General features: G+C 42.1%; 2 protein-coding genes across 12 annotated transcripts in view; both read right to left on the bottom strand.

The window, feature by feature from the left end:
* Positions 1-6,680: 6,680 nt before the first annotated feature.
* VCAN (versican) lies at positions 6,681-136,506 on the bottom strand. 2 transcript variants are annotated; one of them, XM_080972154.1, is made up of 16 exons: positions 136,041-136,506; positions 118,807-118,873; positions 103,961-104,326; positions 95,277-95,451; positions 95,042-95,169; positions 83,180-83,473; positions 71,864-73,915; positions 50,413-55,737; positions 48,218-48,331; positions 46,340-46,453; positions 42,562-42,609; positions 35,014-35,172; positions 33,198-33,280; positions 12,366-12,510; positions 11,195-11,377; positions 6,681-10,502 (listed from the first exon to the last, which is right to left on the bottom strand). In XM_080972154.1, exons 2-16 carry the CDS (start codon positions 118,865-118,867, stop codon positions 10,372-10,374), a joined length of 9,378 nt encoding a protein of 3,125 aa, XP_080828280.1. In that variant the 5' UTR covers positions 118,868-118,873; positions 136,041-136,506; the 3' UTR covers positions 6,681-10,371. The 2 variants fall into 2 exon arrangements, with proteins under 2 accessions (XP_080828280.1, XP_080828281.1); XM_080972155.1 differs by lacking the exon at positions 42,562-42,609 and having other exon boundaries at positions 136,041-136,505.
* Positions 136,507-173,363: 36,857 nt separating this feature from the next.
* Positions 173,364-218,465, bottom strand: part of XRCC4 (X-ray repair cross complementing 4) — a 102,503-nt gene continuing 57,401 nt past the window's right edge. For 6 of the 10 annotated variants that reach the window (XM_080973037.1, XM_080973039.1, XM_080973034.1 and 3 more), the window contains 2 exons: positions 217,280-217,427; positions 173,364-175,335 (listed from right to left, as the gene is read on the bottom strand). In XM_080973037.1, the coding sequence (XP_080829163.1) occupies positions 175,227-175,335; positions 217,280-217,427 (257 nt within the window). In that variant the 3' untranslated portion in view covers positions 173,364-175,226. Of the gene's footprint in view, positions 175,336-209,185; positions 209,827-210,593; positions 210,780-217,279; positions 217,428-218,465 lie in introns of those variants that run through there. The other 4 variants (XR_013977196.1, XR_013977197.1, XM_080973038.1 and 1 more) reach the window with 4 other exon arrangements.

The following is a 218,465-nucleotide window of genomic DNA, read 5'->3' as shown; positions in this document are numbered from 1 at the left end:
CCCTTCTTCCATTCAGCAGCCAACCCTCGCCCTTTCCAAAACCAATCTTAACAGATCCAGCGTAATAAAGCCTCCTGCGGCTGACATCTAGTGGTGGCATGCTCAAATTACAGTGTGTGTAAATTAAAAATGATGTGTTCAAAATCACATTTCTTGAAGGAAATTAAAACCTACGTGTGGCAGATCAGCTCACAGAAATAACAGTCTTTCCACTGCGCCTCCGTAATAGGCATGACTTTTCAACAGAAATAGGATTTCTCAGTTCACCGGAACGTGTTCCAGGGCCTTTGCAGCAGCTGAATCCATTACTTCAAGTGTGTACTGTATTATAAAGTTGTTTTCCTGCATTTGCCATACATTATCCAAAGTCCCTACTCAGGATTTGTGTAGGGTTTATTCCTTAGCTTTTTCTTCTCCCATAGATGTCCCACAAGGCAGCGGGTACAGGTTTTTCCTCAGGATTTACTCTCGAAGCAAGGCAGCAGATGTTTAGGATCCGTGTTTACACCTTCACCTCAGTGGGCTACCTGCCCAGGTTGATAATTGTAGCCAAGGGGTCCCTCCAGATGTCCACTCATTTTATACTTTTTTATTATTACTTTTTATTTTTACTAAATGTGCAAATTATTGGGAATTCATTTGTACTCATGATGCTGTCAGGGCAATCATACACAATCCCACTTTTTACAGCATTTGCGCTTACTAAAATTTCAGAGCACTCTTATGGCTTCATTTCCAATCACTGAATGTCCTGCTGAAATCACATAGCTTTTCAGACCACACATATTCTGGGTGGTGGTGCCTTGCGTTTACTGTGCTAACCCTTCCAGAGAGCAATGATACGGTAGCAATTCAAGGATGGGGCAGGGCTGTTGTTGCTGTTTTACTATGGAATGTAATTTGCAGTGCCGGATTTTGGGTGGGTGCAGGCGGTTCCCCCACACAGGGCTCTGAACCGACGGAGCACAAAATAAGATGAAGAAGAAGAAGAAGAAGAAGAAGAAGAAGAAGAAGAAGAAGAAGAAGAAGGAGAAGAAGAAGAAGAAACCTATTTTTATATGGGTACCTACTGAGAATACCTGTTAATAAGCAACTGTACCAAAAGGAATTATTGTTAAAATAAGAAATATTCGGGGGAGGGGGGTTTTGTCTTCGCTCAGGGCGCCATATTGCCAAAGTCTGCTTTTTGGTGTTTTTATATTGTAAACCGCCCAGTGATCTTTGGATGAAGAGTGGTATAGAAATTTAAGAAATAAATAAAGAGGAAAGCAGAATAAATCCATCTGAATGCATTAGTATTATGCTAAGAACATATTGCAGAATGCACCCACAATGCAACACCAATCTGGGGGGTGGGGAATAGGGACAAGAGTCCTAGTACCAACATCCAGGATAGAAGAAGTAGTTTCATGCTAGGATATGAAAGTGACAGCAACCTTTTTCTGGTGGTCCCTCGATGCCTGTGCCTTCAGCCTACAGAAAGAAAGGCTGTTTCAGGGCCCTGTGACAGGTTGGGCTGGTCCTCCTGGCACTGTTTTCTGATAGCTATTGTTCAGCTGCTGGCGCAAATTTGCTTTGTCTGAGGCATCACTCCTACAACACAAGGATTTAAACCCTAATAACCTCCAGATGGTTCTGCACTGTTTCTTGGCTTTCACTCCTTTTCTTGGACGCAGAGGGACTGCATTTGGAAGAGACTCTGGCGCCGTGAATCAAAAAGCTATCCTGAGCCATCAAGTTATTATTATTATTATTTTTAAAAAAGCTTCCTTATTAATTTTGGCTTTTTTCCTTCATTGCAACACAATTAACTTTTTGTAAAATAAAAAATAAAATGTGTATTTAGAAATGATAAAGTTTTCCCATGCTTTGTGCTGTTAGTGAAAAGCAATGTCACAGTCTAAGTAAGTTAAACTATATTAGTTTATATTATACAGACTTTGGTGGGATTTGAGCTTAAGGGGCAAAAATACACACACAAATGCCTGTACTAAACCTTGTTTCTTCCCTCTCTCTCTCTCTGTTTTTTTTTTTTTTTTTTTAATTAAAAGCAGTCTTGGAAATTAAAAGCTGTGCATTTGGGTGCAGGAGTGGGGAAGTGATGAACCCTTGAAAGGCAAGGACTCTAGCACAATGGCAGGACACATGCTTTGCATGTTGAAGGTCCCAGAATCCATTCATATCATCTCCAGGAAGGGCTATGTCTGAAACCCTGGAGAAAGTAGGCTACTTTGAGCTAGATTGCTCAATGGTCTTATTCAGTAGAAGGCAGATTCCTATGTTCCTTTCTGTGCTGGTTGTTTTTCAGTTCACAATCATGCCTGTCCCAAGCTCCTTTTCTAAATTGCAGCGTGGAAGATGCATTTGATGAGAGCAATCATACATCTGGAAGTGCACGGGGAGCTGTGGTGGGCGGGCAGTTTTAACTGACAATATGGCTGGTGGGAAAGGATTAAGCAGGCTCCCCACACTGTTCTTCCACTGTGCAACATTGCAGCCCCTCAAGACTGCTTTTCAGGAAGGGGAAAAAATACAAAGAGTTGAAGCTTATGTGCATTTGTATATAATGTGCAGTTGACCTCTACATTTCATCAGGTATGCTTCAGGCTATTTATTTAATCTTTCCATCATGAGTAAAAAAACCTGTCTGAATTCTAGGACTTTTATTTCCACATATGAAGCTATATTTTGCTGAGTCAGACCACCCCTACTATCTCAACTCCTCTGAATGGAGATTGAACCTGTGACTTGAAGGATGCTGCAAAACTTGGGGAGGCTGTATTTTAGTGCTTTGGGGGAGTGGGCACAGCTCAGTGGTACAGCATATACAGCTTTACATGCAGAAGGTTCCAAGTCAGGGGCGAAGGAAGGAGTGGTGGTGGGGGCAGACCACCCTGGGTGCCCTCACTGAGGGGGTGATATTCAGCGCAGCGCCCGCATGCGACTCCCAAGTCTACCCTGAGCCGTCGGGGTAAGGGGGGAGCTGTGCCGATTTGCCGGCGGCATTCACCCCTCCCCCTTCATTTTGACAGCTTGGGGGAGGTTTGGGAGTCACTGGCGGGCAGCGTGCCAAATGTCTGCCTGGCTTCAGGGTGAGCACGCCGCTCCGGGCACTCAAGCAGCTATCCCGAGGGGGGGAGGGCACCCTCTGCGCCACTCCCCCCCTCGGGAGCGCACCCACTCTGGGCAGTGCAGGCATATGCTCCGCCGCCGTCCCAGGTTTATTTATTTATTAAATTTATATGCTGCTCTTCCTCTGAGGATCACAAGGTGGTTTACCGTTTACAGGTTCCAGTCCCTGGCATCTCCAGGTTGGGCTAGAAAAGACTCCCTGCAGAAAAACCTGGGAAGCCTCTGCCACTCAGTGTGCACAAAAATGAGCAAAATGGACCAGCGACTGACTCCCTATGGCCCTGTGAGCTGTTACCTCTCTGTTTCTCTGCAAAGAGATGTGCATGTTTTGTAGGTGGGTGTATGGAAGAGAGAAGGAAAGCGAGAAGCAAGGTAGAGTTGGAAGGAGAAGTGTTCAGTATATGCTGCAGGAAAACAGCAGTTTCCTAAGTCTTTCAGACACCTCACGCTTACGTTTTTGAAATCGAAGGAATGTTCTTCTTGCATATATGCAAACATAGAACAGGAAGGGCTTATGCATTTGTCCACTTCCTTTAAAAGCTAAGGCATGCTGAGAACCCAGGTGCTATTCAGCAAATCCTGGTGTTCTTGGCATTTATTCATTTCAAGTTCTGTATTTATGTGTATAAAACCTTTCCTATAAACAAAGAGGTGGTGTTGGATTGCGCCCATAACTTAAAACATAATGTAGGAAAGCAAATGTAGGTGTCCATTAACAGAGAGAGTTTGGACCACTCAGCTCTGTAAATGTGTGTGGTGGGAAGCTGAGAGCATGCTGCAGACATCAACACAGGTTCTCACAAGCCAGCTTTTATTTCCAATACACTGCCACAGCATGAAGACCCTGATCTTGCCAGGTTTGTTCTAATCATTTCTGAGTTGGGTTGCATCTTCTGCCTAAAGCAGATCCACGCAACTTCGTACCCTGCAGCTGCTGAAGTATATTTTGAAAGCATATTGTAGGACAACTACAGCCCTGTTCAGACGTTCTCTGGGCTTGTGTTGCGTGTTGCCTACTCACAATTTTCTTCCTGCCTTGTATACTTGTTTGGCATGTCTGACAGATCCAGTGTGTATATGCTTTTAAACATGGCACCAAGCACTCATAGGTCCAGGAGGTACACAAGCTGGTTCAATCCCACTCTGCCCTGTACAAGCATTCAGGGAACATGTGAGCAGTGCTTATATTTTTCAAGGTTATCATTAAATTAAATGAACAAAAGATGCAGTTGGGTGTTAAATCAGTGGGCAATGAACTATTGCAGGGTAAACGAACAGAAAAAACAGAAGATGGAATAGAGCCTTTGGCAATGTGTAGCAATGTTAATGGAACTAAGTAAGAGAGTTAGTAAAGCAGACAGGAGAAGTCAGTGGAACAAGAGGGAAATGCAGATTAAGGGAAGAACAACCCAAAAGTGACAGCATAGAAACAAAGAAAAAGAGAGAGAAGTGACATAGAACAGTGGTTCCCAACTTTTTTGGTGTGGCAACCCACAAGTCCAATTTTACTTGGTAGGTTGACCCTTCGTTTTATTGTCACATGAATTTTGGACCCTTGGTCTTTGGCAGCCATTGGCTGTGTGCATTTTAACTGCAAGTTTGCCTAATTTATAACCACGTCAACAAAAATTTACTTAATGCTTCTATTAATGTGGAATTTGTTGAAATATTTATAGTACTTACAAAGTTATTCAGTTTTGTTTATGGGAACGTAAAAACACCAACCATCTAATTGCAGGATATTGCTCCGTAAGCTGTACAAATTTTATTCTAAAACGTTACTCAAGCAGCGTTAGATATAATGAACTAGTAAGCTTTTTAATCCTATTTACAATAGAGTCCATTTTGGCAAGCATCAGGGGGATGGCTGAGCTTGCATTTTGCCAATGAGTTGGTCAGTGCAGGGTGTGATGGTTGTCAGACATACTCTCAAATCATTATTGTTACATCGGCTAATGCTTTTAATTATTATTTCGCCTAAGCAAACTTCAGATCACCCTTGGCTCAACTACAAGCTGTTCCCTGCAGCAGATCTGGTGACAAGCACCTGCACATCACAGGCACTTATGCACACCCTTCATGAGCAGCCTGTGGCGAACTGGCAACAGCTCTGCCACCAGCAAACAGCTCCCATGTGTTAAAATGCAAGCCTTGGGCTTTGCTGATGTTCAGTTACAAGTGTCAACACATCATTATAATAGGCCAGCCACACAGAAAGCTGTAAGGGGTATTCATCCTATGAGTTAGGGATTAAATGCAATAATTATTTGGGGTTTACTTACCAAGTCCATGACCCACTTGCCCAGTGGGCTGCAATCCACAGGCTGGGCATGGCTGGCTTAGAGGAGGTTTAGCCAGACTTTAGGGATAAGGAGCACACAGGGCATCAGATATCTGACAGGGATGCTGAAACTTAATATTGTGAACCCTCTTGGTGGTAAAATAGCCTGATAAGGAGGTGGCATGCCTGCCATCACATTTGAAGCACGCTCCCAGTGGCGGAGGAAGAGTGTGGGGGGAGTGCACAGCCCCTGGCAGCGCAATCCCGGTGGGGTACCATCACGGCTGCACCCCCCTGCCCGCTCTGGGCACCACACCCCCACAGGCAGCGTGCCATGCCCCCAGGATGCAGACCAGCCCCATCCCCACCTGCTCTCCACCCACCCGCCCCCCAGTGCCGGAGCATGAAGCTCCGCCACTGTACCGTCCTTCTCCCAACCCAGGTAAATAGGCCACTGAATGGAAACAGGATCAGGCAATGGTGAAGGCAAGCCCTTTGAGGGCCCTTGGGTGTCTGGTGCACGATCGCTTGGAGAACGCAGAAACCACTAGTCTTTTGGATGTGGTTGCTTGGATTGTGCACAAAGAATTTAGCGTGAAAATGTTCATGCATTCCTAGTACCTTCTTTGAAACGAGATGTAAAAGAGACAAGGGGAGGGACAAGCAAGAGTGCAAGGACTTAAAAGGTTGTTCTTGATCCAGCAAACCTTGATTCAGTGAATTGAGATCATTACCCAGAGCCAGGGGTCAGCAAACTTTTTCAGCAAGGTCCCTCAGACCTTGTGGGGGACCAGACTATATTTTGAAGGGGGGGAAATGAACGAATTCCTATGCTCCACAAATAACCCAGAGATGCAATTTAAATAAAAGGGCACATTCTACTCATGTAAAAACACGCTGATTCCCGGACCGTCCGCGGGCCGGATTTAGAAGACGATTGGGCCAGATCCAGCCCCTGGGCCTTAGTTTTCCTACCCATGCCCCAGACCATTGACTTTGAGAATGGGAACATGGGCTTATTGTGTAAAGCAGAGGCGGTTAACCTGTGGCCCTCTAGATTCCATTGTATCCCAACACCCATCAGCACCAGCCAGCATGGCCAATAGTCAGGGAAGACTGGAGTTGTAGTCTAGCTCCATGGTGGTGTAAGGGCCAGACAGTGCACATGTTCACTGAGACTGGCAAATTGTTTCAAAGACCAACCTTCACAAAGAAATCAACTAAGAAGGAGGGCAGGCATGACTCAGAAATACATGCACTTACTTAGCACAATGCCAAATGATTTTATTTTTTATTTTGTAATGATAGAGCACCTCTACTTTGCAAAGTATATCCCCACTTTCAAATCCTTTGAAGTCTTTGTATTATTATTTGGCTGAGCTGAGGTTCAGCAATTCTTCAGTTCCCTCTCCCCCACTTACCTTGATTTGTCAGCGAGTCTCAGGAATAACAGCAGTAATCCTTGTGTTGGTACCAACAAGATCAAAATGTCTGTTTCAGTACAAATGGTGAAAAGCAGTGATAAAACCTACACTAGTGTATTTTTGTACAAAAGGACATATATATACTGTTTCTTGAGAATAATCTCAGTTTACACAAGATTTATTTTTTATATTTATATATATATTTATATGGTATATTATAAAACAGATTTCATAAATTACCTGCATCTAATTGACTATGGTCAAATCAATTTCCCATTAAAAGTCAATCAAAAAAATTGACCCTGGTTAATCAGCTAAAAAGTTATTATTAGAAATGTAGAAAAAAGTTATGAAAGTGTTTGCATCACTCAGTATTTGTTGTTCTTGGTTATTTGACTTGACTCATCAGTAGAACTTGACATTACATAGACTTAAATTTGAAGACATGCAATAAACAGAACATATCACAGTAGAGCAAAACAAGATTTCTTTGGTGAGCCAGAAGCTGATATATATAAAAAATTAACAAGGTTTCTAAAGTTCTTTCACAAAAAACCCCAAAACATTCACATTACACACCATACAAAATAGAATACAAATAGTGAAAAAAGTATTATGGGTATAGAAAAGGAAAGAAATGTACAGTTCAAAACAGTGGTAGCTTTTTATGAGAGACCATGATTCTTCTCAATGTGATTTTATATTTCACAAAACTGGTCCCAGTCTGGGAACCCCTGGGCCTTTGTAAGAGTGAAGCTACTGAATGTGCAACAAAATGAAGCTATATATTGTTTATGCTCATTGTATACCTTTGGTGAGCAAGCTTACCTGCCAACTACCTCTGTCTTAACATGGAAGGTTAGCACACCTATTTCCCACAGCATGGTTCAGTTTTGCTTCTGATCATCACACAACAGGGCACCTGAAATGGGATCTCACCACTCCTCTCCAACTCTCGTTTTTTGGCCCGCCAGATATTGTGCATCATTGTCTTGAAGCTCATTTAATAAATGGCCCAGTTTCTTTTAGATTCCTCCATATTTTGTTTGCAGATTGTTGCACAGGGGAAAGAAACTGTGTTAATCTACCATAGATTCACACATTATTTAATCAGTCTATGGTTACCACAAGTTCTCAGGGTGCATTAATTCAGCTGAAAGAGGTTTCAGGCAGTGGGAAACTGTAAACTACCTAGGGGAACATGCCAAAATCAGAGTTACTATTTGTTTTCTAACATTTTATCCCGCCTCTCTTCTATCATGGCACCAAAGGTCCCAGGAAGTCTTCCCATCCAGGCACTGAGTTGCTTAGTGTCAGCAAAATGTGCCTTCAGACCATAACCTGGGACTTGAGAGGAAACCCTTTACAAGTAAATAATCCACACCACTTGAGGCTGCATCTATATGAAATTCTAGCCGCACAACATTTATGTGTGAAGACACATTGCTGCACCAATCCAGGGCCAGTTTCCTAACTTGTGAGAGTACACATGAGTTCTGTTCACAACTATAGCTACATCACATACTAAATGTACACAACAGAATTGGATTATGAAGAGGTCAGTCTATCAGCTAGCCCTTACTGATTAATGTTACCTTCTACTTACAAACTTCACATGTACTGATACAACTAGAATATTTTTCTTCTTTAATACGTTTTTGGACAGAAAATTTCAGATCTTTTCTTCTCAACAAAGCTAAAAACAGAATATTGCAACTGGGGGGATTCTTTTGGGCCAGATAGGACCATACTTGTTCAAAGATCCACCATTTGTGCCTGACACAGAGAGTGTACATCATATCCCTCTGCACACTACTGGAATGCCTATACTGCATCTCTGATATCACCAGGCATCCATGCAGAGCAGACCCATTTTTGTGTGGTCAATATCCCAGATAAAATTCAGAAATTGTCCTGTGTTAGACTTGATGCACAAGGCCAGATTAGAATGTCACACTCTTGTGTGGGCAGTGGCAACTTTGGAGGTGAGGAAGGCATACCAGAAGTGTGGAGAGGGAAGACACACCCTTGCTCCCCAGGCATGGCATGGACCTGGAGATAAGATACTTCTAGCCCTTGAAAGTACCAACCCAGCCTAGCCCTTGAAAGTACCACTTTCTGCAATTAGTGTACCCCACCTGGCCATGGAAGATGAATTGAGAAGAGCTAAGGAGACATATCCCCTCCTTATACTAGGCCTGTTAGGCAGAAAAATCTACAATAGTTCTAGGAACACAGAGATTATTCACAAGTCAAGGTATTGATTGCTTACAAGTCACACAGCTCACACTCATGATCCCATTTATTATATAGATATAGATATATTCTCTCAAGTCAAGTCAAAAACATTTGAAGCCAACTCTAGTTCTCCCAAATGCATCAGGATGAGCTTGGAGGCTGAAAACAAGCTACCAAGCTATTTCAAGATAAAAAGAACATCCAATAAATTATATCAGTATGGCTTACTTCATTTATTTAGGTACGCTTCACAGCTGCAGCATTCATACACAAACATTCATTACTTTATAAAAGGATTAAAAATGGTTATATATATTTATATATACAAAATTATTTACTTTTTCGTTTGTTCGGGGTTTTTTGTACAACAAAAGTTGTAGGTCTATCGTATCTCCATCTTAAAATGCAGAGAGCTGTAATGTAGACCCACGGTTAGTGTTGTAAAAGTCATCGTTAAAAAAAAAAAGTGGCCCTGGTTGAGATTTATTGTATTAGCACTTATTATTGTTATTATTATTATTGTTATTCCTACAGGCCCTCCTTGTCATTTTTTTTAAAAAAGTCCTCCAGGCAAGTCCCTTTTCAATCAGTGCCAATGCTGAAAAGGACGGAAGTCAAGTTCCGCATTGCAGTCCATTGTTCAGGGTTGTTCCTGCTTGCTGTGCTCCTTATGTGTAAGGTTTCATCACACAGTTCTCTATGGACCTCTGCTGGGAAAGAGCAGCATTCCTCTGCTACTTTGCTCATCTTCAGCCATTGCAACAGCCGTTTTCTCCCATGGTTACAAAAAGAAAAGAGAGAGCAGACTGCAATTTAAAATTATTTTCAGCCTGATGAAGTACCTCAAGACAAACAAACAAACAAAAAATGATTAAAGACCTCTGAGGCCAAATAGCCATAAATAAACTTGAACTTAGTGTGACATTTCATTGTATATACAGGGTTGCTGTTCTTTTAACGTAACACACATTAAAACACCATTAAATCATCTTATTTACATTATCATTGGTGCTAAAATGGAAGAGTTTTAATTATTATAGGACGCTGGGACAGGGACTCTAATGTTCCCTCATCAATGACATATGAACATTAACATGCTATAGATGGCTGGCAATCTCTCCCTTTTCGATTTTGCATTTGTAGCAATCACAGATGTGTGCTGAGAGTTCTGAGGTCCTTAAGTTTTCAAAAAAATAAAAATGCTTGGTAATACTCCTATAATTGATTTTTAAAAAGGCACAGTTAAGTTAGGACTTTGGCTGGCATGGAGAACATCCCGCTTTTGCCAGAGTGCGTTCAGCGCCTTGAATCCTGCCATGTCCTGATCCAACGATGAAAATGTTTTGATGAATTTAATGAGTTTCCCTTTCCTGGTGAAGAATGTTTATAATAATATTTCTTAGAGTAAGTCCTTTGGAATGAGGATGCTGGAAACAAAAGAGAAAGAAAAGAAGGAAAATGTTGTAAGCATGCCAGCAAAACTAGAAGCATGATGAAGAGATGCACTGTGTTAGACACACAACTCAGGTCCGGACATTTCCTGACCAGCGTAGAGTCTTTGTGTGGTGGAGGAGAGGGCATGGAGGTAACATGGGTGTTCACACATTACATTCAACGAGGGTACAGTCTGTGAAACTGGGAGCACAAATAGTTGAGCTACACACTCATACAGTACTGTATGTGTGTTGTTCAGCAAGTGTACAGTCTGTGTACCTGCCTACATAACAGCAGAGCTCTACATATGAACAAGTGTACACTCTTTCACACAAATGTTTGTACAAGTGCAAAGATGGCTTGTACTGTATTCAGGGTAACCTGTGAACCATCCTAGAGTCACATGCAATTCAGGCTCTCTGTCTGGAAATCCAATTGTGCAGATGTCCAATTGGCACAATTCTCCCACATCATAAAAATAAGATGATGGAATAAAATGAGCATCAGAATGGTCATACACCTGTATGGAACACCTGCATTAAATAACACTATCTACAGGGTAGAGTGGAGAGGTGTGTTGGGGCAGGGAGTGGTCTCTCCTCCTCCATGCAAAGACATTTGACAGACTGGTGAGGGTCTAGCCTGAATCTTGGCAATCACAAATCCCTTTGCATAGGCAACTCACGATTCATGCAGGTAATTTTAGGCAAATCCCATCGTCCATTCCCTTGGCACCGGATGATTGGAACATGGCGCTGGATAAAACCATCTTTGCAGTGGTATCTGATCAAGGAGTTTATTTCATAACGAGGCTTCATCTTCCCAAAAGTCTTTGCGTTTTCTACAACTGGTGGCTGGCCACAGGCAACTAAAAGTACAAATTCAGACTTATTGTCAGTTTTCTTCCACACCACCTCGGACAGAACTCACTTCTCTCTCCAAAAAGCCCACTATTCAGACTGGGTTCTCAGTCATTTTTAGAGAGTTTGATGAAAGGGGACCCATAGCCTTCATTTTTAAAAACTAAATTAGTCAATTTGAAGTATAACTTAATTTGATTACAACAATTTTCAACCTTTCCTAAATAGTCACTAGAAGTTTATAACATTGGAGGAAGGCTAGGAGGGCTCATGTGAAATCTCACGGGAACATCAATAACATCAACGACCTGAGATGTCGTGAGAGCATCCAAGAACCAGCATGCTTCGACGGCCTTGCCCCACAATCAAGGCACAGAGGTTAAAAGCTCTTTTCATGCCAGGTCTGCCTGGGTTACCCAGCACGAAAGAGCTTTTAAGCTCTTTGTCTGATTTGGGGGGCAAGGCGCGCCAGCTCCAGAAAACTAGGGTTGCTCGGGGGGGGGGCAGTTCCAAGGGAGTACTTTGCATATAGGCATTTTTGCTCATATGAGGGAGCCTTGGGACTAAAGCCCCATGAGAAGGAACTCTGCTCTTTGAAGGATCTCACAAGTGGAACAACACAATCCTAACCACATCTACTCAAAAATAAAGCCAATTGAATTCAGTGCTGAATTAAAATAAGTGGAGTTAGGATGGCAGTCATATGTCATTGCATTTTTCTCTTACACAGCTGAAACATAAAATTACAAGAAAGCTAAAGTAGGGATGAAGAATTCTACTTAGAGTGCATTCATTTGTTTCAGCACATTTTTAATAATGGCATGCAGCCAGTTTCAATAACACAGCCAGCACTGATTTCTGCAGCACTAACATAGCTCGGCCTGCAATGAAATATGCTAGTCTTCAGACATTATGACTTGCACATGTAAGTTCACAAGCCTGCACTTCTTGTGTATTTCATGTGGCAATTTGTGACCCTGGTCTGAAAATCCTTACCTGTTCCTTTCTTGCAAGTGTAGGTGAGATGGTAGTTGCATGGTACATCGTTCCACTGGCCATTCTCATGCCAGATTATAACAACACAGTCTTCTCCAGAAGAAAAGAAACTGTCTGGTTGGTTTGGTCTCCAGTTTTCATATTGCTGAAGAAGATAAAGAAAAATACCAGAAGCATGGTTTAAAAGAAATTGAATTCAAGCAGGGCTTGCTAAGTTAAGGACCAATGAAATGTAAATATTTCCTTCCTCCTCGTAGTCCCAAAGAAAACCTGTCCTCTGAAGCTGCTATCTGCACTGGGAAGAAATTTTCCCCTGAAGTCAATAAAGTGTTCCCTCCCAATGCAAATAGCAGCTTCAGGGGGCGGATTTTCATCAGGATCACAGTAAATGGGGAAGGGTTCTCCACCCATTGCTATTCCACTAATTATCCTTCCCCGAGTACCATAGGTCTTATTTGATTTTTTTTTTTAAAAAAATGTGTACATTAAATACAGTAAGGTAAAGGTAAGGGACCCCAGACAGTGAAGTCCAGTCAAAGACGACTATGGGTTTGTGGTACTCATCTCACTTTCAGTCTGAGGGAGACAGTGTTTGTCCACAGACAGCTTTCTGGATCATGTGGTCAGCATGACTAAACTGCTTCTGGTGCAACGGGACACCATGACGGAAACCAGAGCGCATGGAAACACCGTTTGCTTTCCTGTTGCAGTACTCCCTATTTATCTACTTGCACTGGTGTGCTTTTGAACTGCTAGGTTGGCAGGAGCTGGGACAGAGCAATGGGAGCTCACCCCGTCAAGAGTCTAACAAGGAAGCACCTATCAGAGATTGCCATGTGGACATTCTGTACTATCCAGTATGCACTACTACAGCCTTGTGTCTTGTTTCTCAAATAGCCCAGAGAGAGAAAATGCTTGCCTTACCAAGACATCCCTTTTTCATTTCTGTAATGCATAGCATTAGAATATGTTTCAAAACATATTCAAAACATATTGGGAAAGTTTGAGGGCACAAGGAGAAGGGGACGACAGAGGACGAGATGGTTGGACAGTGTTCTCGAAGCTACAAACATGAGTCTGACCAAACTGCGGGAGGCAGTGGAAGACAGGAGTGCCTGGTGCGCTCTGGTCCATGGGATCATGAAGAGTTGGACACGACTAAATGACTAAACAATAACAACGTTTCAAAACTCTTTATCTGAATAAATAGGACTACCGCAGAATAAGTACTACATTGTACTATTCTTTGTCTTGCGTACAGATACAGATATATGAGTAATCAGGAAAAGAGAGGGAGAATACTTGAAATCTTCTTAGCTTTTCTCTGTGGTGCTACAAAACTTTCATTTCAAGTAGAAATTAATGGTGGATAAAAATAAGTTTCTAGAAGAGCAAGAATCCTCATAAATACCTGGCATGTACCAGTCACTCTGTCCCTTAAATGGTCATAATGGCACAGTTCACAAGTGCTTTTATTTAATCTCAGTGCTTACTTCTTGGAGCTGGTCCACTTACATGCTTATAAAAAGTACAAATTGTTTTCCTTTAATTCTTTATCTAGTAATCCAAACAATGTCTTTCTGAGAACATTTTACTAATAAAGTTAATGCACCACACAAAAGTGGTGCTTAATTATCCTGGCTGTGGAAAAGCGGAATATAGTATTTTGAATACTGTATAGTATTTTAGTGTCGTATTTCCTCCAGTATGTCAATAATGGCTTTTTATGTATACAGGCAAGTGAACTGTAGACTTCTAAATTGGGCTGCATTAAAAGTGTTGTCTGTGCCAGGCTATAAAACATTTTAATTGCCATAAGGCTAGGGCTACAGTCTTATGCTTACTTATCTGTGAGTAAGACCCACTGAACTACAGGGTCTTTTTTCCTATGTAAATGTGCATAGAGTCAAACTATTCATTGATTATTCTTGCCTGGTATCATGGAATAATACACATTGGTCTTCTAGGAGATTCCAGCTAAACATCAGGAATAACTTTCTGACAGCAAGAGCTGCTTGACAGCAGAACAGACTCCCTCAGGGTCCTTTCCAACTCTACAATTCTATCCCAAGCAATGAACTGACTTGCTTTCTAACCAGGTGCAAAACTCTGAATATAACTGCAAGAGTCAGGGCTTATTTTGCAAACCTCATCCAAAACTACTAAGTGACTTCAGTCACTCTGTAACCAAGCCTCTAAGTAACACCTTTTCCTCCCAATAGCTGAACATTCATTTTAGTTTCCATATGCTAGTAGAAGATGCTGGTGGTCAACTCCTGGCAGAAATGGCAGCCCTGGGATTTCAAGACGTTACATTCCAGCCAACAAAGATTCAAGAGCCTTTACATCAAGGGCCTGCAATAACAGCCGTGAGCCCTGGCTTGCATATGCTGCTGGCAAGGCCCTTCAGTCCCATGGAATGAATTTTGCAAGATTGCACCACATCCCCAGCCGTAACGTGCTGTTGCCTCACAGCTGATATCATCACTGCTCACATTTACTTTGGCTTTCTGACCCGCATGCTGCTTTTTACTAATGCCAGAACCACTTAACAGAGGAGGTTCCAGACTCCTGAAATGCTTTCTTAACTCTCCATGCTACACATATTGAACTTTTCCATTTCCTTATTTAGGCAAGCATCACTGATGGGGAGATAAGCCTTCAGAAACGGTTCCCTTGGCCCGCATTAAAACATGGCACAAGACAAGTGCATTGGGGGCTTGAGTCCTCCTTTTACAAATATGGGTGGAAGTCAGGTTTAACTGATGCAGACCAGTTATTGGAAGATCCCAGTGCAGATGGTGCTCAGATGGCTCTGGTGAGGCAACTGTGGCCCTCCAGTTGTTGTTGGACTCCCAACTCCCATCAGTCCCAACTAACATGGCCAGTGACCAGGGATGGAGAGAACTGTAGCTCAACAATATCTAAAGGACCACAGGCTGCAAACCCCATATACGGCTCATATGATCAAGGCAAGTTTCACATTTTGCGACTACCTGTGTGGCACCACATGCTTCTTGTTGTTGGCATTCGCCTGTCTCCAGAGATAATCGAGCACACCTCTGGGGGTGAAGTCCAACTACTACACTAGCAACGCTGAAATGACCTCCCCTGGGTGCCCTGCAGTGTGTATGGAGGTTCTGGGCTGCCCAGACAACAAGGCCTCTCTTTTGGCCTTGTTGATGTGGTCCAAAGAAAGCAGAGCAATATGTTGGGCGTCAGCTAGGCTGCAGGAATTTATGGAAGGAGGTGTACAAGGCTCCATCCAGCTCTGCATTTGTGTAGGGTTTGCTCACAAACCTTTTCTCCTCCCAAAGATCTCCCGCAAGGCAGTGGAGGTTTAGCTTCAGTGTTTTCCTTCTCCAGGGGTACCAACTTGAATAAAATATTGGGGTGGCCCTGCATAATTGATCCCATGCACCATTTGAATGACAATGCCCATAAACTTTGGGAAGCCCAAGCCCTCTTAAATATTTTATGGGTGGGGTGAAGGGACTTCAGCCCCTAAGACTTGGCTCCTATGTTCTCCAAGATGGGCTACCTTCCCAGGTTGATGAGCCCCATCTGCCTCTCACTTTCCTCTACAACATGTGCAGAAAGTGTCTTCATGACTGTTAGACACACTATTGGTCTTGCCCACCCAACCCGCTGGAGCCTGCCTTGGCATGCAGGAAAAATCTCTAACTCACTGAGGGTTTGAGACCCATTGGCTACCCTCACCTGGTTTAGCCTGCCAGTCAAAACCATTTCCTGTGGTGTGGCCGCTGTCACTTGCTGACAGCTTTTAGGAGCCATAGGTAAGAGCTGAGTGCAGGGTGGGGACCAAAGGTAGGCAAACTACCCCAGAAGCAGCATAATATTCCCCCCCTCCCTAGTAGGATGGAAAATAATAGTAGATAGATTAACTTTCTGATGAGAAGAAAGGACCTCAATCTTTCACTAAGCTCCACAACTACAATCTGCTGCAAGACTTTAGGGGTTGGGATTTCAGCAACCACAGTATCAGTTAACTGATGCATGAGCAAGGCTACTAATGGGAACGTGATTCCATTAGTATCTTTTAATAGATTTAGGTGAAAACGGACATCGTTTCATGGGAGCTTCTCCTGGTGTATTCATGGAAGTGTCTTGTGCAGAAGCTTTCAACTGATTTCCATCAACTAATTTCAACAGGGCTCATGCAGGCAACATTGCTGTGGTTTGTGCTCCATGTCTTTGTACTTTCTATTTTATTCTATTTCTGTATTTTTCAAATAACACATGGAAGAGAAACAGAATGTTTCATTTCCAGTTTTGGCACAGAACAATGTCTTATATTTTTGAAGCTTAGCCAGCCAAATGAACAGGCGGATACAAAAACAATACCCCTTTCCCAGTTACTTTCCAGCTAAGTTACATCTTTGTATAAATGAAGAAATAAAGTGTTATGCTTTAATAGATGAATGAAGCCATCAGCTAAAAGTCTCGCTTTTGTACTTAAATCAACCCAAGGATGATCCAGGTACAACAGCAAGCTTCCACAGATAATAATAATAATAATAATAATAATAATAATAATAATAATAAATTTTATTTATATCCCGCCCTCCCCAGCCGAAGCCGGGCTCAGGGCGGCTAACAACAATAAAACAGTATAAAAGTATAGCATAAACAACACTCTAAAATCATTCATTATAAAATTAATTAATTCAGGCCACTGGCAACCATTGGGCCAGAGCTCCGCGAAGATTGCCGAGGGAGGGAGTCAGGCTGTGCCCTGGCCAAAGGCCTGGTGGAACAGCTCTGTCTTGCAGGCCCTGCGGAAAGATGTCAAGTCCCGCAGGGCCCTGGTCTCTTGTGACAGAGTGTTCCACCAGATCGGAGCCACAGCCGAAAAAGCCCTGGCTCTAGTTGAGGCCAGCCTAACTTCTCTGTGGCCTGGGACCTTCAAGATGTTTTTATTTGAAGACCGTAAGTTTCTCTGTGGGGCATACCAGGAGAGGCGGTCCCGTAGGTACGAGGGTCCTAGGCCATATAGGGCTTTAAAGGTTAAAACCAGCACCTTAAACCTGATCCTGTACTCCACCGGGAGCCAGTGCAGCTGGTGTAGCACCGGGTGAATGTGATCTCGCAGCGAAGACCTCATAAGGAGTCTCGCTGCAGCATTCTGCACCCGCTGGAGTTTCTGGGTCAGTCTCAGGGGCAGCCCCACGTAGAGCGAGTTACAATAATCCAGCCTGGAGGTGACCGTCGCGTGGATCACAGTGGCTAGGTCAGGGCGAGAGAGGTAAGGAGCCAACTGCTTAGCTTGGCGGAGATGGAAAAATGCCGCCTTTGTTATAGCTGCAATCTGCGCCTCCATGGAAAGGGAGGTGTCGAAGATTACACCCAAACTCTTAACGGACGGTGCTGGCACTAATTGCGCCCCCGCAAGAGATGGGAGTTGCCCCCCCAATCCCATATCGCCCCGTCCCAGCCACAGGACCTCTGTCTTCAAAGGATTTAGCTTCAACCGGCTCCCACGTAACCATCCAGCCACAGCTTCCAAACATCTGGTCAGTGTGTCTGGGGCCGAGTCAGGATGGCCATCCATCAACAGATAGAATTGGGTGTCATCGGCATACTGATGGCAACCCAGCCCAAAACTCCGAACAAGCTGGGCGAGGGGGCGCATAAAGATGTTGAAAAGCATCGGGGAGAGTATCGCACCCTGAGGTACTCCACACACCAAGGAGTGGCGCGATGACAATTCCCCCCCAAGCGCCACCCTCTGTCCCCGACCAGAGAGAAACGAGCACAGCCATTGAAGGACTGTGCCCTGGATCCCCACATCGGCAAGGCGGTGGTCCAGGAGTTCGTGATCGACCATGTCGAAAGCTGCTGACAGATCTAGAAGAATCAGCAGCCCCGACCCGCCTCGATCCAGCTGTCTACGAAGATCATCTGTTAGGGCGACCAGAGCCGTCTCGGTCCCATGACCAGCGCGGAAGCCAGACTGGAATGGATCCAGAGCCATGCCAGATACAATGGCATGTGGGGATATGTTCTGTGTGTGCAGAGCGGTGCTGCTTGGGGATATATACAGGGCATCAAGAATGTGGAACAAAATGCACAGAGATCTTTACGGGAGTGATCCTCACAGAAGTGTCAACAGATGAGAACTGAAAAGTGACATTTCCAGTCTTCTAACAAGTATATACAACTTGTCCCTAAGATCAGCTTCCATACCTGAGGACTGGAAAGTAGCCAATGTAACACCATTTAAAAAAAAAATTAAAAAGGGATGGAGGGGAAGAGGATCCTTCTCCAGGTCACTTCTCTTAATATTAGTCTCTGGAAAACTGGTGGAAAGCACTGGTAAAGATAAAACAGAATATGCCGAAGCAAAACCAGCATAGACCAGGATGCTGAGCTAGATGGTTAGATGTTCTCAACAGATTTTTGGTACTTCCATCTTTGACATCCATTTGAACCCAAGCTCTCCTGTACCCCATTTCCTGAAAAACAAGTGGGTGCACGGCTGGCCCTACCATTAGGCTAACTGAAGCAGCTGCCTTAGATGACAGATGCTGTTGTTGGGGAATCCTGCTAAAGGGAAGGAAAGCTGGGTAAAAATGGGGAGCGATCATGGAAGCACCATGTTCAAAGCCCATTTCCCAATACATGCAGAAATGGCACGATCCTATGGCAGCACATTGTCATTGGTTGGAGGGAAGGACACACTTTGCTCAACCTCTGGGCCTCCCCACAAGAAAAGAACAAAGCAATGGATTGTGGTTGCTTCACCAACAGGGGCTTCTCTCTAAGTTGATTAGTTTACAAGCTTTAATTAATTAAATAGTTCATCAATACATTGATTTTGCAAGTTAATTGAACAAGAGTTCTGAAGCCAAAAGCACACTGTCTTTGTTTTTTAGATGATGCAGATGTGTTGTAGAAGGCACCAGCATAGAAGAGGCAACCCCAGTTTGGGAGAATTCCTCATTTAAGATGGTGCATGCTACCCATATTTTTCAAACAACCCTGTAAAGTAGGTTAGGCTGAGGAACATTAACTGGCCCATGGTCACTAAATTAACTTTATGGCTGAGGATAGACTTAAATCTGCGACTCGCCAGTCCTAATCTGACATCTAAACTATAATCTCATGCTGGTTTTCACATAGATCTTTCTTGGCGAGATTCATTACAGAAAATTAAAGCTGCCTTCTGCATTGCCAACTAAGCATCACTTTCCAATAATTTATCATTCTTTCAGAGAGAAAGTATATTGTGTGGTCATTCCTTATTAGTTATAGGACTGTGTTCCTACTGCTACCCATTTCTATGGTATCTAACATTTAAGTTTCAGTTAAACTATATTGCTTCATGCCACAAGAGATACAGAAATCCTTTCTTGAAACTGCCTTTAAACAAAACAAGAGAAAAACAACAATTGATTTTGTTAGCTGCTTGCTAACTTTTGTCATTCACTCATGACGCACATCCAAAATATACAACTCTAGCTTTTCTTTCTTGAAATCTTTTGCATATATCCTAACCTATTCTAGCTTTATAGCAGCTTAGTTACTTGGGTAACCAATAAGTAATTCTCATGGCTCTTCAGTTGTTTGAATGTTGTCAAGGTGAATCTGTCCTGAACAGTATCTAAGCAATGCAATAGATACTGAATGATAACAGCTATCCCTTTTATCTCTGAAATCCCCACCAAGTGCCCGGGATCAATAGTTGGGATTTCACATTCCAGAGCAGTCAATGGGACAGAGTGTAATGAACCGTGACTAAATCAACTGCCAATGCAGAAAGCATAATTACTTGACCGTTGTGTGAGAAACCAATGAGCATCCAATATCAAGTATGTGGTTCTTTCTAATAAACAAGTCCCAAAATTAAGTAAGTCAGTCATTTAATTTTCAGCTTCTTTAAATGCTTCCTTAAGAGAACTGAGGTTTTCTTTCCCTTCCTTCCACTATCCCCTGGAAATTTTTGTCTATGTGCACAGGGGGAATGTTACAAGCCTTTCATAAAACCCAAGGAGCCAAGGACACCTTCAAAGCAAAGCAAAATAAGCCTAGCATTTATCAGTGAGTGCTTTAAAATTGAACACCGGAAACCTTCATTAACTAGTGTTGTCTTTCCCATAATCCCTCCTATCTATTAGGAAAAAAACTCTTCCACTGAGGCAGATAAGACCTTTCAGGTTTTTATCTAGAAAGTGTGCTTCCTACACAGGAAAATTTCTTCTGAAGTTTATTTAACTTCAAGTAAAGTCCTTCCATTGCCCACATGAACAGCTGGGTTGTCTGCAAGTTGACCTGTCAAGGGTGCCCTTAGTTTAGTAAGTTCAGACTGAGCTGATTCATAATGAACTAAGCATGGCTTTGGTTCCACTGAAGGCAGCTTTTAATTAGTGTAACACTGCACATTGCCCATGGCACTTTTTAGATGTAGCAAAAACAAACACAGTTTTTAAATGCACACCTAAAGTGTGCAAGCTACAAACATTTTTATCAACATGTACTATATAGGTACAATGATAAGAGAGTCAAGAGACTTGTCAACCCAGAAATAGGTTGCAGTGTATTCAGTGGGGCCCGCTTCCCACTAAGTTTGCATCACAGGGGTAGGGAACCTGTGGCCCTCCCTTCCCTGGTTGGGCTGATGGGATATGAAGTCCAACAAGAGCTGGAGAGCCACTAGTTCCCCAAGCCTGGTGTTTAAGATCAATGCTGAAGTGTACCAGTTTGACAGATGTGTTTGTCTCCTTCACATGTTATTATGTACATTCAAAAATCATAAGCACACACAAAAACAGTGTGCTTAGGAGTCATGTGTTTGTACAGTGTAACCAGCAGGTTTTGCCAGACTTGAAAAAGTGTACAAACTCCACCTTCCCCTTCTGAATCAAGGCAGAGATGTTGCACAGAACAGAAGGAAGATATTCTCCCATCCCAACAGCTACCATTGATGAACCTATGTGTGCTGCCAATATTCACACACAGAGGTGGGAAAAGACAAATGTATCATTGGAATTCCCCAGAAGGCTGCAATGAATCCGGCGAGGATAGACCTAATCTATTTGCATGGTTAAACGTGCCACTCTGAGTAAAAGAATAAGAGAGTTGATGGAAACATTCAGAAAGCAGATCTGCATACTTTAATGCACAACAGACAAAAAGTTATACAAGTCTCTACTTTGGATGTGCCACCCACATAAAATCTTATTAGCTCCCTCCTACTGGAGTCTGCTGATTGGACTAGGGTAAATATTACTTGTGTACCTCAGGTACACTGAGTTTTGCACACCAGACACCTGAGAATTCTCCATATGAAAGGGCCTAACATGACTTATTAGGATGTGGGATACTATTAAATTTCTGACTGCATGCCAGATTTTAAGCCTGTGGATCTCTCAGCACATACATCTTCCGAGATACGTTTTCCACATGTCTCGCAATGATTTCCTGGTATAAAAAAGTGCCTTATGTAAAAAAATAAAATTTAAAAAAAATGCTCTGAATTTGTATTTTGCTATTGGGGAGCAATCATTTGGAGATTTAAAGCCATTATCCACCGAAACTTGAAGAGATCAGCTCAGTGTAAATGCTTATTCAGCGTCACGGGAAAATCCCCACTAGATGGAGCTGTTTACTCGTTGCTGAACCAAGATAATAAACGTCCTTGATTAAAGGAGGTTAAGAGCTTTAATACACCGGAAAGATGTGATTCCTTTAGTGCTCAGCACAAATACCAAGGAAATCAATCACAATCTTCCCATTGCCTTCTGCGAGCTTCGTGTGTCTCTAGCTGGGAGAGGAAACAAGAAGGAAGAACAAAGAGAGGAACTGGGTTTGTAGAGCAAGTCTTAATAAAATGCAGATTCAAGCAACTGGTTTTGTTACATCAGCAGTTTACAAAAAACAACAACAAACCATTCAACACTGAAGACTACACTCAAAAATTCCCATTTTAGACATTTGTGCCATAGTATCACAACAGGCAACACGACCCACCCTACCATTAGGCAAAGGGAGGCAGCCACCTCAGGTGGAAGATACAGGGGAGCAGGCAGTGGCTACAAGGTGCTGACTGACAGATCTATGTGTCCCACACAGCCTGCTCTGCACTCTCTAAGCCCAGCTGCTGCCCTCTGTTATGGATATGGTGGAGGATGCTGTCCTGTCACAAGTGTTGAAAGATTTGACGGCCACTCCAGTCAGCTTCTGGGATGGGGTGCCACCTTGCTTTTTGCCCCAGGCAGCAAAATATCTTGGGCCAGCCCTGTCAGACAATGAAGAAACAGCCTGCCTACCTATCCATCCTACACAATTTATGGGTCTCTGTGATTAAAATGGCTTTTCCAACTTGTCACAACTATAACATGATAAACAGCAGACAATTCAGTTAGCTTTGCAAAAACATAATTAACAATTAAAAAAAAATCCGGTTATACCAAATGGCAATCATAAAAGCAGTACCTTGCAGCCTTTCCAAAAAAACAGGAAGAGGCCAAGGAAAGCAAGAACACTTCACAGTCTCAGGACAACCACCACAAAGGCCTGTTTTTCACAGCACATATTATTGGCTCACATGGCAAGGTTGGATCTGAAGCATGCAGCTGGTACTGGGAGATGCAGTCACAGAGGTATATTAGTCTGAGTCTTTGAAGAACTGAGGATGTTAAAACTAAGGCCTTGAACATTTATCCAATGAAAATAGGTACATCATAAGTGGGACATTCTGGAGTCAAATAAGAAACTGGGACGGCTTCTCTAAATCAGGGATGTTTCTGGAAAAGAGGGACACTTCCAGGCTAAATCTGCTTCTGCCTTCTAAGATTCATTTGTTCCAGCCCAAAGATTAAAAACAAACAAAGCAAAACGCCCATATATATGCTGCTTGAAGGTAATGTGTTACCTTGTTTCACTAAGCAAAAATTCCAAACAAATGCCTGTGTGAGTGGCCTCTTTACTAGTTTGAGCAAAATAAACACGATTTTGTCACCAAACAATATATTTCAAGTAATTATAGTGGCAGGCTTCCCCCTCCTCTTCCTCAGAGTAGGTCAAATGGGTATCTTAAATTGAAGCCGTACCAACCAAAAATGAAAATATTTGCTAAGTTTTAAAATCCTTTTATTCGAGGGTCCCGGGGGTCTTTGGCACAACAGGCTTTTTGTCTGCTGTCTGCCTGCAGCACTCTCAAGCGGGGGTTGTTTGTTTTATTTAACTCTCCCAGGCAACTTTCTTCCATGGAAAGCTCACGGTCTCTCTCCCCTCCCCACCTTCCTTTATACTCTCTCTGAAAGGGGCATAGGCACAGATTTGTGTAGGGTAAAACTGAAGAAAGAAAGAAAGAAAGAAAGAAAGAAAGAAAGAAAGAAAGAAAGAAAGAGAAAGAAAGAAAATGCTTTGTTCTTTTCGCATAAAGAACTTCTGTTTCCTTTTGTTGCAACATTGCCTCTTCCCATTGGCATCCTGAAAACCCATATTATAAACATGTGAAATGTGTCTGCATGGAAGGGAAGCGAAATGAGCATAGGTCTCTGGACAGTTTTAAAGTGGCAATGCGCCTGTTTCCTTGCTGCCAGCAAGCCAGGGGTGAGACACAATCTGGCTGCAGAGACCAGTCTGCTCGTTTAATAAAGCACTAATCTTGTGTAATGTGAGTGAGCTCACTGCCATACAAAGTACTAATTATCAGCAGCGTTTTCCAAAGGATATGAATAACTCCCCCCTGTGAGAAAGAGGCCCAGCGCACAACCTCGAGTAGCTGTAAGTAGTTAATCCATAACATGAATGGTTCCAGTGGACTCCTTTACAGCTTCGCCTGCTTGCAAAGGTCCCGAATAGCAAAATGGTAACCATCCAAGTTCAGTGGAAAATGTGCCAAAAACAATACCTGCTTTTTTTCTGTTTACATGGTTAGGCTTTGCTGATATCAAAGTTGGCACTCGCCAATCTAATTGAATTATTTGAAATGCAATTTCCCTACAAGGTTTTTAAACACCTCCTAATGATGTCTGAAGGGGGCTATTTACTCACGGCGTGTGCATATCTTTTTCTTCTTTTTCTTTTAAAGAATTCAAGTAATTAAAAGGGGGAAGCAGCAGAACTTTAGGAACTCAAACCTTAGAGACGGGAATTGTTTGATCAACAGATGCCCCTGTGTTTATATGATAAAGGCTTTCCCCCCAGTTTGGGCAGCAACCCAGGCTTGTCAAGACTTGAATCATAAAATTCCCATGTGCTTCTAAGGAAGCCCCAGGAAGTCCAACAGGACTGAAATGTGAAAAACCCATGGCCAAATCCTTTTGTAGTTCAGATTTCACATGGCACCATGGCTTGTACAGTGGTACCTCAGGTTAAGTACTTAATTCATTCTGGAGGTCTGTTCTTAACCTGAAACTTCTTAACCTGAAGCACCACTTTAGCTAATGGGGCCTCCTTCTGCCGCCGCCTTGCGATTTCTGTTCTCATCCTGAAGCAAAGTTCTTAACCTGAGGTACTATTTCTGTGTTAGCGGAGTCTGTAACCTGAAGCGTACGTAACCTGAAGCGTACGTAACCTGAAGCGTCTGTAACCTGAGGTACCACTGTATAGATAAATAATGACTTGCTTTAATTATGGCTGCCATACGTTGGAAGCACAGAGTTTGGCAAAATTGCTTAAGAATAACTCCAAAAATTTTGCAAAGAAAAAAAGGGCAGGGGGAGAGATCAACAACTTTGTGCAAAACTAAAAAAAGCTCCTGAACAACTTTTATGTCTAACAGATAAAGACATTGGCAAGATTATTGTAATAATCTGCAGTTTCAAAAGAATATATAATCAAAATAGATGAATAAAAGAATAAGTTAAGTTAGAATATGCAGGGAATAATAAAATAAATTTAAGGAACCGCAGAAAAAGGAGGAAGGAAGTCGAGGCTTGAAATGTTAGAACTATGGTTAAACTACTGAAATGTATATAGATGAAAATTATTTTAATAATAATAATAATAATAATAATCAACTTTTGTGTTCAGATTTTCACTTTTGGAAATATGGCAACCCTAGCTTTAATGGGTTGGCTCACGCATAGCACTAAGCCAAGTCTCCGCTCTGAAGCGGAGTACTGAGCAGATGGGAAACACTAGACAAGCAGCTCTAAGCAACAGTTTGCATATTTTTACATCTGGAAGGTCACACCGTAATGTGGAGCTTCTGAACTATGGTTAGAACAAACCATGGTATGTCTAGTATATTATGTCTAGACTTAGGCACACAGTTATTATTGCTACAAAACCTGGAGCAAGGCGAATCAGGCTACAAGAAAGTCCAAGTTGGATCTGCTTGTGAGCTTTCCATAAGAACGTAAGAGTAGTCCTTCTGGCTCAAACCAAAGTCTCACCTAGTCTAGCATTCTGTTCTCTTAGTGGACAAACCAGATGCCTATGGGAATCCCAGGAGTGGGACATATCTGGGGACACCAGGTATTAAACCTGAGACCTGAAATTCTTTTCAAAAGTGCTTGGGTCAAGAGTTGCAGCAAATTATGCCTTTACATTGCTAAGAAGTCTTAACTTGCTTTTGTTCATGAAGTTCAGTTCAGTTCATATGCAAACTCTTGCGGCAATTTTAATAAAGCTCCTTTAACGCTAAGCATGAACCCTACAGAGAGAGCTATGTTTATATAGGAAGCCCTACTGAATTCCAGACACCTCCAGGGTGCAAGATACTAGGAACTGCATTTCTCTCCCTCTCTCTCTCCTTTTTATTCTTGGGTGGTTTTCCCAAACTTTTTTTTTTTAAGCTTTTGAAAAACTTGAGGTATTACTGGTGAAATGCATGAAAGCAATTTTGTTTGGTCCATGAAGAATGATTCCAGTGTGACAGCTCGTGGTTGGCTCTGCAATGACCTAAGCATTTTTCCTGCAAAGCTTTGCTTGTCAATGAGTCCTCATGGATTAGAAGCTTACTCCACTTACTGGAATTATTTTTGTTAACTTCATATGCATTCCAGTCAGGGTATGAAAAAAAAAATGCAGTGCACAAGTCTGGTATTTTTACAGTTGTTAATTCTGGTAAATTGCCAACAGCTGATAATTTCCATGGGAAAAAGTAACCCAAGAATTCTGAAAATGAACAGGTAGACCCTTGATTCTTAATTACACTTCTCGTCAAACACATTGATTGATGAAGTATTCAGTTAACAATATAGCAGTTGATCCTTACTTGTACAAAGGCATTGTGCAAAGACTGTACTACTGGGCAAAAGAGTGAAAAGTTGCCATTCAATGAAGTTATTGAAATGAAAACTCTACTGTATTTCAGCGTGCAACTAGTTTCTCCTGATTCAAAGAAGTCTTCTCTCAAGTCTTGGTTCCAATGGGAATTTCAGGTGGAAGCCTTTTTTTAATAGGAACCATGCCCTCAGAGAACATATGTAGCAAGTTTTACAAACTTGTATATTAACATCTACTGATCTCTGGAATACTGCAGATTCCCCCAAGTATCTCCTTATTTAAAAATGGGTAGAAGATTAAATTGGGTAGAAGAGAAGGGCAACCAAGATGATCAAGGATCTGGAAACCAAGCCTGATGAGGAACAGTTGAGGGAGCTGTGCATGTTTGGCCTGGGTAAGAGGAGACTGAGAGGAGATATGGTAACCATCTTCAGAAATCTAAAGGGCAGTCACATAGAAGATGGAGCAAGCTTGTTTCCTTCTGCTCCAGTGGCTAGGACCCGAACCAATGGATTCACGTTACAAGATTCTGACTAAACATCAGGAAGAAATTTCTGACAGTAAGAGCTGTTCGACAATGGAATGGACTCCCTTGGAGATTTTTAAGCATAGGTTGGATGGCCAACTGTCATTGATGCTTTAGCTGAGATTCCTCGAGATCCCTTCTAACTCTACAATTCTATGATTATGTTCTGTAAATTTGTGATTCTGTGTGCAATTCCCTAGACTCTAGCAATGATCAAACATTTACAAGCTGTAGTTTTTAAATAAGCTATAGCCACCAACTATACAAATATACCTGTTAAAAATTTCATTTCATTTACATTTTTATTTTTTTAAGGTTCAAAAAATTTATTTTATTGTCAAAAAACAAATTATTTCAACCAAAATTTATTTTTCTTCTAAGATTTGAAAATAAGAGATGTTTCTCCACAGGAGACAAAAGATATCACTATAGCTGGAAATTAAACATTGAATGGTTTGGAACAAAAGTGCTATGTGACTGTTCTACAACCCCCCCACCCAACTGTTACTATCCTGGGGCTTTCTCTCTCCGCTCATTTTCCCTTCCCAGTTTAACCAGTTGGAGCAAAGCTTTGTGATGGAGAATCCTTGGACTTCAAAAACAGCTGGACTAGATAATCTGTTTCCTCCAATCCTATAAAACACAATTCAATTCTAAAAATATATATTGCCAGTTCTTGCCAAACAAATTGCCTTACATGGAGAGAATGAGAAAGCTGAGGACTTCCTCAATAACTTCATGAAAAAGATTTGCACTGAAGCAACCCCAAAACACATTCTATAATTTGCCATGGTAGTTTCCCATTAAAATGTTCTGTTCCTATGAAGAAGAAGAAAAAACCAGGAAAAGGAGAAAAACAAAAGCAGAAGTGACAAAAGAGAATTTCTGAAGACAAAGCTGACAGCAGCTGAAAATATTTCATTGTGCCAATTCATAATTTATTTCAGAACTCTGCGTTGAATATATTCATTCATTTATCTGTCTGTCTTGCCTACTAATTACACTTCCATATCCCACATTTTAAAATATACGTTATCTTCTGCTTTTCTTCCATCATGGAGCCCAAGAAAGTGTACAGGCAGTTTCCAAGCTATCACCCATCTAGGCACTGACTAGACGTATCAGCAAGGTTGTGCCTTTAGGCCAGTGTGGGATTATTCTTTCAGAGAGCCTCACAGTGACATACATTGGATATCCCAGATGGGTGAAATCCATAGTGAAGTCCCTTTTGTTTGTTAGGCATCACTGCACTGGTTTCCCAGGGTGTGGCTGCTGTGACATTGCTAACAGCTTCTGGGAACCACAGGTGACAGCTAAGTGCAGGGTGGCGACCAAAGATGGATAAACTACCCCAGAAGGAGCACAATGTGTCCATCCCCCCAGAAGTACTACCACTCTCCTATCTACAGCAGGGATAGCTAACCTGTGGCACTCAGTGTTGGACTCCAGCTCTCATCAGCCTTGACTGCTGGTTATGCTGGCTGGGGATGATGGGAAATAGAGTCCGGCAACATCTAGAGGGTTGCAGGTTAGCCACTCTGGTATATAGAATAGCAGAGTTTTTTAGGAAATAAGTCATTGCTTAATAAAACAACGCAAGGAACTATCAGGTGAACTTGTTACTCCCTTCAGTTCTATAACCTGTGTCAGAATTCAGCTCAAAACACAGTGCACGTTCATTAATTAGTTGGAAAGTTGGAAAAAGCTGCATCAAAATGTGCAGATAAGATGTACAGTGGTACCTCAGGTTACAGACGCTTCAGGTTACAGATGCTTCATGTTACAGATTCCACTAACCCAGAAATAGTACCTCGGGTTAAGAACTTTGCTTCAGGATGAGAACAGAAATCGCATGGCAGCGCGGCAGTGGCAGCGGGAGGCCCCATTAACTAAAGTGGTACCTCAGGTTAAGAACAGTTTCAGGTTAAGAATAGACCTCCAGAACAAATTAAGTTCTTAACCCAAGGTACCACTGTAGTCTCAGCTCTTGACACCCTGCCAATGGTAGACTTCTTTGCTACTTCTAGTCCCCTGCCTTCCTCTTCTCCAAACTCTCGCACAACATTTCCTCATCCCTTTAAATAAAAAAGGATGCACAGAATCGTAGAATTGTAGTGTTTGGAAGGATGGCGGGTTAAAATTATATTCATTGCAACTAGTGGAAGTTGGGACCAGTTCTCTTTTGCTGAGTGAGCTGGGAAGGCAGGAAGTTTACATAAGAAATGAATAAGAGCACTGCTGGATCAAAATGAAGATCAGTCGAGTCCAGGATCATGTTTCCCACAGTGACCAGCAATACATCTGTGGGAAACCCCGGCAAGACCTGAGTGCAATAGCATCTTCTGCTGTTATTTCCATGCAACTGATATTCAGAGGCATGCTGCTTAACACTTTGGGATGCATAAAATACTGGTCATGCTTAGAAGATATCCATTAATGTTAGCAATGACTGAATTAAGTTCTATTGATTTCAGTAGAACTACTCTAATCACTGCTAAGTCTGGCTTTAATCCTGTTTGTATCAGCTGGAAAAAGCATAAACGTTATTGATTGTTTCTAAAGAAAAGAAGTGGAGGGAAGTGGTTAACAGAAAGGAAGGAAAAAATGGGATGGAGATCAGTCGGAAAGAGGTCTGTTGGCAGATGTCCTTATCCTGCTCATCAAATGCCTTCTTTTCCTCATCTCAAAAAAGAAGCTAAAAATTTAACACTCGGGTTTGTTCAAAAGCCTGAATTAGGATTTCATTTCCTGGAGTCTGAAGATTGGTTCCATGCCATTCTTGGCTCTCCCACCCTGAGGTTTATCACATGTTTAATACTGACTAGCTTGAAGACAGGCTGATCTTGTGAATACAATTCTTGGAGTGCTAGAATGCATTCAATCATGAAAGGGTGGGGGGAGGATAAACATGGTAAGTGGAGAACAAGGCCATTCAAGCCCACAGTACAGACAGAATGTGTGAGGCTTCCAAGAATGAGAAAAAAAGGGGGTGGGAGGGTGCCCTGGGGAGAAACAGGCTCTCTCCTGCCACACGCCAAGAGAAACTACTCCTCAAGGCACAATAAAGCACATTTGTTCCAGCAATAAAGTATGTCAGCAATATAGCACATTAAGAGAAGGAAAGAGTTGCTCCCCTTTTTCATTTTCTACACTGTCACCTGCAGCAAATAGCAGCTCTTAAAGAAAAGGGTCCTTCAAACACATGCACACACACAAAGCCACTCAAACCCTGTGGTAAACTCTAAATGGTAATCAATCAAGGCGGATTCTTCAGTGACTTCTTTCTGAAGCTGTCATGTGTGATAGTCAGAAGTGATGCCAGGACCAGACCTTTTCCTGGAGTCCTGACAACAGAAGGCAAACAGTAAGTGTAGCCCCAGTATCTGTGCACAATCCACAGGCTAAAAATCATATATATATTTCATATGGAAAAAAGGTATTTTTGACTTGGATGAAACAAAGCCCTGTTTTAAAAAGAAAGGGGCAGCTGAGTGAGCAGCAGTTTTATTTGCTTTACTTTTGAATTTATGCGGTATTTTGTTGCAAAGCATCTGTGCTTAGGTCGGAGAGTGAACCGACTTCAGTTCACGCTATTCAATCAGAGAATGTCCCACACCATCCCAGTTAGGGCCTAGCTACATGTGGCAGAAATAAGACGCCACTAGTAATCATGCTGTAGCTTTTTAAAAAATTAAATACCAGGCACAGGAGCAGGAATTCTTCCAAGGAGCACAATATGGGGTGGAGGGCAGATTTAAGCTTCCCCTCCCACACCAAGGTATCGGAGAAAATCCACACCACCACGGCAATTTGGGTTAGGATAAAATAAGAATTCACGTCGATGCCATTTAAGCCCTTAGAAAAGAACAGAACACGGAAGACTTCAGTCTCCAAAGCAGAATGCATGCAAGGCAAGGACTTCAGTGTGGGACATTGGGTGCCTATTCTCGTGGCTGCAGGTTGGCAACCTTTGTACAATGCAGCTGGGACTATAGGAGCCTCAGTGGTTTGTATTCAGGGGGTCCAGAAGCTCCATTTCCCCCAGGAAATAGCTGCGTATTAAAGGCCCCAACAGAGAGCACAGGAAATGTTAGTGCAAATGTTCACTCATCCATGGCTTGCAGCTCACTGAAATACCTCAAGGACCGCCTCTCCCCATATACCGTATTTTTTGCTCTATAGGACACACTTTTTCCCCTTCAAAAATGAAGGGGAAATGTGTGTGCGTCCTATGGAGCGAAGAAGCCATAGCCCCGCGACCCTCTCCAGGCTGGAGAGGTGACACGCGGCTATGGCAGCAGCCTCTACGCTGCGCGCCTTTCCGCTGCTCCCCGACCTGCTCTTTGGGGCTGGTGGTGGGCTTCCTCCCACCAGCCCCAAAGAGCAGGTTGAAAGGAACCTGAAGCCTGGAGAGCGAGAGGGGTCGGTGAGCACCGACCCCTCTCGCTCTCCAGGCTTCCAAGGTAGCCGCCTGAAGGCGACTGAACGCACCTTAAACAGCACCTTGTTTTAGAGGGGGAAAACAAGAGGGGGGAAATTCTCCCCCTCTCTGTGCAGCACCTCCTTCCGCTTCACTGAAGGGGCGCTGGGCAGAGAGGGGGAGATTTTTTTTTCTTGTTCTCCCCCCTCTAAAACAAGGTGCATCCTATTGTCCGGTGCATCCTATAGAGCAAAAAATACGGTAAACTGACCAGGACTCTGCATTCATCATCTGAGGCCCTTCTTCGTGTGCCTCCTCTCCACGTGGGATCTGGAGGGTGGCAACACAAGGGCGGGTCTTTTCTCCCCATTTGTGGAATGCTCTCATCAAGGGGGAGGTTTGCCTGGCACATCTATTACAGGCACCAGCCCAAAAAAACATTCTTCTTCAACCAGGCCTCTGACTGATTCCACAGCCTTTTAAATGTGTTTGTGGGAGGGGGAGTTATTGATTCATTGTTTCTGTTTTAACTATTTATTTGTGCTTTTGTCTTGTGTTTTTATCTTGTGAACCACTCTTGTGATGAAGGGCGGTATATTCAGGTGGTTTGTGAAGGTAAATGGTGGGCTGGGACTTCTGCTGAGAGCAGACGTTGCTATTAAAACTTAGGTTCATTCATAGAAACTAGGGACTAGGGAAAGATCTAATCCAGGGGTCGGTAAGGTTTTCCTTGTCCGGGCTGAGATCTCTCTGTGGGCCAGATCACACACACACACACACACACACACACACACACCGCGTGCTATTTCCGGCATCTGTGTCTGCGCAGACGTGATTTCTGGCACCGCAAAAATGAGTCCCCAAGCCGCACTGCACTGGTTTACCACAGCACGCAGGGACTCACTGAGCGGGCAGCTGGGCTCCGGGGCCGGTTAAACAACCCCTTAGGTTGCCAACCTCTGATCTAATCTGAACCCCTCCTAGTTTAAGCAAATGCCTAGAGGAGGTGCAGCTAACCCGACGCCCTCCAGAAGTTGCTGGAGTACAACTGCCACCATAATCTCTGATCATTTGCCATGCTGTTTAGGGCTGATGGGAGTCTTTGTTTGGTAATATCTGGAGAGCCACAGTTTATCCACCGTTTGCATAAAGCCCAGACAATGGTTGTGTATAAGCTACGTTTTTAAGTTGCTAAGGAAACAGCTACCACCATTTCTCTTACTTTACCCTATTATACAAGCAAAAGACATGTCTTTGTCCCAGGCATGCAATCTAATTCAGTTGGGTGGGGCAACAGTAGAAAAGAGTGTGAGCAAATGCTAAGATGGGATGGATTCAAGCATATGCCAAGTTTATTTTAGTTGGAGGTTGAGGGCAAAAGGGTTAAGGGGAGAGGTAAGTTTTAAGCTGCAATCTGAAAGACTGGACCAGGAGTAAGGAAAGTTATGTACAAACACGTGAAGTGTCACACTCACTGGGGCTCAAATCCAAAACTACCTTGGCATTATTATTGCCTGCCCTACATTACAATAATAAGAACATCATACCATAGCAAATCAGGCTGGTTGTTTGCTAGGATATAGTTTTCTCCATTGTTCTCGCAGCCTGACCTATTTTCTTTTCTAAGAAGCAGTGTCACAAACAACTGAAACTTTTTCCAGATAATGTTTTATAGGTCTCTTACCAGCACGCTGCCATCAGTCCAGCGGAAGTCACTCTCATACATCTTATCGTTTAGGCCAATCCACTGGTAGTCGTGTCCTATTCCTAAAAGGAAACAAAACCAGTGAATTTTTTTAACCAACTTTCCCATAAAAGGGAATTATCTCAAAATGAAAGTATTTACATAGACTTGAATTAGCCTTCCTGTGTGTGCTTCAAAATGATTATTCTTTCACAGAGAAAATAAATGAATATCTGCAGTGTGCTCCAGCTTTTTATAACTGAAGTTATTTATTTTTAAAAAATCATTGCCCCCCCCCCAAATGATTTCATATTTTGCCGCTGACTACTCTTAAAGAGTTGGATAGTTGGTTTGCTTTTCAGATGGCTGTATATGATAAAATGCTTGACACTCGCCAGTATTTGAACAGGCTTGTTTAGTTTGTTACACCTAAAGAAGTAAAACTTCTCAATGCCCTTATGGTTTCAGACTAATAATTTATCTATGAAAAAAGGGGGTGGTACTAAGGCAATTGTTCCATCAGTGCAAGAGTGACAAATGTATTACTCTGCTTTCCTTTGGACCACATCAGTGAGGATGAGAGGGGGGTCTTGTTGTCTGGACAGTCCAGGACCTTCATACACATTGTCCAGGCTTGTACCCCGAGGAAGTCACTTTGCTGTTGCTAGCACAGTAATTTGATTTCACCCCCAAAGGCACACTCCACTGTCTCTTGAGACAGACAAATGCCAACAACTACAAGGATTTCTGCAAGGAAATCTCCTCTCATCCCCTATTCCTGCATGCCCCCTAAAACTGTTCTAAGGCTTCCGCCAAGTCCCTCAAGAAGATTTGAGGAGGATGTGTAAGAGGGGGAGAGGGCGGGCAAGTGGAAATCCTCATGAAGATAGTACTGATTAGTAGAATACCACCCATGGTCACTTATCTTGATCACTACTGTTGCCATTTGCTGTTATTTTTTACAGTCCCTGAACACAAATGTCCAAATGACTGTGCTGATTTCACACATACTATGATCCAGCAATTTCAGTGCACATGTGGGTGCTCCATTGCATATTTTGCACACCTGCTGGTGTGCTGATTTTTCTTTCCAGGGATGCATATCCTCCTGAAGCAATTTTTAGAAACCTTTGAAAGGAAGGATGTGCCAAATGACTTGGCAGAAAATCAACAACCTGGTGACTTCTCAGAAGACAACACAAACCCAGAACGAACATGTGTTTTCTTCCAAGAACATATTCAGGGAATGAACATCTTACCCAAACATTAACACAGCTAATGATGAGCATTTTGAAATGAATCTCATGTGCATTAGCCTGGAATGATAATTTGGATTTTCAGATAGCACCTGGGACTGCAACCAATGTCATCTGCTCGTAGCAGAACGCAAAGTGACTGATGCAGGCGTTCCTGCAAGCAACAGTATTTTTAAAGTGCCTGGAGATGAGACTGTCTAAACAGTGAGCCTAAAATAAAATTAAAACATTGGAATAAAATGCCTCACTTAATTCTTCTTCTAATGTCTTTTTCTCATGAACCAAATTCTTTAGGATTGTAAAAGATGAATCCCTCCAAAGATCAGCCATTTCTCCCACTCTAGCTAATGAGTTTGGCAGATCCTTAGAGCTGGGCTGAAAGGAACAAAGTAGCGGTCAAGGACAAAAGGTCCTCTTTTAAAAAGGATAAGCGATAACACACATTTCAGAAAGCAAAACATAAAATAAAATATTTGGAGGCCTGGTGGATATTTTATTTTACAGCCATTTCCACTGCCTCTGCATCCTCAGGCACAGCGTTGGATCAAAATGCCACATACGGTTCACAAAGAGCTGTTCTTCATGAGAAAGGATGCTGGTCAGATGGGCTCCCTGGAGGCGGCACTCTCTCTCTGCCGCGTCCCATGTGCGCCGATGAGCAAAGTATTTGTAGCACTGCCCTTGGAACTTGTGCCATCCGTAATCACAGGTTTCGGTATCTGCAACAAACAATTGCAAAACTCTTATTGTAAACATGGGTTGGCAATGCCCAGGGGCTGCCCATTGGCAGAGCCAACGCTGAAATGCCCAAAATGAAACATTCAGTGACAAGGGGACCAGACATTCTGCATACAGAAACGCTCAAATGCTTCACTCAAAAAAAAAAAAAAAAAAATTGAGTCTGTGAATAACATTTATGTAGTAAGTGTGTGCCTTCTGCAGATTGTTGTTTGGAAAATATTACATAACATCAACATTAAGGGGTGGGGGGAGACCATGGTGGTGAACAGCATAAAATCAGCAATAAAATTGCAACCATGAAACAAATACAAAATACATTACACATCAGCTTAATACACTGAAACAGCCGGATCACCCCTCAGGGTAAAGCCTGGACAAACAGGTGAATTTTAGGCAGGAGATCAAATGCCAGTACTGTAGGTATCAGGCTGATGTTCACTGAAAGCATATTCCAAATAACATGCTGCTACCACACCCAAGAAAAGACCCTGATGTTGGGAAAGATGGAGGGCACAAGGAGAAGGGGACGACAGAGGACGAGATGGTTGGATAGTGTTCCCGAAGCTACCAGCATGAGTTTGACCAAACTGCGGGAGGCAGTGGAAGTGGTGTGCTCTGGTCCATGGGGTCACAAATAGTCGGACATGACTAAACGACTAAACAACAATAACCACACCCAAGGCCCTGATCTTAGTGAGCATAGAATGAATCACAGGAGCAAACTAAGAGCATCTCTTTGATGTCCAACTTTGAAGAAGAAATTGCGCAAGACAAGGAAGTGGTCTGGAGAAGTGAATTTTACTGAGGGTTGGAAAGTTAAGGTCCACTGGCAGAGATAACAACGAACTGACAGGTAACCTTATTACACCCAAAAGCTCTGACCCATGAACAAAAAGAGCTTCCTGAGGACCACAGCTGCCAAGGAAGTTGTGTGCTTTCACCCAGGGGATTCTTCATCTGGGAACAACCTGGAGCCCCCTGTGCTGAGCAAAGCCCAGGAACCAGCTAGATTTAGAGATAAAGATATGTTAGGCTACCAGTCCAGACATCAGCAGCCAAGATCTAATGGGCTCTGAGCCTGCAGAAGTGACCGATGCCTTAAACAACAGCTGGAAATGGAGACGTGCAAGACTTCGAGGAAAGATTCCTTGGGAGTAATGGTCTTCTCATGAGTAAGGTCTTCCTTCTGAGGACACTTCTCTTTGACAACAGTTGACAGAATTCAGAAGGACCTGGGCAATGCTTTTGTACCAGAAATGTGCCTTGATTCTAAGATACTGCTTGCCCGAAATCAGACCTTGCCTGAGCCCTCATTTGAAATACTTCTTGCCTGGCAACAGACCTCAGACTGGCCTTGGATTGGTTGCTGACTCTGTTATCTGGAAGTTCCCTTGTGACCCAGGACCCAGCTAGGACAGCAACTAAGCCTGAAGATTTAATCACAGGCAGTGGCTCTCACTACGCTAGAATCAGGACACTTTCTCATCTGAACAGTGTATAGGTTGCTTCTTCAGCAAAGGGAGCTGCTGCAGTTACATCTTCAAAGAAAGCTATTTGCATATAGAGCTTTTTGGATCTGGGCCATGGCTTGTATGTTTTCCAGATGCATACACTCAGCCATTAGCGCTAGAAAGCAGAAAGGAAATTCTACACCAGATGCCAGATACCACATTCCACGTGGAATTGCAAAAAAAAATGGAACAACCTCATCTGTGTCATTTAACGGCTTAAAAGGCCGTGATATCATTTTAACATTTCATAGGAAAAAAGACAGCATAAATAAAGCTGCAAGCCCTGCACACACTTGGGCGTCTGATCCACTTTAATTCCTTTAGCAAAACTATACCCTACGCTTGGTAGTTAAAGGTCACTTATTCCCCCCCATTAACCATTGTTGAGTGATGCAGTTTTAAACATACAGCGCTGGGAGGGGCTTCCTGCACTCAGACTCCATGACTAAACAAGCTCTAATCACAGCTAATGATCAAAACCCATTGTAATATCATTCAGACAACATGATTCACTGAGCAGAGATTAGCTGAGGATAGTCAGATTTACCCAAGTAAATGTACTGAGATGTACATCTCAGTGAAGCCAATGGCAAAGTTTCCATTGATTTAATTCATCCAGACTGTGCAAATAGATTTTGAAGTAGATAAAGGCAGAGGCACAGATTTCAGATTTAACTGTGAAGAAAATTCATTCCTGATTCCTAACACTTTGAAAATGGAGACTTGAGGAAGTTCACTTCCATAATAAAAATGATGCATGAAGACTATTGTCAACTAATACTCAAAAACACTGCAGCCCACACCCTGACAAAGTTAGTCATGACTATGAGTCAAGACAAGTGACATAGGCCAGCAAGCTGTACTCTTTCACATCTCCACATGTCTTCCTGATGCACATGTAAAGTGGTGTGTGTGTGTGTGTGTGTGTGTGTGTAAATAATGTTTGCATCAAGTGGGTAAAGGGAGCAAAATCCCATCTAGAGCCAAGGGGACATGTCTTGGTTATTTCTTGGAGGTTTTTCTTTTCTCACTCCTCCCACAATGAAAAAGAAAAACACTTTGCAGAATTTTCTCGTATTTCCCTCTGCTATTTCTTTGTTATGGTCACCATTTCCTCTCTTCCACACCACACATAGACACACAATGCCCTGGGTATGTCCAGGGTATTGTGGAGGGTGTGAAGTGGCACTGTTGCCTCTTGAGGGGGGGAAAGCCCCGCACTGAGAAACTGTAGAATTTCTCCTCTCCACAGAGAAATTCAGTGCATGGTCTGCCCTGCCCAACTCCACCCTATTCCCCAACATCTCTGCCCACACACAGGATGGAGATTAATATTGAGAAACTACACAAGTGTCAGATTTGGCCCCTTTCCCCCCCTATCTTATCACGCTGTGTTCGAATGTTTCAATCACTTCCTACACACAAGCCCTAAAATCAGAAATGAGCTGGTTGGGCAGAATTATTATTTTTAAGCAACAGATCACACTATGGGAGGGGCAATGGCTTTGTTCACCTCCTTTGTCGTGTAAAAAAAGAAAAGATGCCCCCAGTTCCTCAATTTTCTGTATGTGAAAAGGGAAGACACATGAATATAATACACACGGCTGCCCACGTAGTTTGGTTCTAAATCTCATTGAAAGCAATGGGATTCGAGTCAGCTGCAACTGATTTGTTCCACTGGTTTCATGAATAACTTTAGTTGGACTGGGCCTGTGTGCTAGGTTTTAACATTGCAACAGGACACACAAGTTATAACTAGTGGGAAAGAAAAATTAGATCCAGGTGGATTTCTGGCCCTAATATGGAAGGGTCTTGTGTTTTTTCCCACAGCCTTCATAAAAAAAAAACACATTATTTGCGTTTTTCATTTTGGCAATGCAGTCTTTAAGAACTGATGACTGAAAATAGCCATGAAAAAAAATAACTGTTGTTGTGCATGTTGTTGTGCAGTTCACAGATGCAAAGCTGGAGTACTACCTCAACAGAGATTAAGAGCAGCCAAACAATAATAAAAAGGCCCCTGGAGGGGACCTTTTTAAATATATTAAATAAATTAAAGGGATTATTTTCTGAAGGCAGCTGTAAAACTGAAACATAAAATAATGAAATGCACGTTGTCTATCTTCACGTGACGGATGGTCCCGATAAGAACACACAGTAGAAAAGCATTTGCATCAGCCTGTAATTCAATTTTGCTAAAGGGAAGCAAACATGAAGCTTGGCAACGTAGCACATTTTAATGGCTTCGTGTCAATTACACTGCCAGTACCGCAGAATCCCAGAGTGGAGCTGACAAGTGGCATAAAATTCCACTGCTGCTTTGGGTTGTGCCTGAGCCCTTTGCAGATGTTCTTTTTTAAAAATCATGCTCTGGGGCGGAGGGATGGTTCAAATCCAGGGAGGATCTACATTGAGAAAAAGAGTTCCATTCTAGCCTACTTCCTGACATAAGCATTTTCTAGGAGAAAGGATGTTTGGATATTTGTGGATGCTTCAACATATAACTTTCTACCAGCATTCCAAAATGGTACAGGCCCTGCAGAGCTCCACTGCATCTTCTTTCCACAAGGTTTCACTCTACTGAATTCTGCCCACTGAAATGGATGTACCCAAGTTAACCATGTCCTTCCATTTGAATGGGTTTATTCTAAGCAGGACTGACATTAGATACAACCCATAGGATGGTGCTTAGTGTGAGGTCCATATACAAAAAGAGGTCTTAGGGTTTTTTAAGTACCAAAGAGCCTGTTAGACTAGATAATCCACGAAATTTCCTGAATCGGTGAATAATTTAGATACAAATAATAATAATCCAATGCAACCCATGTGCATAGAGACACTTTCTTTTACAACATTCTAGGCATTCATAGTTAAAATGTATTATATAAGAATTGAAATGCAGCTTGGCATGTTTATGGTGTTTTAAAAGCTGTTTCACTAAACCCAGGAGTCATTATAGTGCAGCAGTTCATTTTTATTTATGGAGGACGGGTGTTTTATATATTTACATCATCTCTTTACGATAACTTCAGCATGGATATTATTCTTCAGACATATCTAAGTTATACTGTCTAGAGATTCTGAGCAGAGTTGCTTTTACAAAATTGTTTTAGAGCTGTTGGCTTGTTGTTTTTAACTGATGCAACAAACATTTGACTATAACCCTTGTCTTGTTTTAGAAGTCCTCTGAAAATGCGAAAAAAAGCAAAGTCTGAACCATAATTACTATCAAAGTCAGTGGGGTATAGTAGATAAAGCACTGGACTTAGACTGAGACCTAGGTTCAAATTGCCTTAGCCATGAAGTTTACTGGCAAGTCACTTCCTAGCCTACTTTACCTTAAAGGGCTGTTCTTAGGATAAAAACAGTATTACTTCATGGATGCATCTCTGATGTCCTTTGGGGAAACACGGAATTCAAAATGTGGTAGGTAATGTGTAATTCCATTAACATGCCATGATCTGGCAACAATTTTTCAAAATGACATTTTACACATGAGTAAAACAACCTGAAGCATGACATGCAAGATTACTCAGAATTTCTCTCTTTCTTTTTTTTAAAAGTTTGGTTAAATACCTCTCTAAGAAAATAGAGAATTGGTTGATGATCCATCATTGCAGAGATATAGTTTTGCTTTTCATTTGGTGAAATGACAATAAATTTTATGTTGGGGGGGGGGGAATTCAGATGAGTTTAGGTCAGTAAAACTTATGTTGCTTGACCATGTTATGCTAGTCACAAAAACACATACTTTTATTCCCTCAACAAAAGAAAAGAAACATACATGTTTTGCCTTTTTCTCTTCTTTGAGGTTCTTAACATTAATAAATGTGGTAAGATATTAACTGAAATGTTCTTTACATGCAACATTTCTTGTGACCAACCGACCACCACAATTATGCATAAATGTTGTCATGTGTGTCATTTAAAACTCTTTCTAGGACTGTCATATTTTCCCTGAGAATTTAATCATTATTAAGGGAGAAATCCTACGCACAAGCAAGCTGGTGTAAATTAAGCCATAGCAAAGTTACACGAGATCCAAATTCTGGTGGAATCTACACACATATTAAAAACGCTATGAAAATGCTTTTTCAAAAAACATTTTGAAAAATACATTGAATTTGGCATAGCTCGCTGTCACCATCTAATGTCACATTTGCATATTGCACTTTACAACACATTTAAAACGTCCTATTTGCAGCTGTATAGCTGAGTCCTCTGTGCAACAGCATGGCTGCTGCTGCTGCTGCTGCTGCTCTGCCTAAGCCTGGTAGAAGGAAAACAAGCCTTTAAAATAGTGTTATGCAGCAGGCTGCCAGGTCACATGACTGAACTGAGCAGGCATGACATGCAGCCTAAGTCCCCCCCCCCCCCAGGTTGCGTTCCTGCTATCCCCCCAGAATGCCCCTTTTCGGGGGCTTACACTGGCCTTGATTCAGCCAGGTGAGTCCCAGCTGAGCAAGTTGCACTTCTGTATCTTTCACTGAGCTAGGGACTTAATGTTGATCTGCTGCCCCCTAAGTTGCCTATTCCAGCAGACCTTGCCAGGGCCTATTATATGTACCATCAGTGTAGACCATCTTACACAGTTTTACAAAAGGAGACAAGTGGTACAATCAAGAAGCTTACAGTCTGAAAGATCAGTCAAGCAAGGGAAGGTAGATATAACTTCTTGCTTTTAGAAGAAAGGTAATATAATTATGTGCATAATATATATTTAGGAATCAGACACCCTTATTAGGTTAATTATAAGCAACTATGGTTTTTAGAAAAGTGCAGAAATATTTGGCTACTAGATTCCTCACTGCCACCCCCTTTCTTGAAGCAGGCAAAAGCTTCTACCAGGTTCACCTCAGATGCATCAAGGAGGCAGGCCTGTCTTAACCGGCTCTCCCTAGGTAGGTTCATTCAGAGCAGAGGTGGAGAACCATTTTGGCACCACAGGCCAAAGTTGATGTCAAAATCCCTTCTGCTCCCATCGGAGTGAGACTGGGCTTAAAAGGGAAGAAGGGAGAAGAAGCCGTTGGGAGTCCCCTTTAAGCAAGACTGTAGGCGGAGGGACTCCCAAAGGCTTTTGGAAGCATTTGCAAGTCTCCCTCCCATTAACATTGCAGTGAGATTGGGCTTAACAGGGAAGGGAGAAAGAGCCTTTGGGAGTCTCCATCTCCCTCTTTAAGATCGCAGGAAGATCAGGCTTAAAAGGGAGCGGTTGAGTTTGGGCACGTCTCCAGGTTGGAAACTGTAAGGCCCCTTGTTCTCACATCTAAAGGTATTTAAATGGGACTTGGGTTAGACAACCCTTCAAATAAAGGATGCCTTCAAACAGAGGACTGTCTGCCATAAAGGAAGGCACATGGCCACTCTAATCCCACTTTCCTGTCTACATGTTGTGCCCAGTTAAGCTGCCTGAAGAGTCCTGCTGCCAAGCAGGGTCCTGTGCAGACAAGCTCTAACTCCCCAAGATGGCTTCACTTCAGGGCATGAGACGAAATGGGTTTAGCAAACATATAAAGCAAAAGCTTGTAAATCTAATTTAGTCAAATGGCTTTCAGAAGTGGCATTGCTTCCCCCAGTCGTTCTCAGCTGTGGGAACTGAGCTAGAAGCTATTTCCAAACAGAAATGCTTCTTTCCTTCCCAAACTACAATGACTTCCAGAACTGAGCCTGTGGGGTGGGACAAGAGCAATCACAAACATTTGGACAGGGAACGAACTCCTTTATAAAACGGAGCACTTTTGCTAACAAAGAAATCATTTATTTTCCTTAGGAAAAGGAGGAAGAAAAGAAAAGAGGAGGAAGGGGGAAAGAAACCATCTCTGGCTATACTGCCCCAAGGAGGGTTTGTCTACTCACAATTGCATCTGCGCAGTTTTGGCAGCAGGTTCACATGCACATCTGCATCTGGTAAACAGTGCAACGAAGGTTCAATTTTACTTAATGTTTTTATATATGTAAAGAAGACTTTATATAACACAGTAAGGCTGAGTTGTACTGCCAGGAAGAAATGGTGCCAAAAGCAAAACCTGAGCTATAGGAGCAGAGTGCAAGAGAAGAAAAAGAAGAAGACAGAGGTGAAGGCAAAGACAAAGGAAGACCATAGCTTAAAGCACGCCTTCTACTTTGTTCCAACGGTCTTGAAATAAATATGCTGATTGTGTTGCATTTCTTCAAAATAGCCACCCAATTAAAAAAGTCAAAAGCCAGTGTTAGATGCAGGCAAACCCAAAAGAAACATACCCAATCTAGTCACACACCTCCATCTACCCACACATATACAACCTCAGCCACACACATCAATATCCCACATTTGCACTGTCATTTTAAACTTCCCTCACCATCATTTGCCCTTTTCTCATCCCATCCCTATCTGTGGTAGTTAGGGGGGGAAATGAGAATGGAACCTTTATCTAAGAGCAATTGCAAGGGACATACCGTATTTTTCCGTCCATAAGACTAGATTTTTTCCCTAAACAACAATGTCCAAAATTTTGGGGCATCTTATACATTTTCTTAAATTGGAGTCCCCCAAAATAAGGGGTGTCTTATAGACGGAAAAATCGGCAATTTTCAGAAGGTGGCAGCATGAGGGGAGAAGGGGAAAAACATTTTCCCCCTGCTGTCACCCAACCATCTCTCTACAAGAACTCTCTTCCCCATACAGTAATCAGGCTAAGAAGTAAGCTCCTGTTCATTTAATGGGATCTTTTTTAAGAAGCTGGACTGCCACAGGGCTGAGAGAGGCTCTGGCCCTCTGGTAGCTCACCCCCTGTTTTACAATCTGATCTGGCAATGAACACACCGAATCCAGTGTTAGTTGCAAATAGACGGGGAACAGTATTCAGACAGCTTTTTCACAGATGAGGTCTACCTATGGGGAAAGGCTGCAGCTCAGTGATAGAACATCTGCTTTGCATGAAGAAGGTCCCAGGTTCAATCTTCAACATTTATAGAAAGGGCTGGGAGGGACCCCTGCCTGAAACCTCAGAGGGCTACTACCAGTCATTATAGATAATACTAAGCTAGCTGGACCAACAGCCTGACTCAATATAAGGCAGCTTCCATGATCTTGGGTTTCTCTGCCTATTGGAAGAAGTGAAGGAAGTGAAAGCAGTCAAATAGCAGTGAATCTTGATGTTTCCATATTTCAGTTCTTCCATCTCTTCCACTGTGACAACCAGGATTCACTGGCTAATGTCCCTTTCTTGGCCCTCATGTTCCCCCGCTAAGCTGATACTGACAGAGAAAATATCAACACTGCCTGAATGCCAACTGCCCTGCATACAATTACTTTATCTTCTTGGTACAACAAAAAGGTAACCTATATCTTCTCTAATATTAGTTCAAATGTTCACAAGCACTCAGAAATCCATTTAGCAAACAATTGTTTTTACAAACCAATGACTAGTTCTAGGAAACAACAGAATCATTCACTCATGCCCTTTCGTGGCATAGGAATGCACGGTTCTGAACTTTTTGGCTTTGCTTTAGATCTAATGAAATCAGGTTCATTGACATGTAATCAAAACTGCTGTCCAGACAGCGGTCCACATTTTCTTCCCCCATTGTCTGGTAGAATGGGCAGGGGGTAGGGGCTGCCAATGAATGCCTTCCTGCGATCCCAAACCACTGCAGGACTTTCTGTGGAGGAAATTTAAATTCCAGAGTTGACTGAGCTGAGGTCTGTTTCAGACTGACAAACGAGGAAATGTTCACATTAAGCATTTCAAATACACTCTCCCTGGTTGGTCATAAAGCACAACTTAAAGCTACCATGAACTTCAGACTATTTCAGCGTTAAGGATTTGTTGCGGGAAGATATTTTCAGAAATATCCTTCTGCTGTAAAAACATGGGTCAAATTCTTGTATTAAAGAGGAGATTTCAGGAGACTTTTCCAGCCTATGCCAGACTACTGCAAAACTGAAATATAATGAGTGCTGGACCTAGTCCTATGCCTGAGGCTTCAACATTAACAAAACAAAAGCAAAAAAAAAAGTCCCTTCAGGCTCATGGAATATTTTTAAAGCACTTGCAAATTCACAGTCTTTCGCCCAGTAGGCTTACGATGAAAGGCAAGCCTGAAACATGCCAATGTTTATGTAATTATGCCTGGAAGACACTTTTGCTCTAGCTGTGAGTGAATTCAGTCAGAGCAAGATGAGGGGGGAAATGGTATTTTCCTACATGTGAGGGTGAACGTAAAGGGGTAAAACCCACAACTTTTAAAACCTTCAGCTCATTTTTCATCCTGGAAATTTCCCTATTACCTTTGGACAGGCCTGAACCCATGCTGGAAGATTCGTGTTTATTCTGTAATACCACCTTTACAAATGAAGGGCAGGGAGGTAATGTTAAAAGAGTGCTGGAAAGACCACAGCAACACTACGTAATTAACTTCTCTGTAGGGCCATTACGTTAGCATGCTTGACCAGAAGACCCAGACACAAAAGGAAAGAAAAACATGGTGTCACCTTGAGAAAGGCTTATTGAGTTTGTTAAGGACTCTCTCAGGTCTGCAGTGTTGGGTGTGTTAGCATTCACATGTATTACCATCACTGTGCTTATCTTGTAAATGGCAGAAATGTCATATACCTTTTGCATTTCATGGCTTTTGGATTCCACTTTTACTTTTCTCTCTCTACACCAGGAAAATCTGTAACCCTCTGGATGTTTTGGGCTCCATCTACCATCAGCCCCAACCTGCATGGCAAATGGTCATGGATGATGGGAACTGTAGTCTAGCAACACCTGGAAGGCCACAGGCCTCCAATCCCTGGGTTGGTGAACCTAAGGTCCCCTACATGGTGCTGAAGAACAACTGCATCTTCTCTGCCCACTTGCCATACTGGCAGGGCATGAATCTTTGTTGGTTCATGGGAGTGAAGTGTTTCTCCACTGATATGATCTGAAGGACCTCATGTTTCCTGTCTTAATTCAAGCAGAACATTTCTAAAATCAATTCACATCACAATTCTATACATGCATTTAAAGGCCCATTGAATTCAGTATGTTTATTACCCAACAAAGTGGGTGCAGGATTGCAGGGATTATGGGAGTTGTAGTCCAACAATATCTGGGCACCCACAGGAGTCTCCCCCCTAACAAACTCTACACCTGTGTAAACACACACAGAGAAGAAGAGACTTGCCAACTGAGGATAAGATTTATCTGATGAAAGAGGCTTTGGTCCACAAAGTTATGTAACAATAATTTTTTTTTGTATTTTCTGTAGCAGACTAATGCAGTTACCTTTCTGGAATCTGGAATAGCATCGTCCAGGGACAGATTAAAGAACCATATCCCAAACTTAAAACTTCATTTTTAAAACATCACTCTTGAAGTCAAATGTTGGAAACATAAGATGACAAACTAAAATCAAGCCCAGAGGATTAATTTTCTACCTCAGTAAAAGTGACTACAGCAATTCCCGCCCCCGCCCCCCAGTTATGACTATTTTCAGCAGGAAGGAGAAAGAAAGCAAAGCAACACAAGCGAAAGAAAATAAAAACAAAGACAAATATCCATTAATTGCCACCACCCTCCCAATAGAGGCCTGATTTGTTAGCAAATTTCCACATTTGACTCCATTGTAAGCACAGTGGAGTTAACTATAAATTTCAAACTGAACTCACCTTTTTCGCAAAGAGCCCCAACGTAGCTTGGAAGACAAAGGCAAGTAAACGTATTGATGCCATCAATGCATGTGGCTCCATTTCTGCAAGGGCTGGATTGACATTCATCAATGTCTGCCCAAGAAAATGAAACAGATATTTAGAATGAGGTATTGTCCTCACTTGCAATGTAAAAGAAAGTTTATATGTATTAATAATGTCAAATAAATAATGTACCTAAACTGATTTCAGATATCACAATGCATAAGGACCTAACGATTTTCTTCAACATTTGCACACAGAGTTCAGCAGCATTTACATCTCAGAATTTGCAGAACAATTCTAAACAAAATATACACCCACCCTGCATGACCACTGGGTCTGTAACCTGCATCCTCGGTTTCTACCTCTCAGAACTTGTAGTAGTAATAGTAGTAGTAGTGGTAGTAGTAGTAGTAGTAGTAATTTACTTTACTCATCTGGCTGGGCAGCTCCAAACAGAATATTAAAAACACAATAAATCAGTCATTAAAAACTTCCCTAAAGAGGACTGACTTCAGATGTCTTCAAAATGTCAGATAGTTGTTTATTTCCTTGATATCTGATGGGAGGGCGTTCCACAGGGTGGGTGCCACTACCAAGAAGGCCCTCTGCCTGGTTCCCTGTAGCCTCTCTTCTCGCAGGGAGGGAACCTCCAGGAGGCCCTTGGAGCTGGATCTCAGTGTCTGGGCTGAACGATGGGGCTGAACGATTCTCTCTCTCTCTTTTTAACCCTCAGAATACCTTTGTGATGTATCCAACCTATTCTAACTTGGGACCATGGAAGACTGAACTCCTATTAGGCTGCAATGGCTGCATTTCACATTATTGCGGTAGACCCTGGCATCTGTTCCTACTGTCCTTGCCCTTTCATCTCCTGGTGGTCATAAAAACCACCTTTCCTGGTGGTCATAAAAACTCCAAACAGTAGGGGTTGTGTCCGGTGAAGGTGGTCCTGTGTCCCCCAATATATTATTGGGGTTGCTCCAACCCTCCAAAACAGATTGAGGGCACATACAGCAAGAGGAGAGGGAGGAGAAGTTCCACTGCACAAGCAGAATTCCTTGTACAGTTGGGACAACTTCATTGGATACAAACATAGGAATCCCAGAGAAATTGGCTAATCCAAGAACAGTAGGCTAACTGTTTACACAGTCCATCATCACAAAGAGTCTTGCCATTACCACAACTGTTTTTGTCTTCATGCAATGTGACTGGCCTACCTAATCAATCAAATAAATAAATAAAAAAGCAAATTCATTAATTCATTCAGTGAATATGCTCATACTTCTGGCACTCAGTTTCTTTTTAACTTCTCTTAAGCACATGTAGCGGTCTTACCTCCAATGTGCTACTAATCTGAAATCTAAACTGGAAGAACTTTCAACAGGCTATTAGCTGCATTCAAACATTTGAGGCAGTTATTCTTCCTCATCCATTTATAAACACCAGATATTGCCATTCATAAATATTTCTGCAGGCTTTGCATGTGTATAAATTGCAGTTGATCATCCTAGTAGATCTCACAGAGATTTGCTGCCTGGTGTTCAAGTTTGTATACAAACTACCACATAAGAAAGCATATGGAATAAGGCACATTTTGCTGGTGTACTGGATACAAATTCCCATCTTCCCGTTGGCTTTTGTCCACTCAGCACAGTAGATTGGCACATGAAAATTTACTCCCATACACAAATTGCATTTGTGGATTGGACCGAAAATGGACAAAGTTGGTAAGCAAGCAAGAGTTCGTCTTGCTTGTTTACATCAGTCTGAGTCTTCTGGTACTGCAATACCATGCCCTGTTTTGCACATTGAATAATCAGATAATCAAATACCAACAAAGACTTTGCTTCTTACCTACTTCACACTGGTCACCACTGAAACCCGGCATACAAGTGCAGATGTAGAAAGTGTCACGTGGATAACAAGTTCCCCCATGCTGGCATGGATTACTCTTGCATGGCTCTTGGTCTGTAAATTGAGTTCATGGAAAATTGCTATATTTTGCTAAAATTGCTTGTTGGGTGCTGACTCTCTTTCAGCAGAAAGACATTTCCTACTTTTCAGCTGGTTCTGTCAGATTTGCTATAGTTGCAGATTAGACAGAAACCAAAATCAATTCATCATAATATGCAGCAGTAATAGTAAATCAGCCATCATCCATGTTGGCAATGCAATCCTTACTTGCTGGTGAAAACAATTTACTTTCAGCAATATTTCATTTTCTTCAAATGACATTTTGTATTATTTTTGGCAACTGCAATATTCTACTGAGGATTTAGTTGGCATGACATGACAATTAATTATAGCCGAAAACAGTTAAAACATATGTGCACAGTGAGTGAAATATGCATTTATCTGAACGGGGTTAGTTTATGTGGAATGATTGGGTACACAGAACATGCATTCTTATACCACACTTCTTGTTTGTCATTCTGGATATTGTTTGCTTTCCATCAAGCCATATTCTCATTTTGTTTCTTTATATGGTTATTGAAGGACTAACTGAATAAGAGGCCAAACCAATATGCATATTTAAACATTATTTCACATAAGATTACAAATATATAGGCTCTTATATTATGTAAAATAGTATGCAATGAATAGTATGCAATTTTGGTTCTGCATCTGATATTTGGACCAGTTCCTCATATGCATTATATCAAGATAGCATCAGGTATGATTACTTATGCTACATATAAGTGCTTAGTGGAACTACTACAGCCATTTTCAATCATATCTATAGCCTTGCCATGGGAAGACTTCGGGGAATGTTTAAGACTATAATCTTTTACACATATAAGCTACCAATATACAGAACCTCCATGGCAAGTCACTGTCACACATAAAACATCTTTATGACATGAAAGCAGCATCAATCAACAGGGAATCATATTTATATTTGATAATAAACACATTAAGAAGGTGTAAATCTGTCCTGTCATAAAGGAACAGATCATGCCCCAGAGTGCCTCCTTCAATGATTTAATGACAAATACAAATTTAAAAAAATCCTATGTCTTCAAATTTATCTGTCTAGCACTATTCGTAATGCTTCCTGTCATGGTTGACAATGGGAGATCTCCACTAATGTCAAGGACTCATCCTTACATTTTAAAAACAAAACAACCACAAACTTTAAAAAGAACTTGAGACCAATAGCGTAATTTATCACAGCCATACCAAAAGTGCCACCAAGGAAATCATCCATTTGTCATGTTCCCTCAACAGTGGGAGCTTATCACATGCAAAGCAGTTGTTCCAAATGCAGAAACCCACACCAACAGCAAATCCTATACATGCCTATTCAGAAGTCTCATTGGGTGGGGCTTATGCCTCTATAAGTGGGTATAGGATTTCAGCCTGAATCCCACCATACCCCATGTACAAAAGAGAACTGTACATAAGAGAACATGTACATAAGAGAACTGATGCAGATTCAATGGGGCAGGGAGATAATTGCTATCCACCTCTCTAGTCAGGTGTGATTTTCTTTCATTCCAGGATTGGGATACAATTGTGAATCCAGTCAAAATTACTATTAGTAAGACTCATTTTGTAGCCCCCTTTTGCACATAGGTATATCTGGCTGAAGACAAATATATCTGCATTATTATGACATATCAAAGTCTAATAACCTTAGAATATCTGTTAACATAAAAAGACTTGTTATTCTGTAAATATTCCAAAATTATTACCCCATGTAACCCAAAGTTTCATGGCTCTCTCACACAATATGTCTTTTCTTCATGCAATCAGCCTTCACTGTTGCTGGACAATGAATGGGCACATGTTGCATGTGAATCTGCCAAGCCTAGATACAGCCAAAAGTAATTGATGCGGGAAAGGCACTTCTGCCAGCCAGATCCAATTCGCCTATTACATTTGTAAATGTGTCTGTGTGCTCAAAAAAGGTTGAGATTGCAAAGATTGATGAAAAATGTATTGTGAGACCTAACAGTAGTATCTTCAGAGTTTACTATATTGTATCATCAGGCCAATATTTTCATGTGAGTGAAGAACATTTCAGTAGTGGAAAATTTAACTCTTACCTGGTATCTGAACTGCTGTGCCTTCGACTGAACCCCCACCTGTGCCAATCAGGAAATCTGATCCATTAGTTACATCCAGAAGCAAAAGTGGTGGTGTTACAAGTTCAATGCTGTTTATGCCCCCTGTGGTTCTTGCCTGCTTAATATATTCGGGAGTGTTTTCAGAGCCTGGTTTTTTTGTCGCAGCATTAGAGGAAACAGTTGTTGGCTTCTTCTGCCCATCCAATGCAGTCTGGGTTTCCACAGTTGTGTCGACTGATGGAGGGGATGAAATTGGCCAAACATCAGCTTCACCATCAGTCCCAAATACTCCACCTGTTTTACTTTCATGTGGAATGGGAGATGGTGTGGTGCGTATCCATGGTAAGTCTCCATCAGCACTATTTTCATCTAACTGATTTAGCTCCTTCTCATGAGAAGTTTCTTCTTCTGAACTAGATTCTAAAATGTCAGTTCCTGGAACTATAAATGTTGTTGGCTTAGCTTCTTTTGAAAGAGACTCTCCAGGAGCAATGGTTCCTTCGACAATAATCACTTCTGTTGAACTTCCTGGCTTTTCCTTCATTTCTGTTACAGAACTAGGCACAGATTCAGTGGTCTTGCCTTCTGATACCAGTTTGGTAGAAGATGCTAATGGGAACTCGGTGCTTCCTGAAGACTCTTTCAGGGCAGGTTTGTAAGTTGCTGTGATGTCAGCACTAGCTTCTCTAAAGGTTTGTACTGGTGACAAATCATGCTTGTCATTGTCAACTGATGATGAAGTACTTGGCATTATGTCTTCAGGATACTCAGAAGCTCCATTGAGTAAATAGACAGTCACGGGCAACTTTGGAGTTTGAGTTGCAGAATGTATTTTTTCTGGATCTGTTTCTATGGATTCTGTGGCTTCCGTTTCCTTCGTTCCTTTGTAGACCTCCTGGGTTGTTTCTTCTGACTTCGTTACACTTTGGGAAGCAAGTTGTACAGTAACTGCGCTTTCTTCAGATTTGTGTGTTGTCAAAGATTGCCATGGCTCAATGGGTAGGTATGGCGGCGTAGGAGCCACGAGCTTCTTTTCATCCATATCTACTTCTCCTTTTCCTGAAGAGTCTGCGGTAGAAGCAATTTCACTTTCATCAGCTATTGCTTGGTTGTCTGACAATGTTTGTAATTCAGAGTTGTCTTCTATTGTATTTTTGGAATCTGTATGTTTAGTATCCAGCTCTAATTCTTTGTCCTTTTCATCAGTTTTGGAGCTGGTTGGTGATGATGTGGTAGATCTAACAAGAAGTGGCATAGTTGGAAGCAATGCAGCTATTTTGGGCAGCTCTTGAGTAACACCAGTTTCTGTTGTGAAAGGTGTGGCATCTCCTGAGCCCACATCATCTGATGTTGGTGTTAGATCAGATATCATGGGCTTGCTGAATATGAACGTACTGGTTACAGAACTCCCTTGACCATCTCCAAAGCCATCTGATTTATCAACAGCTAAAGTAATTGTAGGTGTGGCAGTCTGAATTTCTGCTATAGAAGTATAAACGCTGTACACTGAGGGTCTCTCAGAGCCCACAGTTCTTTGTCCACCTATGTCTTCAATATTTGATTTCAAGTCATCAGCATCTATAATTGTTGTTTCATCAGATATTATTCCATGGCCTACATCAATGAAGCTGGAAATACCCCCCGAATAATTCCTTTTGTCACCAGGCAGTGGGATAAGTTCCTCAAAGTCTTTTATGCTGTTTGTGGAACTTTCATCTGCAAATGTCTCTAAAAAGTCACTATCCGAGGTTGGTGGCATTTGTTTTTCTTCTCCGTGGGTGGGTGATGATACTAATTCTATTTCAGATCCATTCACTGCTTCAGCAAGGTCCACAACTTTCGAATTATTTTTGCCAGGTGTATGAGATGATGGTATTACTCTTTTTGGCAACTGGGTAGGTGATTCAGGATATTTTTCCATGGTGTCCCGCCAACCAGAACCGTCTCCAGATCCTTCGTGAATTGCTATTCTCATCATTTCAGGTTTCGAGGTGTGTTTAGGTTCTTTAGCAATTCCAAGAGTAGGCCTTCCAGGAACAGATTCAGGAACAGGAGTTGTGTCTTCATACATCGCCACGTGAGAAGCTTCCTCCAAAATTCCATCAGTAGCTACCAATGTTTCTAATGTTGTATTTTCCTTCTCCTGATAGCTATTTTCTAGGTTTTGAGAATTTTCAAGAATGAGTTGCTTTATAGTAGGTACTTCTGTGCCAATGACCCTGGTATCTAAGGTAGATGCACTAGGGGCTATTTTGTCTCTTCCTGCAAGCAACTCTACTGCTATAGTATATGGATATTTATTAACATTGCTGAAATCCTCATATGTTTCAGTGGGATATGTATCAGATTCTTTTATTTTTTCCTCTGAAGTACTTGCTTCTGAACTTCTAGGATGAAGAATGTCAAGACTTAATGTACTTGCATTGACATTTAATATAGCAGAACTTATAGGCACAGTGGTAGATGGAACAGTAAAGATTGCATCTCCTGAACCTTGTTCCGAAAAAAATGGAGCATTACTGGTTGCCTTTTTTACTGGCTTGTACCCTGTAGACATGGAGGAAGGCTTGTGGATATTCTCAGTTGGGTGAGCATTTTGTGCCAACTGTTCTTTATCTTCAGCTGCTGGTGAATGGCTTACAGGTTCATCTGGAAATGTTTCAGACTCACTCGTGAGGATCTTATCATGTGAAGAGAGATTCTTTTGCACAAAGTCAGTTCCAGGTGTGACATCAATTTTTATTTCTTCTATGTATGGGATAAATGTAGAAACAGTTGAAATTCCTGTCTGTCCAGTTAAAGGTTCTTTACTTTTAATGAAAGATTCTTGTGTTGCCACTCCAAAGGTCTGTACCATTTCATCTGATGTTTCAGCAGCATGTTCTTCATCAGAATTCATTTCATCTTCTAAAGGAGGGATTGTAGTAAAAGCTATTGTTTCCGATTCAGCTGGTGTTTCTCCTTCAGTGTTTGTAATTCCTGCATTCACTGAAGTGAATGTGGTGGTGTGATGACTATGTGTGTCTAACTTTGGAGGTGCATCAGTAAACAGCATATATCTAGATGTCACGCTGCTACCTTTGTTTTCATTTGTTGTTTTTATAGGAGGTTCTGTAAAGGAATCTATGTCTCCAGAACCTTGTTCAATCAATGGAAATTTAGTGTTTATTGTTCTTTCTGTAGGACCACGAGTCACAAGTACTACACTACCTCTGTTATCTCCTGATTCCTCTCCAGAGCCCACATCCACCAGGTCCATTATCTCAGCAGAAATGGTTGGAGAAAAGTGTCCAGTGCTTTCTGGTTTGGCAGATTCCATTGTTTCGTTTATTAAAAACTCAGAACCTCTCTCTTGCAGAATAATGTTATCTTTCAATGGTGTAGGAGTGCTGACAGAAAGGATTGTAGTGCTTCCACTTCCAGTTGACTCTACAGGTGATGCCACACTAGATGTCTCAAACAAGTCAATTTTCGTTTCAATCGCTGTAGAAGATGTTATCATCTCTTCATTTGATTCCAGAATAGACTTTTCACTCAATGGCAATTGCGTGACTGCATCCAATTCATGTTTTACTGGTCCTTGGTTATCAGTTATACCCTTTGATACTGGCACTTCAGTTTTAGTTTCCGTGGCCTTTCTGTCTGATTCAGTACTTAACACTTGCATTGTGGGATCAATAATAATTGCATATTCCAAAGGTGATGAATCTGTGTCAAGAATGTCTAGCTCCTTCACTTGTGTGTCTGTGCTTCCAGGTTGAGATCTCAATAGTAATGAACTCAATGTAGTAGCTATAGTGATAACATCTATTTTTTCAGTACCTGGGTCAATAAATGGGGAGTCAGTACTTACCACTTTGCTGGTGGGACCCCCCAAAAGAATGTCCATGCCAGGTTTCCTCCAAACATCTGTGGATCCATCCCCAGATTCTTCATCTACAGGAATTATCTTCTCTGCGGCCTCTTTAGTTTTGAGAGGTGAGGCATCTGTCACTGATACTGTTTTAGTGAGAGTTATGGATTCTTGGCTCACAGATCTGACGCTATCATTACTGAACAGCAACTTTTCTGCTTTAACAGTAGTTGAATACTCCTTGGTTGAGGAAATGGTGCTTTTAATCTCGTCCTTATCATCCCTCACTTCTTCGGCATTTTTGGTAGAGTTCAACATTAATTTAGGAATAGTTTGGGTAGTAAGAGCTTCTACAGAACTCTGTTCATGTGTAGAATTCATGTCTTTATACAAAGATGCAGGAGCCTGTGAAGCACTAGGGCTGCTTTTTGTAGGGCTGTGTCTGCCAAGATCTGAGAAAATATCCTGAACAGGATTTTTTTCTGTTCCTGTCATTTTTATTACCACGGTCGTAGGTTTAGCATTCTCTTGTTGAACATCTCCAGAGCCTTCTGGTATATTCAACAAACTAGGACTTCTGGTTGTTTCTATTGAACTTTCAGCAGTAAGAAGTGCATCTGGTCTAACTGTTGATTTATATTCATCTTGTAGAACATTTTCAAGTGCTGTGCTGTCTTCTATGATTATGGAAGCAAACGTTGGAGCAAACGTTGTAGTAGAAAACCTTTCAGAAGCTTCTTTTGGAGGTGTTTTTACTGAGTGTGAAAAGCTGTAACTGTTTGACTCAGGCATGGTAGTAGAAGCTCCTGAATATTTTGTATTAATTACAGAGAAAATGCCAGGATGTTTGCTTAAGATTTGATGAAAATCTGTTCCAGGTTGTGTTGATTTCTCTGTAGTGTCTGATAAAGGCTGGCCATGTAGAGATGTTATTTCAAGGATTGTATCTGTAGTAGAAACTTCAGAATCGCCACTAAAGGCCAGTTCCGTCATGATAGATTCTGCCGTTAGCTTCTGCGTAGTGGCTTCTCCTATAATTTCAGCAGATTCATTTGGCTGCATTGTGGCAGAGATCTCATTTTCAGACACTATGTTAGTATCATTGATGTGTGAAAACGTTACGTTTTTGGAATGTGGTAAACTTTCAATCTGGTCACTCCTTGCTTCTTCCGCATTTCTATCTTTAGGTGCTGTAGTCACCTGTTGCTTTCCATTGATAAACTGCAAAGCCGGTGGAGTTGTGACATCAGTAGTATTCTCGCAGTCTTCATCGTCATCATCTTCTCCAAGATTGTATATTTCTGGGTAGAATAAAGGGTCCAAAATTAAAAGTTCTGCAGATTCCTCATCCGGCGTTGCTGTGCAGGGTTCATCTTGTGTTGAATCAGTATCTGTAGGGGGCTCGTCTATTTCATGATAACCAAATAAATCCCAAACTTCATGCACTGGATCTGCAAAGAAAGAGAGCTTTTAATAATATTTTTAGCAACTGACTTGACATGGGCATCAACTGTCACAGTAAAACCAAATGCACTGAAAGGAAAAATAGATCAAATGCTCCCATGTGCTTCCATTAGTATCCAGCTATTTAAACACTTCTAATATTTCACTACCATGTTGTTGTTGTTTTTGTTGTACTGAGTCGTCCCTCCCCAAGTGTTGTGATACCACGAAATGAAACAAAATAAATATTTCAAAGTGCTTATTTAAACAGAGATACTAGTGTCTACGGAAAGAGGAAATTGTCAACCATTAGGTGAATAAAGTATTGATGATATCACACACATAACTACATGCCACTGCAGTATGTTCTATCATAAACTAATCTTCCTTAGAAAGTTAGAAAAGAAAATTTAGAGTTTAAATATAGACAGCTTAGTAAAAATTAACAAATCAATTAGGTCTTCAAATAGTTCAGCAGCAGTGTTTGAAGGGCATGGCCTTCTAGTGGCAGTACAACATTCACTGGGAGAAGGATGTAGCAAGGTGACAGAAAGATTTGAAACACTCTATCAGAAGCTATGGAGGGAAAGGAGACTGACAGTATCTGGGACATCTTGGATACTATGCAGAGGTCTAGGGTGACTCTGTGAGCGATGATAGCATCTAGATATGTTTGGTCGGGATATGAAGTCAGTGGGTAGGTATGACTGCATTGAGAGCAAGATGGATGTGGGAAAAAGGACTTGCTATCTGGAGGTTCCTTTAATGAACTGACCAAGGTCACGGCTAACTGGCCTTGCTTTGCACACAACCTGCTTTATGGGCTAATGAAACTGAAGTAAAGGTATTACAAGCTATTTTAACATCAGGATTATTTTAGGGTACACCATTTTTTAATTACAGAGATGAAAGATAGAGACCTTTTCTCTAGTTTTGTCTCTCCAGCATTTTTTAATAAAATGAAAGTCTGGAGAGCTTTTATTGTAACTGAGAGGCCTGTAATACAAGGGAAGAAGCCCAAACCCTTCATACTGACTATAATTTTCACTCTGCCCTGAGATCTATTCAGGCATATCCAAATACAGCTAAAGTTCCCAGAACTGCTTTACCCCATGATAGTAGTTTCTTGGAAAAGTAGAAGACTGTGGAGTTGTCTTCATATACTGCAGTAAACCAATCAATCCCCCGAGGCTATTGAAAGCAATGGCAGCAAAACAAACTACCATGATGAGAAAAACTCAGGAATAATTTTTTCCCCTTACCTAAACAATACCATCTTCAGTAATTCTGAAACTTTTTGTTTGTTTGTTAAACTCTCTGCTGCTGTAGTTCAAAACATTTAACCAATCAATTCAAAATTATAAACTGAAAAACTGGCCCCTCTACTGTGGGGCAGCAATGAGACTAAAAAATTCCTGGCCATTGGGTTACTTTTCTCACCTGGGAGACACATAGATTACTGGTTTAGTATAATTCATTTATAGTAGGTAATAACCCTGATGAAAAGCATCTGTTTTAGGCACCCAAAGACATAAACATATATACATGTAGCCAACAACAGCCTACATCAAGTCTGCATTGATCTCCTTAAGCTTTAAAACATATAATACACACAAAAGAAGCAATTTATAGAGATGCAATGCTCCAACATGATTCTGCTACAGATTTAGCATATTTAGATAATTTTAAAACCAGGTTCTCTTCTAAAACATTGAACAGTTGTTCACAACCTAACAGTTCCCCTGTGGATGGGTGGATGGAATGGTATTGTATAGCATAGCATGGAGTTCTATAATATTACATTAAATACCTTCTTCATGCTACAGTTTTTGTAATTTGGCTGTGATCATCAGCTTTTCAGTCCTCATAGGTATTTGCCTTATGAACAGAGCTTGAATCTGTACCTTTTCTTTTACCTTTTTTCATTTTCTTTTGCTCCTGTCAGAGCACACATTACATCACCTAGGGTCCAGATTCACTGCAATTCTCTCCATTTGGACTCACTGCTTTGATCAACCTCTCCCCCCATAAAATGTATGACCACTGGAAATCTAGCAATCTGATAGAGGGTTGGAGGACACCATCTCTCCCCCCCCACACACACACACCCCTCCCTCTCCCTCACCTGGCTTGAGAGGGGCGGTTGTCAATCATTTTCAGTAGTCTCAGTTCTTCCCCAGATGAAGAGATCAGAAATGCATGCAAGCCATCTAAAGAGTGTATATCCATTCAGCTCTCATTTAGGGGATACGGAAGACTAAATTATGCTTCAGGATAATCCTGTCCTCCTAAACTGGGCAACAACATAGATGAGGAATGGTCAGCAATTGCGGAACGATCAAGGTTTAGATAAGTCTATATGGGTAGCATCAGAGGGATGCGGGTGGCGCTGTGGGCTAAACCACAGAGCCTAGGGCTTGCCAATCAGAAGGTCGGCGGTTCAAATCCCCGTAATGGGGTGAGCTCCCGTTGCTCGGTCCCAGCTCCTGCCCACCTAGCAGTTCGAAAGCACATCAAAGTGCAAGTAGATAAATAGGTATCGCTCTGGTGGGAAGGTGAATGGCGTTTCCGTGTGCTGCTCTGGTTCGCCAGAAGCGGTTTAGTCATGCTGGCCACATGACCCAGAAGCTGTACGCCGGCTCCCTCAGCCAGTAAAGCGAGAGAGGCCAGAGTCGTCTGCAACTGGACCTAACGGTCAGGGGCCCTTTACCTTTGCCTTTACCTTTATGGGTAGCATCAGCTTCAAGTGGATGAAGATCTGTCGAGAACTGTTGGTTCTCAACTGTGCCAATGGCGGGTTGTCTTTTGGTCCCTGGCTTTAGCTTTCTATTGACTACACTATTTTCTTGACCTGCCATAGCTCTCTATAACCTTCCAGCTTTTACCTAGTAGAACTCAGGGTATTGCACATGATAAGAAGCTTGTGATATAAACCATAGACCTTGCTGACCCTGCCACTGATGACTTGTCAGTCATATTGTCAGCTTGCCAGGAGGGGCATGATTACGCCAAAGCATCGTTTAGTCTTCCAAATTTTATGAATAATTGCTGTATGAATGCAGCCTTCAACTATCAATGATGAATCTCTGATCCCTCCATCTGGGGAAGAACTGAATCCTCTGAAAGTTGCTAACAGTTTTACTCCCTCTGGCAAGATGGAATTTGGAATTTGACCAATGTCAGCAAGTTAGTTGTGGGGGGGGGGGGGGAAACATAGCTACCACTACATACACTTAAACAAACCAAGCTATGCAAAAATTATTAACTTTTTTATTCTATTCTCCCCTCTCAGACTTATTTGTAAGCAGGCTGGCCAAAGTCAGAGTGAAAGTCAGTGTTTTTTGAAGTCCTGTTCACAATGTTTCCTAGCTGATGTATCCTTTTCAAAGCACTGTTATCTTTGGCTGTGGTTTAAAAGTTTAAGGAATATATTGCTGAACATTTTTCTGTTGATTCAGTCTTTCACACAAACACATTTAATCAAAGTACACTTTTTGTCCTCTCTTCAACAATTAAAAGAGAGATTTGGGGGAAAGAGAGATTTTGCAGCAGTAAGCCCTTCTTCTTTTTAAGGACACATGAAACTTGTATAAAGCTATAAATTATTAGTCAACTCAGTTTCTTGAAGGCAGTGCTAAAGAAGAACTTATTTATTGTACAATTGGCTTGAAAGGAGTTGAAAGTCAAGCAAGTTGGGTGGTCAGTCTTGGTATTGGAGTTTTTAGATTCAGTTACAGAACTTGGTTTACAGCATTGCCTGTATTCCAGTAGAAGAGCATGGAAAAGCAGATGAATGTTTTAATTAGCAGAATCTTCTCAAGTTCCAATTCTTGTCTGAAGGGCCCCATTTCAGACTGTCAGAATTGTTGGCTGAGACCAGAAACATCTGTGCAGAGTGGATGTTGCCAGAGGGAGCATCCTCACATTCTCCACTCTGGCTTCATCACAGCTTTGCAAATGCTTCTTCCAAGCTCAGAAAAGTCATTCATTCATTTCAGTTTAATGCATCTTCTGGCTCAGTGGTCCACTGGCTCTTTAATCATATTTTGTTGACCTCCAATGTTTTAAATTAGCACCTCAGCAATATCCTCACTTCTGTCTAAATTATAATCTTATGCCACGTCAGCACTCTCAATTTTATTTTTCCAAAACAAGAAAGGCAAAGCTTTTCACACCTGTGCTCCTATTTTACTGTCACTTTCAGAGGGGTGGTGGTGGTTCCTGTTATAGAATTTAGCATCTCTTCCGCTTTTCTTATGTCTTCCATTTCTCTTTGTAATTCATTATAGCCTTGTTTTTTATTATTCACTCATCTGTTGGCTGTAGATTTTCAATATGACTGTTAATATGGTTTTGGATTGTGTAGAATGGTTGCAATAGTCTTAATATATATATTAGTGCAGTTCTAAGAAAGTTTAAATTAATGCCACACGTCCTAAATGTTGACAATGGCAGTGCTATTTCTTTCTGCAGCTTTAGTTAATATTCAGCTGTCCAAGACTTTTATTTTTAGACTATAGCTGAAATCCTCAAACCGCTTACTCTGAATAAGTCCCTCTGCAGTCAGTATAACCGCGCTGGAGAAAGTGGCCTGAAGTAGCTGCTTATGGTGATTAAGTGAGAGATGTGTCATAGATAAAAGAAAGTTATAAAATTATAAAGGCAGCATTATTATTTTTTTAGATTGTTCTGTCTCTGAATCTGCATGCATGTATACTGTGCAATTATTAGCACATGTGGTACAATTTTCAAAGACAAAAATAGCATTTCCATTGAAAATCACCAAGAGAGATTGATTCGCCATGCACTCGTCAGGTACTACAAGACTTCAGTTCTGAGAGTGGAAGAACCTTACAAGTTCCTATTCAATATTGGTTTGGAATAGCTGTATTTTTCCCCGGCTATGTGAGCAACTCTTCTTATTCCAAAGGGGCATCAAGTAAGGCCCAATTTCAATATTGCCTATCCAAGCCTGCCACAGTCTGCACAAAATAAACTGAACCTTATGCAGAATAACTTGAGTCAAAGGGGAAGAGGCCCAATCCAAGCTGAGAAGACTATGGGAAAGCGTAACAAAGCTTAATCCAACTTGCCATCTAGCTGGGTCCAGAGAGGAAACACTACTGCACAATTAGGTATGTCCCTCCTTGAATTCTACAGCAAGTTCTGCCTGACCAGACTCTGAAAACCACCATCAAAACCCATTAAGGGGGGAGAGGCTCTTCACATAAATGTTGCTAATATAAGAGAGGACCTTTTCATACATATGGGCACAAAGTAACTGACGGTTTGTTTGTTCTTAATTGCACTGTGCTCAACCAAGCATTGACAATGATCAAGCATGACACTGTATTACGTTTTTTTAATTCTTTAACCACCTAAGCAGTTAATGAATGTATCTTTAATCAGGGGTATACTGATTTGCCAAAAGAAAGACCTTGTTTCTAGCATGCTCTCCTTAACCTGATATTTTAAACAATCATTAGGTTGCAGGATAAACCAAGGAATTTGTTAATGTTTATTCTCCCTAACTAAATGAATACTTCCACCTTGCCTTTTTTAGTCATGGGAATGATCCCATAACTTAATCCCATGTCTAAAAATGTAACCTTGGAAGAGTTTGCCCAAAAAGTATATAGGTTTGCTGTGCGTCAGGCTTGGCAATAGCAGTGTCTTTCTTGGAAGTCCCCTCTTCCATAAACTGTTCCTAGCTTATGGTTTTAAGATCTGGCTTAACGAAGAAATCTCATAGTATTTCTTAGCATTAAACACACAATCCTATTCCGAATCATTATTTATTCACTAATATCAATATGCCAAAACATGTTTTCTTATGCTGCCTTCAATCAAGGAATTTTGCCCTTTTTGGCAAGAAAACTGTGAACACAGATGCACACCCACTCTCTCACACATTCTATGTGGGTATTATACCAAAACTATCTTTCCACTCTGGCAGCCTGCACACACCACTAAAAAATGAGGAAATTGAGGTTCTGGTGAGCTCAGCATCTTTTATATGGCATTAAATCTTGCCCTAAAAAAATCCTTTAAGACTCTTTACAGTTCAGCATTGCATACAGGACTGGTAGGGTGAGATAAATACAAAAATGCATCCTTCAGTGAAGTGGTAGGATTACTGGGATAATGAAGCTTTAAGGATAAGTGAACTCAATAACAGGTCTCAAACCTTTACTCGGGTTTATCAATCCAGCCCATGGATTCCTCCCTGTGCTTGAACAAATTGGTTAGTGAAGACTCCTACATCATTTCTCCCCAATGGTTAATCATCTCCCAAGCAAGATTCAACATTCTCTGACCACCAGCACAAGGGTGAGAGTAATGGTGGAAGAAAATGAAAACCCATGCACCAATTGTGCTAGCAGAAGCTTCTTGTGCAGCCAGTTGTGCAAATTATTGTCACTGTCCATTTTCCAGGAAGAGGGTCACAGAAAAACCAAAGTCTAAATACCATAGTTCTTGTGGCTGGTTGTGCAACTATCCACAAATATCCTGGCTTCCTGCACTTTCTCTCACGCAAGCCATTCTGCTAGTGCCGCTAAGGGACTTTAACTTGGTGCTAAAATGAACTCCTCCCTAAATGCTTACATGGCAGAAGTCAAAATGGCATTCAGGAGCATCAGCGTCCTGATACTTAGGAATGCCCAAGTGAGCACAATCAGTTACTTATATATGTGCTGAAGACTGAAGTAGAAAGGTCAAGTAAGCCTTCTCAAAGCTAAAACATGTTGCACTTTACTGGCAACGTTAATGGAGAATCCTGAACAGCTGGCTATGTGCTGAACTCAGGGGAAGGAAGTAGTCAGAAATGTATCCTTTCTTCAACGAATACCTGTTGTTAATATCTCACTGGAGTCAAGGATATGGTAAATGTTAATAATACTTTAAAAATGTATTCATCATGTGTTGTTCAGGAAAACACTGCTGTCAACTTTACTGTGTGAGATTTATGCAGAATAAGACTATTCTATGTACCCTTGCTTAGGTGTAATTCTCCCAAGAGAACTTGCATCTGATAAATATTGTATAGGATTGGGCTTGAAATCAGCTCATTTCCTGATTAATCTGTCAAGTTAAAAAATTGCATGGTGGAAAAATTATATTTATTTCATACTAGCACCATTTTAATTTGAAATGAAGAGGGAGGGAACCAAGTTAAAATGGAGAGTAATGAAACCATTATTTCTCACTCTGGACTGTTTACATGTGGCTTTCCATGTGAAACTGAGGTAATGAAATTACCCACAAGCACTTTACTACCTTCAATATGCACGCATAAATTGGGCCTGACTTTTTAAAAAGCATTTATCAAAAGAACATGGTATCTCATCCAACATAGGTACTGAAAAAATGTCTGTGCTGGTAGTTCTCTAACAGTTATTCTCATATTTTCCCCAAAACAATTGGTGCCTAAAAATAGCATAATGTGACTAAGGATAACATTCTTGCAGGATTAACACTGCTATATAACCTAGTAAACGCCATGAAAAGAACAAGGGATCTGCAGAGGACAGTTTATCTGATCAACTGTGATTCTGACTGCTGGCTGTGTATCCAATGGCCTTGTAAAGGTAACATTTGAATTTGGTTTTAAACGACTAAGAAGATACTTGGAACACTCAATGCCAAAAAAGTCGTAACGTAACTGTGATTCTCCATTGTATTCACATATATGGGATGTAGCTCTGAATTCCTATATTGTCTGATGCCCAGAAACATTATTAGGAGAATGATTTTTATTGTCTAAATTATGCCAGTAAAGCCGAATGAATGAGTAAACCAACATTTGGTTCCACAGCAGATAATAATCATGGACCTCACTAAATATTCAGTTGTAACTGCTTATGTCACAGTAATACACATTTATTCTAGATCTGTGACTCCATATGACCCATTCCCCCCCACCTAACCCCACAAATCATTGGTCATAGAGTACATTTTTTCATTTAGTAGGAGAGAGATAATGACCCACCAGCTTAGTTCCTAATATTTACTTCTCTAAATATAGGTCGTGTAAAAGTGGGTCACTGACTAGAACAGAACAGTCTTACTTCTCTTATTTCAAAAATGTTCCTCTAAAATATTTATTAGATACATAGAGCAGTAATTTCCAGAAACTTGAACCCAAAATAAGTGATGTTACCTTTGCTTTGTAAGTTTATTATGATGTTCTGCTGATTTTCCAAAAAGGGCAAGGCTAGATTAGAAAAAAGGAGATGATGTTCCCACATTCACTCAGCCACTTCCCAATGAAACAACATAATAAAGTTACAATGACAAATTAAGTGGTCAGAACCCATTTCACCAAGGATCTTTTCATACGCCACCCCTGTGGTTTCTTCCTGCAATGCTTAGCCAATGTCAGAAGCCTTAAGCCACATAAGAAAAACAAATGCTGTAGCTCAGCATCGCCCCCTTCAGAAACTGGAAAGGAGTGCAGTCTGGTGCAGCTTCTCTGCAAGAATATAATAGCGGACTTTGACAAAATCCTTACTGAAATCAAGATACACTACGTCCACAGCATTCCCCTGATCCACCAAGCTTGTAACTCTATCAAAAAAAGAAATGAAATTCATCCAGCCTTTCTTGTTTTTGAGAAACCCATGCTGGATCTTAGTAATCACAGCATCCTTTTCTAAGTGCTCACAGACTGACTGTTTATCCTTTCTGACAACCTGATGGCGATTTCAGGAGTGACAGACCTGGTAAAAGGGGAAGAGATTAAAATATGTGTGTATAGGAGATTCTATTCAGTGTAACTTGGTGGTGTTATTCATAGACGATGGATCTGTCTCTTTGAGAGGAGTGTTTTCATTTTACTATTTCTACTGCAGTGTTAATGTGCCAAAAATGGCTCTTACACTAATCACACCTGATAAAGTACTGGACATTCCCTGCAATTTCAGTGCTTTCATGAGACTGGATGTGTTGAAATAGGGAGAAAGCGCTCAAAGTAGTATGCTATTAATATACTAAATTAGTAGTGGTGGTGGTGGCAGTAGTACCTCAATCTTTAAAAAGCACAATTTTGAAATTTCTATACCACTGTGAAATTTGTTTGAAAAGCAACATATACAAAAAGAGAAAAAATGAGAAGCATCAAAAGCTTCTGCCCATACAAGGCTATTTGCATTAATGGTGCCAAATGCCACATTTGTTCTGAATTTGGTTTTTATGAGCATTGGCCCATTTGTTTTGGAACTAAAGTTCTCACTATGTCCAGCTATTTCCCCAGAGGTGACAATTAGCTAACATTTGCAGCAAGAATGGCAGGACATTCACATTTCAATAGTGCCTGAAGGAACAGATGACAAACTTTCCACATGTTCAAGAAGTGAAACATATTCCTCAATAGAAAACACATGTTAAGAGTTGCATCCATGTAAAATGCGGAATAGGTCCTTCTCTATATGTACTTTGCAAAGGGTTTTTTTCTATTTCCCTATGAGAATAATGAAAATGGCATGGTACCCATGAATAAAGTGACCATTCATTTGTTTCATAAATGCACAAAAAGCCATTAGGAAGCCTCAAGTATTGTTTATAGGGTGATGAAGTTTCCTTGGCAACAATGCAAAAAACAGTAGAGACAATGTGTATATGATTTTGTTTCCGGGTGTCTACAAAGGAATCTGAGGACAGATAATCATTCTTTAACAAGCTTCACAGAAACATCTTACAATGGATGGCAATGGACTATTGAGTCAATTGTTTAAGATTTTTCCAAATCTACAGTTTAGGCTGGCAATTAACATTAAGGAGTTTTCAAGCCTACAATTCACATTTTGTACAAAGGGCAGGAATAATCCTTTTCTCTCTTTCAAACACATACAATTGTTTCTCAAATGAAAAATGAGCTTATACTATCCCTGTGTTCACTTTGTTTAGAAAGGCGTCCATAATGCTTGTAGAGCAAGTATAACAAACAACAGGTCTTCCAGTTAGGCAGATTTAACACAAAGTGGTTTCAAATGTACCAGTGAAAAATTAAGTGAAACAAATAATACTTAGGAATGTGAGAGAGCCAAGTTCTAATGTCCACTTCAGAACAAACTTAAGTTCTCACTCACTCCACTTTACTTAGATTCTGATTCTTATCTGCTTTTTAAAATAGCAGTGGCCTATTGCCATATTCACCTCAGTAGTTAACGCCTTTTTTCAGATATCGCAGCTATGGTGAGTGAAAGCTAGTGGAGGAGCAAGATCTCAGCAGCAGACCCCCATCTCAATCATTTGTATGATTCAAAACAACAGGAACTATATGTTCATAGAGGTCTCTCCACTGGGAAGCCTTGAAAAGCAGGGTAGCCAATAATGTGTGGATAGAGATCTAAACGAACACAGCTGTCCATTCATAAGTGCCATGCAGACACTCAACTGCATTCAGACAGATCCCTCTACAACAGCGGCGTAGTGTGGGTTGTCAGCACCCGGGGCAAGGCAAGTAATTTGCACCCCCTAACCCGGGGCAAGGCAAGTAATTTGCGCCCCCTAACCCGGGGCAAGGCAAGTAATTTGCGCCACCTAACCCCTAACCTGCCGCCGCTGCCAGCTTCTTCTTGCTGCTGCCTGGGCTGGTCTGGTGTGGTTCTCTCCCGCGCTCAGCGCTGCACTGGGCGGCCGCTGCACTGTCCCTCCCCCAGATACTCCCTCGCTCTCTCTCCGCACCGCACGTCTGGCACCCACCCCCTCCACAGTGGGCGGCGACCCAGCGGCTCGGATCGGATTCGCACAGCCAGCACTGCAGTGAGAGAGAGTGAGTGAGCCAGGTAGGGGCAGAGAGCTGCGAGTGCGAGCGCGCCCCCCCCCCAGATGTTGCGCCCGGTGCGGCCAGCCCCCCCTGCACCCCCCACGCTACGCCACTGCTCTACAATATGTGAACTCATGCACCAAGAAGATCACCAGTAGGGGCACTTGACCTTTTAATTTAATTTAACAAAGAAAGCTGTTCAGAAAATGTATAAGTCATGACATAGCACTGTTTGCATTGGTCCACTCTGTTACAAATTTGGAATGCCACTGGGCTGCTGCAACAAAGTGGCAGTAAATGTTGTCTCTCCCACCCCCTGTAAAAGGCCGAATTCAAGTCCTCTGCTATCTTACCTATACAGTGGTACCTCGGGTTACATACACTTCAGGTTACATATGCTTCAGGTTATAGACTCTGCTAACCCAGAAATATTACCTCGGGTTAAGAACTTTGCTTCAGGATGAGAACAGAAATCATGCTCCAGCGGCAGTGGGAGGCCCTATTAGCTAAAGTGGTGCTTCAGGTTAAGAACACTTTCAGGTTAAGAACAGACCTCCAGAACGAATTAAGTACTTAACCCGAGGTACCACTGTAACGGTACGCCTTCTGCCCTCTCAAGAACTGTAGAATTTCAAGCAATCCCCACCCCAGACTTCTCCAAAAGGTCTTCCAAAAGGCCACACACATGCACACACACACTTTTGTAGGAGACAAGCAGCACCATGAATTGGGGGTGATATTCAACTCAAGCTGAGGTGAAATCCAAGTCTGACAATGGTAAAGAACTCCCAAGAGTCATTTCCTGTGGTAAAGCAGCAGTCAGTCACTGCACTGTGAGATAATAATGCAATTCTCCTCATTAAAGAGAGAGAGAGAGAAAAGAACTTGATCATTCAGAATATGAGAATTACTACAGCTGTCTTAGTGATTAACTAAGAAATTAACACTCACTGACAAGATGACAGCCTAATTACACTATGAGAAATACAGCTTTTAGACACAGAAAAGCTTGCACATTTAAAGGGAAAGCAGGCAGACAAAATCAAGTGTGCGTGTTGTCCCTGCAAAGCTAATACACTTGGAGCAAGGATTAAATCCCAACCGCTTCTCTGTTAGGCTAGTTTTGCTTAGGCAGAGAAATTTTCATTGAAGTTTTATACACTTATTACATCTTGGATGCAGAAAATAAGCGAAGTAAAAAATAAATGGCATGCTAAATGGCATTAAAAAGGCTGCAGTCCCTTTTCATAAAAGGTTGCGTTCAAAAAGTGATGGCTCCCTCTCAGCTTCAGACTGTTTGAAAGCAGAAGGGGTCAAAAAACCAGACATAGCTGGTGTGAAACCTGGGCTCCCAGCAAGTCTTTCCAAGCATGCTAAGTAAACACTTTCCAATGCCTCCACAAGACGCAGGTGCGCAAATTATTCTCGACACAGACAGAAGTCATGTTTTCAGTATCCCCTCAGCTGCTGTTAAACAACAGCCTCACCTCAATCCCCCAGTATTTGTCAGCTCATAAAAAGTTTTATATGCTCAAGAAAAGTTCCTTTTTTCTTCTGCTAGTTCATTCGCTCCTTGCTCTTGAATCATAACTCTCCATTACTGCTCCTTTTAAGCTGCACAGAAATGACGCGTATCTCCCCGCACCCCCAAGTATTGACGCAAGACGGATTCCACTTGCACAATACGAAAAGACTGTAGCATCAAACTGTTGGAGACTATTCCGTCCACCCTGTTGTATCATCATGTATTCAACAATAGTATGAAAGTTAAGTTATGGGATCCTGTTGAAAGAAATAACAGCCCCTGAGAAAACATAGCAGCATGCATAGCCATGGTTCCCTTTTTAAGAAAGTAAATTCCCAAAGGGTTGTCTCCCCATACACACATATTTTTGCTCATTAATTTGCACACCTGCCCTAGAACTCCTCATGACCCACACTAATGGTGTGCTTTATATATTCCTCATTAACTTGTACACCTGTCTCAAATTGCGTCAGTGCATGGTTTGCTTGTGCAATACATTTTCTCAGGAAAACCACCATATTCTAACACATATGAGGGGGGAAAGAACCATTTTAATCCCTTCAGCAATATTATCAGCATATCCCTTATCAACATTTTTGTGAAGCTGCCAAAACAAAAAACGATTTTGGTTTTCAGCCAGATCTCAGTCAGCCCCTTCGCCCCACAAGTGGAATTCTGTAACTACAACAGATATTTTGTACCAAACAATAATTGATATGGTGTAAGGAAAGAATAAATAAACTTCCAGAATAATTTCATGTTATGCTATATCAATAGAAAAGGCATGCAACTTAGGAAAACAATCATATAGGTCCCAAGGGATCAGAAATAGAATATGGAGTTATAGGTTGTTTCTATGGTTCATGACATATACAAATAAATGCACACACATACATATCTTAGGGTTGTTGCGAAATATTCTTACCCTAATTTAGCAACAAATGGAAATGGGTCCTTTTTTACAATTATCTGGGGACATACAATTTTTCAGGACAATTTTTCAAATACTTTCAAGGCATTTACTCTTTTATCCCTTGCTGATGTCTGTATTTCTGGCAAGCAGAATGTCCTGGAATGATGCTATGCCTTGACATAGCATTGTTCTGAGTGAGGTTCAAGGCTTGGGGTAGGGAATGGTAGTTTTGTTTCCCCAAAAAGCCTCATTTGCAGGAAGCCTACTTTAGGTGTTAGCCAGCCACGCATCCTAAACCACCATTAGCCAACTCACAGAACTAGATTATACAACAACACAGTGTTCTTAAGCACCGTTCTCATGTGAGTGAGAGCATCATCTATAGACCATGTTTAGTTGTTTGGTACAAGGAATGACGGGACACAGGTGGCACTGTGGGTTAAACCACAGAGCCTAGGACTTGCTGATCAGAAGGTCGGTGGTTCGAATCCCCGCAATGGGGTGAGCTCCCGTTGCTCGGTCCCTGCTCCTGCCAACCTAGCAGTTCAAAAGCACCTCAAAGTGCAAGTAGATAAATAGGTACCGCTCCGGCGGGAAGGTAAACGGCATTTCCGTGCGCTGCTCTGGTTTGGCAGAAGCGGCTTAGTCATGCTGGCCACATGACCTGGAAGCTGTACGCCGGCTCCCTCGGCCAATAAAGCGAGATGAGTGCCACAACCCCAGAGTCGGCCACGACTGGACCTAATGGTCAGGGGTCCCTTTACCTTTACCTTACAAGGAATGACAAGATCAGGAAGTTAAGATCAGGAGAGACTTCAAAAACACTACCTACTGAAAACACCCCAAAGTTCTGGTAAAACATTTCTTTTGGTTTTATCTGAGTTAGAATTGTTACTGGGGCAGGTTGAACCACTTAGAGAACAAACATGAGAGGAATTGTGTTAGGTCTTTGTACTCACTCCGCAGCTTCAAGCCTGAACCCAGATCATGCGGTACCTTCCTGAGTGGCATCCATTTGGCCAATGAGGCCAACTCGGAGGAAAGATCCAACTGGCTGTAATTAATGGTGTAATCATTGCAAGTTGATTCAGTAAAATAAATGCTAAAGCCCAACAATATGAATCATCCACATGTGGTCCTTGGCAAAGTAACAAACTGGCAACTGTCAGGGATATGAAGGAGAGGGCCCAATGGAACTTGGTTACTAAACCAATTCATCTCTATGGCACAGGGTCATAGCCTATCTTCTTGAAGCCTCAATCTTGCTGACAATAAATGTTTGAGAAAATTGCATGATGTTTTTGCTACTCAGGAATGATTACTACTGAATTCTTACTATAGTGTTAGTTACCTACCAGGTAATCCAACCAGGTAAAACTAACTAGTTTTAGCCCCAAACTCCCTTCAACACAGAGGCTAAGGAGGAGGAAGCTGATAGGTTGTGAGACAGAAGTGGGCATGTGGGGGCTGGCTAGAGAGAGGCTGAGGTTGGTGGGGCAGTCCCTCATTTGCCCTAACAGACCAGCCCACACTGGAAATTATAGTCTCTGCACAACTGGCTTGCAGATGCAATAATTTGTTATGACTTGGGTAGAGGCCAGGAATCAATAATTAGCTTTGAGAATGGGATTCAGGGATTTCACGGAAATGGGGGAACTGGTAAGAGTCAAAAGTCTACTTTTGTTTGGCTGAGAGCTCCAAATTACTTTCTGATGTAATTTTCAGCATTCTTTCAGTGAACTTGGTCTACCCACACATGTTCATTATGACACTATGTACAGCCAAGAGTGAGTGTGAAGTTCATAAAACAACAACTGGAAAAGAGTACTCTGTAAAGCTTATAGAAGTGCCCTACTGGTTGGAAAGAGTATATAAAGAGTAGTAAGGTAGAACTACATACAGTAAGCCTGCAACTTAGGTGCGTTTAACGTGTGTGCATTCAGCTTTATGCACGTCGCAAAAAAAAAAAAAAGAAATTTAAATGGAGGCAGGAAAGGGGTGTGGTTCTGGGGGAAATGACTTTGGTAATCCCACTGAACTTCGAAAAATGAAACATGACTTTGGCCATTGAACCCAATTATTAGCTTTAGGCATGATCCCTGGAATGTATCCCCCGCATAAATTGCGGGCTTACTGTATGAAAAATTATATAAGACATGATATCCAATAAGCTTTCATTGCTATTTTCTCCAATAATGTTTCTATCTGACTTCAAAACATAGTTATCATTGATGATGTTAAAAAATCCCACAACGTCTCCTGTCAGATCTCTTTTCAGTTGACACATTGGCCTCTTAAGACAGAAGAAATCATAACTTATTAGTGACAGTTGATATCTCTGTTCTGGATACCCACAAGATTAAAGCTGCATAGACAGTGCCCTCAGCTAAAACAGAACAGAACAGAAGAAAACAAATGTTTGTTCTGATTACAACTTGGCAATTTCACACAATACCCTTTTCTTTCCCCAAATTTGATAGCACCCTTTGGCGTAAGCAAAGAAAAAAGAACCCACGCCTTGTTTAGCTGATAGCACTGCAGATGCCATTGTTAATAGCTACAGACTAATGGAATGTTAACACGCTCCAATGTCACACTCAGGAGTAGTAATGCATGGAGTGGAAGCTATGAAATTAAAATGCCTTGTTCCACAAATAATGGAAGTCAATTCAATGATTTGCTAGTATCAGATAGGAAGCTCTCATATATTATTGCTACATCCACAACTGATGATTTGCACATTTATATTGCCAATAACTATTACCAATACCTCATTTCAAAAATATCAACTATTTCTAACATACAGAAGTGTAAGATAGTTTCATGCTCCAGACATAAAAGACACATCTTCCAGCACATTTTAAAACTACTTGCTATGGCCAAAGGTCCATCAGGTTGGGCATATGGCCCTGAGAAGCAAAGTCTTACCTGTATCATTGCCAGAGATAGCAACAACAAACACTTTTATGTCAGGCCTGCTTTCCACTCCTACGTCAGCATCTGAAGTAGAAGGAGGCTCTTCCTGAGACTCTAAAACCTCAGAGGGTGGTCCTGTAGGCTGTGCAACCGCAGTCACACTCGATGATGTAAAATATTCTGTATCAATCTCTGGCTCTGCTGTCTTGCCTGTAAAATCATCATCAGTAGTAGTTTTAATGGGAGAAACAGATTCCTCAATTATTACCATGTCTTTACTCGTATCCTCGTCAGGTTCACTGTAAATTAAGGGTGGCTGTGTTTTGGTAATTAAAGGCTTGGATGGTGAAGTGGTCAGGGTCTTGTCTACTGGAGCAATGGTAGCTGTGGCTATGCCACTTACCACCGTCGGTTTACTTGTCACAATAGCCGAGAATAAAACTGGCTCTGTTCCTACAGCCTCTTCTGTCGTTCCTGAACCTTCTGGGCTATGAGTTGTAAGAGTCTCCACATGAGGTAATTTTTCAGTCACAGGAGCAGTAGCTTTAGTAGGAAAGGGACCTGCAAATCTAATTGTGGGTACATCCTTTTCACTTTCTGTGCTTGCCTTTCTGGGGGGAACACCCGTCGGTTTTAGCTTACGTTCTGTGACAGCATCCATTCCAGGAGACAGTTCAGGTTTTGTGGCTGTTTCATAAACTGTTATTTTGACACCTGGGCCCAAAGCCTCAGTAGTTGCATATTTTCCTTCATATGCAGATCCTTCAGCAGTTAAGTCACTTTCAGGCGTCAAGAGCAACGTTGAAATCACTGCAGTAGTGTCTGGGACAGTAGCCAGTTTTTCCACAGCTTGATCTCTAGCACCAGGTTCCTCCTGAATAGCTGTTGTAGCCTCTGTTTTCGCACCTCTGACGCCTGTATGAATAGTAACAGTGACCACATCTTTAGCAATTTTATCTACTGGGGTTTCAGAAATGAGGGAAATGCCAGGTTCTTGCTTTGCTGTTGCAGAAGGAGTTACCATCTTTGTAAATATAACTGATTCTGTGCCTGATATGCCTGTTGAGGAAATAGTAGTGATTTGTCTGGGAATTCCTAAGGCTGGCTGATGCTCAGCAGAACTCCCTTCAGAAGTCCAATCATATTTCTGATCATCTGTTCCTGCAGTTTCTTCTTGTTGCAACCCTGGAGTAGGTGTTACTGTATCACGGTGCCTTGGCATGTCCTCTCTTTCAGCTTTGGGGAAAACCCCTGCCACTGTATCATTCACTTCTGTTGCAGTGGTTGTGGTCTTTGGAAACTCCATAGAGCCTAACTCAGAGCTGAATGATGTTTCATAGCTCTTTGTATATCCGGTAGTTAGTGGTATTTTGCTTTCAGATGAACTGACTATTACACCTGGTGTAGCTGTAGCAATCTCAGGTGAGAAGGTCTTTGACACTTTGACTACATCTGATTCTGAAACAGTGCTAGAGGCAACTGGCCTGTCATCGGGTGAAATATTGCCATTGTTATCGTCTTCTGTAGGTTCATGATGATCAGGGAGCAGTTCTTTGGGGATGACAACGGTTGTCAGTTTTACGTCGCTTTTTGCTTCCATTGATTTTTTTGTAGGCTGGATGCCAGGATGTGTTTCTTCCTTTGTTAATGTAACAGAAGTTTTTGTTTCTACAGGTTCACTCAAGTTATTTCTCAGTAGAACGTCTACAGAAGTTATTATTGGTCCCACCTCTATTTGTTCAGTCTGACTTTCAGAGCTCTTCTCACTGAGGTCAGAGACAACTTGTGTGGGTGTGATCCCTACTAGGTCACTCGGTGCAGTATCTGTTTCTGTCACTTCTGATGAATCAGAAAAGTCTGTAACAGTCTGAGGTAGAACAGTGGATAAACTAACAATCTGCTTAGGTACCTTCTCTTCCAGTTTTGCCTTAGGCATTCCTTGTGTGACCGAAGAGATATGAGGGTCAAGATTAGTTTTAGAAGCGATTTGTTCAGTTAATAAATTGGAAGATCCGCTTTCCAAAGGTATATTCGGTTCAACAGTTGCAGAATCATTCGGCTTAGCTATAAAAAAAAAAGACAATTAAAATGAATGTCATGCTTACTACAATATCTTAAATGTAAGAAGCACTTTTAATAAATTAATTCTGAACAAGCATCCTTATCTCTGCTGTATCTTTACTATATGCCAGTTGCTCCCAGAATGTACTTGCTGAGCATCTTGACCAGAAAGCAGCTGTAATTAAGTTAATTTAGTCCCATGTACTTCTATAGTAAATCAATTCAACCCAATGTAGTTTAAATGAATTATGAACTCCTACTAGTCCATAGCAATGACTTAAAAGTCTTGTATGTGGTAGTTTTCTGCTTATTGTAAATCGGTCATATGGAACCACTGTCACACAGATTCAAACTTTTTTCATGCTACTTCAAATGGGAATTTGCCCCTCCATGTTAAAATAAAAGCCTGAATTGGTTTGAATGGCTGATCATATGCTACATTGTTGGAGTTTGTAGACCTGGATTCAATCCTGCTTAGCCACAAAGCTTGCCGGATGGCCTTGGATCGATATTTACTCTTCCAGCCCAACAGCTGCTAAAAGCAGTGGTGTTGTTGTTGTTTTTGGTAAAATTAAATGAGGTGGTGCTGCTGCTCTTATGTTGATAAAAGTAATGTGTGTACCAGCACAAAATGGTGGTCAAGGCATCAACAACCATGATCTGAAGGTACTCCATACCAATGGGTACTGTCACAAAGAAAGCACTAGCTATAAGAACAAAACTGGATAAACCTATGTATGTTTCCCTGGGTTCCTTAGAAGCTGGGCAGGGTATACATGTGCTAAATAAATATGCAAAGGAATTTAAGTGGCTGCCCCATGGTCCACTGATCTGTGAAATGGCTCTCATTTTTGCTGAACTGAAGTTATTGTACTCCAGCTGCCTCCACTATCACATCTGAATTCAAACACTTTCTGCTTTAGTCATTTGTATTATACAGTGCAGTTCTCAAAGTAAGGTGGGACACCATTCCTAATTTGTATAGGCACCTATATTTTATGCATTATACCCTTTTTAAGCTTTAAAAAAGAGAGAGTAAAAATGTCAGATTCCACTTAGACACAACAAATAAAAGCCTCAGCACTTATTCCACTGTTTAAATTTCAACTAATATTTCCAGAAAATATTCACTCAGCACAGTTCATCTACAATCTGGTTTCTCTCTAGTGGCAGCAATATTTTAATCCAGGATTATTGCACCATCATTGAATGTTTCTTAATTAACAGCACAGTTCAGAAGATACAAGCTTTAAATTTCTAAACTTAACTTTTTAAAAAGAGAGAGAGAAAAGGGATGAATGAATGGATGTTAAAGCTGTTCCGTCTCAAAGAAGATATTCTCTGCATTTCATCTGCCTTTTGCTTAAAAGAAGATGACCTGCCCAGAGAAGGGTGTTTCCTTTCTAAAAGGCTCTGCTCCAGCTTTAACAGACTCCCTTGCTGTACAGATGTTTTGCATTACTAAACTCCTAGAATCATATGTTCAATGGGATATCTTCTTTGTGCTCCTTCTAATGCAAGACATGAGGCAGTTTTTCCTAATAAAATATCCACATCTAATACAGTAAGAAAGCAAATTATCTCACCAACAGCTGCTTACATCAAAGTCTATCCTGATTTCTTTTTTTAAAAAAAATAGTGTTCTTTTACATTATGCACAACCTGAATGAAGCTGAGCAACTGGAAGAGGTTTCTATGCTTAAAAAAAGAATCCACATATTTCCTTTGTTTTTATATTAAAGCAAACTTGTTCTTCATTAGGTAACCTTTTTTAAAAGTTGGAGAATCGTTAAATATTAGATCACAGAATAGTGTGGTAACACACTTGCTTCCAGGTTGCTTACTGTGCAGTGCAGTGATTCTGAATTAAGCTAAATAACATTTACCAAAAAGGAACAGATAAAATTGGGAGATAAGGGGAGCTGCTGCTTTAAAAGGGTCTCCATGATGCCTGTTATCTTTGTATGCAGCCATGTGCATGGGAAATCAGTGGTCTGAGAAAATGGCCTAATTCCCAAAGCAAGCTACTGCACAGTAATTGCTCCCTGTCATAACACTGTGCCCTTTTTAAAAGTACAGCAATCCAGAGTGAGAATTGACGTCCTCTTCTTCCCTCTGCAAACCCATGCAAAGATGGGACACTGAACAGTGTGAAATTATACCTCAGAATATACCAACCAAAAGGTTCAAGATGCGGAGCACATATTGGTTTGGAACCCCCAAGCACATTGGGCCACTTGTATGATCTAGAGCCACAATTATTGTGGTTATTAAATTACACGCCCTTCACTACCAGGTCTCAGGGCAGATTATAGAGTGCCATGGTCAAGTCATTTCTGTCCAAAAGGGCCCATAGTTGGCTAATCATCAGGAGCTGGAAACAGGCACCCAGTCACCAAGGCCACCTGGGTTTCAAATAACAATGTTAGATCTATGGGTACCCCAAGCTATGAACCCGTACCATCCAAAACAGGCCACCTTCCCACCTCCTGGAACACATAGAACTTCTTTCTGGCCCACATCCAGCCCATCGCTGCCTCCAGACATATTTCTAGCACCTCAGCCACCTCTCCTGATTCAGATAGACATATTGGTGACTGATCATTGTGCTTTACTGAAAACTGAGGGAGGGAGAAATAGCAGCATTCCTCCTTTTCTCATATTTCCCTCAGCTTTTCATTCTTGGCAGCTTTAGGGCCTGGCCTAGGGTTACCCAGAAAACTATTAGAGAAGCACTGCGGGCTGGATCTCTTCCATCCCCTCACCACACTACATTTTATATGTATGAGCACAATGGCTACGTGCATTTAATGGTGAATTGTGGTTTATCATTATGAGAAAAAGTCTAGGTAAGTCTTGGGCTCCTGCACTCCTCCTTTGTCCTCTGGGACAGCCACAAGAAGATTGGAAAGTGCTTGCTTCCATTTTCAATTAACCACAATTCAGCATTATGGTCTGACCCCAAAGTGTATGCTTAACATTAACCATGGTTTGTTGATACAAGCCAGGTACGTACACTGAGGTTTGATGTTGGCTTGTTTGAGTGAAGAATAACTAAGGCTTACTGCAGTTTGCATGGATTTGGACGTAACACTGGTCAGTCAAAATCAGAAGAAAACGCTTCTGATCTCCTCCTCACAGCTGGTCTGGAGGGGTGGAGGGTGCAATCCTGACAGAGTTCCAGCTGAATCATGCTTCTCAGTAACACAAACTTCCCAAGAATTTCAATTACTTATTTGGCTATGTGTGCCTAAAAAGTGTTTTCTTTTGAAAAAAGGGGGGGAGAGCAACTACAATCATTAATGATGTCCATAACTAGGCCTACATACTTAAAGGGCCAGGATACTTGGGGTGATCTTCTACATGTGGTAACCCAGGACCAGCCCAGGGTATTTTGCCACTTCAGGCAAAAAAAGAAAATGTCTCCCCCTGCCCTGCTGCCACAGCAATCTTTTCTGCCCCTGGTCTCCTCCTCTGACATCAGCCACTCCTCCTCCTCCTTCTCCTCCTCTGCACCCATCCACCACCATGGCTGGGCACAGAGGTAGTGGTGGCAGTGGCAAGGAGCCACAGAGGTGGCAGCCACAGAGGTGGCAAAGAGGGTGGCCGGGAGTGAAGGAAGCAGCTATGGTGGAAGGCGGGTATGAAGGAGGAGGAGGAAGAGGAGGAGGCAGTGAGTGGTAGCAGAGAAGGTCAGATCTGCCACCTGACGCAACTGCCTCACCTTGCCTCATGGACAAGCAGGCCTTGCACTAGCCCCTTGTCTGCAAATTCAGAAGTTCAGGACTGATATTGCTTTGGGTTCCACCACCATATGAGGTTAGGTTAACTACAAAAATAGAGGTTTTTCCTGTGGTTAACTGAATCTTTAAATTCCTTCCCTAGGAAAAAATACCAGGCCAGTTTTATTGTGACTTTTAAGAGATCTGTGAAGATTCTGAAACATAGGAAGCCGCAAACAGGCCATTGCTCAATCTAGCTCAGCACTGCCTTTCACTGAATGACATCAGCTCTCCTGGTTTTCAGAAAGGAGTTTATCTTGAGATGCTGGAAGTTGAACCTGAGACCTTTTGTATGTGAGGCATGCTCCAGAACTGGTCATGGATGCTTTTTAATCCATCAGGTTTGTAGAGGGATCATTTGTTTCTGTTTTATTATGAGATGGACTGTCCACTGTATTTTCTATTGTGTTGGCAGTCATGGCTGAAAAGCAGCATTAAAACCCCTAAGTAAGAGAAGAAAAAAGAAAGCAAAGAAAGCAAACTGCTTTGGTTTTGAACACTTTGGCCAAAGCTTACAAAGCAATGGACAGACTGTGGTTGACTTCATTAGGGTTAGGTCTTAAGAAAGAGGAGGGAAATCTTCCAAAATACTCTTATGTCTGACCACAAAACCAGGATCCATTAGGAACAAATTGTTTTTGGCTAAAGTTGTGTTTTACTTTACTATAGTTAAGAAGAATCAGAATTCATTATAAGTCCCTCTTCACATTTTTCTTCAATGCTTCCTCTCCCAGCAAAGACTTTTTAATACACAAAAGGCCTTTTAAATAACAGTCCAGATTCAACATAAACATTACTAAGATTGTGCCCTACTGATGAGGGCAACAGAGGAAACTTTAGAAACTGAAATTATCCAACTGTCCCCAAAATCTGAATTAAGCCTTCTTGGTTGTATCCCCGCCCCAGCTATGGAGCTCCTTGTCCAACAAGCTTAATTTGGACACCCTCCTCCTAGCCTTCACGCAGCAGACAACTCTGCCCATAACATCTCATATTGTATGCTTTGATTTTGTGTGTGGTGTTTTATTGCATTGTTTTAAATGTTCTCTCTTTCTTTACCTTCTAACTTTTTTGCTTAGCACGCAACTATCATGTAGTTTTAGGGGGCAAAGAAGACGTGCTCATCATTCAGTTTTATATTGTATTTTAGTGCGTATGATTTTGTTCTCTAGACTAATTAGAGAACAAGCTCATACACATTAAAAATACAATAAAATACAGAGAAAAGTAAAATGTGCATGAACACAATGGTTCAGAAAGCCTTACAGCTGAGTGTTATATAAATTTAATAAATAAGCATATATATATATATGTATATGTATATATATTTAATAAATAAGTCCTGCAGGAGTTGACATCTTTCTATAGGGCCTGCTAGACAGAGCTGTCACCAGGCCTTTGGCCAAGGCACAGTCTGACCCCTTCCTTTGGTAATCCTCATAGAACTCTAGCCCAATGGTTGCCATTAATTTGATCCTGAATTTACTTTAAATGAATTGATTTTACAATATATTTCAATTACAGTGGTGCCTCGGGTTAAGTACTTACTTCGTTCCGGAGGTCCGTTCTTAACCTGAAACTGTTCTTAACCTGAAGCACCACTTTAGCTAATGGGGCCTCCTGCTGCCGCTGTGCTGCCGGAGCACGATTTCTGTTCTCATCCTGAAGCAAAGATCTTAACCCAATGTACTATTTCTGGGTTAGCGGAGTCTGTAACCTGAAGCATATGTAACCCGAGGTACCACTGTAATTGATTGTGATTCTATGTAAACTGTGTTACTTTTACTGTTGTTAGCCGCTCTGAGCCCGGCTTTGGCTGGGGAGGGCGGGATATAAATAAAAAATTATTATTATTACTATTATTATTATTATTATTGGTGTTTACTTGGAAGTTCAGTGGTACAGCAGCTGCTTTGCATGCAAAGGTTCTGGTTCAATCTCTGGCATCTCCAGGTAGGGGTGGGAGAAGCACCTGCATGGAACTCTAAGGAGCTACTGCCTGTATAAATAGTACTGAGCTAGAAAGATGAATGATTTAAAAATACAAACAGTACAAGGCAGCTTCTAATGTTCTGATATGTAATACTGGAAGCAATAATTCATTCATCTTCTGTATGAGCTATAAATGCGTTTGATGTTCACACCTCCATGCACAGAGAAGATGTGCAAGTTCTGACTGATGTTATACAGGAAGTACAAAAGGTGGAAGTAACAAATCACTTGTACATATCTGCTGCTACCAGGATGGTTTCTTTTCTCAATCAGAAACTCTTTCGACTGGCTTAATTTATGTCACTGACTAACTAGTCAGTGGTCTGGACTAACAGGGGGCTAGACATTGCCATGATACCCTGTTAGGGAAACCCTGTATGACATTCTTCCTGGCTACTGTGACTAATAGCACAAACTAGATAGATGGCAAGTTAAATGGGCTGCTTATTGTTGCTGGCATCTGTCTGTCTCGAGAGACAATGAAAGAATGTGAGGTCTTCTGATATTCAGGAAGCAAACAGGAAACAAATTCGTTAAATGATCAGAATACAGGTTTGAGCAGCAGGTGAGAAACTGTGAAGGGGAAAGAAGTTCCAGAGCTAGGACCACTATATTTTAGGTGTGCAATGGTGAAATCATATTGGAACAATAGGGTTAGGAGTGTCTATAAAGGGCAAGGGAACTCTAGGCTCAGATCCTCAGAAGTCTTTTATTAGATTTTGATAATGCCAGTGGGATTGGCTCCATACCCAAAAGAGAACATGAAAATGATTAGCATTTTAGAAAGCCCCGTGATTTCTCTAGGAACAAATCCATGATCAAAGTGGTTATGGTCAGCACTGTGAACTTCCCTTTTTATAAAAAAAACCTAAAACTAAAACTAAACACATATGGCATGATCCAAAAGAGTAAAGAGCATTTGCACATCCACTTGGGGCTTTCTTGGCACGGCCGCTTTCAGCTCCCAATATCTAAAACTTCTTTTTCACAGACTTGCTGCAAGTACAGAAAGCAATCTGGTAGTCCAGGAGTGAGAGAAGCGAAAGTCAGAATGAAAGTTATAAAGAAAAGCCCAGAGCCCTTGCACATCTGGTACACATGGATATGGGGATCAGACTCACTATTTCAATTGCCTGCTTTTACTTGCCAAGGTTAAGGCCATATATATATATACTCCAGGCACTGCAATGTGAAATCAAATTAAGTGAGAGCTTAAATATAATTCCATTAGCGTTAAGTTATATTTTGGGTACTTATTAGAAGCATCATCCAGAAATAGCTGGACATGTAGGAGAAACCACTGGGGCTTTAGCCCACAGTTAAGCATTTGATCCCCACTCATATCAATGTGAGTTAAGAGCATCTAAACATTATGATTGTGTTTACATTAGTAGCAGATACCTTGTAATTTATCCTTACTGGAATTGGTTGTTCAGATTTTTTAAAAAATAAAAATAAAATCAGGGCTTCATTTTCCTTAACTTAAAAGACATGTTAATTTTAAAACATTCATTTTGCTCCAAAGAAAGGTTTTACTCACAAACAGTTTCTTGCTGAGACACAAAGAAAAGGCTGTCTGCTTTGTTGACAGCAATGTTTGGTTTTTTTATAATTATTAAGACAGATGCCTTTTCTGGCAAAGATCCTTTGCTTTGCTGGATGTGAAAACACCAGCGTCTGGTTGGCTTCTCAGGGGCCTCCCCCCCCCCCCGCCCCTCCTGATTTCCTGGCTTTGCTGGGAGTGACATTGCAATGCAAATCTTTACATCAATGACTCCAGAATGGGGCAACTCCCTGAGTAAAGGGGTAGGATTTGAGCCCTCCACATTAGAGTAAATACATAACATGTGGCATAAAAGCAGAAAGGTTAAGTAAATGAGAACATCTCCTGCTCCAAAGCGAGGGGGAAAGGGGCACAGTAAAAGGGTGACGTCGTTGCTTTTTACTGTACGAACATCTGTTCTACAGACTTTAGGCACTGCTGCTAGCTAGCTAGATGTCTTAGCCTCTGCTAGCTAGATGTCTTAGCTGCATTTTGTCTTTCTGAGAAGTGAATGCAGTGTTTTCTGTCCTCACCTCTATCCCCACAATTAACAGCCTCTAATGTGATATAAATGGTTGCAATTATAAACTGTCCTTTGCTTTTAATTCCAAAGGTATTCTTTTCAAAGAGAATTAGTCACTTTTCCAAGGAGTTGTATATGGGTATGAGCAGGGAGTGTAACAATTTAATAACAGGGGCAATCCAAGATGCCTGTACAGCTTGTTAAAGTACTGTTTCACGTACACAAAATGTTGCACTTTCCCTTGACATTGGCTAGCATTAGACGAACCTGATTCTCAACAGGTGTAATTCTCACAGGCTTAAAATTTGAGGACGCTTCTGTCCATGGAACAAAAGCTTGGACTTAGTTTACTTCTTAAGGTAGTAGACTGAGAACAGGTGGGGGTCATGAAGACAATTAAAGCCACATAAGCAATCGAAGCAGGATTGAACCTTCCACTCATCAATTGGTCATCATGACGGGCATGTGGGTGGTCTTGCCCACCTCTCAAAGCTGGCCTGCAGGGGTGGGGGAGATAAAGATCTAGCCCACAGCACAAAGGGTTCCCCCGCACCGCACCGCCAACGCTAATGGGACACCTCTGTTGGGTACGACCCAGTACTGTACTGAGCAGAGCAGGGGTTGCATGAGAAAAGAGAAAAGAACCAGACCCCTATTCAAGGCACTTAGCAGTTACAGCCAGCCCTGGTTCAATGAAACCATCAGACAGTGTGTGTGCTCACAGCAATCAGGAAGAATCGCAGGTTTTCCCTCAAAACTCCAAAGAAAGTAATGGTTCAATCAAGCTTGTTAATCTGCTACCTTGCTCTTGGAAACTGCAGTCAACCTTTGGGTGGCTGATCAAATGTTTTTCCAAGAGATGGCAGCTCACAAAGCAGAGGTTCAAGCTTATATCAACATTTCCTTTGTCTCCACAATGAAATATCTATAGACAATGTTACTTCAGGAATTATTTCAGCTGAGCTCCTTTGCTTGGTGTGTAAAGCCTCCATCAAGAGCTGCTTTGATGCATGGTTGGTGGTGCCCATGACGGGGCAGTTCTCCCTTTGTATAATGCCCTCCCTAGTGAGGTGTGTCTATCTCCCTCCTTCATGACTTGCAGGAGAAATTTAAAAGCATTCCAGTGTTACCCAGGCATTTGATGGCTGAAACGCACTGTTTCTGGCAACCTTGAGATCACTGGTTTAGAATGTTTTTAACTGGTTGGTGTTTTTTTAATAATGTTTTTAGTTGTTGAGTTTTTAATGTTTTATCATTACTGTGTCTGCAATCCTGGAGGAAGGGTCAGATAGAAATTGAACAAATAAAGAAACAATAAACCACAAGAAAGTGAATCCAGTAGATTGGCAGGTTATATCATGTCTCCTTTTTTTCCCCTTTAAAAAACCTGTGATAGTTATACATTCTTAAGCATTAAATAAACTTACGTAGAAAGCAGTAGGCATCAAATCTGCTGTCGGGGGGAGGGAAGTATGTTTGATTCTCATAGCGATACAAGGTTCGCACTCCAAGCAAACCTCCGCCACACTGGATCCTCGCCACAGAAACAGGATAGCGCACACTGCCATCAGCCAACCAGCCATAGTCGCATTGGTCAAAGCCATTTCTCCAAGCGGCATGTAGATCACCAACAGAAGCGAGAACTGCACCGTTTGCCTCACACCTCTCTTTAGCTTCTTCAAAGGTTAGCTTGTTGGGAGAAGTGATATGGAAGACATCGCCTACAAGAAGAGAAACAAAGGGAACCTTTACTTCTTTGCATGGGCGGCTGTGTCACATTCCTAAAATGGTTTTTAAATGGGGAAAAAATTGCTTCCAGGATTATTGTAATAATGAATTTAATATGTATATTTTTTCCTTACTGGTCACACAGCTATAATTAGTTGGTTTGATGTATACTGCAGTGAGCAGTGTGTGTGTGTGTGTGTGTGTGTGTGTGTGTGTGTGTACATAATACTATATACGGTAAATAAAAAATGTGACATTGACATTGAATTGGAAGCATGAATCTGCTGTGATAAAATGTGTTATGAGGATCTTCCTGCCCATATCTCCCAATGTGTCTCTCCCCATTAAAAAAGTATCCTATTCACTTAATAATAATAATAATAATAATAAATTTTATTTATATCCCGCCCTCCCCAGCCGAAGCCGGGCTCAGGGCGGCTAACAACAATCAAATAATCAAACAATCAAATAATCCAACATTCTAAAAACATTTCATTATAAAAATTAATTAAAATCAAATTAATGGCAACCGTTAAGCAAAATTCTGTGAAGGGTTGCCAGAGGAGGGAGTCAGGCTGGGCCCTGACCAAAAGCCTGGTGGAACAACTCTGTCTTGCAGGCCTTGCAGAAAGATGTCAGATCCCGCAGGGCCCTAGTCTCTTGTGACAGAGCGTTCCACCAGATTGGAGCCGCAGCCGAGAAAGCCCTGGCTCTAGTTGAGGCCAGCCTAACCTCTCTGAGGCCTGGGACCTTCAGGATGTTTTTATTTGCAGACCGTAGGTTCCTCTGTGGGGCATACCAGGAGAGGTGGTCCCATAGGTACGAGGGTCCTAGGCCGTATAGGGCTTTAAAGGTTAAAACCAGCACCTTAAACCTGATCCTGTACTCCACCGGGAGCCAGTGCAGCTGGTATAGTACCGGATGAATGTGATCTCGCAGCGAAGACCCCATAAGGAGTCTCGCCGCGGCATTCTGCACCCGCTGGAGTTTCTGGGTCAGTCTCAAGGGCAGCCCCACGTAGAGCGAGTTACAATAATCCAGCCTGGAGGTGACCGTCGCATGGATCACAGTGGCTAGGTCAGGGCGAGAGAGATAAGGGGCCAACTGCTTAGCTTGGCGGAGATGAAAAAATGCCGCCTTTGTTATAGCTGTAATCTGCGCCTCCATAGAGAGGGAGGTATCGAAGATTACACCCAAACTCTTAACGGACGGTGCTGGCGCTAATTGCACCCCCGCAAGAGATGGGAGTTGCCCCCCCAATCCCATATCGTCCCGTCCCAGCCAGAGGACCTCTGTCTTGGAAGGATTTAACTTCAACCGGCTTCCACGTAACCATCCAGCCATAGCTTCCAAACATCTGGTCAGTGTGTCTGGGGCCGAGTCAGTATGGCCATCCATCAACAGATAGAGTTGGGTGTCATCGGCATACTGATGGCAACCCAGCCCAAAACTCCGGACAAGCTGGGCGAGGGGGCACATAAAGATGTTAAAAAGCATCGGGGAGAGTATCGCACCCTGAGGCACTCCACACACCAAGGAGTGGCGCAATGACAATTCCCCCCCAAGCGCCACCCTCTGTCCCCGACCAGAGAGAAACGAACGCAGCCATTGAAGGACTGTGCCCTGGATCCCCACGTCGGCAAGGCGGTGGTCCAGAGTTTGTGATCGACCATGTCGAAGGCTGCTGACAGGTCTAGAAGAATCAGCAGCCCCGACCCGCCTTGATCCAGCTGCCTGCGGAGATCATCTGTTAGGGCGACCAGAGCCGTCTCAGTCCCATGACCAGCGCGGAAGCCGGACTGGAATGGATCCAGAGCCGATGTTTCATCCAGAAACCTACCAAGCTGTTCAGCAACCGCTCTCTCAATCACCTTACCCAGGAATGGAAGATTCGAAACCGGGCGGTAATTGGATAGATCTAAGGGATCTAATGATGTTTTCTTTAAGAGCGGGCGCACCACTGCCTCCTTCAATTCCCCTGGAAATATCCCGGGGCCAAGGGACAAATTGATGATATCCCCCAGGGGGGCCCGCACCTCGTCTGGACACGCTCTAATCAGCCAAGACGGGCACGGGTCAAGAGGACAGGTGGTGGGCTTTCCAGCTCGGAGGAGTCTGTCCACATCGGCTGGGGATATCCGATCAAAGTGGTCCAATACTGGACCCGAGGACAGTCGAGGGGCCTCCAGTTCCTTTATTGTATCCAAATTGGCAGGGAGGTCATGGCGGAGCAACAGGACCTTCTCTGCAAAAAAGCTCGCAAATGCCTCACAGCTGTGTGTCAGATTGTTATTTAAATTTGGCTGTCCTTCAAGGGACGTTAAAGACCTAATTATACTAAATAATTGCGCCGGGCGAGAGCTAGCGGATGCAATGGAGGCCGAGAAGTAAGATTTCTTAGCGGCCTTCACTGCCATCTCATAGGTTTTCATAAAAACCCTATAAGATGTTCTTGAGGCTCCGTCACGGGCACCCCGCCATACTCGCTCTAGCCGTCTGAGGTCCCGCTTCATTTTCCGAAGCTCCTCGCTAAACCAGGGAGCCCGGTTTCTGCGGGGTCGCAGAGGGCACTTAGGTGCGATCTCATCGATGGCTGCCAGGAGCTGGATATTCCAGCCCTCAACAAGCTCAGTCAATGAGTCGCCAGGGGGAGCAAGGTCCCGCAAGGCTTGACGGAATCTATCAGGATCCATCAGCCTCTACGGGCGAGCCCAAATCGGCTCGCCACCTAAGCAGGGTGGGGTTGGAAAGTCAATCCTGGCTTTCAGAGCGTAGTGATCAGACCATGACACCTTCATCGAACGGCCAAAGATCAAATCCAGCGTGTGGCCTGCTTGATGTGTGGGGCCTGAAACAAATTGGGAGAGCCCTAGTGTCGCCATGGAAGACACCAGGTCCAGAGCCTATGAGGAGGGAGTGGCATCAGCATGGATGTTGAAGTCCCCCAATACCAATAGGTTAGGGAACTCCAAGGCCCAGCCAGCCACCGCCTCCAGCAGACCTGACAGGGTGGCTGCTGGTGCGCTAGGTGGCCGGTACACCAGCCAGACAGCCAAGCTCACCTCAGAGCCCCACACTAGGCCAACACATTCAATGCTGGGGATCGATGGCGATGGTAGAGCCCTGAAAGAACAATCTTCCCGGATTAATAATGCCACCCCTCCCCCCCCCGGCCCACAGTCTGTGACTGGTGGAGGACGGAGAAACCCGGGGGCGCCATCTGTCGTAAGGTAACAGTTTCCCCTTCACGCACCCAGGTCTCCGTCACACAAGCCAGGTCGACCCCCTGTGAGGTAAAGAAATCTCGCAGAGTGGCGGTTTTGTTGCCTATAGACCTGGCATTGCACAACACCAGTGACGGAGGTGAGTACTCCTTGCTCACCCTACCCTCGTCTCTCGGGATGGGGCGCAGATTGGAAGGGGTATGAGCATATCTGTATCTCGATCCCCTTCGCCTATAACATCTGCCTCCACCGCCATACCTCCCTCGCCCCTCCACGGTAGCAATCCCAAGCCTCATACAAGCCTCCATTTACAAAATAGAAAAACAAAACAAACCAAAAACAATTATACCTAAACAAAACAAATCCCCACCCCAAACCACAATAAAATGGAACAAAATAAAAATACATAGATAAAAACCACTGTTCACGGTGGTACAACAAAGTAAAAAGTAAAAACACCTTTAAAACACTTTAAAATATATAAAAACATTTTTAACATTTGCTGCAGCAGCACCAGTGTCCTTAAAACTGTAGCGGAGGTGAGTCTGGGCCCCGCCCCCTAGGCCAGGTGGAGTTAGCCTGAGGGGGGAGCGGCCTTCCCCAACACTCACGGTGCAGCAGCAGCGATGTCCCAGTGCCTCAATGAGGCCTCTTAAAGCTGTGGCGAAGGTGAGTCTGGGCCCCGCCCCCTAGGCCTGGTGGAGTTAGCCTGAGGAGGGAGCGGCCTTAAATTTAAATAAAATGTTCTCTTTGTCCATTCTTCCCAGCTGTCTCTTCTACCTTGGATCTCATTCCCTGAAGATTCAGGTCCTGTCCTTTCTTTCTTTCTCTCTCCCTCCACCAGATCCCTCCTCAAGTCTCATGTTTTCATGTAACATTTGGCTTAACTACTTAGTACTCAGCCCAACTATAACTATAACATCTATCGTAGCCAACCTAAGTACCTGTAACTTTAGCCAGCCATTTACTCTTGTCCTTCCCTCCCAAACCCCATTCGTTTTGACTCTCTCATTTTCAACATTTAGATTTAAGTTTCTTGCAAGCAGTAACCTCCCACTCTCTTCTTAAGAAACTTTGCAAAGTACTATGTACCTTGATGGTACTGTACATATCATTGGTAGCACTGAATGTTATCATAACAATAAACACATGCAATAACATTCCATCATAGCATGACCAATGAGCAGAACCTAAAAAGGGGGCATAGGGACTGGGATCACTGTGGGATCACAAGAGGCAGAAAGTATGTTGAACCCCCACTGCCATCCTATCAGGGCCCAAATAATTTCTCCAGTATAGGTAAATTTCTGCTATTCAGAACGTACTACAGAACAAGTCAACCTCTAGCCTTGACAGTGGGTAGATCAGACATCTCTGAGAGAGAGAAATGGGGAGCATGCTCCTGGGCTCCTTGCAATGTACATAGAAGCCTTCTATGTACCCTGCTCTGTCCATCATGATAATAGGCATCTTACTAACAGGAGAGAATAAAAAGTGCCAAAGGTTACTATAGAGGCAGGGAAAGTGCTGGCTCCATATTTATGCACATGAAGCCAGAGATCCTGGGCTTTTGTCCCAAGGCACCTGACTAATCAAGGTACACACTTAATGCCACTGATAACAGAACACTATTTACTCAAGAGGACCACATCACAGCTGAAAGTTAAAACAAAAAACATAAAATGAAAACCAACGCCAAGAAAACCAATGCTATATTTGCATGGCCATTCCATTAAGTATTTTGTACAGATTCATGCTAATATGAACACCAAATATTTAATCAGATTAATGTGTCCAGATGTTGGCATCCAAACCAAGCAATTACACAATAACGTCTCCAAACTTCTAGCTTAAAAAACAGCTACTAAGCCCATTCCAGTTAATGTGTTGTCACAAAGAGGCAATAAGGTCTTCAAAATACGCCATCTGCTTTGCAAGGAAACTACAAATCCATGTGTCAATATTAATCTAATCTGCATCTCAAGTGGTGTACACAGCCATTGCAACATGTTAACAAAACAAGCATTCAACAAGAAATAAACAATGATTGTTTGAGGCTAAAAATGTTGAAACAACACTACTTAATTCTGCCAAATTGCAGTGGAATATATATGTTTTGTTCTGTTACTTTGGAGGATACATATGAATGTGCTTTCCAAGCCAATTTAACAGGTAATAAAAATGCTCTGGTCTCATTTCGGCTAGCAGTGGAATTGATGTCTGGTTTGGGAGATTCTTCATGTTTTATGAAATAATGATTTCACTACTGTTTCAGAGAGCATACTCCAAAGACTGTAAAGGAAGTCCAAAGTTGCAAACCTGAGTGCAATTATTTAGGGGGGTGGGGATGACTGAAATCAATTGCATCTTCTGAGAAAACATGTTTGGGGTCAGGGAGTGAGTCCTACTAAAATTGCTAGGATACATTTGAATATAGGCTTAGGTTAAAGTGCTGCTTGGGACAGTAGGGGCCAGCAGAGTGGGGCTATGTTTCTTTCCTGACTTCCCAGCGCGTCACATTGCTGTTGGTTACCAAAAGACAATGGGAGACGCAAGGCAGCAGGGAGCTCAGCGTGGTGTGGACACAGTATCAGAAGCGTTGGATTGGTTTTTCGCTGCCTTGCCTATCCACCTATCAGCAACCAGCAGTGACGTATGGCCAAGAGAGCCCCACCCGCACTAGACCACCAGTTGCTTTAGGCTCAGCAGCTACATGCAGCTGCATGTCAATCCTTACAGTCACTTCACTGGACTATATTACCACTTCAGACAAGATGCCAGGATCACAGGGTTAAACTCCCTGCATATTTGATGTCTGACAGGCTAGGGCTTTTTTATGAGCAGGCTGTTCTTTCATGTACTGACCCAGTACTGACCCAGTCATAACCTCCAATATGAAGCAGCCCAAAACCAGGATGCCATCTTCCGGCGCTGAGGTCCCACATGAGTCAAGTGACCCACATGAGATCTCAGCTTCCCCAAAAGTGCTTTCTTCAGGCACAGCACCAGAAAAATGCATGTTTTAGGGCACTGCGTAAGATAGCTGGCCCCTCTCCCCAAAGCACTTTTCCAGGGCAAGAGTGCGGCCTGAAATCACACGAGATCACAGAGGCCATTTTGGCCACTGTCCTCTTGTGAGAAAAACAGAATGTTCTGGGGGGTTTTCAGGACAGCTTGATGGGTATGCTATATGACTGGAAATTTCTCCTTTACAATGGGAAATGGTGTAGTCCAGAAACAAGCTTGCAATCTCATACACTGTGTCTTATGATGACCCCTCCCCCCCACACACCTGCAATCTTCAATTGTATAACCCACAGAGATTATAAAATCTGTCTTGTTTCTATATGCTGCATCCCAGGCCACAAGTCTCAGAACCACTAAACTTTTAATCCTGACTTCCACAGGCGTAGCCAAGCTAGGGTGGTGTTTATCCACAGCTTCCCATTCCACAGCGTCAAGGGGAAAGATTATCTGGACCTTCTAAGCAACTTCCCTCAACAAGATTATGACTGTTAGTGAACTCAGTACAAGTATTAAAAGTATAATCTCCAAAACCAGCTCTTATTCTCACCATGGCAGTGTTGCAGTCAACTTTTAAGTGTGGGGATTAGTTCTATCATACACTTTGAGGTGCTGAATTATGTATCTGCCTGAGCCAAGGTTTCCCAAACAAAAACAGCTTAAATGTATCTCTCCCACATGTTCCAGAAAGACACAGAGAAAATCCATCTGGCAGGCTTGCGAGTGACGTAGCTCCGAGCATTAGAGCAATGAAGAAATACTTAGAAAGAAGTGGTGGGAGGGAGAACCAAGAGTTAAAAGTGGTCTGTAATGTTTTGATAGCTGGAATCCACACTGAGAGTAACTCAGCAAAATGATCCAGGCAAACACCAGGGCCAGGAGCAAGAGAGCTAGCTGTGCCCTGCAATAACAGGGGTGACATGGAAACCATGACAATCTTTGGATTGCAGACAGCAATGTGATTTCTGTTAGTTTTGGCCCCCTGTTTTAGGCTGATTGCCTCTGCCCCAGAGTCAAAGCACTCTAAGAATCTCCAGATTTCCCCTGTTGTGTGTATTTGCATTGCTCAGTTTAAAAAGCACCTGACTAAGCTGCTTTTTATTGCTGTTAAATGCAGCAAGATAGACTTGGCAGCCAAGCTTTCTCTCTCTCTCTCTCTCTCTCTCTCTCTCTCTCTCTCACACACACACACACACACACACTCACCACAGCCTCATGCCAAAATGCTTGAACTCCAAAGAGATTACCCTCTAGTATTCTATCCTCTGAGACTTAATTCATATGTTTTGCTGCACATGAAATTTAATCAGGAAAGAATATTGTTGCACACCTGCAATGGGGTTTTGCCATTGGTCAGTGGCAGTTTGAATTACATCCAACCAGGGTCATTGGTATGTAGACCATCTGTGAATTGGTTTAAGCATGAGATTACTGTATTTAGGATCCTTCAGATAGAGGATCACTCCCCTAGCTGTACCAGTCATTGTGCTTCAGTGCACCTAACACTGTTGTTGTTGTTGTTCCCTCACAGGACTCAAGGCAGTTTACACATAAAATTGAGAACCGCTAAAAACATAGGAAATAGGGACGTGGGTGGCACTGTGGTGTAAACCACTGAACCTTGGGCTTGCCGATCAGAAGGTTGGCGGTTCGAATCCCCGTGATGGGGTGAGCTCCTGTTGCTCGGTCCCAGCTCCTGCCAACCTAGCAGTTCAAAAGCACGCCAATGCGAGTAGATAAATAGGTACCGCTCTGGTGGGAAGGTAAACGGTGTTTCCGTGCGCTGCTCTGGTTCACCAGAAGCAGCTTAGTCATGCTGGGCACATGACCCGGAAAAACTATCTGTGGACAAACATTGGCTCCCTCGGCCAGTAAAGCGAGATGAGCGCTGCAACCTCAGAGTCGTTCACGACTAGACTTAACTGTCAGGAGTCCTTTACTTTTTTAAAAAACATAGAAAAGACTTATCCATATAGGGACTCTGCCAATCTCTCTGCTGATCACAAGGAAATCCAAATGACAGGCCAAATTGTTCAAATCTTTTCATTGTACCCTGCCTTTGGAATCTGACAAGGTTGAAAATCAGCCTACAAATGACCTGAATTCATTTGCTTTGGGAATCAATAGGCATACACTGGTTGTTTTTAATTGTTGTTTGATTCCATAAAACTGTGTCAAATTCATTTTTGTTAGTTTGCAACAGTTACTTTTTTTTAACCCTTTTTTTATCCTGTCTTTAATATGAATGGTTTCGTCATGATGCTGCGTGTCTGGCAGAGCAGTAATGGTGCAAAAGAAAAAATGCCCTTCTGTAGGGCTCGTCTGCACGCTTCTCTGCACACACATTGCACTCGATGTCAACTTTGAATGGTTTCTTATATTCCTGAGTAGGCTTCCTGAAGCCAACTGAACAGCAACAATGCACACAGCTTAAAGTTTGCCAGTAATGATCCTTGTCCTAGCTGTTTATTGGGAAGTAAAATCTCAGTGGGCCTTGCTTCCAGGTAAGTACAGTCAGCACTGCTGCCAAACTCACATTCACTTTAGGGCCCTTGTTTTCTCCAGAACTGAGGTCTGCAATTATTGTTCTATCCAATACACTATTTTGCAACTGCAGTCTGAAGTCAATGAGTTTCCCTTGCTGTGTGATGGGATGTGAATACTCACTAACATACATACGTGTGTGTGTGTGTGTGTGTGTGTGTGTGTAAAAATCTGCAAGAAACATCTGGATTTATATTGCTTTTCTTGACTAAAAGGCATAAAGGTGGATCATGGGGAAATATATGTTAGATTTCCCTTTACACTTCCATAAAATAAGTTTCCTACCACTCCCTTGATTACTTATTATATGGGCATAGTTTAATAGGATTTGAGGCAGGAGATTTTACATTCCATAGCTGTGTTTTGGATCGACATGGATTTGGATCGACATGGATTTGGATTTCCATGAGACATGGAAAATGGGCTTTTTTACAAGTCAAATTTTCCATTGGTTCCAGCCAGATATCAATACCATGTTTATCTAGAGGGTCAAACTAAATAAACATTCCTGAACTATTTGTTTACAAGGTGCCGAGACTGGCTGGGGAAACTTAGTCAGATGGGTGGGGTACAAATTAAAAAATTATTGTTGTTATTATTATTGAAAAACTCTACTTAGGCATTATTATGTCAATATGTTCTTTAAGCAGGTATATCAATAAAAACACCTCTGACTGACCACTCAGGTGCCCTTTCTGACCCCGTATTTGTTAATTAAGGAATTAATTAGTTTGTAATAATCACATTAAAGAGGAAACATGCAAACAGGGATCACTTGCACCCAGTTTCACAATTAGCTACACAGAATTCTGAATGTGAAAATATTTCTCTTTCTAATCATGCAGCATTCAAAGCAAAACAATTTGCCTTTAAGTCAAATTCATAAGGTTTTACCTGGCATTACGAACATTTATATTTGTGCATTTGAATGATTTTTACACTGCCCCTTCAGCAAAACTATTCAGGGCATTGCAAAATAAATAAAAGGCCAGTATGAAATATGAAATCACATATAAATGACCACCAGAGTAGAACAGTGTCGGGGAAGTTCATGCAAATTGTATCTTTTCTTGAACAAAAACTCAGCTCCTACATCTATGAGTGTGGAGGTGATTTTTGAAAGCCCGAAGTCACAACACCATGCACCTTTGCTTGGGAATAAACACTACTGAATTCACTAGAACATAACTGCAAGTAAGCATGCATAGAAACAGGCTATAAAAGGAGATGCAAGGAGCTAAAATCACGTGTGCTTACATGTATCTCACCCTGATGAATCTAATTAGTATGGTAAATTCACAACATATTTCCACATGCTCTCCACCTTGCTAATAATCCCATCTGGTGTAACACTTTGGCCCTGGCATTTCACTGTATAATAATGTCCTTCAATCATTTATTCTTCAGTTATCTGCATGTGCTCTCACTTACTGATTAGTCCAACAATGGCAATGAAATCGCTTATTGATTCGGATACTAGTAAACAATCACGGTGACTCAGGTACATGATGTTAAGAAGCCAGTGGCATAATAACAAGTGCCAATGGCTTTCTTCACCAAGGTTTTCCCTACCTTGAAAAATCAGTCCAAAATTAAAATGCCTCCACCGTGAGGTTCCACAGGACACTATTTGTCCCTGAAGTCTTTTTAACACCTACATGTGAAGCTGTTAGGAGCAGTCATTAGTTTTGGGGCATGGTGTCATTGCTACGTTGATAGACAAGCAGCTCTATTTCTCCATAATATATGACTCTGGAGATACTGTGCAAGCCCTGGACTAGCCCATGAATGTACAAGGACCAGTGAATGCATCTTGAATCCTGGCAAGAAGGAAGCTCTGTAAGTGGTTCCTGTGTAAGTGGTTCCTGTGTCCAGAAAGCAGGTCGCTTGTCTGTTCTGGTTAGGGTTGCCCTCCCTCTGAAGAAACACCTTTTTCATAAGAGGCCCAAATGACCTCTGTGACCAGCAGTGTCATTTGCCAGCTTCATCCGGTATGCCAGCTACAGCCATAATCAATCCATGAAATGGGAACCTTGAGATTGGATTACTGCAATATGCTCTATGTGGAGCTGGCCTTGAGCCTGGTTCAAAAGCTCCAGCTAGCACAGATTGCAGCAACTAAATTGCTGAGGGGGGGCGGGGGGCAGATGGTCAATTCTTCTTAAACATCTGCACTGGCTGCCCACAGACTACTGGACCCGGTTCAAGGCACTGGAATCTTTTTCTTCTTGAGGATAAAATGAATACTGAGCTGCCATTGAAAGCTTAGGTCCATGTAAGGTTCACTACCATGATGTTTGGTTTCCGAAAAACCGCATGTGCTTTAAATAAGCTCTCCCCATCCTGATTCCTCCAGATGCTCTGGGCTAAAGCTCCCAAAAACTCTGACCATCGGTTATGCTGACGGGCTGATGTAAGTGAAATATACTTGGAGTCAAGAGTGGATTTCATGTTCTTTATTCAGCTCATAGTGGTGAGGAGGAATGGAAGTTCCCCCAGAATGTCTGCTTTATATACATTATTTACACAATGGGCCGCACGTGATTGGCTAATTCCGGGATTCTCCTGTAGGCCAATCAGGTTGCGGATTCACTTCCACCTGGAGCTGGATTGGGTGGCTCTTGTGGACCAATCAGACTGCTGCATTTTGGATCCTATTCAACTCAATACATAACACCAAGTTATACTCCAAACCTTTTGGAGGGCATCAGGATGGGGAAGCCTGCTTTACAGTTTAGCCAGCATGCATTAAAAAAAGATTCCGCTTACCATTTAAGGCTCCCACATAGCAATAGACATCATAGGTTTCATTAGGAAGACGATATCCATAGGTTCTGACTCCTTCTTTCCCCATCATGTCTCCATAGCATCCAACTCTTGGTTGCCTGATGGGATACCTGCAACAGAATAAGTGGAAGTTTGTAAAGGTCACATTTCATTTGCCCCCGCAGATGTACAAAAAAGTTTTAGGGTGCGCAGTCAAGAAGCAACTTGGTCCTCTCACCTAACGGTCTGATCGGACAACCAGCCCGCATCACACTGCTCAAAGCCATCTTCATAGGCTGCTTTCAGCTGATCAGGGCTTGCTATAACAGCACCATTCTCCACACAAGCCTCCTGAGCCTGCTTGAAATTCAAGGTGTACCTACTAGTAGCTGCTCGGTAGTGAAACACAACACCTGCAAAGAAAGTAAAACCATGCTGGTCACTTGCGTGTCATCAACATCTATTATTATTATTAATATTAATATTATCATCATATTGCTGATGAAATTATACTAGCCTCATTAAGCAGTAAGCTTAGAAATAACATGGAGGAAGGATTTTAAAACTTCAGATTTTATTCTACATCACCAGGAATGTGGAACTGAAAACTAAATTTGGTTGACCTATCTTTTGCTCACTGTACTAATCTGTAAGATATGGGTTCCATTAAGTACTTTAGTTAAGTACTGTATTTCTGCATTTCGGTTATGGCCTACAGCCAATGTGGAAATAAAACTGAATTGGAATTTTAGCCTACTGAAATTTCCTGAAATAAAATAGACTGTCAATTTTCTATCTTCCACTCTGCAGCCCAAAAGGAATAGACAATGGGGCTGCACATATTCTCTCAGTGCTTGGGTTCAAAGCTTTCAGGCTCTTCTTAGATTATGTATGGGACTTTAGAGGTATAGGGGTCTCATAGCCACCCCTGGAGTCCCCATCAAGCTGAGATTCAGTGAAGACAAGTCTCAGCTAGAGGACATATTCTTCTCCCAGTTGAAAGATGGGCATATGTTTGAATCTGAAATGAATAAAGATACTTGCATTTGTAGACAGTGCTGTGCTTTATATGGCTGTGCAACAGCTATCTCAACATTTTCCGTAATGAATAATTCCATACAAATGAGAAAACTTATCAGACAACAGAAGTTAGAAACAAGGGTTTCTTTAAAGAGAAATAATGTATCTTCCACAACAGGCTACGTCACTAAAAGTACATTGTAATTTTCAGAGACACTCTTAATTGCCTCTAACTGAAGGCTGTTTGGACAGTTCGCAGAATTGAATTTAATTTTTATTATGACCAACACAAGAATAATGCACAAAACATTAATACACCAGTGTAACTTTTGAAAGAATGCATAAAATTCAAGCCCACTTTGATCTGTAGGAGGTAGGAGTCATGCCAGTTCAGCAACTTAACCAGCTACACAAAAAGCAAAACTGGGGGAAATGGTCTTATATTCATAGAATCATAAAGCTGTAGAGTTGGAAGGGACCCCAAGAGGGTGGCATATAAATACTTCTATAAATAAATAAAAATTGTTATCTCACACCTTCCAGTGCATTTTCCTATCACCTTCTTTACTGCAAAAAGTCCAGTTTTGGGGAGGTTTGCTGCATCAGACTGCTAAATCTACTCTAACTGTGCAACCTGCATTTCATAGTATGTGACCAAAGCCCACTCTAAAATACCACAGCCTGAAGCAGCCTCAGAATGTGGCAAAATGTCCTTTCTTCTGTTATGTGTATGTCTTCTCAATAACCTTGTGGCCCCTCACTGTATGCATTACCTAAAGTGTTCTAACTCAAATAAACATTTCAACATGATTAACTAGGTGCAAGATTGCAACCCAAATCTTCCTGAAATTAGCAGGAGTTAGGCGTGCTTAATGGGGAAACGGCATTTTGCTGTAAAACACCCCTTACTGTTTCCATGAATTTTTATGATAGGCTCTCTCCATCGCTGAAAATGTGGAATGATTCCATAGAACACAAAGAGTTATTCCAAATGTATAATTCATCAGAATACCGTTGGGTTGCTAACATTTGGCCAAACAGTACTTGGAAGAGGCTTATGGCTTGGCATGGTCTTAATGTTATGAGAAGATGGCAGAGAGCCAGTTACATTAGGTGTTTACCACCCTGGAATTTCCCACATGCCATTTAAACAAATTTACAATCCCTTTCTCCACCCCACCCCACCCCCCACAACACAACTATCTAAGTAACAGCAATAACAATTATAATATTACTATGAATAACATTCTGCTATTATTTGATATTGAAACGTTCATAACAACGCTAATTGACAGAACTGGCATGCAGTGAAAAACCTTGACTCTGTTCCTGAAGGTTAAAGGTTCAAGACTCAGTGGGTTCCATAACAGATGGCCACCCTAGTCTAGACAGCTGTAAAAGAAGAAATTGATCCATTGCTTCAAGTTAAGAAGTGACAATCAGGCATGCTATTGCTTATTTCTCTTCCCTTATGAAAAACAGACCACAGCAACTGGTGTCCAGGTTAATGAACTGGAAAATGGCTCCAGATAGACTTTGGCCACAAATAGGTGAAGCTATTGATCTGGTCAGCTTGCATCTTGATCTTCATTAAAATGTAATTTGCCAGCTAATTTGGATTTGTGATGTGGCACATTCCCAACTTGATGCAACCCAATTTCAGTCTGTTATGCTCCACTGCTGCAGAGATACAAATGAGACAAATGAAGCAACATTTTCCCAGCTTCTTTCTGCCAGTGATTATTACCCAAGGGCAGGTATGCTTCCAAGGGGCTGAGATAGTGTCTTTTAAAATCTAAACAGAAAGACAGCGTAAAGCTTTCTGATATCTGAGCAAGATGGAATTAAAAATTGGGAGCATTCTGTTGGAACAGCCTAAGCATGTTCTCTAGATGATTACAGGAACTTTCAGAACATATGTCCAAATAAGGATCAAGCTTACATGTGAGGTGAAACATCCATGATGGAAACTCAAGAAATCTTTTTAGTTTACCAGTTTACTAGTTTAAAAGCAGCAGCAGCAGGACCCTGATTTGGAAGAAGGGTATTGCTGCGGGGGCAGGATACAAAGAGTCTTTTATGCCAGGTTTCATATCTCCTACCACTTCCTTCCTTTTATTTTATTAGTTTTTATTTCACTTATGTTGCAGGTGAACATGCTGCAGAGTGCAGTGTTGGGCTGGGCTGGGCGATATCTGGTTTTCCACATTGTGATATATCACCAGCTAAACATTGCAGTATACTGATATATCATGATGTCTGAAATAAGGATGGAGCTACGTAGAGGCACTGCCTGGCTTCATGGTTTTTCCCGCATCATGATTTTTGCAGAGTATGCACACACACATCATGATTTGCAATATATTGCCAGGTCAAAAATTATGAAACCAATATCACAATATGGACTTCAAGACGGTTTTGCACGCTATATGGATATATCGCCCGGCCCTAGTGAAGTGCCAGTGTAATTCTATTCACCTCCCATCTTAATTTGCCCAAATCTACTCTATACATTTATGTAAATTTGCGTCATGGGCCTTTACCACAAGTCCTGTTTATTGCTTTGCAATGTCTCTGATAAGCCCATGCCCCATGATGATTCCCTTGACTTACAACAACCCCTGAAGCTGCTGTTACCTACAGAGGGGGGACATTGCGAGCTTAGAGTGCCATCCTAGACTAAGGTTACCAGATTTTTTTCAATGAATCTGGGGACACTTTTCAACTTCAATGGATTTTGTATGGGGACTGATTTGTAAATCCGGGGACTGTCCCCAAGGAAACAGGGATGTCTGGTAACCTAATCCTAGACATATCTGCTCAGAAGTGAGTGTTTCAATCCAGCAACATCCGGAGGGTCACAGGGTCTTCCCCTGTCCCAAAGTTTTCCCTTCCACGGCTGAGGCTCCACACCACCAATTTAAATACACCCAAAATAAACTCTGGTGAGCAATACAGTGATACCTCTGGTTACAAACTTAATTCATTCCGGAGGTCTGTTCTTAACCTGAAACTGTTCTTAACTAGAGGCGTGCTTTCGCTAATGGGGCCTCTTGCTGCCACTGTGCCTCCGGCACACGATTTCCATTCTCATCCTAGGGCAAAGTTCTCAACTCGAGGTAACTCTTCCAGGTTAGCAGAGTTTATAACCTGAAGCGTTTGTAACCTGATGCATTTGTAACTTGAGGTACCACTGTACTCACAAAGCTGATAACGCCTTGAAGCAGAGAGGCAGTGGCAAACAGGGCTGCTCTGTGACTAGATAAAAACACTGGCTTGACCTGCCCCTGTGCCTGATCAACAGAAATCAGCAGAGGAAGCTGATGGCACTGATGCTGTTAAAGTGACAGGGACTGACAAACCACTCAAGTGGCAAATTATGTCCTATAACAGTAAGAAAAGTCAATACTGAATGGTCCAAAAATATGAAAGCATCCAAAGCATTGTTTGGCTAATCATGGGTGCTATTGCTATTCATGGGTACTATTGCTTTCCATTGATATTCTCAAGGCCCTCGCCCAAAGTTGGAGACTCTCAGACTGGAATGTTGTAAAGTGCAAAGGGTCTGCTGCTGTAGCATCATGCTGGTGGTCCGTTCATAATAGAGCAAGGATTTTGTTGTAGTTCTTTGTTAAGTGTAAACTTGGTTTTTCCCCAATATGTAACATCTAGAGGTGGGAAACTGAACACCTTGTGCACTGTTCTCCCACTGTTTTCACACAGCTCTCCCAAAGCAAAATGAAAGGCATTCCTTGTGGGTTGTGTCCGAATGGTCCTGTAGCAAAGAAGTGAGTCAGAATCCCACAGGGAGTTCTCTCATGCATGCCTCACTGATATAAATGGGAAATGAGATTACCCTCTCTCCTCACCAAGACAGACAGAAAGACACACACACACACACAGAGAGAGAGAGAGAGAGAGAGAGAGAGAGAGAGAGAGAGAGAGAATTTTCTCTGTTTAACGTTAATTATTTCAACTTGCTACCGGATCAAATTCAAATGAACAGGCTAATATCCATGAAAACAGCCCTTCCCCTATATTAGTCAGAGAGACACAAAGAAGGCTGATCTACTACTGACATGTTGAGTTAATGAGGTTTTGAAAGAGAAAATAAAAGCTATATATAAAAATGAAAGCTATATATAAAAATGTCATCTGCCACTGCCATATCCTGGGAGTCTAGACCTAGAAAAATCTTTTGAAGTTGTTCTGAAATTCTTGAGTTTTCCAAGGGATGTTTCTTTTGATTATGTGTTCTACTTGACATGAGTGATATATTGAGCACTGCAACTTGTGCCTGGGTAATGCTGGTTTACAAAGACAGCTGGAAACAAAATGGAACAGTCAGCCAAGCTGTCCTTTAAACTGATGACAGGGAAGAAAGACACAGTTTGATCCTCAATATATCTAAAGGGTAACAAGGAACAGAGGCAGTATTTGCTTTATTGTTGTATACTCCCTAGTAGAAATCCTAGAACAAAAGCAGCGGGGTCTGTTTAGGCATAATGGTTTCTGTCCAATAAACTATGGCTGTACACTTTCCCTTTAGTATCTCCCCAATCACTTTGCTCGTGCATCAGACTTAAAAGACCCCAGTGCTTGTTAAACCACGGTTTCCTATTATAATCAAATCAGGAAACAGTGGTTTAATCTCTACTTACTAACTGCCATGAACCCAGGATCAGCTATCCTTAGTCCTAACAAGCAAACAAGGGAGAGGGGTGATGGGGGAAGATGACATGTGGATACAATGCTCAAAGGGAGAGGGAGAGGGAGAGGGGTGATGGGGAAGATAACATGTGGATACAATGCTCAATCTTGGTCAGCAGTTGTTATGTCTGACACAACATACAGTTAATTTACGGAATTCACTGCCACAAGATATGGTATAACTAGTATCTCAAGTGGTTTTAAGAGGGGATTAGACAAATCCATGGAGGATGGGCCTACAAATGGCTAAATGCAATGATAACTATACGGAGCCTCTAGGTTCAGTATGCTGCTAAATAACATAGAATCATAGAACTGTAGAGTTGAAGGGACCCCAAGGGTCATCTAGCCCAACCCCCGCAATATGGAATTTTCTTTATGAATGCTAACTAAGTTAAAGCTATGTAGGCTCAGGGTGGCTTCTTACTTTTAACACACTCCTTTCTGTGGAAAGGCAACATACAAATAAAATTATGATATATTGTTATACCTGACTGATTTGAGGAAGTGGTTATCAATTTTTATTTTGTGGATATTATAGGAATCTTTAGTCCACAGCACTGATGCACTTTTCAATTACAATGCTCACCCCTGAGACCATGCCATCTGTCACTGAGCTAAATACTTCTCCCCATTAAATACTGCCATCATGACTTTCCATAAATGCCATCTATTCAATTTTATTTTCACCCCAGTAACCTTGATTAATTCTGGTTAACTCCAATCGCTCTGTTGAGGGTAGACTATATGCTTCTAGCTCTCCAGGCCAAATAATAAAGATTAGAAATATGATGATATGCTGTGTAGCCTTGGAATGCAAAGGAAACAGACAAGCATATTTTGTTGTATATAAAAAGTCCCATCACTTATCAACCAGTCTGATGAAACGAGGGAGCTTAGTTGATCATTTGTGGTGAGTAATGCTTCCCATATTATTACTATCATGAGGAAGACATATTATCTCATTTCTGCACGCAAACACCACAGGCTTAAGAAAAACAAAGGGGGAAGTTCCCAGCTTGAATCCAACTTTGACCATCTTTTGTGACACAATCCTGATTCTTGCACAAAAAGCAAATGGGAACCTTCCCCTCATTTTCCCTGTAAAGTTTATAGGTTGGACGGATCAAGAATAGTGGCTAGAGATGTTGCAAGATGGGCATGCAAAGAAGAGAGGCGGGGACAGCACCACTGGGCAGGGTTGGAAGTTAAGAGTAGCTATGCAAAGGCACAGAATCAGAACATGGAGCTCCTTGCCTCCTCAAGGAGCTCATTTGTTGTTCCCTTGCTGTGTAGTCAGAGACCTACATAAGAGTGTAGGAAGAACAGACCTGGGAATTTTTGCTAGAAAAAGGACCCTAAACATCCTTCACTATTTTTAGCCTTCAGCATTGCATATAGCTTGGTTTGAGTCATCTGCTTTACTCTACTCAGTTCTTCCTTGCCCCCAGCTATGTATGATGTGGATCACCTTGTGTGCTTCTAAATGTCTGCTTTGTAGCACTATCATCTAGATTACATTATACATGTGATGAGGGCAAAAGAAATGTTCATCTTTGGGGTTTCTGCGTGCTGGATTAAGTACTATAAATCTGGTCACATTCCTATGACAATAAAAATGATGAAATTTTGGTTTTATTTTGCACCATGCAGTCATCTTTAAACTCATTTTTCCTGTATGAATCTGGCACCATAATATAAGGAAGGTGGTGGTAGGTGTCAAAAATGATACTTTAACAATTATCTGTGATTCTTGCATTGCAGGGAATTGAACTAGATGGTCCTTTGGGTCCCTTTCAACGCTACAACTGTATGATGAGCAGTAAGAGACCCCCATTCCCTGATCTCTTGGCATTCCTTCAAATCGTTGCCTGGCAGCTTTAGTCACACTGAAGTTTACATAAGCAATGATGTTAACTACAGTTAATAATAACTAAGTTTCTCTCTTAACCAACAGCCTCAAACTTGAGACTCAGCTATACAGCTGCAAATAAGTTTTAAGTGTGTTTTAAGTACAATATACAATGTGACACTAGATAGTGATGGTGAGCCTTATGGAAAATTCATTTATTTTTAAAAAACACTTTAAAAAAAAGCATTTTCAGAACATTCTTAACATATATGTAGATTCCACCTTGGGCATCACTTCCTGGTAAAAAGGACTAGTGATTTAAATACAGTGATGAAGCAATATTTAACTCTGGTTCAAGCCAGATAAGTGAAGGAGGAGGCTGCCATCCCATGTCCAGTTCCCAATCTCTTAACCACTACGGAGAGATTACAGCATTACGTCTGATAAAAGTGAAAACAAGTGATGGAGCCCAAACTGGGAATATTAAGAAGTATCATAATAGATAAGAAAATAAAAGAAATTAGCTTGAGCATAGTAAGAGCAGGGTCTGCATTCAATGAATACAGAGGTTGCTTTGAATTTAGGGTGGGGAACAATCTCTCTTTCAAAGAAAGGTGAATAAAAGGAAACTCCATATCTGGGAAGAAAGCAGAAAGTACTTCCAGACTGTCACTATTTTTGAGTAGGATTCAATCACATACTGGCATATTCAGTTTGTGCAATTATAACCGGTTAGTAGACCTTCTACAACAAACCTGCTTTCCCCAAAGATCAGAACTTTTCCAATATCGATAGCAACGGGGGGGGGGGGGGACACTGGAAAATGTGGGATAACGCTTGCTTTGATGCAACGTCATCTAACCTCCCCAGAAACAAATCAGAATGAATGGCCATTAAGTAACTGGCATCATCGATATGCAAACCAATCAGGATGGACACTCAAATAAGCAAATGGTCTGGAAGCAGCCAAAAGCAAGGCAGGATCAGCAATTGGAGGCTTTGTGGTCAATTCTGGCCAAATACGAAACAACAGCTGTCTCCCACCATTGCCAGCCCAGAGACAAAAGATGGAGAACAACCAATGCCAGTAGCAATAGGACTTACTGGCAGACTACTTATGACAATAGTAGGAAAGGCCACACCCACCACACTCCATTGTCTCCTCAGACTGACTCTCCCAGGAAACTAGAAACAGCAGGAGTAGAAAGGGAGGCTAAGAAGATAACTGAGATGTAACAGTATATTGCCGGCAAACAGGAAAAGTTCACTCATATATAATGATTTATTTTGTAATTTGAAGCTGATAAAGCAGATGAACAAATACAAAAGTGTACTCTTACCATCCACAGCTAATGAGACAACATTTTGGGTATCTTCAATTCCATAGATGACATCGCAGCGGTAAACCCCAGCATCGCTTGCCTGCAATTTCTCCATAGTCAATGATGCATCACCAATGTCTTCCCAGTTGCTCGGAACAGACACCCTGTCTTTGTAGCCTCGCTCTAGCTTGACGTTCCCATTCTGGGCCACCAAAACAGTGGTTTCTCTTAGATCTTTTCCGCCTTTATCCTGTTCGATCTTTGACCACTTAATCCGGAAAAGTTCATTTGAACTGTGGTAGTTAGGCAAAGTAGGCAAGGTTGAAAAGAAGCAAGGGAGGATGACTTTTCCAGAGAGCGAGCCCTTCACCGGTGGGCTTTTTTCTGCAAAAGAAAATAGCATATAAGAGAGCTGGCAAAAGCTGATCTACACAAAATCAACAGAGACTTAAAATTCAAGCAACGATAGCCCCCTTCTATTACTACAGCTGAAAGTGTGCCGCAATTGGACCATAATTTAAAACTTTGGTTATCACTTATGGTTTATTTGAAGGAAACAAACCATGGCCCCAGGTTTGGGCACAGCCATAGGAAGAGAAGTGGAGGAGCATATTGTTTTAATGGCTTTTAAATTGTATTTTTGTACTTTATTGTCCTATAAATTGCTTCAGGACTCCTTTGAGGCATGTGACATGATATATACATTTAATAAAATTTACATCTGGAAGACTGAAAGTTGCCTATCCCTCTTCTGAGTGAGGCCCTGTATGACAAATAGAGCCTCATAAAACCCAGCCACTGAAAAATAAGATTGTGTTTAAAATATGGAATCTCAGTTATGGGGGGGGGGGGGTCCCCTTTACAGGAAGGAGCATTTCTATGTAAAATAAGCAGCAACCCATATACATTGGTGGCATTGTCACTTGTTATCTTTTCATCATCCCTTTTGTCTTAAGACATTAATTTAAATCCTTGGAGCAGGGCAGTCACTCAAACCCCTTGACACATTAAAAGAATGAGTACACAGCACATAGCCCAAGTTCTGCCAACCAGGAACTGGGTGACTGTGGGAATGGCCCTACATGTACAAGAAGTTCCTTCATGAGGGGGGTTCCTGACCACATGTGTACAGTCCCTTCCCCCAACCATCCTATCCAAAATACAGCAGGAAGAGTGGCCAATGGGTACATTGATGGCGGCGGTGAGAACCAGTCTGCACAGCCCAACAGCTCCCGCACAACTCTTACACCGGGTGAAAGGGTCTGTGAGAATTCCCTCATATTTGCAGCATAAGCGAGCACAGTTAACACCAGTGATATCCAACGGCCCAGCCTAATTTCATTGAGCTCGATACAGGCTGGTAATGCAGCCCCTCCTTCCCACGGAGAATGGCTGGGATTGATACAGACTGAAACAAAGGTCCCTCCCTCACTCTCTTCCAGCAAAGGGCCTTGTCTGTTCTGAAAAATTGGGAGATTAATTCGTACAGGCGGCAAGCATTTTAGGCGCGTCCAAATGGCGCACTATCACCGACACATGGATCCTTTTGGGTCCAGAAAAGGGAAGGATGGGGGCAGAAAAGGGAAGAACAGGGTGGGGCACACTTATGCGCACTCTGCCGATATCATGCAGGGGCTGGGGACAGAACCGCCACGCGAAATGATTGTCACCTGCATGAATTAGTTTCTTCAGGTCCCTTTATTAAAGCTTCATGTGTGTCAGGCTCCCTAGCTTCTCTTTCTAGCAACACAGGGCAATATCAGATGTATGTATATAAATCATACCCAAGAGCCCTGACAATTGCCATTTCAGCACCATTCTTTGTCCCTTGGATCAATGGTCTGTGGCTCAGCACAATTTTTAGACCAGAGGTCTACCTCATGTGCTCACCTACTTCCTGGGCCCAGTAAATATTTTCAGCAGCACTGTCTCCTCCTGTGGCTAATTTCTCCCTTCCGCTGCCATGCCCTGTTGGTTTCTCCAACCTGTGCATAGGAAATGCCTACAGGAACTATGGATCACTAGGAGTTGTAGTTCTTGAGAGGGCATGACACAAAGGATGACATACTTTCCTTTGTGTTTCAAACAACAAATCACCTCTCTCTGACTCCACATTCACTCAGTAATTGAATGCAGACGTCAAGTCAGGTGAAAGAGGAATATTTTGCTACAGATATTATACACAGTGATGGTGGGGACAGAAGGATCATGATGTTGGAGTTAAAACACACAACTCCAAAGACAGTTTCATCATGATTTTTCTCTACGCGTCAGTGGGGGTTCTCTCATTCTCTGGACAGCCTAGGCCAGCAGCTCGCCTTTCAGAATACAGTGGTACCTCGAGTTAAGAACTTAATTCATTCTGGAGGTCTGTTCTTAACCTGAAACTGTTCTTAACATGAGGTACCACTTTAGCTAATGGGGCCTCCCGCTGCTGCCGTGCCACCGCCGCACGATTTCTGTTCTCATCCTGAAGCAAAAGTACTATTTCTGGGTTAGAGGAGTCTGTAACCTGAAGCGTCTTTAACCTGAAGCGTCTGGAACCCGAAGTACCACTGTATTACTTGCTCTACCCTAACACTGTTTCCAGAAAATCTCACAAGATCTGGATATCATGTATGAATACATGGAAATAAGTTTGTATAAACATCTTCAATGCACCATCTACTAGTTAACTTGTTTTCCCCCTCACAGAAATGGGCTTGTAGCCCAGGCCTGGCCTCCCCTGGAGCTCTGGGCCTGGTTAAAGCCAAATGTACCCACCCATCCCCTTGCTTGGGCCCAGCTGATAATGCACAGATTTAAGTTTGTTACAGAATAAACTTGTGGTGCACTCCAGTAATGTTAGACTGCAGCTCCCATCATCTCTGATCACTGGCCATGTTGACTGTGGCTTGTGGGAGTTGTAATCCAAAAGATCTGGAAGTTTGGTTCATGTACCAGGCTCTCATCCTGACCTTTTGCCAGGTCAAGGTTGGTTTTTATTCTAAAAAACATGGTGCTGTTTTCTGGTGTATATAAGCAACTACTCTGGTAAGAACTATTGTATTGTTCTAACTATGCACGCTGCATTGCTGAGGTTTGCTCAATGTTTATTGAGATTCAGCAAAGTAAAATTTTAAAAGAATACATAATCTAGTAATTCTAAGCAAGTGTCGGTTTATTTTTAACATTTATCTAGAGGAAACAGCCACATTCCCATTATTTCCAGAAAAAAACACTCCAGGCAACAAATCATTGCCTTTTAATTATTGCCTTTCCAATCTAGGGGCTTAACATATCACTGAAATAAAACATCCCACGGCATTTTACGGGAGAAGGGCCCAAAGAGGAAGTGAAAGCACGTGGATAGTCCCTGCTTGATTAAAGGACTTTTACAATGGTTTTATACATCTCCAGCTGCAAACACTTTACTGCAAAATGTTTCCATACAACAAAAGAATATCCTTAAGGGTAATGCTGGCTACTGTTCATCTAACCTGCCTGCAGCATGTCTGGAGACGAAACTTTACATTTGCTAACACTGAATGCCAACCCTTAATCCCTCATTAAGTTATTCAATGCGACTTGACAGCCCTGGATACAAAAGCGAACTTCATCCTTCCTTTCTTAAAAGCCCATTCAAAATGAATTAATGTATTAATTCAAAACAATTGAGAAACGTAATATCTGTGAACTAGCGCTGGCCACCAACAGTGCAAAGCAAGAAATGAGCACTTCCGACACCAGCAAGTTATTTAGCTGTTTAGGAAACAGCATTTACTTGCATGTAGTAATAGCCAGGGATGTTTTATAAATGCTCATTTTATGTGTACGCTGAGAAATACAGAGTAGGTTGAGAAGATATTGCATACTAAGATACACAAACGAGAATAAAGAAAACAAAGCACACAGGGCTAAGAGCCACAATGGGAATCACAAGCTGTTGGGAATCCCAACTGAGCAGAGTATTGTTGCATTCATTTTCCATATTAAACTGGTTGGCCTCTGTGAGAACCAGGTGCTGGAGTCAGTGGCATAGCGTGGGCGGTTGCCCCGGGTGCAAATTTGTTAGAGGCACAAAACTCCTCCACCCAGTGCTGCCTCAATACAGTTGCATGTTTCCCTTGCTGGGCTTTGTTGAAAACGGCTTCTCTACACGAACCAGGAAATGATCTCTCCAGACAACGGAACAACTCTTCTTTTCTTATCTCTGCGGCTGCAACCTTCTGGGGGACATGGATGCCATTAGCCGTTCAATGTGCATGTGTACTCCCAGTGCTTTATTTATTTTAGGGGGAAAGGAACTGGTATTCACCATGAAATTGTTACAGTAAGTGCCACACTTTTAATACTGGGGGGGGGGGGGTGCCGGTACTGCATACTCTTGAGTACACCAAAACAAAGCACTGCATGCATCCATCTTCAAATATCTGAAGGGCTGTCACATGGAAGATGGAGCAAACTTATTTTCTCCTGCTCTGGAGGGTAGGACTTGAACCAATGGCTTCAAGTGACAAGAAAGGTAAAGGTAAAGGTAAAGGGACCCCTGACCATTAGGTCCAGTCATGACCGATTCTGGGGTCACGGCGCTCATCTCGCTTTATTGGCGGAGGGAGCCAGTATACAGCTTCCGGGTCATGTGGCTAGCAGGACTAAGCCACTTCTGGCGAACCAGAGCAGCGCACGGAAACGCCGTTTACCTTCCCACCAGAGCGGTACCTATTTATCTACTTGCACTTTGACGTGCTTTCAAACTGCTAGGTTGGCAGGAGCTGGGATCGAGCAACGGGAGCTCGCCCCTTCACGGGGATTCGAACCGCTGGCCTTCTGATCGGCAAGTCCTAGGCTCTGTGGTTTAACCCACAGCGCCACCCGTGTCCCTTTTGACAAGAAAGGAGATTCCCACTAAACATCAGGGAGAACTTGCTGACAGCATGACCTATTTGACAGAGGAACGAACTCCCTAGGGAGGTGTTGGAGTTTCCTTCATTGGAGGTTTTTAAGCAGAGGTTGGGTGGCCATCGGTCATGGACTTTTTAGTTGTAATTCCTGCATTGCAGGGGGTTAGACCAGATGAGCCTCAGGGGTCCCCCTCTCAACTCTACAATTCTACGGCTCTATGAAAACACAACTATAACAAATTCAATAACTATCAGTTGCTCTTTCATGATACACAGAATCAGTTATGTGAAGCAACAAGCTCATAGTACCCAACAGTAGAGCCATCCACAATGCATGATGAACAAGCCTTCTGTTCAATACAGAACAAAAAATGACAATGTAGCCATATATATATTCAACTATTCCATAATAGGCAGCCCAAGGTAGCTTTCCCTGAGAGTTCTTTCTCATCTAGCTTTCAGATTAATCAGCTCAAACCTGTAACTGGGAAGAATTGGGGAAGGAGGGATAATGGAGTTGTGATTTTTTTTGCTCCTGTAGCAGTCCATTCTCCCGATTCAGGAATGATTTATTGCCCTTTCTGCTGAAGTATCCATTTTAATTGGCCGAGCCTTCTAGAGATAGGATGTTTCAAAGCAAAATAAATTTGCCTAAACCATATGTTCAGCTTGGCACTGCCACCTCTCCTGAGAAATGGGGTGCCGGAAATAATGATGCATGTTTATATTTTGTGCAAATATTTGTTAAGGTCACTTATACACATTTAAAGTAAGTCTAGAGATGAATAAGAAAACCTTAACCAAATACTGTAGCATGAAATTGGCCAAATTAGTTTTCACCAGCACATCAGAAATCCTGCTTAACCTTTCAGAGGAAGAAAGAGAGGAATGGAAATACTAAGCGATAGTTCACATGTCCAAAAATGGGTAAAGGCTTTGCAGGACATGTGCTCACTCTCACAAAACACAGCAGTGTCAAAAGATGTGTAAAAATGCAGTGTACACTAGGATGGTCATTTATGCATCGCCACCAAATGAGGACACAGATTTGCATAATATTTTTGTGTACATATTTATATGTCCTGCACAGATGCAAATTTAGAGATAATTACCATAATTTAAATAGAAATATAATACATCTCACCATAATGAGGAAGACTGACCAGGTGACCTCCATGCCTACTCATTCTGCTAATCAGATGCTAACGGCTGATGGGCAACTCCAAAGTGCCTGCTCTTTCTTTTGAATGTTTTTAAATCTTTAAACCCGACAGACTGGGCAATGCTTCAAACTGGGGGTTGCCTCTGGCCAGCCCGGTGTACAGTGGTACCTCAGGTTAAGAACTTAATTCATTCCGGAGGTCCGTTCTTAACCTGAAACTGTTCTTAACCTGAAGCACCACTTTAGGTAATGGGGCCTCCTGCTGCTGCCGCACCGCCGGAGCCAGATTTCTGTTCTCATCCTGAAGCAAAGTTCTTAACCCAAGGTACTTGTCAGGGGTTCAGGGACAGAGGCACAGGGTAGGCAGGAGATGGAGAGCGATGGGGATGAATCCCAGGACAGCGAGGAAGAGGATGACAATGACTCAAGAGATTCCATGAGTCTTTCCAGCGAATCAGAGGATTCCCAGAAGGGGGCGCCGGTGGTCAAGGCCAGGGGAGCCCCAGGGGGGACGTGTCAGGAGCAGGGGGCCAGCGGGGGATCCCAAAGTGGCAGCTGGGCGTCAGGACCAGCCTCCCCGCCAGAGTGCAGCGAAGGGGGTGGAGGTTTCAGTGTATCAGGGGAAGCGGCTCCGGCAGCAGAGAAAGGAGGGAGGTCGGAGCAAGCCACCCTCCCGGAAGGGGAGGGGAGTAGTGAAGGGAGTAGTGTAGCTGTTAAAAGGAAGGTTAGAGGTTGGGCGCGCGCGCCAAGTTCAAATGTAGAGGCGCGCGGAAGTACAGGGAGCCCGGAGGAGGGGCCAGGTCCCAAAGCCCGCAGGAGGGGGCAAGAGCAGTCTGATTCCGCGTCGGAGGAATCCAGGAGGGGCGAAACCCCAGCGGGCAGAAAGATCCTGCGGAAAAGGAAAGAGAGAAAGAGGTGGAGCAGCGCAAGCCTCTTAAACTGGTGCAGGGGAAGGACGGATTCAGAGGGGACTTCAGCGGTCTAAGCCTAGCAGACGTAGGGCTGCGCGCCTCGGATGTGAAGCAAACAATGAACTGCAATAAACACTTTTGTATATAAGAAGAGATAGGCGTTGGTCTTTTGTGAGCTGAGACTTGAGGCAGCCCTGACAGTACTATTTCTGGGTTAGCGGAGTCTGTAACCTGAAGCGTCTGTAACCTGAAGCATCTATAACCTGAGGTACCACTGTATAGATATTTTCACTGCATCTTGCCAGGCAATGAAAGTCTATCTGAGCAAGATCAGGGCAACATCAAAAAGCTTTCTAGTGGGGGGAAGCTTTCCCTAGCAGGGCGAGCAGAATCAAGGAGAGGCGACCAAAGTCTGCAGAGTCAAAAATCTAAATCACAACGCATGAGGAAGTGAGGAACTCGGGCTGCTGTTTCTGCAGAGGCTGAGACATAACAGCTACTTTCTGAAAGCTAGATAAGTGCAAGCAGGCCACAGCTTCACAGTTCTGCAGCATTTATCATCATGCTGGAAGCACTACTGAGCCAAGTGGGAGAACATTTTTTTTTAAAAAAAAATGTGCTAAGGCTCAGGAAGAAAGACCCACCAGACAGCTGCTGGGAGGTAAGCTTGGAAAGCTGGCCAACAACTGCCGATACCCCAGCTCAGAGCATGCCTGCAAGGAAACCTAAGAGAATTGTTCTGTCAGGTAGTAAATCAATGGTTTTATGCTGCTGAAAATCACTGCCCTGGAGACAGAGGCTGGGAACCTCCAAAAACTTGTCCCCGTAAAAGTGTCTTAGGAGAACAGTTCTTTGCAAGTAGACCTAATTCACTGGTGTCTGGGCCACTTGAAGACATTGAGGAGCAGCTCCTCTAAGAGGAAAAGTTACAATGTTATGGGCTACTTAGATTAGAGGTAAGGACAGGAGGACATGACAGAGGTGTATAAAACAAACCTCTCTCAGAATAGTGAAATGTAGGGTTATTCAAATAAGATGATTGACATAAGGAGCCGGGGCGGCTTCTGTCAATCAGTGATGTATCAGAAAAATTGGGGCTATTGGCAGGTGTGAGGATGTGAATAGAAGAAACAAGGAAGGAGCTGATTGGCAGGGTGGTGGTAGCAGCAACACACTCTTCCCCCGCCCTGCACCCCAGATGTTCCTCCTGAGCCCTCCAAAATGGCTAGGCTCAGGCTGCATAAGTATTATATCATAAATAAATGCAGCAACAACAAAAAAGGAAGAGAGCAAAGCAGAAACTCCTAGAGGAGAGCAGAAACTCATAAGACACAGTGTACCTTATAGCAAAAAATCACTTCTTTGAGATATGGGCCCATATCTTCAGCCTTCTAGGAAGAGCAGGCAGCTAGACACAACACATAGTAGTGTGGATTATGTTTGTTCTGCCTACTGATACAAAATAAAATCATCAGAGATACTACTGACATTGAGGTGGGGGGCATTCCATTTGCAGATTAGGGACTAGGGTATTTTATAGACTGCCTCTCCTGGTACAGACCAAGCAAATCATTATGCCAAGAGGACCCTGCTTGTTGTTCCACCACTAGTAGAATGTCAGTAAGTGACAATAAGGAAGCAAGTCTTCTTGGCAATAACACCTACCTTCTGGAATTCATAGAGTTGGAAGGGACCACAAGGGTCATCTAGTCCAACGCCCTGAAATTCAGGAATCTTTTGCCCAAACCAACAACTCCAGGATTAAGTCTTATGCTCTACTAACTGAGCTATTAAACTCATATATGCTTACACAAGCTATCCTGGACTGTTACTTTTTATTTTTGGTTAAGTACTCTTACTCAGTTTTATTTGCTCATACACCGTTGTGTTTTGTTTTTGTTTAGTTTCTGGAAAATTTTATTGAATGTTGTTTCTGAATGTATATATTTTTAAATGTAAACCAATTACAGCAGTCTCCGAAAATCAGAAGGGCTGTCAGCCAGAGATAGAGCAGACTTGAGCCCCATCGGCGACATACGTTTAAAGCACTTTAAACAGTCATGGCTTCACACACACACACACACACACACACACCCAAAAATCCTGGGAACTGTAGTTTGTTGAGGTGCTAGAGTTTTTAGGAGATCCCTACTCATCCCATAGAAGTGCAATGCTTAGAGTTTCTTGATTAAAAGAAAAGGGTTGATCATTAAACCACTTTGTGAATTGTAGCTCTGTGAGAGGAAAAGGGGGCTCCGAACAGCACTCTTACCAAACTAACACTGTTGTCATACCCTCCGACATTTCTCTGATGAAAATAGGGACGTCCCATTCTATAATAATTTTACTATTTATACCCCACACATCTTACTGGGTTGCCTCAGCCGTTCTTGGCAGCTTCCAACATATACAAAAACATAATAAAACATTAAACAAGCTTCCCTGTACAGGATTGCCTTCAGACAGCTCGGGGATTTGATAACTCCATACCCTCCAGATGAAAATAAGGACATCCTAAGGAAAAGTGAAACATTCTGGGATCAAATCAGAAGCCAGGATGGCCTCTCTCAATCAGGGACGTCCCAGGAAAATAGGGACACTTGGAGGGTCTGTGTTGTATAGCCTGGTAAATATAAGGTTCTACACCAACCCCCTCCGTCTTTATCTATGAATTCCATCCCATCACTGAGGGAGCCTAAGGATCCCACTCTTTAGTTAATGTGCACAAAACATATTGCAAAACAATCACCTCTTGAACATGTGGTAATAGTCTTCCACCCAGAGAGCTAATGCATTCAGTTGCTAGGCAGTTATAAGAGCTGTTGAGCTGTTTAATTAATTTAAAGGGAGGTAGTTATAGGCAGGGATCCCAGAGAAGCTATAAATTCTGTATTCCACCTCCTGGAGCTCACAGTCACATTTTTTTCCTCGTTACAGATAGGTAGCCGTGTTGGTCTGCCATAGTCAAAATAAAAAAAATCCTTCCAGTAGCACCTTTAAGACCAACTAAGTTAGTTCTTGGTATGAGCTTTCGTGTGCAAGCACACTTCTTCAGATACACACTGTATCTGAAGAAGTGTGCTTGCACACGAAAGCTCATACCAAGAACTAACTTAGTTGGTCTTAAAGGTGCTACTGGAAGGATTTTTTTTATTTTTTTCCTCTACACTGAATAAAATCTCTTCTCCTTTTTGACCTCAATCAGAATTGCAGCCTTCCCTTATTCAAAGGACTCAGACCTCTATACTGTTAAACCTCATCTTGTTGTCCATTGCAAAAAAATGGTCTTTGCTCCTGGAGCTTCCCTCATAACATTTTTTAAAGATGCTCAGCGCTTGAGAGGCAACAAAGACTTTTTCTATGACCATAATACCAACACCCTCCATCTCTGCAGAACTTGGTCTCTGAAGCATGTATCTTAGTGTTAAGGTTTTAATATTATTATAAGTTATTAGAGAAAAACCTTCCACAAATTAATTATCCCAGGATATTGCAATGCCAGCTTGCAACCCAAAGATCCGCCCATATCTCTTGAACAGCCCTATAACTTCCAAAAGGGATATTCTTCCTGTACATGGAATGCACTATACTTGTATGTAGATTGTCATGTTTGAGAACTATTCATCAGTGCTTTGTGGTCCAAATACACTCTAAGCACTATCATAAAATTCAGATAAGTGTAAGCTCTGAAGGCTATCTATGTTTCAATGAGCACATTAGCCCAGCAGACTATATTCAGGCCACTTTATATCAGAATTCACAAATTCCCCAAGCATTCCTAATAAACCATTGAGAGGTATATCTTGGGTGAGTTTGCATAGTAGTATTTAAAGTCATTTAAACTAGTCTTCATTGTCTCATATTTTGATAAAAAATTCCATAAATCAGTTGCACTTTGGGTGAAGAAATACAGCTTCCTTGTGCGAAGTAGTAAATGAAGCAGGAAGTCGCTGAAAGCATCATACAATACATATGCATGCAATCATCGACCGTGATGATTTACATACGGACGACCAGGACAACATTTGGAAAGGGCAACAGAAAGTCCAACAAACTTGTAGTTTCAGACCACATACAGTTTTTCCACAGAAGAGGCTATTCTATTCTACAGTATCTACAACAAATGTTTTTGAAACGCACAGCTTCCTTCAATTTTTGCAATTCAGTTTTGAATATATAGCAAAGAGCAGCCCTTTAACTACTGTGTGAACCTCTTCTTCCCCTGTCCACCACACACACATCCCTTAGGCACACATAATGGGGTCACAGCTATTACCAACATGGAAGTGCCTTCTGTGCAGGACTTTCATCAGATGTAAATCAGCCCTTAGGCTCACCCCGTCAATGTATATAGATTGCTAGAGCAGATCGGCCGAAATATCCAGGTCTACCAGCAGAAACGTGCAAGAGGCTTTGACAATGAACGTAATAAATTGAATTCTAACAAAAACCTTTCTGTTCTGCCAGATGGCTTGTGGTCTGAGTTCGTACAGTAAAGAGAGGGAGGATGTAAACCAGGCATGGTGAAGGATCAGTTACTGTTCAGGCTCCGGCTGTAAATCATGTGAAACTAGGCAAATGTACATCCCATCTGCAGCAATAATATTTAAGAGGGCACACGCATCTGAATGTAGTAGCGTGAAACACCCACAAACACATCAATACATGCTTCTTGTTAATACTCACTGGCCCTTTCGAAACAAATACCACAGAGCTAGAGGCAATAGCCATTCCACCCCTGAGGCATCATCTACTAATCTCTTGACCAGGGCTGGTCCAAGACATTCTGACACCTGAGGCAAACCACAAAATGGCACCACTACGCCAGGGGAAAGGGGGCAGGTGAAGATTTACAAAAGGAACAAGTTGGGAATGAGTACAGTGGTACCTCGGGTTACATACACTTCAGGTTACATACGCTTCAGGTTACAGACTCCGCTAACCCAGAAATAGTGCTTCAGGTTAAGAACTTTGCTTCTGGATGAGAACAGAAATCGTGCTCTGGTGGCGCGGCAGCAGCAGGAGGCCCCATTAGCTAAAGTGGTGCTTCAGGTTAAGAACAGTTTCAGGTTAAGTACGGACCTCCGGAACGAATTAAGTACTTAATCCAAGATACCACTGTATATGGAATCTGCAACAAAGGGAAGTCAAGGTTGCATTCAGCGACTTGCTGCCACGTGTACTACTTCACTCAAATCAACCTTACCTGGTGGTGGGAATCAAAGCAGAGGAAAGGGTTGGGGGGGGGGGACTGTGGAAGGTGGAGTAGGGTAGAAAATGAAGGGGAGCAGAAAAGGGGGCAACAGAAAAGGGGGGAAAACAGCATTCCTTTTCAATTAGGTGAGGTGTAAGAGGCATACGTTAGCTGCTGCCTTAGATGAAATGGAGAAATCATGAAGTGTTGAGGCAGCTTCTAGGCACAGTATTGATATGTTGTGGTTTATGACCCTTCCAACTCCACAATTCTGTGATTATATGAGGATGCCATGAGAGGAAAAGGGAGAGGTGTAGGAGGAGGCTATATCTGGATAATCTTTCCTCCCCCATATGAAAGTTTTGGGGCAAAACCCAGCAATTTTGAGCCTCTGAAATGAGGCTCTCAAACAGATAATGTGGCACCGCTGCCTCGCTTGCCAGTTGCTCCCAAAAAGAAATTAAAGCAGCCATCACAAATGCTTAACTATGGCTGAATGCAAATGAGCAGTGTGCTAGTACACGCTGCTCAAAAGTCCCTGTGTTTGCTCTTCCACCACTCCTGGACGTGCTGCACTGGGAGCAACAAACCACAATGTTTGGCATCCAAGCCCGGGCTCGTGCTTAGCTTCCCCCAAATGAACCACAAGCAGCAGGCCAAGAACAAACCCTGGCTACCACTTGTGCTTTGTTTGGAGAGAAACAAACCATTAGTCTGGGTTTGAATGACACGGCAAGCCAAGGCTTGTGGTTTGTTGCTCCCAGCATGGGCTGCGAGCAAAGTGAAGAGGGGACTTTTGAGCAGTATGTCCCAGGACATGGCCCATTCACATGAAACCCTGATTAAAGGTGCAATTGCTTAATTGTTTATCATGGTGTGAAAACCAGGCCAGTGATGAAAACCACTGATAAAATTACAACAGCAGTGGTCCTACAAAGAGCCTTATTATTTTCAATATAAATGTATTTTTGTTGTCGTAATTGAAATGGTAGATGGTATTTGCCCATTCCCGGGGAAATGTGGCAGGGAGGCTTTAAGAAAAACTGGGATTTAATATGGAAAAATATGAAAGTGTAAGGCAGGTCAATTAATTTTGATTTTATACATTCTTCTTTCCTGTTAGGGGATTACACCCAGTTGCAAATATTTAAATTATGCCTCCATTCACGTCACACATACATTTAGCTTGCTATTAAAGGTACCACCTTAGCAACAAACAGAGCAAATCATGATGGAAATCTCCACCTCAGTGGAACATATAGCCCATAAAAGTCTGCCACTGGTTTAATCCACAAACCAGTTGAACCAACTGAAGCAACGTAAGGTACAGCATTCTTTACACAGAAAACACTTCTGTGTGGGAATCACCATGCAATCTCTGTGTAGATGGTCACATGTGAACAATCATGTAGCAATGCACATGTGTGAGATCACAAGTTGTACTTCTTTCCATACAGCAATATTGTAACATCTGAAGTCACCATAACCCAGTTTGAGATTAGGCTGGAATCCTACGCTTATTTACCAGGTATTGTCCTGTTGGAACCCAGTGGGAAACGCTTTGTACTGTAAATCTAAGTGTTCTGGTTTAGCTACAATCAGCTATTAATGCAGTATTCGATTTGCCAACGGACCAGAAGATAACAGGCCTGGTTGATGTGTGTGATGTGCAAAAATTGGCATATAATAAGGATAACCATTGTCTCACTTCACAATGGCTGCACAGCAAGCTGCTCTTATAGGCACAGCAGCAGTGGGTAGCTAAATAATTGACAAGCAACTAGCGTAAGCTAGCACCCCCTCTATAGGCCAGGCATAGGCAAACTCGGCCCTCCAGATGTTTTGGGACTACAACTCCCATCATCCCTAGCTAACAGGACCAGTGGCCATTCTGGATGGAGCTGGTGGAGGTTAGAGTCCAACAACATTCTGAGGGCACCATGTTGTCTGCTGCTGGTCTACAGTGACTGACAACGACTTCACAAGGTTTCAGAAAATAGTCCCTCCTAGCCCTACTTGGAGGAATTTAGGAACATCTACATGCAAAGCATGTACTCTACCACTGAAGAACAACATAGGAACATAGGAAACAGACCCATTGGTCCTTCTAGCTTGGTACTGACTGGCACTGGGTCTCCAAGGTTTGCTGCAGGATTGTCTCCCAGTCCTACCTTGAGAAGCTAGGGATTAACTTGGGACTTTATTCAGCTCCCATTCAGAATATTAACTAGCAGTTACATGAGGAACAGAGTGCTCTCTCGCTGGCTGATTCCCCCTGGGAATATAATCTGAGAAGAACACTGTCATCTCTGTTCCCAACAGGAACTCTTGAACCTTTGCTAGCTCTTGCATGGTGCTGAGATGCTTCTTTCCCCCAACATCGTAGGTTGATAACAGCACAAGCTTTTACTCCTTAGTTCTTTTCATTGTCAAGCAGCTGTTAAAGGCGCATAGGAACCCTGTCCAAAAAGGGGCGGGGAAGAAGTGGCAACCCTAAATAAATAAATATACAGAGATTTTCCTTCATTTCTGTGTAACTAAGAGCCATCAGGGCAAAGGAACCGCGCACACAAATACACATTAAAGTTATGGAGGTCAGACTAATTGCTTCAGAATAATTGCCATATTCCCACTGCCAAAAAACATCAGGACAACTTCTTCAGTTCTCACAGAAGCCAACTTCAGCAAATATTCCTGGTCCACAATGTCCTTACCTTTGTGAAGTGCACCTGTTATGGCTAAGGTCCAACACATCCATAAGAGATTTTTTAACATCTTGACCTACAAAAAATGAAAACACAAAATAAATTAAATGTACTCTGCTGTGGTCTTATAAAAGCTTCTAAGTAAATACTTGATCTGGTAATTATATATAGTTATCAAATTATAGGCTATTTCGTTGTCTTTATTCTAGTTCTTTAGACAAGTGGTTCTATCCAGTGGTGCCTTTCCATCCTAGTCACAAAGACTGCAAGTGACAAGCGCCATTAACATAGGCGTTTCCCCATAACCACATACGAGAAATCTCTCTTCTCTCATTATGCCTGCTATGGCTGATGTGTGTATAATCTAAACACAAAAGCTGAATGGTGCTTCAATATATATGGAATAAGTGACAGTTTCATTTATTAATCAATTAAGTCATATTATTGAGACTGAGTAATTGCAATTAATTAATATCCTTTAATTGGGGGACAGCCCTCTGCCATTTTTTGCTTCAGGTGCTGTAAGTCACCATGTGTCAAGAGTGGTGAAACCCAGACTAGCTCTCTCTTTCATGCTATACATTTAAACCACTTATATAGCACACGGCTTCCCCCAGAGAATCCTGGGAGCTGTAGGTTATGATTCACAGAGCTACACTTCTCAGTGCTCTTAACAAACTACAGTTCCCAGAATTCTCTGGGGGAAGGTGTGTGCTTTCAATGTATGGTGTGTCCGATACCTTCATACTTCTGTGTCTACCTTCTGACACCCTCCAATAAAGGCGAAGGTTCTCCCTTCAAATAGTACTTAGCAGTGGAAACTCATACTCCACCAATAAAGCACCTTATAAACTGTGGCTAAATATAGTTTTGTGCTTGGTCCACTACTTAGGATTCCCTGCCACTTGCCCTTCTTCTGGGCCTTGCCTAAACACTTTCTTTTTCCATCTCACCACTTCCTTTTTCCCCTTACTCCACAAAAAGAGCATACTTTATTTTGAAATTTCTATACTACAGAGAAAATGAGAGAAGCCGGATACCTAAAAACCCAACAACAACAACAGCAGCAGCAGCAGCAGCCAGACCATAGTCACATTCTGAAACCAGCTTTGTTGGTTTATGTACATCAGAGATGGAGAAGCTGTAGCCTATGAGATGCTGCTGAACTACAACTCCCATCATCCTGGACCACTTGCCATGCTGCCTGGGGCTGACAAGACTTTATACGGTAAGTCCAACCAAATCTGGAGGAGTACAGGTTCCTCCCCTTCAGCCCAATCTAGATGGACAGATCAGGAGAGGCAGAGAAAAGGACAGGGAAAGCATGATAAGGAATATAATGAGAAAGGAATTAGTTAAGACGATCAGTTTCTTTCTCTCTCTTTTTCTTGGAGTTTAGCAACAACAATGAAGCAGAGGAAGAGCATGATGGTGTTTCCAGAAAACATTTCCTTCACATTCACTGCTGAGCTTAGATTTCCAGTATAACATGATCGGAACTGCAGGAAAGAAATCACCCACATTCATCACTGTCATGTAGTATTAGCAATGCAGTGGTAGTTAGTTTGAGTTAAGGGAGGCCTGCAAACCCAAGGGATTCCTAAAACAAAGGACCTGGTGGTACACAACTAAATTTCTCCTAATTAATAATTTTTCTGACACTGGAATTTCGATAGTTGAGCCAATTAGCTGCCCTTCCTGCTATCTTCACTCTCCTGCGAGTCAATCCAAATGCAATTCCTCCCTGCTGGAACAAGTCTTGATGTGTGTCTCCCTAAATTCTGTATGGCTTTGCCAAAACATGACACTCTGATCACTCTTTTAAGTTCTGGGGTGCTATAACTATATGGGGGAATGGGCTATTCTTTTTTTCTTTTCTTTTCTTTGCCTTTGCTACGGTAATCCACAAGGGCAAGTTTCGTGTTGGAGAGAAGTAGCTATGTATACTGCAGTTTTTAATGGGTATGGACAGAGAATGGAAAACCAGGAGTTAGGTCTTGGGAGGCATAAATCTCTGGTCCATAGTAACTGGAGCCCAATTGCTAATCTCAGAACAAAAATGCATATAACTCAGAGTACTAAGTTGCTGCTGAAGATGTACCAAGTTCATGTTTCTTTCCAAATTTCCTTTACCTCTTCTCTGTCCCCACTTCACACCATTGGTTGTCTCTGGCAGGGATGAAGAGGACAAAGACTTTTTTTGTTCTAATGCTGTAAGAATACCTTACCACCAGAGCTAACACCAAGACAACAAATAAAATTGACTGCAAGACACAGCATGGCATGCAGTGTTGCATGCCAGAGTTATTTACATCAACACCAGCCCACCAGCCCCATTTTGATCCTTGACCCATGCACAGACATTCCCCCAAACAGGGGTGTCTAACAACAGATCCTCCCTCTGGTGGAGCAGTACCAGTACCATACCCTCCAACATTCCTCAGATGAAAATAGGGACATTTCTCACTCCCCAACCCCAATATTTCATCCCCACACCCTGCAGAACAGTTCCTATCAGAAGAAGGGTGATTGCTAGCACCACCAAACCAATGGGACACAGCACACAGGCCCACCACCTCCATTATTTGATAGATTTACAAGAAGAAAAAGACACACCAATAAATAAATTTTAGAAAGGGGCAAGACTGAGCACAGATAAACAAAGCATTTTTTAAAAAGCATCAGAAATCCTTGTGCTCTGCTCAGCTCTGCTCCCCCTTTCTTCCCACCCAGCGCAGCCTCTCCTCCTCTTTGCCCACCTCCAGCAGCTGCTACAAAGTGCCCAAGGGAGGAGGCTGGCAGCGGCAGCCATGGAGAGGCCATGGATGCTCCTTCGTAGCCACTGCAAGCACTGCTTGGGACAAGCTCCATCTCCTCCTCCTCCTTGAGCTCAGTGGCAGCAGCACCAGCAGGGAAAATAGGGACATTCTGGGATCAAATCAGAAGCCAGGATGTCTTTTGCAATTCCAAGACAATCCCACAGAGATCAGAACACTTGGAAGGTATGCAGTACAAGGAGTTAATGTTGAAACTGTGGAACTGTGAAACACCCCTCTATAGCAGCTGGCAGAAATGATCTTCTTCATATGGAAACCAAGGTGAAAAGCCTGGGGCACGATCCATGCAAAAACTATGGTTCCAGTTGACCAACCTCTATCCTCAGTTACTACTCTAATTGGATGTAACGCATTGCCTTTCATTGCGGTAGCACCCAGAGTAACTGGTTTTTAAATTGTATTCCTAGCCATATACAGTGGTACCTCAGGTTAAGTACTTAATTCGTTCCGGAGGTCCGTACTTAACCTGAAACTGTTCTTAACCTGAAGCACCACTTTAGATAATGGGGCCTCCTGCTGCTGCCGCGCCGCTGAAGCACGATTTCTGTTCTCATCCAGAAGCAAAGTTCTTAACCTGAAGCACTATTTCTGGGTTAGCGGAGTCTGTAACCTGAAGCGTATGTAACCTGAAGCGTATGTAACCTGAGGTACCACTGTACTGGGAGAACAAATGCACCATATTTGAGTCTACTTTTTATCCAGGTGCCCGTAAACCCTTTGGACAAAATGGCAGGCTCTTGTTGCAGCTGGAAGAGAAGATGCCTAAATGGCAGTCTGTATTTCAACCCCAGTTGTCACTCAGGAGTCTTTCTCTCATCTTGCTTTTAAAGAATACAATTTCCTGTTTTCACACGGTCGCTCTCACCCTTAGCACATTTATTACGTGTTCCAGCTTGAAGAAAGCCAAAGCCTCAGGTAAAGTCAACATCATTTTTAAAATAATGTGAATAAAAATCACAGGGCATAGCTATACATTTTTAATATGGGTGGGGGGTTTTTTTTTTAAAAAAAAAACAATTAGTCAAACCACCACTCTAGTTCATTAGCAGATAATAAGAAAACTTCAAATGTTCAGAATGACTTGGGAATCTAATCTCCGAGGGTAAATTTTTATTAATCCTGTGTAATATTAGCCAGCCGATTTCAGTAGCAGCACAATACATTCAGTGAGAAGGCATATTTAAAAAAAGAATACTCCTGGGGCACTTCCCTCCTATTCAGGTGAACAGGCTGCGGCTGACCCAGCTTATTTCTAGGTCATTTGGAAGCAACCCAACCAGAATGAGGCAACAAGTTGAGAAATGCTATATTGTATACTCTCACCCCTCTTCAACATATTGCCCTGCCAGTGGAGTTGGATGGACCCTGAACACACAGAATGCATGTGAAAGCTTTTTAAAGTGACCTAATTTTGATAGACAGATACAGGGCCTGTCCACCCATTAGGCAGGGGGAGGCTGCTTCTTCAGGCAGCAGATGTCCCCAAGGCAGCACTTCTATGGTCAATCTTCAGGGAACATGCACCAAGGGGCAGAAGCATTCAAGCATTGCCAGTAAGTGGAGAAGTTTGTGGAGAGTCCTTAGGGCCAGACAGAACTGTGTTTGGCCCCGAGACCTGATTTAGACCCATTTCAAGCCACCTTCCGGTCAGGGTTAAGGACTGAGGCTGCCTTAGTTGATTATGTCTTTCACTGAACAAGAGGAAAGGATGGGTATGATCCATTTGATTCTCTTGGCTCTCGTGCTGAGGATCACTCATGCTGACATTCACACGCTGAATGTCACTGTAAGCCATGGTTTGCATGTCACAGCAACAAGCCATGAATGAGCAGCATGCTAATGCACATTCTTCGATCATCCTCCTTTCACTCTGCCCTGTCTACAGCTGCAAGAAACAAGCCACAAGGCTGGCCTTAGTGTTACATGTGAAATGGTCTCATGGTTTCCCACAAAATGAAAGCAGTAAGCCAAGAACAAAGCTTAAAGCAGGAGTGGCTGAGCAGCACGCGCCATCGTGTTGCTCGATCACGGTAAGCCATAAACGACGGCTTTTCATGTCAAGTGGTTACGGCTCATTATGAATGCACACTTTGGGGGGTCTAAAAGTTGGAAAAGTAATGTGTGAAGCAGCCTCCAATGGGTAGATGAGCAACCATCTGCATAGCTCTGAGAGAGCATGCTGCAATTTCAATCTCTTATCAAGCCAGTGTGTGCACAAAAAGGCTGAGCAAAAGAGATTCAAGGAGATGCTTCTTGGACGGAAACATGTCTGAGCTTGGAGCACTTGCAATGAAAAATAACAGGAATAGAGTCTGTTAAGAGCTGTGACTTTTCCCATCCTTATGTTGCTTGTCAGAACTGTTTGTTCCTTGATGGAAGGAAGTTTTGCCTGTCCCCTGCTCCTTCCTCCATTTTTCAAAGTCTTCTTGTTGTGATCAAAGATGTAATAAACCCTTGCTCCTTGGGCCGCAGAGTCTATCAGAGGCTTGTCTCTTCCTGTTCATCTGCTGTTGCTGCTGTGAAAGAGCCCTGGGGATCTCTATTCACTTAGAAGAGTCTTACTCCTTTTTTCAGACACAAAATGTGCAGAGATTCTAATCTAATCCTCCCCAAAATAGACATGCAGATGTTGTTCCTTCTGGTTTAATTAATGGCTAAATCCTACCCCAAGTATTTTATGTGAACTGAAGTACCGCAACAAGATTGTAGAAAAAGTATAACAGGAAACAACCTCCACTGCTAGATTTGCTGAATCTACTTCAAATAACTACATTCATTCAAGCAGAAGGCTATAGCACTGTTTACTTTGATGCTTATATCAGGGTAGTTTTGCCTTCCCATTTCCTGTTTCCAAAGGTTGGTGTCATTTTATTCATTCAGTTTAATCTACAGTGGTGCCTCGCAAGACGAAATTAATTCGTTCCGCGAGTTTTGTCGTCTTGCGATTCTTTTCGTCTTGTGAAGCACGGTGTCGGGAAAGTTTTGGAAAAGCTTCAAAAATCACCAAAGTCTTTAAAAACCTCAAAAAAGGCTACCACACCACGTTCTATGAGTTGCTCCTCGAAGTCAAGTCGCAACTGTATTAACGGTGTTAAGAAAAAGGAAACAAACTTGCAAGACGTTTCCGTCTTGCGAAGCAAGCCCATAGGGAAAATCGTCTTTCGAAGCAGCTCAAAAAACAAAAAACTCTTTCGTCTAGCGAGATTTTTGTCTTGCGAGGTACCACTGTACATCCCATCTTTCCTCCAAGGAGTTCAAAGTAGCATACATAATTCTCCTCTTCCCCAGGTTATCCTCACAACAAACCTGTGAGTTAGGCAAGGCTGAGATTGACAGACCAGTGAGTTTCATGGCAGAGTGGGGATTCAAACCCTGGTCTCCCAGGTCCTAGTCCAGCAACCTAACCACTACACCACACTGGCAGCTAGACTTGCTCACTAGTGACTATGCATAGGATTGTTTTCTTGGTCTTTGAGAAGCCATGGCACTCTGGGATGTTACTTGTTTTTAGTGAAGTTGAAAAGCCCAAGTCTCGGCATGGACTATCGATGGGCATAGACCCCAAGCGAGCATTTCCTTACTGTGCCCAGCTCACAAGCTATGATGGAAATTATTGCAGCAGCCCTAACATATACTTGTACTTTGTATTGTTCACTATCAACTCATCTCCCATCTTTTGAAACTCTCTGCTGGACCGTTAATTGCTGAACACTGATTAGTTTCACCATAAACGCTGCTGCTTAAATATTCTCCTCTCGGTTTAATTAACTTTGCCAGTTTCACCACATTACTGCCACTTGATTAATTGCTCTGTTGCTCGCAGTTGGTTAATTTCGGCCATATTCAATTAATCACAGTCTCTTGATGAGCTCATTATCGCTTGCTATGGACTGGCTGCCAGAACCTCAAAACGACTGACTCCCCCAAGGCACGCTTTGGTCCTTGCTTCTGTCTCTTCACACCATACTAAAAGTGTTCCCATACTCTGAAAAATTCTGAAAGGTTTGTGTCACACGGAAGAAGCCAAGGAGTGTCACACAGATCTACATACAGAGCAGAAGTGTGGATAATTTCTATCTCACCAAGCAAAAAAAAGAGCCCACCAGCCAACCACTGTCAACCTTCTGTTTTTGCTGCAGAAATGAGTTACTGGCAGGCCTGGTGGGCTGTGCTCAAATTATTGGGTTACATCTTCTGCAGATTTGATGTGTGGATGTCGGGAAGTCAAGCCCTAGATATCCATTCTCCCCATCACATATATTAACAGTCATGTGAGGGTAGGGGAAAGTGTGGATGGACCCTGGTTAGCTCAGTTGGTTAGAAGGTAATTCTGATAATGCCAAGGTTGCAAGTTCGATCCCCATATGGGACAGCTGCATATTCCTGCACTAGATGATCCTCAAGGTCCTTCCAATGCTATGATTCTATGGAGCCACTGGCCTGTCTCCTCTTGCAGCTCCCTGTCACCTGCACACACTCACAAAAACACACAAAACACTGATATTCCAGGGTTCTTAATTAGACAGAGAGTGCATTCAGACATGGGCATTATTGCATTAGTTTTCCTGGTTACAATGCTAGGGCTTCTATACCAGTTTCTAATGTTCCTTTTACACTGCATTACCCAATGTGTTAAGGAACTGTGGCTTTTTCATCAACATATTGTACTGCCATGTCATGCTGAATTTCAGTGGGTGTGTTGTGACACAACAGTTAACATCACTGGACATGTTGCCACCCATTACACACATGTGGGCTTCTGTTTCCCCGTGAAAATGTCAGGAAAAAACTGTAGTCAAGAATATTAACCCAGATTTCATCACATGGCACGATCCATGGAAAACCATAGGAAAATTACAGCACAAAGCTCCCACGATTTTCTAGGTTAACGAGGTTGCAAATGGATTTTTTCTGGAAGCAATTAAAACAGAATGAGTGCTTAACTTCCATTGAATCCCAATTTTCAGAAGTTGCTTTTGCAACATGTGAAAGAGCACATAAAACACAGAAATTATCCAATAAGGAAATTGAGAACACAGAATAAAGTGTCATCTGAATGCGGCCAGAGACTCCGCACAACTAAAGCAAGGAAACATTCAGTCACAGATGGAGCTAGCTACCGGTAGTTTGTTCCTGCTCTAAAGGGTAGGACCCAAACCAATGGATTACAATAACGGAGACTCCAACTAAACCAGAGGTGGTCCAGCACACAGCCCATGAGCCACACGTAGCCTGCGAGGCTGATTTTTGTAGCCCCAGGGAGAGTACTGGGACGGGAGCCCCGGATGTGCCAAGGTGGTAGCTGCCTGCAGTGGCAGCAGTGCTCAACTCCACCATATTGTGTGCGGCTCTAGCCTTGCCAGGGCAGAGTCTCTGTCTCCAGCCCAGATGCTTCAGGGGAAGAGTGAGCAGCACAGCCTGAGCAGGCCACCCCCACAGCCCCTGACCAATGCCAGGCAGGCAGGCAGGCAGGTGGGGCTGGCTCACCGCCTCTGCACTGGGCTCACTGGGCCTCTCTTAGCAGCCACCACCTCTGCTGACACTTCTCCCGCTGGGCTCATCTCATCCTAATCCAGGTATGAGAGTTGAAAGCATGGATTTGGAGAACCAGAACGAGCCAGAGCCTGTCTGAGCTGTGACCCATGGTATCTTGGAAGTAAGCAAGGCAGAGAAGGGGCTCCATGTGCTGAAGAAGAAGAAGAGAAGAGTTTGGATTTGATATCCCACTTTATCACTACCCTAAGGAGTCTCAAAGCGGCTAACATTCTCCTTTCCCTTCCTCCCCCACAACAAACACTCTGTGAGGTGAGCGGGGCTGAGAGACTTCAGAGAAATGTGACTAGCCCAAGGTAACCCAGCAGCTGCATGTGGAGGAGCGGGGAAGCGAACCCGGTTCACCAGATTACGAGTCTACCACTCTTAACCACTACAACACACTGGCTCTCTGGGGGGTGGTATTGGCTTGTTGTTTTTATTTTGATTATATATTTTGTGGTTTTATATTTTGATTTTGTTCTGTGAACTGCCCTGAGACCTCTGGGTATTGGGTGGTGTATATATATATTCAATAAATCCTACTAATTCTACAGCATTATTATTATTTTGCTGTGGGGCAAGCCAGCCTAGCAGACTTTTGGCCCACTTTGGATAGACGGGTGGGTGGAAAAGGGTTCCTTGCTCAGACCCTCCCTATATTCTAGAGACAGTCCCAGATTTACAGAAGCCGTCCTGGTTTCTGATTTGTTCCTGGAATGTCCCGCTTTCCCTTAGGAAGTCCCTTTTTTCATTGAAGAAACGTTGGAGGGTATATTCTTAGGAGTAGAATGCCTTGCCCGAGGACAGTCATGTGGTCAAATCTCTCTCTCCTTTTAGCTAAAGTGTAAAAAAAAACAAAAAAATCCCCAAATTCATATGAAGGCAATGCCTTCCTTAGGCCAACTAGAATGTCACAAAAAGAGTGTGAGTGTGGAAGCTTTTGAGTTCTCCATAACTCATCATACTATGGTAAACAAAGGAAGTGTGAGGGAGAGAGAGTTGGCTGGTGGTGAAACATCTGGCAGCATCTGGTCTGATGAAGAGTTCTGAAGAACTCAAAATGTTTGCACACAGTTTTATAGCATGTTGGTTGGCCTAATAAAAATATTGCTCTACGGTGGAGTTTGGATTTCTTTTACTTATAGGCCAGTACAGTTCCAGCGAGTTCCAGCTGAAAAAAAGCCCTGGTTCTAGCACCTCTCAGGTGGGCACCATCACCATTCTAAAAGAACAAGGGAAGTGTTCATGGTGAGTTCAGACACCCTTTTTCCTATAAAAATAGCACTGCTCCTGGGTATAGATATTATAATGAATCTGTCCATCTCCACACCAGACATTTAAAACACTATTATACTATTTTAACAGTTGTGGCTTCCCCATATAATCCTGGGAGCTGTTGTTTGTTAAGGGTGCAGAGTTAGGAGAACCCTAAACTCCTCACAGATCTACAATTCCCAAAGTTGTTTAGAAATTGCTCCCTCTTTCCTAGCGAAATTTGGAGAATTTAGCTTGCTAGGGGGAATTTCAGCTCTCCCATCAACAAATGACAGTTCCCGGGATTCTTTGGGGACAGCCATGCCTGTTTAAAGTGCTACGATCCTGCTTTAAATATATAGTGCAGATGTAGTCTCTAAAGTGCCTGGAGCAGCCTTCTTCAACCTCTCCAGATGTTTTGGACTTCAGTTCCCATCAGCCTCACCAGCACAGCCAAAGGCCAGAATGCTGGGAACATTTGGAGGGCCCCAGGCTGGCAAAGTCTGTCCTAGAATATCTGCTCTCCATTCTTCAAGTGGGTCAAGTCTTTTTTAAAAAGCTGTTAACAAGAATCTTCAAAACTACACAATAAAACTATTTGGATTCACCTCCATCTATTGCCAAGTTGCAAAATATTCCTAAAATGTGCAAAGATATAATGAAGTATGGATCTTTCAAATGCATTAGCAGGGACACCTGTTAGCCGCTACCGTATTAATCCTTCTGCAATAAGGCTGGCATGCAAAAACATGAATGTGCTGGAGGAACATCAGATTTAAATATTAAAGTTTGAAATGATAAGATACTCTTCCCACCCACCCACCAAAATTGTATCAGGGACACTCTTCCCATTTCATGTGACAAGGAAATAGGAAGGGTGTTTCAGATGATACAGAAAAGAGATGTCTACTGTATGTCCAGTGCACACAATCAGTTCTGAAAAGAGAAACCTATTTGAAATACTCCAGCATTGCAAGGGGTTGGACTAGATGACCCTCGTGGTCCCTTCCATCTCTACAATTCCATGATTCTATGATTTAAAGAGACGCCCAGCTCCTAGGCACTTTGTTATTGCACAAGGTTTGTTTGCAAGCACTCAGGTCAGCTTCAAATGGCATTGTGTTCTCTGCTGCAACACTTGATGCAAACATCTCTTTTCCACATTGTGTGGGATATTCCTGAATGATGGAATATCTCAAAAGGTCCGAGGATAAAGAGGTGTGTGAAAGCAATCCCACATGTTCATCCTGTTTCAGTACAGGGAGGACCGAATGATGATGAATACTGGCTTGCTTACGGAGGCCTATGCTGAACTCTACGTTATGCCAAACTTCTCTGATTCATATCACCGTCTGTCCCCATCTAGAAATAGCCATACACTGAGGCAGTCATCATAACATTCATGTCGTTGCAGCAGCAGCAGCAGCAGCGGCAGACATCAGTCTCCTTTCCTGCTAATCCTGCACCTGGAATGTCCCTCCATATAGAGAGCTCTTTCATTCTGATCATCAGCGGGAACATGGCCATTGATAGGCTGCCATGGGATGCGACAACATCGGAACTGGAGGGAGTCTCCGAAACAGGACTGCTCCCATCTCCACACAAAGGCACTGTCTGATCATTCCCTCACTGCAGGACTCCTCATTTGCATATCTACCCAAGTGGTTACATCATTGCTGCCTATCCATCACTGAGGCTCAGTCCACCCAGACAAATGGCAGGTCCCCCTTGAGTTCCCAGCCTGGCATCTCTCTCAGCAAGGATTACTGAGAAGATTACCTGGGTCAGTGCATCCATCTTGACCCCTGGTCCTATTTGCCTTTGCACTCTTGACTATTTCAAGGTGTTTATTGGCCTCCTGTGATGTTTGCAGACTAGGACTTAACGCATGATGATAAATAAGTACTAATGACTAAATCATATTTATGTACAAAGTCAGAGTCTGCATGGAGAACTGGGAGGGGGAGCAAAGTAGGAGGAGAATCTTTGTGCATTTAGAAACCCCCTGCCATGGCAGTGGGTCATTCTGAGCCCATAATTTCCCATCCAAATTCTAGAAGGACAGGGTCACACATTTGTGCACTTTGTGCTCTGTGGGGAACATGCTGTCGGGATTGATAGAACTGATGCATTGCTTTGGAACATTGTGGTGTGGCTGAATATGGCTCCCTTTCAGCTCCCCCCCCCCCCTTTGGAAAAGGGAGGTCTTGTGCCCCTTCCCTTCTAAACAGGTAACGAGTTTCATCAAATTTGACATCATCCAGCTGTTGGGTGTCTAGGCCATCACAACATACTTTGGGTACCCTTGAAATTCCAAGGGGGAGGCATGAAACCCATTGACAGAGGGGGAGGCAGAGTCTATCAAGGAATCCTGAAGGCTCCAGACAGAGTCAACAAGAAAAATTAAGCTCCAGAGCTTGGTGCAAGGGGGATGGAAGCAACATCAGCTGTGGAGAGCAATTCCAGGGATACCAGTAGCAAGGATGAGTTGTTGGGAGTGTTGCAATGGGTCTCTGTGCAACTGCTTGCAGGGCCTGTGTGTCTACATGTGGACAACTGGGGAATGTCAGCTGAGAGCATGTAGTTTTCCTAGGGTGACAACATGTCTTTGAGAGCTGGCAGTATGTGGATAAGATGTAAAGGTACAATTGGTCGGGTCAGAGCAGTGGTACATAAAAGGCAATTTATGATTCAAATCTGCCCTATACATAACCATTAGATGATCTAATGGTGATTGTTTTTTAAAGGCAAGTTGGCTTCTTAAGGAAGTTGACACAAAATATATTGGTTGTGCTGCCCTGATATTTTCTATAGTATCCTCATTCCTCATGTGCCCCAGGCAGCTCAATGTACACTGCAATAACAAGTGAATTACCATATCCCTGTGCTGTACAATACATTTATTCCTAACCACTTGTTGTAGAACAGGCTCAAAAGACTAGCTATGTTGGTTTTCAACGCCAAAGAGAGAGAGAAAGCATTAACTGTGCTGTGATGATACTTGAAATTGTGTTGGGATATATTTAAACATTTTTCACATGGCCCTGCTATTCTGAAGGCAACAACCTACTTCATTGGCCATTCCCAATCCCCACTACAATCCAGTTTTAAAAGTGAACTAAGACAAATCAATGACAAAAATGTCCGTCTCTGACTGTAAGTCAGGGTGACTAGATGGAGCCTCCAGATTCACGGGCACTATACCTCTGAGTTCCAGATGGTGGGGGATTAAAACAACGGAAGAGGGCTGTTGCTTTTATGGCCTGCTTCCCCAAAGCATTTGGGCGGCCCCTGTGGGAAACAGGATGCAGAACGAGACAGACCCTTTGCTTGGTCTGATTCAGCGGGCCTCTCCTCCAGCTCCCACCTAAAACATTCTTTGTCTGCTTCACGCATGTGAGGCAAGCAGTTTCATTGGCTGTCTTCTGAAGCTGATGTCATAGCAAACCAGGAAAGTCTCCCACAGCACTCTTGGGGTGGGGGAACAAACCAGCTAATCCTGGCAATTGCTCGCAGTGGCACCTCGCCCCACGGTGGCCACTTTCCACTTGCGATTGCCCGTGTCCTCCCCTGCCAACCCCCATTCAGCCTGGCCATGTCGTTAATAAAGCAACCCGCCTTCCGCAGCCGCTGTTGCAGACGACCTTAATATTCCGTGAGCGTCTCGGAACGCCAACTCCCGGGTCACCTCTCTGACTTTCAGCCCTTCTCTCCCTCTCTCTCTCTTTCTTTCTCTCCCTCTCTCCCTCTCTCTCTCTTGGCTCTTGTCGTCGTTAGACAAAAGGCGGCGGGCAAACTGCTCCGCAGCAGCTCCTAACTTCACACGAGACAGGCAAGGACAAAGGAGGAGCAAGACTGCCTCCCAGCTGAACCTCCTCAGTCCACGTGGCTCCGGGGGAACCAGACCTCCCAGGCTCCCGCTCCCAGGCAAGGCGGGAGTTGGCAGGAGGCGACGCCCAGGGCGCGCCCCCCACCCCCAGGTTCTGCTCTGCTATGGGGAGTGGGAAAGGGGCGCATTACGGATCCCGGATTTATTTTATTTTATTTTTAACAACAGCTGGCTGGGACTGCTCAGCCTTTTTGCCAGATTCCTGGCTCCATCTCCATTGGGAATCAAATCCGAAATGTGACACGGTCCCTTCTGCCCCGGTTCTCAGAGGCGGGACCCATCTTCATCGGAAACTGCATTTGTGCAGAGAGTCTAGGGGGAGTCTGTGGGGATCTCTTCGCCCTTTCGCGCCCGCCCGCTCCGGAAGAAAAGCGGAACAAGACTTTTCTTTCTCTCGCCAAGGAAACGTGCGTTTTAATGCCTGTCTTGGAGCGCGTCTTATTACGCATCACTCCGAGGCAGCTAAAAGCCTCGGGTCCAGAAGATCCCAACAGGGGCTTCTTATCACGTGTTGGTTTCGTTTCCATTTTTGAAAGAAAGAGAAAGGACTCGGGCCATTAAGGGGGAAGGAAGCAAAGATTCGAATCAAGGGAGTCCGCGTGGAATAGGAAAGGTGGTCAGAGGCAAGATGAACGGAAAGGTTGGGGGGCAGCTGGGGTTCCTGTTTCCAATGGTATGCTCCTCGCGGACATGAGACTAAGCAACTCGGGGTCTTGTACCCTGCCGATGCTCTATGGCAGGGACTCGGAGCCGGTGGGTGGCCCGTCATCATTCCTGCCCATTGGTCATGCTTGTGGGAGCTGGAGTCCCGAAACATCTGGAGAGATACAGATACTGCAGCCTGGCTGCATGAAAAAGTAAATAAAGTCTGCCGGAAAGACTTGCCTCCTTACTTGAAAGCCCGATCTCTACTTCCAGATGTGTGCAGCAGGAAAGAACGCCCCACCCCACCCCACAGCACCCCCTCCAAACACACACACACACATACACACACCCTAACTACGCTCAAGGAGTCAGTTCCCACGTGCATGCGGCTTTTAAATCCAGTGTGTGAACTGGCTCCGCTGAAAATAAACGCTATCTCCAAAATGCTAGGACGTGCCCGGATGTGTGAATATTCTCTTTGTGATCTGCAAAGGCTCATTCATTCACACATGCAAAGGCATCGCTATTCGCTTGATGCAGTCATCAAACTAGTCCGGAGTCCACGCCTCTGTATTATTACTTTTCACGTGCTCCAGACTTTCGCTCCGGCTTTAAATAAATAGATAAAAGCTGAGGTCCCTGGCTCAAATTAAGCCGGTTCAAACGGAGCTTGAATGAACTGATAAGTTACCTTTTCGTTACGATAGCAAAATTTATTCCTCACAAAGTTTGTGGTACGTGCAGAACGTTTATTTCCTATGGTAGTAACATTCCGTTCCAAGTTCAAGAAAAGTTGCGCATGGAAAGGAACCGTAAAAAACTTGCTAAATGATCGGGAAGACGGCTAGAGGGCATTAATTGGTGATCCCTTGTGGCATTAAGAATCCCCAAGGTAGCGCAATGCGTGCAAGTATCGTGTTCTCCCTAGTGCGAGAAGATGCTTGCCCAAGAATACTTGTGTGAATGAACTTTCCCTTCCCCACCTCCAGCCCTCCTTCGCAGTTTCCCCAGCAGGGGGAGCCGAGGGTCTATCAAAAAAGCGTCCGATTCCTAGATTTCCGACTTCCGAGGGGGTGGATGAGGTGAGCGCTCCGCGCTTTCAAACCTGCCCTTTCTACGTCCTGGGCTTTTTAAAGCGTGGTCCATCGGAACCCGAAAGGGACTGGACCAGAAAGCTGCAAACGGCGGAGCCCTCTTTGCAAAGCGGCCCATTCATTTGTTCAAGCGGGACTTCCTGTAAAATGGGGAAGAAGGGATTGCGTCCCGGACCCTGGAAGGAGGAGGATGCGCGGGGGCGTCTTTGGATGGGCTCCCCCCCCCCTCCAGCCAACTTTTTAAAAAAATCTGCCAAAAAAAATCCCTCCCCCCACACACCCGGACTGGGAGGGGTGGGGAGTCTGTCTAAAAGAAAGCAGCTGGGCTGGGGGAAGAAGCAGTTCCTTGCCGAACCGATGGCGATGACATAGACTTTTCCTGCCGTGGAGAAAATCCTGACCCGCCGCCGCCCCACCCCCGGTGACATTTTGGAGCCCGCCAGAGGGGCTGGCGGTGCCTTGGGAAGTTGCACATCGCTCCTTTTGCACAGAAGAAACCTCGGAGGAGCTTCTCCCCCGGACGCAAACTCCCTTGTGCAGAGACACAGGCGCGCTCCAAAAGCAAACCCGAGCGGGGAAAGATTCTCTCCACCCCGCCCGCCTCCTCCTCCTCCTCCAGCACGCCTGAAACATAAGCAACCGGCCCGAAGCAGACAAAACAACGCTCCATCCTCCGACACAACGTTTCAGTGCACGAAAACAAAACTCTTACTCTTTCCATCCCCTTGCCCCCCCCCCCGCACCACCACACCCACCCTCAGTTTTTTCCATGTTGCACATTCGCTCTTTCTGACCTGCCAAGTCTGAACTCAGTTCTGGATGGAGTTGCCTCCCCCTCGGGATGATGCGTTTTGCAATCTGGAGCAGTGGGTCAAGATTAAAGTTTGGGGGTTGGCTCTCCCCCCCCCCTTAATCTCCCCCTCCCTCCCGCTTCCTCAAAGCGTTCTAGCCTCTTGAACTCCTTTCCAGCAACTCCTTTCGGAAATCTGGGTAGGAAACTGATTAGAGACAGACCGACAGATGCCTCGCATTCACGTTTCTTTCTGAACCAAATGCCGATGCAAAGGGAATTCCGGTCACTTCCCCAATGCTTTCCTGCTTCAACGGAGGGGCTTCCCCTGCCAGTTCAACGTCCCCATTTCTCTCCCCGCACACTTTAAAACACAAAAAAAGGTGTCGGTGGATGAGCAGGAGAAGGACGGTGGGAAAGAAACGTGGAAATGTTCCCCAAGACCAGTTGAAGCCGGCTGGGGGTGCCAAGGGGAGGGGACGAGGGGGAGACCCCCTTTCCTCCTCCTGGTCGCCTACCAGTGGGGCTGGAGGGTTTCTGTTCTCTGTCACCCCCTTCTCCCGGGAGATCTCCCGAGACCCCCACCCCAACCTGAGGAGGAGGAGGAGGAAGGCTGCTTCCCAGGAATCCCCCAAGTCACCTCAGCGTGGCTGGGAAGCGGTGTCTCATCCTCGCGGGCTGTTCAAGCCCATTCAGCCGAACCTGATCAGTGCAATAATCATCGTAATAATAATGAAACCCACCCGGCTTTCTACCACCTCCTTCCTCCAGCGCCGCTTTGTGCATTCAAGCCCCTACAAAGACTTCTCTCTCTTTCTTTCTCTCTCTCTCTCCCCCTGCCATTAACCATTTGAGAGCCGCCAAACTCCCAACTCTACCTTGCCTGCCATTCAGTTACTCCGGCCACACACACTTCCTCCATTCTTTTCACTTTTCTTTGTTCTCTCTCTCTTTCCCACCCCCCCTCCCCAGAACTTGTGGTTCCCACCAAAAAGGAACCCTTTTGCTTTGCGCCCCAGATCCGTAGATTTTCTTTTTCTTTAAGTAGCAATCCACTCCTTCCGCCTCGCCCCCTTTTCTCTTTCCCCAAACTCTTTGTTTCACAGGTAAACTGGAGTGGCCACAGCAGCGGAATCCTAGATGGTGGGAACCTTCCCCACCCGACAAATGCAGAAAATTAGAGGGGAGGGTATAGTTACCTTTTAAAGCAGTTTATTGCAGAGACTGGAAAAAAAAAATCAAGGGGGAAAAAAAGAACGATTGGAAAGGAGCACCAAAAAATAAAAATAAAAATCACAGCGTGCTTGTTAATCCAGAAGTGCCCTCATGCAAGCCCTGGGCTTCTTAGTCGCTGGTCCAGGCTCGGGAGTTTTTCTCCTCGTGACCCCCCCGGTGGTGAACACCTGATCCCGGCTGTGGAAGTCCGGCTTGGGGAGCTGCAGGCACCCAGATGCACCCAGCCCGCTTTCCCTGCAAGTTCAAATGCGGGCTCCGCCACCCATCATTATTATATCATGGTACCGTCAGCGCTCCAGAGGAGGGGCCCTGCCCTGCCTCTCCGAGAGGAGGGCTCTTCCCTCCAGCGCAAGGCGAGGTTCGCCAAGGCAGACGAGCCCCGAGCCAAAGGGGGGCAGGAGGAGCAGAGCGGCGGCGGCTTCCCTGCGCCCGCCTCGCCTCTGCCCCCTCCCACAGCCTCCTGCCGGACTCAGCAAGTCCCAAGAGGCTCGGCAGAGCGCGGCCTCCTTCAGCCCCTCGCCGGGGATGCCGGAGAGGCGGCCGGGCGGCTGGAGCAGGGGACCTTCCCGCCTTCCGTCGCCCAAACTGGGAGAGCAACTGGTTTCAGTGGGACAAAGATGGAGACCCCCCCCTCTCTCTCCCTCTCTAATATGTGCCATAGAGCGTTCTGATTAACTAATTTTTATTTTATTGCATTTATAGCCCATCTTTTCTCCAAGGAGCTCAAGGGGGTGTGCATGGTTCTCTGCCTCAATTAAACCCCATAACAGTCCTGGGGGTCACCCCCTGAGCTTCGTGGTCGAGAGGGGATTTGAACCTTGGTCTCTCCCAGGCCCTAGTCCAACCCTCTTAACTACTGCACCGCACTGGGTCTCTAACCAGTGAAACGCCTCCTGTAATGGGGTGTGGGATTTGGGGGTGTCGTGTGAACCCCTCCCATGGGAGAATGGGTTACAAAGTGTGTGGGGTGCTCTTCTTGGAAAAAAAAATGCCCCTGTTAAATTATGACACCCAACCAACCACAGTCCTGGTGGTCCATCTTGCTCAGGATGGTCTGCACTGACTGGCAGAAGCTCTCCAGAAAAGGGGACATTATCCTTTCTAGGATTTCTAATTAAACTGCTGTTTCCTGGGTTGCCAGATATATCTGCAAGCTGAAGGAAAGCCTGTGATAAGGACAAAGTGCATTCTTCAGACATATCACAAACATATCCACAGCACTTTACAATCCTCATGCATCTGCGATGTGACTTATTGTCTTTATAAGATGGGCAGATTGCATTAACTTGCCTCCGGTCACTCTGAGTTTGGACTGGCAGGGCTTTAAACTGAGGTTTCCCAGGCTTTCTTCTAAAAGTAGGGTTGCCATATTTCAAAAAGTAAAAACCAGGACACCCAAAAAGTTGCTCTGGCTTTTTTAAGGAAAACTTGAAAGTTGTTGAGCTTTCAATGCCAAATGATTTTTTTGCTTACTCGACAAAGATCTAGGACAAACCACCACCTTCCAGAAATTCCCCCCAGATGCCACTTCCGCCTTTGAAATCTCAGCAATGTTTGGGAAAATCCGGACATATGGCAGCCCTCTCTAAAAGCCATCATCGTGGTAGCAGGCATGTGTGTTGTACTGACACTAGCTTTCCTAGCAAAGGGTACATGAAGTGTAAAGGGGAGATGAGCATCTTTGTGTTGGCTAGAGCTCTTGGGAGTTGTAGTCTGAAACAACTATAGAGGGCATCAAGTTTGCAAAGGCTGATTTAGGGGATTCCGTAGCTGAACCATGCTTTAGCTTGTATTGGTCACACACACATGAAACTAAGGTTTGTTCAGTTATTATACATTGTACATGCGGAGAGGGAGCAAGACTGCCCCCCTTCCAGCCCCCTCTCAAGATTTCCAGGCGTGGTAAACCTATGCCCCCTCCAGATGTTTTTGAACTACAAAAGGCATCTTGCCTCATCATTGGCCATGATGGGGTGGAGCTGAGAAGACCTGGAGTCCAGAAACATCTGGAGGTTCCCCACCCTGACTTAAGATGCTTGTTTCCCCCCAACATCCACACATTTACCAGAAGGGGAGCTTATCCATCTGCTTCCTAGAAATATTTGTTTGTGGAACAAGACTGAAAACTGGTTCACCCAATACAAAAGAGCTCCACACAATGCACCTCAACTGTTCCAGGGGACACATTCAAACAAAGAACCACGGCATGTGTGAACCAAGGCCTCCACAGATGCAGGTACAACTTTACAGGGAGAAGATAAATGTGTGAATAGTAAGATGAAACGGTGAAATCTGCTATGATTAAATGGGCACAAGATGTTGGACATAACATAATGATGGCTGACTGGGAACAGTTATGGACCACAGGTATGAAATTCACGGCATGTAATGCCTTAAGAGAGAATATTATGAAAATGATATACAGGTGGTACATGACACCAGTCAAGCTTGCAAAAATCTATCATTTGCCCGATAATAAATGTTGGAAATGTAAAGAAACTGAAGGTACATTCTTTCACCTTTGGTGGACGTGCCCAAGGATTAAGGCTTTCTGGGAGATGATTTATAATGAAATGAAAAGGGTATTTAAATATACCTTTCTGAAGAAACCAGAGGCCTTTCTCCTGGGCATGGTCGGCCAAATGGTGCAAAAGAAGGACAGAACTTTTTTTATGTATGCCACAACAGCAGCAAGAATACTTATTGCAAAGTATTGGAAGACACAAGATCTACCCACTCTGGAAGAATGGCAGATGAAGGTGATGGACTACATGGAATTGGCGGAAATGACTGGCAGAATCCGAGACCAGGGAGAAGAGTCGGTGGAAGAAGATTGGAAGAAATTTAAAGACTATTTACAGAAATATTGCAAAATTAATGAATGTTAGAAGGATGTCAGAATGAAGTTAAGTGGTTTAAGCAGCAATGTTATAAAGGTGTATGTAAAAATGGATTGTTAACAGGTGAGAATCCAAAGTTATAATATATTATGTTAAAGAACTAAGATAAAAACAAAGAGGGAAAGAAATTGCTGAATTAACTAACTGAATTGGAATACAAAAAAGGGAGGCGTGAGGTGGTCAGGGAAACAAGGAAATAAATGTAAGGTATGGAAAGACTGATGTATTTTTTAAGTGTTTTTTATCTTTTTTTGTATTTTGTATTTTTTCTTTTATTTTTACTTTTGCCTTTCTTTTTCTTCTTTTTTTAATTCATGTAATTCTTTTCTTTGAAACCTTAATAAATATCATAAAAAAAGATAAATGTGTGAATAGTAATAGTGGTGGTAGCCGCAGTAATAAGTAGAAATAATACACTTAAATGAGTTAAGTGTACTGTGTTATTGTAATGTGGGAATCTCTTAGCATTGTGAAAATGCTTCTACTTACACACAATAAATATGGATAGCAAGAGATGTTCTCTTCTGCAGGACACAAATTTATAATCCTAAAAAGCAAGCAACTGGCCAATGAAAAACCATCTCCCAAGCCTCCTTTATAATCTTCTCATGCCAGTAAAAGAGTAACATCCTAAACCCTTTCTCACTTGAAGGGAGTTTTAAAGAAAAATACATTTGCAATTGTTAACTTCATCCCTTTCTCTGCCAGAACTGTGGACAGTCCAACATTAACAGCTTTTCTAGCCAGGGGTGTTTCCCTCTGAGGTTTAGCAATCTCCAGCCCTTAACACTGGGGGGGGGGGGGCTTTTACAGTGCATTGTGGGCAGCTTCCCTACAGAGCTGATGCCTTCTGCTGAAGGTGGCAGTGGGTGCTCCTTTTCTCAGTGTGCCACCCCCTTTCCCATGGATATTCATGCTTCCCCCACCCCACCTTGCCCTGCTGATTCATTTGGCCTTGTGGCTGGATTGTTTGTTTCCCCTTAATTGCACTTGGAGAGGCTCACACTTTTTATTTCTTGGCTTGGGGAACATTGTTTACAGCAAAGGTCAAAGACTTCTGTTTTACATCATTTGAGTCTGCACTTTCAGGTTTCTTGGATGTGCCTTAAGGTCTGGGTTTTTACCTTAGGGGGAGTAGCATGATTGTTACTTCCCTGCAGTTGCTACCTATGTCATCCCAGTAAAATTAAAACCACGAAGTCATGTGGGAGGGGCTGGCAAAGTTGTTCTATTCCATGTCAATCTGGCCCCTTCCAGGGGGTGGGGCGAGGCTGCTGTAGCAAGTCACCATGTCATTATCCCCTCCCACATAATCTCTCTTTTAATAGGACCAGGGTGGAGTGGGAAGCAGCTATGGGGGAGCATGAGATACGTTGCTCATGCAACGTAAGAACTGGCCCTAGAATGACTGTCTGGCTCTATTATAGGGATTCCCACTGAGGCCACATAGTAAAGGATTGGTTAGTGCTTCCATGTGTAGGCCTGCACTTAATTATTCTAAAAAGAGAGAGTTAAGACTGATATTGTTTTCTATCACTGCTGCTAGATTTTCTGCTTGCCGTTAAATGTACTCCTGATCCCTTTTTCTGCTTAATTCCTGTACTTCACGATAAGACAATTTTTACACTTCATGATTTCCAGAGGAGCAGCAGTGTTAAGCCTTCCACATCAAAACCAAGAAAGTTGGAGCCTTGTGGCACCTTAGAGATTAACCAATTTATTATGGAAAAAGCTGTCATGGAGTACAGTCTACTTTATCAGATGCTCAAAGTGTTATCTTTAGTCGCGGGTAAATTATATATATATATATATATATATTATATACACACATACTAGGGATGTCCAACTCCCAATAGACTGTGATCTACTCACAGTATTAAAAAAACTGGCAGTGATCTACCCATTGTCGCTGGATGGACCAAAGTTGGTGAGCTTTGGGGGGGGGGATTGCTAGGAGCCAGAGATCTACCAGGATCTACCAGGAACACCCTGTGATCTTCAGCAGATCACGATCTATCTGTTGGACATGCCTGAATTATATACCATGGTTGGAGGGAGGATCGTAAAAAGTCAGGTCAGAGGGAAATGACATGCAGAAAAGTGCAGTGATAATTACATACTTAACAATGGTAATTCATAAAACAGCTTTTGATGGCACAGATATCCTGGCATTGGGTAGCTAATTAACACATATAATGTGCTAAAATGCCTTTGTTTTGGTTAGATTTTTTGTTCTTGAAGGTCATTTACAGAGTGTCCTGGAAAGCAGAAATGCCCCCCAACCCAGCTTTTGAATACTACTATTCCTGATGCCAGATTTGTGCCCATTTATCCTTTTGCACAGTGTCTTTTGCATGGTGTTCGTCCTATGTAGAATGCAGAAAAGAACATTCCTAGGAGATACTGGCATATGGAAGACGAGTAGGAGAAGTCACTGTGAATGACATTATTAGGTTCTGTAACAGTGTTGTCAGAATGTACACATCGATGACTTAAAACACAGCTAGATCATTCTTTTTCTCCATTGGGATTGAAGTTGGTCTCTGGGAGAAACGCATCAAATTGCAAATGTTCTGTGGCTAATGTCTTGTGTATACCACTTCCTAAAGCAGTTGTGGGAGTGCACTGGATGCAGAGAAAACAAGACTATCTGCACAGTTAGATATGTGGAAATAGTTGAAGAGTTTGGATTTGATATCCCGCTTTATCACTACCCTAAGGAGTCTCAAAGCGGCTCACATTCTCCTTTCCCTTCCTCCCCCACAACAAACACTCTGAGGTGAGTGAGGCTGAGAGACTTCAATGAAGTGTGACTAGCCCAAGGTCACCCAGCAGCTGCATGTGGAGGAGCGGCGACGCGAACCCGGTTCCCCAGATTACGAGTCCACCGCTCTTAACCACTATGCCACACTGGCATCTGCAATAGTTACAGAGGCTACAGTACTACATTATTGCCACTACTACTGTGTTAATTTTTTTGCCGCACACTTTAAGTTGACTTCTTGGAACAGAGATGGGGAATTGGAAAATAGTATACCTTATTGGCACTGTGGGTTAAACCACAGAGCCTAGGACTTGCGGATCAGAAGGATGGCGGTTCGAATCCCCACGATGGGGTGAACTCCCGTTGCTCGGTCCCTGCTCCTGCCAACCTAGCAGTTCGAAAACACGTCAAAGTGCAAGTAGATAAATAGGTACCGCTCTGGCAGGAAGGTTAACGGCATTTCCGTGCGCTGCTCTGGTTCACCAGAAGCGGCTTAGTCATGCTGGCCACATGACCCGGAAGCTGTATGCCGGCTCCCTCAGCCAAGTAAAGTGAGATGAGCATTGCAACCCTAGAGTCGTCCGCGACTGGACCTAATGGTTAGGGGTCCCTTTACCTTTATACCTTACCATTCTGGCATCAGGAACAGGCATTGTTGGGCATTTGCCAGTGCTCTGCAAGGAATCAACTACTAAGATATGTACCTGAATGTCATGCCTCTCCATCCGTCGCTCTTGAAGGAAGTGAGCATTGACAAGAGCAAGGGATGAAGCCACATCTTCCACTTGCCTTGATCTTTCCCAAATAATAGATTGGGCCCCCCCCCCAAAAGGGAAGGAATTGGGCAGCAGTGGTGGCACAAAGATGGCAGGCCCACTTAGGAATGGGGGTCCATTGAAAGCAACTTGCTCAAGGTCCTCCTCCCCCACATACCTGAAGGCAGCACCAAACTACCCAATTGTTTTTGTTCAATAGCATATACCACAAAAGTTCAAAGAGTGTATGCAATTAAGAGGTGTATACTAACCCTCTAAATCCTAATATTCCATGAATATTCTGGAAAACATCTGCACCTTACAACTATTGCAAAATTAAAATTTAGCACTGAAACACAGAGATGGAATGTGCCTTGAAAGTTCAATAAACTCTAAGCAAGCCTACCTTTGAAAAGTAGATGCAATGTGCTACAGAAGGCAGCAATCATAGGTTGGAGTGAGGTGGAGTTGGTCACTTGGCTTCCCAGCATGGAAGTTGCTGGTGGTAAGAGGAGGGGCAAGATTGGCAACAATGTGCCACTCTGCCCTGTGCCACTGACCACTACAGCATTGTTTGGCAAACGGTACAGAATACGCAGCTGTCTCTGGCCTACAATCACATTACATATACAACAGTCACAATCTGAGAGACAGCTCTGAGTGATCCGCACACACCACTTTAAGAAGTGCTCTGAGGTAACATTTAATTTTTGTGAACAAGAGTAAGCCAGCCAGGCTCCAAGCTGCACACAAGTCAATTTAAAGACACATTCCCCTTCCAGGCAGATACAAACTCTTGAAAATCCAAACATTTAAGGTAAATGTGACATTATTGAATGCACACTTGCTTAATTTTGGTGGCTTCCAAACTATTTCTCCAGAGAGTAACATGCATTTAGGTAGGACATTCTGAAGCACGCTGTAAACACAGGAACAATGTGTTGTGTACCTCTAAACAGTGTTATTTTTCTAGAAAAAAAGAGGTGCCGGAACTCACAAGGAACGCCTCCTCCCTCGTTCTTATAGAATGGCAATGGCGCTCACCAGAGAGGTGCCAGAACTGAGTTCCCGCTGAAAAAAGCCCTGTGTCTAACCATCAGTGAAGCCCATAACACACTGGCCCTTCCTACACCTTCAGCTCAGAAGCTGCTCTAAGTTGTGGCGACTGTGTGGCCATAGACAACAGTCAGCAGCCACACAATGAGGTCACAGCCACTGTGTTTTTAAACAGGTATCCTGTAATTCCTGGTTGTCTCTTTCAATGAAAAATTATTTTTAAAAAACGAAAAACTCAAGACAATTTCATTCATCCAGCTCTTGTGGTTGCCGCAGAAGCTGTGGCATGATGAATCAGAAGTTTTGCTTCCCTTATTATATTTTTACAACACAAGAGTTGCTTGGAAGCAAGCATCAATACTGTGGAGAAAATAACTTGCATTAACTCTTTCCTGCAAAACATTGTGTGTGCAGATTTAAGGGTGGGGTTTGTACATTATGCAGCTAATATGGAAAGTCCAGAAAAGTATGGGTCTGAAACTATTTACTGAGCTGATATTTGGTTTCTTAATACTGCTGTGAGACTCACTCCTTTGGGCGGTGTCCTCTGTTCTCCCTACCCTCCAATATTTGGAGTAAATCCCACAGGATTTACTGTATTTCCTTTGGTTGCCGTGTTCTGCTTTTCATCCAAAGAACTCAGAGTATTGTCCAGTCAGTTTCCCACTCAGAAGGCTTACATGGCCAGCTTCTGAAGTATGGCGGTGTCATGTGCCTTTAAATTATTTTCAGGGACATTTACTGCCTTCAGATGCATTACTCAGAAGGAATTGGTTCAAAACTGTGGCCGTGGTATACGACAAAAGGCATATCTGTCTGTCTGTCTGAAACTAATTAAGAGCTTCTGCTTCTTCATTTGTCACACACACACAAAAATGGGGCTGACTAATACACATGAGTGCAAATGAACTCCTGGCTCTCACAAAGTCCTGTGATCTTTCAGAACGGCATTGCAAATCACCCTGGCTTCCTTGTAAAGAATGGAAAAGTTTCTGCTGAGGAGTCAAAAAGAGCTCAAAGACTGCAGTCACTGCAACTAGGGATAAGGACAGTGATATCGCTTGCTTCAGCTTTAACACCACGTCAACCATACAAGAAGACTAGGCAGCTGGCTGGAGTGACACAAAGCCAGCACAAGCACAAGCCAGTGGTCACCTGCTGTGCTAGAAGCAGCATGGGAATAGGCTTAGGAACCAACGCCAAGGGTTCATGTGGGCTTCAACCCCTAGAGTAAAATATTTGAGGGGGCCGGGCTCCCACAAAGTTGATGGGCATTCCCATTCAAATGGTGTGTGAGATTATGTGGGGCAGGGCTTACATGGGCCCCCACAATATTTTATTCAAGTTGACACCCCTGTGAGGGGCTCTTGCATTGCTCTGAACATGCCAGGCTCTCCATGCAATCTGAAGGGGGTGCTTCAGAGTCTTCTGTAACATCTTGGGAGTGGGGGGGGGGGAGGCAATATCCACTGTTGATCCTATGTGCCCCCCAAAAAGTTCTTGAGCCTGCAAGTCCTCCAATAACATAGAAAGAAGAAAGATCAGAAATGCAGTCAGTGTAGTCATGGAGACTACACTAGAGGGTTACATGTGAAGAAATTTCTTCTGCTGCTGCTGCTGCTTCTTGGAATAAAGGTCAACATGAGAGAAACCGTTTCGGTCAGAGTGGCAGAGTTACCCCAGAAAACAGAAGTAGTTCCATACGAGCATTGGGCCTGATTTGATTCAGCATATCAATTCTTTAAATTATGTGAACTGGGTAGGGCATTCACTGATCCAGAACAAATTCCAGAGGGCATCTGATTGGCTCCAGAGCTGCTGCTCCAGCATTTCCCTGATCGTTTTTAAAGAGGTGTTTTTTGTTTTTCGTTTGACTTCTGAAAAGCTTGAGGTTTACCCAAGCCTGCTGCTACACCCCGTGTGTGTGTGTGGTTTTTGCCATCTTGACTACATAATAAGCAGTGATGCTCACAGCTTGAACATAAAAAGAGGAAGTGATTTAGTGAATAAGTAGTTGTCTCTATCAAGCATGTTTTATACATGTTAATTGTCATAGCAGTTCTTTATTATTTTAAAACTGCAATGAAACCATACAGATACCTAGGAGAATGGTGTTAATTTGCCCTCAGTACTGAGGATATAGTTGCTTGTATCTGTAGGAGGACTGGCTGCTGAGGGCCTGAAGGGCCCCGCCCTTGCCTCTTTCCACCTGGCTTGGGGCGGGGCTTGACAGGCTTCGCAAGGATTGTGGCTGCTGCTTAGTACCAGGACTCCTCTTTTGAACTGTTTTTAATTTTTACCTGTGTTGTTTTAGATGAGATCATCTTGGCTGTGAGCCCTGGAAGACCTGCACCCTGCCTAGCTGGCCCTTTCCCATCTGGCCTGGGAGAGTGGAGTGCTGACTGACTCCAGCTACAAAAGCTGAGGCTGCTGAACAGATTCTTGGGCTAGAGTATTGTTTACCAGCAGGGGCGTGCGGATTTGAGAGAGCTGTTGCTGTTATTATATTATTGTTGTATCTTTAGTTTTAGATCTTATGACTTATGTGGAAATTGCTTCCATTGTGTACTTTCTGATGTGTTTTATTTCTTGTTTATGACTTCTGTTACGTTGCTTGTAATTATGTAAATCTTGTCATTCTGTAAGCCGCCTTGAGCATAGTTTCAACTATGGAAAGGCAGCATACATATAAAATGATGATGGTGATGATGATGATAATAATAGGAAGATAACTTCAATATCATAACTCTTGATAACAACTGTAGTCACACTTGCAGGTGCTCACATGGCCAGAGGGTGGGTCAGCAATGCATGACAGAACCAGTGCACGAATGACAGAGACCCCAGTAATCTGTGGGCCTCCAGGGTTTCAGACAGGGGATATCTATCCACAGCCCTACCAGGGGATGCCAAGAACTGAACCTGAGACTTTCTGCATGCGAGGCAGATGCCATCCCACAAAGCTTCCCTTTCCCTACCAATGTACACTTCTGCTACATGGACATGCATATGTTTTTGTGGAGGTTGATGCCATGTATTCAGTGAAGACCCTGCACAGTCCTCACCCTGGTCGCTTCCAGACAATCTGTTCAATGAGCATTCATCTTGATTTGTTTGCAAGGAGATTAGAGGATGTTGTGTCAAGCAAGTGTTGCCCGATACTTTCCATTTTCACATCACTATTCTTATTGCAAAATGCCCGTTCTTTTGGGGAAGTGGGCTTGTTTCATAAGAGCGCCAAATCAGCCTGAAGTTTTCCAAGATGTCATTGAATCCCACCCCAAAATAGTGGTTGTCTGGAAATGCCCTGTGTAAATAGAAACTGAGTTTCATGTTATGTGTATTAACCAAAGGTAAAGTAATGATTTGTGATAGCAGCCCAAGATCTAGTTGGTTCTTTCGCACCAATATGTGGAATCTATCCCTTCTATTATGCCCTTGACGTCACTGTCACCCCAGTTCCCTGACTCACAACCTCCTCAGCCTCTTGACCTCCTTGTTCCTTTTTCCCAGCAGCAACAGATAGTTCCTTGTCTCTCAACACAAACCTTATCTTTTCCCTTTCCTCACACAGGCTGCACTCTCTGTTTTTGTTATGGCTCTTTCATCTTAGCAATTAGGTTGGCTACTAACATGCCATGACATCACTGCAGTTCAGCAAATGTCTGGTATGGAGGAGGGCAGCTGCGTAGGGGAGCTCACAGACAGGTGATAGCTAGCCCCATCTACTTATTAGCTTAAAAAAAAATGGGTCTGTGAGCTTCAACCTGTAAAGTTTTTTGCAGCTCAGGATCCCAATATATTCTGGAATGCCTCTCCTGATATGAGCCTCTTCAGATGCTTAGATCTTCCTCTGAGGGAGGCTCAGGGTGCTGACAAAGGGAAGGACCTTTTCAGTTGTGGCTCCTGTCTATGGAATATTTTCCCCAGTGAGCGCCACCTGGTACTTTCATTGACATCAGATGATGTTGGCCCTGTATGGATGATGAAATAAAAATAAAACCCCTACCACCATTGATATTAATCTTGCTAGTCAAGTCGGTGCAAGAGGTTAGCACCTTGAAATCTTCACTATTTATTTATGACCCAGGGAAGCTTATGTGGTTTACTCCAGATGTTGTTAGATTCCCACTATCAGCCTCAGCCAGCATCAAGGAGTAGTCAAACAACATCCATAGGGTACCAGATTGGTTGGAAAAGAGGCAACCAAAGTCTGACACACTTGAACTCACTCCTACCTACAACTTTGCAGATACTCATGTAAAACAGTTATTCAAAATGTGTATTTTGAATAATGGTGTTAAGTTCTGTGCAAGTGATCTATATGCATTTATCCCACAGATACATTACTTCCAAATAAACACATACATATTGAATGCTAACTTTATTTAAAATTTCATCTGTCGTGATATGAAGTAATTTTTAAATGCAAATTAAATAATTATTCAGTTTAGAATAAAGCAGTTAGGCAACCAAAAAACATTCCACTTGCCAGAAAAATAATAAAATGTGGTTCTCAGGATAAAAATCCTGAGATACCCATTTGTCTATAACATGTTGGCATGTCCACAGAAGGCAGAAATCAACAAACCCATTTGTTGACAATTGAGAGCCAACATACAGAAGATGCTAAGACTTAGTCATTTTTATTAAGCACCCTGAAAATGTCTCCAATAAGACTGGCCTCTACTTTGAGCAACATATCATTGATTTTTAAACTGGTAAGTTTAATAACAAGGTTATTAACTTAACTTTAAAATGATTCTTAGCTGCTGGTCAGGCCTACAAAGTGAAAGCCCTAGAAATCAAGAAGTTAGCACTCTCCCCCTTCATATGTGCTTATTTGCTTTATTTTCCTCCCAAGCATTTCCAGACAGGGCCTGTTCTGTGGACCCTTTCCTGAGGCCCTATCAGCTGCTGCGCCTAAGCACAATGTAGCGATTAAAGGAGAAACCCTCAGCCTTCACTTTGAATTTCCTTGCATATGTTGGCTTAAGCCAACCCCTTAACCTTTCTGCAACATAGTTTTTGTGTGCACGTTTATGAAGCCTCTCTCTCCCACCGCCACCCTCCTTCGACTCCCCCTTCCTTCTTGACTGTAGATCAAACACTTCCATGACATATGGGCAAAGTATTTGCCAAGAAATTGCTCTTCTCACGATGGGAAATTGCAGCCCCGTTCCTCCCTCGTTTCACACACCATACAACAATGTCCAGCTCTCCCCCCCACCCCCAGCAGCCTTTTCAGGCCATGCTGGGAGGAGAACGGGGATGAATGGGGATAGTTTCGCCTTGCCACCCTCAAGGTCTTGTTTTTACAAGGCGATCCCTATCCTGCCCTCTGCCTGCCTCCCCTTTGCCTGTGTAATACGAAAGACATCTCTAACCTCAGTCATAGGGGACAAGGGAGGGGGAGACGTCGTGAAAAGATATTCATTATCTTTACAGTTCTCTTAATAGCTAGTCCCAAAGGCCTATTCAAAATATCATTAACAATGGAGCTCAACAGAGGTATAAATGTCAGAATATGACCAGGGTCAGACTCCTTTTTTACAGGCTTACGCCTCCCTTATTACGATTCTCATGTGCCTGTTTTATTCTTGGCTTTCCACTTCTGCATCTTAGTCACACAGCTTTTGTGCTTCCTATTGCATAGGCGGGTGGAACACCTTTGATTTTGTGGCAATCCTGTAACGTAAATAATGTGGTCTCGATCAGTCGAGTGCCCTTAATTTTGGTCTTCTTGGAAGACGCCTGTGCGTGAATTTGTTTTATGTGTGGAAATCGGGGCACACTGACCAACGAACAGTCTTCGCCGTATGGCTGTATTCCTATGGAATGAGCATCACGACAACCAGTAGATTCTTATCTGCTGCAGCCTTCATCCACCTTCACAGCTGTTGTAGCTGTTGTAACATACCACTTGTTATCTTCTGCTTGGTTCTGCTACTGAGGACTTCTTGGATCATTCTTTGTTTAGCTCTTCCCCCTTGACCTTACCACCTTGGGTGACCCTACTGTAGAACAAATTTTCTTCCAGACTTCAGAACAAGAGAGCATGCAGATCCATATATATATATATATATATATATATATATGGATACAACACTACAGCTAAGCCAGGGGTGCCAACTTGAATGAAATATGGGGGGGAGGGGGTCAGATATGCCCTGCCCCATCAATCGCATGATGCAGTGCATGTGCACCATTTGAATGGCAATGCTCACTGACTTTGGGGCAGGTCTCAAATATTTTATTGGGGGGCTGAAGCCCCCTCGCCCCCTAGAAGCTGGCTCCTTTGAACCCAGGTTTGGCAACACTTCAACACAAAAGACCACTTTACAGAGTTCTGTACAAACTGATATGAATAGAAAGGTTTTTGCGGGGAGGAAGCGTGTTATTTTTTCTGATGTTAATTCTATTTTATAATGACAAGTTCAGTATGTTCCAGGGGGTTCATTCTTTCAAAATACTTAAAGAGAGGGAATTCTATGTAAATGTGAACTAGTGCTGTCCAAACATACTATATAGCAACTAACTATTTGCGATTTATTAATACAATTCTCCACTGATAAATGTTCATCTTAATAAGAACAAATTAACACCTCTGATTAAAACTTAACAGATGATATCCACTGTTAGGCACAGTGTTAGTAGATCCATACTTGATACTTAGATAATTTAAGTCCTTTGATTTTAATGCATCTATTCTGTGTTTATCACCCACGACTTCCTGTAGGCTGCACCCAAATTGACACTGGGCCCCTCCCTCTGCATTTTGTGCTGATTATTGAGGCCCTCGCGCCATCCATTCAAAGCACATGGCTTCCCAAAATAATCCTGGAAACAGTAGTTTGTTGAGGTCGCTGGGAATTGTAGCAGTGCAAGGAGTAAACTACAGGTCCCAAGACTGGGGGATGCTATGTGCTTTGACTGCATAGTGTGGGTGTGAGCTGCATAACAGCAAGCAAAATTTGTAGTGCTGACCTTATCTCTTTCTTCAAGTTCTATATTGCTGTTTTATGAATTTTTAAAAATGTTGTAAGCTGCCCTGAAAATGGGATATAAATGCTGTAATAATTTAAAGATTGGTTTGTTTGCTTTTATTTCATGTGCAGTACCCTAGCCCGGCATGTGCACTGCTGAAAAGTTATATATTACTTTCAACTAGTTATCTCAATTCTCTTATTGATGGTTTAATATTGTATCAATACAAACTTTGTTGCCTGTAGCCAGAGGCCACCACAATTACATGGAACACGATGTAGTCTGCGTGTAATTTTATTTTGATTGGTTGTGTTTTCATCTGTATTCTACTGATAGTATTATCTGCTCATGTGTTCAGCTGAAGGAGCCGGTGATTTTGTGAATAATAGTGTCAGCATTGGATAGCCCTGACAAGTGCCTCTATAAATATTAAGTTTTAATCAGTGAGACAGAGCTATGGGTACACACTAGTTTTGAGATGATATTTTGGTTCTAGTGTGTTACTTAATAGGAAAGGGAGGGACACTAAATATAGCTTTCCTTCTAACTATTAGTGGTAGCATTTCTCTCCCAAACTGTAAATTAACTCACATTTTCCCCGATTTTCAAAAAACAATTATCAAAATTCTGCTGACACAAATTTATTAAATGAAGCAGTTAAAAGACATATTTAATCATCAGATAAAACTTATCAGCTGACAAGCTTTATTTGACACAGTCATGAAACTTGGAAGAAAAAATAACTATATGCAGGATGCTATTGAGTCAACACAACTAGTTTTTACCTTTGTGTGATTAGAGAAAAAAGTTATCAAGCCAAGGTGTATATGAATTCTAGAGGTCTTGTACAGGACACTCAGCTCTGTCCCAGAAAAACTGATGAAAAGTATTGTTAAGGATAAAATAGCCAAGCATACAGAAGAAAAAGCCTTGCTAAAGCAGAACTAGCAAGGGCAAGTCCTGTCTCAAGAACCTATTAGACTCTATAGACAGAGGTGATCCAGTTGATACTGCGTACCTGGACTTTCAAAACTTTTTTGACAAAGTACCTCACCCAAGACTCCTGAATAAGCTTAACAGTCATGGAACAAGAGGAGAGGTCCTCTTGTGGATCAGGAATTTCTTAAGTAGTAGAAAGCAGAAAGTAGGAATAAACAGACATTTCTCCAGAGATGCAGAAAAGTAACTCCCTCAAAGAACGGTATTGGGACCTGTGCTTTTTAACTTGTTCAAAAACAAATCTTGATTTGGGAATGAGCAGCTGGCCAAGTTTGCTGATGATACTAAATTGTTCGGGGTCATTAAAACAAAAAGATTGCAAAAAAGAGCTCCAGATGGATATCTCCAGAAGGATAACTGAGTTAATGGGTGGTAAAATGGCAAATGCAACCCAGTGTGAACAAGTGTAAAATGATGCATGTCAGGGCATAAACTCTTAATTTCACAGATATGCTCATGGAATCTGAATAGGCAGTGACTGACCAGGAATGAGACCTTGGGATCATTGTGGATAGCTCTATGGAGGTGTTGATCCAGTGCGGGGCAGCTGTGAAAATGACAGATTCCATGCTATGGATCATTAGGAAAGGAATCTAAAATAAAACTGCTGATCATAAATACAAATCTATGGTGGCCTGCCTAGTTTTGCTGCCTCCCTACCACTCCCACGGAAACCTCGATTACTGGGGTCATGTGAGCTTCCGGCAAGATCTTGTGGGATTACATGGAGGCCTCCAGAAGCCTCCACACAACCTCTTGGGGCTCTCATAAGATCTCACCAGAACCCAGAAGCCATCGCAGTTGCTTTTCTGATGGCTGCAGTGGTGTACTTGGGAAGGCCACCCCTTGGATTCTACCACCTGAGGTGGCTGCCTCTGTCTACCTCATGGACAGGACACGCCCCTGGGGAACACATCTGGAATACTGTCTACAGTTCTGGTAACTTCCTCTCAGAAAGGATATTGTAGAGTTGGAAAAGGTTCAGAAAAGGGCAATGAAAATTATCAAGCAGATTCTAGTGAATTATGATGTGGAATATGGAGAAGCGACAATGACCGTCTGATAGGAAGTGATACTAGGGTCCTGATCTACAAAGAGAAATGTGTTGTTGAGCTGAATGGGAAGATCCACAAAGGAGAATGTCACATACACCACCATTTTGTGCATACGGGATAAGATGAGATCCCACTGGATTAGGATGACTGACAGTTGTGGATGGCTTGGTAGAGGAACTCGCTTTACATAGAGTCTTTTATTATTATTTGCTTATTTATTTAGTACATTTATAATGTACCTTTCTTCCATTGTGGAACTCAAGGCACTGTACACGGGCCACACAAGTGGGTCACTATTCAGCTACTGAACAGCTCTAAACCTACATAATGCACCTTCAGACCATGTCCTAAGAGGAATTTGCTCTAAAAGTGATGGGTTTTGATCCTGTAGCTCAATAATTCAGAATGCAGTGGTTTTTTCCCTGGATAGTCCCTTGGAGTTTCAGAGGGAAATAAAAAAAAAGTCCTCTTAAGGCTGTTCTGCCCCAGCATAAATGTTGGCAGCAGGGTCTCTTAAAAACAGAAAGAAGGTTAAAAATTATTCTGAGGTCCATTGGCTGAAATTTGGGCTAGTGCTCAATTGCGTCTTAGTCTGTTAGTGGTCCACTGTCTAAAAGACCATAAATTCAAAATCATTTGCTTAATTGGTTAATTGGTTTTTGCTTTGAAAGTTTTCACAATTGGACCAGATAATACACATGCTAATATTGTGCAGCAGTTACTTTATCGAATAGCCTGACTGGAAATCAAGTAGCAGACACGAAATAATACTCTGGTTGGTATAAGAAGCAATGGCACTTCTGCCTATCTCTGTGTCAGGTATAAATGATAGTCTGTTTGGCCGGTATAGAATTTGATCTGTATATTTAAAGAATAGGCCTTCTGTAGTTTATAGTGGGAGTCTTTAGAGAAGGGTTTAAAAGGTCACATGCTACCAGTTTCCTTCTGCACACCGGTCTGAATGGGAACAGAGCACAATCAAATGAGGGAGAGAAACTTATCACTATCAAGAGGTCCCAGTCACAGTGAAGTACTGTGTTAATCCTTACTGTCTCAGACTTCCTTTGATAAATTTCACCCCGGGCTCATATTATTTTTGTTTTGATAATGCAGAGACTGCACCACAAGAGTTGACGCAGAAGTAATACTGGACAATCAATTGCGGGTTTGTTCTTTCCCCTTTTACCTCATGCAACCAGACTTTCATAATTTACGATATGATGTTACCGCAATTGTGCAAATACTAAGTCTGGGTCCACACTGATAGGGAGGGCTCTTGAAACCAAGAAAAGCAGTGTGTCTGTCAGTAATCCTTTCCTGAGCCTCACTCTGTATCTGCTAAATGTTACAATAAATGGGAACTCAGTCCAAATGTATGAAACTCAATGGAAAATGACCGTAGGGCCCAAATTAACTGGGAAATTCTCCTGCAGAAGCCCCACTGAAATAACTTACAAATCCCAAAGGTTCCCAATCCATCTCTACCATATTTAATTTATTGCTCTTGTATCTCTTCCTTTATCTTTTGTTCACAGTTTTGCTTCTTTAAGTTTGTTTTTGGTCCCAGTCCAAAACAGGTATACGTAAAAATATGCCCTTATTATTTCGTTCGCTTCCATTGGGGAGCTTAGAGCAGATTAAACATGGTCCCTCAGCTGATCTGCCTTCCATGTTGTCTCCAAGGCCTGAACCGCTTCACTTAAGCAGTAAAATTGTGTCAAGTGATTTCAGACCACTCTCTGATCTTAGGTCCAGTTCTCAGAAAGAGCTGGCGAGTGAACAACCTTACAGTTCAGGTGCAGGGTAGCTCAGTTTTATGTGGAAGAAATACGTTTGGGAAAAGGGGGGATATTTAGTCATAGCAGCCCCCACATGCAATCTGGAATGGAATCCAGGAACTGTTGTTTAAATGTATGCCTTTGTCATATCCACGGCCCATTTTTCAACAATGGTTTTCAAAGCGGGTGGTAAGTTGTTGGCATCCGCCTGTCCTGAGATGCAAGGGAGTGTGCCTCTGGGGGGCGAAGTCAAACCGCTGTGTTAACAGCACCAAAGTGACCTCTCTGGGGTGCAAGCTGGGCAAGTGTATGGAGGCCCTAGGCTGCCCAGATGACAAGACCCCACACTCAGCCTTGCTGGTGTGGTCCAAAGCAGAGCAACACATTTGGTACCAGCTTGGCTGTGGGAGCTGCAGAAAGGAGGCATATAAAGGCGCCATCCAACCATCTTAGGGCCTCCACTCCAGATTTGCATAGGGTTTGTTCCTTAGCCTTTTCTTCTCCCAAAGATATCCCACAAGGCAACAAAAGGCTAGGATCAGGCTTTTTCCTTCTCAGATTTTGTAGTGCTGACCGCTCTTAGCATTCCACTAAGTGAAGACACAGTAGATGAAATCTGGGTATTTCCAGAAAATTACCTTTGAAAACTGGGTTTTAACGACTTTGGGTTGGGGAAATAATACCTACATAAATTAAGGCAGCTGCAGGGGATGAGATTTTTGTCCACTAGGTGGTGCTTTATCTCTTACATTACCTACCATAATTATAATGCAATTATTTGAAGCTGATAAGGATTATCAGCAACTCTTTTATCTAGGTAATAATCACCACTGTGTTGCTGTTTTGGTAACTGGGCGAAATGCAGAAAGGCCACTAATTAAGGTCTTATGCAAAGCTATGTTTATTAGATTAGAGTATCTGGAAATTGCTCACTGACTCAAACTCTGTCCTTCAACTGCCACATTAAACACAAGTAAAGCCAGTGTTTGGTTAAGTTAGAGTCACAAATTACTCTGTAGATTTACTAATTTCTAAGGCCTGGATTTTACCTGTAATTCACCCAGATGTCCCTACAAGACCAGGCAATGTCTGTGAGAAAACAAGAGTAACACCATTCATGAGGAAAACCTCAACCTTCGCTTTCGGAGAGTTGTCACCAATTTCTTTGGCTGGGTTCCTTTGTTTTTAGCAGCTGCAGGAGAGGCAAACTTTCAGCAGAGACAGCCCCCCCCCCCCCCGCATGAATGGAGCAATCCAAAGTGTGCTAGCCATAGTCATTCCTGTATTAGCAGAAACCAGGATCTCAAATGTTAATTGATTGATTGATTGATTCAATTTCTAGGACTCTCCATCCAGACTTGATGCAAGGGGAGGCCGGGATCCCCTGCCAACATTTGTACAATTAACGTGCAGTTAAGACATATGTTGAAAACCATGTTCTCCTTTTACAAAATACATGAGACAGAGATTTAATTTAGAAATATTTCACACTGATTTTATGTAGAAAAGCTTTCTTGAGAAGTGCTATGCTAAAAATGAAACAGCAGCGTTTACAAGCACGTTTGGGCTGTGCCCAACACTGTTCTGCTCATGCAGCAGATTTCTGCTTCTTCAGAAGAACTTCCCACTCCTCTGCCCAGAAATCTCCCAACACCCTCTTAGTCTGCTCCAAAGGGTTGGGAGAGCCTGTCGTGCGAGTTAAACTCTGTGTGGGCAGCATATAAACCCAGTAAGTTCCTATGCTAGATTTCATATTTTAGCATTTTATAGATTATTACAGTGGACGCTCAGGTTGCGAACGTGATCCGTGCGGGATGCACGTTCGCAACCCACAGCGTTCGCAACCCGCGTCTGTGCATGCGTGGGTTGCGATTCGGCGCTTCTGCACATGCGCAACCACGAAACCCGGAAGTAACCCGTTCCGGTACTTCCAGGTTTTGGAGGTCCATAACCCAAAAAAAACGCAACCTGAAGCGGCTGTAACCTGAGGTATGACTATATGTTATCATTAATACTGTGTTTTCTATAGGGTTCTGTAACACAGAGAGAGAATGGGTAGTCCAGGCAAAGAAGTGCTTAATCCTGTTTCCAAGAAGGTGACACTCCCTTTCAAAATACAGTCGTACCTTGGATTCCGAACACCTGTGAGTCTAATGTTTTGGCTCCCGAATGCTGCAAATCCGGAAGTGAGTGTTCCCGTTTGCAAAGGTTCTTTGGAACCCGAACGGCTTCTGCAGCTTCCGATTGAGTGCAGGAAGCTACTGCAGCCAATTGGAAGCTACGCCTTGGTTTGCGAATGTTTTGGAAGCCGAACGGACTTCCAGAACGGATTCCATTCGACTTCTGAGGTATCACTGTACAGCTGTGTCGTTTGGGCATCTTCTGTCACCTATAATTCCTACTAGATCTCTAGGTGGCAGCTTACGTCCAAGAGTACTTACACACAGCTTAGAGTGGCATGCAAACTGCTCCCATTCCAAGAAAAGGTCGACCTGGCCATGGTGACGTGTGCTTTAAGTTTCATAAAGATTAGATGGCTCTAAATAGGCTTTATATGTGGCTGCCTTAGAAAAGCGTTTGGAAACTTCAGCTGTTTCAAAAGGCTGTAGTGAAAGTCTTGACCACAGCTGACCCTTTGGAGCATGTGACTTCTCCATTATAGTGTCCAAGTGGTGGAACTCCCTGTCCCGGGAGAGCCATCTGTCCTGGCCATGTTTCCTTTCACCACCTTTTCAGGACGCAAAATATTGCTCACTCCAATGTGTTTTCCTTTTTTAAAAAAAAAATTATCGCTTTAGAAAGTTGATAGATAAAATAAAAAATGAAACACATGCAATATATTTCTGATTATTTTAATTTTTGAATTGTTAGCTGCCTAGTTCATTCACTGAAAACAGAGAGGAGGGATAAAGAATGCTCTTGGAAACAAGCATAGCAAATGATTTGCCTGAATCTTTTTGGTCCAAACCTTAGTAAGTAAAAGTCACCCTGAATGAAAAAGGGTGTATGATGCCTCAGGAAGATATACAGTACAATCATTAGAGAAATAAGCACAATTGTAATGGAGCTAGGGAGGACATAACTTGCTGTCTTAAATGGTAGTAGTAGTAATAATAATAATAAGGTTCAGAAACAGATTTTTCTACCTCATTTGCGATTTAAGAAGTAGGCCTGAGACTCTCAACATAGTTAGTTCATGGGTAGTAATATTTGTCTTGTATGCTTTATATGTAATGACAGGTTGGGTTTGGGCTTGGAGCACTATTTTAGGTACAGGAGAGGCCTCCACTCAGAACACGTATCTGATCTAAAACAATATTATAAATAAACAAATATAGGTAAATATTTCTTTTGTTATTTTGGAAATGTTTAGCATTTTCTGGAGACCTATAGCCCAGAAGCTATAGTCTGATCAGCTATATGTAGTAACTTTTAGAGGCAATCGTTTCTTTCCTTGCTGTTAGCTCAGGTAATCAGACTCATGAGACGTTATTTTGAGTGTTTAGTGAAAACCTTAACTTTATAAAACAAAGCAAATAATTTCCAAAAGCCTGAAGTGGCACTTGCAAGAACTTCAACCTTAATAAATGGAAATTGACACCAGGCAGGCAGTTTGCTGTACTCTTTCAGAACCTGCTTAAAACTTTTTTTTAAGACAAACCTATCCAGATATGTAGAAGCTGCATGTGTTTTATTTCTTCTTTTTAAAAAACTACTGTTGAATTTAATCATCTTTTGAATATGTTAATACCTATTTTTACTGGGTGGGGTTTCAATAATTTTTTATTTTATCAATCAATCAATCTTTATTACGGTCCAGAGACCCAACAAATCATTACAAATCAATACACAATTCATACAGCCTACCTCCAGGTTAATCAAGCATTTTGTTTAGAATATAGGGCTCATTTTATTTATTTTATATTGTGGTAAACCACTTTGAGGTTTCTTTCTTTCCTTTTAGTCAACCGGTATATTCATTCTGTTAAATAACTAAAGTAAGTAAATATGACTAAAGGATGTCATCCTCTACTTCCATCCAAGTAAACATGGTTAAAATCTAGATATGACAATCCATAAGACTATGGGCAGATCTGCACCATACATTTTAAGCACATCCAATGCATACTCAAAGCACACAGCTTCCCCTAAAGAATCTTGGGAAGTGTAGTTTTCTTCACACAGAACTACAACTCTCAGCACCATTAAGAAAGACTAGTTCCCAATATTCTTTGGGGAATGTATGTTGGATATGCTTTAAACGTATGGTGCAGATCTGCCCTAAGCAAAAACTGGCATCCAGGTCTAGAGTCCGTTATTCAAGAGACCTGTAAAGTGGTACCTCGGTTTATGAACTTAATCGATTCTGGAAGTCCGTTCTTACACCGAAACCATTCTTAAACCAAGGCACGCTTTCCCTAATGAGGCCTCCCACTGCCGGTGCCCTTCCACTGTTCGGCTTCCGTTCTTAGACAGAGGTAAAGTTCACAAACCGGGACACTACTTCTGGTTTTGCGGAGTTTGTATACCAAATCATTCGTAAACAAGACTGTTCTTAAACCAAGGTACCACTGTATTGTTATTTTAAAAGTTTGGTTGTCACGAAACATGCTCAGCTATCCCTGAAATAGTTACCTCTACTGCTGGAGAAGCCTGTTCATAAGATTTGGCACAGTTTACAAGGTTTACTCATTACCTTAGGTACATATTATGTTATTTGAATTTGTCATCAGTATCTCTTCTTTTTCCCTGGGCAAACTTTTTTTTGTTACTCTAAAAACAAAGACCCCCCCCCCCCGACTCATAATTTGTGTTTGAGTTCTCACACTGCATTGCTTACAGTATCCCAGGGCACTGATGGAGAACAGGATCATATTCCATGTTGATGTGTTCCCCCAGTTTCCTCAGAGTTCAAATACTTTTGATGAGATGACTGTTTTCTTTTTAGGGCTTTTTTTTTTTAATGCAAGGCACATTGCTCATTCATTCCCTGCATTCTATTTGTGGCTTATCATCTTCAATGAATGAGCCAGCATGACAATCAACTTTAAAGTTATTTTCAGTTCAGATTTAAACGAAGATCTGAACCTGACTAAACTACAGTTTTCTTAGGGCTGGTTCACACGTGTATGCTCATCACTTAAAGACTTTTTGGTAGTGGCGCCCACCCTGTGGAACGCCCTCCCATCAGATGTCAAGGTTCAGGTTAAGAATGGACCTCCAGAACAAATTAAGTTCTTAACCCAAGGTACCACTGTAGTTGTTTATTTCCTTTATATCTGATGGGAGGGCGTTTATCGCATTTTTAATATTCTGTTGGGAGCTGCCAAGAGTGGCTGGGAAACCCAGACAGATTGGCAGGATATAAATTATAATTTATTATTATTATTATTACTGCAGCATCAAATGGCTGTATAGATGAATAACTGTGCCACTGCATAACCAAAACTGAAGATAAAACCTGCCATTTAACTAATCTCAAGGCCACTGAAGACAGTTCTTCCATACTGTACATTCACTGATTTTACAGACAGTGAGAGAGATTGTGGCCCTGACCTCCACATGTCTGCTGGTCCTGCCCTTCTCCTGACTTTTACACATTTTGTAATGTCTGCATATAATGTCTTCAACGTGACTGGGAATGCTGCATGATTAGGGTTCCTAATCATGTGGAAGAGCTTATGGACATACAGCTGCATATGCATAGAGACACTGTACATATCTATCACAGAATGTGCAGAAGTTGGGGGTTAGTCCCCACTGCACACATCCAGTGAACACATGGAGGAAATGTCTGAAAGGCTACAAACACTGACTATGGTTTCCAATAGAGTCAGTTCACACATTCAGTATGCATCATTGACCATCTGTTCAATAAGCCAAGGCATGAACAAGCCTTTTAGTTGCACATGCAGTCCCTTTGCTCCTTTGCATGAACAAGTGAACTAGCAAACCAGGAAGCATTCCATTAACCATAGCTTCATATTTCACTCAAACCAGGAAACTATGCTTTGTGGCTTTGGAACAAACCAGGACCTGAAGCCTTGACTTGAAGATGGCTTGTTCCAAAACTGTTAACATAGTTTTCTGATTCAGAAGAAACTATAGTTAACTGAAGACTGCCTTAGATGGCAAGGAAATCTGAAGACTTCCTGGTGGGTTTGCTCCCTCGTGGAAAGGAACAGAGAGTGTGGCTAAACGGTTCATTCATAACTCAGTTTATTAAGCTGAGTTATGAACCACCAAACCAGTACATAATGTATATTTACGTGTGCCTTATGTGATAATTAAAATATGCATAGATAATAGTCCTGTGGGTCTCTTAAATGTATAGTAATAACATTAATATGGTGCTTTTGATTTGCAAGAACCTTAATCAATTGCATCTTGTTGAGAATTACAGCTATTAGGTAAGATGGCTCACTCAACAGCTAGAAAACTGAGAAATCATAATCTCCTCTGGGTTTGGGGCTTAGATACATTGCACACACACCAACCTCGTCTGCTCATAAGCGTCTCCCTATTCATTCCAGCAAAGGGGGAAGTTCCCTACACATATTCCTTTGTGTAAAGAGAGTAGCATGTTGTTCTGTTTTATACTTTAGTCCTTCTCTTCCCGGAAGAGCTCAAAAGAAACAACATACGGTTTGCAGGCAGTTGCCTATTAGGATCAGATCTGTTTAGCTTCAGCGACAGCAGCGTAATGTGGACCTTGGTTCTCTGGGTTAATGAAAAAGCCCACTTACCCAGAGCTGTGTATCTACTGGAAAATATGTGGGGATTTGTTTGACCATTTACTTACCTGCTTAGGTTTATATGTGGTTTTTCTATCAACATAGGACAGCTTACAAATAAATAGGCATGATACAAAAAGAAAAAAGGCAGTGGCGTAGGGGGTGGGTGGGCTGTCCCAGGTGTCTTCACTGAGGGGGGTGACCGTGGGGCCTGGCCTGCAGCATGCCCAAGCCACACATCTCTCTTGGGGAGTGATGCAGTGGCTCTGGCACCTGCAGGCTCCGCACTGCCTGAAATGGCAACGTGGGGCTTGCGGACTCCATGGAGGTTCCGCACAGTGTGCTCTGCCCCGGCTTTCCCCACCCTGTGGGTGGCTTGCCCCACTCCAGAGTGCAGGGCATTTGCACCACCCTGGGTGCCCAAGCAGCTAGCTACGCCACTGAATAAAGGAACACAGTGGGAATGTGAGAATAAGTACATTCAAGTTATTAAGTAATGGCTGAAGACTGACCATTTATTGCAGGAATGGGCAACCATGTTGTTGGACTCCAGCTCTCATCATCTCCAGCCAGTATGGCTAATGGTCAGGGATATCTGAAGTTGCATTCCAGCAATGTTTAGAGAGCCATAGGTTGCCCATCACTGCTGTATCAAATAGCCGTTATAGGAGACCAATTGAGGAGCAGCTAATGGCTGTTTGTCCTAGCCAAACCAATGGAAATATCTCACTGTCTTGCCTCACCCACTGAGGACTTTGGACCAAGATGAGTCTACTTTATTTTCTGTAATGCATACACAGCTCATTCTTCACAGGCTAAGTCACATATTCAATTAAATCGTCTTGGGATTCTTGTCCCCACCTTTGAGCAAAATAGATAGCACCCCTCACAGACTGGTAGGGGGTTCAGTTCTTTCTGCAACTGAACACGTCTCATAACAAGTATTGGGCCACATTTAGGGTATCTGTTTCTCTTATACTATGGAAGCATTTATCAAGCAGCTTTCCTTGGATGCGCTGCTTATGAAGACATATGGCAGCTTTAAAGATTAGCACGACTATAATGGCACAATACTTTGATTTAGTCCCTCTGCTTGAAAATATTTGGTTAAGTGCCAGCTCCAGCTATATATCTTTGTTCAGTATTGCTGCAAACACTCAGCCAAAGCAAAAGGGAATGGGTTATCCAACAGGTTTTCTCATGCCTGGAGCAAAGGATGTCATCTATTTATACTTCTGCATCTAGTGCAGATGCCATCTGGCTGTATTTCTAGATTATTCTCTCCCATCAGTGATACTTGGTGAAGAAATAAAATGTAGTTTTCTTATGTCTTCAGACCTGGGATAGATTCAGGAGTGGAATCGTGCCTGTTCGTCTCATCCCCAGCCCTCTCACAGAGGCTACATCTGTACTGCACTCAACCACTTCAGTCTGTGGAACTGGCGTTATATCAGGTACCGCATAATACTCGTACAGTTCTAAAGAATCAATATTTTAGTGTGGAAATACCTATACTCCCTACCTACTGATATCCAGCTATATTTGTTTATGTGTTAGATCTGCGCATGGGATCAGCTGAACACATTGAATGGTGAGGCAACGCCAGTGCTGTGGTCTCATGCTACCACGCCACCCAGTTATTGAACACAAATATATATCCCAAAAGTGATTGAGCCAATCTGTTTTGTTAACTGAGGAGATGTTCAAAAGCAGTTTAATGCCAAATAGGAGTCTGTTTAAAACAAACAAACAAAGCATCATACTGGACATGCCACATGCCTAAGACCTCAGATGTACCTGATGAAGTTCTTTGTCTCCTCGCCACATTTACTTATTCAAGGAGACGAGTGAAGCCAATACAAGCCTTTTCCCTTAATCTCAAATCTAGTCTCAGTTGTAAAGTCTTTGAGAAATATTTTAATTTTTCCAACATAAACAAAATAACTTGTAATTTTCAAGTACTTAAGCAGAAGTATTTGGTCAAAGGAGTGTGAATATTCTATTTCCACACAAACACACTGAAAACATGAAAATACTGGGGAGTCACTTCTGAGGGAACAGAATTCCTGAGAATTGGTGTCATGATGCCAAAAGCACAGGTGCTCAAGTCAAATCATGCTTTACCCCAGGGACATGAAGCTAGGAATTGTATACATATCCCCCCTAAGAGAGCTGAATACAAACAAGTGTACTAGGTGAAGAATATCTGGTTTGCAGCCCAGAGGAGGAGGACTGGAGGGCACAAAAGGAGCCAGGCAGGGCATATGATCCCCATTATAACTTAGATGTTGGATGGAACTGACTAGACTTACAAGACCCTTATCTGAATGTGAGCTGCCACTTTCCTCTTCTTTAATCAGTGAGTATTCACTCAGAGTACAAACTGCAAGGTTAGGACCTTTAAGCAAAGGTTATGATAATAAACCAAGCCCTTTCATGAACATGGGCAGAAAGGGGGCCTTGGAAACCACCATGGTATTCTAAACAACCAAATGCAAGTTTACTTTAGTGACAGATCCAGATAAACAGAATAAGGCAGCTGTAAAAAGAATTCCCACTGAAAATGTGCAGTTTTCCACAAACTAAACAGATCTCCAATAAAGAAGCTACAGATTATTTAGATGCTGCAAAGAATCTTCCTCCAGGGTCCTTCAGATTTTAAGAGGAAGAGATACATAGAAAAAGCATGAAAACCTACATTTAGTCAAGGAGTCCTATTCAATGTTGGCTACACACACATACTTCCCTTTATCAAATAAGCCTGAAATTGAAAAGCTACCCTTTGTAAACATGGATTAGCTCAAGCATGCAAATCAAATTCCCAGCATTGAAATTAATTTCTACAATATTGTGAACTAGCAATGCAATCCACAGAACTCAGCCTCAAAGTCCAATCAGTGGGAATTTGGAGCGAGTCACCTCCTTATACTAGAGCAGAGATCCAGAGTTCCTAGTTTTTCACCATAGTTCTCATAATTTAGGAGCCATCAGCCACACTGCAAAAACTCTTCCTGGCTGTTCCTACTTCCTACATGGCCGAGTGAGATCTCAGGAACCAGACTAGCTCAGGTATTGTTTGGCTGAATTAAAATTTCCACCATAGTGCAATGCAATATATGTATTTTAAATGAATTGTTAAACTATTTGTTTAGTGATGTAGTGATATTATAGTTATGCATTATGTATTTAGACTAGGGGTTTTTTACATAAATTACCATAAGCATAAATCTGTGGAATATTCAGCATATAGATTGTTGTCATCTGTCTGTCTCGAGAGACAATGGAGTGCGCCTTTAGGGGGTAAAGTCAAACCTCTGTGTTAGCAGCACCAAAGTAACCTCCCCAGGGCCTAAGCCTGGGCAGTGTGAATGGAGGTCTTGAGCTGACCAGACAACAAGACTCCCCTCTTGGCAATAGTCTTGAACCTCTGGCCTACCTGGTGGCAAGTCAGTATGTCAAGTCCCCAAGCCAGAATCAACTCACGTGTTGAAAGTCCTGCAGAGATTCTGGAGCTTCCAAGCTGAGAGCCATCAACATGGGCAGCTGAGCAGACACAGGCCCTCAGCTCTGCTGCCCTTCTATACTTTGCATGCTGATTGCAGCACCTGGGCTGGATGAGGCATGTGACCTTCACCTGTTCTGAGCCTACTCCATACCTTCTCCCAGAGCTAGTGAGCCCCAGCTGGCCAACTAGGGAGCTGGGCTGTGGGCCCTTGCCTGCCTCAGCCTCCTGGGGTGCCCCACCTGTTGCTCCCTATGCTTCAGAGCCTGCCATGCTTGTGGAGACAGGGCCCCCTCTGGTGATGGGTTTTGCTGCTCTGCTTCCTGTGCACTAACCCCCATCCCCTGGTCATTATCCATCACCCTCTGAGTAATTCCTACACCAAACTCTCTTTCCTCATCGCCACCTTGTGTCCCAGTCGCGGTTGCACCCCTTGCCAGGTTCTCCCTCCTCCTTCCTATTGTCCTGCCAGTTCATGATTGTGTAGGGGTTACCCCTTAGCCTTTTCTTCTCCCCAAGATATCCTGCAAGGATCAGAGTTTTCCTTCTCCTAGATGGGCTACCTTGTTGACAAGCCCCATCTGCCCCTCACAACTAAAATATACATGCCAAAATGTTATTATTTACTGAGCAGCACAATGAATGAATGGAACTTTATTTGCGTCAGCCATCAGCCATAGCAACAAAAGAACATTGTGATATACACAGAACAAAATAAAAAGTCGATTATATAAAACACAGTTTAGGGTCCTGAATCAGCAGTCAAACAGTGGACCTTATTCTGATTTCCTCAGCTAGAAACCTTGCAACCTTTGTAATCATCTGCTCCTCTTGATCTGGAGCAACACAATGTTTGCCCACAAGATTTGGCAGAGATGCTACTCTGTTTCAGAACATTCCCTTGTGGGAAATGATTTCTAAATTCAACAGACCAAATTAACTAACATTAGTTAAGATGGACTAAATGTTACCTCCAGATTCCAAAGCACTTCATTAACACAGATTAGAATTCCCACAATAGTTCTTATTCATGATGAATGCAACAATACTGGCAGGTATTTGTGTCTGTAACTGTAAAAATGGAGTATGTGCCAGTTATTTGTGGCTAGTCACAGTTTCCAATGCATTTCCACTGCCTGTTTACATACAGTATGTGCCTCTTCTGTTGAGTAGTCACTGAAGGATGTGCTTTGGACACACTGAAAAGATGCTTGCTGTGTAAAGTGAAAATTACAGTATGAAGTAAACCTAATTTGGATACCTGTTTCCGAGGCCCTGGGAAATAGATTTGGTATCACAAGATCTCAGAGAATCCTTATAATATCCTCAGTGTCTCCAGCTGAGGTCTTTCTGTTTGCAGTCAGCAGACACCACCATCTGGGCATGACTAAGCCAGTTTCACACCAGATAAGCCCAAGTGATATTTTTGTTCACTTCACAATGCATTCAGATTTTAATGAGCCAGTGTGAGAGGCAAACAGCAAATTAGACACTACACCCACATATCCCCCTAAATTGCCAGGGCTAATAAGGAGAAAGAACAAAAGCAATAATCTCCCCAACCAACAAAGCAACAGATGAGAAGAGAAGTGAATGGGCAAGCCCTGGGGATAATCTCTTGCTTTTGTGACTACAATTGTATCACTGTAATAGGTAGTAATTTGGGAACATGTACCTTGTGTGCAACTTCCACACTAAAAGACCACAAAGTATTTCTGTGCACAGTATCATTTTATGAGCCCATGGGGTACAACTTCCTCTGGAATGGAAAGTAGCAACTAGTCAGCTCTACGTATCATAGATGAACAGCATTCATATGAAGTTAAGTCTTATATTTTGCATAAGCAATGGGGAAATACTTGGGAAAAGAAGGAGCTGGAATTTGGTTCAGTTGTCAGGATTTTAGCAACTTTAAAGCAAAGAGCCATTGGTGGGGCTGGAATTTTAACTGATCAATCAGTTCTATTAAAACGGTGCCCAGAAGGAATTGAGTGTAAGATTTTGTGCAGAAGTCCTTTAAAAACTGCAGGTAGTTAAACCATTTTGAAAGTGGCATTCCCCTTTTCACTAGCATGCCTCTTCTAAGATAAAGGCCAGGATGAAATATGTGCCCATTATCTACAACAAGGGAAGTATGCTTCCTGCTTCATAGTAATTGCTTTTACCCATGAGCAAATTTAGATTAATCAACTAAAATTAATGTGATTAAAAAAGTAATATTTCTTCAATGGGGTCACGACGCTAGTCATCAGCTCTGCAAAATATGGTTTTAGGGAAATGCTCATGAAACATAGTTTGACCCAGAGCATAGAGGTGCGCCAGCTGCATTTCCCTTGGTGTAAGAGACTTCGCTTCCTGTGTCGCATGCCTGGGACAGGAATGCTCACTTCAGTAACACACACTCTAAAATGCACAATCCAAACTTTATTTTCATAGTTCTGACTACTTTTTTCTTAAAGGGCTTTCAAACTATGGATTTAGAACACTATTTCCAGATGTACTATAACCTCATTTATTTATTTTTGAGGAGATTTTATCATCTACTGACTCACAAATTTCCTGCTACACCTATTTGGCCCTAGGAAACCTACATCAACTCTTTCAGGGGCGAAGTAGGACACTTGATGCAGCCTGTCCAGGAAGCAGAGGTGGAAATACTTGCATCATCTCACAATGGAGGCAGCAAGAACTGAACTACATGTCCAAAACTGTTACTGATGCAGATGTCCTGGGAACATACCATTTCTGAATGTGCCATCTCAGTGTGCAGAACCAGTTTGTTGGCCAGCAGTAGAGATTCGCTGAAGTCTAATTATATTGGTCTGAAACATGGGGTGTGGCTCCGTCTCCTTCACTCTCCACAGATGACCTCTTAGATTCAACATTTGGTATTTAGTGATATTTTAATTCCACCCTCCCATGTGCTTAATTCACTCATTCTTGCCTCCTCCCACTCTGTGTGCATTCTTGGAAGAGGGGAAGACAGAGCTGTTGTTGCTTCAGGCACTTTCCCCTTTGCCAGTCCACTACTGCCTTCATATGAAGCACTCCCAGGGGTGCTTTAATCTCTCCAAATTTAGGATTGATGGCAGTAACAAGCTAAACCACAGTTCTTGCCAATGAAGCCCAGATAGGAAATAAGAGGTTGGAAGCAGAGTACAAGTTAAGGATACATCTAGTCCAGAGATGGGAACCTGTGGCCAGATGTCATTGGACTCCAACGCCCACCAGCCTAAGCCAGCAGGGCCAACAGTCAGGGATGTTGGGAGCTGTAGTTCTACATGATCTCCAGTCCTTTTTATTGTATCACAACAGACAACCAGATGTATTGAAAAGGTCCACAAGCAGTGGACAAAGGCAATAGCTAGCCCTTCCATGCTGTTGCCCTCCTAGCAAATGGTATTCAGTGGTTGCTGCTTCTGATAGAGGTTCTGTTGGATTAATGGCCTAATAACTCATGATGCATATCTTTGTTGAACTGGTCTATTTCCCACTGAAAGCCCTCTAAGCTCATAGCCAACACTCTAGCATTTGCTGCATAATTCATAAGTCTACTCATCCAATGAGATTGCAGCCTTAATTTGAAACAAGTAAATGAAAGATAAAGATATGGAACATTGGTTGTGTGTTTTAATGTTATTGTGTGTGTTTTTTTGCTGTATTGTTGTATTGTTTTTTATGCTTTTCTTTTTATGTATTGTAATGTATGCTTTGTCAAATTTTTTGTTGTTTTCTTTTTCTCTTTTTTCTGTAATTCTTAAACTTTTAATAAATATCATTTGGGAAAAAAAAGAGATTGCAGCCTTAATTATGCATTATGGGAAGAAGTACTTTCTCTTATCTGTTCGGTATCTATTGCCAATCAGTTTAGGTAACCCCTGATTCTTAGCATTGTAGGAAAGGATAGACCCCCCCCCCCATTTTCTCAACACGATGCATCATTTTTTAACCTTGATCATGTCCCCATGTAGTCACCTCTTCTCTAAAGTAAAGCATCTCCTTTTAGTTAGTCTTTCCTAATAGGCAGCTCAAGTCCTTGAACATTTTGGCTTCCCCTTCCAGTCCAGAATGAAAACAGGTAGCCACTTATACACCTGAAGTTCTTAGCTTTTGTCCCTGACAATGCAGTGGTAATATTTCAAGAGAAGAGGGTAAAGCAGAATCAGTACATTCATGTTGAGGACTATTTTTGCATTCCAGATTTTTGCTTAAAACACACGGGGCAATGCCCTGAGATTTTTGTCTGTTCAGCAGGGGACTCCTGCTGCCCTTCGGACTTCTGCATCAGAGTTGTTCCTGACAATGCAATTCTTGGTAATCTCTTGGGAGACAAGGGAGAGTTAAAGCTGAATCAATAATTTAATTTTGAGTACTAATTTTTGACCAGAGATTTTTGTCAATTCAACAGGGGACTCCCTCTGCCCTACCAACTTTTATTATCAGTGTTGCCAGCAACAAGTTATTCATAAACAATGACTCACATTTCCACCTTCCCAACTAAACACTGATTTCAAATAATCTCTTTTATTGATGATTTAAAATATGCCTTTAGGAAACAAACTACTGAAATATTTTTCTTTGTAACCCTGTTGATATAAATTAGGGGGTGCATAAGAAGGTGCTCTTGCTCAGCTCCCCCTCCTTTTTCTGCTGATCATATAGCACCCAGGCATTTGATAGATGAAAAATAGGTTGACATGAGAGCAGATGCTTGTTACTGAATGGCCTCTGAGGACTTCAGCAGCTGACATGTCCCACACTACACTGGGGAAATCCTAGTCCCCAAATGTATATGAACACTGAGAGAATTCTTACATGAGCTATACAACACTCACGAAGCTGCATGTTGGAAGATTCGGGGCAGAGCTACAATTTCCAGAGTTCCCTGTGAAGATGGATCAATTGTTAAACCATTCTGGGCACTGTAGCTTTGGGAGGAGAATAGGGGTCTCTTAACAACTCTCTTAACAAACTGCAGTTCCCAGAAATCTTTGGGGGAAGCCATGACTGTTTGAAGGGAGTGTGTGTCTTTCTACTAACTCTAATGGAGATGCTATTCTGCGGTGAAGCTGCCAGGGCAACATTTATTTCTATTCAGCCCTTTGTCAGCCTATTCCATCACTCTGTGTTTTTGTTTCATTATATTGCAACAGGAAAGGTTCTGGCAGCAGAAAGGTTGTTGTTTCATATCTGCCTATAGCTCAATGAAAAGGGTGGAAATGCAACAGCGACACGCTGCTATCTGCAGCTCTGCAGGCGAACCATGTGTCAAGATCAAGTGTAAAAGAAAACAGCTTACATTGCATCTCATTGCTGAGTTGCCCTCATAAATCAGAATCACTCTCACCTTGACTGATGCCTTCCCAAAGTCAAATGGGAAGAAGGAACACACTTAACCTGATTCATTATTGGGAAGACTGCCAATTTGCCAGGGATTTCCAGTGCCCAACAAGTGTAAGGAAAGAAGAGGTGATTTTTCTTTCTCGGCAATTATTTCCATAAATCACCCCTGATTAACTTATCATAAATGTTGCTCAGCTTAAACACAGCAGCTGTGCTCCTTGTCTGGAACCACATTACACTGCCTGAAGGATGGTGACTTCCAGGTCTTAGGGATATCTTTGAAAGCAATTTCCATTACGGATCTGAGTTTTGTAAACAAACTCCTTCGAGAGACCCACACCAGTTGAGGGAAAACTAGAAAGCCTAAAATCTCTTGCATATGCATTCTTGGGATCTCTAGACTTCATGATTCGTGGCCCAACCTGTCAGAACTCTTCCATAGAAAGCTACAAAGTTTAGGAACAAGATTGAAACACACCTTCACCTTTTTCAACATACCCAGGCCTGTATATCCATCCCACATGTGTTCTGCTGTCTGCCAGCCCTGAGTGTTCATTTTGCAGGGTCAGAGGGAAAGGGGAATCACTCTGTTGATGTTGCTAGGCAACCCACAGCCGTCATCACCAAATACCCAGTGCTTTATTTCTCAAAATCTAGAGGCCCCAGTTCCTGGAAGCCGGGCTGTTTGGGCCAGAAGACCTCTTTCCCAATCTTAGAAGTGAAACAGCTACTTGGGGCTGTGTGGCGATGAAGGGAAGCCGTTCTGCATGTGCTGAAAAGGATCCCTTGCATCATTAAAATCCCATTTTAATTCACATATTTGAGAGTTGAGCTCCCGAGCATGAAAACACGATTGAGGGCTGAGCTTTGTCTCAAAGTCTTTGGGGCACATCAGCATTGTGGCCGCAGTTGCCTAGCAGAATGATTTCTTTTCCAGGTCTAGCAATAGGAAATAAGCAAGGATCATCACAGAGAGAAGTGCATACCACAACAGCCAGACTGAAGGGCAGTCAGACATGCACAGTGCTCAGAGCAGTCCAAGCCAGGTCTCTCTTCAGAGCAGTGCTCAAACGATGGAGAAAAGGAGTTGAGACCCCTTCATGAAATGTAACCCCTCCACCAACAATTTTAGCTAAATCATGTCCCCAATAACCTTCTTTAAAAAAGCTAAATTATAAAATTTGGGGTTTGAAAAATGAGCATTTGATACTGCATGATTAGTACACACTTGTATACTGGTATTAGTATGATTAGTATACACTATCTCACTCAAGCTACTGGGTAGCTAAAGCTCTCTGGATTGGTGCAGATATCTGGGAATATAACCACATGTAAGCATCTGTGTACTGCAGTTCTCCTGAAAGCATCAGCAACCGGATGTACAAGATGACTTAATAACACCGATCTGTTCCATCTCACTCTCTCAAACACACGTCACAGACTTTCCCCCTTGTTCCAGCGAGGCAATAACAATATCCACAAACAGCTGAGCTTCCTCACTGTTCCAGCCAAAGCTAGTTGTCTTCTTTCTTTTCAAGAGACTTCTCGTGAGCAGAATTAGAGTGAGCAGGCTTTGTTTTCATGCAGTTCCTTTCCAGTGCTGAGCAAATCTCAAGAAAACTGACTGCAATCATTTGCAGATCATTTTCCATCCTCCTGCATCGGTCTTCCAAAATGACTGCTTTCACGAACCCAGACATAATTTTTTTTAGAGTTACCTTTGCCCTGTTGAGTAGTACCTCCAGGTTACTGTTAAAATAAAACTAATATTTAAAACTACACTTTAATCGTCTTGTTAAATGAAAGAGAACATTGTATAAGCTTAGCGGGGTGGGGGGTGGGGAGAATGGAAACACAAGGCTAGAGGGAAATACAAGGGCAAAAAAGCTTTGATCCAATACAGGATTCATGCTCAGCCGGAGTAATCAGAACCATATGCAGAAACTATGGGACTTTCAGCTGCTCTTTAATTAAATAGCATAAAAATGACTTGACATCATTTTGTGTACTGGGGCACTTTGCAGAAGTGCTTTATACTAGGATAAGTAGCCTTATGGAATGTCCTCCGCTGGTTGAAAAAAAGCAACAAGAGCCCAAGTACCTTGGAAACTGCTGAAATCAGTGAGACAATATATCAAAGAGGGACATGCACTAAAGTGTGTGTGTGTGTGTGAGAGAGAGAGAGAGAGAGAGAGAATGAACAAATAGACAACTATTGGGTTGACCACACAGAGGACTCTTACACCTCTTAAGTGTATAAAATAAACAGGATCCACTCAAAAGGTAAACTAGTTTCTAGTCATTTCCCGAGTGGTTCTGCTTTATATTTTGGCTTATTGCATCAACAGGATTTCTTTGAAAATGATGGTAAGGTTGGGTGTAAGACTGAATGCACAACATTTGATTTTACTTATCTATAATAAACCTGCATGCATAATTTTAGCCCATATACACCCGATTTGGCACATCTGAGTGGTTTTAATTTGCATTTGGCCTTTTATATATGCTGTTAAATTTATTGTGTCCTGTTCTGTATGCCAAGAAGAAAGGAACAATAAGCTGAGGGTGACAACGTAAGAATCAAAACCACATGAATATTTTGCATCAAGAGACAGATTTGGAATTTGTCACATTTGTTTCCTTACCTTTCTTTCAAGGAGCACTTCGCCCATAAAATAGGTCAGGCAGAAAGTGGGAAAGGGAAGGGAATGTTTCGAGTGAACTTCATGGCAGAGTGGAGATGGAACTGAAGTGAGGTCAACCTTCGCCAACCTGGTGTCCTCCAGATGTTCTGGACTACCAGCCCAGAACTCAGTCTCTGGTCCAAAATATCTGAAGGACACCAGATTGGCAAAGACTGGCCCAAGCCAAATGTTCTGTGCTGAGAAATCTTGACTCAAAGGTTGGGATGGGCAAAGAAGAAGAAGAAGAAGAAGAAGAAGAAGAAGAAGAAGAAGAAGAAGAAGAGAGTACCCCAAACAAGGGGCTGATTTCAGTGAGAGGGATAGGGAAAAAATCCCCAGGATTTTCAAATACAGAACTTTTCTGGCCATACTGGTGGCAGATTCTTTTTTGTTTAGTTCATTTTTGCTGCTTTCTATTAGTCGTGTCGGAGCTCCTCGTTGTGGTCAGATAGTGGGAGCCATTTTCTTCCTCATAATGATTTGGGAATTTTACTACTGCCTTTGTTGGGACACTTTGGGGAAGGAAATGGTGGCTGGTCAGTACAAGAAACAACAAAAACTGAAACCTGCCCTCATTGTTGCTGACAAAAGTAATCTTGAAAAATACCTCTCCCCACTTCATTTTCATATCCTGTGAATAGGATTACAAATCCATGGAAGTGCATTTTGCTTTGGCACTACAACAAACCCATAATTTTCTAGCCCAAAGTCAAACTCTCCACCACTGGCTATAAAAAATAGTTTTTAATGGTTTGAAGATGATGCATATAATCTCTGTACATTTCGCATTTAACGGTAGAGGCATTGATAAAAAGTCATGAAAACTGTATATAGCTGAGCAGATGTTTACACATAAAGCATTTTTAAAAAGAAGGTATGGCTACAATCCCAAGGAAAAAGTTGAGTTGGATGCAGAGGAAGTTAGTCACAACTATAATCTATGACTAATTTCCTCAAGATTCAACCCATTTGAGATTCCAGGATGGGCAAACGTGTGGAGTTGCAGCCAACACAAGTCCAAAGAGTATGAGTAAAAAGTAAAAGTGTGTTTTCCCATTATTTCCTCATTAAATATGGTTATACATTGGAAAGCATCTACAGTAGTGAGCACCTGGTTACAATCTACCTATCTTTTCATAACATACACTCTAATCCTTCTTATCCCTTTTCAGCTTTGCACACTGTTTATAGAAAGAGTAGTGTTTTTCATCCATATTTCTTATTTCCATAACGGATTCAGTGCCCTATTTTCAATTTTTTTTGTTTCTTCTTCTTATTTGTTTAGTCCTGTATGAGTTAAGCAAGCTGAACTATTTTTGAATTTGCAGTGCTATAAAATGTGGCAGCAAATGTCGAACTGAAAAAAAACAAAGGGTTGTATTAAACTAACTTTCATTTTCGGTAGACTCTGTGAAATTAATGTTCTCTAAATTAGCCATGGCCAACAATTTCAATAGGTCTACTCTGAGCAAAGGTTAGTAGATGCCCATCCAAAACAAACTTAGATCAAAAACCCCGGTGGGTCCAAAAGAATTGAGAATCATAAATGTGTGACTGCTAAAATGGGAGTTCCATATAGCAACTATAATCTTGTTAATTTTGGCATTTCTTTTTCTTCTTCCCAGAGCTGAACTGCACCATCTGCTCCAGTAGCAACTAGCATTGATTAAGGCTGAAACAGACACAGTTTTCCAGAAGCATGTTTTGTAGTAAAAAAATAATAATGTCCCGTTTCTTCTGTGTTTTTTGGCAGTGCCTGAAAAAAACATCTACCTATTCATCTGCACTACCTTCTCTTGCTCTCTTTCACAAGTGACTTTGTTTGCCCCTGAAGGCATTGTCATATAAAAACTTGCCCTCTGGAATAACTTCTGCAATAAGAAGTGATACATGTGAGAGATATAGTGGGAGGCTGAAGTTATTTGGTTTTGTTCTATGCTCCCTTCTGTTTATTATTTAATTGAGACTTTTGTTTACCGCCTTTTGCCAGTAGGTCCCAAAGTGGTTTGCATCAATAAAAATATGAAACAATGGTGTAGGCTTGAGCAAGATGTAGCAGCTTAGACCACTGCATAACTGGAGCTAATGATGATCAGCCTTCAGCCTGGGACTTTTTAAAAAAGTGGCAACCAAGGAGAGACAGAGGGGACATTGGATTCCATAGCAGAATGGTGCAAATTAGAAAATATTTGTCAGCCTTGAATTTGGGAAATATCTTACGGCTCTATGAAAAAGTTATAGACTTTAAAAGACACCTTTCTGCAGGAATTGCAGTCTTAATCTCCCCTCACTGTTTTTATTGCTGCCACTTTGGTGGTCTGGTTAATTTTTCTCCCTAACCCCCAAGGGAAAATCAGCTTCCCTCACACAAATCAACTGTAGACAAACCCATCGTTGAAATCTTGAGTGACAAATGATGACCACCAGGGGGATCACACACAAAAACTTTATTAGAAAAAGATAAAACCATTGTTAAAAAAGTTATCCGAAAGAACAAATAGCCCCCCGCTTCTAGATAAAAATATTCTTTTTGAGACAAATAATTAATTGGAGATAAACGGCTTGTAGTGAGGTCATAGTCTTCCAGATTGGTCAGATATCATCAAAGAGGTCTTCAGGATCACCAGTGTTTTTTTCTGACTCTGAAGGCATCTCTTTCGATGACGGCTGCTTGTCTGACGATTTTGGAGGAGAATCAGCTCTAGAGATTTAAAGCAGATAACCTTAGTGAAACAAATTTATGTTTGTTATTTTTAAACAATGTTAGGTGAAGATACTTAAAGGAAAGTTTAGTGTCTTTGGAGACTGTATTCATGTTTAGGAAGGAATTGTACTCATATTTGCTAGTTGCTCATCTGCGGTAAAGCCAGCAATGAAATTATTCAGGTTGCAATAGTTTAGTTGTCACTTTTCCATTTGAAACCCCCTCTCATTTTCCTCAAGATGCCAATCCAACCTGTGATGCCAACGTAAAGAATTAAGCAGAAGCAAGCAAGTAAATGGAAAAGACAGCTAAGCTGTATTTAGTTCAGTTACTACTGCATGGCATAGATGAAAATTGGCTGGAGTTCCCCCCTCATTTTTCTTGCATGAGATTTATAGCCATTTTCTAATATTTTGACATTAGGAGCAAATTCCTAAATTTCAAGGTCTTAAGCGCTACCTTCTGCCTTGCCAATAGTTGAAATATCAAAACCAACAAAAAACACACCTTACAAATAGCAAAAAGATTTGAGCTTTCAAATCTAGAGAGTGTATTTGGGCCTGTTGTGCATATTTGAAATCCTTGAGAAGCATGTGTTTAGAGATTCCCAATTTCTTTACCTTCATTGCTTGACTTTTAATTACATCGGTAAAAAAAAAAAAATCTGCAGTTTACTGAGAAATGTAATAAATCCTGATTCATAGAGTCGTTAGCAGGTTGATACAGTCAAGCAGCTGGCACAGGAATTGCATGATTCAAACTTCTGTTATGTACCACACAAGTAACTTATCACGTAAGCCAGGTATTCCACAAACCAAGAGATATGGGCAATCATAAGGCCCTGTTTGGACAACCTCCTCTTACTTCTCCCCAGTATCTGAGAGTAAAATGAGACTATGCCAGCTAGCCACACTCCCAACATCAGCGCATCCATCTAGCCACACCCCAGCAGCAGACTATGTGTTTAGCTGAAAGAAGCAAATGGTATGAAGGAACAAGAGGCAGGGGAGCCAACCTGGGCCCCAGTTTATGGGTGCCCAGTGCACATGACAACATGCTGTCATGCCCATACCCTGGCCTTGGAACCTCACAAGACTTCAGACTTGACTTCTGGTGCTTCGTGAGGCACTGGAAGTTGTGTCGGGGGCCCTGTGGTGAGCACCCACAACAATTTTTTGTGGGTGCTTGGGCACCCAGGGCCCTCTATAGTTGGTGCCCTTGTCAGGAGGTCACCATTTTGCCAAAGCTAAGCAGGCATGAGCCTAGCCAGTTCAGGTGGGAGACCACCAGGGAAACACATGTATATCCCTGTGGGTTCCATGACAGAAGGCAGGGTATAAATGTTTCAAAAGTAAGAAATACAGGGGTACCTCAGGTTAAGCACTTAATTCGTTCCGGAGGTCCGTACTTAACCTGAAACTGTTCTTAACCTGAATCACCACATTAGCTAATGAGGCCTCCTGCTGCTGCTGCACTGCCGGAGCACGATTTCTGTTCTCATCCTGAAGCAAAGTTCTTAACCTAAAGCACTATTTCTGGGTTAGCAGAGTCTGTAACCTGAAGCGTATGTAACCTGAAGCATATGTAACCCGAGGTACCACAGTAAAGAAACCCTCGTATCCTCATACTAAGTACAGCACAGGGGCTTCCATCTTATATCTTGATTTTGAAGCACAGATGCACAGATACCAGGGGCATGGACAGAAGAACATGAAGAGGCATTGCTCTTTTCCCCACACTGTTACAATACACAAAGTGTTTTCTTAAACACACAGTAAGCAATGGAATCTCCGTTCTCTGGCTCATACAGTTTGTGCCTCCGCCACCACATTAGTTAAAGGAGCTTTGTGAACTCTATGACATATAGCAGGATTGCCAGGGAACCAAAACTTTAAAATACATCCCCAAATCAAGGCGATTATAGTCCCACCGTGGTTTTTCCAGTGATGTTTTGAACATTCCCACTACAGATGAAGGAGGTCTGCTTTGGGAGTGTGCCAGAACTTGAGAATATGTCTGCTTGGGGAGTCCCAGATTGAAATCCATGCTCACCTATAAACCTCACTGGGTGACATTGGGCTATCTCTCAGACAAACCTAAGGTTGTTGTGAGGATAAAACAAAGGGAAAGAAGTACACACACTGCATTCATCTCCGTGGAGAAAAAGCAGGATAATAATGTAATGAAAAAAGAATTCTAACTTCACCACAGTTTAGCACCCTCAAATGTGAAACATCAACTCTGTTTATGAGTTGTGTGAATAATACAGAGAGCTGAACCACAAATTGAGGGCAGGTAAGAGCACTGATAAGTATTTATTTTCTCAGCTGAGAATGAGCCACACAAAACTGAAAAAGCAGATGTGAGACATCTGAACAGACAAAGCAAAGCACCCACTAACTATTTAGTGTGATTGAGTGCCTATCCTAATGATGAGGTGATACGACAGATAATGCAACTTATATGCGCTTACAGCCACACAAATTTCAGAATTCTGACAACAAATTAAATATTTAAAAGCTCTTGGAATGTTTACCTAAAACTCAGTTACATGTTAACATCTATGTCCAAAGTGATATGTGCTATTGTTAATAAGACGGGGAATAAACACTTTGCCCTTTTCCTTTTGAAAAAAAAAAAATCAGATTGGAGGCTGAATTTGCCAAGACTTTATATAAGATCTACATATGTGTAGGATGCTTGGTTTTTTGCCAGTGCTGGCACATCCATCATGTCCTAGGCTGTGCTGACATATTTACTGGGGCTTTGTTCTTAAATTCCCAGTGTGGGGTATATTGTAGCATGGTTCACGTATTAGGAAATGTTTTCCTAGAAATTCTAACAACTACACTGGAAAACTACTTGGATTTGGTTATGCTCTCTGCTCTATATAAATTTATCATTAGTTAATCACTCCCCTGTATGAAAATGATGGGGAACTGACATGTTTCCCACTAAACTTTGTGTCTCCCAGGGTGAGAATTTCTAACTCCGTCATGTTTTCAGATACTATGGGGGTTCCTTCACCTCCTATCACTGTGCAGAGCAACAAATTCATGGTAGTGGTTTCTTCTATGGGAGGGGTGGGGTAAAATACTCATCACCATTGTACTGGATGGTAATGTAGTCAGGAAGATAGACATCCCTTCATTACATCATGACATTACTTAGCTGCTTAAGGCAGGGGTAGTCAACCTGGTAGCATCTAGCAGTTGTTGGACCCCAACTCTCATCAGCCCCAGCCAGCCAAGGGTCAGAGAAGATGACTGCTGTAATCCACAATATCTGGAGAGCACCAAGTTGGCTATGGCCAAGTTGAAATTATCCAACCAGTTTAATTTTTGTTATTGAGATGTTTTGCTTCTTCAAAATCATTATCATTTTCAAACCAAGCAAAAGCTGGATGAAATCCTGGGCACAAAGGGGATGAGGAGCTATTGGTAGGGCATGAGACAGAAACACTATAACCCAGATGAAATGGGAGGGTGTGAGGAATTTCCCTGGGTGTATAACAGCAAAGGCTGGCTGGTGTCTCTCACTCAGTATGGCTGAGATGTTTCCTTAAACTTGGCTTTTGTGGACTAAGCTCACGCCCTGCACAATCATGAAGTTCTCAAGACCCAACAGACCCCTAGAAACAGTCTTGTAGGACAAAAACTTTGTGGCTTCCTGCACATCTCTCTGTGAGCAGTGCTTTGTGACCAGACATGGAATGAAACAAAAGAAAACAAAAAGAGCACAATTATTTTGATTTTCTTATTAAAAAAATAAAAATTACATCATTTAATAATGCAAAGCTCAACACAGAAATCAAGACCCATAAAGATTTAACTAGGCACAATTGGTTGCCCGCTATCCCGGGGTGGACTTCAGTCTTTCAAATATCAGCTGCACCCTGTACAAGGCAAAAATTCGGCAATCCCTGCTTCTCATCTTCCATTTTGCTCAATTCACTATGTCATAGTTGCAGTACCCTGCAGCACCCTCTAGGCTCAGCGCCCAGTGCGGCAGAACTGGTTGTGCTGCTCTAAATCTGCCTCTGCCACCCCCCATTTCTAACTTTGTCACATGACTAGGAGAGAGGATGGTCTGGGGAGGAGGGAAGTGTGGGAATACGGCGGGAGGGAAGAGTTTACTAAATTGTGCATTCTAGAAAGACATTTTCAAAGACACTGGGCAACTGAACAGTCCGGAAGAAATTCAGCACTCATTACCCAGCATAAGTGTTTGGCAGAAGTAAAAACTGCACCTGCGTTTATCAGAAATACAATCGGCATAATGCATATGAAAAAAAGATCTAAAGGCACTAATTCAATAAATCATATGTGCATGTTCCAGACTGAAGGCTTCATGATGCCCACCATTTGCTGCTTTCAATTGTTAAATTACATTTAAATTTGAGGTTAGTGTTTTTGTTTTTAAAGAATTAACTGTGATCTGTTTGGATATAGCTTGGCTGGATCATTTAAAGAATGATAGCTATTGATATATAAAATAGTTTAACTCACAAATACATACTGGCCAGAATTAGCCCATCTTAATAAAGATCTACTTCTTTTCTTAAACTAAATTTAATATTGTAAAAATAGGCGGTGGCAACAAGTATATTCAGTTTAACATTATTACATTAGGAGAATTAACAAAGTGATATATAATTATTATATGTAGTTAAAACACATTTCTGCCTGCTTGTCAACAATTCAAGTTTTGAGAATTAAATCCATATACCATTAAAAAAAAATTCACAAGCCTGAGGTGAGTTAACAAGAGACATACATTCCTGTGGTTCATTTACACTTAAGCTCATTCCTGCATAAAGGAACTAGACCACACATCTAGACTGAGAAATCGTTTTACAGCCACTGTCTCAGTAGGGAGGGGGAAAAGGGATCTGATTACTTAGTCAAAACCACAAAAAAGTATATACACAGCACAAAAGTTTGGGTTTGCCTAGCATTTTAGACAAGAGTTTTTACAAACCCAATACAACATAAACTATCCACCAATATCGCAATATTTTCTACTTTGTCTTTTTAAACTATATTTACAATGATATGCTGGTGCTCAATACTTTCTCTCTTCCAGCAACCCTACAGCAGCTAATAATCTTGAGCAAACTCAATAATGTTGGTCATTCCACTCATGATTTCTTATTTAGATACATCACTATGGAATGCCTTCTTGAATACACCCAGCAGCCACTATTGATCTGCCACCTCTCAATCTAGAATGTTCATCTTGCTGAATTGGGGGAACAAAAGTTTGAGGGAGGGCAGATATTGTCTTAAAAAAACTTTACCTTTACATTAAACTCCTCCATCAAAGTAGCTGAGGAGGTTAGTTCATAAAGGCCACACTAGAAAGTCCAAGACCTCCATTTAGTATACAAATGCTTTCTATCTGGTGGGTGTGCTGAAACGGTTGAGACTCGTTCACTCTAAAGCTGAGGCACCTGAGACAGCGATGTCTCAGGTGCCTCACCTTCTCCTGGCCCTCAAAGGCCAAGTAAAAATATTGAATCCTGGAAATAGCCCCATATTCCTTCTACATAGGAAATGCTAAAATGTAATGTTCAAATCCCATGCATTTGAATGAAATTTGAATGAGAAGAGTTTGTTGGTTTCACAAGTGACTCTCAACAGATAGCACCATTAAGAACTTGCAGTGATTCAGATAGTGTGGTAATTTAATTTAAGTGGACATAATCAGTCTTACCTGTTTGCTTCATCAAAGTAAGATTTAATTTGACTTCTAAAAATGTAACATTTATTTTTTTTAAAAGGTGAATTGATTATGCTCCCAACTTGCTAGCTTTCCAGGAGCCTCTGGTTCATCACCTGTGTATTCTCATTCATATCGGTGCAAGTTCAGGTAGCTTCTCTCTCTCTTTTCTCTCCCCAAATGAGCATTTCCCCCTACTATCCCACAATTCTATATAGAATTATTTTAGCCAGGTCATGAAATGGATTTGTGCTGCAATCACAATGATCGAACTGCTTTCATCTATTTTTTAGCTAGAGATGAAATCAAAAGTACTACACAGTAGGTAGCTATTGGCAGTCTCAGTTGTTGGTAGCATCAAAAAAGCATGCAGACCATAATTGGCAGAATAAATACCTGTTTGGCAGGATTCTTAGCCACATAAAGCCAAGAGGCAAGGGAAACTGAGTTAATATTCATCTTTGAAGTATCTGAAGAAGTGTGCATGCACACGAAAGCTTATACCCAGAACAAACTTAGTTGGTCTCTAAGGTGCTACTGGACAATTTTTTTAAAAAAATATTAAATTTATTTCATCTTTGAAATGTGATAGAAGTGAGGACCCTTTTCATGCCTGTGTGTTTTGTCCTTCCGATGTTTTTGCCACGTGTCTGTACCAGTTCATTGATGAGGTCTGTGAAACTGACAAAGATTCAGCTCTCTGGATGAATGAATTTAAATACTTCAGGATCAAACAATGATTCTAGAGCTGGGTGCCATCACTCTACCAAGAGATAATTAATTCCATAGCTGGACAGAAAGGACAGACAGAGCAGAGGTGAGTCTTCTCTGGATGTTAATATACACCAAGGGATGAAGTACCAGTCTAGTTGCAATTCAGAGAGCATTCCGCTGTCAGTTCTTCCTTCGTTTGCAGACAGGAAACCTGCTTCCAAGTTAAATAATTTACACTTTGCAAGTTTATGAAGAATTCATAGCGGCATTCTTGGCAGGAAGTTGAATTGATCGACCCCCAAAATTGATGAGAGCCCTTTGCAAGACTAAAGCATGCATTTTGCCTAAATGGTATTTACCAACCCTACTGATTTTGAAGCAAATACATGTTCAGGACTGCAGTACAAAGCAAATTAATGAGACTGGTATAAAGAGAAGTGAGGTGTTAATTGAAATTCTTTCTTTCTTTCTTTCTTTCTTTCATTTGACAATGGAGAGACTTTATTGTTTTATTTTGACTTTTATTGCTGAATCACTATAAGCTGTCTTTAAGTCTGTTTCTCATGGAAAGTCAGGATATCAATGGAAAGATTGATAAATAAATAACACACTGGCCATATGTAGACCAGATGCAACTCATGTAAAATAACACAGTGTTACCCAGATGAACCTGGGAAGCACTAATGTCCCATCTTTCTTGGGTTATTCTTCTCTGAAAGCCAGTGCAAGTTTCAACTCCCTAATCTTTCTCCCCCTGCTCCCCAGCTCTGGACAGGGGAACAGGAAGAATGGCTGGCAGACATTTGTCAGGCATCAGTTTCTCACTTGAGGCTTTCGCTTTCCCCTTCCAAAGGATAAACAGCAATTGTATGTTTATGGTTCAGCATCACAGGGAAAGCTTTCATCTGCTGTCTTTCATTAACTAGGTGTGTGTGTCACTATTTACATTGCAAAGCTGGAATTCAATATATATGCTGAAAAATATGAGATTTGAAAACATGGCATAGTTCACAGACTGAAATCATTTAGCGTTTTTTAAAAAAATCAAGACAGAAATGGCAGAAATTAACAAATTTTACTCCCTACAGATTTTTAGAACTCTAATTACAAGAAAGGTAATTGTAACAAATGCAAAGAGCAGAATCTAAGTAATGATATGATTATTATCCCATTAACATGAAGTACAAACATATTTAAAATCAGTGAGAAGAACTTTTTCTGAGGATAAACTCATATGTAACAGTTTTCCATATGTCTTTCCTTTTAAAAAAAGATTATCTTCTGTTTGATAGCTGTTGTTATGGCATGGAATATCTCTGCATTTCCATCCCAAACCAGAACATTAGCACAGCATTTTCAGTGTGGCACTTTTGTTGCCATCTGAGTAGTGCTGTTTGCTTCTCATGTTACAGAACTTATCTCTCTATTTGTGTGCTACTGCACACATCTGCACAAATAAGTACCTGGCACGTGTGATCGCTCAAAAGCTAACTATGGGGAAATAGCAAAAGTATTTTGGGGATCTTTACGGGAGATGATTAAGCTTAGACAGACAAAATTGCACTGGCTTCTATAATCTTGCTGAATTCGGGGCATTTAATACTGAACAATAGGGATGTTCTTACTCTGGAGACCACACTATCACTACATTTGTTATATTTATATATATTTATAATTAAAGTATGCAAATATAATACAATTACAAGCTACAAAAGAGTTTTATTTTTTGCAACATCAGATTCCCACTGGCCCCGCTTGCATTCAACAGAAGGCAGCACACCAAATTTCCAATTACACAAAAAAGGTCTATGTAAGAGTCATATTCCGGTCTGATGCCAGATCCCAGAGAGAAAGGCAAGGCTGGAGGCAGGTTGCATCAAGTCGGCAATTACAGAACCACAGAGAGCTCCAAGTGAGAAACCCACCCTGATAAAAGGTTGAGAGCACTCTGATGCTTTGTAAAGCTCCTGCTATCAGACCAAAGGCACAAAATGCAGGCTTTGCCTATTCCTGCAAGTGGTGTGTGAAAGGGGCGACAATTTACAGTGGTACCTTGGTTGTCAAATGGCTTTGCTCCTGAACAAATCAGCTCCCGAATGCAGCAAACCCAGAAGTAAGTATTCGAGTTTGTGAACGTTTTTTGGAAGCCAAACATCCGACGCAGCTTCTGCTTGAGTACAGGAAGCTCTTGCAGCCAATCGGAAGCTGCGCCTTGGTTTTCAAATGGTTTTGGGAGTCGAACAGACTCCCAGAATGGATTAAGTTTGAGAACCAAGGTACCACTGTACTACATATTGGAGTTTTATAAATGTCGGAAACAAACCAAGGCGATAACATGCAAAACTAGGTTCCTTTTTGCAGACTTTAGAGCAATTCTTGCCATAAAAACTTGAGGGCCCATGTACAGTTAATGCCATGTATGGCATATGGAATCAGAGTGGGATGTGCTGCAATGCACCTGCAATGGCCCTGAACTGCGCACAAGGATATTGGTGGGGTCAGAGGCAGGTGGTAGTCTGCAACATTCCATACATCATGGAACTTTTTATTATTGACACTGATTCCTGCAATTCTAAGTTATGCTCTTAAGCACCAAACTGAGATCATGGAAGCTTCTACGTAGGCATTCCTTAAAGGCAATAGATTCCTTGATCTGTGCAAGTGCTGGCTCTCCCAGACTATTATGATCCTGTGGTTGGGCTTTTCACACAGTCTTTGTAATCACGTCATTAAATTCACAACCATGAGACAAGTTTTGAGTAAATAGCACTACTGAGCGGTGTGCATTACAATAGTTCTGTAGGGATCACGACAGTCTACTTTCAGCAACTGAATCAAATATTAGCTCATAAAAAGCATTGGTCTGAAAAACCCAATCAAACTTCATCACCAGGAGGTGGTTCACAAGAACTAGCATATTAATAATAGGGACTAATTATATCCAGGGATTTCACTAATCCAGCTATGTCCTCTAAAGCATACGGGAATGAGTCTGATCTAAAGTCAAACTGGAACGTGTCCAGCGGAGGGCAACCAAAATGGTCAAAGGCCTGGAAACGATGCCTTATGAGGAACGGCTAAGGGAGCTGGGCATGTTTAGCCTGGAGAAGAGGAGGTTAAGGGGTGATATGATAGCCATGTTCAAATATATAAAAGGATGTCACATAGAGGAGGGAGAAAGGTTGTTTTCTGCTGCTCCAGAGAAGCGGACACGGAGCAATGGATCCAAACTACAAGAAAGAAGATTCCACCTAAACATTAGGAAGAACTTCCTGACAGTAAGAGCTGTTCGACAGTGGAATTTGCTGCCAAGGAGTGTGGTGGAGTCTCCTTCTTTGGAGGTCTTTAAGCAGAGGCTTGACAACCATATGTCAGGAGTGCTCTGATGGTGTTTCCTGCTTGGCAGGGGCTTGGACTCGATGGCCCTTGTGGTCTCTTCCAACTCTATGATTCTATGATTCTAAAGTCCATGTAACACTCACTGCTGAACTCAGTATTCAGGGATTCAGGGCATGTGTATTGATTCAGTGAAAGGCATTTAAGAACTTTTAGCATGTTCCTATGAAGTTTTGCGGTGGCATATAGAATATAGATTTATGTGGGTTAAAATTACTAATAAATTCAAGGCACCCAGTTCTCGAGACACGTTATTACTATATTTTGCTGGAAGGAATTTTGCTGGAAGGAATCTGGAATGCCAACATGTTGATCCTAATTGTAATAATTATTTACTTCCTGGATGACTAGCATGTCAGAATTAGTCTAAAGGCTTGCTCTTAAGGCACTGAATTTAGATGGTCTATATTATTTTCCCCCATCTGCCACAAAACCTGGGATACTTCATGTGTAATCTCTTTTGTTGCTGCAGTACTATTTCTGCAGGAAAACTTTACAGAAATTATTCTTCTGTAAGGATCGGTGGGGGGCGGGGAGGATATCAGGAAGCACATTCATTTTGGATATTCATCACTCATGGAGGTATTCATTTACATCCTGCAATAAGACGTACATATTGACTCAGTTTGCATGTAAAACTAAACCAAACCATGGGCTCTCGGAGAGGAAATTGGGGCTGCTCTGCTCTTCCTGCAGTCCAGTTCCATCCTGCTGCTGTTGTGTTACTGTGAGCTAAGCCATGCTTTGGCATAGCACATGGTCCAAACTTCAGCTTGTGATTTGTCTCCTCCAGACAAACCACAAGCTGTAAACAAATTACACATCTTGTTTACAGCTCATGATTTTTCTGAAGTGAGACAAACCATGAGCCCAGGTTCAAAGACTATGCTAATCCAAACCATGGCTTAGTTTGCAGTAGCAGGAGGACTGTGGGAGGGACCAGGTAGCCTCACTTGTCTCTCCAGGAATCCACATGTTCACGCCAAGTCATGTCTTGACTTAGTTTTATGTGCAAATCAGGTTGTTATGAGGATTGGAGAATCAGCAGCAGTAAACAGAGAAGTAAACACAACTTTAACATTAAAAAGTGCTAAAATATGCATTCAAAAACTATTTTTCACATCTATCCATTGGAGCAAAGAAGAGATGTGTACAAAGCATAATCAATCAGTCCATTATGCCAAGCACAGGGGAACTTTCATAAAACTACCATCAATAGTATTGGCTGGTGAAATTGGCCGCAATTCTTCCTCCCCTCTCCTCTAAATCATTCGTGGTAGCCAAAACAGCAACAAAAAGAGTAATGTGTTTGGTAGACAAGAGGTTTAAGGAAATGAATCGAGAAGCAGTTGCCAGCAGACAGCAATGGCTAAATGTAGTCTCTTCTAGATAGGAGACAGCTGTATTCCTTAAATCTACGACAGACAAGCCTACTTAGGGCTTCTAGCCATGCAGATCTTCTGATTGGAGATGCATGTGACAAATGTTCTAGAAGCAGCTATACTGCAAATTTTGATATCACTGAGAGGTAGAACAGGAAGATGGGCTATAAAAACACAGTGCCAAACCTGCATTCATGCAAAGGCAAGACCACCTGTTCTACAACAGCTTATCTTGAGTAGTATGACAACCGCCAACAAAATCTACCAGAAGATCATGTAGCTATTTAAATGTATTTACAGAACAAATACGAGCCCTTTTCAGACATCTGATCCATGGTGGGCAAATGAGTGTAACCAAAAGGTTGGGAAACAGGGGTCTGAGATGCAGCCCTTTTCAGTCACATTCAGAGAAAAATGGCTCCTAGTCGTACTGGCTATGTATTACCTCCAGGACCAGAGGCAGTTTGCCTCTAATTATCAGTTGCTGGAGAGCACAAATGCCTGCTGGTGGGCTTCCATTAGGCATTTTGTTGGCCACTGTGAGAACAGGAGGCTGGACTAGATGGACCTTTGGTATGATCCAGGTAGGCCTTTGCTCTTTTTCCCCCACAAAGGAAAGTGAGCCCACATAGACTGTGATCGACCACTAACACCTGGGGATCGACCTGTCAATCGCAGTCAACCGGTTGGACATCCCTTATGTATACTGTTCATTTTCAATGTTGTAACTGATGTTGTGTTTGCTGTTTTTGCACATTTATAATATTCAGTGTAACTATGCATGTTCTTTGGAGATGCACATTGAGCCAGTCTGCATACAACTGCACATGCACAGATTGTTCCATGCAAACGTGAACCTTAGTCTTTAGTCTTTGCCAGCTGGCCACCTGGGGAAACTTAGCATTACTGCACAATACTACATGGCAGGTTGCTGCAGACAAATGGCTTGCCAGGCAGAGGGAGCTACCATGCAGTGTTAATTTAATGTAAGTATGGCTTTAGATTTGTTCATGTGTAACCTCCGGGGTCAATGCCAGTATCATCTATACAAAATATTTGCAGGGCGGAAAGTCAAAGAAAGTGGGAAAGGCCTTTGTCTGTTTTTAGATGCTGCCTCTAGGCAGCACTCCTTGGAGAATATGCTTAATTTAATAGTTTGCTGTCATGTTTTCTTGACTGATTCTTTACTGAATAAAAGACAATAACTGTTGTCTAAATGTCCCTTATGTACACAGTTGGGATCAATACAAGAGCAAGAGCAAGAATTAAATCGATATGAGAATAATGAACCAAACTAACTCTGATTAAATCAACGAACATAGGAGCATCAGACCCCCTCTTAGGTACCTGTCTTGCTTGACTGATTCAAGTTAACAAATCTCTGCATAGCTGAAACCCTGAGGCTTTGCAAGTTGTTTACTCTTTATCCAGCAAAGATGGTTCTGTTAATGGGGAAGAAAATGTATGGGTATCTTCCCCCCCCTTCCTTCCAACATTCTTCAAGAATGACATTCAACCTAGCATTTAAAACACAAATCTAAGCTTTTATAAAGGTAAATCTCAGTAAGGCATTCAAAATGCAACAACTCAGGGATAAAGCTAAGTTTTCAGTCTCATTCTTGTGACAGGGGCCGACTTCAAATTGGCAGATCAAGCCTTGCCTAGTATAGTACTATGGGAAACGAAAAACCTCTATGAGCTATTTCTTTAAAACAAAATTCTTTGTGCTGCTGAGCCATGTAAACTTTCCTGTAAAAACATTATGATAACCCATGGGGTCCAGGTGCAGAATCCTCTCATCTCCTGGTGCAACGTGAGTGTATTTTCTGTGCTTCCTTTCATTATTTGATCCATCACAGAACAAAAATCTCACCCTCCAAACTGTGATTGCTATTCTGAGATTAGGGTGCTCTGACAACCCATCTCTCCGCAGACTAAGCACAAACCAAATCTTCAGGTTACTGAGGAACTGAAAGACTGCCAGGAATGAAATATTTCTCACTGTGTTTAGAGAGATAAAATAGGTAAAAAGCTATTTACTTTGTAGGAATACGCAACTTTTTAAGGAAGGCAGAACTCTTCATCAGGCAAGTTAGAAGAATACTTAGGTCTTTGCTAGGTAAAGAGAAAAGCTATTCTGAGGCAAACATTTTCACTACCGACAGGTGGTGGACCAGCAAAAAATACACCAACTACCCCAACTCTCAAACTTTGTGCACTCCCTATTCCCTGAGACTAGTACAGCAGCAACAGTTGGTCTGTTATGAACTGCTTGTGTAGTTACCTGGAAATTCCCAGATTTTACATTTCCTGGTGTTTGTGTTTCTTTGGCCACATTAAGTCCTCAATCTTCCTGTCTTTGCTCTTTGCTAACGTTGTTCCTGATGATGCACAAGCAGCTGAGTCAGAAATTCTAGCTTTTCCAATATGGAGATATGCCAAAGCTTGTGAAGACCCAGCAGGAAGACCCAGTCCAGGGATTCAGAATGTCTTGCCTAATCGGTTGTTTTGCCTTGGCTGAAAGGCAGGCTTGCTTGTGCTATGGCTTTGGGACAACACGAATTACAGGCCATACAATTTAATGTCAATTGCTTACTCATCTCACAATGGTGGGAACAAAATCCCAGGGAAACCAAAATGGTCTGAGGAGGATAATTTACTGCTGCATTTTTGCTGGAACAAAACTTCTTCCTTTTAAGATGCTTTCACGTTAGAACACTATTTTCAATGTCTGGAACAATTTAAACTAAGTTCCACTCTGCAATTCAACATTTCCAAAGGAATAAGCCAAATAAGCAGACAATAGGTTTTCTTAAAATATTTTTTTTAAAAAAAAATAATGTGTAAATGCAAATACAAAACCTTTATGCTAACACTCTCTGGAAATCAAATATGCTGATTTAACTGTGCGCCTCATGGATTGAGGCACTTTTGCAAATGATTTTGCAGCTGAAGGAGATGAAAATGTTTTAACTAATCTGATGATATGAAATATCATTATGAATATTATGAACCTTCACTATGTTTGTGAAAGTCATACAAAGATCCTAGTGCCTTTGCTGAGAAAGAAGAAAAATAAATGTAGAATTTAACCAACAATTACAAATGAATAGTTAACATATGGTGGTCAACCACATATAGCATAAAGTGGTCAACGCATAGGCAAATATTTGGATTCTACAAATTTGTTAAAGAATACCAATTACCTTGATCTAATATGGGTACTTCACATTTTCCAACTTACAGAAACTTGGGGGTGCTGTTAAGTCAAGGAAATGGCCGCTACAGTTCAAATCCAATTCTCCCTCCAGCTGCTTAATTTTTTTTAGACAAATAACCATTCCAGTTATGAATGTGCGGGATCAACCATTCTGGCTCACCTTGGTTGCAACTGCCAGAATCCTTGAACTTGTCATCACTGGAAGCTCATGAACAATTGCCCGCTTCCCTCCCTATGTCTGAAACTAGAAAGGATAGCAAGGGCTTTTCAGTTTGCCCCAACACCATGGAATTTGCTCCAGCAGCCAAAGGGACCTTAGCCTTCTTCCCAACTTTGAAACGGTGGAGGAGGCAGAGACAATTTGCACCCAACTCTGCAGCTGCAAGACTGAGAAGATGGCTGAGGTTCATCACACCCTCCCAAGGACAACAGCAAACTAGCTATGGGAAAGAAAGTTGCAAGATCCTGATCTAGCTCAAGACCTAGAACGTTTTGCATGCATAGCCTGCGCTCTGTCCTGCAGCCACACACCCCTCCCCGCCTGGCATTTTCCTTTCACTTCATTGTATGAAAGCATCATGGCAAGGAGTTAATTCATAAACAAAATAAATACTGATTGAACTCAATGCACAATTATACCAAGCACCAAACTGCGTATTATTTAGCTGTCTGTGTAGACTTCTGTTGCTATGCCGCACATAGAAGCAGTTTAATTTCCCTCGGGGAATTAAGAAAGGATAAAGACATTCAGACATTTCTGGTCTGTAAAACTCAAAGTGGGAGGACAGCTCAGAAGTCCAAACCACAGAGCAAAAAGCACCCCATAAAATAGAAATCAGACAAAATACTCTACAGACAAAAAAACTCTAATTATAAATAACTAAACAAAGGATTGTGAACATATAAGACAACGTTCAATGGCATTTGCCTGCCTGCTCAGGGGAAAGCACATTATTCACATTATTCATTTTATTTCATGTTATTTTTTCACTGAAAACTTTTAATAATTGTGGGTAGGTGGGTGTGGGTGTAACGACTATAGTGAGAAAATCAGCAAGAATGCAGACATTCAAACTGTATGGAGAGTTTGATCCTTGTGATATATTAATAGAATCCACACAATGATTAATACATGAAGCTAATGAATAGGTTTCAAAAAGTATTAGTACACAGGAACATCTTGTATCATATAGTTAAATATGCATGTTCATGCATAAACTAATATAAGCCTATATATAGCTTCCTATTGGGTGTATTCAGATGCAATGGCAAACCACTGTTTACAGCAATCCAGGAAAGTACTTGATCTCTATCCCTTACATATGGAAGGGGGAGAGGAGGGAGTACAGTAGCCTGGGGTTGCTTATGTTCATAATAGCAAACAATGTTTTGCTTTCATATCTGAATGCAGTCACTGAGTTTTCACTGGCTATACCTCATGGTCATACACACTGTGCGGATTGTTATTTATTTATCTATCACACAAATCAGATCCTGCACCTGTGTACGGTTTCAGTGCATTCCTATTTACCATTTTCTGATGCTTATCTTTTTTATATAAAAAAAGAAAAAGAATGTATTTTGTACTCGGAAATAGTGGCTGCAATTTAATACATTAGTGATTTTGCCTGTTACCAAATAAATTTGTGCATTTCTATTTTGGGGGTGCTTTCTTTGTTCGCTGTACATTTTGGGTGAGGACACCACAGTGGCAGCATAAGCATGCAACAGAGATTTGCATATTATAATACAATCTGAAAAAATGGAGAGAGCTTTTATGTCATATCTCTCTGGAAGAATAAAAAGCTTTACTCTTAGATAGTAAATTTATGCTAATGACACCACGGCTCATCTAAAATGAGAAGGAGGAATGAAACACTAAAGTGTCAAAAGCTAGCTGATGGTGACCCTGCAGGCACATGCCGCTGATCAACTAATTACTATGATTCTGAAGGGTGCCCTAGGAAACAGCAAGTGGTTGACTGCTGGGACAGACATGCTGAATCTTTAAGCAGCTGAAATTTGCTGAATGAGAATTTGTCATTGTCTCTTTTGAACGAGGGTGGGGTGTGTTTATTGCCTGTTACCTCAAGAAGCTCTCACATTTATTTTATGGTGATGAAAAAGAAGCCACCAATTATGTATTCATTCTATAATTATGAAAATCACTCACAGTCTGAATTCCAGTTGTTTGGCAATCAATTGATCATTCCTCCAAAACAAACAAACAACATACAATTGTGTCCAAAGGAAAGCATTTATCTCATCCAGAATGGTAGTTATTATATACAGCCTGTAAATATAAACCTATCCGAAATTTTCAATCTATGCCTCACCAAGACAGACTAGGTTGGTAGGTATTTAGGACAAGGCCTTTCCTGTAGGGAGTGTCCCAATTGTGGAATTTCCTCCCCAAGGCAGATAGGTTGGCCAACATCGTAGTCTAGCCTTAGGCAGGCCATAAAAGCGGTTTAGTTTTACTTGGCTTTCGATGGGCTTTAAATTCTGCTGTATGGCTTTGTATTTTGATTTGTATAGTTGTTTTAATGATTGTAAATAACCCTTGTGAGCACAAAGGCAATCCATAACTATGTTAAAGAAAAGAAAAAGAATTCAGGGACAAGTATGCTTAAGACCATTGATTAAAATGTATAGGATTGGCCTGGGAAGACCCAAGCTCCTTTGAAGGTGAGTATGAATGGCTAGAAATATATATATATACTTTTGATTCCAAAACTAATCTTAACATACAAATCCAGTCTCCCAGGATAGTTGTTGTTGTTTGCATCCAACAGTCTCGGGAGACACTGGAAGACTTTACCTTCGGAGGTAAAGTCAAACGGTTGGAAAGTTACAACTGTGGCTGCAAAGCCTGATACAGGAGAGACATGCTTTATTGCAGGTGGGGCAGATGAGGGCATCCAGTTTTGCTGCTACAGGTTATTCTCTCTGCGCTTCTCCCAGTGATCATTCCTCCTCTGGTCACTGCTGTGGATACATGATCTGTCTGTCTCCAAGCACTGCCATCGTCTGCAAGGGATTCCCATATGGTGTCTTGCATGGACACAATCATCTTGTAGAGCTTAGGTAGGAATGCTGTCTTGCTGAGCAGTTTGAGAGGCTGTAGCTCAGTGGAAAAGCATCTGCCTTACTCCTACCTGAAAACCCATAGAGCTGCTGCCAGTCAGTGTAGGCAGTACTGAGCTAGATGGGCATATAGTTGTGTTGATGAAGAACTGACCTTCAGGCCTATGCATTCCCACCCCAGTTGCTGTTGCCCAAGGTCTTGCACAGAGTCTGACTGCTGAGGGAGGAAGTACTTCTGAGGACACCCTAGTGGCCATGCAGGTTTTGGTTCCTGGAGCTCCTCCATCTCTCCAGGGCATCCCTTCTGTGCCTGGCTCTTCTTCTTCAGGTACTGTTTGTTCACCCAGGCCCAGAACTATTCCATCTGATAGCTTGGTGGCTGAGCGGCTCTGGCTGAAGCAGCTTGGCGTATCAGACAATGTCCTGACTATGCTCCTGGTCTCCAGGAAGAGTTCCACAAATACGTTAGTATGGCTCCACATGGAGGGTGTTTATTGACTCGTGCAGGAATAGTGGGAGGGACCCCAGATTTAGGGAAATGGTGGACATCCTGAGGTTCCTCCAGGCAGTACCCACCTCTTCTGCCAGAAGCTGGTCATATCCAGTGCAGGGGTGGGTGCTGTGTTCTGGAAATTAGTCAAGGGCCTCCTAAGGGAAGTCCACATTGTCCTCCTGTTTTTCACTGTCCTCTACACCTTATTTGTTTAACTGTTCTTTGCCTCCGACAGTGTGTCTCTGTCATTAGTAGCTCCTAGGTTTTTTGGACCTGGAGTGGTCGGATGTGGTAGGTGAGGTCGAGGGGTCATCTCTGCTCTTCCAGACATTCTGGGGGAGAGGGATGCCCTCTCCCACCACAAGAATCATCAATTTGGACCCTGCTTGACACTTCCAAATCACTTCCTACCCGAAGTCATATTGGGCATGATTTACAACAGCCTATAATTTGCAAGTTACTTAACTTTGTGGGCTAACAGGGCAGAAATCACTCTTATAGACTGGTTTTATTTTATTTTCAGAGTAGTGAAATTTGGAGCACTCTTTCTCTCATACAAATTCTAGCAGCGTAATTGGTTCTATTTTATCCCCCTTTTAAGCTACAGAAACAAAAAGCAAGGGAACGCGTATGTGAGACTGGATTGTTTTACAGCTCTATTCATTTTAATTGCCTAATTTCTCCCCCATCAGCATTCTTTCAAGAAAGATTTGCTCCTCAGTCAAATATGGCATGTGCTAGAACCTAATACAAAGAGGTTTTTCACAGCCAATAATAATACATTTTGGAAAATGAGTTCCAACGTGCTAATAAACCTTTAAGTACAGAAGTGGCAGCAGTGTCTCTAATAACATATGATGTAAAGATCAATTTGAATATCAAAGAACATATTGAAATACTTTCAAAATTGTTACCATTCAGTCGGTATAAATGGGAAGGGGCCAAAATCTAATAATGATTCTCCCCCCACTTCAGCACTTTCTACCCTTTAGTACAAGTAAAAACACACACAAATTATTTGAAATTAACAGGCTTTACAGGGAGACGAGAGCCAAAAACTGAACATTAATTCACCATTATACAACACTTGGTTCATTGTTTGTGCATTGAAACAATCTGTTCAAAAAATGACATCAGCAGACTTCAGTAAATAGCTGCACTTATAAACCTTTTTATCTTATACATAAGGCATGAAAGAACAAGGTAGGAACATTTGTGAGGTCACCAGCTGCTAAGGAGGAAATGTAACAAGCCCATAGCAACTCCCAGTCTCTTGTGCTGGAGGCAAAAGCATCCCAAGTTACTCCTGGTCTTTTTCTGTTCCACCCACTAAACCAGTACAAAAGAGAGATGTCCAAGAATCACCCTGGACTTTGTGTACCATAGATGATTTGAGTGATTTCTGTGCTGGCACAGCATCCAGTCAAGGATCATGGTTAGTGTGTGGTAGGCATCTCATGCAGATGACCTTAGCAAACTTGGATAGATTTCTAAATTTTGCTGTTACACATTAAAAAAAAAAAAAAGCACTTTCATTTTCGGCACGCTGCCATACATCCTGAAGCAGCAATGCTGTTTACAGCTAGATGTGCTGAAAAGTTATTAGGAGATGCTGTTCATTACAGAACAGTGTTTCTTCCCATTACATTTTTTTCCTCCCAACGCTCTGATGAATCGACATGGTGTAAGCACATGTTTAGCTCACTGGCTGATGACATGTCTTTCTGGCTTCAAAACACAGGGTGAGATCCAATGCTGCCATCCTCCTTGCAGAACAGCGTCAGATCCAGTTGAGGCATCATAAGAGGACACAAGGCACATCCCTCCCTGTGACACCTTCCATGCTGTTCCGGAGGGTCCCCCGGCCCTCTGGAGGGTTCCTCTGGTTGGGGCTGATGGGAGTTTGCAGCCCAACAACATCTGGAGGGCCATAGGTGCCCCACCCATGGCTTACATAGAAGGGATACTGGAGGTGGAGAAGTCTGGAAGGGACAAGATGGGAAGGTGGGGAAGGCAAGGTAGGGAGGAGTAAATTGGGCTATCTCCTTCCCATGGCTGGCCTAAGACTTTTTGATGATGGAAGTGGAAAGTAAATGGCACCTTCTCCCTACACTTCCCAGTTAAGGAGAACAATAACCAAGACATAATATCTCACAACTGCTTCCTCCTGGCAGTAAAAATAGAACAACAAATTAAATTGCTACTTTCATGACATCCAAAATCAGATGCTTGTGGAAGCCTCCTAGCTCTGCCAATACCCCCTTCATAGTGAGTCTGGCTACTTATGTTTTCCAATGAAATACCAGAATGGCATAGTGATTCTGAGGGGTCAGAAGCCACTGATTCCTATTTGAGAGCTAAGCAAGATATAAAATAGAAAATTATGCGATCAGAATCTCCTGTGTTATCATTTTTCTTTTCTTAGCTAGCAGCCCTTCAGATGTTTTCTTTTCAATTAGATGTGAAACGAGCAAGGCTGCCTAGGTTAGCCAAAATGTTTCCATTTGGTTTTAAAAAAGAGAAGAGAATCCTAAAACTGGGAATGAATGCTGTGAATCCAGCACACCATCTACTTCATTTTAACTGAAATAAATTCATCTCAACATTTAGATTGCCCAGAGGATGTTGGGGATCCACAGTAATTCTGGTTCTGCAAATTGGATGCTAAACAAATGGTGAACTCACAAGTGATACGAGCCAAGCTTATCAATACAATGCAGCAGGTTGGGAGTATATAGGGCATCTAATAAAATGAGGGATAGAGTGTGGAAGACTCAAGCAGGCAGCTGCCCCCAGTACGCAATAGCCTGTCTGAACCTGATAGCCGACTGCAGCCGCGCTTATTGGATGATTCTCACATTTCTAGTGAGTACATGAGATGCTTTACATTTCCCCTTAAAACAAAATGTTTGCAAACCATTTCCCAGCAGTTGGATAGGCTATGGCTCCTACTGTATAACAGGTCTGCTGTTGTATAATGTGTGGAACCGTCATTAAAAGATTGGTAGCGCTGCCAGCTATCTGTAGTTTACGGGCTGGTGGCATGTGAGAGGGGCTTTCTTGTGATGGCCCTCCAGATTGTGGAATGCACTCTCCTGAGGTGTGTCTTGTGTCATCACTGTATGCTTTTTGATGATTGTTCAAGATGCATCTCTTTAAACAGGCCTTTGGTTGAGGATATGCCTTCTCTCCTCCGGCATTGCTGTGGACTGGTCTCTGCTTGTTTTGCTATTCTGATACCTGCTTTTGAGATTTTAATTTCCAATTTTAAAGTAGATTGTACTTATTTTAATGGCAATATTTTTTTAACCTGCCCTGGAACCATAGCTACAAAAAATAAAAAATAAAATAACCAACATAGTATGGGTAGACTTCTCACACAATTTTTTAATAGCCAGACTTGGTTTTCAGGGCCCTGGATAATACCTAGTTTATATTCACAAAAGCATATATCAATACATAACTATAAATGCTAAGGTGCAATTATTTGTTCTTGACACATCAAAAATATGTGTACAGCAGGTGTAACAGCACTAGTATGAAGTTAAGTGTAACAACACTGACCTTATTACTTTACTTTTATATCAAACTACACCACACACACACACACACACACTGCTGTGTAGCCCAGGAATCCAGACCTGGGCCTGAGGTTCTCAACTCCTGTACTAGCTCATCACCAAATAAGCTCAGTTTTCTACAAAAAAATACCAATCAAACAGGAATGCTTTATGAATGACCTCTTACCCAAAATGGGCAATGTATTCAAAACAGAGGCCTTAACATTTTATCTGGTGGCTTCTGTCTATGTTAGAAAGTGGGGGATTAAAACATGCTTAATGCATGCCATCAGTTCTAAAACATTGTAAACAAAATCGAGGAGGGGGGCAGAGAGGGAGATATTACTTTAAAAGCCCAGTGGGAAATACCCACTGCCAGAAATATGTTAGCCATATAATAGTTTTATGCTGCTGTATTGTTATTATGCCGCACTTTTCTTTCACCACTAAGGGTGCTGTGTTTCATTTTCAGTAAAGATTTATTGATTCCCAATTGTTTGTGAAGGGAAAATGTGACATTTATGGTTTTACGCTTTACTGAGATACTACATTTTATGCAGAGGATGTCATTAAAATGCACTGTATTGTTTGATTCTGTCATGGCAACTGCAGTATTTTCCACATGGAGATTCCTAAAAGCACTTACTAAATCCATGTCATTTCTGCCACAATGAAGATGGTCATAAAAACTAAAGAAACTGTCCTTACTGTGGAATTTTAAGAACTTTTCATTTTCTGTAATTAAAGTAGCATATTAATCTCATAGAGTGGCAATTTAATGCAAAGTAATGCTATAAATTCTAATGTCTGTCCTTTTAAAGATTTATCCTGTTGAAACACAAACATATTGTTTACACTTGAAATACATATTTAGCAGCTAGCATTTCTGCAGAGAGGGTAAAAAAAAACCTAGATAAGAAAATCCAGCAATATAAACTCGTGCAGAATATTTTACAGTTCATAGCAAATAAATATTAAATATTTTATTATTTTAATTCTACTTTTCATAGATTTGCAAGTTTTATATTTCAGACATTCATTGACAAGCTTCCTTTTCAAGCCCGAACACATACATTGAAAGAAACTTAAGCTAACATGACTTCTAGTAGTAGGTAATTGTGACAGCTCCGTGGAAGTGGTGGGGCTGAAAAAAAGGACATGAAGTGGATGATGGCATCCCTGACCACTTGCCATGCTGGCTTGGGCTGATGGGAGTTGGAGAGGCACAGGTTCCTCCTCTTTGCTCTATACTCCAAATCACTGACACCATTCTGAATCAAAGCAGGCAATGATGAACTGGCAAGAGAAATTGCAAACCATCTGATGCTACAGTGGTCCAGTGAAGGGTTTTTCAAAAGTAGTGATGTTTGAGTAGGATTTGTAAGGGTAGAGAAAGGTTGTTTCAGCTGCAGGAGGTTATTCCAAATATAGGGAACAACATACACAAGACCATAAAAGGAGCCAATTGTCCTGAGCTACTCAGTGAACTTGCTTTCCCATCATGGCCTTCTCTTAACCATACCATTTGTTTTCAAGAACGATTATTCCAAAATTATTGCATCAAGTCAATCTGCTTTAGTGGTCAGTTTAAATGATTGGCTTTTACAAGTTAAAGCAGCACATCTACAATTGTTTTTACACTTAGTGCATGGAATAAATGTACAAACCACACATTTCCTAATGCCATGTAAATTAATGTATTTTGAAAATCTTCAGTAAAGGCTCTATGACATTTCCAGTACCCATTTTTAAGCTAGTTATTTGCCTTGTTCTCTATATCCCTTGAAATCCTTCTTTCTGAGCTAAATATAGGAAAATATAGATGCACAGGATGGATCACTTTTGCTAGCTTCTTTTATTTTTATCTTGCATCTTTCCCAAGTTATCATATTAGCCATACTCGAAGGGTTTAGTCAAAACGTATCAGACTATTCTCCTACTCTGACCCATTCATTTGTATCCTGGTATAAACATTTTAAAGAGATACTGGGCTCTTCCATTTCATTGCTTTAGACTAGCAAGCTATATTTCCCCAGGCTGACCGTTGTATCATAATTGGTATGAGAGAGACAATATGTGTGTGTGTTTGTGTAATGGATGACCTTGCTATGACTTAAGGAAATAATAAGATCCCCCAATGAAATTGTACAAAAGCCTGCTGATAATACCACAGCAAATAAAAATTCTGAAGGACAAATATACCTCTTGTCAGAGCATTAACATTAACAGTATTTTCTCCTTAGTCTGTTATTTGATCTGTACCATGCTAAGTGTGCTAAGTCTACTTTTTTTCTAAAGAATAAACATTCAAAACAGAATGAACCTCAGTGTGTTACTTTTATCATCCCTCTATGTGTCTAGAAAATCTTAACCTCTATCACTAATGCACATTTTTGTTTGCAATAGCATGGATTTCTATCTACACTATTAGAATCTGTTTTTTAGCACCCTTCACCTGCCTGTGTTTTAGGGGTTTGAGGGGGGCAAGCTTCCACTGCTTCCCTCTTTAACACTGCTGTAAATTTAAAAAAAATGACAAGTTTAATAAAGAAGTTGCCTTCTTGGTCTCCCTCCTTCCCCCACCCTCCGGCCCTAGGAGTCCTCATAAGGGAGCTGTTCCTGGAGGAAGAACTGTGAGGGAAGAGACTCCATCAGGCAAAGCCTCCTTCCACCTGCCCTGCTCTACCCTCTGCTTCTCAATGTGTATTGTATTATGTACTGTGGCTTGCTGTTGTTTTATTGATTATAATTTAGATATTATTGTAACTGTTGAGTGGATTTCTGTTTAACTTTTATATGTTGATATTATTATTTTATAATATTCTAATGATTGTTGAAAGGGACGCGGGTGGCGCTGTGGGTTAAACCGCAGAGCCTAGGACTTGCCAATCAGAAGGTCGGCGGTTCGAATCCCCGTGACGGGGTGAGCTCCCGTTGCTCGGTCCCTGCTCCTGCCAACCTAGCAGTTCGAAAACACGTCAAAGTGCAAGTAGATAAATAGGTACCGCTCTGGCAGGAAGGTTAGCGGCGTTTCCGTGCGCTGCTCTGGTTCGCCAGAAGCGGCTTAGTCATGCTGGCCACATGACCCGGAAGCTGTACGCTGGCTCCCTCGGCCAATAAAGCGAGATGAGCGCCACAACCCCAGAGTCGGCCACAACTGGACGTAATGGTCAGGGGTCCCTTTACCTTTACCTAATGATTGTTGAATGTTACTTTTTTGATGGAGGTTGCCTATTTTAAAGTTATGTTTTATTATCACATTTTTGTATTGCACTAGATTATAAGATGTACATTTTTTGTTTCTTCAGCTCGTAAACCGCCTTGAGTATTGTAAGATAGAAACACGGTATACAAATTAAAAATGATGATGATGAAGGGAAAGAGCCATAGCTCAGGGGCAGAGCTTATGCTTTGTTTACAGAAGATCCCAGGTTCAATCCCTGGTATCTCAAGTTAGGCCTGGGAGGCTAAAATTCTGGAGAGCTACTACCAGTCAATATAGGCAATACTGAACTAGATGGAGCTAGGTGAGTCAGGCCAATGGTCTGACCCAATATAAGGCAGATTCCTACGTTCCTAAGTACAGTACAGGGGGCTGGTACCCTAAGCCAGTTGCAGCTTTCCCTTTAAGTGCCATTTTGTTGCACTTTCACCTTCACCCCCAGATTTTCTCTAACTGGACAATTTATCTGAGTAGAGTGTGGGGGCCGCTTCTGCTTCCTACCTTCTGTAACTTATCTGGCTTTACATTTTGGTAGACTTGTCTCAGTCTCCACACTTTCTCCCATACTCCCCCACCCTCTCTTAATTCTGGTTCACAGTTTACAGAAATCTGGGCAGTCCTTCACAAAGGTCCCAGAAATGATATACAGTTATAGATGTGGCGGGGGGGGGGGGTATGGAGAGCACACACTGAAGCCCTAGCCAGCACGTAGGGGCTTACATTTGATAATTGCAGTGGCTAAGACAGGAAACTAATTCAGACAAACTAGTCCACGGTCTTCACAGTTGAAAGCTGAGATAAGTCATTTAGAACTGAGCACTGGAATGAATGAATATCCTCTCCCACAAAACCTCTCCCTGAAACATGCAGGACTTTATTAACTAGGAATTAAGAGCTGGATCTCGGCGTCACTCCCATGTGCCAGGTGTTCTGTGTAAGTCATAGCCGCTCCAGTTTTGGCTCCTATTAATTTTGACAACAAAATTGCTTCTATGGCAAGTAATGTTTATAAATCTGGGGAATCAATCTCAATGTTCCAGAATCGTTGGAAAGAAGGCTGAAGGAATACGAATGCACCTCCGCCCTCTACCAGAATTCAACTGCACAAAGCCCCAAGGAATTGCCAAATGTTCATAAATTCAGCAATGGCAATACATGGCTTAATATTTTGCTTTCAAATGTCCTAGTTGTCATTCCGGCTACCAATGCAGACTGTTAAAAGTAGGGCACGGGGGATATTATTACAGTTAGGGCTTACACTGCTTGATTAATTTTCTGTTATTGGAGAGGGCTGCATATGGGATTAAATTATTCTGGAAAAACTACTTTCTTCCCTTTACTTTTCATCTCTCTCATTCAACAGGCAATAATGAGCTATCCATTTTAACACTCAAGAAATATAAAACCTGACAGCAATTTAATTCACTGCATGGCAGCAAACTGCTACTGCCATGCTGCTCTTCAATTTTCAGCAAAGTAACGCATGGACTTGAGCTATAGGATGCATGTAACATGACGATACAGACATTAGCAGTGCAATCCTATGTATGCCTACTCAGAGGTAAGTCCCACTGAGTTCAATGGGGCTTACTCTCAGGTTAGTAGGTACAGGATTGCAACTTTATGAGGCCATTTTATCAGGAGAGTTGGCTTGGTTTCAGTTTCATGATAAAAATGAAATAACTTAAAATTCAAGTCTACCAAAAAAGTCAAAACCAAGTGAAACTTTTAAAAAAATTATTTAACATTTGAAATTGTATTTTTAAAAAACATTAATTTCTTACTACTGTATTATTGCTACTGCTGTTAAAACATACATAGCCACTCATCAATAAATATTTATTGTGAGGCTACCTTTTTCATTTTCAATGTAAAACTCAAGTCATGAGTTCAACTGCACAATGCTAATTTCATTTTTGCAGTGCAGAACTGAAAAAAGGAAGAAACTGTTCATTGAGTACAACACAAAAACTATGCCAATTTATAGAAAGGGAATCTAATAAGAAATGTTGGCGTTCAGAAAGAAATCTAAGAAATTAAAATCATATGTTATTAAAGAACTAATGATTTTGGAAAACATGTCCATTCAAAACGCCCTTCCTATTCAAAACTTTAACTAAAATAAAAATAAGATTTGTGCAACATTAAATAATGCCTTCTACAAGAGATAACTTCGTAACATTTGTCAAGCCACAGGGGGAAACTGAATTACTAACTTTTGCCTCACACATAGATACAAACTGTTCACCTGGAAAAGGGGTGTTTCCTATAGACCAAACTCTTTATTGGACTGTCATTGTGAATGTTTGAATAGCAGCACAAAAGTAAGGACAATGCTAAATCCGGTAGAAAGGAAATGGTCTGTTATCAGAGAACTATTGATTGCTTCCATGTCATGATCTTCTTTTACTCAGTTGTCCAAACAACAATGCCTTGGCTGTACAAAAAAAGAAATAAAGTCCATTCTTTGTTTCATTTATTGCCTGGCTTTCACTTTGCTGATTTTATAGGTCATTGCAGCACTTGGGAGAATCTTATCAAAGCCACATTCCTAGGTGGGTCAGTAGTTAGGGTAAAGATTAGAGATGGCCACTTCAATGACTTCCGCCACAATTAGACAATTAAAAGTATGGTAGCAGCCAAAATATTCTAGCCCAACCTAGGGAAACAGTGCTCCTATCTCAGATCTGTGGCTCAGAATGTAACACAAATAGTGTGTCCCACACATTCCTGAGACTGCTTCAGGAGATGGTATTCAGCACTGTATCATATTTGCTTCCATGATCACCAAACCAACAAATAGGGGGAAATGGAAACAAAAAACAAAACAAAAGAACTATCAAGGGTCAGTTCTAAAACCTGGGCATACAGTAAGTCAGACCTTAGCCGTTTAACTATATCGTATTGAATCAACTCAGCAACTCTTGTTGATTTGTGGTATCAACTGCACTTTTGATTTCTCAAGGTTTTCCTTTTGGTATTGTTTGTTTGCTTCAAAGAGCTAACTTTGAAACTTATGGATTTCCAATGTTACTTTCTGAAGGTACAAGTGGATACAAGTGTGCCCTAAAATATGTGTAAATTTTATGTAATAATTCATTTAAGAGGTGACATGAAATAAAACTATAAAATTATGCATGGCATGGAGAAAGTGGATAAAGGAAAGTTTTTCTGGCTCTCTCATAACACTAGAACTCGTAGACATGAAGCTGAATGTTAGAAGATTCAGGACAGATAAAACAAACATCTGACTCATTGACACAACTTTACTCCTGTTAAAAAATGCATACCCTGCTCTTCAGTGCTATTGCTTCCAAATCATATGACATAAAAAACAACAACAGATACAGAAAAAATTCCCAAGCCCACTGAGGGTAAAAACAGTTTAAATTATATTGAAAAGCCCAAGAAAAACCCCAAGAATATAAAGCCTGAAGTATCCACCTAGTGTAGTAAAGTCTCTCAAGAGTAGGATCTTCCAAAGCTCTTGGAAATGAAAAGGCCTTCTGCCCTCAACCTCAGAGAATGAGATATAAGCGATACCGAGAAAACAGCCTCTGAAGTTGATCTTAGTGTATGGAAACATTTTAGACCTATGTATCAAATGGCTGTGCTTTGCTACAGAGCATCATCATTCCATAAGTATCCCTATACCACAGAAATTTTGATCTGGCAACTTCTAGCGAGAACCAATCTTTTCACAACAAAAATTATTATTTTTGAAAAAAACAAGCACACCTAAGACACTCAGCTAAGACAATATCCTTTTAAAAATGGGACACACATACCCCAGCAACAGCTCTCATTGTTCCTGACTGCTGGCTGGGGCTGGAGTTCAACAACATCTGGGGGGCTCTAGGTTCCTCACCCCATGTTTTAAAAAACTAGACAATAAGAATAATTTGTATGCTTCAGTCTTTTCACCGTGAGTCTGTGAGATTTACTTCTGCAAAATTTAAACCCTAGTACTTTATTCAAAGCAGTGAAACAGGTACTTGAGGCACTGCGAAAGGTTTCCTAAGATTAAACATGCCTAAATGTTTTTGCTGAAGTAATGGAAAGAAAACTGCTGTTTGGGAAAGAACAAAACATTGCTTGTTTAAATGGCACAGTGTCACCTGTTTTTAAAACTTCTTTTTGTTAGAGTTCCATTTCAAATATTGGTGACTTTTGCTACCCATAAGTTTATGCTTATTCATAAACGGGTAGCCTACAGTTATAGCCTGAAAGGTATAGGACCACTTCTTAATTTGTTATGTCTCATGTGACTATAGTTTCAGATGCTTTCCATAAAAACATGGGAAGCCAGAAAAGAGTTAACCCAGCTTTCTGCATAAGTAACAATACAGACCTTATCCTCCCATTTTAATTCATTCACTCAAGTTGGAAGCAGAAAACATGAGGCAATGGAAGTATTCAACAATACAGGTCATCTGCTTAGCAGAATGCCAAATTCAGCAGCAACTAGAAAAAATGCAGTGTCATAACAGCTTGCCAAAAATTAAACGTGGACACTCCTGTGACATTTTTGTCTGGTTTTGTGCTTAGACGTTCTGGAAACCTTGCTACATTTAGATACCAGGGATCTCTAAATTCTCACATCTATAACTTGACATGGTCTGCAGCCAGGGCAGAACCCACACCTACCCACTTTCTTGACTTGCCAAGGGACATTTAACAAAAAGAAAGAAAGGGAGATTAGGATCACAGATGGATTAATAGAAGAAATAAGAGTATTTACTGTGAACTGCCTTCACTAACTGACTGAGACAGATTCAAAATATTGATAACACAGGTATTTTAATAACATGATTTGATGTTGCATTATTTTTTTGCCAATAGCCCAGCAGGGAGCTTCAAGTGCTTTAGAAGTCACCTGAGTCATACAGCTGATATTTCAACGTCTCCTATGTAATTCATTGTTTGATTGGCATCAATTGTAATTAATAAACATTTTTCTTTCTTTCAATTAGAAATTGCACTAGCAGATCAAAGGGATTGCCATAGGTTTCCTGTCTCTCCAGACCTTGCCAAATTGTATATGGGACAATCTGATGATCACTGTAAGTGCAACTCTACTTATACGGTGATATATCTCCACCTTTTATTTAGTAAAACAGTTAAGAGAGGTGGATCTAAATATGATTGAGAACTACATCAGTAATGCATTTGCCTCATTTACCCTGTGAAAAGTAGTCTAACACCCATACCCAGCATAGAAACCATAAGAAAAATGGGGAAAGGGGTTTATAAAATTTAAAACAGTAAGTTTTTTTCTTTTTTTAAATTACCTGGGTTAAATTAAAATTTGAATTTCTTAAAACATGGTGAATCCTAGCCTCTTAAAATTGAATTATATCTATCTAAAGGTGCCTTCCCACTTGTGGAAAGCCTCCTTTGCTCATGGAAAGGCTGGTTCCAACCTAGCAGACTGCATTGCTTCATTCAGTGAAGTGTGAATTTTGGATGGCTGTGTTTTGGCTTGCATTTTATTTCAGAAAGTGCAAATTAGGTAACTTCACCTTTAATGTGAGATTAATTATTTCCCCCCAAATTCTCTAAGTGAGTGACTAGCTAATAGGTATATAATTTATTACCACCACCGCCACAAATTATTATACCGGTTTCTACGTGAATCAAATATTTTATTTCCAGGCCTTTTTGTTTAACAGCTTTCAAACAAAAAATGCTGGGTTCTAATCTTCAAGAAGGGTGACCCTCCTTCAAAAGGAATACATTTCTACTGGGATGGCAAATATTTCACAGCTAACACAGCATTCATTTTGGACCTCTGGAACTGGCTCAGATGTTGTAGCTCAGTTTCTTTCATGTTAACTCATTCACAGCTCTGTAATTTCACAGCACATTACCTCTAGTCAATTAAGCAGGTGAACAGCCTTATTGTAACCCTTGTGAGCCTACCCGTGTGAGGAGCAATAACAATGACAGACTTTCTCCAGAGAGAAATCTACTCAAATTCATATGGGCCTGATCTGTTTGCCAGAGAATAAAACACATGGGCCTGAAGGAAGCATTCTTTTTTTTCATGATAGGATCCAAATTCAGTATTTCAGAGAACTCTAGTCTGAATATTTCTGCACCATTCAGTCTCTGTTGCCGTATATTGTTTTATGGCCCTAATGCTTTACATTAAAGAACCATGAGATACTTACACCTGTGAGATTACTTTATATACATTAGATTGACAGAATCATTTACTTATGAATAGTTTGTTGTTGTTTAGTCGTTTAGTCGTGTCCAACTCTTCGTGACCCCATGGACCAGAGCACGCCAGGCACTTCTGTCCTCCACTGCCTCCCTCAGTTTGGCCAAACTCATGCTGGTAGCTTCAAGAACACCATCCAACCATCTCATTCTCTGTCGTCCCCTTCTCCTTGTGCCCTCCATCTTTCCCAACATCAGGGTCTTCTCCAGGGAGTCTTCTCTTCTCATGAGGTGGCCAAAGTATTGGAGCCTCAGCTTCACGATCTGTCCTTCCAGTGAGCACTCAGGGCTGATTTCCTTAAGAATGGATACGTTTGATCTTCTTGCAGTCCATGGGACTCTCAAGAGTCTCCTCCAGCACCATAATTCAAAAGCATCAATTCTTCGGCGATCAGCCTTCTTTATGGTCCAGCTCTCACTTCCATACATCACTACTGGGAAAACCATGGCTTTTACTATACGGACCTTTGTTGGCAAGGTGATGTCTCTGCTTTTTAAGATGTTGTCTAGGTTTGCCATCGCCTTTCTCCCAAGGAGCAGGCGTCTTTTAATTTCGTGACTGCTGTCACCATCTGCAGTGATCATGGAGCCCAAGAAAGTAAAATCTCTCACTGCCTCCATTTCTTCCCCTTCTATTTGCCAGGAGGTGATGGGCCCAGTGGCCATGATCTTAGCAGCCTTTTAATACATTTTGAAATTAGAAACTGTGCCAGTTTTTACAAACAGAAACTCTGAACTATATTTTTAAACATATGAATAGAATATCTCTGTTACACTCAAGTGGCTTTCTAATAACGTACGGCCAATGTGTTACATGTGCCTTGCCGAATGGTATCCATGACTTAGAAAATTGTGAGCTACCAAAATGGCCACACTGATGTGTGTTATAGTCCCAAACATGTTTGTCAGAGAATACAACACAGAGGTTGAAGAAGTTTAACCTACACTCCTCCCAGATGAGGAAAAATACATTTGTTTTATTGTATTTTTAATGTTTTGTTGGAAGATGCCTGGAGTGGCTGGGGAAACCCAGCCAGATAGGTGGGATATAAATAAATTATTATTATTATTATTATTACTACTACTACTACTTAAAGATCTACTTTTTTCATTTTCCTTGCTTTAATGAATTTCACTAAAGAGATAAGTTTGCTTGATGTTCTTTGAGTGTTCTGGCAGTCAACAGATTTTTTTCTTACTACATTAGGCTCCTTAACCAGGCGTTGGCACAGAAACTACCTTGGCCACCCTTTGTTGTGAAAGAGATGGGGAAGTGTGACACTGGTACTTGATCTTTCAGTAGCTTGATACCAAGCGGCATGGTATCCTCCGGGCGCAGCTGTCTGAACTGGGACTGGGATTCCACCTGGTCATCCACTCTCTGCTATGCAAATTCCTCTGAGAGGCTGTTCCCAAGATATGGATGTGGTGGGGGGCGGGGTACGGCCATGGTCACTTGGGATGGGGGAGAAGAAGACAATGATGCTGTCGATCTCTTTGTGTTTAGTTCTGGCATATTTTAACACCTCTGCCAAAATTTTTGGAATTTGCGGCTTTGTTGAGTATCAAACTAATTTATTATTATTTTTTGTACTAGTTTTGCAATAAAGATTTTCTAAATCAGAGTTCCATTTTACATAATTGAAAATAGTTAGCTGCTGTATTGCTGGTGGCAATGCAATTTACCAGAAAAATAAATTCTGTCCGATGCATTTAGTACTTCCACAGTGTGATCAAAGGTTTGCGGTATGAAAATTATCTGATGCTACTGATGTGAAACATAATGAGTATCCGAGAGCCATCACATCATATTTAATAAAAACGACATGAAAGGTTTACCCAAAACTCACGTCCTATAGCTGGTTTCTGTAATTGAAAGCATGCTATGCTGCACATTAAACAGAAAAACCCAAATTACACAGTGACAAGAGAACACTCACGAGTTAGGTGCAGCCAGACAGAGAGAAACGACAGTACAGGTCTAGCTCTGTGGCCTCACACTATAGGGAGGAATTAAAACCATAAATGGAAGATCACCCCCTCCCCATTTACAATACGTTACTACTATATGAAAGCTTTACAGTGCAATTCTTTACGTACATTTCTTTGTATGTCAGTGGTGGCTGGTTCCCCTTGGGACTGGTAGGGCAGAGGTCAGGGAAGCCAACCATAGATGAGAGTCAGAGCCAATGACAGGCAGAGCCAACTAATTCCCGTTTTGTCTCTGCTGAGCTTCACAAGTGTCCAACACCAAGAATCAGGAGGAGGAAGTACCACCCCCTAGACTGGCTCTAAGTAAGCAGGCAGGCAGGTGGGGCTGGCTAGAGGCAGAAGACAGGTGGGGCAGTACCGCATTTGCCATAATGGACCAATCTCCACTGCTGTACATCTATTTAATTTTGAAGTTGGTTCCAATGCGTTCAATGAGACATACCCCTACATAAGTGCACACAGGACTGCAGATATCAATCCTACACATGTTTACTCAGAAGTAAGACCCACCATGCTCAGTGGAACTTACTCCCTAGGAAGCGTACGTAAGACTGTAGCCTTAGTCTGATATTTTCCCATGATGTCTATCTTCATCACAAGGGCTGAACAGAGGAACATGGCAATGTAGGCTCTTGGTCAACCTGCCTCTGAAGCATTAACCTACCAAAGTATATCATGAAAAGCACCAACAGTGCCTTGTGTTATGCTGCTAGGACTGTTGTAAGCCAGAAAATAGCCTATCTCCTGAGTTTAGGCCAGTAAAACTCAGAAACATGAGGAGTTCGGAGTCCAACGTTATTTATGATTCACATATTAGCTGTATTTCTGCCCCAATTTGGGGGGGGGGGCAACTTGCAAAATCATCAGTTAAATAAATTAATAGGCTACCATAGCTTCTCTATTAGAAGCATACTCAAGGATTTACAGAGGTACGCATTATCACATTTATTGTGGCCCCATCACATTTTCAAAATGTCTGATAGCCAAGTTCCACTACTTTTCGCAGGCTGGAAGTATGCATTGTTTTCAGTGACAGTCTGTAGCAGTTGAGGCTGTGAAATGTGCTAGGGGCAAACATTGTTGTTGTTGTGAATTCTATTGCTGTTGACAACATTATCTGACCAATAGGACGCAAAATCTCTTAATTGGTATTTGAAGCATACAGTATGTGTTAATGAGATGAAAGCAAACTAACTGTGGCTCCAATTGAGAAAATGTTTGATATACATTGACTTTTAGTGATTTTTTTGTGGGCGGATTCATTTTCCACATTGATCAAAAGGTCGACAACTCTGGGGAACCTTTCCTTAAAAAGGCAACAACTCTGGGGTTCCATCCCCCCAAAAAGGTTGACAACTCTGGGAAAGGGGGGTGCTGGGGGGATCTTTGCAACACAGCGCTGGATATGCTTAAGACGGCCCTGTGGATTACACAATCTTCCTTGGGTGTCATCAGTAGGCTTTAGGGATTTGTACCTTATGCTTGATGGCAGAAAGTGAGGAGGAATTAAAGAACCTTTTAATGAGGGTGAAAGAGGAGAGCGCAAAATATGGTCTGAAGCTCAACATCAAAAAAACGAAGATCATGGCCACTGGGCCCATCACCTCCTGGCAAATAGAAGGGGAAGAAATGGAGGCAGTGAGAGATTTTACTTTCTTGGGCTCCATGATCACTGCAGACGGTGACAGAAGTCACGAAATTAAAAGACGCCTGCTCCTTGGGAGAAAGGTGATGGCAAACCTAGACAGCATCTTAAAAAGCAGAGACATCACCTTGCCAGCAAAGGTCCGTATAGTTAAAGCCATGGTTTTCCCAGTAGTGATGTATGGAAGTGAGAGCGGACCATAAAGAAGGCTGATCGCTGAAGAATTAATGCTTTTGAATTATGGTGCTGGAGACTCTTGAGAGTCCCATGGACTGCAAGAAGATCAAACGTATCCATTCTTAAGGAAATCAGCCCTGAGTGCTCACTGGAAGGACAGATCATGAAGCTGAGGCTCCAATACTTTGGCCACCTCATGAGAAGAGAAGACTCCCTGGAAAAGACCCTGATGTTGGGAAAGATTGAGGGCCCAAGAAGAAGGGGATGACAGAGGACGAGATGGTTGGACAGTGTTCTCGAAGCTACAAACATGAATCTGGCCAAACTGCGGGAGGCAGTGGAAGACAGGAGTGCCTGGCGTGCTCTGGTCCATGGGGTCACGAAGAGTCGGACATGACTAAACGACTAAACAACAACAACCTTATGCTTTATTCTTACCTCCACCTTCGGCCTCTAAAGTCTTTCCCACACTGAGGGGTCCACTTTTCTCTTCTCCTTTGGCAGAGGGAATATCCAGCAGGCAGGGGAACCTGGAATTGGATATCTGCCGCCTTGCTTCTTCCTTCTCCTTTTTAATCAGCAGCGGCCTGGATCCATGCAATCCATCTGCAAAGTGGGGACCCGACACCTGCACGATCTCCATTGCACAATCTCCCCTGAAGCCCCCCTCCCCAACATATAAAAGTTGTGTATTCCCAGTGATGGCAAACAAATGTGACCAGCAGAGCTGACTACAAAGACCATTTGCATCCCTGGGTGAAGATAATGCACACCTGTAGGGATAATACAACACATAGGCTACCATAACTTCTCTATTAGAAGCACACTCAAGGATTTACAGGGGTACACATTATCACATTTACTGTGGCCCTTTGGGCCACTGCCACACAAGGGTACAACCTTTTCAAATATTCAGCATTTAGAATATGCAGAAGTGTCTCCAAAGAAGAAGACAAATCTTTGACACACAGGCATTCATTAAGGTCATTATCTACAGAACTGGGCAGATGTCATCAGTTGGGAATGCCATTCTTCCTTTCAGTATCAGGAAGAAAAACCTGTTCTTTTACGCTGCCATGTTGGCACTGAACTTTCATTTCCCCCTATACTTGAGTACTCTCCCTGCTCCAGCCAGTTTCTTGCCCAGCGTTGACTAGACCTAATTCTGTGAAGAATATATACAGAAGCAGCTCCTGTGCATCCTTCAGTGCGATGTGCCTGGTAGCTCTGTCTGTGACCCCATGACCAATGCATCATTAGAAAATGAGTGCTTTGGTTTGCTAGGCAGAAATGCCCCTGCAGGGATGAACTAATGTGCTATGATGTACACCAGAGGAATTCACCATAATGAAAACAGTTACTGCAATACTTACATTCTACTTGTAAGGACAAAGGAAGCAAGCCAGACCCACCAAAACATAGATTCAGAAATACAATAAAGCACATATTTTCCTCATATAAATTAGAACTGATTTAGAGCGGCAGTCAGCTGAGAAAAATGTATTCAATTTCCCCCACATTTCATCATTCTTATTCATGTAAGCAGTTCCATTAAAAAAGAAGCCCTGAATGCTTCAAAAGCAAAAAATGGGTATATACTGAATGCAATTGTGCTAGGGGGCTTTACTTAGGATTACTTGTGTCATGGGATCAAGGAGAACAATGCATATTCTTCCTTGTTCCATCTATTACTTCCTTCCATTATTATAGGCTGCAGAAATGGATAATGGTAGGGTAGAGATAGCCAATGTTTGCAGGACAAATGGACAGTTCTGCCTACACACAAACAGCAGCAACTTTTCTCTCTGTAATTGTACATCTACCTGTAATTGTACATCAAAAGGTTAGTGTGAAATGGGCTGCATGTAGATTTCTGTGAACTACTTCACCTATATCCAGATACCAAATAGATTGTCACTAACATTTCACTCTTGTAATTGTAAACAAATGACCAAGGAGAGATTATGTCTATTCCCTGTAAGAAGCTGCATTTGTGAACTGATCCTTTCACTGTCCATGGTAGTCATTATTCAAGGCTTCTTTTACTTACATACAAAATAAATGGGTACTATATTGTGTGTCAAGGATTAGGTTAGCTGCTCTTTGGACTAGGAAACTGCTGAAAAGAAACTGAAAAACTTCCCTTCCTCCATATTTTATGGTGGGATCTTTACAGTGCAAATTTGGGAACAAAAGAGTGAAAATCAGTCCTCTTGAAACTGGATAATTTTGCTGTGCAAATGCTTGCAAATTCAAAGCTGTATTTTCCAATTAATAGCACCGTGCATAAATCAGGGAAATGTCTATAATGTACAAATTACCACCCCAGATGTAACTTTTACTGGCTTAGCTTGCATTTTTTCATTTTGTGGGACTGAGTTTTACCCAATTACCATACATGACACAGGTGTGGCTGGATAAATATTTGAGTTGATTTCAGTAAACCTATTTCATTCACCTGCAAGAAATTTGTATGACACTTGAGGCCTAAAGCAGAATGACGTCCCCACTGAAATGTGCCTCACCCACAACTTATATTTCTTTAGATGCCTAGTAAAACCCAACTCTACCCCCTGCTACCAGGTTTTTAGAAGTTGATGGGTTATTATTTGCCAGTTGCATTATTTATGAATATGGTGTCTTGCTTTATTTTGGTAAAACTCCTTGTGATCTTTCTTTGGTGAAGGACAGCATAAAATCTCTTAATAAAGTAAATAAATAAATACAACAAACCCTTGTTTGCAGTACTGTTTTAGGCATTTAGGCAAAGGTTTCCTCCAACAATGGTTACCTGTGTTAAGTTGCGACAGAAGCACACTATGCAGGTTCTAAAATACCCTTTAAATTACAATAACTAAATCTTTCTAAAGTGCAATGACATGCTAACATACAGGTTTGAAAGAAAATAGGGGGTTTTTTAAAGGGAAAAAAAGAGTGACCGTAGTGTAAACTTCATACCCTCGCTGGGCCACGAAAAAGGTTGATGCCTTTTTAAGTGGCATCCAATTTCACAGAGTTAAACCTTTCCAGTAAAATATTGCTTCATGTGAGACAGTAATACCAACATCTGCATGGCCCTCTGAGAAAGCTGAAATTCAAGATAAGCCCAAGCTGTTGCTACTTGAATCATTGATGGTAGCAAACCACATTTTAAACAAAGGTTGAATTCAGTGTTTAAAAATGTGAGCCACAGGCAATAAATTAGGCAAAAGAAGAGAAAGAATCCCAAGGGAATTCATGATGTACTGCAGACTTGCCATGCTTTTAAGGAGGCAGGGGGTTATCAAAAGAAAAGCTGTTTACATCCACACAACGTTTTGAAGAAAATCCTAGGCAACTTTAGTGAGACATTTCCCAAGGAGATAATATAGACTGCTGAAAGGAGGAGGTACACACAGCACTGCACTTAAATTTCCCTTGAGAACTTCTTGGTAGAGAAGGTCAATGTCACATCCACAAGGAGGGAAAACCCTAATTTTTATCCATCAGGTTTCCTCTAACCAAGGAGAGTTTCTGAATCAGCTTCTTCCGTTCCAAGCGTAATTAGCAGAAGGTGATGTGATGGGGGTGAGAGAGAAAGAAGGTTCTTGATACGATCTAGCTGAGTACTGTAGAGACTTACTGGCAGTGACCCCAAGGTTTCATTAGAGTTGTAAGGGGCCATGAGGGTCATCTAGTTCAACCCCTGGCAATGAAGGAATCTTTTGCTCCACATCGGGCTTGAACCCATGATTTGAAATTAAGAGTCTCATGCTCTACCATCTGAGCTCAGACAGGGATCTCTCCTGGCCCTACTTGGAGATGCTGGGGACTGAAACTGGGATCTTCCACATGCAAAGCAGATACTGTGCTGTTTGCATCTCACTAAATATAACACTCACTAGGTGAGACCAAAGGGACGCGGGTGGCGCTGTGGGTTAAACCACAGAGCCTAGGACTTGCCGATCAGAAGGTCAGCAGTTCAAATCCCTGTGACGGGGTGAGCTCCCATTGCTCTGTCCCTGCTCCTGCCAACCTAGCAATTTGAAAGCACGTCAAAGTGCAAGTAGATAAATAGGTACCGCTCCGGCGGGAAGGTAAACGGCATTTCCGTGTGCTGCTCTGGTTTGCCACATGACCCGGAAGCTGTACGCCGGCTCCCTCGGCCAATAAAGCAAGATGAGCGCCGCAACCCCAGAGTCGGCCACGACTGGACCTAATGGTCAGGGGTCCCTTTACCTTTACCTTTTTAGGTGAGACCACTGCACTGGCTGTGCCTGCTGAGAATTCTATAGGCTCCCTTTGACACAAGCAAAGAAGACTGGTTAAATAGGCAAGAAAGGGAAAGAAGACCTGCTAGCTGATTCTCCCCTCTGCCCCTATTTATTTTCACTTCTTAGAGGCCAGTTTCCCCTAAAAATCAAGGGGAAATGGCAAGGGCAAAAAGACAAGAACATAAAGAATGGATCAGTCAGCAGTTACTTCTTCAATGCATATTTGATTGAGCTTTCTTTCCCTGTTGGTGGGGGAATCTTCCAAATTCTCACATGCAGAGTTAGGTTGCTTTCATGTGATAAGATTAATGCCTACTTGGGCATTATACTTGTATAATATTCTAAAACAGTTTTCATTTTAAGACTTCTTTAACAAATTTATTCATCCTCCCAACTACGGAGCAATGTCAACCTTTAATGTTCAGTTTTACAGATGGGCGAATTGACACAGAAAGCAGCTTACCCAGGGCCACCCAACAAGTCTGGACCTGAGCTAGGGGATTTGAACCGAGATTTCCCAGGTCCAAGTCTAGCAAACGATTCATTGGACCACACTGCCTCTCAGATCCAGATGCGGTATGAGTCATGACCCTTTAAACAGGCTGAAAGCTCTTTCCTGTAGATAGGATAAATTAATCATGTGTATTTACTAGCACTGAAAATGAGTCAAATTCTTTGAGTCAGCATTCAAAATCCAATCTCACTCCATTCTAAGGCTCCTATTTTATTAATAAAGAGGTATAGCTAGGGCTATGATCACAAAAATATTCACTGCTTTCACGCACCTTCAAGACTATTTTAGCCTATTGCTCGGTATTCTGCCTCCAGTATTATGGCTTTCCTTTTATACTGAAAGAAATAATTTGATATCACTTGATATGTTTGAACTATTTCTGAGCCATATGTGCATGATGATGCAATGAAATCCCAAGCTACTGCTATACTATTATAAATTCTGTCATAACACAGTCACCAATGACACTAACTTAAATGTGGAGTAAAGAGTAAAACAAAACAGATGTACATGGAAGGGAGCCGCTTGCTCAAATAAAGCTTTTTGCAACAATCCATAGCAATCTTCATTGGGAAGTGGCACCTCTAATACAAATAGTAAAAGTAAATCCCAACTAATCTTAGGAAATTGTCTCTTGTTGATTTGTTCTTGCTTCTTCATAGACAATTTATTATTTGCAGAATGCTGCAAATTATAGTAGAATAACATTTTCAGAACTGATTTGCTACAGATTCTGAAGGATCGGTTTTCAATACTAGTGTCAGCGCTCTCAAGAATCTCTGATATACACACTGCTTCTGTTCCCCAGAGATCATTTGGAAATGCTTTCATAAGACAGCAGGGATATTAACATAACCATCTTCCAAGACAGCACCCTAAGGCAATAATCTTATGCACCATTAGGCTGCTTGAATCCCAGTGACTTCAATGGGCTTTAAGTAGTCTGACTGCAAACGGGATTTCAGCCAACCAACTTACCGTACTTAACTGCTTCTATTATAAGCATACTGAAATCTCTTCATGCAGTGTGCACTGCTTTGTTTGAACTGCAGATTATTAAGAACTTTGAACCAAATACGTGCTATTAAATAAATAATATTACAACTTTTTGTTTATTTTCCCTGTTATTTTGGAGGACACTACGGTTTCCTCATTGCTTTATTTGTGCCATTAAAAAGGACAATTACTAGAGCCAGGCCTATGTACAGTACAGTACACTACAGTAGCATGACAGGAAAGTAAATTACATGGGAAAGAAAGCCACAAGGGAAAGAATACCACAACATGCAGGAACTACAAATATGACTTGGGGGGAAGGGAGCATGATAAAAAGAAATTCCCATGAAAAATATTAAATTACCTCAAAACACCTGGCTACTAGTCATGCTGGTTAGGTTCTACCTCCACTGTCAGAGGAGGCACCTATGAATACCAGTTGCTGGAAACCACAGGAAGGAAGAGTCTTGCTTGTGCGCATCTTGCTTTTTGGCCACTTTGAGACCAGGGTGCTGGCCCGATCTATTTTTACAATTTAACCCCCGTGTTGCAAACAGTAGTCAGTAATATCCAAGGCTGTTTTCACCAGATAAGAATCCGATATATTGCTTCTTTCAGAGACTTGCATGGTCTTCAAAGACTTTCAGAGACTTATAAGACTTATTTTTTTTGGTTTTATGTTTTCAAGAGAATCCATTAAGAGTATATATTTTGGGATCTTCAGAGATTCATAAGTTTTCTGTTTATGTGATTTCATATATTTCATATTATATAAAGAGTGTATATTGATACTGTTTCATTGTATTTGGTCATCGTGTTGCCTTGGATATTACCCATCTATTTTTACGCAGATATCTATTTTTACGGAGATATTACTACTTTAACGCAAAAAATTAATATATATTTTTTATGGCTTGACCTAGTAATTAGATTTCAGTCTAAATCAGTGGTTTCCAATCTTTTTTTGGCCTGCCTCACCTAAGTATCTCTAAAATCCTGACACCCCCCTCCCCCTGTTACATATAATTCTTATTATTCAAAAAGTGAACTATTAATGTGGAGGAAGCCTAAAAGGCCATTACTGTTAAAAACTCATTCTCAAATTGCCCCCCTTAAAAATCAAACTTCCCCCCTGTGGGGCATGCGCCCTACGTTGGGAACCACAGGTCTAAATTATCCTTAAAAGTCTATGTTATCCTTAAAGCTGTGTGTTAGCCCCATTGAAAATGCTGGAATTTAGTTTGGTGCAAACATGCATGGATTTGTAGCACAGTCTAAATCTAAATTCAATATGCTACAAATGGTACCTTTGGCAATTGATATAAATACTAAACCATTCTTACCTTTTCTTTGCTGCCGTTTGGGACTCGTATAACGCCACTTTTGGTTCTGCCCTTGGAACATTTCGGGCCCGCTGCCTTCTCTTTCTACTTGGTGCAACATCAATAATATCTGGGCTACCAAGTAATGAGTCTCTTCTGGGTTTAGCTACTAAAGAGAGAAGAGGTAGAAAATGACAAAATAGATTATCATTTATGAAAATGTTATATGACTGTTTTGCAAGTTGCACTGCTCAGCACATAATTTTTCAGGCAAAACATAAATCCACTCCATACACCCCAAACATAGTAGGTGCTAGGAAGTACTCTTCACCACTAATAATAGCATCCAGGTGTTTCCTACCTATTAATAAATATCCACATTCTGATATAATCTCCCAAATGCAGATAATGGAATCCAAGTGAATCTGGTTTTACAATGATTCTACAAATACATTTGTATTTGGTAGTTCAAGAATTTGGAAAGATTTTATATTTTTGAAATCATAAAACAATGCATTAATCAGTTAATGATAGCTCTATTCACTTGCTTAAACTTCTTGGTTGGATCTACTGTTTCTTACAGCAATTTATTTCAGAATGCACAGGCCGAAACTTGAAGAGATCAAAGTTTGCAAGAGAAGAAGACAGGAAATTCATTCTCCAGATTTGGCGGTCTTGTTTTGCAAAGCAGCTGCATAGTGCATAATGTCATTTTTATTCCTCCCTAGGTGAAAATCTTAGAGCAGGTTTGCTTTTTTCTCCATTACTGTTTCATGAATTGGACCACTGGATGGGCCCAGTATTTACACAGTACTAATAACACAAAACTTTTAAAGGCAGATTGTGTAGTTGCATTCCTATACAGGCCATTCTAATCACAAGTAAAAATAAATAAATACAAGGGTATTGCCTCAGATTTTGTTGCTGCTGCTGTGTTTTTCTTATAAAATTTAGGTTGAATGTGTTGGGATTCCTATACATTACACACAAAATGAATAGCTGGTTTGGACACCCAAAGAGATTACAAAAAAAATACTCTAATATCTGTTTTTGCTGGTGCAGGGCATGAAGAATACGACTTTATCAAAACATCTAGAAGCTTGACTATCAAATACTTTACAAATCTGTGATTCTATAGATACGGCTATATTCCTAAACCCATCAATAGTGGCTTAGATACAATTAGCCCTTTCGTGTTTGGGCTAGG

This window comes from Podarcis pityusensis (assembly GCF_964106645.2).
Source record: "Podarcis pityusensis genome assembly, chromosome: 11".
Classification (NCBI taxonomy): domain Eukaryota; kingdom Metazoa; phylum Chordata; class Lepidosauria; order Squamata; family Lacertidae; genus Podarcis; species Podarcis pityusensis.
Note: the sequence above shows the minus strand (reverse complement) of the source record. Positions and strands in the feature narration are given on the sequence as shown.

What these genes read in the sequence shown, in the direction of transcription:
- VCAN (XM_080972154.1), bottom strand. Translation starts at nt 118,867, where the DNA reads ATGTTAAAAAATCTCTTATGGATGTGTTGGACCTTAGCCATAACAGGT. An exon ending in TATCTCTGGCAATGATACAG is followed by an intron (nt 55,738 to 71,863) that starts GTAAGACTTTGC and finishes CTTTCTTTGCAG; the next exon opens with ATCCAGTGCATGAAGTTTGG. An exon ending in AGAACAGCTCTTTGTGAACC is followed by an intron (nt 33,281 to 35,013) that starts GTATGTGGCATT and finishes GTTTCCTTTTAG; the next exon opens with GAATAGGACACGACTACCAG.